The following is a 288358-nucleotide window of genomic DNA, read 5'->3' on the forward strand; positions in this document are numbered from 1 at the left end:
TGCCCACCCTGTGCTACTGCCTTCCCTGGTTTCTGACCCTGCTCCGTTGCCTGATGGACCTTCCCTCTGCTCTCAGTCTTCCACACAAGTCAGAGCAGGTTTCTCACTTTTTAAGCTTCTTAGCAACCCTTAGTGCGTTGCCCAATGGGTCAGATTTTTCTGGTTGTGAATGTCCAAAAGAACTGGCAATAAACAGTTAAAAAATAAACCCATCAGCTTCTCCCCTGGATGCAGAGACAGAAGGGCAGGGAATGCCACAGAGTTATTAAAGTCACAGAAGGAGGCCATTCGGCCCATTGAGTCCATGCTGGCTCTCTGTAGAGCAATCCAGTCAGTCCCACTCCCCAGCTCTATTCCCGTAGCCCTGCAACTTTATTTCTCTTGAGTGCCCATCCAAAATCCTTTTGAAATCATTCATCGACTCCACTTCCACCACCCTCGTGGGCAGCGAGTTCCAGGTCATTTCCACTCACTGTGTAAAAAAAGTTCTTCTTCACACCACCCGTAACTCTTGCCCAAGACCTTCAATCTGTGTCCTCTAGTCCTTGTGCAATCAGTTAATGGGAACAGCTTTTCTTTGTCTATCTTATCTAAATCTGGCATAGTCTTGTATGCCTCTATCAAATCTCCCCTCAATCTCCTTTGTTCCAAGGAGAACAACCCCAGCTTCTCCACCTTAAACTTGTAGCTAAAATCCTTCAGCCCTGGAACCATTCTGGTGATTCTCCTCCTCACCCTCTCCAGGACCTTCACATCCTTCCTAAAGTGTGGCGACCAGAACTGGATGCAATAATCTACTGCGGCCTAACCACAGCTTTATGAAGGTCCAGCACAACTTCTCTGCTTTCGTAGTCAATGCCTCTATTAATGAAGCCCAAGATCCCATACGCTTTGCTAACCTCTGAATATGTCCTGCCACCTTCAAAGATCAATGCACATGAATCTCCAGCTACCTCTGTCGCTGCACACTCTTTAGAACACAAGAACGTAATAAATAAGATCAGGAAGCAGCCATTCGGCCCTTTGAACCTGCTCTGCCATTCAATAAGATCATGGCTGGTCTGATTGTGACCTTAACCCCACTTTCCTGCCAGCCCCCTGACTTCCTTGTAGATCAAAAATCTAAGCCAGCCTTGAATATATTCAATGACCCAACTTCCACTGCTCTCTGGGGAAGAGAATTCCAAAGATTAATGACCCTCTGAGAGAAGAAATTCCTCCTCATCTCTGCCTGAAATGGGAGACCCCTAGTTCGAGATTCCCCCACCGGGGAAGCATCCTCTCAGCATCTATCATGTCAAACCCCCTCAGAATCTTATATATTCCAATAAGATCATCTCCAATGAGTATAGGCACAACCTGCTCAACCCTTTCTCATAAGACAACCCCTTCACCCCAAAAATTCAGCCTAGTGAACCTTCTCTGAACTGCTTCCAATGCAAGTATATCCCTTCTTAAGTAAGAAGACCAAAACTGTACGCAGTACTCTTTGTGCGGGCTCACCAACGCCCTGTACAGTCGTAACAAGACTTCCCAACTGTTATATTCCATCCCCTTTGCAATAAAGGCCAGCTTTCCATTTGTCTTCCTAATTACTTGCTGTGCCTGCATGCTCACTTTTTTGTGATTCAAGTATGCAGACACCCAGATCCCTCTGTACTGCAGCATTCTGCAGTCTCTCTCCATTTATATATTTTGCTTTTCTATTCTTCCTGCCAAAGTGGACCACCACACATTTTCTTACATTATACTCCATCTGCCCACTCACTTCACCTATCTCTATCCCTTTGCAGACACTTAGTGCCCTCCTCACAACTTGCTTCCCTACCTATCTTTGTATCCTCAGCAAATTTACACTCCCTCTGACGCAAATATATCCTTCCTTAGGTAAGGAGACCAAACTTGTACACAGACCCAGCTTACCAGCTCCTTAACCCTTTCTGATGTTGGTTGAGTGATAAATATTGGGCCAGCTCACGAGGGAGAACTCCCCTTGCCCTTTTCTAAACTGTACAAAGAACAAAATCAAAGTATTGTCGATACTGGCAATCTGTTGGAGAAACAGAAAATGCCAGAAATACTCAGCAAGTCAGGCAGCATCTATGGAGAGAGAGAAAATTTAAAGTCTCAGGTTCTGATGAAAGGTCACTGACCTGAAACCTTAACTCTGTTTCTTTCTCCACAGATGCTGACCTGCTGAGTATTACCAGCACTTGCTGTTTTTATGGTATATTGGTCTATATCACCTTTTCCTCCCATTAGCTCCTTTCAGTCAGGGTACTACCAGCTCCTGGGCTATTTACAGGTGGTGGGAGTGGGAGATGACATCAAGACCACACCATCAATGTGTTGTCATCACGATGCCATGACATCATCAATGTCAGTGAGGATGTGGCCAAACCAGTCGATCACTGTTTAATCCAGGCTCAGGAGTGTTTGATGGGGACAGTGTAGCTTTATCCTGTATCTAACCCCTTTTCTTTCATAAGGTGGCCTTTATACCCCAGGCCCCTTTCATATATTTTATGTCAAGGGGGCCTTTATTCCTCAGCCCCCCTTTATATACATATTTTTAAAATAATTTGATTAAAAACAGATAAATAAACGAAAAACTCAAATTAAAATGCCATTCTCGGCATTGATGGGGCACTCCAGTCCCTGCGGTGCCCACCGGTCGCGGGAGGCCTCAAGCGTACCGGCGGACACCGCATGCTCCTTCTTCAGGGACACCCGGGCGCGAACGTAACCGCGGAAGAGGGACAGGCAATCAGGGAGGACAGATCCCCCCGGCGGCCCGCAGCCTTGACCTGTGAATTCCTACCTTGGCCAGGCCCAGGAGCAGACCGATGAGGAGATCCTCCTCCTGGCCCACGCCCCTCCGCACCGGGTGCCCAAAGATCAGGAGCGTGGGACTGAAGTGCAGCCATAACTTGAGGAGCAGCCCCTTCAAATACTCAATGAGGGGCTGAAACCTCACACACTCCATATATATGTGAATCACAGACTCGTCCAGGGTGCAGAAAGTACAGGCGGCCTGGGAGTCCATGAACCTACTTAAAAGTCTATTGCACGGGACTGTCCTGTGCAGCACCCTCCACCCCAGGTCCCCGATGTAAAGGGGGAGGACTCCCGTGCAGAGAGACCTCCATCGGGGTTTCCCCTCGCCACAAGATGGCAATGCGGACCGCCAGGGCATATCCAGCCGGCTGACGAGGGCGAGGAAATGGAGAGTGTGCAGGAGAAGTCCATACAGGAAATCCCTCCGCGCCGATTGGAATGGCACAGTGGGCATTTCCGAGAGGTGGCTCGGGTTGTGCGGGACCGACTCCAGAGGAGGGTTTCCGGGCCTGGGTCCGATGAGCAGTTCCGGCCGAGTGGGGGTCAGCTCAGCCGGGAGCGCTCCGCTCTCCCGAGTCCCTTCGCCACCCGCAGTGAGGGGCATCCCGGAGACTTCAGCTACTCCTCCACCCGCTGGTCCATCCCCAGAGTCAGCCGCCCGGACAGCTGAGGTGCTCTCCTCCGCCGGCGGGGGAGAGCCCTGACTGGAGGTGACCATGTTCCAGACTTGGAATAGATCCCGGTAAAAGACAGGCAACTCCCTCAGAGAGGTGCGGCTAACGGTCTCCGCTGCGAGCTGCATGTCGTCTTCAAGGCAGTGACACTGGCGGAAAAAATACGTCGCCAGCGCACACCATCCAGGAGGACGCTCGACGTACAGGTATCTCTGCAGGGTCCGAAGACAGAGAGTTGCAGCCTGGGTGCGGACGCACTCCAGTGACTGACCGCCCTCCTCGATCAGGAGACTCAGGACTGCGGCAGAGACCCAGTGTTTCCTCTTGCCCCAGAAGAAATCGACGAGTTTCTTCTGGATTTTGCTGGCGAATGCAGGGGGCGGGGCCAAAGTGATCAGCTGGTACCACAACATGGAGGCCACCAGTTGGTTTATGACCAGCACTCGGCCCCTGTAGGAAAGCACTCGGAGCAGTCCTGTCCAGCGCCCCAGCCGAGTGATGACTTTCGCCTCCAACTCCTGCCAGTTTGCCAGCCAGGCTTCCTCAGTGGGACTAAGGTGGACTCCCAGATAGAGGAAGTGCGTGGTGCTCCACGCAAAAGGTATCAACTCCTCCGGTAGGGAGTCCACCCGCCACTGACCCACCAGGAGTCTGAAACATTTCTCTCAATTTGATCTTTGCGGAGGACGCGGCAGAAAAGGTCTGCTGGCAGTCACGCATCCTCCGCAAATCAACGGGATCTGTGACCGCGAGGAGCACGTCATTGGCGTAAGCCGAGAGGACGACCCGCATGGCCGGCTCGCGCAGAGCCAATCCCATCAACCTCCTGCGAAGCAGGCGCAGGAACGGCTCCATGCAGATGGTATATAATTGGCCGGACGTGGGGCATCCCTGACGCACTCCTCTCCCAAAGTGAAGGGGCACCGTTAAGGACCCGTTAACTTTAACCAGACACTCTGCGGCGGCGTATAAAAGTCGGACCCGGGCCGCGAAATGCGGCCTGAGTCCTAACGCGTGCAGAGTCCTGAAAAGGTATTCGTGATCCACCCTGTCGAACGCCTTCTCCTGATCGAGGGAGAGAAAGGCGACTGACAGACCAGTCCTCTGGTAAAGATGGATCAGGTCCCGGACCAGGTGGCTGTTGTCCTGGATGGACCAATCCGGGACCGTGTAGGACTGGTCGGGGTGGATCATGCAGGCCAGCACAGAACCCAGGCTGGTAGACATAGCTCGGGCAAAGATCTGATAATCCGTGCTGAGAGAGACCGGATGCCAGTTTTTAAGCAGGCAGAGATCGCCCCTCTTAGGCAGCAGGATGATGACCGCCCTGCGCCACGAGAGGGGCATCTCCCCAGTCGCCAGGCTTTCCCCCAGGACCCACATGTAATCGTCCCCCAGGATGTCCCAGAATGCCTCTCCTCTCTCCACTCTGCAGTCTCCACGCTCTCCACTATCCAGGCTCTCCTCTCTCCACTCTGCAGTCTCCACGCTCTCCTCTCTCCACTCTGCAGTCTCCACGCTCTGCTCTCTCCACTCTGCAGTCTCCACGCTCTCCTCTCTCCACTCTGCAGTCTCCACGCTCTCCTCTCTCCACTCTCTTCTCTCCACAGTGTAGGAGAAGCTTTACTTCGCTCTCCACTCTCCAGGCTCTCCTCTCTCCACTCTGCAGTCTCCACGCTCTCCTCTCTCCACTCTGCAGTCTCCATGCTCTCTTCTCTCCACTCTGCAGTCTCCACGCTCTCCTCTCTCCACTCTGCAGTCTCCACGCTCTCCTCTCTCCACTCTCTTCTCTCCACAGTGTAGGAGAAGCTTTACTTTGTATCTAACCGGTGCTGTCCCTGCCCTGGGAGCATTTGATGCTGTTGGATTAATTCTCTTGATACTTTTTCTGGTTCAGCGTCACTGGTCGCTTATTAAGTAAACCTTACTTTCCCCAGGATCTGGACTGCATCCATTCCTGAGCAAATGCTTGCATGACCCAGTTATTATAACAGAGCTCTCAGACTTTGCATACTGGAACCAGGAGGGAATATCAGACAGGAATATCAAGGTGCAAAGAATACTGGGAGAGATACTGAGCACTCGAGTAGGGAATAGTAAGTTGTTAGGTGGGGTCAGAGTAAGGGAGAAAGTAATAAAGTCTAAATCAGGGTTAACGTGCATGTATGTGAATGTACATAGCTAATAAGTTTGGTGAGATACAGGCACAGATTGCCATGTGGAAATAAGATGTTGTGGCTATAACAGAGACCTGGCTCAAAGAAAGGACTGGTCGTTAAATATTCATGGATACTAGGTGTTCAGGAAAGATAAGAAAGGGAAAAAGGGGGGAGGGGTGGCAGTATTGATTAATGAGAGCATTGCAAGGCTGGAGAAAAAGGATGTCCCAGAGGGGTCGAGGACATAATCTATTTGGCTAGAGCTAATGAACAAAAAAGGTGCAGTTACATTGCTCCGTGTTGTCTATAGGCCACCAGCTAGTGGGAAGGACGAGGAGGAAGAAATTTGCAAGGAAATTACAGATAGGTGCCAAAATTCTAGGGTAGTTATAATGGGGGACTTTAATTATCCAAATATAGACTGGGATAATAGGAGTGTAAAGGGCAGTGAGGGGCAAGAGTTCCTAGAGTGTGTTCAGGATAAATTTCTACAGCAGTATGTTTCTAGTCCAACGAGAAAGGAGGCACTGGTTCTTGCGAATGAGGCGGGCCAAGTGGATCAAGTATCAATAGGGGTGCATTTAGGGGATAGTGATCATTGTATCATAAGGTTTAGGCTGACTGTGGAAAAGGACAAAGAGCAATCCAGAGTAAGAATAATTAACTGGGAGAAGGCCAACTTCAATGCGGTAAGAACGGAGCTGGGGTGAATAAATTGGAGTCAAAAGCTGGCAGGAAAACTGATAGATGAACAATGAGCTACCTTCAAAGAAGAGATAGTTCGGGCACATTCAAGGTATGTTCCCTCGAAGGGGAAAGGTAGGGTAAATAAATCCAGAACTCACTGGATGACAAAAGAGATAGAGAGTAAAATAACAAGAAAAAATGTGATGACGACAGATACCAGGTAGAAAATATTACTGCGAACAAGGCTGAATATAGAAGGTCCAGAGGGGAAGTGAAAAAGCAAATAAGAGAAGCAGAGAGAGAGCATGAAAACAGTCTGGTAGTTAACATAAAAAGGAATCCCACAGTTTTCTATAGGCATATAAATAGTAAAAAGGTGGTAAATGGAGGAATGGAGCCGATTAGGGACCAGAAAGGGGATTTACACATGGAGGCAGAGGGCATAGCTGAGGTATTAAATGAATACTTTGCATCTGTCTTTACTAAAGAAGAAGATGCAGCTCAGGCAATAGTGAAAGAGGAGGTAAGTCAGACACTAGAGGGTTTAAAATTGATAAGGAGGTGGTGTTGGATAGGCTGCCTGCACTAGTGTATAATGCACCAAGACCAGTAGAGATGTATCCAAGGATAGTGAGAGTGGAAATTTCAGAGGCACTGGCCATAATTTTTCAGTCTTCCTTAGACTCGGGGTGGTGCCAGAGGACTGGAGAATTGCAAAGGTTACACCCTTGTTCAAAAAAGGGTGTAAAGATAAGCCCAGCAACTACAGGCTAGTCAGTTTAACTTCAGTGGTGAGGAAAATTCTAGAAGGAATAATTTGGGACAAAATTAATAGTCACATGGACTATTAATGTGGGTTAATTAAAGAAAGCCAACATGGATTTCTTAGGGAAAATCAGGTTTAACTAACTTGTTGGAGTTTATTTGAAGAGGTAACAGAGAGGGTTAATGAGGGCAATGCGGTTGATGTGGTGAAAGTGGACTTTCAAAAGGCATTTGATACAGTTCCACACAACAGACGTGATCAAAGTTATAGCTCATGAATAAAAGGGACAGTAGCAACATGGATACAAAATTGGCTGAGTGACAGGAAACAGAGAGTAGTGGTTAATGGATGTTTTTCAGTCTGGATGAAGGTTTGTAATGGAGTTCCCCAGGGATCAGTGTTAGGACCCTTGCTTTTCCTGATATATATTAATGACCTAGACCTTGGTGTACAGGGCACAATTCCAAAGTTTGCAGATGATACAAAACTTAGAAACATTGTGAACTGTGAGGAGGATAGTGCAGAGCTTCAAAAGGACATAGACAAGTTGGTGGAATGGGCAGACAGGTGGAAGATGAAGTTCAATGCAGAGAAATGTGAGGTGATTCATTTTGGTACGAAGAACATGGAGAGATAATATAAAATAAAGGATACAATTCTAAAGGGGGCGCAGGAAAAAGGGACCTGGTGTATAGATGCATTAGTCATTGAAGAAGGCAGGACAGATTCAGAGAGCGGTTAATAAAGCATACAGTATCCTGGGCTTTATTAATAGGGGCATAGAGTACAAGAGCAAGGAAGTTATGTTGAACTTGTATAAGACACTAGTTTGGCCTCAGCTGGAGTATTGCATCCAGTTTTGGGCGCCGCACTTTAGGAAAGATGTGAAGGCATTGGGGAGAGTGTAGAAAAGATACATGAGAATAGTTTCAGTTGTGAAGATAGATTGGAGAAGTTAGGACTGTTTTCCTTGTAGAAGAGAAGGCTGAGAGGTGATTTGATAGAGGTATTCAAAATCACGAGGGGTCTGGCCAGAGTAGATAGAGAGAAACTGTTCCCACTCGCGAAAGGGAGGCCACATATTTAAAGTAATTGGTAAAAGAAGCAAAAGTGACATGAGGAAAAACGTTTTCACGCAGCTAGTGGTTAGGGTCTGGAATGCGCTGCCTGAGAACGTGGTGGAGGCAGGTTCAATTGAAGCATTCAAAAGAGAACTAGACAGTTATATGAAAAGGAAGAATGTGCAGGGTTCTGGGGAGAAGGCACTAGGTGAATTTGTCATTTGGAGAGCCGGTGCAGACACGACGGGCCGAATGGCCTCCTTCTACGCTGTAACGATTCTGTGATTCTTGGACTATAATCACATACTGTTACCAACTCCAGGCACCAAACCCTGAACCAAAAGGTTTGTTTATTTCTATAGACAGTGACGTTCAGTGAACAGTAAATCATAGTGACCTATCTCCTCACACTCCTGCACACATAAGAACAACAACCGTACAACACATGTTTACTTTAAAGGCAGATTTACCTACTGCAGCCACACTCTAGATCACCTGACCATTGCCAGGGCAAAACCTTTTTTTGAATGGCTGTGAGATTGATTTATTGAATGTAACATGCCTGTCTCCGCCCCTGCCTCAGCTCATCTGCTGCTGAAACCCTCATCCGTGCTTTTATTCCCTCTGGACTTGACTATTCCCAAGCCGTCCTAGCCACATTCCCATTTTCCATAAACTTGAGGTCATCCAAAACTCTGCCGCCCGTATCCTAACTCGCACCAAGTCCCATTTCCCCATCACCCCTGTGCTCACTGACCTACACTGGTTCCCGGTCTGACAATGCCTCGATTTTAAAATTCTCATCCTTGTTTTTCCAATCCCTCCATGGCCTCCTCCCTATCTCTGTAACCTCCTCCAGCCCCCACAACCCTCCGAGATCTCTGCGCTCCTCTAATTCCGGCCTCTTGAGCATCCCCCGATTTTAATGGCTCCACCATTGGCAGCCGTGCCTTCAGCTCCCCGGGCCCCGAGCTCTGGAATCCCCTCCCTAAACCTCTCCGCCTCTCTACCTCCTTCTCTCTCCATTTTTTAAGACGTTCCATAAAAGTGACCTCTTTGACCGTGCCTTTGGCCAGTTGCCCTAATATCTCCTTATGTGGCTCGGTGTCCAATTCTGTCTGATCCACGCTCCTGGGAAGCGCCTTGGGACGTTTTACTGATGTTAAAGGTGCTATATAAATGCAAGTTGTTGTTTGAGAAACAGCTGCCAGTCAAAGCCACTGCCCAGGCTGGGGGCCTGAGCACGTGCTCTGTGGCCTGGTGGTTTGTAAATACGCCCAAGGATGCTGAAACAAAGTCAAGAGGTGCCTACATCTTCTATTAGTACACAGCCACAGGAGGAGGCCATTCAGCCCCCTCGAGCCTGTTCAATTAGATCATTGCTAATCTCAACCTGTCTTGGGTCCATACCCAACACAGACCTATCAATCTCAGTTTTGAAAAATCAATTGACCCCAGCCTCAACAGCTTTTTTTTCTGGGGGTGTAAAAGAGTTCCAGATTTCCACTAGCCTTTGTGGGAAAAACTGCTTCCTGACATCACCCCTGAAAGGCCTGGCTCTCATTTTGAGGTCCCCTGTTCCGGACTCTACTTTTTAAAATTCGTTCATGGGATGTGGGCATCACTGGCTAGGCCAAACATTTATTGCCCATCCCTAACTGCCCTTTGAACTGAGTGGCTTGCAATGCCATCACAGAGGGCATTTAAGAGTCAACCATGTTGCCGTGGGAATCACATGCAGGCCAGACCGGGTAAGGACGGCAGATTTCCTTCCCTAAAGGACGAGTGAACCAGAATGGGTTTTTACAACAATCGACAACGGTTTCACGGTCACCGTGAGGACTAGCTTTTTAATTCCAGATTTATTAATCGAATTCAAATTTCACCATCTGCCCTGGTGGGATTCGAACCCACATCCCCGGAGCAGTAGAGCCTGGGCTACTAGTCCAGTCACATTATCACTACGCCACCGCCTTCCCCTCACTCTAGCGCATCCTTTGACCTTCTTCAAATCCTGGCTTATCTTCGATATTTGAGGGACTGCATTACAAGAAATAGTCATTCTGGAACTTGCTATTTACCAATTGACATTGGTTAAGGACACCCTAGTTAGCTGGGCTGGAACGGAACTGATGTGTTTCCCTCAGAGAAGGACCCCAGCTGATTCCTCATATACTGATTCTAATAACACAGAATATACACTTTAAAAAATTCAGCCTGAATAAAGAAACTAGGTGCGCAGAATGACGAAAATGTCCCATTTCCCGGCACTGACTTCCACGAGCACAAACATTCACCGAAAGTAAAGCAAAATGCAGAAGATTTCACAGCACAGAAAGAGGCCATTCAGCCCACCATGCCTATGCTGGTTGACAAGGTGCCATTCATTCTAATCCCACCTTCCAATTCTTGGTCCGTAGGTTATGGAATCTCAAATGCGCATCCAAGTGTTGTTTTTTAATCCCAGACCCCTCGCACCTGCTGGGTGAAAAGAAAATTCTCCTCAACTCCCCTCTAATCCTTCTACCAATAACTTCTAATCTATGTCCTGGTTATTGACCTCTTTGCTAAGGGAATTAGGTCCTCCCTATCTACTCTATCTAGGCCCCCTCATAGATGTATACACCTCAAATAAATCTCCCCTCAAAGAAATGAACCCATCAGGTTTTCCCCCAGACACAGAGGGACAGGGAATGTCCAGAATAAATCATCAGTCAGCTCCAGCCTTATCTCAGTGACATCAGGGACTTGACACGGTGTTTGAAACAAAGCTGATTGATTCGTCAGAATATTAAAATCCAGAATTATTAACATCAGCAGAAATTACCAGAATGTATACAGTTCTGTCCTGCAGGGTTTAACAGCAGAATCCAAGCCCTGCAGTCAAACATGTGTACGCTGGTGTCTCAGAAGGTGAGACGACTGAGTGAATCCTTTCCCACACACGGAGCAAGTGAACGGCCTCTCCCCAGTGTGAATGTGCTGGTGCGTGAGAAGGTAGGACGAACAAGTGAATCCCTTCCCGCACACAGTGCAGGTGAAGGGCCTCTCCCCGGTGTGGACCCGCTGGTGGGTCAGCAGATTCGAGGACTGAGTGAATCCCCTCCCGCACATGGAGCAGGTGAACGGCCTCTCCCCGGTGTGGACCCGCTGGTGCCTCAGCAGGTTAGAGGAGTGAGTGAATCCCTTCCCGCACACGGAGCAGACGAAGGGCCTCTCCCCGGTGTGGATGCGCTGGTGCATCAGCAGGTGTGACGAGCGGGTGAACGCCTTCCCGCAGGCGGAGCAGGTCAGGGGCCTGTCTCCGGCGCGAGCGCACTGGTGCGCCAGCTGGCTGGATGCTCGCCTGAACCTCTTGGTGCAGCGGGAGCAACCGAACGGCCTGTCCTCGCTGTGAACGCGCTGGTGTTGCACCAACAAGTCGGGGCTTTTAAAGCTGCTTCCGCAGTCAGGGCATTTGAAAGGCCTCTCGTCGGTGTGGACCAGCTGGTGTCTCAGCAGGTGGAACGAAGAATTGAATCCCTTCCCGCACACAGAGCAGGTGAACGGCCTCTCCCCGGTGTGGATGCGCTGGTGAGTCCGCAGGTGGGACGACTGAGTGAAGCCTTTCCCGCACACGGAGCAGGCGAACGGCCTCTCCCCAGCGTGGATGTGCCAACGCTTTCCCGCCTGGGTCTGGCACAGTAACCCCTTCTCGGAGTCGCCGCAGTCACACAGCTGCCCTGTGGCATGGCTGCGCTGGTGCCTCGCCAAGTTGGACAATCGGCTGAAGGCTCGTCCGCAGGCGGGGCACATGAACGCTCTCTCGCTGCTGGGATTGGTGCCCTGTTCTGCCATGTTAGGGTCCTGATGAACAGAGTGATTCTGTTAAGATCTTGACAAGATGCAATTCCTCCCCTTCCAATCCCCTGTAAAAGGATTTCACAAAATTCATCGCTGTTAACTGCAGGATAAAAATTCAGAACAGACAATTCCCTTTTCTACAGAAGGTTCCTTCCTCTTTTGCACCCTCTAAGCTGTAAATTTCCCCGTCCGACACACTCAAGACGTGATCTCATTCAAACATACAAAATTCTTACGGGGCTCGACAGGGTAGATGCAGGAAGGATGTTTCCTCTGGTTGGGGAGTCCATAACCAGGGGACGCAGTCTCAGAATAAGGGGCAGGCCATTTAGGGCTGAGATGAGGAGGAATTTCTTCACTCAGAGGGTGGAGAATCTTTGGAATTCTCTGCCTCAGAGGGCTGTGGAAACTCAGCCATTGAGTATGTTCAAGATTGAGATCTATAGATTTCTACCTATTAAAAGCATCAACGGATACGAGGATAGTGCTGGAAAATGGTATTGAGCTAGAAGATCAGCCATGATCTCACTGAATAGCAGAGCAGGCTTGAAGGGGTGAATGGCCGACGCCTACTCCTATTTCTTAGGTTCTTACACTCTCTTCCTTTAAAATCGAGATTCCTCACATTTTTTTAACCTCCCTTCCTCGAGCCAGAGACTCGACGCTGGCATAAATCTCTGGTCCAGCAATCAACATGGGTTCAGGAAGGGGCAGATCCTATCTGACTGGCCTCCCTGATCTGTTTGGGGAAGTGACAAGCCGGATGGACAGTAATAAGTCCGATGACGTGGTCTCTTCTCAACTTCCTGAAGGCTTTTGATAATGTGGCACACGAAAGGCTTTTAGTTAAATAAATAAGCCTTGCATTTATCCGGACCCTTTCACAAACACTGGACGTCCCAAATGTCTCTACAGCCAATAAAGTACTTTTGAAGTGTCGTCACTCTTGTAAATGTAGGAAATATGGGAGGCAGTCACTTTGAACACAGCAAGGTCCCACCAACAGCAATGTGATAATGTTGGAATTATAAAGAGGGCACTGAAGGAGGGGTTTGGGGGGTATTCCAGAGAGTGCGACCAGGTGGCAGCAGGCATGGTTGCTCATGGTTTGGGTGATGGGGATGCAAAAAGAGGCTGGAGTCAAAGGAACATGGAGCTTGGAGGAGGTTTATAGCACTGAAGGAGGTCATACACGACATACAGGGGGATAGTGCTGAAGGTAGGGTGAGAAAAGGAATTAGCCACCAAGTGTTCAACTTCAAATAACTTGTATGCATTGCAAGTTAGCTTCAGATGAAAACTATTGGAGCCCACTGGACTCACGATAGGCCCACATGGATGAGGAGAGGTCGTTATAGACCAGTCTCACTCCCAACTCCACCCATTGCATGCTGAGATTTGGATACCCGTTGGCTGGGAGCTCGGCGGGATCTGGATGATCCAGTGGCTCTCAATCTGTCTTTCCAAAAGCAAAACACTGCAGGTGCTGCAAAACCGAAACAAAAACAAAAAATGTTGGAAATACTCAGCAGGTCTAGCAGCATCTGTGGAGAAAGAAGGAACGAACCAACTATTGGATGTCTCAAATTGCTTTTCAGCCAAAGAACTGTTTTTTGGAAGTGTAGTCACTGTTGAAATGTAGGAAACATGGAAGCCAACTTTCACACAGCAAGATCCCAATGTGATAAAGGACCGGATAATCTGTTTTTTTAGTGATGTTGGTTGAGGGATAAATATTGGGTCCAGGACACTGCGGTGAACATCCTGCTGCTCTTCTTCCAATAGCGGCTGGGGGGATCTTTTACATCCACCCTCGAGGGCGGACGGGGACTCTCGGTTTAATGTCTCATCTGAAAGTCGGCATATCTGACGGCGCAGCGCTCCCTCGGCACTGGTCCCTGGAGCGTCGGCCTTGATTTTTTTTGCTCAGGTAATAGAAGTGGGGGTGGGGGAAATGGGAGGACTTGAACCCAGGACTTGGAAGCGCTACTAACTTGAGCCAAGGTTTGGGCGACCTTCTCGCCATCGATGTTGACTCTGTATTTTTCTCTGTCTTTCCGCAGAAGCTGTTGGGTCTGCTGATGAGCATTTCCTGTATTTTATGGGGCGTTTTCTTCCGTTATGCCTGTGTTTCCAGTCTGGGAAGGTGATGGAGAAGTTGGGGAGCGGGGGCGGGAAAATGCAGACAATGGCGGCCCGAATAGCCACAATCCTCTGCGCGCCAGAAACCGTTCTATCTCCCTCACTCTCGTCTCAACGCGCATGCGTTCCATCCCCAAGGTGGGGGGAGTGGAGGCTGGTCCCGCAGTGCATGCCGGGGCGGGCTGGGCTCGGCGGTGAGTCCTGGTCGGAGCGAAAGGGAAAAAAATAATCACCGGGGTGAGGCCCCCGACTCCAGCCTCACCTACCCGGTGCTCGGTGTGGGCGGAGCAGGGAAAGAGGGTGGGGCGGGACAGAGGGGAAGGAAGGGCCCCAGACTGGCTGAAGCGATGCTCATGCAGCCCAGCATCGACCCTCCCTCCGCCTCCCACCTGCTCCCGATGCACCTCGAAGCTTCTCTGTCCGCTACTCGACAGAACGCGCATGCTCAGGATGCGGACGCCCCGCCCCTTCCCTAAAGCGCCTGCGCCCTCGGCCCCTATCAACACCGTTGGGGCACTTTCTCCCGCGCGAGGGTGTCTGGGTAAGGGCGGCGGCCATGGAAGCCGTTCGATTGCCATGGCCGCCAACATGTTGCTCGTTGTACTCCCATGTTTCTGATTGCTCTTCCAGGGAGCCCGTGCTCAGTCCATGCAAGGCGGTGGAAGGGGTTAGCAGTGATTCGTTCGGAAAATAACGTTTCGGGCATAATGGTGGTGAGTGTGCAATACTGCTTAGGAGGAACAGGCAACTGTCGACTGCTGGTTTCCCAGAGCTCTCCACCACTGGGGTTTTGCTCCATTCATGTGGGGGTCTGTCATAGTCTAATTGATAGGGATTGATTGCTATGGTTAGTCAACCATGTATTGATGTCCAAAGGGACCTGGGTGTCCTTGTTTAAGAGTCACTAACAACTAGCATGCAGGTGCAGCAAACAATTAGGAAGGCAAATGGTATATTGGCCTTTATCAGAAGGTGTTTTGAGTACAGGAGTAAAGACGTCTTGATGCAATTGTGTAGAGCCTTGGTGCGACCGAACTTGGAGTATTGTGTACTGTTTTGGTTTCTTCATCTAAGGAAGGATATACTTGCCTTAGAGGGGCTGCAAAGGAGGTTCATCAGACTGATCCCTGGGATGGAGTGATTAAGGAAACTGGGCCTGTATTCTCTAGAGTTTCAAAGAATGAGAGGTGATCTCATTAAAACTTACAAAATTCTTACAGGGCAAAACAAGGTGCATGTTTCCCCTGGCTGGTGAGTCTAGAACCAGGGGACATAGTCTTGGCGATAAGGGTTAGGCCATTTAAGACTGAGATGAGGAGGAATTTCTTCACTTAGGGGATAGTGAATCTTTGGAATACTTTACCCCAGAGGGCTGTGGAGGCCCATTCATTGAGCATGTTCAAGAGAGGAATCAATGATTATCTAGATACTAATGACATCAAGGAATGTCGGGATAGTGCGCAAAAGTGGTGTTGAGGTAGATGATCAGCCATGATCTAATTGAATGGCCTACTCCTGCTCCTATGTTCCTAACAACGCCACTGTCATTGTATCTTGGCAGGATGGTAGACAGCAAACTAGATGGATCTTGGATAATAAAAACAAGAAATGCTGGAAATACTCAGCAGCCCTGGCAGCATCTGTGGAGAGAGAAGCAGAGTTAGCATTTCAGGTCAGTGACCCTTCATCAGGTCCATCTTGTTTTTATTTCAGATTTCCAGCATCTACAGTATTTTGATTTTATTTTAGATGGATCTTGGTCTATTTTTGTCTTGCAATTCCTACCTTCCTACTTGCTAATTCTTTCCCAATCGGGAGTTGAGGCTGGTGGGTCCGAGAAAATATTGGAGACACTCGGCATCTGCAGAGAGAACTGTTTACCTTTTGGTTGCAGACCCTGCCCTTTTTGTACTGATCAACCTGACAGTAGATGTGGCTTGATTGACATATGCATCAAACCAGTATGTGGAGGGGAAAGTAGCAAGTGGACAGAGCAAGCAGAGCTGAGGAGGGCTGTGGCTTGCAGTGCTGAGCTTGGTGCTTCTCGTCCTTGGGTTCACTAGAACATCTGGGAAGGGGAAACTGAATATTCGTTTTATGATTTTTTTCAAAAATCGAAGCGCTATTATAAAAACAGCGAGAATATTCCTTTTTTGAACCCTTTCTGTCCTGGCTACAAACAGATTTTAATTACCCTGAGGCTGTTCAGCTAATATGAGGAAAGCTAATTCTCTTCTTTTCCCTTGGAGTTTTGTTGTTAATTTCAGGCCCTGAACAAAAAAGATTGGGAGGGTGGGGGCTCTTAAAGATGGAGTACAATTGATAGTTAAAAGGATGCTGTTTCGCCTTTAGCTGCTTTTATAGTACTTTAGATTCCTGTTTGTGGGAGCTTGGCTGCCAAATCTCCTACATTACAGTGTTGAAGTCATGAAAGGCAGGCGCTATATAAATGCAAGTCTTTCTTTTAAATATTCCATACGATGTTCCCACTAAGCCCGGGAAATGCCCACACAGGCTGAGCACAACAAAACAAGATGAGAGGAGTCGTTGGTTTGCTCATTCTATTTCGTTTGAGGATAGCATGAGGGAGGATCTCAGATCAGAAGAACAAAATGTGGAATCTGTTTGGATAGAGCTAAGAAACAGCAAGGGGCAGCAAACATTGGTAGGAGTTGTTTATAGGCCACCAAACAGTAGTAGTTGTGTGGGGCATGGCATTAATCAGGAGATTAGGGAAGCATGTAGCATGGGTAATACAGTAATCATGGGTGACTTCAATCTGCATATAGACTGGGTAAACCAAATGAGCACCAATGCTGTGGAGGACAAGTTTCTGGAGTGTGTTAGGGATGGTTTACTAGAGCAGTATGTTGAGGAACCGACTAGAGAACAGGCTATTTTAGATCTAATATTATGAAATGAGAAAGGGCTAATTAATAATCTTGTTGTAAAAGATCCTTTAGGGATGAGTGACCATAATATGATGTTTGAAAGTGAGGTAGTTCAATCCGAATCCTTTCAACAAAGGAAATTATGAAGGCATGAGGGGCAAATTGGCTGAGGTGGATTGGGAAAATACATTAAAAGGCATGACAGTAAATAGGCAATGGATAGTCTTTAAAGAAATATTACATAGTTTACAGCAACTATACATTCCTTCAAGGCAAAAAACCCTAAAAGTAAAAGCTGTCAACTGTGGATAACAAAGGAAGTTAAGGATTGTATAAGATTAAAAGAAAAGGCCTATAAAGTTGTTCGAAATAGTAGTAAACCTGAGGATTGGAAGGATTTTAGAATACAGCAAAGGAGGGTGAAGAAACTGATAAAGAAAGGGAAAAATAGAGTATGAATGTAAGCTGGTAAAAATATAAAAAGGGACTGTAAAAGCTTCTATAGGTATGTAAAAAAGAAACGTTTGGCTAAGACAAATGTGGGTCCATTACAGGCAGAGTCAGGAGAATTTATAATGGGGAATAGAGAAATGGCAGAGAAGCTAAATGATTACTTTGTGTCTGTCTTCACTGAGGAAGATACAAGAAATCTCCCAGAATTAGAGATCCAAGGGATTAGGGGGAATGAGGAATTGAAGGAAATTACTATTAGTAAGAAGGTTGTATTGGAGAAATTAATGGGGCTGGAGGTTGATAAGTTCCCAGGACCTGATATTCTACATCCCAGAGTGTTGAAAGAGGTCGTGTATGGAGATAGTGGATGCATTGGTGATCATCTTCCAAAATTCTACAGATTCTGGAGCAGTTCCTGCAGATTGGAAGAGAGCAAATGTCACCCCACTATTTAAGAAGGGAGGGAGAGAGAAAACAGGGAATTACAGACCTGTTAGTCTTACATCAGTCATTGGGAAAATGCTAGAATCTATTCTAAAGGATGTGATAAATGGACACTTGGATAATAATGATCTGATTGGGCATAGTCAACATGGATTTATGAATGGGAAATCATGTTTGACGAACTTGTAGGAGTTTTTTGAGGATGTTACTAACAGAATTGATAAAGGGGAGTCGGTGGACGTGGTATACTTGGATTTTCAAAAGGCCTTGATAAAGTCCCCCATAGGAGATTGGTTAGCAAAATTAAAGCACATGGGATAGGAGGTAATATACTGTCATGGATTACGAATTGGTTAATGGGCAGAAAGCAGAGAGTAGGAATAAGCGGGTCATTCTCGCGTTGGCAGACTGTGACTAGTGGGGTTGTGCAAGGATCAGTGCTTGGGCCCCAGCTGTTGACAATATATATCAATTATTTGGATGTGGGGACCAAATGTAATATTTCCAAGTTCACGGATGACACAAAACTATGTGGGTTGTGAGGAAGATGCAAAGTGGCTCAAGGGGATTTGGAAACACTTAGTGAGTGGGCAAGAACATGGCAGATGGAACAAAATGTAGAAAAATGTGAGGTTATCCACTTTGGTAGGAGGAACAGATGTGCAGAGTATTTCTTCAATGGTAAGAGATTAGAAAGTGCAGATGTACAAAGGGACCTGGGTGTCCTTGTCAATAAGTCACTGAAAGCTAACATGCAGGTGCAGCAGCAGTTAAGAAGGCTAATGATATGTTCACCTTTATCGCAAGAGGATTTGAGTACAGGAGTAGTGAAGTCTTGCTTCAATTGTATAAAACCTTAGCTAAACTGCACCTGGAGTACTGTGTGCAGTTTTGGTCCCCTTGCCTTAGGAAGGATATTATTGCCATTGAGGGAGTGCAACGAAGGTTCACCAGACTTGTTCCCGGGATGGTGGGACTGTCCTTTGAAGAAAGATTGGGGAAACTGGACCTGTATTCTCTAGAGTTTCGAAGAATGAGAGTGACCTCATTGAAACCTACAAAATACTTAAAGGAATAGACTGGGTAGATGCAGGTAAGATGTTTTCCCTGGTTGGGGAGTCTAGAACTAGGGGACACAATTTCAAAATAAGGGGGAAACCACTTAGGACAGAGATGAGGAGAAATTTCTTTACTCAGAGGGTTGTAAATCTTTGGAATTCTCTACCCCAGAGGACTGTGGAAGCTCAGTCATTGTTTAAAGCAGAGATTGACAGATTTCTAAATACAAATGACATAAGGAGATATGGGGATAGTGTGGGGAAAAGGCATTGAAGTGGATGATCAGCCATGATCGTATTGAATGGCGGGGCAGGCTCGATGGGCTGAATAGCCTACTCCTGCTCCTTCGTTCCTGTGAATTACATCCAGTCGAAGGCACAGAAACAGCCCATTCGGCCCAACAGGTCTTTTTGTTTATTTGTTCATTGGATGTTGGCATCTCTGGCAAGGCCAGCATTTATTGCCCACCCTAATTTCCCTGGAGAAGGTGGAGGTCAGCTGTATTCTTGAACCACTGCAGTCCATGTGAGGTAGGTACACCCACAGTGCTGTTGGGAAGGGAGCTCCAGGATTTTGACCCAACGACAGTGAAGGAACGGGGACATAGTCAGGATGATGTGTGACTTGGAGGGGAACTTGTAGGTGGTGGTGTTCCCATGTATCTGCTGCCCTTGCCCTAGGTGGTAGTGGTCACGGGTTTGGAAGGTGCTGTCGAAGGAGCCTTGGTAAGTTACTGCAGTGAATCTTGTAGATGGTACACACTGCTGCCACTGTGCGTCAGTGGTGGAGGGAGTGAATGTTGAAGGTGGTGAATGGGGTGCCATTCAGGCTGGCCGCTTTGTCCTGGATGGTGTTGACCTTCTTGAGTGTTGCTGCAACTGCACCTATCCAGGCAAGTGGACAGTATTCCATCACACTTCTGACTTGCGCCTTGTAGATGGTGGATAGGCATTGGGGAGACAGGAGGTGAGTTACTTGCTGCAGAATTCCCAGCCTCTGACCTACTCTTGCAGCCACAGTATTTATGGCTGGTCCTGTTCAGTTTCTGGTCAGTGGTAACCCCCAGGATGTTGATAGTGGGGGATTCATTGAGGATGAGTGGTAATGCCATTGAAAGTCAAGGGGAGATGGTTAGATTCTCTGTTGGTTGAGATGGTCATTGCCTGGCGAATGTTACTTGCCAGTTATCAGTCTAAGCCTGGATGTTGTCCAGGTCTTGCTGCATCAGGACATGGGCTGCTTCAGTATCTGAGGAGTAGCGAATGGTGCTGAACATTGTGCAATCAGCGAATAGCCCCACTTATGATAGAGGGAAGGTCATTGATGAAGCAGCTGAAGAAGGTTGGGCCCAGGACACTAGCCTGAGGAAATCCTGCAGTGATGTCCTGGGACTGAGATGATTGAAATCCAACAACCACAACCATCTTCCTTCATGCTAGGTAGGACTCCAATCAGCAGAGAGTTTCCCCCTGATTCCCATTGACTCCTGTTTTGCTAGGGCTCCTTGATGCCATACTCTGTCAAATGCTGTATGATGTCAAGGGCAGTCACTCTCACCTCACCTCTGGAGTTCAGCTCTTTTGTCCATGTTTGGACCAAGGCTGTAATGAGGTCAGGAGCTGAGTGGCCCTGGTGGAACCCAAACTGAGCATCGCCAAGCAGGTTATTGATGAGCAGGTGCAGCTTGATAGCACTGACGACAACCTCTTCCATCACTTTGCTGATGATCGAGAGTAGACTGATAGAGCTATAATTGGCTGGGTTGTATTTGTCCTGCTTTTTGTGTACAGGACATACCTGGGTAATTTTGCATGTTGCCAGGTAGATACCAGTGTTGTAGCTGTACTGGAACAGCTTGGCTAGGGGCGCGGCAAGTCCCGGAGCACAGGTCTTCAGTACTATTGCCAGAATATTGTCAGGGCCCATAGCCTTTGCAGTATCCAGTCCTTCAGTTGTTTCTTGATATCATGTGGAGTGAATTGGATTGTTTGAAGACTGGCATCTATGTTGCTGTCGACTTCAGGAGGATGCCGAGATAGATCATCCACTGGGTACTTCTGGCTGAATATGGGATGCAAATGTTCCAGCCTTTTCTTTTGCACTGATATGAGGATATTTGTGGAGCCTGCTCCTCCTGCTAGTTTTTTAATTGTCCATCACCATTTACGACTGGATGTGGCAGGACTGCAGAGCTTAGATCTGATCCGTTGGTTATGGGATCGCTTAGCTCTGTCTTTCGCATGCTGCTTACGCTATTTGGCACGCAGATAGTCCTGTGTTGTAGCTTCACCAGGCTGACATCCCTCATTTTGAGGTATGTCTGGTGCTGCTCCTGGCATGTCCTCCTGCACTCTTCATTGAACCAGGGTTGGTTCCCCCGACTTGATGGTAATGGTAGAGTGGGGGATATGCCCGGGCTTTGAGGTTACAGATTGTGTTTGAGTACAATTCTGCTGCTGCTGATGGCCCACAGCGCCTCATGGATGCCCAGTTTTGAGTTGCTAGATCAGTTTGAAATCTATCCCATTTAGCACAGTGGTAGTGTCACACAACATGATGGAGGGTATCCTCAATGTGAAGACGGGACTTTGTCTCTGCAATGGCTAAGCAGCGGCCACTCCTACCAATACTGTCTGGACAGATGCATCTGCGACAAGTAGATTGGTGAGGACAAGGTCAAGTAGGTTTTTCCCTCTTTTTGGTTACCTCACTGCCGGCCGCAGACCCAGTCTGGCAGCTATGTCCTTTAGGTCTTGGCCAGTTCAGTCAGTAGTGGTGCGACCGAGCCGCTCTTGGTGATGGACATTGAAGTCCCCCAACCAGAGTACATTTTGTGCCCTCGCCACCCTCAGTGCTTCCTCCAAGTGCTGTTCAACATGGAGGAGTACTGACTCATCAGCTGAGGGAGGGCGGTAGGTGGTAATCAGCGGGTGGTTTCCTTGTCCATGTTTGACCTGATGCCATGAGACTTCATGGGGGTCTAGAATCGATGTTGAAGACTCCCTGGGCAACTCCCTCCCAACTGCTGTCACCTCTGCTGGGTCTGTCCTGCCGGTGGGACAGCATAAACCCAGGGATGGTGATGGTGATATCAGGGACATTGTCTGTAAGGTATGACTGTGTCAGGCTGTTGCTTGACCAGTCTGTGGGAGCTCTCCCAATTTTAGCACAAGCCCCCAAATGTTAGTCAGGAGGACTTTACAGGGTCGACAGGGCTGGGTTTGCCGTTGTTGTTTCCTGTGCCTGGATCGACGCCAGGTGGTCTGTCCGGTTTTATTCCTTTTCTTAGATCTTGTAGCAGTTTTGATACAAGTGAATGTCTTGCTAGGCCATTTCAGAGGGCATTTAAGAGTCAACCACATTGCTGTGGATCTGGATTGGAATCGCATGTAGGCCAGACCGGGTAATGATGGCAGATTTCCTTCCATAAAGGACATTAGTGAACCAGATGGTCTATGTTGGAGTTTCTGCTCTACATGAGCCCCCTCCCTCTCTACTGAATCTCATCGCATCAATATAATCCTTCCATTCCTTCCCCCCATCATGTACTTATCGATATGTTCTGTAGAAACTAGAATTGTCTGTTCTGAATTTCTGTCCTGTACTAACAGTGATGATATTTGTAAACTCGTTTTTTACAGGGTATTAGAAGGAGAGGAGACGGGAAACTCAAACCAAACATCACATCAAGATTTGACAGAGTCACTCGATTCATCAGGGTAATGTCGAGCTTGAGCCTGTCCCAGCCTCGGAATGCAGTCATTGTATTGGAACTTAAGAAACAGGAGCAGCGGGGAGGCCATTCTGCCCCTCCAGTTTGTTCTGCCGTTAAATTAGAATGTGGATGATCTGTGTCTTAACATAGAAACATAGGAAATAGGAGCGTAGGCCAATCGGCCCCTCAAGCCTGCTCCACTATTCAACTAGATCATGGCTGATCTACTACCTCAATGCCATTTTCCCGCACTAACCCCATGTCCGTTAATATCTTTAGTATCTAGAAATCTTGCACTCATCAGGACAATTTGCAAGAATACCAATGTAAGGGAAAGCAACACATATGAGAAGAGAATGCTGATTGGTTGGCAAATGAACTCTGATTGGTAGCGGCATTGCCATGAAGAATGCACGAGTTTATGGTGACTGATAGTTCACTGCCCAGCTTTGTTTGAAATTTAAACCAGGCAGCTTCACTCTGATTGGTCAAGGCTTTGCCCTGAGGAATGAACCAACAAATGGCTGTCACTTATTTTGTTCAGCTGAAACAGGTGCAATGTGTGTACATGTGCAAACAGACTGAAAGAACATGTCCACACATTGCGCCTGTTTCAGCTAAACAAATTAGGTGACAGCCATTCGCTGGTTCATTCCTCAGGGCAATGCCTTGACCAATCAGAGTCCACTTGCCAACCCGTCAGCATTCTCTTCTCATATTTGTTGCTTTCCCTTACATTGGTATTCTTGCGAGCTGTCCTGATGACTGCAAGATGAAAAGCTTCAATAAAATGTCTCTAATTGCAGCAATACTCAAGTTCTGTACTACCAAATGACTATCTAGAAATCTATCACTCTCTGTCTTGAATATACTCAACAATTCAGCTTCCATATTCCTCTAGGGGAGAGAATTCCAAAGATTCACCACCTGCTGAGTGAAGAAATTCCTCCTCATCTCACCTGAGACTGTGTCCCTGGTTCCAGAACTCCCCCGCAACCCTCACCCAGGGGAAACATCCTTCCTGCACCAACCCTTTTGAGCCCTGTAAGAATTTTGTAAGTTTCAGTGAGATCACCTGTCATTCTTCTAAGCTCCAGAGAATACAGGCCCCGTCTGCACCATCTGTCCTCATAAGACAATCCCAGGGATCAGAGTTTTCTAACAGTTATTGGTTACATGTCTGTATTCTGATTCTTTTTCCAGTGAGCCTGTTTTTGATCGATGGAGGCGGCAGAAGCCGTTAGTACCGATCCAGGACCTGAATATCATCGGCCTTGGAACGTGGAAGGACAAAGCACCAATCACAAGAGTAGGAAGCCGTACATCTGTTGTGTGTGTGGACGGACCTTCAGCCAGTCCTCCAACATGCTGAGGCACAAGCGCAGCCACACCGGGGAGCAACCGTACAAGTGCGGCGACTGCGGGAAGGGATTCAACTACCCGTCCGAGCTGGAAACCCACCGGCACAGCCACACCGGGGAGAGGCCGTTCACCTGCTCCGTGTGCGGGAAGGGGTTCACCCAGTCCTCCAACATGCTGACGCACCAGCGGGTCCACACGGACGAGAGGCGCTTCAAGTGCTCCGACTGCGGGAAGGGCTTCAAAAGCTCGGAGGAGCTGATGAAGCACCGGCGCATCCACACCGGGGAGCGGCCGTTCGGCTGCGCGCACTGCGGGAGGGGCTTCACGCAGTCGTCCAGCCTCCTCCGGCACCAGCGCATCCACACCGACGAGCGGCCCTTCGTCTGCTCCGAGTGCGGGAAGAGCTTCCGGAGCTCCGAGGAGCTCCTGATCCACCAGCGCATTCACACCGACGAGAGGCCGTTCCGCTGCACGCACTGCGAGAAGGGGTTCAAGCGCTCGTCCAGCCTGCTGACACACCAACAGGTGCACCGGGGGGAGAGGCCGTTCACCTGCTCTGTGTGCGGGAAGGGATTCACCCGCTCCTCCTACCTGCTGAGGCACCAGCAAGTTCACACGTGACCCCGACGGGGCTGGGCAGGCGGGGGTGGGGTGGTGGTGTTGTTGGACCCTGCTGTGGACCCTGCTGGCCTCGGACTGGGCTGTGTTCACTCTGGACCATTGGGATTAATTTTGCTGATGGTAATAACTAGGCTGGTATTTAATATTCTGTGTATGTGACCAATAATAAATCAGCCTTGTTTTAAATACACACTGTGTCAAACCCTTGATAACTCTTAGGTGCCAGTCCTGAGGGAGGGCTGCACGGTCAGTGGTACCATCTTTCGGAAGGGATGTTAAACCAAGGCCCCGCCTGCCCAACAGATGGATGTAAAACCTCAGGTGGCACGATTTTATAGAAGAGCAGGGGAGTTAACCCTGTCCTCCTGGGATCAATACTTATCCCTTGAGATACATCACAAAAAACAGATCATCTTTTTTTTATTCATTCAGGGGATGCGGGCGTTGCTGGCCAGGCCAGCATTTATTGCCCATCCCTAATTGCCCTTGAGAAGGTGGTGGTGAGCTGCTTTCTTGAACCGCTGCAGTCCATGTGGGGTAGGTACACCCACAGTGCTGTTAGGAAGGGAGTTCCAGGATTTTGACCCAGCGACAGTGAAGGAACGGCGATACAGTTCCGAGTCAGGCTGGTGTGTGACTTGCAGGGGAACTTGCAGGTGATGGTGTTCCCATGTATTTGCTGCCCTTGTCCTTCTAGTTGGTAGAGGTCGCGGGTTTGGAAGGTGCTGTCTAAGGAGCCTTAGTGCATTGCTGCAGTGCATCTTGTAGATGGTACACACTGCTGCTACTGTGATTCGGTGGTGGAGGGAGTGAATGTTTGTAGATGGGGTGCCAATCAAGCGGGCTGCTTTGTCCTGGATGGTGTCAAGCTTCTTGAGTGTTGTTGGAGCTGCACCCATCCAGGCAAGTGGAGAGTATTCCATCACACTCCTGACTTGTGCCTTGTAGATGGTGGACAGGCTTTGGGGAGTCAGGAGATGAGTTACTCACCACAGGATTCCCAGCCTCTGACCTGCTCTTGTAGCCACGGTATTTATATGGCTACTCCAGTTCAGTTTCTGGTCAATAGTAGCCCCTAGGATGTTGATAGTGGGGGATTCAGCGATGGTAATGCCGTTGAATGTCAAGGGGAGATGGTTAGATTCTCTCTTGTTGGAGATGGTCATTGCCTGGTACTTGTGTGGCGCGAATGTTACTTGCCACTTATCAGCCTAAGCCTGGATATTGTCCAGGTCTTGCTGCATTTCTACACAGACTGCTTCAGTATCTGAGGAGTCACGAATGGTGCCGAACATTGTGCAATCATCAGCGAACATCCCCACTTCTGACCTTATGATTGAAGGAAGGTCATTGATGGAGCAGCTGAAGATGGTTGGGCCTAGGACACTACCCTGAGGAACTCCTGCAGTGATGTCCTGGAGCTCAGATGATTGACCTCCAACAACCACAACCATCTTCCTTTGCGCTAGGTATGACTCCAGCCGGCGGAGGGTTTTCCCCCTGATTCCCATTGACCTCAGTTTTGCTCGGGCTCCTTGATGCCATACTCGATCAAATGCTGTCTTGATGTCAAGGGCAGTCACTCTCACCTCACCTCTTGAGTTCAGCTCTTTTGTCCATGTTTGAACCAAGGCTGTAATGAGGTCAGGAGCTGAGTGGCCCATGGCGGAACCCAAACTGAGCGTCACTGAGCCGGTTATTGCTCAGCATGTGCCGCTTGATGGCACTGTCAATGACACCTTCCATCACTTTACTGATGACTGAGAGTAGACTGATGGGGTGGTAATTGGCTGGGTTGGACTTGTCCTGCTTTTTGTGTACAGGACATACCTGGGCAATTTTCCACATTGTAGGGTAGATGCCAGTGTTGTAGCTGTACTGGAACAGCTTGGCTAGGGACGTGGCAAGTTCTGGAGCACAGGTCTTCAGTACTATTGCCGGAATATTGTCAGGGCCCATCCATCGCTTTTGCAGTATCCAGTGCCTTCAGTCGTTTCTTGATATCACGCGGAGTGAATCGAATTGGCTGAAGTCTGGCATCTGTGACGCTGGGGACTTCAGGAGGAGGCCGAGATGGATCATCAACTCGGCACTTCTGGCTGAAGATTGTTGCAAATGCTTCAGGGGAGGCGGTGGCATAGTGGTATTGTCACTGGACTAGTAACCCAGAGACCCAGGGTATTGCTCTGGGGACATGGGTTCGAATCCCACCACAGCAGAAGGTGGAATTTGAATTCAATGAATAGATCTGGAATTAAAAGCTAGTCTAATGATGGCCATGAATCTATTGTCGATTGTTGTAAAAACCCATCTGGTTCACTAATGTCCTTTAGGGAAGGAAATCTGCTGTCCTTACCTGGTCTGGCCTACATGTGACTCCAGACCCACAGCAATGTGGTTGACTCTTACACGCCCTCTGAAATGGCCCAGCAAGCCACTCAGTTGTAACCAACCACTACGAAATCAATAAAAAGGAACGAAACTGGACGGACCACCCGGCATCGACCTCGGCACCGGAAACGACAACAGCAAACCCAGCCCTTTCGACCCTGCAAAGTCCTCCTTACTAACATCTGGGGGCTTGTGCCAAAGTTGGGAGAGATGTCCCACAGACTAGTTAAGCAACAGCCTGACATAGTCATACTCACGGAATCATACCTTACAGACAATGTCCCAGACACTGCCATCACCATCCCCGGGTATGTCCTGTCCCACCGGCAGGACAGACCCAGCGGAGGTGGTGGCACAGTGGTATACAGTAGGGAGGGAGTTGTCCTGGGAGTCCTCAACATCGACTCTGGACCCCATGAAGTCTCATGGCATCAGATCAAACCTGGGCAAGGAAACCTCCTGCTGATTACCACCTACCGCCCTCCCCCAGCTGATGAGTCAGTACTCCTCCATGTTGAACAGCACTTGGAGGAAGCACTGAGGGTGGCAAGGGCACATAATGTACTCTGGGTGGGGGACTTCAATGTCCATCACCAAGAGTGGCTCAGTAGCACCACTACTGGTCGAGTCCTAAAGGACATATCTGCTAGACTGGGTCTGCGACAAGTGGTGAGGGAACCAACTAGAGGGGAAAACATACATGACCTCGTCCTCACCAATCTGCCTGCTGCAGATGCATCTGCTCATGACAGTATTGGTAGGAGTGACCACCGCACAGTCCTTGTGGAGACGAAGTCCTGCCTTCACATTGAGGATACCCTCCATCGTGTTGTGTGGCACTATCACTGTGCCAAATGGCATAGATTTCGAACAGATCTAGCAATGCAAAACTGGGCATCCATGAGGCACTGTGGGCCATCAGCAGCAGCAGAATTGTACGCAACCACAATCTGTAACCTCATGGCCCGGCATATCCCCCACTCGACCATTACCATCAAGCCAGGAGACCAACCCTGGTTCAATGAAGAGTGCAGGAGGGCATGCCAGGAACAGCACCAGACATACCTCAAAATGAGGGGTACACGTGGTGAAGCTACAACACAGGACTACTGCATGCCAAACTGTGTAAGCAGGATGCGATAGACAGAGCAAACGATCTCACAACCAAAAGATCTGATCTAAGCTCTGCAGTCCTGCCACATCCAGCCGCCTGGTCATTAGCGCATTGCTGTGCGCAAACTGGCTGCTGGCTTTCCCAGCGTTACAGCAGTGACTGCACTTGAGATGCACTTTTTTGCCTTTAACATCCTTTGGGATGGCCAGAGGTTGTGATCGGTGCGATACAGATGCAAGTCTAAGTGGCGATGAGAGGTGATTGATGAATTGTTAGTTCCACAGTGTCCTTTTAAGAAGCACAATCCATGATCGAACACTTTATTCAAGTACAGGACCGAACATATTTCACAAAATTATTTACATTGCACAGCAATCTCCTCCTGTCTGATATAAACCAACCCCACAGTCACTGACACCAATCTCCCACTGTCTGATATAAACCAACCCCACAGTCACTGACACCAATCTCCCACTGTCTGATATAAACCAACCTCACAGTCACTGACACCAATCTCCTCCTGTCTGATATAAACCAACCCCACAGTCACTGACACCAATCTCCCACTGTCTGATATAAACCAACCCCACAGTCAATGACACCAATCTCCCACTGTCTGATATAAACCAACCCCACAGTCAATGACACCAATCTCCTCCTGTCTGATATAAACCAACCCCACAGTCACTGACACCAATCTCCTCCTGTCTGATATAAACCAACCCCACAGTCACTGACACCAATCTCCTCCTGTCTGATATAAACCAACCCCACAGTCACTGACACCAATCTCCCACTGTCTGATATAAACCAACCCCACAGTCAATGACACCAATCTCCCACTGTCTGATATAAACCAACCCCACAGTCAATGACACCAATCTCCACCTGTCTGATATAAACCAACCCCACAGTCACTGACACCAATCTCCTCCTGTCTGATATAAACCAACCGCACAGTCACTGACACCAATCTCCTCCTGTCTGATATAAACCAACCCCACAGTCACTGACACCAATCTCCCACTGTCTGATATAAACCAACCCCACAGTCAATGACACCAATCTCCCACTGTCTGATATAAACCAACCCCACAGTCAATGACACCAATCTCCACCTGTCTGATATAAACCAACCCCACAGTCACTGACACCAATCTCCTCCTGTCTGATATAAACCAACCCCACAGTCACTGACACCAATCTCCCACTGTCTGATATAAACCAACCCCACAGTCACTGACACCAATCTCCCACTGTCTGATATAAACCAACCCCACAGTCACTGACACCAATCTCCTCCTGTCTGATATAAACCAACCCCACAGTCACTGACACCAATCTCCCACTGTCTGATATAAACCGACCCCACAGTCACTGACACCAATCTCCCACTGTCTGATATAAACCGACCCCACAGTCAATGACACCAATCTCCTCCTGTCTGATATAAACCAACCCCACAGTCACTGACACCAATCTCCACCTGTCTGATATAAACCAACCCCACAGTCACTGACACCAATCTCCTCCTGTCTGATATAAACCAACCCCACAGTCACTGACACCAATCTCCACCTGTCTGATATAAACCAACCCCACAGTCACTGACACCAATCTCCACCTGTCTGATATAAACCAACCCCACAGTCACTGACACCAATCTCCACCTGTCTGATATAAACCAACCCCACAGTCACTGACACCAATCTCCTCCTGTCTGATATAAACCAACCCCACAGTCACTGACACCAATCTCCCACTGTCTGATATAAACCAACCCCACAGTCACTGACACCAATCTCCTCCTGTCTGATATAAACCGACCCCACAGTCACTGACACCAATCTCCCACTGTCTGATATAAACCGACCCCACAGTCACTGACACCAATCTCCTCCTGTCTGATATAAACCAACCTCACAGTCACTGACACCAATCTCCTCCTGTCTGATATAAACCGACCCCACAGTCACTGACACCAATCTCCCACTGTCTGATATAAACCGACCCCACAGTCACTGACACCAATCTCCCACTGTCTGATATAAACCAACCCCACAGTCACTGACACCAATCTCCCACTGTCTGATATAAACCAACCCCACAGTCACTGACACCAATCTCCCCCTGTCTGATATAAACCAACCCCACAGTCACTGACACCAATCTCCTCCTGTCTGATATAAACCAACCCCACAGTCACTGACACCAATCTCCACCTGTCTGATATAAACCAACCCCACAGTCACTGACACCAATCTCCACCTGTCTGATATAAACCAACCCCACAGTCACTGACACCAATCTCCACCTGTCTGATATAAACCAACCCCACAGTCACTGACACCAATCTCCACCTGTCTGATATAAACCAACCCCACAGTCACTGACACCAATCTCCTCCTGTCTGATATAAACCAACCCCACAGTCACTGACACCAATCTCCCACTGTCTGATATAAACCAACCCCACAGTCACTGACACCAATCTCCTCCTGTCTGACATAAACCGACCCCACAGTCACTGACACCAATCTCCCACTGTCTGATATAAACCGACCCCACAGTCACTGACACCAATCTCCTCCTGTCTGATATAAACCAACCTCACAGTCACTGACACCAATCTCCTCCTGTCTGATATAAACCGACCCCACAGTCACTGACACCAATCTCCCACTGTCTGATATAAACCGACCCCACAGTCACTGACACAAATCTCCCACTGTCTGATATAAACCAACCCCACAGTCACTGACACCAATCTCCCCCTGTCTGATATAAACCAACCCCACAGTCACTGACACCAATCTCCTCCTGTCTGATATAAACCAACCCCACAGTCACTGACACCAATCTCCCACTGTCTGATATAAACCAATCCCAGTCACTGACACCAATCTCCCACTGTCTGATATAAACCAACCCCACAGTCACTGACACCAATCTCCTCCTGTCTGATATAAACCAACCTCACAGTCACTGACACCAATCTCCTCCTGTCTGATATAAACCGACCCCACAGTCACTGACACCAATCTCCCACTGTCTGATATAAACCGACCCCACAGTCACTGACACCAATCTCCCACTGTCTGATATAAACCAACCCCACAGTCACTGACACCAATCTCCCACTGTCTGAAATAAACCAACCCCACAGTCACTGACACCAATCTCCTCCTGTCTGATATAAACCAACCCCACAGTCACTGACACCAATCTCCCACTGTCTGATATAAACCAACCCCACAGTCACTGACACCAATCTCCCACTGTCTGATATAAACCAACCCCACAGTCACTGACACCAATCTCCTCCTGTCTGATATAAACCAACCCCACAGTCACTGACACCAATCTCCCCCTGTCTGATATAAACCAACCCCACAGTCACTGACACCAATCTCCTCCTGTCTGATATAAACCAACCCCACAGTCACTGACACCAATCTCCTCCTGTCTGATATAAACCAACCTCACAGTCACTGACACCAATCTCCCACTGTCTGATATAAACCAACCCCACAGTCACTGACACCAATCTCCTCCTGTCTGATATAAACCAACCCCACAGTCACTGACACCAATCTCCTCCTGTCTGATATAAACCAACCCCACAGTCACTGACACCAATCTCCTCCTGTCTGATATAAAGCAACCTCACAGTCACTGACACCAATCTCCCACTGTCTGATATAAACCAACCCCACAGTCACTGACACCAATCTCCCACTGTCTGATATAAACCAACCTCACAGTCACTGACACCAATCTCCCACTGTCTGATATAAACCAACCCCACAGTCACTGACACCAATCTCCCACTGTCTGATATAAACCAACCCCACAGTCACTGACACCAATCTCCTCCTGTCTGATATAAACCAACCCCACAGTCACTGACACCAATCTCCTCCTGTCTGATATAAACCAACCCGACAGTCACTGACACCAATCTCCTCCTGTCTGATATAAACCAACCCCACAGTCACTGACACCAATCTCCTCCTGTTTGATATAAACCAACCTCACAGTCACTGACACCAATCTCCTCCTGTCTGATATAAACCAACCCCACAGTCACTGACACCAATCTCCCACTGTCTGATATAAACCAACCTCACAGTCACTGACACCAATCTCCTCCTGTCTGATATAAACCAACCCCACAGTCACTGACACCAATCTCCTCCTGTCTGATATAAACCAACCCCACAGTCACTGACACCAATCTCCTCCTGTCTGATATAAACCGACCCCACAGTCACTGACACCAATCTCCTCCTGTCTGATATAAACCAACCTCACAGTCGCTGACACCAATCTCCTCCTGTCTGATATAAACCAACCCCACAGTCACTGACACCAATCTCCTCCTGTCTGATATAAACCAATCCCACAGTCACTGACACCAATCTCCCACTGTCTGATAGAAACCAACATCACAGTCACTGACACCAATCTCCTCCTGTCTGATATAAACCAATCCCACAGTCACTGACACCAATCTCCTCCTGTCTGATATAAACCAACCCCACAGTCACTGACACCAATCTCCTCCTGTCTGATATAAACCAATCCCACAGTCACTGACACCAATCTCCCACTGTCTGATATAAACCAATCCCACAGTCACTGACACCAATCTCCTCCTGTCTGATATAAACCAATCCCACAGTCACTGACACCAATCTCCCACTGTCTGATATAAACCAATCCCACAGTCACTGACACCAATCTCCTCCTGTCTGATATAAACCAATCCCACAGTCACTGACACCAATCTCCCACTGTCTGATATAAACCAACCCCACAGTCACTGACACCAATCTCCTCCTGTCTGATATAAACCAATCCCACAGTCACTGACACCAATCTCCCACTGTCTGATATAAACCGACCCCACCGTCACTGACACCAATCTCCCCCTGTCTGATATAAACCAACCCCACAGTCACTGACACCAATCTCCTCCTGTCTGATATAAACCAACCCCACAGTCACTGACACCAATCTCCCACTGTCTGATATAAACCAACCCCACAGTCACTGACACCAATCTCCCACTGTCTGATATAAACCAACCCCACAGTCACTGACACCAATCTCCCACTGTCTGATATAAACCAACCCCACAGTCACTGACACCAATCTCCCACTGTCTGATATAAACCAACCCCACAGTCACTGACACCAATCTCCTCCTGTCTGATATAAACCGACCCCACAGTCACTGACACCAATCTCCTCCTGTCTGATATAAACCGACCCCACAGTCACTGACACCAATCTCCCACTGTCTGATATAAACCAACCCCACAGTCACTGACACCAATCTCCTCCTGTCTGATATAAACCAACCCCACAGTCACTGACACCAATCTCCTCCTGTCTGATATAAACCAACCCCACAGTCACTGACACCAATCTCCTCCTGTCTGATATAAACCAACCCCACAGTCACTGACACCAATCTCCTCCTGTCTGATATAAACCAACCCCACAGTCACTGACACCAATCTCCTCCTGTCTGATATAAACCAACCCCACAGTCACTGACACCAATCTCCTCCTGTCTGATATAAACCGACCCCACAGTCACTGACACCAATCTCCTCCTGTCTGATACAAACCGACCCCACAGTCACTGACACCAATCTCCTCCTGTCTGATATAAACCAACCCCACAGTCACTGACACCAATCTCCTCCTGTCTGATATAAACCAACCCCACAGTCACTGACACCAATCTCCTCCTGTCTGATATAAACCAACCCCACAGTCACTGACACCAATCTCCCACTGTCTGATATAAACCAACCCCACAGTCACTGACACCAATCTCCTCCTGTCTGATATAAACCAACCCCACAGTCACTGACACCAATCTCCCACTGTCTGAAATAAACCAACCCCACAGTCACTGACACCAATCTCCCACTGTCTGATATAAACCAACCTCACAGTCACTGACACCAATCTCCCACTGTCTGATATAAACCAACCCCACAGTCACTGACACCAATCTCCCACTGTCTGATATAAACCAACCCCACAGTCACTGACACCAATCTCCTCCTGTCTGATATAAACCAACCCCACAGTCACTGACACCAATCTCCCACTGTCTGATATAAACCAACCCCACAGTCACTGACACCAATCTCCCACTGTCTGATATAAACCAACCTCACAGTCACTGACACCAATCTCCTCCTGTCTGATATAAACCAACCCCACAGTCACTGACACCAATCTCCCACTGTCTGATATAAACCAACCCCACAGTCACTGAGACCAATCTCCCACTGTCTGATATAAACCAACCCCACAGTCACTGACACCAATCTCCCACTGTCTGATATAAACCAACCCCACAGTCACTGACATCAATCTCCCACTGTCTGATATAAACCAACCCCACAGTCACTGACACCAATCTCCCACTGTCTGATATAAACCAACCCCACAGTCACTGACACCAATCTCCTCCTGTCTGATATAAACCAACCCCACAGTCACTGACACCAATCTCCTCCTGTCTGATATAAACCAACCCCACAGTCACTGACACCAATCTCCTCCTGTCTGATATAAACCAACCCCACAGTCACTGACACCAATCTCCTCCTGTCTGATATAAACCAACCCCACAGTCACTGACACCAATCTCCTCCTGTCTGATATAAACCAACCCCACAGTCACTGACACCAATCTCCTCCTGTCTGATATAAACCAACCCCACAGTCACTGACACCAATCTCCTCCTGTCTGATATAAACCAACCCCACAGTCACTGACACCAATCTCCTCCTGTCTGATATAAACCGACCCCACAGTCACTGACACCAATCTCCTCCTGTCTGATATAAACCAACCCCACAGTCACTGACACCAATCTCCTCCTGTCTGATATAAACCAACCCCACAGTCACTGACACCAATCTCCTCCTGTCTGATATAAACCAACCTCACAGTCACTGACACCAATCTCCTCCTGTCTGATATAAACCAACCCCACAGTCACTGACACCAATCTCCCACTGTCTGATATAAACCAACCCCACAGTCACTGAGACCAATCTCCCACTGTCTGATATAAACCAACCCCACAGTCACTGACACCAATCTCCCACTGTCTGATATAAACCAACCCCACAGTCACTGACACCAATCTCCCACTGTCTGATATAAACCAACCTCACCGTCACTGACACCAATCTCCTCCTGTCTGATATAAACCAACCCCACAGTCACTGACACCAATCTCCCACTGTCTGATATAAACCAACCCCACAGTCACTGAGACCAATCTCCCACTGTCTGATATAAACCAACCCCACAGTCACTGACACCAATCTCCCACTGTCTGATATAAACCAACCCCACAGTCACTGACACCAATCTCCTCCTGTCTGATATAAACCAACCCCACAGTCACTGACACCAATCTCCCACTGTCTGATATAAACCAACCCCACAGTCACTGACACCAATCTCCCACTGTCTGATATAAACCAACCCCACAGTCACTGACACCAATCTCCCACTGTCTGATATAAACCAACCTCACAGTCACTGACACCAATCTCCTCCTGTCTGATATAAACCAACCCCACAGTCACTGACACCAATCTCCCACTGTCTGATATAAACCAACCCCACAGTCACTGAGACCAATCTCCCACTGTCTGATATAAACCAACCCCACAGTCACTGACACCAATCTCCCACTGTCTGATATAAACCAACCCCACAGTCACTGACACCAATCTCCCACTGTCTGATATAAACCAACCCCACAGTCACTGACATCAATCTCCCACTGTCTGATATAAACCAACCCCACAGTCACTGACACCAATCTCCCACTGTCTGATATAAACCAACCTCACAGTCACTGACACCAATCTCCTCCTGTCTGATATAAACCAACCCCACAGTCACTGACACCAATCTCCCAGTGTCTGATATAAACCAACCCCACAGTCACTGACACCAATCTCCCACTGTCTGATATAAACCAACCCCACAGTCACTGACACCAATCTCCTCCTGTCTGATATAAACCATCCCCACAGTCACTGACACCAATCTCCTCCTGTCTGATATAAACCAACCCCACAGTCACTGACACCAATCTCCTCCTGTCTGATATAAACCAACCCCACAGTCACTGACACCAATCTCCTCCTGTCTGATATAAACCAACCCCACAGTCACTGACACCAATCTCCTCCTGTCTGATATAAACCAACCCCACAGTCACTGACACCAATCTCCTCCTGTCTGATATAAACCAACCCCACAGTCACTGACACCAATCTCCTCCTGTCTGATATAAACCGACCCCACAGTCACTGACACCAATCTCCTCCTGTCTGATATAAACCGACCCCACAGTCACTGACACCAATCTCCTCCTGTCTGATATAAACCAACCCCACAGTCACTGACACCAATCTCCTCCTGTCTGATATAAACCAACCCCACAGTCACTGACACCAATCTCCTCCTGTCTGATATAAACCAACCCCACAGTCACTGACACCAATCTCCCACTGTCTGATATAAACCAACCCCACAGTCACTGACACCAATCTCCTCCTGTCTGATATAAACCAACCCCACAGTCACTGACACCAATCTCCCACTGTCTGAAATAAACCAACCCCACAGTCACTGACACCAATCTCCCACTGTCTGATATAAACCAACCCCACAGTCACTGACACCAATCTCCCACTGTCTGATATAAACCAACCCCACAGTCACTGACACCAATCTCCCACTGTCTGATATAAACCAACCTCACAGTCACTGACACCAATCTCCTCCTGTCTGATATAAACCAACCCCACAGTCACTGACACCAATCTCCCACTGTCTGATATAAACCAACCCCACAGTCACTGAGACCAATCTCCCACTGTCTGATATAAACCAACCCCACAGTCACTGACACCAATCTCCCACTGTCTGATATAAACCAACCCCACAGTCACTGACACCAATCTCCTCCTGTCTGATATAAACCAACCCCACAGTCACTGACACCAATCTCCCACTGTCTGATATAAACCAACCCCACAGTCACTGACACCAATCTCCCACTGTCTGATATAAACCAACCCCACAGTCACTGACACCAATCTCCCACTGTCTGATATAAACCAACCTCACAGTCACTGACACCAATCTCCTCCTGTCTGATATAAACCAACCCCACAGTCACTGACACCAATCTCCCACTGTCTGATATAAACCAACCCCACAGTCACTGAGACCAATCTCCCACTGTCTGATATAAACCAACCCCACAGTCACTGACACCAATCTCCCACTGTCTGATATAAACCAACCCCACAGTCACTGACACCAATCTCCCACTGTCTGATATAAACCAACCCCACAGTCACTGACATCAATCTCCCACTGTCTGATATAAACCAACCCCACAGTCACTGACACCAATCTCCCACTGTCTGATATAAACCAACCTCACAGTCACTGACACCAATCTCCTCCTGTCTGATATAAACCAACCCCACAGTCACTGACACCAATCTCCCAGTGTCTGATATAAACCAATCCCACAGTCACTGACACCAATCTCCTTCTGTCTGATATAAACCAATCCCACAGTCACTGACACCAATCTCCTCCTGTCTGATATAAACCAATCCCACAGTCACTGACACCAATCTCCCACTGTCTGATATAAACCAACCCCACAGTCACTGACACCAATCTCCCACTGTCTGATATAAACCAACCCCACAGTCACTGAGACCAATCTCCCACTGTCTGATATAAACCAACCCCACAGTCACTGACATCAATCTCCCACTGTCTGATATAAACCAACCCCACAGTCACTGACACCAATCTCCCACTGTCTGATATAAACCAACCCCACAGTCACTGACACCAATCTCCTCCTGTCTGATATAAACCAACCCCACAGTCACTGACACCAATCTCCTCCTGTCTGATATAAACCAACCCCACAGTCACTGACACCAATCTCCTCCTGTCTGATATAAACCAACCCCACAGTCACTGACACCAATCTCCTCCTGTCTGATATAAACCAACCCCACAGTCACTGACACCAATCTCCTCCTGTCTGATATAAACCAACCCCACAGTCACTGACACCAATCTCCTCCTGTCTGATATAAACCAACCCCACAGTCACTGACACCAATCTCCTCCTGTCTGATATAAACCAACCCCACAGTCACTGACACCAATCTCCTCCTGTCTGATATAAACCGACCCCACAGTCACTGACACCAATCTCCTCCTGTCTGATATAAACCAACCCCACAGTCACTGACACCAATCTCCTCCTGTCTGATATAAACCAACCCCACAGTCACTGACACCAATCTCCTCCTGTCTGATATAAACCAACCCCACAGTCACTGACACCAATCTCCCACTGTCTGATATAAACCAACCCCACAGTCACTGACACCAATCTCCTCCTGTCTGATATAAACCAACCCCACAGTCACTGACACCAATCTCCCACTGTCTGAAATAAACCAACCCCACAGTCACTGACACCAATCTCCCACTGTCTGATATAAACCAACCCCACAGTCACTGACACCAATCTCCCACTGTCTGATATAAACCAACCCCACAGTCACTGACACCAATCTCCCACTGTCTGATATAAACCAACCTCACAGTCACTGACACCAATCTCCTCCTGTCTGATATAAACCAACCCCACAGTCACTGACACCAATCTCCCACTGTCTGATATAAACCAACCCCACAGTCACTGAGACCAATCTCCCACTGTCTGATATAAACCAACCCCACAGTCACTGACACCAATCTCCCACTGTCTGATATAAACCAACCCCACAGTCACTGACACCAATCTCCTCCTGTCTGATATAAACCAACCCCACAGTCACTGACACCAATCTCCCACTGTCTGATATAAACCAACCCCACAGTCACTGACACCAATCTCCCACTGTCTGATATAAACCAACCCCACAGTCACTGACACCAATCTCCCACTGTCTGATATAAACCAACCTCACAGTCACTGACACCAATCTCCTCCTGTCTGATATAAACCAACCCCACAGTCACTGACACCAATCTCCCACTGTCTGATATAAACCAACCCCACAGTCACTGAGACCAATCTCCCACTGTCTGATATAAACCAACCCCACAGTCACTGACACCAATCTCCCACTGTCTGATATAAACCAACCCCACAGTCACTGACACCAATCTCCCACTGTCTGATATAAACCAACCCCACAGTCACTGACATCAATCTCCCACTGTCTGATATAAACCAACCCCACAGTCACTGACACCAATCTCCCACTGTCTGATATAAACCAACCTCACAGTCACTGACACCAATCTCCTCCTGTCTGATATAAACCAACCCCACAGTCACTGACACCAATCTCCCAGTGTCTGATATAAACCAATCCCACAGTCACTGACACCAATCTCCTTCTGTCTGATATAAACCAATCCCACAGTCACTGACACCAATCTCCTCCTGTCTGATATAAACCAATCCCACAGTCACTGACACCAATCTCCCACTGTCTGATATAAACCAATCCCACAGTCACTGACACCAATCTCCCACTGTCTGATATAAACCAATCCCACAGTCACTGACACCAATCTCCCACTGTCTGATATAAACCAACCCCACAGTCACTGACACCAATCTCCCACTGTCTGATATAAACCAACTCCACAGTCACTGACACCAATCTCCCACTGTCTGATATAAACCAACTCCACAGTCACTGACACCAATCTCCCACTGTCTGATATAAACCAACCCTACAGTCACTGACACCAATCTCCCACTGTCTGATATAAACCAATCCCACAGTTCGATTGGTGGCAGAGTAAAGTGGGGGCGGTGTGGAAAGGGGTGTAATCAGGGCTGGCACATACGACTAGGAGCACTGCTAATTATATTTGGATGGTGAGGAAGAGCAGAGGGATTTGAAAGTTCACCATCACAACACACTGAGAGCAGCACCTCAGGAGAATAAAGCCATTAAGAAAAGCTCACAGAATCTGGGTTTTATAGCAAGAGGCATAGAATATAAAAGACGAGATGCCACAGTGAATCTATATAAAAGTTTTATTAAGACCACATTTGGAGTGCTGTGTGCAGTTTTGGGCTCCAGACTATTGGAGAGATGTCGTGGCAGTTTTGGGGTGGCACAGTGGCGCAGTGGTTAGCACCGCAGCCTCACAGCTCCAGCGACCCAGGTTCAGTTCTGGGTACTGCCTGTGTGGAGTTTGCAACTTCTCCCTGTGACTGTGTGGGTTTCCGCCGGGTGCTCTGGTTTCCTCCCACAGCCAAAGACTTGCAGGTTGATAGATAAATTGGCCATTGTAAATTGCCCCTAGTGTAGTTAGGTGGTAGGAGAATGGTGAGGATGTGGTGGGGAATATGGGATTAATGTAGGATTATCATAAATGAGTGGTTGTTGGTCAGCACAGACTCAGTGGGCCAAAGGGCCTGTTTCAGTGCTGTATCTCTTTGTGACTCTAATAGAGAGGGTACATAGAATTAACAGTGGAGAAACAGACCATTTGGCCCAACTTGGTTTCGCTGGTGTTTGTTCTCCGTGCAAGTCTCCTCCCACCCTCCTTCTTCTGACCCTATCAGCATATTCTTCTATTCTTTTCTCCCTCCCGTGTTATCTAGCTTCCCCTTTAGCACATCAATGCTACTCACGTGGTCATCGGAGAGTGAGCATGGTGCTTTGCTGAAACTGTATCCTGTCGGCTGATTTTGTAGACTCGGGTTTTCATGGATCTGTGGTTCTGTTGCTGGGATACAGGAGGAGATTTTACAATGTGAACACAGGAAACCCAAGGTACAGACATCACTCTCCTATAACGAGAACTGCAAAAGCACCAAATATAAAAGCACATTTGGTTGTAACTGGAGACCCGATGAAACTCGGTCTCCAGTGCTATTTGGCCACTTCTATGAAAGGGTCGTCAATAAAAACCATCTGAGTAACAGAAAGCCACATGAGCAGATGGCATTTATTTGCTGCTGGAATCCACACATTAGACTTAGCTTTTGTTTTATTCGTTTGTGGGATGTTGGTGTCGATGCCAGCATTTATTGCCCAACCTTAATTGCCCTGGAACTGAGTGGCTTGCTAGGCCATTTCAGAGGGCATTTAACAGGCAACAGCCACATGTAGGCCAGATTAGGTAAGGACAGCAAATTTCCTTCCTTAAAGGACATGAGTGAACCAGATGTGTTTTTTTTACAACAATCGACAATGGATTCATGGTCACCATTAGACTAGCTTTCAATTCCAAATTTATTAATTGAAATCAAATTTCACCATCTGCCGTGGTGGGATTCAAATCCATGTCCCAGTGCATTAGCCTGGGATCTGGATTACTAACCCAGTGATATTATTACTACACACAACACCACCACTTTAGTCTGCCCCTGCTAGCTCCAAACTCCCAGTTACAACGCAAGACAAATTTAAAGGGAAGGGATTGAGATGATGTAAAATAAATTTCTAATCATTGCGGGGTGCAGGATTTTGATTGAATTTGAGAGATTTACGACAGAGAGCAGGAGAAACATTTTAACAGACTGATTCTGGGACACACAACTGGATTCAGTGATTCAAGCAGAGACTGTGTCACCATTGAAAAGAGGTTAGCTAGGTGATAGAAGAGAGGCGGGAGGAGTAAAGGGATGGGATCAGGGGAGGCACCCATTGAGCCTGCTCCACCCTTCAATACGATCATGGCTGTTCCTCCACTTCAATGCCTTTTTCCACACACTATCCCCATATCCGTTTATGTCATTGGTATTTAGAAAGCTGTCAATCTCTGCTTTAAACATACTTAATGACTGAGCTTCCACAGTCCTCTGGGGTAGAGAATTCCAAAGATTCACAACCCTCTGAGTAAAGAAATTTCTCCTCATCTCTGTCCTAAGTGGCTTCCCCCTTATTTTGAAATTGTGTCCCCTAGTTCTAGACTCCCCAACCAGAGGAAACATCTTTCCTGCATCTACCCCGTCTATCCCTTTAAGTATTTTGTAGGTTTCAATGAGATCACCTCTCATTCTTCAAAACTTTGAGAATACAGGCCCAGTTTCCCCAATCTCTCTTCATAGGACAGTCCTGCCATCCTGGGAACAAGTCTGGAGAATCTTCCTTGCACTCCCTCTATGGCAATAATATCCTTCCTAAGGTAAGGGGACCAAAGCTGCACACTACTCCAAGTAGATTAGGATCAGGAACACTCCTCACATCCTCCAGGGATCTGTCCTGGTACCGCAGCTTTTCATGATATTTATAAATGACTTGGACAGAAGAGTGCAGTAGTTGTTTGCGGAATCCACTAAGTTCGGCAGCACAGTGATTAGTGTGGCTGGAAGCAGGAAGCTGCAAAGTGACATTGATAGATTAAGTGAGTTGGCAAAACTGTGGCAGATGGAGTTCAATGCAGGAAATTGTGAGGTCACCCACTTTGGACCCAAGAACGTTCGATGAGATTGTTTCCTAAGTGGCGAGAAGCTTCGGCCTGTGGATTAGCTGGAGAGATTTAGGGGTTTAAATACAGAAATCACTAAAAGCTAGTGGACAGGTGCAAAAAAATAATTTAAAAAGGCAAATGGGATGCTGGCTTTTATCTCGAGGGCTCAATTACAGAGGGGTGGAATTTCCGCTTCAGCTGTACAGGGCTCTGGTCAGGCCCCCATCTGGAGAACTCTGTTCAGTTGTGGGCACCACACCTCAGGGAGGATATATCAGCCTTTCAGAGGGAGAGAGAAAGAGATCGCACAGTGCTGATTCACTAGATTGATACCGGATCTAAAAGGGTTAAATTCTGAGGAGACGCTTGTATTCCCTGAAGTGTAGAAGATTAAGGGGTGATACAATCAAGGTGTTTAAGATGATTAAAAGCGGGGAACTGTTTCCTCTTTTGGGACAAGGGAACATAACCACAGCTAGGGCTAATGGCACAAAGGCTAGTGGAAATCTGGAACTCTGCGCCCAGCAAAAACCTTGAGGCTGGGTGTCAATTGAAAACATCCAACTGAGATTGATAGATTTTTGTTGAGTAAACATATTAAGGGCTATGGAACCAAGATGAGTAGATGCAGTTAAGGTACAGATCAGCCATTATCAAATTGAATGGGAGATCAGGCTTGAGGGGCTGAATGGCCTCCTCCTATTCCCATGTAATAGGCTTGACAGGGCTGAATGGCCTCCTCCTGTTCCTGTGTAACAGGCTAGAGGGGCTGAATGGCCTCCCGTTCCTGTGCAGTAGACTCGAGGGGCTGAATGGCCTTCCCCTGTTCCTGTATCACAGGTTCCAGGGGCTGAATGGCCCCCCCTGTTCCTCTGTAACAGGTTCCAGGGGCTGAATGGCCTCCTCCTGTTCCTGTGTACCAGGTTCGAGGGGCTGAATGACCTCCTCCTGTTCCTGTGTAACAGGTATGAGGGGCTGAATGGCTTCCTCCTGTTCCTGTGCTCTTGTGAAGGTGAAGTATCAACTTGGGACCCGTTGTAATTTCCATCCAATGCAAATGCAGGGCCTGACCAATGAATGACGTCAGTTCGTCTGGTCCAATGGGAAGCGGCCCGGAAGCTGGTTGTGCTGTCAGCCAATAGAGAGGGTGGCTGGTTGTGAAGGAGGCGGGATTTTCACCATCCAGTGAGCCAGCCGGGTGGATCCGGCTCCGGGCATTGGCCCTGTACTCAGCTTTTCTCTTTGTCTGAATGAAGAGCCGGCCTGGTGCACTGTCGACGACAAGTGGGGTGTTTTGTTAAATATCTTTCTAAAAAAAAGTTTCTGTGTTTTTATTAAATCTTTTGCAGATTTTTGTTTTAAAAGATATTAAAATTCTGAAATATTTAAAAAACCTTTTTGAAAAAGAATTGATTCATTTCTTTAGTTGAAGAAAACGACCTTGTGAGTAAAAAAACATTTTTTGGGGTTTTTTTAGGGGGGTTGGAGTTGGGTGTTGCAATTTTAATACGAGAGTGAATAGCTTCCCAGATTATTGTGCAGGGCAAAACTACATTCCGAGGACTCTTGGCTGTGAATTCTGTCTTAAATAAAACGCATTGAAGCAAAAGATGAACCCCTTTCACCATCCCCCACCATCCCATCTCTTTGTGTCCTTTGGACAATGCGGGAGGAGACAGACGGTGGCTGGAAAAGCCCCACCCCCTTCCTTATTGCCGCACCATTGGTTGGAGCTCCGGAACCGCCCCCTATTCCCGCGCTCCTGATTGGCAAGGAGCTCCTGTCAATCATCCTTGTGGCGAGGGGGAGGGGAGGTGAGTGACGTCCTGTTCACGGCGACAGCGCCACCCGTTTGAAAACAAAATAACTTCAGCTCGGAGCAGACAGGCTGTACCTATAACTTGAATAAGCGGAATTAACTCTGTTTATTTAATTTTTTAAAATCCTAACGGGAGGGGGAGGGTGCGCCTGCGCGTTATGTCTCTGAGGATGGGCCAACGCCTCCTCGCTGCACGATCTGCTCTCCCCTACCTCTCCCACCCCATTCATTCCTTTGTTTCTTTACACAATTGTTGCCCAGCCCCCTCTTGGTTCAAACGCGATTCCCTTCGCCCGCTACTACCTTCTTGTCTTCCTCCACCTTCCCGCGGTTGCATTATTTTTTCATGGGCGGCCAATATAGACGTCTTCGATTCAGGACTGTCCTTGACCCTTTCATGGCCGCTGCCCCACCCAGCATGCCCCACGGGGTGGAATACGCGCTATCGATCACAGCGGGGAGCCGAGCCGCACAGGCGCACACTGGTCAATGAGGGGAGGGAGGCGTAGTTCCAGAGCGTGCGCAGTGGCGTCTGGAGGAGCAACAACTCCATGCGTTTATTTAGCGCCTTTAACATAGAATCATAGCAAGCTTAAGGCACAGAAAGAGGCCACTTCACCCATCGTGTCTGCGCCTGCTGAAAAATTATCCACCTATTCTAATCCCACCTTCCAGCATTTGGTCCTAGTCCTGCAAATTATGGCACTTGAGGTGCATATCCAGACTCCTTTTGAATGAGTTGAGAGTTTCTGCCTCAACTACCCTTTTAGGCTGTGAGTTCCAGACCCCCTGATCGAATTTTTTGAAGTAGTAACAAGGAAGATAGATGAGGGTAGTGCTTTTGACCAGGTCCCACATGGAAGACTGGTTAAAAAAGTAAAAGCCAAAGACTTGCAAAAAAGCCAAAGGTTGATAGGTAAATTGGCCATTAGCAATTGCCCCTAGTATAGGTAGGTGGTAGGGAAATATAGGGACAGGTGGGGATGAGGTAGGAATATGGAATTAGTGTAGGATTAGTATAGGTGGGTGGTTGATGGTCGGCACAGACTTGGTGGGCCAAAGGGCCTGTTTCAGTGCTGTATCTCTTAAACTAAACTAAAACTAAACTAAAATCCCATGGGATTCAGGGAAATGCAGAAAGGTGGATACAAAATTGGCTCAGTGGCAGGAAACTAAAGAATAATTGTTGATGGCTATTTTAGCGACTGGAGGGCTGTGGTGTTCCGTAGGGTTCAGTACTGGGTCCTATGCTTTTAGTCGTATACATTAACGATTTTGACGTAAATATAGGGGGCATGATCAAGAAGTTTGCAGACAACACAAAGATTGGCCGTGTGGTAGATAGCGAGGAGGATAGCTGTAGGCTGCAGGAAGATATTGATGGTCTGGTCAGATGGGCAGAAAAGTGGCAAATAGAATTCAACCTGGAGAAGTGTGAGGTGATGCATTTGGGGAGGTCAAACAAGGCAAAGGAATACACGATAAATGGGAAAATACTGACAAGTGTAGAGGAAGTGAGGGATTTTGGAGTGAATGTCCACAGATCCCTGAAGGGTAGTAGGATTGGTCAATAAGGTGGTTAAGAAGGCATATGGAAGCCTTTCCTTTATTAGCCGAGGTAGAGATTATAAGAGCAAGGAGGTTATGCTGGAACTGTATAACTCATTGGTTAGGCCACAACTTGAGTACTGTGTGCAGTTCTGGCCACCTCATTACAGAAAGGATACAATTGCATGAGAGAGGGTCCAGAGGAGATTTACCAGGATGTTGCCAGAACTGGAAAAATGCAGCTATGAGGAAAGATTGGATAGGCTGGGGTTGTTCTCCTTGGAACTAGAAGGCGGAGGGGAGAACTTATTGAAATGTACAACATTTTGAGGGGCCTGGATAGAATAGAGGTGAAGGGTCTATTCACCTTAGCAGAGAGGTCAGTGATGAGGGGACATAGATTTAAAGTGATTGGTAGAAAAATTAGAGGAAAGGTGAGGAAAAACTTTTTAACCCAGAGGGTGTTGGAGGTTTGGAACTCACTGCCTGAAAGGGTAGTTGAGGCAGAGACCCTCAACTCATTCAAAAGGAGCCTGGATATGCACCTCAAGTGCCGTAATCTGCAGGGCTACGGACCAAATACTGGAAGGTGGGATTAGAATAGGTGGATAATTTTTTGGCCGGCATAGACACGATGGGCCAAGTGGTCTCTTTCTGTGCCCTAAACGTTCTATGATTCTATGAGATGAGCAAAAGCTCAAAGGAGGCGAGAGAGGCGCAGAGGTTTAGGGAGGGAATTCTGGAGCTTAGGACTGGAGGAGTTTACAGAGATAGGGAGGGGTGTAGGGCTGGAGGAGGTTACAGTAATGGGGGGGGTAGGGCTGGAGGAAGTTACAGAGATAGGGAGGGGTATAGGCCTGGAGGAGGTTACACCGATAGGAAGAGTTGTAGGGCTGGAGGAGGTTACAGTGATAGGAAGAGTTGTAGGGCTGGAGGAGGTTACAGTGATAGGGAGGGGTGTAGGGCTGGAGGAGGTGACCGTGATAGGGAGGGGTGTAGGGCTGGAGGAGGTGACCGTGATAGGGAAGGGTGTAGGGCTGGAGGAGGTTACAGTGATAGGGTGGGGTGTAGGGCTGGAGGAGGTTACAGAGATAGGGAGGGGTGTAGGGCAGGAGGAGGTTACAGAGATAGGGAGAGGTGTAGGGCTGGAGGAAGTTACAGTGATAGGGAGAGGTGTAGGGCTGGAGGAGGTTACAGTGATAGGGAGGGGTGTAGGGCTGGAGGAAGTTACAGTGATAGGGAGAGGTGTAGGGCTGGAGGAGGTTACAGAGATAGGGAGGGTTGTAGGGCTAGAGGACGTTACAGTGATAGGGAGAGGTGTAGGGCCGGAGGAGGTTACAGAGATAGGGAGAGGTGTAGGGCTGGAGGAGGTTACAGAGATAAGGAGGGGTGTAGGGCTGGAGGAGGTTACAGAGATAGGGAGAGGTGTAGGGCTGGAGGAGGTTACAGTGATAGGGAGGGGTGTAGGACTGGAGGAGTTTACAGAGATAGGGAGGAATGTAGGGCTGGAAGAGGTTGTCAAGAATGGGAAGGGGTGTAGTGCTGGAGAAGGTTACAGAGAACAGGGAGGGGTGTCAGGCTGGAGGAGGTTGCAGAGAATGGGAAGGGGTATAGGGCTGGAGGAGGTTGCAGAGGTAGGGCAGTAGGGGTCGGCTGGCTATAGCGGTTTGTGAGGACAGCCCCGAGCTTCGTAAGACACTGTGCGTAGCCTCAATCTTCGTGAGTGTTTAGGGGTGTGCAACACATAAGCTGCAGCTTGCTGTGTGACTCCGGGATGCACAGGGGTGCCTGTGGGATCTGAGTGGCATATTAAGGCATTGGATAGAGCGGCCTCTTTGAGGCGGTTTTATCTTTGGGAGACGCTGGACAGAACTGTCCAGTGACTTCTGCCATTAAGGGCATGTGTGGGCTGTAAGGTGAGGCTGAGTGGGGTTCAGTACTGACATCTCTACTGGTAGACAGTCTGTGGTACAGAGGGAGCAGAATTCTTAAAATGCCTTCAGGGGAACTTTCTTAGCCAGGACATAGCAAGCCCAACAAGAAAAGGGGCAGTTCTGGATTTGCTTTTAGGGAATGAAACCGGACAGGGACTGAAGGTATAGTCGCTAAATTTGCTAGTGACTCAAAGATTGATCGGAAAATAAGTTGTGAAGAGGAGGCTACAAAGGGATATAGATAGGTTAAGTGAGTGGACAAAGATCTGGCCAATGGAGTATAATGTGGGAAAATGTGAAATTGTCCATTTTGGTAGGAAGAATAAAAAAGAAGCATATTATCTAAATGGTGAGAGATTGCAGAGCTCTGAGATGCAGAGGGATCTGGGTGTCCTAGTGCATGAATCACAAAAGATTAGTATGCAGGTACAGCATGTAATTAGGAAAGCTAATATAATATCATTTATTGCGAGAGGAATTGAATACAAAAGTAGGGAGGTTATGCTTCAGTTATATAGGGCATTGGTGAGATCATATCTGGAGAACTGTGTACAGTACTGGTCTCCTTATTTAAGGAAGGATGTAAATGCATTGGAAGCATTTCAGAGAAGGTTTATGAGACTGATACCTGGAATGGGCAGGTTGTCTTACGAGGAAAGGTTGGACAGGCTAGGCTTGTATCCGCTGGAATTTAGAAGAGTAAGAGGCGACTTGATTGAAACATATAAGATCCTGAGGGGTCTTGACAGGGTGGATGTGGAAAGGACATTTCCCCTTGTGGGAGAATCTAGAACTAGGGGGTCACTGTTTAAAAATAAGGGGTCGCCCATTTAAGACAGAGATGAGGAGAAATGTTTTCTCTCAGAGGGTCGTGAGTCTTTGGAATTCTCTTCCTGAAAAGGCGGCGGAAGCAGAGTCTTTGAATATTTTTAAGGCAGAGGTAGATAGATTCTTTGTAAGCAAGGAGGTGAAAGGTTATTGGGGGGAGGTGGGAATGTGGAGTTGAGGTTACCATTAGATCAGCCATGATCTTATTGATGGCGAAGCAGTCTTGAGGGCCGAGTGGCCTACTCCTGCTCCTAATTCGTATGTTCGTAGATGGAAGGGATATCGGTTGGGAAGCATTTGGGTAGCAGGGTTCATAATTCAGTTAAATTTAGAATAGTTTTGGAAAAGGATAAAGATAGACCAAGAGCAAAAGTCTTAAATTAGGAAAAGGACAGTTTTACTAAGCTGAGAGGTAATTTGGCACATGTGGACTGGAAACATCTTCTTGAAGGTAAATCAGTGTCAGAGCAGTGGGAGGTGATCAAGGAGGAGATAGAGGGGGTTCGGAACAAATATGTTCCCACAAAGAAAAAGGATGGGATTCCCAAATGTAGACCCTGGAGGACTGCTAACATTGGACAGTTGTTTAAAACAGAGGAAGCCTAACTTCGGTGGTGGGAAAATTATTGGAAAAAGTTCTGAGACATGGTATAAATTGTCATTTAGAAAGGCATGGACTAACCAAGGACGTTAAGGGACGGTCGTGTCTGATTAACTTGATTGAATTTTTTTGCGGAGGTAACAAGGAGGGTCGATAAGGGTAGCGTGTTTGATGTCGTCTACATGGATTTTAGCAAGGCTTTTGATTTGGTCCCACATGGCAGACTGGTCAGAATAGTAAAAGCTCCTGGGATCCAAGGGAAAGTGGGAAGTTGGATCCAAAATTGTCTCAGAGGCAGGAAGCAAAGGGTCGATGGGTATAATTGTGACAGGAAAGCTGTTTCCAGTGGGGCTCCTCAAGGCTCAGTACTCGGTCCATTGCTGTTCGTGGTATATATTAATGATTTAGACTTAAATGTGGGAAGCACGATTAAAAAGTTTACAGATGTGAAAATTGGCTGTGTTTTTGACAGTGAGGAAGAAAGCTGTTAACTGCAGGAAGATATCAATGGACTAGTCAGGTGGGCAGATGAGAGGCAAATGGAATTCAATCCTGAGAAATGTGAGGTAATGCATTTGGGGAGGGCAAACAAGGCCAGGGAATGCACAATAAATGGTAGCATTATGAGAAGTGTAGAGGATCAGAGAGACCTTGGAGTGTACATCCACAGATTCCTGAAGGCAGGACAGGCAGACCAGGTTGTGAAGAAGGTATATGGGATACTTTCCTTTTATGGCCGAGGCCTAGAATATAAGAGCAGGGAGGTTATGCTAGAACTGTATAAAACACTAGTTAGACCACAGCTAGAGTAGTGCGTACAGTTCTGGTCACCACATTAGAGAAAGGATGTGCTCTCACTAGAGAGGGTAAAGCGGAGATTTACAAGGATTTTGCCAGCTGTTAGGCTGGCTAGCTCTTTGGTCAGCATGGAGATGATGGACCGAATGGCCTCCTTCTGTGCCGAAAAGATCTCAATGTTCCTAAATAGGAGTTTGATATCTATAGAGGAAGAAATGTTCCATAGAAACTGGAATTGTCTGTTCTGAGTTTCAATCCTGTACTGACAGTGACAGCTGGTGTAAACTCCTTTTACAGGGGGATTGCAAATGGCCGATTTGCAGGTGGGAAACCCAAGTGAAATGCCGTGCCAAGATGTAACGGAGCCCCTTGATTCCTCAGCGCCCGAGTATTACCGGCCGCTAAGCGTGGACGGAGAGATGTTTGTGTGTGAGAAGGGACTCGACAGGGCGGTGTGGCTGGAGAAGTCGCGAGGCGTCCAGGCCCGTGGGAGAGGGCACCCGTCCGCCGGCCGCGGGGGGGCACCCCGCCGTGAGCAGCCGTACAAGTGCGGGGACTGCGGCAAGGGCTTCAGCTACCCGTCCAAGCTGGAGATCCACCGGCGCATCCACACCGGCGAGCGGCCTTTCATCTGCTCGGCCTGCGGCAAGGGCTTCACCGAGTCGTCCAGCCTGCTGACCCACCAGCGGGTGCACAGCGGCGAGTGGCTCTTCATCTGCTCGGTGTGCGGGAAGGGCTTCACCAAGCCCTCGCACCTGCTGACCCACCAGCGGGTCCACACGGGGGAGCGGCCCTTCGTCTGCCCGCTCTGCGGCAAGGGCTTCACACAGTCCTCCAACCTGCTGACCCACCAGCGGGTCCACACGGACGAGCGCCCCTTCTCCTGCCCCGCCTGCGGCAAGAGCTTCAAGAGCACCGAGGAGCTAAAGAAGCATCAACAGATCCACACCGACGAGCGGCCCTTCCGGTGCTCGGTCTGTGGCAAGGGCTTCCGGATGTCGTCTCACCTGCTGACCCACCAGCTCATCCACACGGGCGAGCGGCCCTTCACCTGCCCCGCCTGTGGCAAGGGCTTCACCCAGTCCTCCAACCTGCTGTCGCACCAGCGCATCCACACCGGGGAGCGGCCCTTCCGCTGCTCCCACTGCGGCAAGAGCTTCCGGATGTCGGCGCACCTGCTGGCCCACCAGCGGGTCCACACGGGCGAACGACCCTTCACCTGCTCCGTGTGCGGGAAGGGGTTCACCCGCTCCTCCTACCTGCTGAGGCACCAGCGGGTCCACGTGTTGGATTCCGCTGTCATCGCGGCCGTTGGTCACATCCAGGACTGAACCCTCTTTGCTCTGGGCGGTTATTTTCTTTCCTTTTTTGTCCCCACCCTCTCCCTCCTTAGTTCAGTCACAGGATCCAGGTGTTTACAGGCAAGGCCAGCATTTATGGCCCTCGAGAAGATAGACGGGATCAGCCACCTTAAATACAACTGAGTGTCTCGCTGGGCCATTTCAGAGGGCAGTTAAGAGTCGGTCACATTGCCGTGGGTCTGGAGTCACGCGTAGGCCAGACCAAGTAAGGACGGCAGATTTCCGTCCCTAAAAGGACATTAGTGAACCAGATGGGTTTTTTTCTGTAGGCCAATCTGATAGTTTCACGATCGTTACTACTGAGACTAACTTTTAATTCCAGATTCATTTAATTGAATTTAGATTCCCCCAGCTAACGTGCTGGGATTTGAACTCATGTCGCTGAAGCATTACTCCAAGCCTCTGGATCACTAGTCCAGTTACATTACCACTATGCTACCGTACCCCCTAGAAAAGGTTGGTAGGGGAGGGGGAGGTTGTTTCTGTTGATAATGACTCTCTGTTACTGTGCGGGATGTTAATGCTCTGGATATAAGTCAAATAAATGAGCTTTGTTTTAAGCACATCATGTGTCGGTTCCTTGACCTATTGCTGGTATCTGGGTTTACCGAACAAATGGGTGGACTGGTAAAGATTTCAAGGATTCAAACAGCAGAGCACAAAGGCGAACAAACTCAAGAGGATTGTGGTAGAAAGAGTAGTGGTGAACAGTTGTTTTTATGGACTGGAAGAAGGTATACAGTGGGGTTGCCCAGGGGTCGGTGTTAGGACCATTGCTTTTCTTGATCTACATTGATGACTGAGACTTGGGTGTGCAGGGCACAATTTCAGAATCTGCAGATGACACAAAACTTGGAAGTACTGTAAACTGTGAGGATAGTGATAGACTTCAAGAGGATATAGACGTAGGCTGGTAGAACAGGCAGATAAGTGAGAGACGAAATATAACGCAGAGAGGTGTGAAGTGATTTATTTTGGTCATCATAACAAGAATCAATCAGACAGGTTTTCTTGAGTTTAACAAAGAAAGAGGTTAGCTTTATTTTACCTAACCTGAACTAATAAACTACGCACCAACTTTCACTCACACACAGACACTAGAGGTTTACACACTCTAAATAGGTTACAGAGTGGGGAAGGGTAGATTGGTTGAGTTGGAATCCATAGAAAAAAAAAAGGTATACAGTCTGTGGAGATTGGTGATTCAGCTGGCTTTTAGTTAAATTTGGTGGTCCTGAGGCTTTTAGTTTGAAGAGACAGATGGCTGATTCGGTGGGTCTCTAGGAGACAGCGATGCGGATGATTTCTTCCAACTGAGTTTCTGATTGTAGCCGGAGTATGCAGAGGTGGTCAGTCAACTAGCAGGATTTGATACTTGCAAGCTGGAATGGAGAGAGAGGGGGACCCCCACTTGGGTCTGCACATGACAGAGTCCAGATGCTTCTCCTTGCTGTTGCAGAGAAAACACCAGCTTAAAACCATGGGGGCCTGTCACATGACAGTCACTCAGTGATTCAAGCATAGTAGTTAGCAATTTATTTCTTCTTGCTAAAAAAAGAACAGGCAGTTCCCTTAAACTTCCTGGGTCTTGGTTCTTGCTGGGATGGGCAGAAATTTCGTCTCCGGACCTCACACGCCTTGCAATGTAGGAAACAGAGTTGCAAATTAGGTTGTCATCTTAAGCTGCTAGCAAAGTCATCTTTTATCTGTTCATTTTTAAATTTCTTTAAAAAAAAACTATAAATTCAGATCTCCAGTCAGCGGATTAAAGAAAATTATCATTCAACAAAGCAAGTTGTTGTGACACCTCCCCACAATGCACAATGAAATGTGATGACAGGAGTATTTCATTATGAGGACACAAATTAAAAAGAAACTGTATACATGCACTCATCCTTAAACACTCACTCATCAGTTCACACTATCATAACCATACTCTGATTTAGTCTTTTTTTCATCCAGGCTTGGGCACAAGCACAACTGGGAAACTCCAACTGCTTTGACTGGCCTCAATCAGCTTGCGCTCCAGCACATACTGAATTTCCTCTCCAACATGGGTCGGTTTCCTAGGACCTAGGCGATAGGGATTTTGTTTTATGGGAGGGGTCTCTCCTACATCCACATCATGTAGGTTCGGATTGTGCACCCTGGTTTGTTCCTGCAGCTCCCTTTAAACGCTGTGAGCAGCCTTGTTAGGTCTCCTCTCTGTTCTGTATTTAAATAGGAGAGTATGGTGTCTAACTTCCCTAACATTTCAGTGTTAGCCAACCGGACAGTACGGGGTTCGATTTGGGAGTCCTACAGGCCTTCCTCTAACTCATCCTCACTGTCCCTTTTGTCCTCCCTTTTCCTGACTGCCTGACAGACCTATGCTTGTCTGGCCCCTTTCCGGCCTAGCCTCTGACCTGCTCTTGTAGCCACAATATTTATGTGGCTGCTCCAGTTCAGTTTCTGGTCAATGGTAGCCCCGAGGATGTTGAAAGTGGGGGATTCAGCAATGGTAATGCCATTGAATGTCAAGGGGAGATGGTTAGATTCTCTCTTGTTGGAGATGGTCATTGCCTGGCACTTGTGTGGCGCAAATGTTACTTGCCACTTATCAGCCTAAGCCTGGATATTGTCCAGGTACTGCTGCAATTCTACGCAACCTAATGCAATGGGACGGATAAATGAACCCCCTCAATGCCCCGCACTATAACTTCCGCATTCATAGCACTGTTTGGGGAAAAATCTAGATCCTTTTCTACCATCAATGACTGAGCTGCCCCTGTATCACTAAGCAGCACAATTGGCTTGCCTGCCTCATCTGACAAATATGGGGACACCATACCTCTGAGCATAAAAATTCTATACCCTTCAGAGACCTGATTTAATTCATTAACACATAAGGGAGAACACAAATGCTTACCAGCCAACTTTGCCAAATCCACTGGCTTGTCAACAGTGCCACCTATTGGAGCATCCTTTTCAGGACAGGCTTTTAGTAAACCTACTCGCGCTACTGACTTGCCCTTCAACTCCCAGCATTCTGATTTTATATGCCCTCTTTTATTACGAAAATAACACATTGGTCCTTTTGACTCAACCCTAATCTTCTGACTATCTTGTTTACCACTCTGAGGATTGCCTGTATTCCTTCTCTCACTAAATCTGAATCTCTTCTCATCAACTCTACTACCTTTGCAACTTCCTTGAAAGTTTCCAAACTGAGGCCTGTAACTACTGCTTTTGTGGGTCAATTCATAATCATCTGCCATTTCTGCAGCATTCCTTATTTTACCAATTTTATATCCTTCCAGGTGGTAACTTATTCCTGAAGAGGAGACTATTTTTAATTTCTTCCATTCGAATTACTTCCCTCGGGTTTTCAAAGTCTTGTTCAATCTTCATCAATCACAGAATAGCTGCAGCGCAGAAGGGGGGCATTCGGCCCATCGTGTCCGCACCAGTTCCCCAAAAGAGCAATTCACCTAATGCCATTCCCCTGCCTTCTCCCCGTAATCTTGCATATTCTTCCTTTTCAGATAATAGTCTAATTTCCTTTTGAATGCCTCAATTGAACCTGCCTCCACCACACTTTCAGACAGTGCATTCCAGACCTTATCCACTCGCTGTGTGAAAAAGTTTTTCCTTATGTTGCTTCTCACGGACTGATACCAATGATCAAATATCATTTCCTTCTCTGTAGCAAATTCATAAATGTCTGGCCCGGTTTATTTTTTTTAATTCCTGAATTTTGCCTGTAAGTCTCTGGTACCAACTCATAAGCATTGAGAACTGCAGTTCCAACTACTTCATAATCACTTGCCTGTTCCTCCACTAACACACTTTGCAATAAAATTGTCCAACTTTCTTTCGACCATTGCAACTTTGTCGCAATTTTTTCAAAGGGCACAAAATAAATTTCAACTCTTTCCTCACTGATTTATGCACGAAGTGAATATTCCTTGCCAAATCAAAACCAGGAGTTAAATCGGATTCATCCTCAAACATTTCTGTCACTCCCTGTTTCATAATCTAAGTTTTTCTCTGTCCAGTGCAAATTTCCTGGTTTCTCCTTTTTGTAGCTCTCTTTTCCTTTCTTTGTCGAACTAAAGTTTTCTCATTTCAAGTTGGAATTGTCTGTCCCTTGTAACTGAATTCTAGCTAACTCAATCTGAGACATACCAGTATCGCCCTTTTCTTCCTCAAGGTTGAAATGCTGAGCAAACACTTCAGCAATTTCTGCCTTTTTGGCTTTTAATTTTAAACTAATCCCCAATTGCTCTGCTACAGCTATTAACTGAGTGTTGGGCGGCACAGTGGCGCAGTGGTTAGCACCGCAGCCTCACAGCTCCAGGGACCCAGGTTCGATTCCGGGTACTGCCTGTGTGGAGTTTGCAAGTTCTCCCTGTGTCTGCGTGGGTTTTCTCCGGGTGCTCCGGTTTCCTCCCACAAGCCAAAAGACTTGCAGGTTGATAGGTAAATTGGCCATTATAAATTGTCACTAGTATAGGTAGGTGGTAGGGAAATATAGGGACAGGTGGGGATGTTTGGTAGGAATATGGGATTAGTGTAGGATTAGTATAAATGGGTGGTTGATGTTCGGCACAGACTCGGTGGGCCGAAGGGCCTGTTTCAGTGCTGTATCTCTAATCTAATCTAACACATCTACTGTTAATTGTGTTAAATCATTGAGAGTCAAATCTTCCCTCATCTTCCCTGAGCATTAAAAGTAGACAGGCTGACTTTTCCTTATGAGTACAGCAAAAGAAATTGTGAAATCTCGTTTCTTTAAATGGAAGCAAATTCCAATGTACCCATTTTACAGCCTCTGAATTTGTATCCGGACCCAAGCCCCCAATTTGTTATAACCTCAGTAAGAGCATTAATTAAAATACAGACCAATTTAAAGAATTACACAAGATTTCACATTTTAAGACTTTTATGATAACAACCAAACTAAAAGAAATCCCCATTAACTAAACAGTACTTTGTAAGTAGCTGATACCCCAGATTACAAAGAAAGGTATTTTCTTTACTTATTAAAATACTTGAAAACCTCACTCCACGTTTGTACGTTACACAGTCCTTTTTGATGTCGGAATCCATTGTGGTTCAAAGTCCCAAACTCCTCCCAGTTGCAATGGGCCGGATCTCCCAGACCTTTTCAAAAATCAATGCACTCTTCGCTCACTTCTCTGAGCATGTCTGACCTGGATGTCTGTGAACAAGGCTATTCCTGGTGATCCTGCTGGTTTTCTACTTCTCCGCAAGCTTCATCTTTCAAAACAGGTTCAAGTCTTCACAGCCTTTGGCAGTATCAGACTTCCGAGAGCAGGTGTCTCCTCTCTCTCAAGGCTGCAACCACTGGTTGTCTTCCTTACAGCCTGCTCTCAGATCTGCCTGCCTTCAGAAAGTCTGTTAAATTTATCTGGACTCAAGTCAATAGCCTATTGGTCCTGTTCCAATATGCAAAGTCCAGAAGTCTGGTTTCACAGAGCCACCTGGGCCTTCCGTTGTTCCCAGGTGTTAACAGCTGCTTGGTACCTTTTGCATCTTCAGAATCAGCCATATTGAGTGGGGCAAGCTCAGTTGGGTTAATTGGTATTTTCCCACCCATCATCTTACTATGTTCTCATCGACAAGTTACTGGTGAGTGCTTGGGGAGTGGAATATTTTTTTATCATTTCTGTGCACCGAGTATCTACATCAATACTCCCAAAACCGGTACAGTACGGGGTTAGATACAAAGTAAAGCTCCCTCTACGCTGTCCCATCAAAAACTCACAGGACAGGTGCAGCATGGGGTTGACTGCTGCCTAATTCGGACTTCTGAGTGTTGAGTGCATCATCGAGGTGCAGCTGACAGTGCTGCAGTCAGTTGCAGGAGTTATTGCTGGAGAGAGTGAGCTGCAACATTTTGAACAAATTTTGCTACAGAGGAGGAAAAGACTTTTCAATCATAAGGCTGTGTTTCGAGATGGGTGTCGAGCACCAGACTTGAATTTGATTTGGACTGTTGGGAGAGGCCAGAAGAACAAGAGGTGGGGGCTGTACAATTCTGCAGGGAGCTGTGCAGTTGCACTAAACATAGAAGGAAACTCCCTCCCCACCCCAATTACCCAGCCTGGGTCAGCTGAAGATGCCTGGCTAAGAAGAAAGCAGAAGACAGATAGTGCCTGGGGAGCTTTCGGCTGACCCAGGTGAAGACCCCTCCCCCAACCGGAAGACCAGAAGAGTTTGTGAAGGACTGCTTGATTGAACTGCTGTCTGTCTTACCACCTCGGTGAAGCAAGTCATCACTCCCAACCTCCCTTTTCCTCCTCAGCATACCCTCTGCCTCTCCCCTAATTTATTACTTATTATTGATGTATATATTTACTTATGCTTGCTTTATTTCAAATCTGTAGCCGGTGCTGGGGGAAAGCTGGCGACCGGGGAGATACCCCTCTCATGGTGCAGAGCGATCATCGTCCTGTTGCCGAATAGGGGCGATCTCCTCCTGCTTAAGAACTGGCATCCGGTCTCCCTCCTCAGTACAGATTATAAGATCTTTGCACGGGCCATGTCTACCTGCCTGGGATCTGTGCGGGCCCACATGATCCACCCTGACCAATCCTAAACAGTCCCGGGCCGGTCCATCCAGGACAACATCCACCTGGTTCGGGACCTGATCCATCTTTCCCAGAGGACTGTTCTGTCAGTCGCCTTTCTCTCCCTTGATCAGGAGAAGGCGTTGGACAGGGTGGATCACGAATATCTTTTCGGGACTCTGCGCGCATTCGGACTTGGGCCGCATTTTGTGGCCTGGGTCTGACTTTTATACGCCGCCGCAGAGTGTCTGGTCAAAGTTAACAGGTCCTTGACGGCGCCCCTTTGCTTTGAGAGAGGGGTGCGTCAGGGATGCCCTGTGTCCGGCCAGTTGTATACTGTCTGCATGGAGCCATTCCTGTGCCTGTTTCACGGGAGGTTGATGGGTTTGGCTCTGCGCAGACTGGCCATGCGGGTCGTCCTCTCGACTTACGCCGATGACGTGCTCCTTGCAGTCACAGATCCCATTAACTTGCAGAGAATGTGTGACTGCCAGCAGACCTTTACTGCTGCGTCCTCCGCAAGGATGAATTGGGAGAAATGATCCGGACTCCTGGTGGGTCAGTGGTGGGGGGACTCCATACCGGAGGAGTTAACACCTTTTGCGTGGAGCACCACGCACCTCCTGAATCTGGCAGTCCACCTTAGCCCCGCTGAGGAAGCCTGGCCAGCAAACTGGCAGGAGTTGGAGGCGAAAGTCACCACTCAGCTGGGGCGCTGGACAGGACTGCTCCGAGTTCTTTCCTACAGGGGCCAAGCGCAGGTATTAAACCGACAGGTGGCTTCGATGCTGTGGTACCGGTTGGTCACTTTGGCCCCGTCCCCTGCACTTGACACCAAGATCCAGAAGAAGCTCATCGATTTCTTCTGGGGCAAGAGGAAACACTGGGTCTCTGCCGCGGTCCTGAGTCACCCGATTGAGGAGGGCGGTCAGCCGCTGGTGTTGTCTGCACCCAGGCTGCGACTCTCTGCCTTCGGACCCTGCAGAGATACCTGTACGTCGAGCGTCCTCCCAGATAGTGTGCGCTGGCGATGTGTTTTTTCCGCCGGGGCACTGCCTTCAAGACGACACGCAGCTCCCGGCGGAGTACGTTAGCCGCGCCTCTCTGAGGGAGTTGCCTGTCTTTTACTGGGGTCTATTCAGAGTCTGGAGCATGGTCGCCTCCAGTCAGGGCGCTTCCCCGCTAGCAGGAGAGAGAGCCTCAGCTGTCCGGGCGGCTGGCTCCAGGGACGGACTGACGGGCGGAGGAGTAGCCGAAGCCCCCGGGACGCCCCTCCCTGCGGGTGACGAGGGGGCTTGGGAGCGAGCTGACACCCGCTCGGCCAGAAATGCTCATCGGACCCAGGCCCCGAAACCCTCCTCGGGAACAGGTCCCGCAGAATCCAAGCTCCCTCTCGGAAATGACCTCCGTGCCAATCCAAATGGCGCGGAGGGGTTTCCTGTATGGGCTGCTCATGCACACTTGCCACTTCCTCATCCTCGTCTGTCGACCAGACAAGCTCTTCTAATTCAGGGGCTTTTTTGTTGCTTTTGATTTTGTCTGATGGGATGGGTTGGGGGAGGGGTGCAGGTGGTGGGGCGGGGCTGTGGTGGGATGGGGCGTGGTGGTGGGGGAGCCCAGGGTCTTTTTCATAGATTTTGTAAGAAAAGGCAGAAATAGAAAGATTATGAGCAATATCAGGAAAACCCTATATGCCAAATGGAACATATTAATTTCATCAGTTGGAAACTTTTAATGGAAAAAAAAACTACAAGTAACTTTCAAAAAACTAGCAGCCAGGATGGCCACTGCCATTTACATCTGAAATACCAGGTGATTGAACTGGAGCCAAAAAGTCTAACAAGAAGCCCAACCAGAACAATGCTTTGGCTAACTGATAGATTAGCCAGATCACCCTCATTAGCAGGACATTCCAAACCATCTCGAGGCATTCATAAATGGAGACAAGCAGTAACAGAGTGTGCAACAGCAGAATGCTGCGTGCCTCCCTTTCCCTCCCTCTCCCTCTCCCTCTCCCCAGAGAACATCAAGTGAAAACCGTCTGTGGCTGGGGGACCCTCCAAGCCTGCAGACCGCTACAGCCAGCAACAAGGGGAAGAAAGCCAACTGCAATTCTGCCTTCAAGCAACCCTGAGCAAAGCAGGCCAACCACAAAGTGCACTTTGACCAACCACGCACTTCAAGAACAGAGCTTCAGGTGAGGACTACTGGATCACCCACTTTACAGACTTCATTTAAGTTCCATTTATTCTGGACTTTCATCCAACCACCAATTCTATTTACCCTCCTGAAATCTACTTGTGTGTGTGTGTGTGTGTGTGTGTGTGTGATTCTCGTGTGAACGTGTAGCATATTTTTAGTAGTTTTTTAATCGGGGTTAGAGTGTTAAGTATAATAAAATTAACTTTTTCTTGTTTAAACTCAAGAAAACCTGTCCGATTGGTTCCTTCATGATTCATGATCACAGTAAAGGAAAAAGGTAAAACACTCACAGAGGTGGTAAGCGCAACCACTGTTTAAAAAGAATAAACCCTGTTGCGGTCAAATAAGAGAAAGGGGCGAGAGGGGAGCCTGAGACCCCCTCCTCACCTGGCTGTAACAGCAAAGAGAGAGGGGTTGGAACAGAGCAAGGTGTGCACACATAAAAAAGAAGACTGAGCTGAGAGAGAGGAGGAAGGGTATGGAATCATAGTGACAGCAGGGAAGTAGGCCATTCAGCCCATCAGATCGATGCAAACTCTTTGGTCAAGCTATCCAATTAATCCCACTCCCCTGTCCTTTCCCCGTAGCCCTGTGAATTTTTTTTAATCTTCCAGCATTTCTCCAATTCCCTTACAGAAAGTTACTGTTGACTCTGCTTCCACCGCCGTTTCAGGCAGCGTGTTCCAACTCGTGTTAAAAACAAATGTTTCCTCGTGGCACCTCTGGTTCTTTTGCCAATCACCTTAAATCTGTGTCGTCTTGCCACCGACCCTTCTAGAATTGGAGACAGTTTCTCCTTATTTAGTCTAGCTCCTGTTCCTATGCAACAGGCTCGAGGAGCTGAATGGCCTCCTCCTTTTCCTGTGTAACAGGCCAGAGGGGTTGAATGGCCTCCTCCTTTTCCTGTGTAACAGGCCAGAGGGGTTGAATGGCCTCCTCCTGTTCCGGTGTAACAGGCCCGAGGGGCTGAATGGCCTCCTCCCGTTCCTGTGTAACAGGCCCGAGGGGCTGAATGGCCTCCTCCTGTTCCGGTGTAACAGGCCCGAGGGGCTGAATGGACTCCTTCAATTCCTCAACTGTTGAAAATCCTCGAACTCCCCTCCCTTCACCACTCAGGCTGTAGCTGTTCAAGAAGGTGGCTCACCACCACCTTCTCAAAGGACAACCAGGGATGGGCAATAAATGCAGGCCTTGGCAGCAATGCCCGGGTCCCGCAAACAAATGTAAAAGAACAGAGTGGCGGTTCACTGGCCAGTGGTGGCTGATACAGACACAGTGAGATACACACACACACACACACCCTGGTAACACATGTAGAAGTGTATGGTGGGCAGCTTAACAGGCAATGGCAGGCGAACTCCCTGTGGTTTTCCACCTAAATGGAAGAGAACAATTCTCTCCAACTTAATTTGTTTAAATTAACTTTTAGCTTTTGCCTGTTAAGTGAGTGTCTGTTAGAAGGAGGAAAACGTAATCGAGGTTTGCTTTAATTTGGATGAATGTGCGTTTTGGCAATGTCGGGTTAGTCAGATTGAATTAAAAGTTGTATTAGACAGAGTTGTTTCGCCAATTCAACGTCTGGCTTCCTCCTGTCCCAGTCCAATTGGTCTCTCAGCTGGGTGGCGGAACACAATATCAGTGTCCCTCCCAGGATGCATCCTCCAAGGCTGCGTCTGCAGAAGCAATGTGGTCCAAGAGATAGTATCGCTGGTAAGAGAGCCTTTGTTCATTCATCTGCCCGTAACTGTGTCCGGTTGAATTATATGATTAAATAGTTTCGTCAAGGTTCTTTTATTATTCATTCATGGGATGTGGGCATCGCTGGCTAGGCCAGCATTGTATTGCCCATCCCTAACTGCCCTTGAGAAACTGAGTGGCTTGCTAGGCCATTTCAGAAGGCAGTTAAGCGTCAACCACATTGCTGTGGGTCTGTAGTCGCATGTAGGCCAGACCAGGTAAGGACGGCAGATTTCCTTCCCTGAAGGACATTAGTGAACCAGATGGGTTTTTACAACATCGACAATGGTCACCATTACACTAGCTTTTTAATGCCAGATTTTTATTAATTGAATTCAAATTTCACCATCTGCCGTGGTGGGATTCGAACCCGTGTCCCCACAGCATTAGCCTGGGCCTCTGTATTACTACTTCACTGACATTACCACTAAGCTACTGCCTCCCCAAAAAGTGAAGCTGGAACAAAGTTATTCTTGTTAAAACTGCAGGTATTGATAAGGGAGTGCAGATAACTGAATGAGGTAATGTTTTGGGTCATGGGGATTGGGATAATGGGTATTAAAGAGAGCGCATTAGGAGAGATACCGCAAAAAATTTCGAGTAGGCCTGATCAACAACAAATTGCATTTATATAGCGCCTTTGACATAGGTGCTTCACAAGAGTGCGTATCAAACACAATTTGACTCTGAACCGTGTAAGGAGATGTTAGGTCAGGTGACCAAAAGCTCGGTCCGCGTGCGGGAAGGGATTCACTCAGTCGCCCAACCTGGGGAAACTCCAGAGGGTTCACACTGGGGAAGAGGCCGTTCACCTGCTCCGCGTGCGGGAGGAGATTCTTAAAGGAGGAGAGAGAGAGGCGGAGAGGTTTAGGGAGGGAATTCCAGAGCTTGGGGCCCAGGCAGCTGAAGGCACGGCCGTCCAATGGTGGAGCCATTAAAATCGGGGGATGCTCAAGAGGCGGGAATTAGAGAAGCTCAGAGATCTCGGAGGGTTGTGGGGGCTGGAGGAGGTTACAGAGATAGGGAGGGGTTAGGCTGTGGAGGAATTTGAACACAAGCAAGAGGATCCCGACTTGAAAGCCTCGAGCTCTGGAACTGTAGCGCGTTTCGAGTTCTCTGTTGATCCCATTAACCTGTCGTCCTAAATGCAACTCTCAAGCACAGGTTCAAGTGTAGATAAGCGGGAGCCGACTTGTTAAAATGGGACTCTCACGCCTGGTTTCCCCCCACCAAACTCACCCCCCCCCACCCCCCATCTCCATGCCTGGGTCAGGAGTTTGTTACTGAAGAGGATTTGTGATCTGCACGAGTTGTGATTTGCTGCATCTCTGCCCCACCCCACCTTCGCCCCCCCCCCCCCATGGGGCTGCGCAGAGGAGGATAAATGAGGAAGAACGTTTATATTGTTAAAAGCTGGCCCTCCGAGCTTTCAGTGCCACTATAAGAGGTGGGATGGCGGAGGTGTGAGGATGGAGGGATAGACTGGAGGCAGGGGATGGGTCAGTCGGGGAGCATTGGCACAGGGTGGTGGGGAATGAGTGCCTTAGTGCGGCTGTGGATGTGGAGCAGGTAGGCTGAACGGGCGAATCCCACCCTTCTCTACAGGGCCCGAGGGAGATACTGTAGCCCCGACAAGTCATCAACCAGCTTATCTTAGAGACATCAGCACTCGTTATACTTAAAATGAAGCTGACACACATCCAGAATATTCATGACCTGGAGTTTAACAACAGCAGAAACAACTGCCTGGATAGGCCACAATTCAGCCCTGCATGTGACTGAACAGCAGTCACTGGTGAACCCGCCAAGTAAACGGGCCGACAATTTGAAACTCTTCCCGGAGTGAGAGCAACTGAATGGTCTCTCTTTGGCATGGACGCACTGGTGTGTCAGCAGGTAGGATGAATGAGTGAACCCCTTCCCACACACAGAGCAGGTGAACGGCCTCTCCCCCAGTGTGAACTCGCTGGCGTCTCAGCAGGGGTGGAGGAACAGCAGAATCCCTTCCCGTGCACAGGGCAGTTGAATGGTCTCTCCCCCAGTGTTGAATTTCTGGTCGGGATGGCTGATTGAATACCTCCTTACAATTCATCTGTCAAATGAGTCAACACCGAATTCAGGACGGTTATTCAGAACAGTCCTCTGTGAATTATACAGAACCTCTCAAACAGCTCATAACTTTTCATGCCACTGGTCAGATGAGTTCTCCCACCTCCCCATGCTCTCATTGTTGCTAAAAACCAAATTAGAGGCAAAGAATCGTAACAGCACAGAAGGAGTCTATTTGGCCTATCAAACCCATGCCAGCAGAGCAATCCAGTCAGTCCCATTCCTCCACACTATCCCCGTAGACCTGCAAACTTATTTCCATCAAGTTAGGTGGTGATCACTGAAAAGCTGCATAAAACTTTAGCCGATCGATCAGACTGCAAGGTGGCAACTGCCCTGGCATGGGCGGTTCATGCAAAGAATTCATGCCAGATGGTTGGAGGGTACAGTCCCTATCAAGTAGTCTATGGACGAAACTGCAAAATGACTTCTGTGCTGTGCGATAGTCCTCCTGCTCCAGAAGGTACCACAATTAGTTCCATCTCTGTCTGCACAATTGAATGCTTTACATGCAGGGAGACCAGCTATCATCAAGGCTGAGGTCTCCGAAAAAATCTGGGGACCTCTGAGACATTGAGTAAGAGCATTCGAGACAGAACTTGATTCAGGAGATTTGGTGCATTATAAAAGAGAGGGTTGTCGGGAATGAAAAGCCCTTGGTCAGGTAACAGGCCGTGATGGTAAGATCTTACTTATCAAACACGGCAAACAAACTGTTAAGGATCATTCCTCATGGTTAAACAGAATTAACTACATAGGCACAAACTAAAATGGTGGTGCTGGGTTAGGAGGTGAATGTTTGTAATGTGTAACTTTGTAAACTAACACAAAGTATGTAAAGACTGTCTCCTGTTGCTGGCTTCACCAGGAGGCTATCTAAAATACAGCAAACATTCCCACTCCCTGATCGCTCTCCCGGTGCTGAGTGACACTGGGGTGACAGTCACACAGTCCCTGACCCCTCTCCCAGTGCTGACTGACACTGGGGTTACAGTCACACAGTCCCTGATCCCTCTCCCGGTGCTCATTGACATTGGGGTGACAGTCACATGGTCCCTGACCCCTCTCCCGGTGCTGGCTGACACTGGGATTACAGTCACACGGTCCCTGACCCCTCTCCCAGTGCTCATTGACAATGGGGTTACAGTCACACAGTTCCTGATCCCTCTCCCGGTGCTGACTGACACTGGGGTTACAGTCACATGGTCCCTGATCCCTCTCCCGATGCTGACTGACACTGGGGTAACAGTCACACGGTCCCTGACCCCTCTCCCGGTGCTGACTGACACTGGGGTTACAGTCACACGGTTCCTGATCCCTCTCCCGGTGCTCATTGACACTGGCGTTACAGTCACACAGTTCCTGACCCTTCTCCCGATGCTCACTGACACTGGGGTTACAGTCACACAGTTCCTGACCCCTCTCCCAATGCTGACTGACACTGGGGTTACAGTCACATGGTCCCTGATCCCTCTCCCGGTGCTGACTGACACTGGGTTTACAGTCACACGGTCCCTGACCCCTCTCCCGATGCTGACTGACACTGGGGTTACAGTCACATGGTCCCTGATCCCTCTCCCGGTGCTGACTGACACTGGGGTGACAGTCACACGGTCCCTGATCCCTCTCCCGGTGCTGACTGACACTGAGGTTACAGTCACATGGTCCCCGATCCCTCTCCCGGTGCTGACTGACACTGGGGTTACAGTCACACAGTCCCTGATCCCTCTCCCGGTGCTCATTGACATTGGGGTTACAGTCACACAGTTCCTGATCCCTCTCCCGGTGCTGACTGACACTGGGGTTACAGTCACATGGTCCCTGATCCCTCTCCCGATGCTGACTGACACTGGGGTAACGGTCACACGGTCCCTGACCCCTCTCCCGGTGCTGACTGACACTGGGGTTACAGTCACACGGTTCCTGATCCCTCTCCCGGTGCTCATTGACACTGGCGTTACAGTCACACAGTTCCTGACCCTTCTCCCGATGCTCACTGACACTGGGGTTACAGTCACACAGTTCCTGACCCCTCTCCCAATGCTGACTGACACTGGGGCTACAGTCACATGGTCCCTGATCCCTCTCCCGGTGCTGACTGACACTGGGGTTACAGTCACATGGTCCCTGATCCCTCTCCCAGTGCTGACTGACGCTGCGGTTACAGTCACACAGTCCCTGATCACTCCCCCGATGCTGACTGACACTGGGGTTACAGTCACACGGTCCCTGACCCCTCTCCCGATGCTGACTGACACTGGGGTTACAGTCACATGGTCCCTGACCCCTCTCCCGGTGCTGACTGACACTGGGGTTACAGTCATACAGTTCCTGATCCCTCTCCCGATGCTCATTGACACTGGGGTTACAGTCACACAGTTCATGACCCCTCTCCCGATGCTGACTGACACTGGGGTTACAGTCACATGGTCCCTGACCCCTCTCCCGGTGCTGACTGACACTGGGGTTACAGTCACATGGTCCCTGACCCCCTCTCCCGATGCTGACTGACACTGGGGTTACAGTCACACGGTCCCTGACCCCTCCCCCGGTGCTCATTGACACTGGGGTTACAGTCACACAGTTCCTGACCCCTCTCCCGATGCTCATTGACACTGGGGTTACAGTCACACAGTTCCTGACCCCTCTCCCAATGCTGACTGACACTGGGGTTACAGTCACATGGTCCCTGACCCCTCTCCCGGTGCTGACTGACACTGGGGTTACAGTCACACAGTTCCTGATCCCTCTCCCGATGCTCATTGACACTGGGGTTACAGTCACACAGTTCCTGACCCCTCTCCCGATGCTGACTGACACTGGGGTTACAGTCACATGGTCCCTGACCCCTCTCCCGGTGCTGACTGACACTGGGGTTACAGTCACATGGTCCCTGACCCCCTCTCCCGATGCTGACTGACACTGGGGTTACAGTCACACGGTCCCTGACCCCTCTGCCGGTGCTCATTGACACTGGGGTTACAGTCACACAGTTCCTGACCCCTCTCCCAATGCTGACTGACACTGGATTTACAGTCACATGGTCGCTGACCCGTTCTCCCGGTGCTCATTGACATTGGGGTTACAGTCACACGGTCCCTGACCCCTCTCCCAGTGCTCATTGACCACATGGGGTTACAGTCACACAGTCCCTGACCCATCTCCTGGTGCTGACTGACACTGGGGTTACAGTCACACAGTCCATGGCCGCTCTTCCGGTGCTGACTGACACTGGAGTTACAGTCACACAGTCCATGACCCCTCTCCCGGTGCTGACTGACACTGGGGTTACAGTCACACAGCCCCTGATCCCTCTCCCGGTGCTCATTGACACTGGGGTTACAGTCACAGAGTCCATGACCCCTCTCCCGGTGCTCATTGACACTGGGGTTACAGTCACATGGTCCCTGACCCCTCACCCGGTGATGACTGACACTGGGGTTACAGTCACACACTCCCTAATCCCTCTCCCAGTGCTGACTGACACTGGGGTTACAGTCACACAGTCCCTGATCCCTCTCCCGGTGCTCATTGACACTGGGGTTACAGTCACACAGTCCCTGATCCCTCTCCCAGTGCTGACTGACGCTGGGGTTACAGTCACACAGTCCCTGATCCCTCTCCCAGTGCTGACTGACACTGGGGCTACAGTCACACAGTCCCTGATCCCTCTCCCGGTGTTGAGTGACACTGAGGTTACAGTCACACAGTCCCTGGTCCCTCTCCCGGTGCTGACTGACACTGGGGTTACAGTCATACAGTCCCTGACCCCTCTCCCAGTGCTGACTGACGCTGGGGTTACAGTCACACAGTCCCTGATCCCTCTCCCAGTGCTGACTGACACTGGGGCTACAGTCACACAGTCCCTGATCCCTCTCCCGGTGTTGAGTGACACTGAGGTTACAGTCACACAGTCCCTGGTCCCTCTCCCGGTGCTGACTGACACTGGGGTTACAGTCACACACTCCCTAATCCCTCTCCCAGTGCTGACTGACGCTGGGGTTACAGTCACACAGTCCCTGATCCCTCTCCCAGTGCTGACTGACACTGGGGCTACAGTCACACAGTCCCTGATCCCTCTCCCGGTGTTGAGTGACACTGAGGTTACAGTCACACAGTCCCTGGTCCCTCTCCCAGTGCTGACTGACGCTGGGGTTACAGTCACACAGTCCCTGATCCCTCTCCCAGTGCTGACTGACACTGGGGCTACAGTCACACAGTCCCTGATCCCTCTCCCGGTGTTGAGTGACACTGAGGTTACAGTCACACAGTCCCTGGTCCCTCTCCCGGTGCTGACTGACACTGGGGTTACAGTCACACACTCCCTAATCCCTCTCCCAGTGCTGACTGACGCTGGGGTTACAGTCACACAGTCCCTGATCCCTCTCCCAGTGCTGACTGACACTGGGGCTACAGTCACACAGTCCCTGATCCCTCTCCCGGTGTTGAGTGACACTGAGGTTACAGTCACACAGTCCCTGGTCCCTCTCCCGGTGCTGACTGACACTGGGGTTACAGTCATACAGTCCCTGACCCCTCTCCCAGTGCTGACTGAAGCTGGGGTTACAGTCACACAGTCCCTGATCCCTCTCCCAGTGCTGACTGACACTGGGGCTACAGTCACACAGTCCCTGATCCCTCTCCCGGTGTTGAGTGACACTGAGGTTACAGTCACACAGTCCCTGGTCCCTCTCCCGGTGCTGACTGACACTGGGGTTACAGTCACACACTCCCTAATCCCTCTCCCAGTGCTGACTGACACTGGGGTTACAGTCACACAGTCCCTGATCCCTCTCCCGGTGCTCATTGACACTGGGGTTACAGTCACACAGTCCCTGATTCCTCTCCCAGTGCTGACTGACGCTGGGGTTACAGTCACACAGTCCCTGATCCCTCTCCCAGTGCTGACTGACACTGGGGCTACAGTCACACAGTCCCTGATCCCTCTCCCGGTGTTGAGTGACACTGAGGTTACAGTCACACAGTCCATGACCCCTCTCCCGGTGCTGACTGACACTGGGGTTACAGTCACACAGTCCCTGATCCCTCTCCCAGTGCTGACTGACGCTGGGGTTACAGTCACACAGTCCCTGATCCCTCTCCCAGTGTTGAGTGACACTGAGGTTACAGTCACACAGTCCCTGGTCCCTCTCCCGGTGCTGACTGACACTGGGGTTACAGTCACACAGTCCCTGATCCCTCTTCCGGTGTTCACTGACACTGGGGTTACAGTCACACAGTCCCTGATCCCTCTCCCAGTGCTGACTGACACTGGGGTTATAGTCACACAGTCCCTGATCCCTCTCCCGGTGCTGACTGACACTGGGGTTACAGTCACACAGTCCCTGATCCCACTCTCGGTGTTCATTGACACTGGGGTTACAGTCACACAGTCCCTGATCCCTCTCCCGGTGCTCATTGACACTGGGGTTACAGTCACACAGTCCATGACCGCTCTCCCGGTGCTCATTGACACTGGGGTTACAGTCACACACTCCCTAATCCCTCTCCCGGTGCTGACTGACACTGGGGTTACAGTCACACACTCCCTAATCCCTCTCCCGGTGCTGACTGACACTGGGGTTACAGTAACACACTCCTTAACCCCTCTCCCGGTGCTCATTGACACTGGGGTTACAGTCACACACTCCCTAACCCCTCTTCCGGTGCTCACTGACACTGGGGTTACAGTCACACAGTCCCTGACCCCTCTCCCGGTGCTGACTGACATTGGGGTTTATAGTCACACAGTCCCTGACCCCTCTCCCGGTGTTCACTGACACTGGGGTTACAGTCACACAGTCCCTGACCCCTCTCCCGGTGTTCACTGACACTGGGGTTACAGTCACACAGTCCCTGATCCCTCTCCCGGTGTTCACTGACACTGGGGTTACAGTCACACAGTCCCTGACCCCTCTCCTGGTGCTCATTGACACTGGGGTTACAGTCACACACTCCCTAACCCCTCTTCCGGTGCTCACTGACACTGGGGTTACAGTCACACAGTCCCTGACCCCTCTCCCGGTGTTCACTGACACTGGGGTTACAGTCAAACACCCCTGATCCCTCTCCCGGTGCTGACCAACACTGGGGTTACAGTCACACACTCCTTAACCCCCCTTCCGGTGCTCATTGACTCTGGGGTTACAGTCACACAGTCCATGACCGCTCTCCCGGTGCTCATTAACACTGGGGTTACAGTCACACACTCCCTGATCACTCTCCTGTGACAATATTGAAAATGCTGGGTCCCTTTAATTAGACAGGTCTCATTTCAGTGTTAACAGAGAGCAGGTGCTGCTCATGATAGTTTTGCATTTAAGGGCTGGGTTTCGGCCAGTTGGGGTGTTGCCTCTGGACAGAGAGTTAGTTCTAAAGGAAAGAGTGGCAACTAATGTTTGGACTGAACTATGAATTGACAATAAAACAGTTGTGGATCCGAGATTGTCGTTGGCTTCCTCATTTTGGTGACTGAACAGCTGCCTGTTTAACATGGTAGCAGAGGATTAACTTTGATCTCTTCAGGTGGGAATATAAAGAAGAAACGCAGTTTCTTTCTCTAACCAAAGCACGGCTTCTGGTAGCTTTTGGAGTGAAATGGCTGAGCCACGCAGCAGGCTCTCGATCTATGATTACCCACCGATCTTTTCAGAATTGGAACCATACGAACAATGGAAGAACGGGGTGGAAATGTGGACTTGGGTCACTTCCCTAACCAACAGGAAGCAAGGTATGGCCTTGGCTTTATCTTTACCAAGAAAAAGTAAGATTAGCAATAAAATATTTTTGGATCTGAACACTACTGACTTGGATACTGAAGAGGCATTGCCAATTCTAATAAAATTTATGAACAAGACTTACAAGAGATGATTTGTTGGAAGCCTATGAGGCATGGTCCACCCTTTGATAAATTTGCGAAGACGGACAATCAGTCCATGGAAGAATATATCATGGAATTTCTCAGGTTATATAACAGACTCAAAAATTCAGTCTAGAAATTCCTGAGTCTGTGCTTGTGTTCAAATTGTTAGATTGTGCACAAATTTCTCATGGATCGACTTCTGGTTTTGACGGGGGGTCGATTTCATGGTAAAGATTCTCTCGTTTTTGAGCAAACGACTGCTGCTCGAAAGAAATTTTGGGGGAAATGTCGTTTCCAGCTGCCTTCATGTCACAAATTGGAAATTCTGCGGCGATAGAGAATGGAGGACTCCACGATTACTGGCTCTCAAAATCCACGGGGGGCCCAGTCGCGGGTGCTTGCACAAAGAGTTGCTGAAAGACCTTTTTTGAGGTGGGTCGCACTTTTGATAGATTTATGGATCAAAACAGAAGGCAAGGTTGGGATGATAGCCGAGGGCGAATGAATCCCAGAGATGCGCGGGGAGTGGTTAATAAGTGTTTTCGGTAGGAGTCTAAGTATCACTATGCAAGGAATTGTCCTCGAACCAGGAATCCAGTATTTGAAGTAACTCGTGAGACGGACGGTTCTGATGATGAATATGATAATGATGAACGACATGACAATATCATATTGGTGACTGAAAACTTGAGTCGGGCCATGAGAATTTTGGTTGCCGATTCATTCAATTGTGAGATATTTAGATAACGGCTGTACCCCAACTCTGTGTGGAGTCGATTGGCTGAACTGTTACTTGGAATCTCTCTTGACAAGGCAGATGGAAGTAAAGTTGGTTAATATGAAAGCGCTACTTGCTTTTAGGTTTGGAGACGATAATGCGTTAATGTCTTCAAAGAGAGTGGTCCTCCCGTGTGAAAGATTCAGGAGATGCGTCTGGGACGAGGAAAAGATCGCGTCCAGTGGACAGGACCTCTCTTAGACACTTTGACAGGGGTAGTCCAGAGAGGCCGCAGCCTGCCGAGGCGCAGGTGTAGCCTGGATAGTGGAGAACTTTCGCGGGATAAAGTCAGAAGCAGAAGCCCCCGTGATCGTGAAGTGTTTGTAGCCGCTAAGAGGTTAGAAGATGGGGCGATGAGAGGCAAAACTGAGAGTTGGAAAGAGTTTGGGGTATATTCAGAGGTTGTGGAATAGGGGCCAAACTGCTCAATCTCACCGATGGATCTGTACAGGAAGAAGTCCTGCCAGATGGGACCTATAAGGCCAAGGCTTGGTTGGTGGCCAGAGGTTTTGAGGAGTGCTTGGGGGATAAAGATATCCAGACAGACTCTCCCACAGCGGGAAAGATGAATTTTGAGAGCCTTTTTGGCCATTTTAGCAACCTGTTCTTGGAGGTGCAAGTCCATAGATATCAAAGCGGCTTCCCTTCAGGGTGACCTGCTTCAGAGGAAAGTGTTCCTCCAGCCTCTGAAGGAAGCATCAGAATTAGAAGGGAAGCTCCGGAAGTTGAATAAATGTGTTTCCCGGGTATATATTTTTTTTTTTCGGTGAGGGCAGTTCTGTTACGGTTCGGGTGTTCACAACTGAAGGCAGACCCTGCAATGTTTTATCGGCACTATAATGGAAAACTTTCGGGTATCTTTATGATTCATGTAGATGATTTTTTTTTTAGTGGGGTAATACTAATGAGTTTGAAAAGAATGTTATTCATTGAATTATGGAGGAATTTAAAATTGGCCGACCAGCTTCTTGGGCCTTTTTAAGTATGCGGGCTTGGAGATAAAACTGGGTGAGTCAAATGGAGTTTTACATCAACATTCTTAATTGGAAAATGTCACTCCCATCACAATTGGTGGCACCACATTGGGACAGAAAGATACAGCTGCGTCCAAGGATGAAATGGAACAGTTGAGCAGTCTTGTCGGACGGCTCAATTGGTGAGCCTCACAGATGAGACCAGATGCAAGTTTTGATGCACTAGAACTTTAGTCTTGTGATGAAACATCCTAAGGTTGAAGACATTCTGAGGGCGAACAAAACATTAAAAATTAAAAATAGCGAAGTGTATGCTGAAGTTCTCTGCTTTGGGTGATCCTAAAAATATGAAATTAATCGTTTTTCGTGACGCCTCGCATGCAGACTGGTGATGGATTTTCCAGTGCAGGAGTGTTTGTGATATTCCTAGTGGAAGAAAATGGGGACAAGTTGCCCATTGGCATGGGCGGCCGAGAATTAAGAGTGGTGAAGAGCACGTAAGCTGCTGAAACTCTTGCACTCGTGGATGCTGTTGATATGGTGTTGTATTTGTCCAAGATCTCGGAAGAAATCTTATATAAAAGAGAGACTGAAAAGACAATACCAATTGAATGTTACAAAGTTAATCGATCTCTGTGGGATAATGTACATTCGCCAAAAAGCGCAAATGATAAAAGGCTGAGGATAGACATGGCCAGTTTGAGGCAAATGTTGGCAAGGAAAGTAATCTCTAAGCTAAGATGGGTAAATACTAGTCATCAACTATCCGACTGTTTCACTAAGAGGAATGCCTCTGCTGAAAGGTTGTTGACAATTCCAGAAGGAGGATATCTCACTATGTAACATTTGTGAATCTGAATTTTTCTAATATACTTGTCTGTAAATATTTTTTTTTCTCTCAAAAGGGAATGCGACTATTGAAAATGCTGGGTCCCTTTAATTAAACCGGTTTCATTTCAGTGTTAATAGAGAGCAGGTGATGCTCATTATAGTTTTGCATTTAAGGGCTGGGTTCTTGGCCAGTTGGGAAGTTGTCTGTTTAACATCCCAGTGCTGACTGACACACTGGGATGACAGTCACACGGTCCCAGACCCCTCTCCCAGTACTGACACTGGGGGTACAGTCACAGACCCTGACCCCCTTCTTGACCTTTTGACATGGGTGAACAGACCATCCTTCTCCAACAATTGTCCTTTGTCACCCAGCTGGGTGGGACTGCTCTCACCTGGTTCCATGTTTATCTATCTAATCGTAGCTAGAGAATCACTAGCAATGGCTTCTCTTGCTGCTCCGGCACTGTTACCTCTGGTGTTTCCCACCCCACAAGGATCTATCCTTGGCCCCCCCCCCCTCCTATTTCTCGTCCTACATGCTGTCCCTCGGAGACATCATCCATAAACGCGTTTAGTTTTTTGCATGTTCATTGATGACACCCAGCTAGCTCTACCTCACCAGTGCGTATCTCAACCTCTCCACTGTTGCTAAATTATCACACTGCTTGTCTGATATCCAGTGGTGGACCAGCAGGAAAGTTCCCCCAATTAAACATCGGGAAGACTGAAGCCATCGCGTTTGGTCCCCACTGCAAACTCCGTTCCCTAGCTACCGACTCCCACCCTCTCCCTGGCAACGGTGAGGCTGAACCAGACTGTTCGCATCCCAGGTGATATTTAACCCCGAGATGAGCTTCCGACCACATATCCACACCATCGCTAAGGCTACCTATTTCCACCTCTGTAATATTGCCCGACTCCACCCGTTGTCTCAGCTCATCTGCTACTGAAACCCTCAGACTTGACTATTCCAACGCACTCCAGGCTGGCATTCCTTCCCACATTCTGCTCTTCGTAAACTAGAGCTCATCCAAAGCTCTGCTGCCCCGTGTCCTAATTCGCACCGAGTCCCATTCCCCTATCACCCCCTGTGCCTGCTGACCTACACTGGCTCCCAGTTATGCAACATCTTGATATTTTTAAAATTCTCATCCTCATTTTCAAATCCCTCCATGGTTTCACTCCCTCCCTAACCTTCTCCAGCCCCTCAGATCTCTGCACTCCTCTAAATTTGGCCTCTTGTGCATCCCTGATTTTAATGGCTCCACCATTGGCAGCTGTGCCTTCAGCTGCCTGGCCCCTAAGCTCTGCAATTCCCTCCTACACCTCTCTCTCTTCCTTTTAAGATGCTCTTTTGGCCACCTGCCCTGTTGTCCCCTTCAGTGGCTCGGTGTCAAGATTTTCATTGTTGCAGTGCCCAGGGGCGTTTTATTTGTTACGTTTCAAGGTGAACCCTGTTTTTCTCTCTCCACAGATGCTGCCAGAGCTGCTGAGTGTTTCCAGCATTTTCTGCTTCTATGCAGAGGTACAGGTTGTGGTGGTTGTTGTGCCAGTCTCCTCTCCAGGCCTGTCCCTGTTCACTGCAGGAGTGGGCATGTGCTGCCACCTTTGGCTCAGGGGCTGGTTGGGCAGGAGGTGACTGGGCATGCGTGAAAATGGTCGCAGCACGTCACAATGGGGGGGCCAATAGAGACCCCGCCCCCACCCTCAGGGGCCCCGCCCATTTTAGAGGATGCCCCTCTCACTCCTGACTGAGAAGGTGAGACGGAGATAAATAAGAGAAATTATGAAGCACAGACACAGCGCGAGGCCTTCTGCGTACCGGGAACCCACCCACCTTCGGTTACAGACTTTACGACATGGTTTTTTTTAGTTTCAAATTTTTCCTAATCGCTCGTTTGAACCCATTCTGTTTTTTTTTTCAAACTGAATTTAATAGACTTGCAGTTCGGGGCCCCGGGCTCTCGGCCAAACTTCACCGAGGCCGCCAGTTCTTGTAACTGGAGAGAGTGAATTGCGTAACGCACCTCCAGTCAACAGGAGAGAGACGCTGGAGGACCGAGCGGGTGGTGGTCATCCAGCCAATGGGAGGAGAGAAGGGAGGCTGGAGGACTGAACAGAGGGTAGACCTCCAACCAATGGGAGGAGAGAAGAGCGGCTGGCGGGCTGAGCATGCAGTCGTCTGAAGCCAATGGGAGGAGAGAAGGGGAGGCTGGAGGGCTGAGCATGCAGTCGTCTGAAGCCAATGGAAGGAGAGAGAAAGGGCTGGAGGACCAAGCGGGTTGTAGTCCTCCAGCCAATGGGAGGAGCTCGAAGGGCTGGAGGCCGGAGCACCAATGGGGATAGGAAAGGGCAGGCTGTGGGAAGCAGATGTGCGGGGCCCAATAAGGGAGACTTTGTTCCCTTTTTCTGTTGATAGCCAAGCAATGTGTATGTTTTTGAAGGGTTGTGAGGCAACTCACGTTCTGCATTTAAGAAAACGGATTTCTTTCGCACTTTCTGGAATGAACTGTTAAGCAATGTATTTGCTTTTTTTTTACAGATTTTTATGAATAAAGTATATTTTTGGAGAAAAAATAATAAATAGAGGACAGGATTTCATCGGAAATAGGAGCAGGAGTAGGCCTTTCTCCAGCTTGCTCTGACATTCAACTAGGTCATAGCTGATCTAATCAACGCCATTTTCCCCTCGGTCTTGAACATACGCAATGACTGAGCCTCCACAGTCCCCGGAGGTAGAGCATCCCAAAGATTCACCACCCTCTGAGTGAAGAAACTCCTCTTTATCTCAGTCCTAAATGGCCTGCCCCTTATTCTGAGATTGACACAATCAATAGAGAGAAGGTTTATTTCGGTGCACTGCAGAAACGTGGAAGATTCTTGGACTGAAAGAAATTAAGAAAACCAGTGTTTTGGAAACCACAAAATAAAATGGGGTTTCAGTCTCAAAAATGGGAGGGAGAGGGAGTCAGTGTTTTGTGTTCGAGGACAGACATAGGGCGTCACCCTCTTTAAGTTACATAGAACAGAACTGCATCGAAATTATAGCACTGAAACACTGCCCACACCGGTGTTTATGCTCTTCACGAGCTTCCTCCCTCCCTTCTTCATCTACCCTATCCTTCTAGTCCCTTCTCCCTCCTATGTTCATCAACCTTCCCCTCAATACATCTATACTATTCACCTCTACCACACCCCTGTGGTAGCAGGTTCCACACTCTCCACACCCTGGGTAAAGGAACAGGGTTTCTGTTTTCAGGTCAGGACCCTGACTACTGGAGCATTTCTGGGCCCTGACCCTGCAGCCACGAGTCTATTTTTAAATGCTAAATAAGTAAATTGGGCTGAGAGCAAGTCCGTTGCCCATCTAGAGACACCAGAAGCGCTATGGAGGCAGGAATGGGGAATTGAACGCAATTTTTAAGGCGGGTGGCAGCCGTCACTGGGCATGCCGTTGCCTGTACAAATGAGTTACCAGGGATCGCAGAGGACCAGTGCAGGTATGGGACTGCGTCCTCTTGCAGCCCCTCGCTGTGCTCTTCTGGCCTCCTGCTGTCCAGGAGGTTGCATCTGCCGCAGCTCATCCTGCCTCCTCTGTCCAATGTCAGAGCAGCCTGTTCCCATCTGACCTCCCTCAGCTGGGCCTCGAACGTTCACCCGTGATGCCAGTGAGCTCGCGTCCCTTTCTGCTTTCCTGCCACTCTCCACCGTGTCATTAAACTCTTTCAGCATAGCTCATGCTGCAGCGGAGTGTTAGAATCTCAGCGAGATCATTAATGTGAAAAATACGAGTTGTGAACCCCTCCTCCCCTGACAAATTTTAAGAATTACACAAGATTTCACGTTTCAAGACTTTTATCACAACTGAACTGAAATAAATCCCCAATTAACCCGTAGTACTTTGTAAGTCGCTGATACACCAAATTATAAAGAATGGTATTTTCTTTACTTACTAAAACACTTGACAACCTCACACCACACTTATACATTTACACAGTCCTTTTTGATGGCAAAATCCTTTTGTGGTTCAAAGTCCCAAACTTCTCCTAGTTGCAATGGGTTGGACCTCCCAGACCTTTTCAAAAACCAATGTCCTCTTCGCTCACTTCTCCATGTGCTTCCGACCTGGATGTCTGTGAATCAGGCATTTCTTGGTGATCCTGCGTGTCTTCTACTTCTCCACAAGCTTCAACTTTCAAAACAAATTTGAGTTTTTGCAGTCTCTTACTGTAACCAGCTTCTGAGAGCAGGTGCTCCCCCTTTCTCGAGCTGCCACTGCTGGTTATCATTCTTTCGTACAGCCTGTCTTCAAGCCTCAACCTCTGGTTTCCTCTCTTACAGCCCATTTGCCTTCAGAAAGTCTGTTAAATTTATCTGGAGTCAGGACAATAGCTTATTGTACTTTTCCAATATACAGAGTCCAGAAGTCTGGTTTCACAGAGGCACTTGAGTCTTCCATTGTTCCCAGGTGTTAACAGTTGCCTGGCATATTTGCATCTTCCAAATTACTGACTCCTTGTGTTACGACCTGAAGGTCTGGGAGGGTGAAACCCATTGTTCTTCAGGCGTTAGCCCACCAGTCTCTGTTTTCCAAAAGAAACTCTTTGATCTGTGCGCTCTGTCCTGGTAACCATGACTTCTGTCCTCACCTTTTTACAGAGGTGAGGTCACCTGACCTTCCAGACTCCATCTTAACCTTTTTTTCCAAAAAAATCACAATTTTTTAAAACCTAAATCATATTACAAGGTCCAGCGTTCAGAGCACTTGAGACTCATGTGAAGCAGCTACGCTTTATTTGAGGTCTATGAATTAATTTGATCAGCCCTTCCCATAGCCCTCCTGGCCCTCCCACACTGTTCACGTCTTCGTAACCCTGTCGTACTCCCCCTTCCCCCAGCCCCCACAGCGTCTTTCCCGTTCCCAGCCTTTAGAAATTGCAGTTTAATGAGCTCAACAGGCACTTAATTGGAGGCGTGCGCCCGACCAGCCTCCCTCTCTGCCAGCGACACTTTGAAAATAGCATCGCGTTCCGGAGGCAGTGGGACCCAGTGCGGACCTCCGAGAATGCGATATTCCAGTCGCGCTCAAAGCCTCTCCCGCACTCTGCGGGGTTGGAAAATCCGGCCTGGTGTCTCTTGCTTATCTGTGGGTAATGATATTTAAATCATAAACTGCCTTTTCTGTGTGTCTGTTAAATTTAAATACTTGATCCTTCAAAGGAGAATGTTTCCTGTTAAAATGAATAGTGAGGGTCACTGGTCTGTAGTATCTTGGGCCTGCAGACTGTAGTCGAGTCTGTAACGGGTCCATTCCGTACTCCAGTAAATACATTTGAATTTATAGCACAGGGGGTCATTTGGTCTGTGCTGGTGTTTAAACTCCAAGCAAACGCCTACTCGTCCTACTTCAACTCACCCCGATCAACATAGCCTTTTGTTCCTTTTCCCTTCATGTATCTGCCTCACTCTCAGACATGGTATTTGCACTCAGGCAATTACAAGAAAAGTGTTGAGCAAAAGAAAGGTCTGTACATCACTTTTGTAGACCTCACCAAGGCATTCGACACTGTGAGCAGAGATGGACTTTGAAAAACTTGGACGCCAGTCCAGGTTCCTGGCCATGGTCAAGCAGTTTCATGAAAATCAGTACAGACAAGTCAAGCAAAACAGCGACCTCTCGAGTCCCTGCCGTATCTCCAATGGTGTGAATCAGGGATGTGCGCTGGCCCCGACCCTATTCACCATCTTTTTCAGCATGATGCTGCAGCAGCAATGGAAGACCTTGAGGAGGAAGTTTACGTATGCTTCTAGACTGAGGGAGGCCTTTTCAACCTCAGGCGTCTTCAGGCTCACACAAAGACACAAGAATATTCACCCGTGAACTTCTTTTCACTGAAGACTGTGCTCAGTCAGTCAGGCCTGCAATGTATAACAACACATTTTTCCGAGGAGGCACAACTCTCAAAATCAGTTTAAAGAAAACTGAAGTCCTGCATCAGCCTGCACCCCAAGAAGAATATAGACCATCAAGCGTTGTCATCAAGGGAACCGAGCTGAATGCCATCAAGGAATTTACTTACTTGAAGAGGGTCATCTCGCTTGATGACACCATAGACAAGGAAGTGGACAATAGGCTCTCAAAAGCAAACAGTATGTTCGGCAGACTTTACAAATGTGTGTGGAGCAACAACAGCCTCAGAGCACAGACCAACCTCAAAGTATACAAAGCTGTAGTCCTCACCACCCTTCTGTATTGCACCGAGTCATGGGTCCTATACTGCCGTCGGTACACCTTCTAAAGTGCTTACATCAGTGCTGCCTCCACAGCATCCTCAAGATCCGCTGGTAGGACCGCATCTCAAATATTGACGCCCTGGAAACAGCCAACATCACCAGCATTGAGGCCATCCTCCTGCAAAGCCAACTGTGTTGGGCGGGTCACGTTGCCCGGATGGACGACAGTCGCCTGCCCAAGATCATGTTGTATGGAGAGCTGACCATGGGTAAAAGGAACAGAGGGGCCCCATGCAAACGTTTCAAGGACTCCCTGAAGAAGTCCCTCTCTGTGTGTCACATCGACCATCGCCAGTGGGACGTACAGGCCATAGATCGTGATGCCTGGAGATGCTACATCAGGAGGGCTACAGACACCTTTGAGACTGAGTGAAGAACCATGATTGGGGGGGGGGGGGGTGGAAGGATAGATCCAATTGGCCCCAGCAGCGACTACATCTTCACTTGTCCTGCTGTGGGAGAATCTGCCAGTCACGGATAGGCCTGATGAGCCACCAGCGGGCCTGCAACCGATTGAGTAAAACCTTCTCCACCTTCGTCCGCGAAGAAATGTCAAGAGATCCGCCTTACTCTCTCGGTGGGGTTTTCCCGACCCTGTGGCGGGGAGGGGGTGGGAAAATAGCGGGCAGCTGCTTCCAGACGGCTCCCCAATGCAGTTTCCCAGCCGCAGGGCCAGACGCTGATCGGCCGCCTGCCTCCATTCGCGGACAGGCCGCCAGCTCCGTGGAGGTGGCCGTCGGGGGGGGGGAATCTGAGCCCCAAAGAGGGGGCCCCGCCGACGTGGCCCCTCTTTAACTTTTTTTTTAATAGTTGCCTCTCCCAGGGCAACAGGTTGAAGAGCCTTCTCAATCCCCATCCTGCCTCAGCAGCGCCCAGCTCTCCTTGGTGGGGCTCTGAGCGGGCCGGCAGCATTTACATCCCACCCGCTGGCCTTAATGGGATGGCAAGCCCAGAGGCAGCCAATTTAGCAGGTCGCCTCTGGTACAGATATTTAAGTCTGATCACAACTCACTGTTAAGAAAACAACTTCCTTATGTCACCTCTGGTTCTTTTGCCAATTACCTTGAATCTATGTCCTCTGGTTACTGACTCTTCTGCCACTGGAAAAATGTTTCTCTTCAGTTAGTCTATCAAAGCCCATCTCCACAGACCCCTGGAGGTAACAGGACAAGTATATAAGGTGGTTAACAAGGCATACAGGATACTTTCTCTTCATTAGCCGAGGCTTAGAATACAAGAGTATGCTGGAACTGTGTAAAACGCTAGTTAAGCTACAGCTAGAGTACTGTGTACAGTTCCGGTCACCACATTACAGGAAGGATGTGGTCACTTTCGAGGGTACGGAGGAGATTTACAGGATGTTGCCAGAAATGGAGAATTTTAGATCTGAGGGAAGATTGGATAGGCTGGGTGTGCTTTCTTCAGAAAGGGGTGGTTAAGGGGATATTTAATTGAGGTGTATAAAATAGAGTGGATAGGAAAAACCCATTTCCTGTAGCAGAAGTGTCAATAACCAGGGGACATAGATTTCAAGTAATTGTCAGAAGGATCAGAGGGGAGCTGAGGAGGTTTTTTTTCCACCCATGGAGTAGTAGGGGCTGGAACTCCCTGCCTGAAAGGGTGGTTGAGGCAGAAACCCTGATTGCATTTAAAAAGACACTTGGTTATGCACTTGAGGTGCTGTAACCTACAGAGCTATGGACCAAGAGCTGGAAAGTGGGATTCAGCTGGATGCTTCTTTTTCGATCAGTACCGACACCATGGGCAGAATGGCCCCTTCTGTGCTGTAAATGTTGTGTTTTCAAAACCCTTTCTGGAGCTATTTAAAACACTAGTTAGGCCACAACTTGACTGTGCAGTTCTGGTGACCTCATTACAGAAACAATGTAATTGCACAAGAGAGGGCACAGAGGAGATTTGTGAGGATGCTGCTGGGACTAGAAAATTGCAGCTATGAGGAAAGATTGGATAGGCTGGGGTAGTTTTTCTTGGAACAGAGGAAGCTAAGAGGAGATTTGATTGAGGGGTACAAGGTTGTGAGGGGCCTGGATAGAGTGGATGTGAAGGGCCTATTTATCTTAGCAGAGAGGTCAGTGACTAGGGGGGAATAGATTGAAAGTAATTGGTGGAAGGATTAGAGGGGAAATGAAGAAAAGGTTTTTCACTCAGAGGTTGGGTGTCTGGAACTCACTGCCTGAAAGGGTAGTAGAGACAGAAACCCTCAACTCATTTAAAAGGTGTTTTGGATATGCACCTGAAGCCCTGCAACCTTCAGGGATACAGAGCAAGTGCTGGAAAATGGGATTAGGCTGGCTGGCTGGGCCAGCACAGACACAGTGGGCTGACTGGCCTCCTTCTGTGCCATACATTTTTCTACATTTTCTAAATATCTGAAGGGGAGGAATGTGCGGGGATATAGGGAAGAGGGCGGGGCGTGGCAGTAAGTGACTTGCTCCTTGCGAGGGCCAGCATGGACACGAAGGGTCAAATGGCCACCTTCTGCACTGTAATGATTCTAAAAAATAAATCTTTAAAAATACTGAAGGATAGTAGGTGTAAAGGCCTCTATTAGATCACCACCCTCAAACTTCTCTTTTTTTGAGAGAAAAAAGCCCCAGCCTGTTCGATCTTAATCGTTCTAACTTCTCAGTTCTGGTACCTTGTGCAAAATAAACTTCACCTTTTTTTTTCTCCAGTGCCCTTGCATTGTTTTTGTAATATGGAGGTGAGAAATGGGCACAGTAATCCTGGGGAACTAAGGTAGGTTCTGTATATGTTTAACTAACTTCTCTATTTTTCAGTTCTATTCCTGTAGAATATCCTGTCCATTTTAGTTAAGTTCAACATTTCTAAAATGTCGCAGTAAAAGATCGTCATTCAGAACTTTTTACAGTGTTTGTCAATTGTGGCTCAGTGGGTAGCACTCTGGCCTCTGAGTCAGAATGTTCTGGGTTCAAATCCCACTCCAGAGACTCGAGTGGGAAGATGGTGGTAGAGTGGTAATGTAACTCGGCTAATTATCCAGAAGCCCAGGCTAATGTCCGGGGGACGAAGGTTCAAATCCCACCCATCAGCTGGTGGAATTGAATTCAATTTATTCATAAATTTAAGCCAGACCTCCAAAGCAGTAATCTCAGGATTACTCCCAGTGCCACGTGCTAGTGAGCACAGGAATAGGGGAATTGATCAATTGAACGTGTGGCTGGGGAATTGGTGTAGGAGGGACGGCATCAGATTTCTGAGGCATTGGGACTGGTTCTGGGGCAGGTGGGACCTGCACAAGTTGGATGGGCTACACCTTAACAGGACTGGAACTAACATCCTTGCAGGGAGATTTGCTAGTGCTGTTGGGGAGGGTTTAAACTAGCTTGTCAGGGGGATGGGAACCTGAGGGGTAGCTCATATTGGAAGGAAGTAAAGCTGGTCACAGGAGGTAGATAAGTAGCAAGTGACATTAGAAGGCAGGTGAAACAAAGGCAAGAATCAACTAAGCTGAGAATACAAAATGTCAAGAAGCCAAGGTGAAGGACACTACCTGAATGCACGCAGCATTCGCAACAAGGTAGATGATTTAAAAGCACAAACAGAGGTAAATGGGTATGATCTAATTGCCAAAACAGAAACATGGCTGCAGGGTGACCAAGACTGGGAACTGGAAATTCAACATTTAGGAAGGACTAGCGAAACGGAGGTGGTGGTGTGCTGATACTAATGTACTGATCCCATCCTTTATTAAGGGAGGATCTCCGATCCGAAGAACAAAATGTCAAATCTTTGGGTGGAGCTAAGAAACAGCATGGGGGCAGTAAATATTGGTAGGAGTTGTTTATAGGCCACTAAACAGTAGTGGTAGTGTGGGATTTGGTATTAATCAGGAGATCAGAGAAGCATGTAGTATTGGTAATACAATAATCATGGGTGAATTCAATCTGATTATAGACTGGGTAAACCTAATGAGTATTAATGCTGTGAAGGATGAGTTTCTGGAGTGTGCTTAGGGATGGTTTTCTAGAGCAGTATGTTGAAGAACTAACCAGAGAACAGGCTATTTTAGATCTAGTATTATGTAATGAGAAAGGGCTAATTAATAATCTTGTTGTAAAAGAACCTTTAGGGATGAGTGACCATAAGGTGATAGAATTTTAGATTATGTTTGAAAGTGAGGTAGTTCAATCTGAAGCCAGGGTGTTAAATTTGAACAAAGGAAATTATGAAGGCATGAGGGGCAAATTGGCTGAAGTGGATTGGGAAAATACATTAAAAGGTATGACAGTACATAGGCAATGGATAGTCTTTAAAGAAATATTACGTAGTTTACCTCAAAGGTAGTGATCTCAGGATTACCACCAGTGCCATGTGCTGGTTAGAGTAGAACTAGCAGGATATATCGGATGAATACGTGGCTGAAGAGATGGTCTGAGGGGGGGGGAGGGTTTTAGATTCCTGGGACATTAGGACCGGTCCTGGGGGAGGTGGGACCAGTACAAACTGGATGGATTACACCAGGGCAGGACCGGGACTGATGTCCTAGGGGGAGTATTTGCTGGAGTGGTTGGGGAGGATTTAAACTAAAATGGCAGGGGAATGGGAACCTTTGCAAGGAGTCAGGAGGGGGATCAAAGACAAGAACAAAAGACAGTAAGGGGAATAAGAAAATTGATAGGCAGAGAAATCAACGGCCAGATTCAAACGGGGCCACAGTGAAAAATAGTGGGAAGGGGACCGGTAATGTTAAAAAGACAAGCCTTAAGGCTTTGTGCCTTAACGTGCGGAGCATTCACAATAAGGTGGATGAATTAATTGCGCAAATAGATGTAAATGGGTATGATATAGTCAGGATTACAGAGACATGGCTGCAGAGTGACCTGGGATGGGAAATGAACATCCAGGGGTATTCAGTATTTAGGAAGGACAGACAAAAAGTAAAAGGCAGTGGAGTTGCATTCCTGGTTAAAGAGGAAATTAACACAACTATGATGAAGGATATTAGCTCTGACAATGTGGAATCTGTTTGGGTAGAGCTGAGAAACACTAAGGGGCAAAAAACGTTAGTGGGGGTTGTATATAGACCCCCAAAACTGTAGTGATGTTGGGAATGGCATTCAACAGGAAATTAGAGATGCATGCAATAAAGGAACATCTTTAATTATGGGTGAATTTAATCTGCATATAGATTGGACAAATCAAATTAGTCACAATACTGTAGAGGAGGAATTCATGGAGCGTATACGGGATGGTTTTCTGGACCAATACGTTGAGGAACCAACTAGAGAACAGGCCATCCTAGACTGGGTATTATGTAATTAGAGGAATAATTGACAATCTAGTTGTGCGAGACCCCCTTGGGGATCAGCGACCATAATATGATAGAATTCTTCAAGATGGAGAGTGACCTAGTTGATACTGAGACTAGGGTCCTGAATCTTAATAAAGGAAACTACAAAGGTATGAGGCGCGAGTTGGCTATGATGGATTCGAAAACGTTACTTAAAGGGATGACGGTGGATAGGCAATGGCAAACATTCAAAGAACGCATGGATGAACTGCAACAATTGTTTGTTCCTGTCTGGTGCAAAAGCCAAACAGGAAAGGTAGCCAAACCATGGTTTACAAGGGAAATTAGAGACAGCATTAGATCCAAGGAAGAGGCATACAAATTCGCCAGAAAAAAACAACAGACCTGAGGATTGGGAGCAGTTTAGAATTCAGCAAAGGAGGACAAAGGGGTTGATTAAGAAGGGGAAAACAGAGTACGAGAGTAAGCTTGCAGGGAACATAAAAACTGACTGTAAAAGTTTCTATAGGTATGTGAAGAGAAAAAGATTGGTGAAGACAAACGCGGTCCCTTACAGTCAGAAACGGGAATTTATTATGGGGAATAAAGAAATGGCTGACCAACTAAATGCATACTTTGGTTCTGTCTTCACAAAGGAGGACACAAATATCATAGCAGAAATATTGGGGAACACGGGGTTTAGTGAGAGGGAGGAACTGAAGGGAATCAGTATTAGTAGAGAAATGGGGCGGCGCAGTGGTTAGCACCGCAGCCTCACAGCTCCAGTGACCCGGGTTCAATTCTGGGTACTGCCTGTGTGGAGTTTGCAAGTTCTCCCTGTGTCTGTGTGGGTTTCCTCCGGGTGCTCCCACAGCCACAGCCAAAGGACTTGCAGGTTGATAGGTAAATTGGCTATGAATGTACTCAAGGGCTGAGCATCCACAGCCCTCTAGAGTAGCGAATGCTTTAAGGTGAGTGACTTGAGGGCTGGGGAAAGATTTGGCATGGATTTTGTTTACAGCTCCAGTAACATTTGCTTTTTTTAAAAATCTTGTCACGCACTGAAAAAAAAAACTTGCATTTATATAGCACTATATATAGCACTATTTATATAGCATGACTACCGGACGTCTCCAATGAAGTCCTTCTGAAGTGAAGTCACTGGTGTAATGTAGGAGATGACACTGGGGACACGGCCATGGGATCTTTTCCGTCCACCTAAGAGGCAGATGGAATCTTCTGGAAGTGCAGTGCTCCCTGGAGAGTCAGCCCTGATCTTTATTTTCAAGGGATGTGGGCATCGTTGGAAAGGCCAGCATTTGTTGCCCATCCCTAAAGTTGCCCTTGACAACTGAATGGCTTGCTCAGTCATTTGAGAGTCATCCACGTTGCTGTGGGTCTGGAGTCACGTGTAGTAGGCCAGACCAGGTAAGGACAGCAGATTTCCTTCCCTAAAAGACATTAATGAACTGGATGGGTTTTTACGACAATCACTGATAGCTTCACGGCAACATTACTCAGACTAGGAGCGGGAGTAGGCCATTCGGCCCATCAAGCCTGCCCTGCCATTCAACACCATCATGGCTGATCATCCACTTCAATGCCTTTCTCCCCACACTATGCCCATATCCCTTTATGTCAGACCAGGTAGATTGCAGGTTTCACCCGTGTGCTAAGTTCGTCCCAGTTAGGGCAGAGTCTGGTCGCGTCCCCAGGACTCTGAAAATCTGACCTCAAGACAGTTAAAAAGAATCGTAGAATAGTACAGCACGGAAGGAGGCCATCGAGTCTGAGCCAGCTCCTTCAAAGAATAATCCAGTTAGTCTCACGCCCCTGTCGTTCCCCCATATCCCTTATTTTATCCTGCTTTAAGTATTTACCTAATTCCCTTTTGAAGAGTACTACTGAACCACCCTATCAGGCAGTACATTCCAAATCCTAACCACTCGCTGTGTAAAAAAAAATGTTCACTCACGTTGCCATTGGTTCTTTTGCCAATCATAAATCTGGGCCTTCCAGGTTTTTGACCTTTTCACCTTTTTTTATTTACTCTATCCAAGCCCTTCATGATTTCAAACACCTCCTATCAAATCTCCTCTTCACCATCTCTGCTCCAAAGAGAACAAGCTCTGCTTCTCCAGTCTATCCGCCTCACCATAATCTCATCCATAGAACCAATCTAGTAAATTTCATGTACCCTCCCCAAAGCCTTCACGTCCTTCCTAAAGTGTGGAGCTCAGAATTAGACGCAATGCTCCAGCTAGGGCCAAGGAAAGGGTTGTAAACTGAGGTGTATAAAAGGCAAACAGACACCGAGACCGATGGAGTTTTGTGAGGTAAGGGCATTAACCAATATCCCCTGTGCACGCTGACCAAACATTGGCTCCCCAGTCCAGCAATGCCTTGACTTTGAAATTCTCATTATTATTTTCGAATCCCTCCATGGCCTCGCCCTTCCCTATCTCTAACCTCCTCCAAACCCACAACCCTCCGAGATATATGCGCTCCTCTAATTGTAGCCTCTCGTGCATCCCCAATTTTGACTGTTCCACCAGGTGACATGCTGGGAATTCTGAGGCGAGTAACTCACCTCCTAACTCCCCAGTGCCTGTCCACCATCTACAAGGCACAAGTCAGGAGTGTGATGGAATACTCTCCACTTGCCTGGATGGCTGCAGCTCCAACAACACTCAGGAAGCTCGACACCATCCGGGACAAAGCAGCCCGCTTGATTGGCACCCCATCTACAAACATTCACTCCCTCCACCACCCCGACGCACAGTGGCAACAGCGTGTACCATCTACAAGATGCACTGCAGCAACTCACCAAGGCTCCTTGGACAGCACCTTCCAAACCTGTGACCTCTACAATCTAGAAGGAAAAGGGCAGCAGATGCAGGAGAATTCCACCACCTGCATGTTCCCCTCCAAGCCACACACCATCCCGACTTGGAACTATATCACCGTTCCTTCACTCTCGCTGGGTCAAAATCCTGGACAGCACTGTGGGTGTACCTACCCCAAATGGACTGCAGGGGTTCAAGAAGGCAGCTCACCACCACCTTCTCAATTAGGGATGGGAAACAAATGCTGGCCTTGCCAGCAACTCTCACATCCCATGAACACATTTTTAAAAAATAAATAAATGCACTGGTGGCTGTGCCTTCAGCTGCCTGGGCCCTAAGCTCGGGAATTCCCTCCCTAAACCTCTCCTCATCTCCGTCCTCCTGGGAAGGCCTTCAAAGAGGAGATAGTTTGGGTACAAACTAAACACAGTCACATGAGGGGAAAAGGCATCTGAAGCTACAGCTGCAGAGGTTAAAATGGGGCAGAAAAAGGAGGCTTCTGACAACTAAGGTTCATAATACATTAGAGAACCAAGCTGAATACAGAAGGAGATCCAAAAAAGGGGCAAAGGGAGAGCATGAGAATAGATTAGCCTTTAAGCCTATCTTGTTGACTAAACTTTTGGCCATCTGTCCTGATATCTCCTTTTGTGGCTCAGTGTCAAATTTTACTTTGTTTATTAACACTCCTGTGAAGTGCTTTGGGGGGTGGGGGTAAAAGCATTATATAAATGCAAGTTGTTGTAGCATGGAGCCAAGATGGCTAAATACAGTTGAGGTACATTTTCAGGGTTTTTATGAACTGAATTCAAATTTCACCATCTGCCATGGTGGGATCTGAACCCACGTCCCCAGGGCTTTAGCCTCTGAATTACTAGTCCAGTGACATTACCATTATGCCACTGCCTCCCCTAATAAGAAAGCCCAGAATCTAGGAGATAATCTCAGGATAAAGGGTGGCCATTGAGAGCTGAGATGAAGAGAAATTTCTTCACTCAGAAGGTTGTGAATCTTTGAACTCTCCACCCCAGAGGGTTGTGGATACTCCGTTGATGAGCGAATTAAAGACTGAGCTGGGAGATTTATGGGCACTAAGGCAATTTTTAAAAAATGGGGACAGGAAGGGAAAGTGGAATTGATGTAGAAGTTCAGCTGTGATCTTATTGAATGGTGGAGCAGGCTCAAGGGGCTTACTCCTGCTTCTATTATATTAATAGTCATTTGGTAGGACAGAACTTGAGTGCATTCTCCATGGCAACACCTCTACCAATCAGCACTCTCTTCTCGTCCAGTATAAATTTGTTGCTTCCCTTACATTGGTATTCTTGTGAGTTGTCCTGATGAGGTCAAGATGAAAAGCTTCGACAAAATGTCTCTATTTTCAGCAATATCTCATGATATTCTTATACTACACGGGTTGTAGACGTTATTGGCATTGGCATTTACCCGGGAGGAAACAGATGGCTTAACTGACCTGGAAAGGGAACTAGGAGGTACATTTGAGAATGAAGAAATGAGGAGAGGCGATTATAAAAATGGTATAATTTTAATAGGGTCCAATTCTGGGGCACCACGCTTTAGGAAAGACGTCAAGGCCTCAGAGAGGGTGCCAAGGAGAGTTACCAGGCATGAGGGATTTCTGTTGTATGGAGAGACCGGAGAAGCTGTGATTGCTGTCCTTGAAGCAGAGAAGGTCAAGGGCGATTTAATAGAGCTGTTAAAAAATCATGAAGGTTTTGATCGAGTTGATGGGCTTTCCAGTGCCAAGAGGGCCAGTAACCAGATTTAAAATGATCTGCAAAAAAGAAACACAGCAGAGAGGTGAGGAGGAATGTGTTTGTGATTCTGTTTATTCAGCGAGTTGTTGTGATCTGGAATGCACTGCCTGAAAGCATGATCGATGCCGATTCAATAGGAGGAAATTGGATATCTCCTTTAAAGGAAATAAAAATCCCAGTGTTATGGGGAAGGAGAAAGGGGGGGGAGTGGATAGCTCTTTCAAAGAGCTGGCATAGGCATGAAAAGCTCAATGACCTCTTTCGTGCTGCATACGAACATATGAATTAGAAGCAGAAGTCAGCCATTCGGCCCCTCGAGCCTGCTTCACCATTCAATAAGATCATGGCTGATCTGTATGTGTCTCGAATTCCACACTCCCATCTACCCCCGATTACCTTTTGATTCCCTTGCCTAACAAGAATCTATCAACCTCTGCCTTAAAAAAATTCAGTGACCCCGCCTCCACCACCTTCTGAGGCAGTGAGTTCCAAAGTTGCACAACCCTGAGAGAGAAAAATTTCTCCTCATCTCTGTCCTAAAAGGGCGACCGCTAATTTTAAAACCGTGCCCCCTAGAACTGGACTCGCCCACAAGAGGAAACATCCTCTCCACATCCACCTTGTCAAGAGTGTTCAGGATCTTATAAACTTCAATCAAGTCTCCCCTCACTCTTCTAAACTCCAGTGAAAACAAGCACAGACTGTCCAACCTTTCCTCAAAGGCAACCCGCTTATTTCAGGTATCAATCTAGTAAACCTCCTCTGAACCGCCTCCAATGCATTTACATCCTTAAACAAGGAGACCAAAACTGCACACAGTATTCGAGATGTGGTCTCACCTGCTGTTTTCTTCTGTGTAAGTGCCAAGGCCAATAACTTCTGCAACCTGTGGTATAAGAATATCATAGAATATTGCTGGGGCCTCAACTTTTTTCAATTTATATCAATGACTTAGATGAGGGGAGCAATGGTATGGTAGCTAAATTTGCAGATGACACAAAGATAGGAAAGTATGTTGTTAGGAGAACCATAAGGAGGTTGCAGACCGATTATAGGTAGATTGAGTGGGCAAAAATCTGGCAGATGGAGAATAATGTGGGGAAAATGTGAAGTTGTTCACTTTGGCAGGAAGAATAAAAAAGGAGAGTATGACTTAAACGGAGAACGACTGAAGAATTCCGAGGTGCAGAGGGATCTAGGTGTTCTAGTGCAGGTGTCTCAAAGTTAGTATGCAGGTACAGCAAGTAATAAAGAAGGCTAATGGAATGCTATCCTTTATTACGAGAGGCTTTATTACGTAATGCTTCAGTTATACAGGGCAGTTGCATCCTGCCAATCAGAAAAGGACCCATTTATGTATACTCTCTGCTTTCTGCCAGCCAGACAATCTTCTATCCATGATAATATGTTACCCCCCTACAGCTACTTTGTGCAATAACCTTGAATGTGGCACCTTGTCAAATGCCTTCTGGAAATCCAAGTACAGTACATCAACGGGCTCCCCTTTATCCACAGCACGTTACTCCTTCAAAGAACTTCAATAAAGTGGTTAAACATGATTTCCCTTTCACAAAATCATGCTGACTATTCCCGATTATCTTGAGTTTTTCTGAGTGACCAGCTATAACCTCCTTTAATGATCGATTCTAACACCTTCCCCACAACCGGCGTCAAGATAACTGGCCTATAGTTACCTGTTTGTCAGCCTCCTTCCCTTCTTGAATAGAGGAGTTATATTTGCTCCTTTCCAGTCTGATGGAACCTTTCCAGAATCTAGCAAATTTAGAAAAATTAACACCAACGCATCTACTACCTCATTAGCCACCTCTTCTAAGACCCTAGGGTGAAGTCCATCAGGACCCGGCGACTTGTCAGCCTGTAGCTCCATCAGTTTGTTCAGTACAGCTTCCCTGGTGATTGTAATTTCACCAAGTTCCTCTCTTCCTTCCACTTCCTGATTTACAGCTATTACTGGAATGTTTTGTATCCTCTATAATGAAGACAGAAGCAAAATATTTGACCATTCCATCCACCATTTCCTTATTATCTACTATTATCTCCCCATTCTCACTCTCGTGAGGACCAACACTCACTTTACTTACTCCTTTCCTTTTTAAATACCTGTAGAAACTCTTGCTATCTGTTTTTACATTTCTAGCTAGCTTCCTCTCATACTCTAATTTCTTTCTCCTGATTAACCTTTTAGTCATTCTCTGCCGTTCTTGATATTCTGACCAATCATCTGACCTGCCACTCACCTTTGCACAATTATATGCTTTTTCCTTATGCTTGATGCTTTCCTTAACTTCTTTAGTTAACCACAGATGGTGGGTCCTCCCCTTAGAATTTTTCTTTATAGTATGATATATTCTTATACTTATTCGGAGTATTCTGAAATATCCCCTTAAATGTCTGCCACTGCTTCTCTATTGATCTATCTCCTAGCTTCGTAACCCAGTTCACTTCAGCCAGCTCAGCTTTGATGCCCACATAGTTACCCTTATTTATGTTTAAAATACTAGTCTTAAATTCACTCTCTTCTCTCTTTCAAACTGGATGTAAAACTCAATCACATTGTGGTCGCTGCTACCTGGAGGTGCCTTCACTCTGAGGTCATTAATTAATTCTGTCACATTACACAATACCAAATCTAATATAAACCTGCTCTCTGGTTGGTTCCAGGACATGCTGCTCTAAGAAACTATCTCAAAAGCATTCTATGAACTCTTCATACAGGCTACTATTGCCAATCTGATTTTTCCAGTTTATATGTAGATTAAAATCACCCATGATTATTGCCATCCCTTTATCACAAGCACCCAATATTTCTTGTATACATCATCCTACATTGGTCACTGTTAGGAGGCCCATAGACCACTGCCACCAGTGACTTCTTTCCCCGACTATTCCTCATCTCCACCCAAACCTACATCCTGATCTCCTGAACCAAGGTCATCTTCTAACTATTGCACCAATGCCATCCTTGATTGAGTGCTATCCCTTCCCCTTTCACCTAGCTTCCTATTCTATTTGAATGTTATATACCCCTCATTATTCAGGACCCAATCCTTGTAATCTTGCAGCCATGTCTCCGTAATGGCTATCCGATCATATTTATTTACTTCAATGTGTGCTATCAGTTCATCTACTTTGTTATGAGTGGTACGTGCATTCAGATACAGAGCCTTTAGTTTTGTCTTTTTGTTATCTTTGTAACATCTAGTCTTGACAGTGTGGTCTTAGGTTTTTTCTCTCTGTCCCTTTCTGCCATTCTCTGACCTTCATTTCCCATATTACTATTCTGCTCACCTGCCTCGACTCAACCCCTTGGTTTGCAACATCTAACCAGGCTTGATCTCTCAGCACATCACCACCCCCCCCCCCCCCCCCCCCACACCCCCATTTAGTTTAAATCCCTCTCTACTTCCCTAGTTATACAGTTTGCTAGAACACTGGTCCCAGCACGGCTCAGGTGCAGAACGTCCCAACAGTACAGCCCCCACTTTCCCCAGTACTGGTGCCAGTGCCCCACGAACCAAAACCCACTTCTCCCACACCAGTCTTTGAGCCAGGTATTCATTTCACTAATCTTATGTGCCCTCTGCCAATTGGCAAGTGGCTCAGGTAATAATCCAGAGATTATTACCCTTCTAGTTTTTCTCTTTAATTTGGTGCCAAGCTCCTGATACTATCTAAGCAGAACCTCTTTCCTAGTCCTATCTATGTCGTTGGTACCTACATGGATCACGACAACTGGATCCTCCCCCTCCAAGTTCCTGTCCAGCCCTGAGCGGATGTCCCAAATCCTGGCACCGGGTAGACAACACAGTCTTTTGGACTCATTCTCTCGGTTGCACAGAACAGCATCAATCCCCCTCACTATACTATCCCCTACTACCACTATATTCCTTTTTGCTCCCCCACTTGAATGGCTTCCTGTACCACAGTGCCAGGCCAGTCTGCTCATCCACCTTGCAGACCTCTCTTTCATCCATGCGGGTTAAGAGCACCTCATCTGTTTGACAACTACAAAGTCTGAGTCTCCTCACTATTGTCTGCTCGGTCCTTTTTTTAACCTGCCTCACTTGTTCTCCTGTCCCACACTGCTGACCAAAACAGATGATCCTGTTCTAACAGGTGTGACCGTCTTCCAGAACAAAGTATCCAGGTATTTCTCCTCCCTTGCGTTGCGCAGTGTTTGAAGTTCAGCTTCCAGATCAATAATCCTGATCTAGAATTCCTCTAGCTGCTTACACTTTCTGCAGACATGCTTGTCCTGGATCGCCTTGGCATCCAAAAGCTCCCATATACTACAGCTGCAGCATAACACCTGTCCTGCCACTGTTACTTTAATTAATTTACTCCACTTACTTAATCAATTTCTTAATTAACTCTTGCTGTTTTCCAATCTACTAAGCTTAACTAGCATTAGTAAATAAAACCTTACAATTCGTAAAATTACCTGAGTTTTGAAAGATAAGCGTTAAAACACTCATCAACCAATCAACTACCTTGGAGTCAAAGGAAGGAGACTCAGCAGCTGCTGGGGGTTAAAACAAAATAAGAAAAGGAGTCCCTCTTTTCCACTCTGCACCGAATTCCCACGTGCACCAAATTTCACTCTGACAATGTCTCACTCAGGCAAATGTGTTCTCTCACCGTGTTCCCTCACAGCATTCAGCGAAGAACTGACATGCTTTATATAGAGGTTCTGATGACTCACTAGCTCAGATTCTGCGACAATAATTAACACCTATTGAACCTAACTACTTTCAACTGACTGACAGATAGCTGCCACTGCTGACTGCTTCTTGTTTAAGAAGGCTCTGAAGGTGTTGCAGAGCTAAATTGTAGACTGATCTCAGGGGGGTGGATAAAGTGCATCCAAGGATCCATAAAGAACTAATGGAGGAACTTGCTCGAGCTGGAGTGCAAAGCTTCCAGAAATCACAAAAAAATACTGCAGAGGTGCCTGGGAGAAGGCAGATGTTACTCCTATTTATAAAAAAAGGAAACAAAAGAAAAGACTTGCATTTATATAGCACCTTTCACAGCCGCAGGACACCCCAATGTGCTTTACAGCCAATAAACTACTTTTTTGGCAGTGGCCAATTTGTGCACAGCAAGATCCCACAAGCAGCAATGTGATAAAGACCAGATATTGTCTGGTTTTTCAGTGATGTTGATTGAGGGATAAATATCAGCCTGGAGCTCAGGGTTAACTCCCCTTGAAACAGTGCCATGGGATCTTCTGCGTACATCTGAGAGGACAGACAGGCCCTCTGTTCAATGCCTCATCCGAAAGACAGTACCGCTGACAGTGCGGCACTCCCTCAGTACTGGCACTGGGAGCATCAGCCTAGATTTTGTTGCTCCAGTCTCTGGACTGGGACTTGAACCAACAATCTTCTGGCTCAGAGGCAAGAGCACTGCCAACTGAGCCACGGCTGACACGACTGACAAAGGTCGTAAAAAATGAACCGGAAGTGACAGTCCAGTGAGTTGGGTGACCATTACAGGTAATGTTATGGGAAATCCTTATTAAAGCCAAGATCTTGGACGCATCTGGATAGCAGAGAGATAGCCAACATGGGTTCATGAAAGGGAGGTCTTGACAATCTAGTTTACTGTTGCTCTTTGAGGATGTGACAAAGAAGTTGGAGAGGGAGAATACAGCGGTTATGCTTCAGTTACACAGGGCGTCGGTCGGTACTGTGTACAGTATCGGTCTCATTTAAGGAAGGATGTAAATGCGTCGGACGCAGTTCAGAGAAGGTTTACTAGACTAACACCTGGAATGGGCAGGTTGTCTTGTGAGGGAAGGTTGGACAGGCTAGGCTTGTATCCGCTGGAGTTTAGAAGAGTCAGAGGTGACTTGATTGAAGCATATTAGATGCTGAGTGGTCTTGACAGGGTGGATGTGGAAAGGATGTTTCCCCTTGTGGGAGAATCTAGAACTAGGGGTCACTGTTTAAAAATAAGGGGTCGCCCATTTAAGACAGAGCTGAGGAGAAATTCTTTTCTTTCATGAGGGTCATGAGTCTTTGGAACTCTCCCTCAAAAGGCAGTGGAAGCAGAGTCTTTGAATGTCTTTTTAAGGCAGAGGTAGGTAGATTCTTGATAAGCAATGGGGTGAACATTTATCTGGCAATGTGGAGCTGAGGTTACAATCAAATCAGCCACAATCTTGTTGAACGGCGGAGCAGGCTCGAGGGGCCGAGTGGTCTGCTCCTGCTCCTAATTCATATGTTCGTCGGGATGTGCGGTACCTGGATTTCAATGAGGCTTTTGAGAAGAATTCCCCTGGAGAGGCTGGTACTGAAGGTAAAGAAAGTGGGAATCAGTGGAGATGATTTACAACAGATATGTGATTGCTTCACCCTCAACCCAGAGGGTGGTGGTAGTACAGGTACTGTCATTGGCCTGGGAGAATGTTAGTAGCGGGGTCCCAAACATAGTGGCCCACAGTTCCTGCTAAGTTGGGTGCGGGTGCTCGGCCGCATAGCAATCTTGAATGAGCCCCCGCAGTGCAATAAACCGGTCACGCACAATCAAGAAAAATTCCAGGGAACATTAACCGTGGCTAAATTTGCAGATGATACCAAACTAATGGAGGTGGCACCCTGCAAAGCTGAACAGGACACGTTACAGGAGTAGAAACAGAGTGCTGGAAATACTCGGCAGGTCAGGCAGCATCTGTGGAAAGAGAGGCAGAGTTAACGTTTCAGGTCTGTGACCCTTCATCAGAACTGGCAAAGGTTAGAAATGTAATATGTTTTAAGCAAGTGAAGCAGGGGTGGGGGGAAAGAGAACTAAAGGGAAGGTGTGGGATAGGACAGAGGGCTGGAGAGATTAACTGGCAAGGACATCATGCGGCAAAGGCAAAGAGTATGTGCATGGTGCAGTGAAAGACAAAGAATTAATGCAGAGAGAGTGTTAATGACAGAATGAACAGCCCTGTCCAAAAGCACAACATGAAAACCATGTTTAAGGCAGGCACATGGTTTTAAAAAAAAAAGACATAAAACAAAATAAAATAATAAAAAGGACCAGACATGCTCTGAAATTATTGAACTCGATGTTGAGTCCGGAGGGCTGTAGAGTGCCTAATGAGAAAATGAGATGCTGCTCCTCAAGCTTGCATTTGATGTTCACTGGAACACTGCAGCAAGCCATGGACAGAAATGTGGGCATGAGAGCAGGTGGGGGTGGGGGGGGTGGGGGGGAGGTGGTGTTGAAATGGCAAGTGACCGGAGGCTCGGGGTCATCTTTTCGGACTGAGTGAGCGGAGGTGTTCTGCAAAGCGGTCACCCAATCTGCTTTTGGTCTCCCCAGTGTAGAGGAGACCGCATTGTGAGCAGCGAATTCAGTGTACTAAATTGAAAGAAGTACAAGTAAATCACTGCTTCACCTGGAAGGAGTGTTTGGAGGCCTTGGATGATGAGGAGAGAGGAGGTAAAAGGGCAGGTATTACACCTCCTGCTACATGAGGATTTGTACGTACCTGGGAATTGGGCAGATAAGATTCAAAAGGTGGAAAAGCACAAAGTGCTTCACATGGGGACAAAAAAAACCCCATCCCAGAGCGACTATTACTTAAATGAAAAGAAAATAGTGCTCATGGAAAATGAGAGAGATTTGGGGGGGGTGGTTCCTGATCGACAATAAAGCGAAGCTCGGCAACAGTGAGTTAAAGCAAATCAGATGCTGGAATCTACTGGAGGTCAGTTTTGAGCCGAAAAAAATGAGAAAATCCTGCCGCTTTACGAATCATTGGTGCGACCGCACCTTGAAATACTGCGTACAGTCCTGACTAGAGCATGGCGACCCGACCCGAACCCGACAGGACCCGACGACACGTGTCGGGTTCAGGTCGGGTCACTCTTCCGGGTCCGGCATTTGGGCTCAGGCCGGGTCGGACACACCTCTATCACCACGCCCGGTACGTGGCTCCAATGTTAATGTACTTTTTGGACGACAAAGGTTGTTTAGTTACAGTTTATTTTTTAAGCTTGTGCAGATGAGCAACAAAGTGAAAAATGGAAGCTAGGTTAACTGAGTTGGGTCAGGCGCGGGAAAAGAAATGAAAGGACTCGGGACGGGTCGGGCTTCATTTGCAGAACCAAGCCGGCTTTTAGTCCTGACTGCCAGAGCCCATGAAGGACAGTGCAGCTATTGACAGGAAAGAAGACGGGGCCCGCCAGAGTGATGGAGGGGATTGGATTTTGTAAATTGGACATACTCTCACTGGAGAAAAAAAAAAAGAGGACGAGTGGCGATAATTTTCGGATTCCAAAGGGACGTGATGATGTAGAGCAGGACAAGCTAGTTCACCTTGTCCAGATCAGAGGACACAGCCTGTGCTCAAAGAGCAGGAATTCAAAACCAATCTGCTGAAACAATATTTCAGTGAGTGATCAATCCCAGACTTCCTGAAGAGACAGTGAAAGCAGATACTATTGATCCATTAAATGTACATTAGATTTCTTTCAGAAAAATAACATTTTGGCAGACATTATGGAAGTAACTTGAGACAATGACACGTGCTAAGTGCTTGAGAGGAACAGGTGAATTTGGATCTGTGGTTCCCAAATCTCTCCCCCCACTGGGGTTTTCTTCACCTCATGTCTGAGTCTGTTGCAGACTAATTGATCGAGACCGATCGCGATTTTTAGTCCAATTCCATTATCGTTGTATCATGGGACTACCAGGACGATAGGAGGTGAACTAGGTGAACCTTGGTTTCTCCTCGTCTTGTCATTCCTGTGTTGCAATGTCACAAAAGGATAGCGTCTATTCTGAATTTCTATCCTGTACTGACAGTGGTGACTTTAGAGTCATAGAGAGATGCAGTACTGAAACAGGCCCTTTGGCCCACCGAGTCTGTGCCAACCAACAACCACCCATTTATACTAATCCTACATTAATCCCATATTCTCTACCACATCCCCACCATTCTCCTACCACCTACCTACACGGGGGGCAATTTACAATGGCCAATTTACCTATCAACCTGCAAGTCTTTGGCTGTGGGAGGAAACCGGAGCACCCGGCGGAAATCTACGCGGTCACAGAGAGAACTTGCAAACTCGACACAGACAGTACCCAGAACTGAACCCGGGTCGCTGGAGCTGTGAGGCTGCGGTGCTAACCGCTGCGCCACTGTGCCGCCTTTCTCGCAAACTCCTTTCACAGGGTATTAGGAGGAGAGGATTTACAGAGAGGAAACTCAAACCAAACATCATAATCGAGGTCTGACAGAGTCGCTCAATTCATCAGGACCTGAATATCATCGGCCTTTGAATGTGGAAGGAGAAATGTTTGTCGGTTCTGTCTGTGGGAAAAGATTTCAAACATCAGTGTGACTGGAAAAACACCGAGACGCACACACACACCCGAGTGAGAGTGTTCCAGCGCACTGACTGTGGAAAGAGCTTTAACCAGTTACACAGCCTGAAAACACATCACACCATTCACAGCGGGGAGAAACTGGACATGTGTTCTGTGTGTGGACAAGGCTTCAACTGATCATCCAACTTGGAGAGACACAAGGACACTCAGATGGGTGATCAACCTTCAACATATGGGGTAGAATTCCATTCCCCAAATCAACCAAAGATTCTTCAGTACATTCACACTAGGGAGAGGCTGTTCACCTGCCTCCTGTGTGGGAAGGGTTTCAATCCACCTGCTGAGAAGCCTGCAAGTTTGGAAAGAGTTTGACAAAGTACCACATAAAAGGCTGGTTAACAAAACTGAGGCTCATGGAATGGGAGAGTCAGTAACCGGTTAGATTTTTAAAAACTGGCTTAAGGACAGAAAACAGTGAGTCATGGTAAATGGTTGTTTTTCAGACTGGAGGATGGGAGATAGTGGTGTTCCCCAAGGGTCACTAATAGGACCACTGCTTTTCTTTACATGTAGAATATAAATGACTTGGATATTGGAATAGAGAGTAAAATTTCAAAATTTGCCAATGATACCAAACTTGAAGATGTGGCAAACAGTAAGAATGCTACAAATTGTTTGCAATAGGACATGCATAATCCAGCAGAATGGGCAGACAAGTGGTAGACAGAATTTAATAGAGTGTGAGGTGATGCATTTTGGCAGAAGGGCTAAGCAGAGCCAATATAGGCTAGATGACACATTGCTAAGCAGTCTGGAGGAACAGAGGGACCTGGGGGTGAATTTACATGAATCTTTGAAGGTGGCAATACATATTGAGAGAGTGGTTGGTGAAGCATTTTTTAAATTCATTCGGTGGATGTGGGCGTCGCTGGCTAGGCCAGAATTTATTGCCCATTTCTAATTGCCCTTGAGAAGGTGGTGGTGAGCTGCCCTCTTGAACCGCTGCAGTCCATGTGGGGTAGGTACACCCAAAGTGCTGTTAGGAAGGGAGTTCCAGGATTTTGACCCAGTGAGATTGAAGGAATGGTGATATAGTTCCAAGTCAGGATGTTGTGTGGCTTGGAGGGGAACTTACAGGTGGTGATGTTCCCATGCATCTGCTGCACTTGTCCTTCTAGTTGGTAGAGGTTGCAGGTTTGGAAGGTGCTGTCTAAGGAGCCTTGGTGAGTTGCTGCAGTGCATCTTGTAGATGGTACACACTGCTGCCACTGTGGTGGAGGGAGTGAATGTTTGTGGATAGGGTGCCAATCAAATGGGCTGCTTTGTCCTGGATGGTGTTGAGCTTCTTGAGTGTTGTTGGAGCTGCACCCATCCAGGCAAGTGGAGAGTATTCCATCACACTCCTGACTTGTGCCTTGTAGATGGCGGGCAGGCTTTGGGGAGAAAGGAGGTAAGTTACTCGCCACAGGATTCCCAGCCTCTGACCTCCTTGTAGCCACAGCATTTACACGGCTGGCCCAGTTCAATTTCTGGTTAATGGTGACCCCCAGGATGTTGTTAGTGGGGGAATCAGCGATGGTAATGCCATTGAACGTTAAGGGGAGATGGTTAGATTCTCTCTTTTGGAGATGGTCATTGCCTGGCACTTGTGTGGCATGAATGTTACTTGCCACTTATCAGCCCAAGCCTGGATGTTGTCCGGGTCTTGCTGCATTTCTACACGGACTGCGTCAGTATCTGAAGAGTCACAAATGGTGCTGAACATTGTGCAATCATCAGCGAACATCCCCACTTCTGACCTTGTGATTGAAGGAAGGTCATTGATGAAGCAGCTGAAGATGGTTGGGCCCAGGACACTACCCTGAGGAACTCCTGCAGTGATATCCTGGAGCTGAGATGATTGACCTCCAACAACCACAACTAACTTCCTTTGCACAAATATGACTCCAACCAGCAGAGAGTTTACCCACCGCCACCCACCCCCCGCCCCGATTCCCATTGACTCCAGTTTTTCTAGAGCTCCTTGATGCCATACTTGGTCAAATGCTGCCGTGATGTCAAGGGCAGTCACTCTCACCTCACCTCTGAAGCTCAGCTCTTTTGTCCATGTTTGGACCAAGGCTGTAATGAGTTCAGCAGCTGAGTGGCCCTGACAGCCCCAAACTGAGGTCAATGACAGGTTATTGCTGAGCAAGTGCTGTTTGACAGCACTGTCAACCATCCCTTCCATCACTTTACTAATCGAGTGTAGACTGGCACGGTAATTGGCCAGGTTGGATTTGTCCTTTTTGTGCACAGGACATACCTGGGTAATTTTCCACATTGCCAGGTAAGTGCCAGTGTTGTAGCTGTACTGGAGCAGCTTGGCTAGGGGCATAGCTAGTTCTGGCGCACAAGTTTTCAGTATGATTGCCAGAATGTTAGCAGGGCCCATAACCTTTGCAGTATCCAGTGCCTTCAGCCATTTCTTGATATCACATGGAGTGAATTGGATTGGCTGAACACTGGCATCTGTGATGCTGGGGACTTCAGGAGGAGGCCGAGATGGATCATCCACTTGGAACTTCTAGCTGAAGATGGATGCAAATGCTTCAGCCAAGGGATCTTGGGCTTCATAAATAGAAGCATTGGGTCCAAAACCAGGGAGGTTATGCTGAACCTTTATAAAGCTCTGGTTAGGCTACAACCAGATGATTGTGTCCAATTCTGTTCACACTTTAGGAAGGATATGAGGGTCCTTGAGAGGATGCAGAGATTTCCCAGAATGTTTCCAGGGATGGGGGATTTTAGTTACAAGGTTAGGTTGGAGAAGCTGGGGTTGTTCTCCCTTGGGCAAAGGAGATTGAGGGGAGATCTGATAGAGATGTACAAGATTATGACAGGTTTAGATAAGGTCGACAAAGAAAAGCTGTTCCCATTAGTTGAGGGTACAAGGACACAGATTTAAGGTTTTGGGCAAGTGATACGGGGGGATGTGAGGACGAACGTCTTTACACAGTGAGTGGTAATGACCCGGAACTCGCTGCCCATGAGGGTGGTGGAAGCAGAGATGGTGAAAGATTTCGGGAGAAAATTGGACGGGCTCTTGAGGGAAATCACCTTGGAGGGCTACGGGGGTAGAGCGGGGGAATGGATTGCTGCACAGGGAGCCGAAGGACCTCCGTCTGTGCCGTAATGACTCTGACTTCACATGACTGGTTGGTTGGGATTGTGGTGTTATTGGTTGTGTTAATCACATTCATGTTCATTCCGACAGTTGGACTTTGCTTCTGCTAATGCTAATAACCCCCATAACTGGGCTGGAATTTAATCTGATTACAGGGCACATTTTTCAGCATTGTTTCGAACAGACAGTTTGCCAAGTATCTGAAACCTAACCTGTCAGAATAGCAGTGTCCCTTTAAAAACCACTGCATTTCATCATTCCCCTTAATTTTGGGGCAAATTGAATTTTTCACATCAATCCCAATTGAATCTTTGGTACAAAATATATAATTCAGTGTCGGAAAAGTTCCACTGATTCATCTCCAAGTGGAAAGTGTTGATTATTCCTTGTTGACAATTCTTCCTGACTTGCACATTACGCACAGTGACACACACCTCTGTGATCCACCAGAGAGAACAGGGAATTGGTGGAGAACCGAGAGTCCCCAAATGTCCCTTCCATCAGGAACAGCAATCCCCTTGGCACGGGAATGGAGACAAGTCCAATCCAAGTAACAGGCTGAGTTTAAATTTTCTGGGCCTGTGGGGTTGGTTTATATCAGACAGGGGGAGATTGGTGTCAGTGACTGTGGGGATGGTTTATATCAGACAGTGGGAGATTGGTGTCAGTGACTGTGGGGTTGGTTTATATCAGACAGGAGGAGATTGGTGTCAGTGACTGTGGGGTTGGTTTATATCAGACAGGGTATATCTACCCTATCATCGGCTCTACCCACCCATTGCCATGTCCACATTCTACCCCAACATGCTCCGCCATTCAATTCGATTACAGTTGATCTGTACTTCAGCTGCATTTACTCGCTTGTGGTCCATATTCCTTTATATCCTTACATAATAAAAATCTGTCAATCTCGGTCTTGGAAATTTGAATTGATTTTGCTTGGGTGGCGAGGCAGAGGTGGTAAAGAGGGAGGGAGAGAGGGATCCAGATTTCCAATACCCTTACTCAGAAGGTGGTGGGAAGTGCAGTCCAGACATGCATTATCAAGGCCGATACTCCAACAGCCTGGATTTATAATAACACAGTAAATGTAGTAAAACATCCCTCATTGCTTCGCAGAAGCTGAATCAGATTGACCCCAAACCACATGAGGAGCGATTCATACAGATGATCAAAAGTTTGGTCAAAAGAGGTCAATATTAAGGAGCGCCTTAAGAGGAGGAGAATGCGGTAGAGGGTCAGAGAGGTTTTAGGGCGGGAAGTCCCAAGCTTAGGGCCGAGGGAATGCTGCACCGTCGGAGGTGCTGTCTTTCGGATGAGATGCTCAACTATGTTGTGGGCTCAAGTCTCTGGAGCGGGGGTCTGAACCCACGGGATTCTGACTCTGAGGCCGGACTGAGCCGTGTGGCTGACACACTGGGTGAGACGTCAGAGGGTACACTGAGTATGACCGAGCACGAGGCTGGAACGCAGGGAGCGTGGGAGTGAGGTGGACACCCAGGTGTTAAAAACCCAGCAGCCCTTTAAACCCAATTGAGAGGGGAGAGCTATTCTCGGGTGCCGTCAGGGATTCCTTCGTTATAATTTACGTCGGAGGGTATTGGTTCTCTCCCTTGAGAAAATTATAATTAGGTACAAGCCTATTTTATCATGCGACTAGGCGGATGCCAAGTGACTAAACTGGCTATTCGTGTGTATTCAGTAGCACATTCTGAGATGAGAAAAATTATTATTTTTGACATGCGAGAATGAATTCATGTTTGAAATCGAGTGAAGCCGGGCCCAAGGAGACCGCTGGCACCTAATTCCCCTGATTTCAAACCCATCTCAAATTGTAAAACCCACAGGCAGTGTATCACTGAATTATGATAAAAGCTGTATTCAATATTAAGAAGATTGTTATCAGTCCCTGCTCCAAACTCCATTCCCTAGCTAACGTCTCCATCCCTCTTCCCTGGCAACTGTCTGAGACGAAACCAGTCTGCTCGCAATCATGGTGTCATTTTGGATCCCGAGATGAGCTTCCGACCACATATCCGAGCCATCACTAAGAACGCTTAGTTCCACCTCTGTAACATTGCACGACTTCGCCCCTGTCTCAGCTCTTCTGCTGCTGAAACCCTCAATTCACGCCTTCGTTAACTCTGGACTTGACTATTCCAACGCACTCCTGGCTGGTGTCCCACATTCTATCCTTCGTGAACTTGAGGTCATCCAAAACTCTGCTGCCTGTGCCCTAACTCGCACCAAGTCCCGTTCCCCCTGTGCTTGCTGACCGACATTGGCTCCCAGTCCAGCAACACCTCAATTTTAAAATTGTTTTCAGGTTTCCCCATTGCCCCGCCCCGTCCCCTACCTCTAACTCCTCCAGCCCCACAACCCTTCGACATATCTGTGCTCCTCTAATTCTGGCCCCTTGTGCATCCCCCGATTTTTTAATTGCTCCACCATTGGCGGCCGTGTCTTCAGCTGCTTAGGGCCCTAAGCTCTGGAATTCCCTCCCTCAACCTCTCTGCCTCTCTCCTTAGAACTTACTTCTTTGACCAAGCTTTGTCTTCTGACCTAATTTCTCCTTATGTGGCTCAGTGTCAAATTTTGTTCTATAATGCTCCTGTGAAGCGCCTTGAGATGTTTTATTCGGGTTAAAGAAGGTATATAAGTTGTTGTTTCTTGATATGTATTTTTAAAAAGACACGAATACTGATAAGCTGTTGGCAATTGCCACTTCTCACCCTAGTAATAGCCCCTAACCTGGACAATAACTCCAACTCTCGAACCTAACACCCTAATCCAAACTCCCAATCACTAACCCCAACCACTGACTTAACCTTAACGCCCAAACCCAATCACTAACCTAACCTTAATTCCTAATCCCAACCACAAACCCAACCTTAACTCCCAGTCCCAACCTTAACCCCTAATCCTAGTCACTAACCAAACCTTAACCACTAACACCAATCACTCATCTAACCTTTCGTTATTCTTTCATGGGATGTGAGCGTCGCTGGCGAAGCCAGTATTTGTTGCCCTTCCCTAATTGCCCTGGACAACTGAGTGGCTTGCTAGGCCATTTCAGAGGGCAGTTAAGAGTCAACCACATTGCTGTGGCTTTGGAGTCACATGTAGGCCAGACCGGGTAAGGACGGCAGATTTCCTTCCCTGAAGGACATGAGTGAACCGATGGGTTTTTACGAGAATCGATGATCGTTTCATGGCACCAACACTGAGATGAGCTTTCAATTCCAGATTTTTATTAATTAATTGAATGAATTAATAATTAATTTAATCAGCTGCCGTGGTCGGTTTTGAACCTGTGGCCCCAGGGGATTAGCCTGGGACTCTGGATTACTAATCTAGTGACATTACCACTACGCCACCGTTTCCCCCTCGCCACCGCCCCCCCCACACCCCAATAGCCTTAACCCCAACCATTAATCTAACCTTAACTCCCAATCCCAACCACAAGGGGTCGAATTTCCGTTTTGGGCCCAAATCGGCAAAGATGTGCCAGTGCTGAATAACGTGATATTTCCACCACCCCCACCCCCCCCACCACACCCCCGAGTTTCCGCTCACTGATCTGCACAGCGCCCAACGCAAAATCTGCCGCGAGCCAGCTCAATATTCCTCAACATATTTAAGAGTCTCAACCAGGTGCAGGTCGAGGAGCGCAGCTGAAAATGAGCTCATGACAAAATGAAGCATTTTTCAATCGCCGCGTCAATCCATCACTTGTGAGCAGGCCGATGTTTAAAGTAACTGAAAATGACCTTTAGGGAACGGACAGAACTATTTCCTGGTATGGTCAGTTACGGTAAATTTTAAAAAGAAAATTCAAAAGGTTCATTTTGAAAGCTATCGGCAGCCTTGCAGCCAGAGGTTCCAGCTTATCTTTAAGAGCCACCTTGAAGGCCCACAAACGGCCCAGATAGTGGAAACCTGCCACGGTGATTAATTCATCCTGGGGATGTGGCCAGTTTTGCAACCGGCTTCTGGTGCAATGTTTTTAAAACAAAAACTAGCGCAAAAAAAAAAATCACACAAACTCCAGTTGCGCTGAACGTAATTTGCGCTTAAAACTCCACAATGGTTTGCACAGGTCAGGCCAATTTCAGGCAAAATGCAGCGAGAAAACCAGCGTAACTGAACGAAGGAACACCCGTCCCTTCTTGTGTTATTGGCTCTTGACACAAACGTACCAAATACTATAACAATGAGTATTGCTGAAAATAGAGACAGGTTGTCGACGCTTTTCGTCTTGCACTCATCAGGACAATCCGCAAGAATACCAATGTAAGGAAAAATAACAACATTATACTGTATGGGAAGAGAGTGCTGATTGGTTGGCAAGTGAACTCTGGTCGTGGCGTTGCCATGGAGAATGCACCAGTTTATGGTAACTGACTGTTAACTGCCAAGCTTTGTTTGAAATTTAAACCAGGCAGCTTGACTCTGGTATAAAGTTGTTCTACAGTTCTGCTGCTACTGATGGCCCACAGCACCTCATGGATGCCCAGTTTTGAGCTGCTAGATCTGTTCTGAATCTATTCCATTTAGCACAGTTGTAGTGCCACACAACATGATGGAGGGTATCCTCAATGTGAAGTCAGGACTTCATCTCCACAAAGACTGTGCGATGGTCACTCCTACCAATACTGTCATGGACAGATGCATCTGCGACAGACTGGTGAGGACAAGGTCAAGTCGGTTTTTCCCTCTTGTTGGTTCCCTCACCACCTGCTGCAGACCCAGTCTAGCAGCTATGTCCTTTAGGACTCAGCCAGCTCAGTCAATAGTGGTGCTACCGAACCACTCTTGGAGATGGACACTGAAGTCCCCCACCCAGAGTACATTCTGCACCCTTGCTACCCTCAGTGCTTCCTCCAATTGGTGTTCAACATGGAGTACTCATTCATCAGCCAAGGGGGCGGGGGGGCAGTAGGTGGTAATCAGCAGGAGGCTTCCTTATGTTTGACCTGATGCCATGAGACTTCATGGGGCCCAGCGTCAGTATCGAGGATGCCCAGAGCAACTCCCTCCCGACTATATACCACAGTGCCGCCACCTCTGGTGGTTCTATTCTGCCGGTGGGACAGGACATACCCAAGGGTGGTGATGGTGGTGTCTGGGACATTGTCTGGAAGGTATGATTCTGTGAGTATGACTATGTCAGACTGTTGCCTCACTAGTCTGTGGGACAGCTCTCCCAATTTTAGCACAAGCCCCCAGATGTTAGTGAGGAGGATTTTGCAGGGTTGACTGGGTAGTTGTTGTTTCCGCTGCCCAGGTTGATGCTGGGTAGTCTTTCCGGTTTTATACTTACTTGACTTTTCTGTAGCGGGATTTACACATGGAGACAGAGGGCATAGCTGAGGTATTAAATGAATATTTGGCATCTGCCTTTACCAAGCAAGATGATGCAACCCAGGCAATGGGGAAAGAGGAGGTAAAAGTGGATAAGGCACCAGGGCCGGATGAGATACATCCAAGGATACTGAGGGAAGTGAGGCTGGAAATCGCAGAGGCACTGGGCATAATTTTTCAGTCTTCCTTAGACTTGTGGGTGGTGCCAGAGGACTGGAGAATTGAAAGCTTTCGACCCTTGTTCAAAAAAGGGTGTAAAGAAAAACCCAGCAACTACAGGCCTGTCAGTTTAACTTCGGTGGTGAGAAAACTTCGAGAAAAAATAATTCAGGACTAAATCAATAGTCACATGGACAAATGAGTTAATTAAGGAAAGCCAGCATGGATTTCATAAGGGAAAATCATGTTTAACTAACTTGCTGGAGTTTTTTGAGGAGATAACAGAGTTGATGAGGGCAATGCAGTTGATGTGGTGTACATGGACTTCCAAAAGGCATTTGATACAGTGCCACACAACAGACTTGTGAGCAAGGTTATAGCTCATGGAATAAATGGGACGGTAGCAATATAGATATAGAATTCGCTGAGTGACAGGAAACAAAGAGTAGTGGTTAATGGATGTTTTTCGGGCTGGAGGAAGGTTTGTATTGAAGTTCCCCAGGGGTCAGTTTTGGGACCCTTGCTCTTCCTGATGTATATTCATGACCTAGACCTTGGGGTACAGGACAGAATTTCAAAGTTTGCAGGTATTATGAAACTTGGAAGCATTGTGAACTATGAGGAGGATAGTGTAGAACTTCAAAAGGATGTAGGCAAGTTGGTGGAATGGGCAGATAGGTGGCAGATGAAGTTCAATGCAGAGAAATGTGAAGTCATTCATTTTGATTGGAAGAACATGGAGAGACAATATGAATAAAGGGTGCAATTCTAAAAGGGGTGCAGCAGCAGAGGGACCTGGGTGTTTTGTTATTTGTTCGGGGGATATGGGCATTTCTGGCTATGCCAGCATTTATTGCCCATCCCTATCTGCCCTTGAGAAGGTGGTGGAGAGTTGCCTTCTTGAACCGCTGCAGTCCTTGGGGTGTAGAGACAACCACAGTGCTGTTAGGAAGGGAGTTACAGGATACTGACCCAGCGACGGTGAAGGAATGGTGACATAGTTCCAAGTCAGGATGGTGTGTGGCTTGGAACGGTACTTGCAGGTGGTGGTGTTCCCATGCATCTGCTGCCCATGTCCTTCTAGGTGGTAGAGGTTGCGAGTCTGGAAGGTGCTGTCAAAGCAGCCTTGGTGGGTTGTTGCAGTGCATCTTGTAGATGGTACACACTGCTGCCACTGTGCGTCAGTAGTGGAGGGAGTGAATGTTTGTGGATGGGGTGCTGATCAAACGGGCTGCTTTGTCCTGGATGGTGTCGAGCTTCTTGAGTGTTGGAGCTGCACTCATCCAGGCAGGTGGAGAGTATTCCATCACACTCCTGACTTGTGCCTTGTAGATGGTGGACAGGCACTGGGGAGACAGGAGGTGAGTTACTCACCCCAGAATTCCCAGCTTCTGACCAGCTCTTGTAGCCACAGTATTTATATGGCTGCTCCAGTTCAGTTTCTGGTCAATGGTGACCCCCAGGATGTTTGTTAGTGGGGGATTCAGTGATGGTAATGCCATTGAATGTCATGGGGAGATGGTTAGATTCTCTTGTTTGAGATGGCCATTGACGGGCACCTGTGTGGCACAAATGTTACTTGCCACTCATCAGCCCAAGCCTGGATATTGTCCAGGTCTTGCTGCATTTCTGCACGGACTGCTTCAGTATCTGAGGAGTTGCGAATGGTGCTGAACATTGTGCAATCATCAGCGAGCATCCCCACTTCTGACCTTATGATTGAAGGAAGGTCATTGATGAAGCAGCTGAAGATGGTTGGGCCTAGGACACTACCCTGAGGAACTCCTGCAGTGATGTCCTGCTGAGATGATTGACCTCCAACAACCACAACCATCTTCCTTTGCGCGGGGTACGACTCCAACCAGCAGCGGGTTTTCCCCCTGATTCCCATTGACTCCAGTTTTTCTAGGGTTCTATAATGCCATACTTGGTCAAATGTTGCCTTGATGTCAAGGGCAGTTGCTCTCCCTTCACCTCTGGAGTTCAGCTCTTTCGTCCATGTTTGAACCAAGGCTGTAATGAGGTTAGGAGCTGAGTGGCCCTGGCGGAACCCAAACTGAGCATCAACGAGCAGGTTATTGCTGAGCATACGCATATGTGCTTGTCAGTGAAGGTGGCAGGACAGGCTGAGAGTGGTTAGTAAAGCATACAGTATCCTGGGCTTTATTAATCAGGGCATAGAGTACAAGAGCAAGGAGACTATGTTGAACTTGTATAAGACACTAGTTCCATCTTAGCTGGAGTATTCTGTCCAGTTCTTTAGGAAAGATGTGAGGGCATTGGAGAGAGTACAGAAAGGATTCACGAGAATGATTCCAGGGATGGGGAACTTCAGTTATGAAGATAGATTGGAGAAGTTAGGACTGTTTTCTTTGCAGAAGAGAATGCAGAGAGGTGATTTGATAGAGGTATTCAAAATCATGAGGTCTGAACAGAGTAGATAGAGAGAAACTGTTCCCACTTGTGAAACGATCGAGAACGAGAGGGCACAGATTTGAAGTGATGGGTAAGAGAAGCAGAAGTGACATGGGGGAAAAACCTTTTCACGCAGCGAGTGGTTAAGATCTGGAATGCACTGGCTGAGACTGTGGTGGAGGCAGGCTCAACTGAAGCATTCAAAAGGGAATTAGACTGTTATATGAAAAGGAAGAATGTGCAGGAGAAGGTGGGGGAGTGGCACTAAGTGAATTGCTCTTCCAGAGAGCTGGTGCAGACAGGATGGGCTGAATGGCATCCTTCTGCACTGTACCAATTCAGTGGTATAACTGGCTGTCTCGCTGGGTCATTTCAGAGGGCAGTTAAGAGTCAACCAAATCGCTGAGAGTCTGGAGTCACATGTCGGCCAGGCCAGGTAAGGACCAGATAAGGACGGCAGATTTCCTTCCCTAAATAGTAATTCCATAGTTTCGTGATCGCCATTACTGAGGCAGGCACTTTATTCCAGATTTATTAATGAATTGAATTTAAATTCCCCCAGCTGCCATGGTGGGATTTGAACTCGTGTCTCTAGAGCATTCGTCCAGGCCTCTGGGTACTAGTCCAGTACCATAACCACTATGCTGCTGTTCGACGTAGCATACGGGATCCGTGGCTTTATAAATAGAGGCATAGAGTACACGAGCAAGGCAATGACGCCAAACCTGTATAAAACACTGGTTTGGCCTCTGCTGGAGTATTGTGTTCGATTCTGGGCACCGCACTTTAGGAAGCATGCAAAGGCTTTGGAGAGATGACCGAAGAGATTTACTGAAATGGCTCTAAGGATGAGGTTATTACAGTTACGCAATTGGACTGGAGAAGCTGGGCATGCTCTCCTTGGAGTAGAGAAGGCTCGGAGGAGAGCTGATGTAACAAAGGTTTTTTTTCTGTACGCCGAACTTAGGATTCTGTGTGTTTTAAAAGGATTTTTTGTTCAGTGGAAGATATCTGAACATAGTTGGAAATCCTGCAATGTCTTGATAGGAAGTCATAACAAAAGTTGAACTTTATCGGTGCTTTGAAGGGAAACTGAACTTGTACAAGGACAGGAAAGCTAGCAATTTCAAGGAAACCGCAGGGGTGACCTTCCTCAAAACAGCTTTTGGAGAGACAGGAGGAGACTCTGTGTCTGGACATACGACCATGTTCAGGAAGGGTTTTTTTCACTTTGCGCCCTATAAAAAGATAGTGAATTGGACAAACAGGGGGCATTTGAAATTTTTTTGCTTTGACTTGCCTGGAGCAACGGAGGAAAAGACCCCTGGAGAGAGGAAAAGACAAGTAGCTACTCTCTGTGGAAGAAGACTGCTTTGCAGAGTGGAAGCCCCGGCATTTTGAAAGGTAGCAGATTCCTATCACCTCCAGTCTCTGAAGAACCCCTGCCTCGAGCGATTCCTGTTGCCTCATTGTTTTGAGAGATCCTGAAATTTCAAGAAAGCTTCTACTACTAGACTGCTGCTTTTAAAAAAGCCAAGCAGACTGGTTGCTGCCCTCCAGCTGAAAGACCTGTGTGACGCCTGCTGCAGACAAATTGCCTTGACAGTCTAGTCATCACAGACAGTTCATCAACTCGCCTGGAGAGACTGAGTGGCATCCGACTATTTGACTCTGAGACACCTCACCATACCGAAAACATCCTACCAGAATGTAATAAACGCAACTATTCTTCATTATTCCGTCTACTCCTAAGAAACAGCTATAAACCCAAAAAATCCCTTTTTCCCCGGTTAACTGGTTTCTTTTTGAATGTATGTGCATGAGGGTTAGGAATAAGAAGTTTGAAAAGAATCCTTTCACAGTTATCTCATTATTGTTTAAAACTTAGTTCATGAATAAATAGTTAATTTTGTCGTTGTTTAAAGAAAGCTGGTTTGTGTGCTTTATTCTGGGGGACAAATAGTGTTTAATTTGGGCTATTCTTCGGTAGGTGGGAAACTTTATTTGACCTGTGGAGTAGTGGGACTGAATTAACAGTGCATTGCTCCTGCCTTGGTTGTAACAATGTTTAAACCCTCCATGATTTTAAACAGAGTAAATAAAGAGAAAGTGTTTCCAATGGCTCAAGGATCAATGAGCAGAGGGCACAGATTTAAGGTGATTGGCAAAAGAGGCGACATGAAGCAAAACCTTTTTCAAAAACCAAACAAGTGCTTAGGACTTAGAATGCACTGCCTGATAGAGTGATGGATACGGATTCAATAGTAAGAGAACTGGATTAAAAACCTGAAGAAGCAAATTCAGGGATACGGGGAAAGAGCAGGGGGACTGGGGCCAACTGGATTGTGCTTCAAAAGAGCCGGTGTAGACTCGATGGGCCAAATGGTCTCCTTCTGCGCTGTCCTATTTTATAATTTCCGAGGAGGCCTTCTGTGAGCAGGGAGAGGGGAAACTGAAGGTCGGAGGAACTTTGTGATTCCAGCAGGAGTCGATGAAATGGCTTGCTAACTCTCAGTAATAGTGGGAACACTCAGCGGGCTCTCCTAATCAAAGGCAACGCAAATACTGACTTAGTCTATAAGTCTATGTCTCCAGAGTCTATGGGACAGGTGGCGCAGTGGTAATGTCGCTGCACTAGTAATCCAGAGGCCCAGGCTAAATGGCACCACTACCATCATCAACTTGTCGTTGAAAAATAAAACTGCCATCTGGTTCACTCATGCCCTTCAGAGAAAGGAATCTGCCGTCCTTACCCGGTCTGGCCGACATGCGACTCCAGACCCGCAGCAATGTGGTTGACTCTTAACCGCCTTCCGAAATGGCCGAGCGAGCCACTCGGTTGTCAAGGGCGATGAGGGATGGGCAACAAATGCTGGTGACGCCCACATCCCCTGAAAGAATCTTTTTAAAAAGTAACTGATAGAAAGAGGTGCAACGCCCCGATATCCTACCTGTGACAAGCAGTAATCCTACACCCTGCTGACGTTCACCTGAAACCATCGCCAGAGCCACCCTGTACAAGGTGCGGTCAGGCTCTTCAGCTGGTGCCACTTTTCAACAGTCCCCAACTCACTCCATGGGCTCAGGCTCTCGCTGTGAAGGTGGTAGTAAAAGAGAAGGAATGTGAAATGTTAGATACCATAAGCATAATGAGAGAGGAAGTACTAGAGAGTCTGACATCCTTGAAAGTGGAGAAATCACCAGGGCCGAATGGATTGCATCCCAGGCTGTTAAAGGAAGCCGGGGAGGAAATAGCGGAGGAGATGCGCTGAGGATCATCTTCAAATCCTCACTGGATACAGGCGAGGTGCCAGAGGATTGGAGGTCTGTGAACGTTATACCATTGTTTAAAAAGGATGCGAGGGATAGAACAAATAATTATAGGCTGGTCAGTCTTACCTCGGTGGTGGGTAAATTATTAGAATCAATTCTGAGGGACAGGATAAACTGCTACTGAGAAAGGCACAGACTGATCAGGGATAGTCAGCATGGATTTGTTAAGGGACGGTCATGTCTTACTAACTTAATTGAATTCTTTGAGGAAGTAACAAGGAGCATTGAGGGTAGTGCAGTGGATGTGGTCTGCATGGATTTTAGTAAGGCATCTGACAAAGTCCCGCATGGCAGACTGGTCAGTAAAATGAAAGCCCATAGGATATAAGGGAATGTGGCATGGTGGATCCAAAATTGGCTCAGTGACAGGAAGCAAAGGGTAGCAGTCGACGGATGTTTTTGTCAATGGAAAGCGGTTTCCAGTGGCGTTCCACAAGGCTGAGTGTTGGGTCCCTTGCTGTTTGTGGTATATATTAATGATTTGGACTTAAATGTGGGAGGCATGATTGGGAAATTTGCTGATGACACAAAAATTGGTTGTGTAGTTGATGGTGAAGAGGATCGCTGTAGATTCCAGAATGGTATCAATGGTTTGGTTGAGTGGGCGGAAAAGTGGCAAATGGAATTCAATCCAGATAAGTGTGAGGTAATGCACTTGGGAAGGGCAAATAAAGCGAGGGAATACACAATAAATGGGAGGATATTGAGAGCAGTAGAAGAAGTGAGAGATCTTAGAGTGCATGTCCACAGGTCCCTGAAGGTGGCACGACAAGTAGATAGAGTGGTGAAGAAGGCATGTGGAATGCTGAGGTATAGAATACAAAAGCAGGGATGTAATGCTGGAATTATATAAAATGCTGGTTAGGCCACAGCTGGAGTATTGCGTACAGTTCTGGTCACCACATTACAGGAAGGACATAATTGCTCTGGAGAGAGTACAGAGGAGATTTATAAGAATGTTGCCAGGATTTGAAAGTTGCAGCTATGAGGAAAGACTGGATAGGCTAGGGTTGTTTTCCTTAGAACAGAGGAGGCTGAGGGGTGACTTAATTGAGGTATACAAAATTATGAGGGGCCTAGATAGTGTAGACAGGAAGGACCTGTTTCCCCTAGCGGAGAGGCCAATTACCAGGGGGCACAGATTTAAGGTGACTGGTAAAAGGATTAGCGGGGACATGAGGAAAAGCTTTTCCACCAGAGGGTGGTGGGTGTCTGGAATTCACTGTCAGGAACAGTGGTGGAGGCAGAAACCCTCAATTCTTTTAAAAGGTACCTGCACCTGCAGTTCTGTAACCGGCAAGGCTATGGACCAGGTGCTGGAAAGTGGAATTAGATTGGGCTGCTAATTTTCGGCTGGCACATAGATGACTGGCTGAACGGCCTCCTTCTGAGGTGTAATTTTTCTATGGTTCAATGGTGACAGTTCTGAACGGGGAACCTCAGGCAGCATTGATCCGTACTTGGGACTTCACCAGCTAGGACTGGCCGACCTGAGCTGAACCAAACCAAACCGAGCGATTGCACAGAGGATGGCAGGCTCGGTGTTTGGGCCGCTTTGTCCTAAATTCAGCTCGGCACTCCCCGGGCTCGGCCCCAGTACGGGAGAGTTTTCATAGAACCACAGCAAGGGAAGAGGTGCTCCTGATTGCACTCACCCCACTGCAGTTACTTGCCATGTAGAGGCCAGGCACTTCCCCGCAGGAATTACTGGAAGCAGCATTCGGGAGAGGAGCCCCCTCATAACGGGCGGGTTGGAAAACCTGATGGCCACAGAGAGACCTGAGAAGCTGGGACTGTTCCCCTTAGAGCAGAGAAGTTTGAGGGGAGATTTATTTATTTATTTTTATTTAGAGATACAGTACTGAAACAGGCCCTTCGGCCCACCGAGTCTGTGCCAACCAACAACCACCCATTTATACTAACCCTACAGTAATCCCATATTCCCAATCACTTCCCAACACCAGCGGCAATTTACAACGGCCAATTTACCTATCACCTGCAAGTCTTTGGATGTGGGAGGAAACCGGAGCACCTGGCGGAAACCCACGCAGACACCGGGAGAACTTGCAAACTCCGCACAGGCAGTACCCAGAATCGAACCTGGGTCCCTGGAGCTGTGAGGCTGCGGTGCTAACCACTGCGCCACAGTCCTGGCTGTTAAGAAAAATACACCTACAACTGAACACTCTTGCTTAGACCAATAGTTGGTAATTAAAATGCAACTTTATCATTCCTTGTTAAGCCTATAATCCTCACAGAAAAATGTGAAATGGCCACACACAGAAATGATCAATGGCTTTAGTTTCTAGCTTCATACTTGGCCTGACTCAATCTAAAAATGTGATTCAGTTGAAGACACAACATAAATCCAACCCCCAATTTTATCAGAAGCATTTTAGGTTTTCATTCAATAATACAAAATCTCCCACTCCAGTATCTGCTGTAAGTGACGATTCTTATTAAATCTTAAAATAAGACTCGGGCACCTCAATCGTCAAAGGCAGCACAGCCAATCCTATACTTATCCATCCCCGATACTCTCTCACTGACACACACACACACACACCACTGAAGCTGGATGGCCAGTGAAATATAATTCAACAATGATCTATTGAAACCAACTTCATATCACCAGTAATATACTTGCTAAAATCAGCTAACACATCATAGATCAGCGAATGAACTAGAGAGCTTCCTGGTCTGTACCACTGAATGGCACACCATATTGTGCATTTCCATACAAAGCTATCAATAGAGCTATTTGAGATACATTTGATGTTTTAATCCGCATGCATTTGTTATTTTTTTATTTATTGATTTATGGGATTTGGGTGTCTCTCAGAATTTGTTGCTCATCCCGATACGACCTAGTGGCTTTCTAGGCCATTTCAGAGGGCAGTTAAGAGTCAACCACATTGCTGTGGGTCTGGAGTGAGAGAAGCATGAAGTGATGCATGTTGATTAGGAAGGACGAGGAGAGGCAAGACAGTTAATTAAAGGGCATAATTCTAAAGAGGGTGCAGGAAGAGAGTGGGTGTAGGTGCAGAAATCATTGAAGGTTGCAGGGCAGGTTGGGAATGCAGTTATTAAAGCAAATGGGATCCTGAGCTTTATAAATAGGGGCATAGAGTACAAAAACAAGAAATGACAAACCGGTATAAAACACTTGTTTGGCTTCAATTGGAGTATTGTGTCCAATTCTGGGCACCACGTTATTGGAAGGATTTTTTTCATGGGATGTGGGCAGCACTGGCAAGGCCAACATTTATTACCCACCCCTAATTACCCTTGACAGCTGAGTGGTTTTCTAGGCCATTTCAGACAGCAGTTGAGAGTCAACCACATTGCTGTGCATCTGGTGTCACTTGTAGCCAGGTAAGGACAGCAGATTTCCTTCCGTAAAGGACAATGGTGAACCAGATGCTTTCTTTTTTAATGACAATCAATGAAAGTTTGATGGCGCCGTTACTGAGACTAGGTTTCAATTCCCGATTTTTATTAAATTCATCAGTTACCAGCTGCCATGGTGGGATTTGAACCCGTGACTGCGTCCCTGGATTACGAATTCAGTGACATTACCACCACACCACTGCCACCCCATCTGCAGGCATTAGAGAGGGTGCAGAAAAGATTTACAAGATGGGTTTCACAAACGGGGATAGATTGGGCTGGGCCTGTTGTCCTTGGGGAAGATAACAGTGAGAGGAGATTTGATAGAGGTGCTGAAAATCATGCTGGGCCTGGATAGAAACTTTTCAAAGGGAATGGGGCAGGACACTGTAAAAGAAGAGATCTGCATAATGTACGAGCTGTGGAAGGAGCTCTGGCCACAGGGGCTAGCACAGGAACAATGGACTGAGCGGCCGCCATTACGTCGCAGGATTCCAAATGCCCGCGCACGCGCAGTGCCTGCCCAACAACCTACTAAGATGGCGGCCGGTTGCCCTGGTAACCTCAGCCTAGAGCCCGCAGATAGAGATCTGCGGGCAGCAGCAGCTCCTACCGCCCTGCTGGCTATACATATATCATCCTATTGTAGGCCATGAGCCACACTTGATACCTATAGGCGTGACCCCCGCTCTCCTTTGCTTTTCTGGACTCTCCTACCTGTTCGTGACCCACATCTCTGGGCCTCCATTTTGCGGCGGCAAGAAGGATGGTGCGGGGGAACTCGCCGTTCTGCGCATGCGCAGCGTCTCCTCGCGCTTGCGCATGCCCAGTCGGGCTTACATTCTGGAACATGCGCAGTTGCTCCTCCCTGCCTACAGAAAGGACGAGGCCGCATTCCGCGGGGCCTGGTTGGTGTTTGGGAGGAGGGGGTGAGGCGCGAACCAACCCGTCACTGCAAAGTAAGTGATCGGAGACTTCCCTAATGTCGGGGGCGGCTGGAGCAGTCGGGCGCGGAACTGGCTGAGACGGGGATAGGGGTAGAGCGGTTTCATCCTCGTGAGGCACGCCGGGAGACGGCGCCGCCATTAATCACCGCCAAATGCTTGGGGAGAGTGGAAAGGAGAGAGGGGTGTTAGGAGAGAGTCTACCCCTTTCCGTCCCACTTCAAAGCAATAAAATTAAACAGATGTAATAGAGTGGATGTGTCACTGTGGAGGATATTCCAACGCGGAATATCTTTGTGCTAATGTAAAAAAATAATCGGCCCTTTTTGTTTTGGGCCGCGCTTTTTGCGACGGCGTGACGCCCGGTCCGTAGCCCCGCCCACCACCAGCACGCAGCGTTGCTTGCGTGCGTGGTTGCGTCAGGCGCCGGCGTCGAGCGGCCGCTGACTGACGTGCGGCGGCGGCCAATGAAGAGGGGGAGGTTGAGCCCGGCGATTGTCCTCTGTAGCCAATGGGGGTGGGGACGGGGCGGGACCTGGGCAAGCCAGCTCGGTGGGTCTGAGGCCATTCTCTCTTTGTCTGGAGCCCTGCAGGAGCTGATCCGATTCGGGCTAGGCTGGGCCATCCGGGCCTATTTGCTCCTTTTATTATTTTGCAAACGTGCAATTATTGCTGTTTGCAAAAAAAAAAGCCCCAGGAGATCGGGAGTTTTATTGCAATCCTTGAAGGAATCTGCAGCCTGTGGTTGGTGTTTTTTTTTCTTTTCCCTGGGATTTCAGGCGGCTGAGATGGTTGGTGGGGGAGGGGTTTGGCTCTTAAAGGGGCAGGCTCTATGCAGTTGGCTGTCAAAGGGACAAGAGGACAGACTGCTTCTCCCACCTGTGCATTTATTATGTTTAAAGATACAGCCCCCACACCACACACAATGAACAGTGACTTCTTTATCTGCATGTCTGTGGTTAAAAGGACAGCTTCCCTTCTTCCACGCAGAGGGCAATGGAAGTCTCTTTTCTCTTCCCACCCAAAAAATAATAGGCTGTGGGTGCTGGGGATGGGCGGGTGGGGAGGTTCAGTTGGCATTTTCAAGACTGAGACTGATAGATTTCCACTGGGTCAGCAATGGCAGGTAAAAGGAGTCGAGCTGCAGATCAACCATGATCTAATTGAAGACTCGAGGGGCTGAATGGCCTACTTCTGTTCCTGATGTTCAAATGACCTGAATCTCTGGAAACTGTCGGGCTGATTTTTATTCTGTTTGTAGACTGTACAATCAAGGATGGGGATGGGCAGATATTTAAAGAGATCGAAGAGATCGTGACTCGCATTTCTCTGCCCCGGCACACCCCCACCCCCCCCCCCCCCCTCCACGTTTATAATTAAAGAGACAGTCTTATTTTTATCAAGGTCTTGAGGGACTTCACTAACAGAGTTCCTATTTAACAGTCGGACCCTTCTGTACTCAATGCAGCGATAGCAAACCAATCCATTTCAGTGACTCCAGCCTTTCTCTGGTAGAAGAAACAGGAGCTGGTGTAGGCCCTTCCAGCCTGCACCACCATTCAATCACAGCTGATCTTCTGCCTCAACTCCACCCACACTCTCGCCATACCGCTTAATTCCCTTAGTGCTCAGAAGTTTGTGGATCTCTGTCATGAATATACTCGAGGGCTGCGCGTCCAAAGCCCTCTGGGGTAGATTCACAACTCTTTTTGAGTTCGACATTTAAATGGCCGCTTCCTCCTCCTGAGGCTGCGCCCCCTGTGTTACAAATTCCCCAGCCAGGGGAAGCAATTTCTCTGTGTCAAGCCCCCTTAAGAATTTTGTATGTTGCAATGAGATCATCTCTCATTCTTCCAAGCTCTAGGGAACGCAGGCCGAGCCTACTCAATCTCTCTTCATTCCCAGAAATCAGTCCTTCATACGGATTAGGATTAGGCCATTCGGCCCCTCAAGCCTGCTCCACCATTTGATAAGATCGTGGCTGATCTGATTGTGGCCGCAACTCTACTGTCCCTGTCTAACTCTTGTCAATCAAGAATCTATGTAATAGCCTTAAAAATCTTGCCTTTTGGGCAAGCGTGTCCTTCCTTCGGTAAGGCGATCAGAATTGCGCGCGGTACTCCAGATGCGGCCTCACCAAGCGGCTGCATCATTGAGTGTTGCTCTGCACGATGAACTGCCTTTCAGAATTGTTCTTGCTTTCAAAGAGTGAGGATCAGAGAGAAGGAAGAGTGGGCGGGACTGGGATTTACAGCTTTTGGGGGGAGGGGGAAATGAGAGAGGAAAAAAATGTTCCGGGGAAGCTGGAATTGTCTGTTCTGAATTTCTATCCTGGACTGACAGTGATGGTTTTTGTAAACTCCTTTTACAGGGTATTGGAAGGAGAGGAGTCGGGAAATTCAAACCAAATATCACGTCAAGATCTGACAGCCACCTGATTCGTCAGGACCTGAATGTCATCGGCCTTTGAATAATGGAAGGAGAGAGCCGCAAACCCGGCAGGGAGAAACCGTACCCAAGCTCGGGGTGCGGGCAAGGAGTTGGCCAGCCGCTGAACCCGGTGAGAGACGTGGGCACCCAGACCGGGGCAAAGCCAGAGAAGCCCTGCAAGTGTAGCGACTGCGGAAAGAGCTTCGGTTCACAGTCCGAGCTGGAGAGCCACCGGCGCAGCCACACCGGGGAGAGGCCGTTCTTCTGCACCGTCTGTGAGAAGGGATTCACCCGCTCGTCTGACCTGCGGGTGCACCAGCGGGTCCACACCGGGGAGCGGCCCTTCTCCTGCCCCGTCTGCGACAAGAGCTTCACCCGCTCCTCCCACCTGCTGACCCACCAGCGGGTCCACACCGGCGAGCGGCCGTACAGCTGCTCCGTCTGCGGCAAGGGCTTCACCCAGCTCTCCAACCGGCTGCGGCACCAGCGCCTGCACACGGGCGAGCGGCCGTTCACCTGCCCCGTGTGCCGCAAGGGCTTCACCGACTCGTCCACCCTGCTGCGGCACCAGCGGCTGCACACCGAGGAGCGGCCCTTCACCTGCTCGGTGTGCGGGAAGGGCTTCACCCGCTCACCCCACCTGCTGACCCACCAGCGGGTCCACACCGGCGAGCGGCCCTTCTCCTGCTCGGTCTGCGGCCGCAAGTTCACCCAGTCCTCCCACCTGCTGACCCACCAGCACAGCCACACCGGCGAGCGGCCCTTCCGCTGCTCGGTGTGCGGCCGGGGCTTCACCCAGCTCTCTCTCCTCCTGGCCCACCAGCACCTCCACGCCGAGAACAACCCGGTCAAGTACCCCGACGGCAGCGGCGGGGAGGGCCCAGAGGGCGAGGCGGCGGAGCCCCCCCCGCTGGGCGAGCGGTCGGCCCAGGCCGGGCAGCGGCCCTTCAAGTGCTCGGTCTGCGCCAAGGCCTTCACCTGCCTGTCCCACCTACTGCGACACCTGAGGGTCCACAGCGGCGAGCGGCCGTTCCAGTGCTCGGTGTGCGAGAAGGGCTTCACCCAGTCCTCCAGCCTGCTGACCCACCAGCGCATCCACACCGGCGAGCGGCCGTTCTCCTGCTCCCAGTGCGGCAAGGGCTTCTCCCGCTCGTCCCACCTCCTGCGGCACCAGCGGGTCCACGTCTGACTGCGCGGCGGCGGCAGGGGTGATTGGCAATTCGACCCGTCCAGAACTACACCCTGTTTGTCCCGACCTGTTCAGGATGCAATGGAGTGGGGAGGGGGAGGGGGGAAGATTGGCGCGGGGAGGGGCGGGTCTGGGGTGATGTTTGTTGCTGATAATAACTGGGCCGGAAGTTTTAATAATCTCGATCAATGTCGAAGAAATTGGCGTGACTTTTTTAAAAAAAAAGTCGTCCTAGACTCTAAAACCTAAAATTTTAGGCGGAGCTGCGGGGTGGGTGGGTGAGGGGTGTTTGGCGAGTTGGGGGGGTGGTGCATAGTTGTGCAACCAGGCCCTGCCCTTTTGCCCCGCCCACCCGGCCGATTCGCCAACGGGGTGGGTGCATGCAAATGAGGGGGGAGGGGCGCCATTGTGCGGCGGGATTCCCACACGTCGCCTCGGGGGGGGGGGGGGGGGGTTGGGGGGAATCGAGAGGCCGGGGGGTGGAGTGGGGGAGGAGGGGGTCTCTCAGCTGCAACAGGTCGCAGTGCAGTAAAGGGGTTTTGGGAGGGGGTTCGGGGGGGGGCGGTGGTGGGGAAGGGGGTTTCTCTGTAGTCTAGTCAAAATTAGTGGGCGGATCATTGCATTCCATTGAATAAGCTATTTTGAAGCCACGTGTGTCAGTCTCCTGTGCAGTTTTCCATTTCCAAAAGACATCCCCACCACCCCCCCCGGTCGAAGGGGGGCTTGCGGGGTGGCTGGTGTTGGTGAGGGGGGCATGTGGGCGGCAGGGTGATGGACCTGCAGTCTGGGCTCAAATCAGGGTCACCGCTGCCGCCAGGTTCCAGCTGCCACTTGGCGCAAAGTGACTCCCCGAGCCACGTGAGTGAGTGTACAGCAAGACTTTGGTGACATTTCTGCTTTTAACATCACCGAGAACTGAGTCTGTAGACCTCAGGACAGGGTTACTCAAGATAAACTGTGGCCCCAAACGTTGCCCCTCCCAGATGGGGTACAGCATTCTCCCCCAGCTCGGGAATGGACACAAGTCTAGTCCAAATAACGAACGAAGTTTGATCGATCCGGGCCTCTGCGCGGTGCTTGCTATCAGACAGTGGGAGATTGGTGTCAGTGACTGTGGGGTTGGTTTATATCAGACAGGAGGAGATTGGTGTCAGTGACTGTGGGGTTGGTTTATATCAGACAGGAGGAGATTGGTGTCAGTGACTGTGGGGTTGGTTTATATCAGACAGGAGGAGATTGGTGTCAGTGACTGTGGGGTTGGTTTATATCAGACAGGAGGAGATTGGTGTCAGTGACTGTGGGGTTGGTTTATATCAGACAGGAGGAGATTGGTGTCAGTGACTGTGGGGTTGGTTTATATCAGACAGGAGGAGATTGGTGTCAGTGACTGTGGGGTTGGTTTATATCAGACAGGAGGAGATTGGTGTCAGTGACTGTGGGGTTGGTTTATATCAGACAGGAGGAGATTGGTGTCAGTGACTGTGGGGTTGGTTTATATCAGACAGGAGGAGATTGGTGTCAGTGACTGTGGGGTTGGTTTATATCAGTCAGGAGGAGATTGGTGTCAGTGACTGTGGGGTTGGTTTATATCAGACAGGGGGAGATTGGTGTCAGTGACTGTGGGGTTGGTTTATATCAGACAGGAGGAGATTGGTGTCAGTGACTGTGGGATTTGTTTATATCAGACAGGAGGAGATTGGTGTCAGTGACTGTGGGGTTGGTTGATATCAGACAGTGGGAGATTGGTGTCAGTGACTGTGGGGTTGGTTTATATCAGACAGGAGGAGATTGGTGTCAGTGACTGTGAGGTTGGTTTATTTCAGACAGTGGGAGATTGGTGTCAGTGACTGTGAGGTTGGTTTATATCAGACAGGAGGAGATTGGTGTCAGTGACTGTGGGGTTGGTTTATATCAGACAGTGGGAGATTGGTGTCAGTGACTGTGAGATTGGTTTATATCAGACAGGAGGAGATTGGTGTCAGTGACTGTGGGGTTGGTTTATATCAGACAGGAGGAGATTGGTGTCAGTGACTGTCTGGTTGGTTTATATCAGACAGTGGGAGATTGGTGTCAGTGACTGTGGGGTTGGTTTATATCAGACAGGAGGAGATTGGTGTCAGTGACTGTGGGATTTGTTTATATCAGACAGGAGGAGATTGGTGTCAGTGACTGTGGGGTTGGTTTATATCAGACAGGAGGAGATTGGTGTCAGTGACTGTCTGGTTGGTTTATATCAGACAGTGGGAGATTGGTGTCAGTGACTGTGGGGTTGGTTTATATCAGACAGGAGGAGATTGGTGTCAGTGACTGTCTGGTTGGTTTATATCAGACAGTGGGAGATTGGTGTCAGTGACTGTGGGGTTGGTTTATATCAGACAGGAGGAGATTGGTGTCAGTGACTGTGGGATTTGTTTATATCAGACAGGAGGAGATTGGTGTCAGTGACTGTGGGGTTGGTTTATATCAGACAGGAGGAGATTGGTGTCAGTGACTGTGGGGTTGGTTTATATCAGACAGGAGGAGATTGGTGTCAGTGACTGTGGGGTTGGTTTATATCAGACAGGAGGAGATTGGTGTCAGTGACTGTGGGGCTGGTTTATATCAGACAGTGGGAGATTGGTGCCAGTGACTGTGGGGTTGGTTTATATCAGACAGGAGGAGATTGGTGTCAGTGACTGTGGGGTTGGTTTATATCAGACAGGAGGAGATTGGTGTCAGTGACTGTGGGGTTGGTTTATATCAGACAGGAGGAGATTGGTGTCAGTGACTGTGGGGTTGGTTTATATCAGACAGGAGGAGATTGGTGTCAGTGACTGTGGGGTTGGTTTATATCAGACAGGGGGAGATTGGTGTCAGTGACTGTGGGGTTGGTTTATATCAGACAGGAGGAGATTGGTGTCAGTGACTGTGGGATTTGTTTATATCAGACAGGAGGAGATTGGTGTCAGTGACTGTGGGGTTGGTTGATATCAGACAGTGGGAGATTGGTGTCAGTGACTGTGGGGTTGGTTTATATCAGACAGGAGGAGATTGGTGTCAGTGACTGTGAGGTTGGTTTATTTCAGACAGTGGGAGATTGGTGTCAGTGACTGTGAGGTTGGTTTATATCAGACAGGAGGAGATTGGTGTCAGTGACTGTGGGGTTGGTTTATATCAGACAGTGGGAGATTGGTGTCAGTGACTGTGAGATTGGTTTATATCAGACAGGAGGAGATTGGTGTCAGTGACTGTGGGGTTGGTTTATATCAGACAGGAGGAGATTGGTGTCAGTGACTGTCTGGTTGGTTTATATCAGACAGTGGGAGATTGGTGTCAGTGACTGTGGGGTTGGTTTATATCAGACAGGAGGAGATTGGTGTCAGTGACTGTGGGATTTGTTTATATCAGACAGGAGGAGATTGGTGTCAGTGACTGTGGGGTTGGTTTATATCAGACAGGAGGAGATTGGTGTCAGTGACTGTCTGGTTGGTTTATATCAGACAGTGGGAGATTGGTGTCAGTGACTGTGGGGTTGGTTTATATCAGACAGGAGGAGATTGGTGTCAGTGACTGTCTGGTTGGTTTATATCAGACAGTGGGAGATTGGTGTCAGTGACTGTGGGGTTGGTTTATATCAGACAGGAGGAGATTGGTGTCAGTGACTGTGGGATTTGTTTATATCAGACAGGAGGAGATTGGTGTCAGTGACTGTGGGGTTGGTTTATATCAGACAGGAGGAGATTGGTGTCAGTGACTGTGGGGTTGGTTTATATCAGACAGGAGGAGATTGGTGTCAGTGACTGTGGGGTTGGTTTATATCAGACAGGAGGAGATTGGTGTCAGTGACTGTGGGGCTGGTTTATATCAGACAGTGGGAGATTGGTGCCAGTGACTGTGGGGTTGGTTTATATCAGACAGGAGGAGATTGGTGTCAGTGACTGTGGGGTTGGTTTATATCAGACAGGAGGAGATTGGTGTCCGTGACTGTGGGGTTGGTTTATATCAGACAGGAGGAGATTGGTGTCCGTGACTGTGGGGTTGGTTTATATCAGACAGGAGGAGATTGGTGTCAGTGACTGTGGGGCTGGTTTATATCAGACAGTGGGAGATTGGTGTCAGTGACTGTGGGGTTGGTTTATATCAGACAGGAGGAGATTGGTGTCAGTGACTGTGGGGTTGGTTTATATCAGACAGGAGGAGATTGGTGTCAGTGACTGTGGGGTTGGTTTATATCAGACAGGAGGAGATTGGTGCCAGTGACTGTCTGGTTGGTTTATATCAGACGGTGGGAGATTGGTGTCAGTGACTGTGGGGTTGGTTTATATCAGACAGGAGGAGATTGGTGTCAGTGACTGTGGGATTTGTTTATATCAGACAGGAGGAGATTGGTGTCAGTGACTGTGGGGTTGGTTTATATCAGACAGGAGGAGATTGGTGTCAGTGACTGTGAGGTTGGTTTATATCAGACAGGAGGAGATTGGTGTCAGTGACTGTGGGGTTGTTTGATATCAGACAGTGGGAGATTGGTGTCAGTGACTGTGGGGTTGGTTTATATCAGACAGGAGGAGATTGGTGTCAGTGACTGTGGGGTTGGTTGATATCAGACAGTGGGAGATTGGTGTCAGTGACTGTGGGGTTGGTTTATATCAGACAGGAGGAGATTGGTGTCAGTGACTGTGGGGTTGGTTTATATCAGACAGGAGGAGATTGGTGTCAGTGACTGTGGGGTTGGTTTATATCAGACAGGAGGAGATTGGTGTCAGTGACTGTGGGGTTGGTTTATATCAGACAGGAGGAGATTGGTGTCAGTGACTGTGGGGTTGGTTTATATCAGACAGGAGGAGATTGGTGTCAGTGACTGTGGGGTTGGTTTATATCAGACAGGAGGAGATTGGTGTCAGTGACTGTGGGGTTGGTTTATATCAGACAGGAGGAGATTGGTGTCAGTGACTGTGGGGTTGGTTTATATCAGACAGGAGGAGATTGGTGTCAGTGACTGTGGGGTTGGTTTATATCAGACAGGAGGAGATTGGTGTCAGTGACTGTGGGGTTGGTTTATATCAGACAGGAGGAGATTGGTGTCAGTGACTGTGGGGTTGGTTTATATCAGACAGGAGGAGATTGGTGTCAGTGACTGTGGGGTTGGTTTATATCAGACAGGGGGAGATTGGTGTCAGTGACTGTGGGGTTGGTTTATATCAGACAGGAGGAGATTGGTGTCAGTGACTGTGGGATTTGTTTATATCAGACAGGAGGAGATTGGTGTCAGTGACTGTGGGGTTGGTTGATATCAGACAGTGGGAGATTGGTGTCAGTGACTGTGGGGTTGGTTTATATCAGACAGGAGGAGATTGGTGTCAGTGACTGTGAGGTTGGTTTATTTCAGACAGTGGGAGATTGGTGTCAGTGACTGTGAGGTTGGTTTATATCAGACAGGAGGAGATTGGTGTCAGTGACTGTGGGGTTGGTTTATATCAGACAGTGGGAGATTGGTGTCAGTGACTGTGAGATTGGTTTATATCAGACAGGAGGAGATTGGTGTCAGTGACTGTGGGGTTGGTTTATATCAGACAGGAGGAGATTGGTGTCAGTGACTGTCTGGTTGGTTTATATCAGACAGTGGGAGATTGGTGTCAGTGACTGTGGGGTTGGTTTATATCAGACAGGAGGAGATTGGTGTCAGTGACTGTGGGATTTGTTTATATCAGACAGGAGGAGATTGGTGTCAGTGACTGTGGGGTTGGTTTATATCAGACAGGAGGAGATTGGTGTCAGTGACTGTCTGGTTGGTTTATATCAGACAGTGGGAGATTGGTGTCAGTGACTGTGGGGTTGGTTTATATCAGACAGGAGGAGATTGGTGTCAGTGACTGTCTGGTTGGTTTATATCAGACAGTGGGAGATTGGTGTCAGTGACTGTGGGGTTGGTTTATATCAGACAGGAGGAGATTGGTGTCAGTGACTGTGGGATTTGTTTATATCAGACAGGAGGAGATTGGTGTCAGTGACTGTGGGGTTGGTTTATATCAGACAGGAGGAGATTGGTGTCAGTGACTGTGGGGTTGGTTTATATCAGACAGGAGGAGATTGGTGTCAGTGACTGTGGGGTTGGTTTATATCAGACAGGAGGAGATTGGTGTCAGTGACTGTGGGGCTGGTTTATTTCAGACAGTGGGAGATTGGTGTCAGTGACTGTGGGGTTGGTTTATATCAGACAGGAGGAGATTGGTGTCAGTGACTGTGAGGTTGGTTTATTTCAGACAGTGGGAGATTGGTGTCAGTGACTGTGAGGTTGGTTTATATCAGACAGGAGGAGATTGGTGTCAGTGACTGTGGGGTTGGTTTATATCAGACAGGAGGAGATTGGTGTCAGTGACTGTGGGATTTGTTTATATCAGACAGGAGGAGATTGGTGTCAGTGACTGTGGGGTTGGTTTATATCAGACAGGAGGAGATTGGTGTCAGTGACTGTCTGGTTGGTTTATATCAGACAGTGGGAGATTGGTGTCAGTGACTGTGGGGTTGGTTTATATCAGACAGGAGGAGATTGGTGTCAGTGACTGTCTGGTTGGTTTATATCAGACAGTGGGAGATTGGTGTCAGTGACTGTGGGGTTGGTTTATATCAGACAGGAGGAGATTGGTGTCAGTGACTGTGGGATTTGTTTATATCAGACAGGAGGAGATTGGTGTCAGTGACTGTGGGGTTGGTTTATATCAGACAGGAGGAGATTGGTGTCAGTGACTGTGGGGTTGGTTTATATCAGACAGGAGGAGATTGGTGTCAGTGACTGTGGGGTTGGTTTATATCAGACAGGAGGAGATTGGTGTCAGTGACTGTGGGGCTGGTTTATATCAGACAGTGGGAGATTGGTGCCAGTGACTGTGGGGTTGGTTTATATCAGACAGGAGGAGATTGGTGTCAGTGACTGTGGGGTTGGTTTATATCAGACAGGAGGAGATTGGTGTCCGTGACTGTGGGGTTGGTTTATATCAGACAGGAGGAGATTGGTGTCCGTGACTGTGGGGTTGGTTTATATCAGACAGGAGGAGATTGGTGTCAGTGACTGTGGGGCTGGTTTATATCAGACAGTGGGAGATTGGTGTCAGTGACTGTGGGGTTGGTTTATATCAGACAGGAGGAGATTGGTGTCAGTGACTGTGGGGTTGGTTTATATCAGACAGGAGGAGATTGGTGTCAGTGACTGTGGGGTTGGTTTATATCAGACAGGAGGAGATTGGTGCCAGTGACTGTCCGGTTGGTTTATATCAGACGGTGGGAGATTGGTGTCACTGACTGTGGGGTTGGTTTATATCAGACAGGAGGAGATTGGTGTCAGTGACTGTGGGGTTGTTTGATATCAGACAGTGGGAGATTGGTGTCAGTGACTGTGGGATTTGTTTATATCAGACAGGAGGAGATTGGTGTCAGTGACTGTGGGGTTGTTTGATATCAGACAGTGGGAGATTGGTGTCAGTGACTGTGGGGTTGGTTTATATCAGACAGGAGGAGATTGGTGTCAGTGACTGTGGGGTTGTTTGATATCAGACAGTGGGAGATTGGTGTCAGTGACTGTGGGGTTGGTTTATATCAGACAGGAGGAGATTGGTGTCAGTGACTGTGGGGTTGGTTGATATCAGACAGTGGGAGATTGGTGTCAGTGACTGTGGGGTTGGTTTATATCAGACAGGAGGAGATTGGTGTCAGTGACTGTGGGGTTGGTTTATATCAGACAGGAGGAGATCGGTGTCAGTGACTGTGGGGTTGGTTTATATCAGACAGTGGGAGATTGGTGTCAGTGACTGTGGGTTGGTTTCTATCAGACAGTGGGAGATTGGTGTCAGTGACTGTGGGGTTGGTTTATATCAGACAGTGGGAGATTGGTGTCAGTGACTGTGGGGTTGGTTTATATCAGACAGTGGGAGATTGGTGTCAGTGACTGTGGGGTTGGTTAATATCAGACAGGAGGAGATTGGTGTCAGTGACTGTGGGGTTGGTTTATATCAGACAGGAGGAGATTGGTGTCAGTGACTGTGAGGTTGGTTCTTTCAAACAGCAGGAGATTGGTGTCAGTGACTGTGGGGTTGGTTTATATCAGACAGGAGGAGATTGGTGTCAGTGACTGTGGGGTTGGTTTAGATCAGACAGGAGGAGATTGGTGTCAGTGACTGTGGGGTTGGTTTATATCAGACAGGGGGAGATTGGTGTCAGTGACTGTCGGGTTGGTTTATATCAGACAGGAGGAGATTGGTGTCAGTGACTGTCTGGATGGTTTATATCAGACAGTGGGAGATTGGTGTCAGTGACTGTGGGGTTGGTTTATTTCAGACAGTGGGAGATTGGTGTCAGTGACTGTGAGGTTGGTTTATATCAGACAGTGGGAGATTGGTGTCAGTGACTGTGGGTTGGTTTATATCAGACAGGAGGAGATTGGTGTCAGTGACTGTGGGGTTGGTTTATATCAGACAGTGGGAGATTGGTGTCAGTGACTGTGGGGTTGGTTTATATCAGACAGTGGGAGATTGGTGTCAGTGACTGTGAGGTTGGTTTATATCAGACAGGAGGAGATTGGTGTCAGTGACTGGTTGGTTTATATGAGACAGTGGGAGATTGGTGTCAGTGACTGTGGGGTTGGTTTATATCAGACAGTGGGATATTGGTGTCAGTGACTGTGGGATTGGTTTATATCAGACAGTGGGAGATTGGTGTCAGTGACTGTGCGGTTGGTTTATATCAGACAGGAGGAGATTGGTGTCAGTGACTGTGGGGTTGGTTTGTATCAGACAGGAGGAGATTGGTGTCAGTGACTGGTTGGTTTATTTGAGACAGTGGGAGATTGGTGTCAGTGACTGTGGGGTTGATTTATATCAGACAGTGGGAGATTGGTGTCAGTGACTGTGAGGTTGGTTTATATCAGACAGGAGGAGATTGGTGTCAGTGACTGTGGGGTTGGTTTATATCAGACAGGAGGAGATTGGTGTCAGTGACTGTGAGGTTGGTTTATATCAGACAGGAGGAGATTGGTGTCAGTGACTGTGGGGTTGGTTTATATCAGACAGGAGGAGATTGGTGTCAGTGACTGGTTGGTTTATGTGAGACAGTGGGAGATTGGTGTCAGTGACTGTGGGGTTGGTTTATATCAGACAGTGGGATATTGGTGTCAGTGACTGTGGGATTGGTTTATATCAGACAGTGGGAGATTGGTGTCAGTGACTGTGCGGTTGGTTTATATCAGACAGGAGGAGATTGGTGTCAGTGACTGTGGGGTTGGTTTGTATCAGACAGGAGGAGATTGGTGTCAGTGACTGTCTGGTTGGTTTATTTGAGACAGTGGGAGATTGGTGTCAGTGACTGTGGGGTTGATTTATATCAGACAGTGGGAGATTGGTGTCAGTGACTGTGAGGTTGGTTTATATCAGACAGGAGGAGATTGGTGTCAGTGACTGTGGGGTTGGTTTATATCAGACAAGAGGAGATTGGTGTCAGTGACTGTGAGGTTGGTTTATATCAGACAGGAGGAGATTTGTGTCAGTGACTGTGGGGTTGGTTTATATCAGACAGGAGGAGATTGGTGTCAGTGACTGTGAGGTTGGTTTATATCAGACAGGAGGAGATTGGTGTCAGTGACTGTGGGGTTGGTTTTTATCAGACAGGAGGAGATTGGTGTCAGTGACTGTGGGGTTGGTTTATATCAGACAGGAGGAGATTGGTGTCAGTGACTGTGGGGTTGGTTTATATCAGACGGTGGGAGATTGGTGTCAGTGACTGTGGGGTTGGTTTTAACTAAAGTCTTCCCTGAATTTCACCAGAATTTTGCATTTCCATAGTTTTTTGTAGAATTTAAATCCTAGATCGGTCAGAGCTTTGGGTAGTTTGATTTTAAGGATCTCCTTACCGTATATAAATAATTTTTTAAGCTGGTCCAATGCCTGGGCTATGGAGGGGTTGCTGGAAACACCAGGGCAAAAACAATTGCTCTCTCCGTCACTCGGCGTGCACAGTGCAGTGGCTCGGAGCTCATTCCCAATCCCTGGCTCGAGCGGAGGGACCCTTTCAGCCATTTTACAGGGTGAGGCCTCGCATATTGTGGCATCTGTCCTGCAGGCATCCAAAATCAAATCGGGGACCCCTGCCAGGCAGGGTTCGGACCTCTGAACCCAATTTCGCTCGACAATTTCCGCCAGTAGAGATGAATATCCTTTTTATTCTCCTGTCGGTTTAATTCCAAAGTGAGAAAGAGAAGGATGTGAGTCTCAAGTGAACCGCTGCATGGGTGGGGCTGACGGAGGGACTCCACAGTGTTCTCTGTTTTCCCAGCAGACAAGCTTTTCACTGAGGACGCATGTTTAACTTGATCACTAGAATCGGGGAAGTTAAAAACCCTTCTTCTTGCATTTTTCTTTCTTTGGTTGTTTCGGAATAGACGCTGTGAGTTACACCCAGTATTGTAATCTAGCTGCATTTGCTGTTTGTTTAAACGTTGCTTCTGTTCTGGCTTTGCTTATCAATAAACTCCCTTTGTAGTTTTCCGATGGTCTGCGAGTGTGGTATCTGGCAAGCAGCTGGGCGGGGACCTTCAGGGACTCCAGCACCGAGGCAAGCCTGACGCTGGAAGAAGAGCAAGGGAGAGGAGGAAGCTTTCCTCAGTGTCCTGGGGCCTAATATTCATCCCCCAACCTTCAGTGAAAGTGGCGGGGGGGAAAAAAACACCACCAGAGTGGGGAGGAGGTGGCGTAGTGGTAATGTCACTGGGCTAGTAATCCAGAGCCCAGTCTATTGTTCTGGGGACTTGGGTTCGAATCCCACCAAGGCAGATGGTGAAATTTGAATTCAATTAATAAAATCTGGAATTTAAAAGCAAGTCCAATGGTGACCAGGAAGCAAAAACCCATCTGGGTTCGCTGAAGGAAATCTGCCGTCCTTACCTGGTCTGGCCTACATGTGACTCCAGTCTCTTAAAATGCCCTCTGAAATGGCGGAGAAAGCCGCTCAGTTCAAGGGCAATCAGGGATGAGTAATAAATGCTGGCCACATCCCATGAACGAATACAGGGAGGGGGAGGGGGGGGAGAAAAAAAACCTTTCTGGGATCTTGCTGTGCCCTACATTAGCTGCCGCGTGACAGTATTGCAACAGTACAGAAGCGGTGAAAACGCGGGTTCCCTCCCTCCGTCCCCCACCGCTGCTTATTTAGCGTGCTCCGGGTCTCGGACGCAGCTTCTCTTTTTCCCGCGAGTGCCTCCTGGTGCTGTCGTGACTGAGAATCGTGGAACAGTACGGCGCAGAAGGACGCCACATTTGGCCCGTCAAACAGCAGTCCAGTTAGCTCCCCCACCGCTCCTTCCTCTTTTGTCCCTGCACTTTTTATTTTTCTCCAAGTTTTTACCCAATTCTCCTTTTGACAGCTACGATTGAATCTATTTCCATCGGCCCGTCAGGCTGTGCATTCCAAATCGTAACCACTCACTGCGGACTGAAGTTTTCCCTCACGTCGCCTCTGGCTCTTTTTGCAATCATCTTAAATCTGAACCTTCTCGTTTTATCGGCCTTTCAGCCATTTCTCTTTATTTACTCGGTCTGAGACGTTCCTGGAACTGTAATCCTTCATCCCTGGAACAATTCCAGTAGATCTCTTCCGTACCCTCTCCAAAGCCTTCATTGTTTCCTCTCCCCACCACCCCCCCCCCCCCCCCCAACCGCTGTTAGCTCCTGTCCTCCATCCAGTCACAAATCACAGCACTTTACTTCTACCAGCCCCTTTTTAAATGGATATGGGATACGGTGGCTTCACACCCAGATCAGCCATGTTCTGATCAAATGGTGCAGCAGACACAAGGGGCTGAATGGCCTTCTCCTGTTCCTGTGTGACAGGCCCGAGGGGCTGAATGGCCTCCTCCTGTTCCTGTGTGACAGGCCCGAGGGGCTGAACGGCCTCCTCCTGTTCCTGTGTGACAGGGCCGGGGGGCTGAATGGCCTCCTCCTGTTCCTGTGTGACAGGCCCGAGGGGCTGAATGGCCTCCTCCTGTTCCTGTGTGACAGGCCCGAGGGGCTGAATGGCCTCGTCCTTTTTTTTTTCCCCCTAACATTGCCTGGCTCTGTTCTTCCTCAAGATGTTCCTCTGCCGCATCTTCCATTTCTGAGAAAGAGGCATCGACCTGAAATATTAATCCTCCCTTTGTCTCACCACAAATAATGCCTGGCCTGCTGAGTTCTTGCAGCATTTAAACTGCTCGCATTTCAGAATTCCAGCAATTGTAGTGTTCGTGGTTTGTTGTTATTTTAGCATCAATTCAGTCAAACTCGATGGGCAATCTGATCTCCAAAGGGAAACGTCTCCTTAAAGCTGACGGTGTCGGCAGTTCTGCAGCTCATTTCACACTGTGAGTGTGTCAGAATGAAAAGCTTGAACAACAACCGATGTTTAAAGAAGGGAGACTTCACCAGAACAAAGGACGTTGGTGGAGTTTAATGGGCTTTTTGTGTTATTGGGCTACAGGAGGCTATTTTTTTTTTACAGAAGGAAAACTGATCAAAGCAAGCAGACAGTTTAACAGACTGTCCTTGGTCCACTCTAACCCCCCATCCTCTCTCACCCTCTATTTACAGGGGGACGGTGGAGTGATGCTAACGTCACTGAACTAGTAATCCAGAGGCCCTGACTAATGCTCTGGGGACATGGGTGAAACTTAAATTTAATAAATCTAGAATTGAAATCTAGTCTCAGTAATGGTGACTATGAAACTATCATCGATTGTCGTAAAAACCCATCTGGTTCACGAATGTCCTTTCGGGAAGGAAATCTGCCGTCCTCACCCGGTCTGACCTACATGTGACTCCAGACCCACAGCAATGTGGTTGACTCTTAACAGCCCTCTGAAACGGCCGAGCGAGTCACTCAGTTGTACCAAACTGCTGCAGAAAAGTTGGATAATAAAACCAGACGGACCACCTGGCATCGAAATGACAATGGGACACCCTGCCCTGTCGACCCTGCAAAGTCCTCCTTACCAACATCTGGGGGCTTGTGCCAAAATTGGGAGAGCTGTCCCACAGACAAGTTGAGCAACAGCCTGACACACTCATACTCTCAGAATCATACCTTACAGACAATGTCCCTGACACCACCATCACCATCCCCAGGTCTGTCTTGTCAGTGGGACCAGAGATGGCGGCACAGTTGGAGACAGTCGGGAGGGAGTCGCCCTGGGAGTCCTCAACATTGACTCCGGGCCCCATGAAGTCTCATGGCATCAGGTACCTACTGCCCCTCCCCCTCAGCTGATGAGTCAGTACTCCTCCATGTTGAACACCACTTGGAAGAAGCACTGAGGGTGGCAAGGGCGCAGAATGTACTCTGGGTGGGGGACTTCAATGTCCATCACCAAGAGTGGCTTGGTAGCACCTAAAGGACATAGCTGCTAGACTGGGTCTGTGGCAGGTGCTGTGGGAACTAAGAAGAGGGGAAAACCTACTTGACCTCATCCTCACCTGTCGCAGATGCATCCGTCCATGACAGCATTGGTAGGAGTGACCACCACACAGTCCCATCTTCACATTGACGATGCCCTCCATCATATTGTGTGGCAATACCACCATGCAAAATGGGATAGTTTCAGAATAGATATGGCAGTTCAAAGCTGGGCATCCATGAGGCGCTGTGGGCCATCAGCAGAACTGTACTCCATCACAATTTGTAACCTCATGGTCTGGCATATCCCTCACTCTACCATTACCATCAAGCGAGAGAACCAACCCTGGTTCAATGAGGAGTGCAGGCCCAGACATACCTAAAAATGAGGTGTCAGCCTGGGGAAGCTAAACCCAACATTGCATGCCAAACAGCAGAAACAGCGTGCGATAAATAGAGCTAAGAGATCCCACAACCAATGGATCAGATCAAAGCTCTGCAGTCCTGCCACATTCAGTTGTGAATTAAACAACAAGAGGAGGAGCCTCCACAAATATCCCCATCCTCAATGATGGGGGAGCCCAGCACATCAGTGCGAAAGACAAGGCTGAAGCATTCGCAACCATCTTCAGCCTGAAGTACTGAGTGGATAATCCATCTCGCTTCCTGAGGTCCCCCAGCATCGCAAATGTCAGTCTTCAAACAATTTGATTCACTCCACGTGATATCAAAGAAAACTGCTGAAGGCACTGGATACTGTAAAGGCTATGGTTCCTGACAACATTCCAGCAATAGTACTGAAGACTTGTACTCCAGAACTAGCTGTGTCCCGAGCCAAGCTGTTCCAGTACAGCTACAACACTGGCATGTGGAGAATTGCCCTGCACACAAAAAGCAGGCAAAATCCAAGCCGGCCAATTACCGCCCCATCAGTCTACTCTCAATCATCAGCAAAGTGATGGAAGATGTCGTCGACCGTGCTGTCAAGCGGCACGTCCTCCGCAATAACCTGCTCAGTGACGCTCAGTTTGGGTTCCGCCAGGGCCACTCAGCTCCTGACCTCATTACAGCCTTGGTTCAAACAGGGACAAAAGAGCTGAACTGCAGAGGTGAGGTGAGAGGGACTGCCCTTGACATCAAGGCCGCATTTGACTGAGTATGGCATCGAGAAGCCTGAACAAACCTGGAGTCAATGGGAATCAGGGGGAAAACTTGGAGTTATACCTTGCGCAAAGGAAGATGGTTATGGTTGTTGGAGGTCAATCATCTCAGCTCCAGACATCACTGCAGGAGTTCCTCAGGGTAGTGTCCTAGGCCCAACCATCTTCAGCTGCTTCATTAATGACCTTCCCTCCATCCTAAGGTCAGAAATGGGGATATTCACTGATTGCACAATGTTCAGCACCATTCGCGACTCCTCCGATACTGAAGCAGCCCATGTCCATATGCAGCAAGACCTGGACAATATCCAGGCTTGGGCTGAGAAGTGACAAGTAACATTTGCGCCACACAAGTGCCAGGGAATGACCATTTCAAACGAGAGAATCTAACCATCTCCCCTTGTTGTTCAATGACATTACCATCGCTGAATCCCCCACTATCAACATCCTGGGGGTTACCATTGACCAGAACTGAACTGGAGCTGCCACATAAATACTGTGGCTAAAAGAGCAGGTCAAAGGCTGGGACTTCTGTGGCGAGTAACTCGCCTCCTTACTCCTCAAAGCCTGTCCACCATCTACAATTCACAAGTCATAGAGTTATAAAGTACAGAAACAGGCCCTTCGACCCATCATGTCTGCCGGCCATCAAGCACCAATCCTAATCCCATTTTCCAGCACTTGGCCCGTAGCCTTGTATGCTATGGCGTTTCAAGTGCTCATCTAAATACTTCTTAAATGTTGTGAGGGTTCCTGTCCCTACCACTCCTTCAGGCAGTGTATTCCAGATTCCAACCACCCTCTACCTGAACATTTTTTTCCTCAAATCCCCTCTAAACCTCCTGCCCCTTACCTTACATCTGTGCCCCCTTATTGACCCTTCCACTACGCGGAAAAGTTTCTTACTCTCTCCCCTATCAATGCCCCTCATAATCTTGTACACCTCAATCATGTCCCCCCTCAGCCTTCTCTGCTCTAAGGAAAACAACCCTAGCCTTTTCAGTCTCTCTTCACAGCTGAAAGCTCCAGCCCAGGCAACATCCTGGTGAATCTCCTCTGCACCCTCTCCAGTGCAATCACATCCTTCCTATAGTGTGGTGCCCAGAACTGTACACAGTACTCCAGCTGTGGCCTAACTAGCGTTTTATACAGCTCCATCATAACCTCCCTGCTCTTATATTCTATGCCTCGGCTAACAAAGACAAGTATCCCATATGCCTTCCTAACCATCTTATCTACCTGTGCTGCTGCCTTCAGTGATCAATGGACAAGTACACCAAGGTCCCTCTGTACTTCCGAGGGTCCTACCATCCATTGTATATTCCCTTGCCTTGTTAGTCCTCCCAAAATGCATCACCTCACACTTCTAAGGATTAAATTCCATTTGCCACTGCTCCGCCCATCTTACCAGCCCTCCTATATTATCATACCTCCTATATTAACGTCAAAATCATTAATATACACTACAAACAGCAAGGTCCCAGCACCGAACGCTGTGAGGTAATGCATTTTGGAAGGTCTAATGCAGGTGGGAGGTATACAGTAAATAGCAGAACCCTTAGGAGTATTGACAGGCAGAGAGATCTGGGCATACAGGTCCACAGGTCACTGAAAGTGGCAACGCAGGTGGATAAGGTAGTCAAGAAGGCATACGGCATGCTTGCCTTCATTGGTCGGGGCATAGGGTATAAATATTGGCAAGTCATGTTGCAGCTGTACAGAACCTTAGTTAGGCCACACTTAGAATATTGCATGCAATTCTGGTCGCCACACTACCAGAAGGACGTGGAGGCTTTGGAGAGGGTACAGAGGAGGTTTACCAGGATGTTGCCTGGTCTGGAGGGCATTAGCTATGAGGAGAGGTTGGAAAAACTTGGATTGTTTTCACTGGAACGACGTAGGTGGAGGGGCGACATGATAGAGGTTTACAAAGTTATGAGCGGCATGGACAGAGTGGATAGTCAGAAGCTTTTTCCCAGGGTGGAAGAGTCAGTTACTAGGGAACATAGGTTTAAGGTGCGAGGGGCAAAGTTTAGAGGGGATGTGCGAGGCAAGTTTTTTACACAGAGGGTGGTGAGTGCCTGGAACTTGCTGCCAGGGGAGGTGGTGGAAGCAGGTACGATAGCGACGTTTAAGAGATATCTTGACAAATATATGAATAGGAAGGGAATAGAGGGATATGGGCCCCGGAAGTGCAGAAGGTGTTAGTTTCGGCAGGCATCAAGATCGGCGCAGGCTTGGAGGGCTGAATGGTCTGTTCCTGTGCTGTACTGTTCTTTGTTCTTTGTACACCACTGGTCACAGGCTTCCAAACGCAAAAACAACCCTCGACCATCACCCTCTGCCTCCTGCCACTAAGCCAATTTTGAATCCAAATTGCCCCATCAAATGCCATACTGAAGTCCATGTAGACTACATCAACTGCTTTACCCTCATCTGCACATCTCGTCACCGCCTCGAAAAATTCAATCAAGTTAGTTAGACACGATCTCCCCCTGACAAAGCCAAGATGACTATCCCTGATTAATCCCTGCCTCTCCAAGTGGAGATTAATCCTGTCCCTCAGAATTTTTTCCAATAGTTTCCCGACCACTGATGTTAGACTCATCGGCCTGTAATTACCTGGTTTATCCCTGATACCCTTCTTGAATAATAGCACCACATTTGCTGTCCTCCAGTCCTCTGGTACCTCTCCTGTGACCAGAGAGGATTTGAAAATTTGTGTCTGAGCCCCTGCTATCTCCTCCCTTGCCTCACATAACAGCCTGGGATACATCTCATCTGGGCCTGGGGATTTATCCACTTCTAAGCCTGCGAAAACAGCTAATACTTCCTCCCTTTCAATGCTAATATGTTCAAGTATGTCACAATCCCCCTCCCTGATCTCTACACCTACATCATCCTTCTCCATAGTGAACACAGATGAAAAGTAGTCACTTAAAACCTCACCTATGTCCTCTGGCTCCACAGGTTGCCACTTTGGTCCCTAATGGGCCCTACTCTTTCCCTGGTTATCCTCTTGCCCTTAATATGCTTATAAAATGCTTTAGGAGTTTCCTTTATCTTGCCCACCAGTGTTTTTTCATTCCCCTCTTCGCTCTCCTAATTACTTTTTTTAGTAGCCCCTACACTTTTTATAATCCTCTTGTGCCTCCACTGTTTTCAGCGCTCTGAATCTGCCATAAGCCTCCTTTTCTTTCCTGATCCAACCCTCTATATCCCTTGACATCCAGGGTTCCCTGGACTGTTCCCTTCACCTTAAAGGGTACATGTTGGCTCTGAACTCTCACTATTTCCTCTTTGAGTGACTCCCACTGGTCTGATGTAGACTTTCCTACAAGTAGCTGCTCCCAGTCCACTTTGGCCAGATCCTGTTTTATCAGATTGAAATTGACCTTGCCCTAATTCAGTACCTATATTTCCGGACCGTCTTTGTCCTTTTCTATAACTACCTTAAATCTTACAGAGTTATGGTCACTATCCCCGAAATGCTCCCCCACTGACACTTCTACCACTTGTCCAGCTTCATTCCCTAGTATTAGGTCCAGTACTGCCCCTTCTCTTGTAGGACTTACTAGGTACTGGCTCATAAAGCTCTCCTGTATGCATTTTAAGAATTCTATCTCCTTTAAGCCTTTTACACTAAGACTATCCCAGTTGATATTGGGGAAGTTGAAATCCCCTACTATTATTACCCTATTATTTTTACACCTCTCTGAGATTTGCCTACATATCTGCTCCTCTATCTCTTCCTGACTGTTTGAAGGCCTATAGTACACTCCCAGCCAAGTGATTGCCCCCTTTATGTTTTTAAGTTCTACCCATATGGCCTCATTTGAGGAACCTTTTAAGACATCATCCCTCCTTTTTGCAGTAATTGACTCCTTGATCAACAGTGCAATGCCACCTCCTCTTTTACCCCCTCCCGTCATGCCTGAAGATTCTATACCCTGGTGTATTGAGCTGCCAGTCCTGCCCTTCCCTCAACCATATCTCTGTGATAGCAATAATATCATGATCCTATGTGCTAATCAACACCCTCAATTCATCTGCCTTACTAGTAAGACTCCTTGTGTTAAAATAGATGCAATCCAGCCTTGCATTTTTCACTTGTGCCTTAACAGGCCTATATTTGCTCTGCCTTCCAGACTGACTCAGTTTCTCTTCTATATTTGACTGTGCATCACCCCTTACTGTACCTCCACTCTGTATCCCATCCCCCTGCCAAATTAGTTTAAAACCCCTCCCCACCCCCGCACAACAGATGTTGGTCCCGTTCCGGTTCAGGTGCAACCCATCCAACTTGTACAGGTCCCACCTTTGCGAGGAAACTAAAGCCCTCCCTCCTGCACCATCTCCTCAGCCATGCATTCATCTGCTCTATCCTCCTATTCCTATACTCACTCGCACGTGGTACCGGGAGTAATCCAGAGATTACAACTTTTGAGGTCCTGCTTTTTAATCTGCTACCTAGCTCCCTAAATTCTTGTTGCAGGACCTCATCCCTCTTTCTACCTATGTTGTTGGTACCAATGTGTACCACAACCTCTGACTGCTCACCCTCCCCCTTCAGAATGTCCTGCAGCTGCTCCGTGACATCCTTGACCCTAGCACCTGGGAGGCAACATACCATCCTGGAGTCACGATAGTGGCCACAGAAACGCCTATCTGTACCCCTTACGATGGAATCCCCTATCGCTATAGCCCTTACCCTCCTTTTCCTCCCGTACTGTGCAGCAGAGCCATCTGTGGTGCCACAAACTTGGCTGTTGCTGCTTTCCCCTGGGGGGCCATTCCCCCCCCAACAGTATCCAAAGCGGTATATCTGTTTGAGAGGGCGGAGGCCACAAGGGACTCCTGCACTACCTGCCTGCGCCTACTACTCCACCTGGTGGTCAACCATGCCTGTGCAGCCATTACCTGCGGTGTGACCACCTTGCTAAACGTGCTATCCACGGCATCCTCAGCATTGCGGATGCTCCACAGTGAATCCACCCTCAGCTCCAGCTCCGTAATGCGGGTAGCCAGTAGCTGTAGATGGATACATTTCCTGCACACATGGTCATCAGGGACACTGGAAGCATCCCTGATTTCCCACATAGTGCAGGAGGAGCATATCACGGGGCTGAGCTCTCCTGACATGACTTACCTTTAGATTAATTAGTTACTCCTTGAATTCAAAAATACTAATTACACTAGGGGCCTTGTTCTATTTCAAACACTACCCACTACAATCTCAATTACACTAATTAAAAAAACACACTTTAATAGTACTCACAAGGTTTTTTTTTCAAAAAAAAACGTACATTTTATTAAGCGATTTAAATTGACTCACAGCTGTTACTTACCCAACCAATCACCTTGCAGATTTCCCCGATGTCACTGTAAGTCTTTTTTTTCCTCTTTCGAGTCTCAGCGTGTGCCGGCACAGAGAGGGACAGGGAGCCTGCCGCCGCACCAGATCTGGCTCCTCCCAGGTCCGCCAATCGCCGCTCCGCTCCCAGGTAAGTAAGGGCCTCGAGCCCCGCTCTTTATTTATAGCCGCCGCTCCGGATCCGCCTCCTCCCAGGTCCACCAGTCACCGCTCCGCTCCCAGGTAATGCAGCAGATGCATGGGAACACCACCACCTGCAAGTTCCCCTCCAAGTCACACACCATCCTGACTCGGAACTATATCGCCGTTACTTCACTGTCACTGGGTCAAAATCCTGGAACTCCCTTCCTAACAGCACTGAGGGTGCACCTACCTCACATGGACTGCAGCGGTTCAAGAAGGCAGCTCACCACCACCTTCTCAAGGGCAATTAGGGATGGGAAATAAATGCTGGCACTGCCAGTGATGCTCACATCCCATGAAAGAATAAAAAATACATTGCTACAATAATTGCTTCTCTGACCTTTTGTCTCGTCCCTCCTATACACTTAGTACACGGTCCTACACAATCTCCCTCCCTACATCCTCACTGTGCTGGCATCCACACCAGTCTCCCCATCTGCTCTTTGTTCTCTCCCTGGATCCTAAAACTACTGAACTCAGTCTTCCCCCTCTTGAAGACTACAGGCTCTAAAACTGAAGCCTGGTGTCCCTCAGTCCCTATTCCCTCATTTACCTCCTGTTCTCTCCTCCTCCTCCCCCCTCCCCCTCGGTTGTCTTTCACACTCTAGGCCTTCCCCTGGGATTCTCAGTATGAACAGGGTGGGATGTGTTTTGAGACAGGATGTCCCAGCTTGCACCGACTCCCATTCACCTATCACCCCTGTGCTCACTGACCTACACTGGCTCCCAATTAAGCGACACCTTGATTTGTTTTCAGATTCCTTGATGGCCTCTCCCCTCCCTATCTCTGTAATCCCCTCCAGCCCTACAACCCTCCGAGATCTCTGCGTTCCTCTAGTTCTGGCCCATTGAGCATTCCCGATTTTAATGGTTCCACCATTGGCGGCCGTGCTTTCAGCTGTCCCCAGCTCTGGAATTCCCTCCCTAAACCTCTCTGCCTCTCTCTCTCTCTCTCTCCCCTCCTTTAAGACACCCCTTAGAACCTACCTCTTTGACCAAGCTTTTGGTCATCTGTCCTAATATCTCCTTACATGACCCGATGTCTAATTTTATTTGAGAATGCTCCAGTGAAGCAGCTTGGGATGTTTTGCTACATTAAATGAACTATATGACTGCAGGTTGTGAAGGGGACAAGGAGGGGACTAGCTGGGCTGAATGACACTGCTTTGTGGCATCAGCGCATTGCCAGGCAACCAACCTCCCTGAGCCCCGCTCATTCTGGGATGGGTTACAGGCAGGGAGACAGGGGCCAGATTCCCGCATGTGTGCAACCTGGGATTAATGTGGGAGAGGTCAGCGATCAATTTATAGCTTCTGCCCTTCCCCCACACCCCCCCACCTCCCTTCCCACCCTCCAACGGTCCCCAAATGCTCCTTCCTGGTGCGATTTACGTGTACTTCGTCCAATTTAGTATACTGCATCCGCTGCTCACCATGCAGTGTCCTCTACACTGTGTTGGGGGGGAGACCAAACGCAGATTGGGCGACCGCTTTGCGGGACACCTCCGCTCAGTCCGCAGGCCGTGACCCCGAGCTTCTGGTCGCCTGTCATTTTGATTCCCCACCTCGCTCCCACCCTGACCTCGGCCTCCCGCGGTGTTCCAACGAAGCTCAACGTAAGCTCTAGGAACAGCACCTCAGCAGAGCATCGCGCCGAGCCCCAGGGGCTTATGAATCTGTACCCGGCTTCACGCCGTGGCATCGCTGGCCCGTGAAGCGAGGGGAAGAATAAAAATACAACAGGCTCTCAGTCCTCCTCATGCAATATCCACGCTCACTCAACGTCAAATGGCTTCGGTGGTTAACGTGTTAATGGTGAGAATGTGGAACTCGGTAGCACACATAGAGTGGTTGAGACGAATGGCATGGACGCATTTAAAGGGGGAGCTGGATTATAACACCCGGGAGAAATTACATGGTTTCTCTACAAATGGCAGGAAACTGAGAAATGCAATGAACGGTCAGGAGGACATAGAGAGAGAGAGAGAGACTGATGAAATGAACAGACACAGAGTAGATGAAATTTATCCCAGAGAAGCATGATTCATTTTGGTCAGAAGAATGAGGAGAGGCAATGTAAACTAAATGGTACAATTTTAAAGGGGGTGCAGGGGTAGAGAGACCTGGCTGGGGATGGGTGGGTGGGGGACGAGGGAGTTTATCAGACAAGATTCTAAGGAGTACATTTGAAGTCGTGGGGTTGCGGGGGGGGGGGGGGGGGGGGTGAATGGGAGAAAGATTAATTGGAGAGCTCGCTCAAAAGAGCTGGCACAGGCACGATGGGCTGAATGGCCTGCTGCGCCGTTCCATGATTCAATGAATGTACGCCCAACCAATCCGTGCAGGTGTTTGCGCTCCACACGAGCCTCCTCTCGCCCCTCTTTCGCACCCCATCGGCACATCCTTCGATTCCCTTCTTCCTCGTACATTTATCCAGCTTCCCCTGAAATACTTCTACACTGTTCACATCCACCACTCCCCGCGGTGGAGACTTCCACATTCTCACCACTCTCTGGGGAAAGAGGTTTCCCCCCTGCACTGCTCGGACCAGCTGAAGTAAAGTCGTGATCATTTCGGGCTGCACGTTTTCAGGAAGTAGAATTCATTCTGTCACCTCCCGAGTTCAGGTAGCGAGAGAGGAGGCAATAAATCTGAAGTTTTAAAACAAAAGTATTGTAACAGAGTGATTTTGGCTGTGAACATTTCGCCCCGCGCGACCACCTCCACCGCCCGCCCCCCCCCACCCCCCCCCCCAGGAAAAGAACTGCAACCAGCCTTATCATAGAAAGATGGGAAATTGCTGGCACAGAAGGAGGCCATTCAGCCCATCGTGTCCCCACTAGCCAACAATTATTTACCCAATTCCCTTCTGAAGTCTACTGTTGAATCTGTATCCACCACCCGATCAGAAAGTGCATTTCGAAACCGAACCCACTTGTTGCGTCAACAGTTTTTCCTCTTGCCGCCTCTGGTTCTTTTGTCAATCACCTTAAATCATTGCCTTCTCATTACCGACCTCTCAGTCATTGGAAACTGTTTCTCTTTATTTACTCTATCGGAACCCTTCCTGATTTTAAACACCGTCTATCCAAATCTCCTCTTAGCCTCCTCTGCTCGAAGGAAAACAACCCCAGCCTCTCCAGTCTCTCCGTGTAACTCATCCCTGGAATTGTTCCAGAAAATCTCTGCTGCACCCTTTCCAAAGCCTTCATGCCCTTCCTAAAGTATGGTGTTTTCAAATCCCCCCATGGCCTCGCTCCCTCCCTCCCTATCTCTGTAACCTCCTCCAGCCTCACAACCCCCCAAGATATCTATGCTCTGCCAATTCTGGTCTCATGACCAATCCATTGGTGGCCATGCTTTCAGCTGCCTGGAATTCCCCCTCTAAACCTGTCTGCCTCGCTACCTCTCTCTCCTCCTGAAAGCTCACCTCTCAGAGCAAGCTTTTGGTCACCTGTCCCACTATCACCTTGTGCGGTTTGGCGTCAGATTTTGTTTGATAATCGCTCCTCTGGAGGGCCTTGGGATGTTTTACTGTGGTGAGGAGGATGCAAAGAGACTACAGAGGGATATAGATATCCCAGTGCAAAGGAAGATGGTTGTGGACGTTGGAGGTCAATCATCTCAATCCCAGGACATGACTGCAGGAGATCCTCAGGATAGTTACCTAGGCCCAACCATCTTCAGCTGCTTCATCAATGACCTTCCTTCAAACATAAGGTCAGAAGTGGGGATGTTCGCTGTTGATTGCACAATGTTCAGCACCATTCGTGACTCATCAGATACCGACGCAGTCCGTGTAGAAATGCAGAAAGACCGGGACAATATTCAGGCTTGGGCTGATAAGTGGCAAGTAACATTTGCGCCACACAAGTGCCAGGCAATGACCATCTCCAACTAGAGAGAATCTAACCATCTCCCCTTGACATCCAACAGCATTATGATCGCTGAATCCCCCACTATCAACATCTTGGGGCTTACCATTAACCAGAAACTGAACTGGACTGGAGTAGCCATATAAATACCATGGCTACAAGAGCAGGTCAGAGGTTAGGAATGCTGCAGTGAGTAACTCTCCTCCTGACTCCCCAAAGCCTGTCCATCATCTACAAGGCACAAGTCAGGAGTGTGATGGAATACTCTCCACTTGCCTGGATGGGTGCAGCTCCAACAACACTCAAGAAGCTCAACACCATCCAGGACAAAGCAGCCCGCTTGATTGACACCCCATCTTCAAACATTCACTCCCTCCACCACCGACGCACAGTGGCAGCAGTGTGTACCACCTACAAGATGCACTGCAGCAACGCATCTAGGCTCCTTAGACAGCACCTTCCAGACCCGCAACCTCTACCACCTAGAAGGACAAGGACAGCGGATGCATAGGAACACCACCACCTGCAAGTTCCCCTCCAAGCCACACACCATCCTGACTTGGAACTATGTCGCCATTCCTTCACAGTTGCTGGGTCAAAATCCTGGAACTCCCTTCCTAACAGCATTGTGGGTGTACCTACCACACATGGACTGCAGTGGTTCAAGAAGGCAGCTCAGCACCACCTTCACAAGGGCAATGAGGGATGGGCAATAAATGCTGGCCTAGCCAGCGACCCCAACATCCCAGGAACAAATAATTAAAAAAAAATTAGAACTCCCTGGGACCAGCCTGCCACCGACCTGATGGGCTGTCCATCCCCACCCTCTGCGCCCCTCACACTTAGCCATTTGCTGTCATCTCAAAGGACACCAAGTGGGCTTCTCGGAGTGGTGATGGTCATTGACGTGCTTGCGGCCAGGTTCTCCGGACGACCTCATGGCCGCTGACATCCTCTGCGACCTCTGTCCAGGCTTGCTGGGTTAGCCGGGGATTCCTCCTCCTGCTGTCCATGGGGAAGAGGACCTCCCGCCTTGCCCGAGTAACCTGGAGAACACGTAGGGAAGTCGTCACTGAACGTTGGGGCCATCTCCGATCTTGCCATGCCTACAAGCGCCTTTCTTCAGGATTTTGGAAGCTGGGTGCTGGAGGGTCTCGGAGGTCATGAGGGCCAGGTCCCAGGCCTGCAGTCACAGGCTCACCGTCCTGGAGTCCTTGTCCCAGACCCAGGGTCAGGGGGTCACGGTTCCAGACCCAGGTTCAGGGGGTCACAGTTCCAGACCCAGGGTCAGGGGGTTACAATCCTAGACCCAGGGTCAGGGGGTCACAGTTCCAGACCCAGAGTCAGGGGGTCACAGTTCCAGACCCAGCATCAGGGTCAGTGGGTCACAGTTCCAGACCCAGGGTCATGGGATCATGGTCCTAGGCCTGGGCTCATGGGGTCACAGTCCCAGACCTGGGGTCGGGGACATGGCCCCAGACCCGGAGTCACGGGTACATGGTCCCAGGGCCAGGTTCATGGGGATTTGGTCCCAGGGTCAGGGGGTCACAGTCCCAGAACCGGGGTCGGGGGTCATGATCCCAGGCCCAGGGTCAGGGGGTCACAGTCCCAGAACCGGGGTCGGGGGGTCATGGTCCCAGACCCAGAGTCATGGGATAACAATCCCAGACCCAGGGTCAGGGGGACAAGGTCCCAGGCCCAGGGTCAGGGGGTCACAATCCTTTTAAACGTGGCGTCATGCCGGTCACACCGCAGCGCAAAATCACCATGGGAGTTGGAGCGGGAGGGCCTTCACCACCCACTTCCACACCTGCCTTCCCTTTCCTGCTGTGTCCTGATAAATCCCGGCCCGCCTGTCAATTCACAGGGAGACAAGTCTTCATTATTGACTTAATGAGGCCATCGAATCTTATAGCACAGAAGGAGGCCATTCGGCCCATCGTGCCTGTGCCACCTCTTTGAATGAGCTGTCCAATACAGTTCCCATAACCCAGCAATTTAGTCATCTTCAAGTACATGTCCAATTGCCTTTTTGAATGTTCCTATGGAGAATGCTCCCACCGCCCTTTCACGTTGTACATTCCGGATCGTAACAACCTTGTGTGCAAAGAAATTTCTCGTCATTTCCTTTCCAATTGCCCATTATTTTAAATCTATGACCTCTTGTTACTAATTCATTTGACAGAATAGCTCCATACTTGCTCGATCAAAATCTCTTGTAATTTTGAATACCTCTATTAGATAACCCCTTAAGCTTTCCCTACTCTGCTCTAAGGAGAACAATCCCAGCCTCTCCACGTAACTGAAGTCCCTCATCTCTGGTATAATCCTGCTAAATCTCCTCTGTATCCTCTCTCCGAGGCCTTGACACCCTTCTTGAGGATGGTGTCCAGAATTGTACGCAATTCTCCAGCTGGAGATTTGCAAAGGTTCAGCGTGACTTCCTTGTTTTTGTATTCAATGTCCCCATTTACAAAGCCAAGTCTTAACCGCCTTGTCAACTTGCCCTGCCACCTTCAAAGATTTGTGAATATACACCCCTCAGGTCCCTCTGCTCTTACGACCCCTCAAAAGAGTACAACTTAGATTATGCTGCCTCTCCCAAAGTGCGTCACTTCACACTGATCTGCACTAAACTGCACATTGGCATGGATAGAAGATTGGCTAGCTAACAGGAAACTGAGAGTAGGCATGAATGGGCCATTTTCTGGTTGGCAAGTGGTGTGCCACAGGGATCTGTGCTGGGGCCTCAACTTTTTACAATTTATAAAAATGACTTGGATGAAGGGACAGAAGGTATGGTTGCTAAATTTGCTGATGACACAAAGATAGATAGGTAAGTAAGTTGTGAAGAGGACATAAGAGGGCTACAAAGGGATATAGATAGGTTAAGTGAGTGGGCAAAAATCTGGCAGATGGAGTATAATGTGGGAAACTCCAAGGTTGTCCATTTTGGCAGGAGGAATAACAAAGAAGCATATTATCTAAATGGTGAGAGATTGCAGAGCTCTGAGATGCAGAGGGATCTGGGTGTCCTAGTGCATGAATCGCAAAAGGTTAGTATGCAAGTAGAGCATGTAATTAGGAAAGTTAATAGAATGTTATCATTTATCATGAGGGCAATTGAATACAAAAGTAGGGAGATTAATATAAATACTGTGGCTACAAGAGCAGGTCAGAAGCTGGGAATCCTGTGGCGTGTAACTCACCTCCTGATTCCCCAAAGCCTGTCCACCATCTACAAGGCACAAGTCAGGAGTGTAATGGAATAAAAACAAGAATTGCTGGAACCACTCAGCAGGTCTGGCAGCATCTGTGAAAAGAGAAGCAGAGTTAACGTTTCGGGTCAGTGACCCTTCTTCGGAACTGACAAATATTAGAAAAGTCACATGTTATAAGCAAGTGAGGTGGGGGTGGGGCAAGAGATAACAAAGGAGGTGTAGATTGGACCAGGCCACATAGCTGACCAAAAGGTCACGGAGCAAAGGCAAACAATATGTTAATGGTATGTTGAAAGACAAAGCATTAGTACAGATTAGGTGTTAATGCACTGAATATTGAACAGCAGCAAGTGCAAACCTGAAAAAAAAAAACAGTGGGTAAGCAAACTGAACAAACTAAGATGAAATGAAATAAATGCAAAAAGATGATTGTAAAAAATGTAAAAAAAGAATGTAAAAAAAAAAGAAGAAAAAATAACTAAAAATGAAAGTAAAATGGGGGGCTGTGTAATGGAATACTGTCCACTTGCCTGGATGGGTGCAGCTCCAACAACACTGAAGAAGCTCGACACCATCTAGAACAAAGCAGCCCACTTGATCAGCATCCCATTCACCACCTTAAATATTCACTCCCTGCAACATCGACGCGTACTGGCAGCAGTGTGTACCATCTACAAGATGCACTGCAGCAACACACCAAGGCTCCTTAGACAGTACCTTCTAAACTCGCGACCTCTACCAACTAAAAGGACAAGGGCAGCAAAATGCATGGGACCACCACCTGCAAGTTCCCCTCCAAGTCACACACTATCCTGACTTGGAACTATATCGCTGTTCCTTCACTGTGACTGGGTCAAAATCCTGGAACCCCCTTCCTAACAGCATTATGGGTGTAACTACCCCACATGGACTGCAGCGGTTCAAGAAGGGAGCTCACCACCACCTTCTCAAGGGCAATTAGGGATGGGCAATAAATGCTGGCCTGGCCAGCGACGCCCACACCCCATGAATGAATTTTTAAAAAAATTATGCTTCAACTATGCAGGGCACTGATGAGACCACATCTGGAGTACTGTGTACAGTATTTGTCTCTTTATTTAAGGAAGGATGTAAATGCATTGGAAGCAGTTCAAAAAAGGTTTACTAGACTAACACCTGGAATGGGCGGGCTATATTATGAGGAAAGATTGGACAGGCTAGGCTTGTATCCGCTGGAATTTAGAAGAGTAAGAGGCGACTTGATTGAAACATATAAAATCCTGAGGGGTCTTGACAGGGCAGATGTGAAAAGGATGTTTCCTCTTGTGGGAGAATCTAGAACTAGGGGTCACTGTTTAAAAATAAGGAGTCACCCATTTAAGACAGAGATGAGGAGAAATTTTTTCTCTCAGAGAGTCGTGAGTCTTTGGCATTCTCTTCCCGAAAAGGCAGTGGAAGCAGAGTCTTTGAATATGTTTAAGGCAGAGGTAGATAGATTCTTGATAAGCAAGGGTTTGAAAGGTTATCGGGGGTAGGTGGGAATGTGGAGTAATCAGTTCAGCCATGAACGCATTGAATGGTGGAGCAGGCTCGAGAGGCCGAGTGGCCAACTCCTGCTCCAAATTTGTATGTCCTGTCTATATCCTTCTGAAGTCTGCTGTGATCCTGTTTCGTATCATAGAACAATAACAGCACTGAAGGAGGCCATTCGGCCTATCATGTCCGTGCCAGCTCTCTGCAAGAGCAATTCACCTCACCCCACTCATAGAATCATAGCAAGTTTAAGGCACAGAAAGAGACCACTTGGCCCATCATGTCTGTGCCGGCTGAAAAACAATCCAACTATTCTAGTCTCACCTTCCAGCATTTGGTCCGTCACCCTGCAGATTCAGGCACTTAAGGTGCATATCCCGACTCCTTTTGAATGAGATGAGGATTTCTGCCTCAACTGCCCTCTCGGGCAGTGAGTTCTGGACCCCCACCACCCTCTGGGTGTAAAAGTTTTTCCTCATCTCTCCTCTAACCTTACTACCAATCACTTTTAATTTATGCCCCCTCATCACTGACCTCTCCGCTAAGGTGAATAGATCCTTCACCTCCACTCTATCCAGGCCCCTCAAAATTTTGTACATTTCAATCAGATCTCCCCTCAGCCTTCTCTGTTCCAAGGAGAACAACCCCAACCTATCCAATCTTTCCTCATACCTGCATTTTTCCAGTCCCGGCAACATCCTCGTAAATCTCCTATGTATGCGGCCTTTACCCCGTAGCCCTGAATATTTTTCACTTCCGATTATCCAGTTCTCTTTTTTGAAGGCCTCGATGGAATCTGCCTCCACCACACTCTCGGGCAGTGCATTCCAGATCCTAACCACCCACTGTAGAAACAGGTTTTTTCCCCGTCACTGTTGCTTCTTTTAACCAATCACCTTAAATCGGTGTATTCTGGTGCTGGGTCCTTCGGCCAACCGGAACAGTTTCTCCCTATTTAACTCTGTTCAGACCCCTCAAGATTTTGAACACCTCCTTTTAATCTGCTCTTCTCTGAGGAGAACTGACCCAGCTTCTCCAATCTATCCACGTGACTGAAGTCGTTCATCCCCTGAACCATTCTCATGAATCCTTTCCGCCTTCACATCCTTCTTAAAGTTTGGTGCCCAGAACTGGACGCAATACTCAGTTGAGGCTAAACTGTTCACAGACTTTGAAGTTGTTCTCCCTCTACCCATGTCCAAGTTATTGATATATAACAAGAAAAGCAATGGTACTAAATACTGACCCCTGGGGGAACCTCACTGCATCCTTCTCTCCAGTCAGGAAAGCATTTGTTTACCCCTATCCTCTGACTCCTATCCCTTATTATCAGGGATAGGCACTGACATGTTGCACCATATATACATCTACTGCAGCAGCTTGATCAACCTTCTCTCCTACTTCATCACTCAGTCAGGCTATTCAGACACGATTTGCCTTCAATACATTCATGCTGGTTATCCCATATTTAGCCACGCTTCTCCAAGTGAGAATTAATTTTGCCCTTGACAATAGCCTCTTAGCTGTTTTCTCACCATTAGGTTGAGTGGACTGTAGTTACCAGGGCTTATTCCTCTCCCCTTTTTTGAGCAGGAGTGTAACATTTGCAATCCTCCTGTCCTCTGGCACCACCCTCCATATCCAAGGAGGAGTGGAAGATCGTGGTCAGAGCTTCTGCTATCTCCACCCTTGCTTCCCTGAGCAACCTAGGATATATCCCATCCGGATAGGGTGACTTGTTAACTTTGAGTGATGCCAACCTATTTAACACTTCCTTTCTATCTATTTCCATACCATCCAATACCTCTACTCCACCTTCCTCCATGCCGACATTAACTTCATCCTCTTTTGTGAAGACGGAGTCATGCCCTTTGTCCCCCATAGGAGGAGGCAGTGGTGTCATGGTAATGTCACTGGACTAGTAATCCAGAGGCCTAGGCTAATGCTCTGGAGACATGGGTTCGAATGCCACCATGGCAGATGGTGAAATTTGAATTCAATTAATAAATCTGGAATTAAAGAGCTAGTCTAATGGTGATCATGTAACCATTGTGGATTTTTATTTAAAAAAAGTCTGATTCACTAATGCCCTTTAGGGAAGGAAATCTGCCATCCTTACCTGGTCTGGCCTACATGTGACTCCAGACCCAGAGCAATGTGGTTGACTCTTAAAATGCCCTCTGAAATGGCCTAGCAAGCCACTCAGTTTCTCAAAGGCAATTAGAGATGGGCAATAAATGCTGGCCTAGCCAGCGACACCACATCCCTTGAACGAATAAAAAAAGATTCCCTTTTTTATCCCTAATCGGTCCCACCACTCCTTTAACTATCCTTTCACTTTTTATATGTTTTGCTGCAACCGAGGCGGGAGTAATGCACTGTCAATTCAGTCCCATTCCCACCGACCGGAAATTAGCCAAATTAAACACTTTATTCACTCCCAAAATAAATAAAACACACCAAACCAGGTATCTTTAACCAACAACAAACTAACTACTTATTAATAAACTAAAGTTTAAGCAATATTGAGATAAATTTATGTCTGAAAAGACTTCATAACTTCTTATTCCTCCTAACCCTCATGCACACACACATACATTCAAAAACCAATGGTTAATTGGTTCCAAAAATGATGTTTTAAAATTAGAGATGTTTCTTAGGAATAATAAAACAACTGGATTGTAAGTCTTGGTGAGTTACGTTCCCAGTTCGGTGAGGTGCCCCAGAGTCAAATAGTCAGATAGTCAGATGCCACTCGAAGTCTCCAGGCGAGTTTGATGAACAGTCTGTAACAGATAGGCATTCACGGTACTTCAGCTGCAGTAGGCGTCACACAGATCTTTCAACAAGGAGTATAACAACAGGTCTATTTACATTTTTGAATTATCAGTCTATCAGTAGAAACTTTACCGAGTTTCCAGAACTCCCAGAAACACAAAAGGCAACAGAAAGTCACTCCTGAGGCAGAAATTTCTTAGAGACTGGAAGTAAAAAGGAATTTGTTACCTCCAATAATGCAAACTTTCCTTTCGAGTGGTCTTTTCCTCCTTATGTGAAACACAGCCTGTAGGTCAATGTAGATTTTCCGCTGAGAGAGACAAATTCTTCCTTCGTTCAAGAGAGCGCGCTTTGCTGGTCTGCCAGTTCAAACTGGTTCTAGCCAGTCTTTACACACAGCCAGACTGATGCAATACAGCATGTGACCTCTCTCTCTTGCTGTTGCTTAGGAAATAGGCTTGCAGCTCACACACTGTTCCCAGAGAATATAAAAAAACTGCTCTCAGTCTTAAAGGCACACAGACCACAACACTTCCATGACAGTTTATAAAATGAATTTTGGGTTCTGTTTTATGTCACCCAATCTTTTCTCATAATCTTTCCTTGCCCTTCTTATAGTGGTTTTCAATCCCCCCACCAACCCCACCCCTACCCACCGCACTGTCTGGGCTGGATTTTATCTGACCAGTAGGAGCGGGATTAGAGGCATGGGGGCATGGGGGAGGGGGCCAGAACATCGAGACAGACGCTCGCCCAGAAACCCGACCGGGTTCCAGATTATGTCAGTGGTGGGAAAGCGCCAAAGGTGGCGTTGCCACCCCGTTGTGGCAGGACTGCAATTTCAATTGGTAAACAGTTCATTTTAATACATTTGCATGGAAATGATCGCAATTTTATGGCGGGGGGGGGGGGGGGGGTAATCTTAGTCAATGGCGTGCCGGGGTCACATGCCTTCTGATCCCTGGCCGTTTAACGGTGGCGGTACCAAGACAAGGCCTCAGTGACGCCGTGGGAAGGCAGCTATGGGGAACAGTGGATAAAGGAAGAGTGGGGAGCAGAGTCCATTGTGGGCCTGCAGAGCTGGGCACTCAGCACAGTTGGGCAATCTCTCGGGTGCTGGGCTATCTGCAAGGGTGGGCACTGAGAGGCATTAGCGCGTATTCCGAGGGGAAAGGTGCCAAGGCAACTTCATCTCTGCAAGGGCAGCGCTCTGGAGGGCTACTTGATCAGCTGGCATGGGTCTCATACACTCTGTCTCTGTGGGCCCCCTGGCTGCGCAGCAACGGCTCAAAGGGAGGGAGGGCCGGGATGTAGCTGCGCCCGCCTGTGAAGCTCCAATAGGAGAGCGGCACAAGCCAGCCAGGCAAGAAGGGCCTACCTGCATCTACCCTCAGTTACATCCAAATGTCCAGGCGGCACTGTCAGCGAAGACTGTGGCTCTCCAGGGAGGCCGACACGGACTTACATGCCATGCTGCAGGACGAGCTGTGACCCATAGGTTTCGGTGGACACCCAGTGCCCATGGCCCTGTAGATCACCGTGGCACTCAAGGGCTACACCTCTGGCAGTTTCCAAGGGTCCACCAGGGAGATGTGTGGGGATCTCCCAGGCAGCAGGTCACCGCTGTATCAAGGAGGTGACCAATGCCCTGATCAAGAGGGCCGGCGATTATGTTTGCTCTCGGACCAACCCTGATAATCAGGCTGAGAGTGCCATCGGTTTCGCGGCCATTGCTGGATTCCCCCAGGTGTGAGGTGTCATCATGTGCACGCTCCCATGGACCAGCCAGCTGCCTTCATCAACAGGAAGAGCTTCAACTGCATTGGCGTTCGACTGGTCTGCGACCACTGAAAGCGTTTCCTGCAGGTGTGTGCCCGGGAAGCAGCCATGACACCTACATACTTCAACAGTCCCAAGTGCCGCATCTTTTCAGGCAAACGTCACCCCCCCCCCCCACCCACCCCCGCTCACCTTCAGGGATGGATTCTCAGGGGCAAAGGCTACCCCATTCAAGACATGGCTACTCAGTGAGCAACCCTCGAACTGGAGCGGAGGAGAGGTACAACACTTGGCCACGGCTCCAGCTGAGCGATCGCCGAGCAGGCCACTGGGCTGCTGATGGTGAGATTCCGGTGCCTGGATCAATCCGGCGGAGCCCTGCACTCTGCCCCAGCAAGGGTCTCGCGCACCGTGGCAGTCGCTCTGCTGAATCCAGCACAGCAGAGGGGAGGGACCTTGCATGAAGAGGGCATGATTGATCGCCAGTCCTCAACCGACAAGGAGCATATGAAGGAGGCTAATGAGCAGGCAGCACTGCATGTTGACTGCCTTGCAACAGAGACCAGGACCATTGAGAGACGTGTAAGGGAGGCAAGAGACGATCTCATACATACCTGGTTCCTTCCGCCATAATTGCCTCCCAAAGTGGACTCAATAAAAGACTGACTTCACTCTGTATTCCGCCTCCTCTCTATCTCGATTCCGTGCCCAGCTTCCAGCTTCCCCACATGCTCTGACACATCCGAGACGCTTACCAAGCATGGCCTGTGCCTACACTGCTACACTGCAGCCTATTGAGGGAGCAAGGGTGAAGGCAGCAGCTCCCAATTCAGGCCTGAAAGAATCATCATTTTCCAACAATGAGTATGAACTCATCTATATAGACACCAATTGCAGAAAACAATATAAAGGCCAAATGTAACTCCCCCCTGAATCCTCAAGTGCGTCCAGGTGCTCTTCTTTATACACTTCCCTGTGCTTCTACATGGTCTGATCCCTGCGCTAGCAGCTGGGCTGGAGACAGGCTGCTGATCGGGCTATCCCTTGGTCTGGGATGACTTTAGCGGGCGTCCTCTGGGTGCCTGGGTTTCAGAGTGCCCCGGCTGCCTGAGGGCTTGCTCAACAGGTACAGGAGTCTCCTCAGGCTTCGTGGCTACTGGAGCTGGGCTCATTGGCGGAGGGACTGAGGAGCCGCTGTCCACACGCAGGGCGCCTGAGGGGAGACCCCAGACGTGGAGGTCCTTTCAACGCTTTCTTGAACTTTTCTGATGACCAGAGACGGAGAAGGACCTGGAGAAGACTCCAGATGCCTGGTCCTTCTGCTGAGTCGAGCTCATGGCCAAGGCGATGGTGCGCAGGTCTGCACACATCTGTGTGAACTGCCTCTCCAAGAGCGTCGGCCGACCTCTCGATGGAGGAAGCCATGCACTCACACGCCTGAGACATGGCAGCACTCATGGTATGGATGGACTCCTCCATCGTCCGCTCATTGCCTCCGACTACTCCGTCAAATGTTCCCTTAACTCTCTCTCTCTCTCTCTCTGCAACTCCAGCATGCCTTGTGCTGTTGACACCAGAGGCTCATCATCAGCCTTGAGCTCAGCACGGGCCTGGCCACCCAGAGTCCTCTGACTGTCAGAGGCCTCAGCTGTCACAGCCTCCGTCAGCTGCTCGGATGCGCATGCATGTGCGTGTGTGGGGCTCTCACCAGCTTGTGATTCTGAATCTAAGCCTGAGTCCATACCCACCGACTTGACAGTATTTGCACTGTTGGAGGGTGCAGGAGAATGATGTGATGGTGCATCCTCAGAGTGCTTCTCCTCCTGCTCAGAGGTCAACAGCAGGCCCTCTGTCCCAGCAGCTGAGCTTGCCTCTTTTTTTTATTTGTTCCTGGGATGTGGGCGTCGTGGGTTAGGCCAGCATTTTGTTGCCCATCCCTAATTGCCCTGGAGCTGCCTTCTTGAACCACTGCAGTCCATGTGGGGTAGGTACACCCTGTCATGGACTTGTATTTATTTTTCTCCCCGGATTAAAACAGTGTGTGCCTTTAAGGTTCTGTTAAAAACAGTGCACCTTTAAGGGAGATAAAGTTCTTGAATTTCTAAGGCACCTCAGGATTCCTGGCCTCTAACCTGCTCTTGTAGCCACGGTATTTATATGGCTACTCCAGTTCAGTTTCTGGTCAATGGTAATCCCTAGGATGTTGATAGTGGGGGATCCAGCGATCGTAATGACATTGAATGTCAAGGGGAGATGATTAGATTCTCTTTTGTTGGAGATGGTCATTGTCTGGCACTTCTGTGGCACTTATCAGCCCAAGCCTGGATATTGTCCAGGTCTTGCTGCATTTCTACGCAGACTGCCTCTGGTGATCGACGACCTGCACAAGAGAACACAAACATTTGTGGGTTGGGTTGTGCAGATCTCCTCATGCCCAACCATGCGCGATGTGGCCCTCCAGAAGTGTGGTGGAGATCACACGAACACAATCCTCACTCTCTTGTGCTGGCACTCCAGTCTCACCGTCCGCGACTGAACCAGCTATTCTGGGGCCCCCGCTACCTCCAGAGCCTCCTATTCCTCAGGCACCGTTAGAGGGCGAAGATCAGGGATCCCTCTGCCAGTCCTCGAGGTCTCCCTGGTGTTGTGCGCCCGTTTGTCCTGCAAGTGGAAAGAGGGATGTCGTCAGGCTTTGCAGGAAGAGCAACAGAGCAGGTACGCTAGAGGCAGCCCCTCATCCCCCTTGATGGGGTTTCCTGCACAGCTTTCTCTCCACGTCTGCTCTCGGGGGACGTAAAAGGGACTGAGCTGTGGAAGAAGGCGGCCTGTCACCGAGAAGCCGCCATGCATCAGCCAGGATGTGGTGATGCCTCATCCCCCTCCCCCCAACCCTTGCCATCACCTTTGCGGATACTCGCTTCCCATGTCACGCTCCCTCCCGCATAGCCACAAGCAAGCCTCAAAGATGAGAAGGTATGGGGGACTCACCTTATCGGAGTGAAGGAGGTTGTTGGCGCTCTCGCGACAGTGGACCCAGTTCTGGGGGTGGCTGCTGGCACTTAAGGAAAGACGGGAGGGCATTGGAGAGAGCACAGAAACAGTTCACGAGAATGGTTCCAGGGATGAAGAACGTCAGTTATGAAGATAGTTTGGATGAGTTAGGACTGTTTTCCTTGAAGAGAAGGCTGAGAGGTGATTTGATTGAGGTACTCAAAATAACGAGGGGAGTGGGCAGAGTAGATAGAGAGAAACTGTTCCCACTCGTGAAAGGATCGAGAACGAGAGGGCACAGATTTAAAGTAGTCGGGAAGAGAAGCAAAGGCGAGATGAGGAAAAACTTTTTCACGCAGCGAGTGGTTAAGGTCAGGAATGTGCTGCCTGAGAGTGCGGTGGAGGCAGGTTCAATTGAAGCATTCAGAAGGGAATTAGACTGTTATATGAAAAGGAAGAATGTGCAGGGTTATGGGGAGAAGGCAGGGGAATGGAACTGAATGAGTTGCTCTTTCGGAGAGCAGGAGCGGACACGATGGGCTGAGTAGACTCCTTCTGCACTGTTACAACTCTGTGATCTCTTCTGCGCTCTCAACATCCAGGCTCGCTTGCACAAGCGGGAGGACCTCTTCTCACCATCCCTTGGAAAGAGGACCTCCCACCTTTCCCTTGCAGCCCAGAGGAAAATCGCTAAACCGTGGGGCCACCCGGTGTTTTGATCGGACGCCGGGACCCACGATGGGCTCGCGGGATTCAGCCGTCTGTATTCTGCCTGCATTTCAACGGCGTTCCGCCCGACATTTGGCACAAATCTCCTTTTCCTGCTTTATTTTAACCTCTACTTCCTATGCCATCCAGGGAGCTCTAGCTTCCGATGCCCCGTCTTTCCTCTTTATGGGGATCTGTTTTGGTTTGTGCCTGAAGTATCTCCCTCTCGAGGACCTGTCATTGCTCATTGACTGTCTCCCCGGCCTGTATTTGTTTCCAGCCCACCTGCCGGAATTGGCTCTCCTCCAGTCAGGTGGAGGTTTAGTTTTGCTTTAGTTTTGCTTTGCTCATTTACAGAAGTACTTGGCTTGCCTCAGAGCAATGAATCTGTAATTAAGGGGAGGGTTTGCTGCCGATTTACCACACTGTGCCTTAAAAAGGCACAGCTCCAATCTAGCCATAAAGTAATAGGTTTTGCATTCCAGTGTTTAAAAACTGCCTGTCCTCCGAAGTACCCTTTGCGACGCAGCAGGAAACACATTTCACAAATGGAAGGAAAACTCTACTGGATGCCCTGAACCGACTGCTCAAAATCTCCACACCTGCTTCCTTTTGAAAAAAGGCTGAGGGAGTTGACCTGAGAGAGATGTGTTTAAAATTATGAAAGGGTTCCACTGGGTAGATGCAATGGGTCAGAGTATAATGGGGAGGTGGCGGCCCCTGCTGCTATTTTGCGTGTCCCGGGCCCTTTAATTGGCCTCGGGTCGGGTCTTCCACCCCTCTGAGGCAAGGAGTCCCACCTGAGTGGGCCAGCAGCTCTTCGGCCCTGGCAGTGCCACCGGGGGTGGTGGCGAAGGCTGCTGTTGGGTCAGCACCCAGCAAGAAGCCGAATGATGGACGCCGGCCTCCAAATTGGTAAGTGGGGATCGGCTAGGCCCCGGTGAGGTGGTGGTGGTGGTGGGGTTGGGGGACGTTGGTGAGTATGAATGCAGAGCAGGGCAATAGTTTTAGCCAGGGAGCAGCAACTGATGAATGGGGAGGGGGAACCCACCGTGGGGCACGGGATGCCCAGCCCACAAAGAGGACGCCAGGGTATGACTGGGCGGCCTCCCCAGGTGCCGAAGCCCCCGTCCGCTTCTGATAAAATACCAGGCACGGCGGCGGGAAGAGGCCTCAATTGGCCTAAGGGCGGGCGGGCGGGCGGGCGGGCCACTTGCCATCTCCCCTCCCCCACCCGCCGCTGGTAAAATAGCAGTAGGTGCAGGTAGGTGATGGGCACGGCGTCCCTCCGCCACCGCCACCGCCTCCGAACCCGCTGCTGGAGGGTGGATGGGTGGAGGTTTGGTCGTTAATCTCCTGGGACCCTGAAGAACCGACCATTCTCTGTCGCCCGCGCCCAGATGGCCGCGCATGCGCCCGGCGCCCTCTTTGGGGCGAGAAGGGGGCGTTCCCATGGCCCACGCATGCGTCCTGGTCCCGCCCGCCCCGAGATGACCGCGCATGCGGCCTTCCCCCCCACCCACGGTGGTCGGCGCATGCGCCCTGCTGATGCTTGCGCCGCCACCAACCTGGCCAGGCCCGTTGCCAGGGTGAAGGCCTTGGCGTTGACATTGTCGCCCGACTCAAAACACAACACAGGGCTCCCATTTCGGCCTCTTTAAAGTTCGGGGTGGGGATTTTTAAAAAAAATCTTTACATCCAAACATTACATTGGATTTTTTTTTCTGTAAAGGAACTAAAAAGATCGGGCCTTGCGTGAAGGTGCCAACCCTTTATCCTCTGTGACTAAATACAATTTTTATTTTAATTGGAGATTTATCATTAGTTTCAGGTGTTTAAAACAAAGCTGGGAGAAGAGGAGGGGGAATAATGACCTCCAGCTTGGCCTGTTGGATAGTCTTTTGTACTTTGTTAAATGGCTGTAAACCTGTTTGTTGACCTTTTTAAAGTGTCTTCATTTTTAAAAAAAATCTATTTCACTGGCTTGATTTTTAAGCTTTGCTCATTTTATTTTTGCACTGACTGGTGAAGGCTTCGCTTAAAGGCATGAGGATGTTTGTTTTAAAGTTTACCTAAACCCCACCCAACCCCCCAATTCCCTTGAAAATAGGCTGCCCAATGGACCGGCAAATGCCAAGGTGACTGGCCTGTGCTAAACTAACCCCGATCTCAGTCTTGGAATGAGGCAGCACGGAAGGAGGCAAATCGGCCCTTGGTGCCTGTTGCCAGAGAGCTGCAGCCACTGTAGTTTGTCAGGATGCGACGATTGGCCTCAATGTGTCTGGGGACTCATCAGAGATAAGCAGCCGACCCAGGGTCCTGCTCTTGGGTGTTACCCTGTGACCCAGGCTAATGATTGATGCCCCTGTGGTCAAATAGCTGTGCTGGTGGTTTGATCAGAGGGCAGCTAGTTATGATTTTTTTTTATATAAGCGCCTTTTAGCCCACTCCAGAGACCCGAGTCTGTAATCTAGGCCAACGCTCTGGCACCGGCCCCGATAGGGCGAGTGCCGCACCTTCAGAGGTGCTGTCTTTGCAATGAGACATTAAGTTTGCCCTCACAGGTGGACACAAAAGACCCCATGGCCACTACTTGAAGAAGGCACTTGGGCCTGAACTGGAGTCGCCATATAAATACTGTGACTACAAGAGCAGGTCAGAGGCTAGGAACCTGCGGTGAGTAACTCATCTCCTGACTCTCCAAAGCCTGTCCACCATCTACAAGGCACAAGTCAGGAGTGTGATGGAATACTCTCCTGTTGCCTGGATGGGTTCGGCTCCAACAAGGGCGGCGCAGTGGGTAGCACCGCAGCCTCACAGCTCCAGCGACTCGGGTTCAATTCTGGGTACTGCCTGTGTGGAGTTTGCAAGTTCTCCCTGTGTCTGCGTGGGTTTTCTCCGGGTGCTCCGGTTTCCTCCCACAGCCAAAAGGTTGGTAGGTAAATTGGCCATTATAAATTGCCCCTAGTATAGGTAGGTGGTAGGGAAATATAGGGACAGGTTGGGATGTGGCAGGAATATGGGATTAGTGTAGGATTAGTATAAATGGGTGGTTGGTGTTCGGCACAGACTCGGTGGGCCGAAGGGCCTGTTTCAGTGCTGTATCTCTAAAACTAAAAAAAAAGAGCAAGGGGGGAGTTCTCCTTGTTGTTCTGGGGCCAATATTTATCCTTCAACCAAAATCACTCAAAGAAAAACCCAGGTCGTTATCACATTACTGTTTGTGGGAGCTTGCTGTGTGCAAATTGCTCTGTTTCCTACATTGCAACAGTGGATACACTTCAAAAGGGACTTCATTGGCTGTAAAGCACTCTGGGACCTCCTGAGGTCATGAAAGGTGCTATATAAATGCAAGTCTTTCCTTTTCTTAAATAAAAACAAGAAATGCTGGAAATACTCAGAAGGTCTGGCAGCATCTGTGGAGAGAGAAGCAGAGTTAATGTTTCAGGTCAGTGACCCTTCATCGGAACCTTTATCTTTCCTTTTCTTGCTTTGCAGGCTATAAGAAGGGGAGGATTTGCAGACAGGAAGCTCAAACCGAACAACATGCCAAGATCTGACAAGAGTCATCAGGACCTGAATATCATCGGCCTTTGAACGTGGAAAGAATGAACAGCGTCACCACCAGGGTGGGAAAATATAAATGTGGCGACTGTGGGAAGAGATTCAATTACTCGTCTAAGCTGAAAATTCATCGACGCATTCACACTGGGGAAAGACCATTCATCTGCTTTGTGTGTGGGAAGGGATTTGCTCAGTCATCCACCCTGCTGGCACACCAGCGAGTTCACACTGGGGAGAGGCCGTTCACCTGCTCCGTGTGTGGGAAGGGATTCAATCGGTCATCCAGCCTGCTGAGACACCAGCGAGTTCACACTGGGGAGAGGCCGTTCCCCTGCTCCGTGTGTGGGAAGGGATTCACTCAGTCATCCAGCCTGCAGACACACCGGCGAGTTCACGCCGACGAGAGACCTTTTAAATCTTCTGATTGCGGGAAGAGCTTTCCAAACTCCGAGGAGCTGAGGACTCACCAGCGCTGTCATGCTGGGCACAGGCCATTCAGCTGCTCTCACTGTGGGAAGAGCTTCAAGCACCTGAGCCACCTGCAGCGACACCAAAGCATTCACACTGAGGAGAGACAGTTCACCTGCTCCAAGTGCGAGAAGGGATTCACTCAGTCATCCCACTTGCTGAGACACCAGCAAGTTCACAAGTGACTGCAGGGGTTGCATTCTGCTGCCATGTTCACTCTGACAGTTGGGGCTTTTGCCTTTGCTCGTGTTCACCCCTGTAACTGGGCTCCAATTTAGTACTGTGCAAAAACGTCGGATAAAATCTGCCTTTTATAGAGGCCTTGAAGTAACTAAGGTAAGACCGAGTACAAAAGCAAAATGCTGCAGATGCTGGAGATCTGAAATAAAAAGGGAAAATGCTGGAAATGCTCAAGAGGTCCGGCAGCATCTGCGGAGAGAGAAGCGGAGTTTGACGGACCGATCCAAGTGAAAGGTCACAGACCTGAAACGTTAACTCTGTTTCTCGTTCCACAGATGCTGCCGGACCTGCTGAGCATTTCCACTCTATAACTGACTGTGTAAGGTGAGAGCTAACTGGTGACTCCTTGGGGTTGCAGGTCCCTTTAAGAGCCCTGTCTTGGATATTCCTCCTCCCACTTAATTCAGGGGCTCTTGGCTGAAATTATTTCACAAGAAAATGATGAACTTTCCCTTCAGTCCGAAATGAGACTTTGGTACAAAATCTATAATTGAGTGTCCGAAAGGTTCCACTGGTTAACATCTGAACACACGAATCCCTCTGGGGCACCATTTCCTACTTTGTGCCTCCCTTAACTCCTAGGCGCCGTTTTCCAAGCGATGCAGCACTGAGTATTAGCAAGCGGACTGTACTACTGACCAATCGAGAGTGAATACTGGATATGAGCTGAAAAGTTAGTCCCGCACACCTGCCCTGTACATTTTTGCTTTTCGAGTATTTTTGAAAGTGACCCCTTTCGTAGGTTGCTATTGAATCTGCTTCTGCCACACTTGCAGGCCGCGCATTCCAGATCATTACAACATGTTGCGTTAAAAAGATCAATCACTTCATCGCCCCTCTGGTTCCTTTGCTATAAGTGTACGACATCAAGGGGTATGGGGATAGTGGGGAAAAATGGCATAGAGGTAGATGATCAGCCAAGATCTGTTAAGACGGCGGAGCAGGCTCGACGGGCCGAATGGCGTACTCCTGCTCCTATTTCCCATAATCCTATCTTACATCTGTGGCCTCTGGTCACTGATCCTCCTTGCCAGTGGAAACGGTTTCTCCTTATTTTTTTCTTTCGCAATCCCTCACAATTTTGAACACCTCCGTTAAATTCTGCTTTCACCTTCTCTGCTCTGATCTGCTGATCAGCCCCAGCTTTTCCAGTCTCTCCACGTAACTGAAGTCCCTCACCGTTCTAGTAAATCTCCGCTCTCCAAGGCTTTGACAGACTTCCTAAACTGTGATGCCCGGAATTGGATGCAATACTCTAGTCAGTGATGGCTGTTGTGTGTTTCATATCGTGGCTTTTGATACCTGGCTATTACAAATTTCATATCTGTACTTGATATTCTGTTGGATTCAGTGTCATCAGTCACTCCATGACCACGATAAGGAGGTTACTTTCATACCACTCAGAAGGAGGCCATTTGGCCCATCGTGCCTGTGCTGGCTCTTTGAAAAATCTACCCAACTAATCCCACTCCCCTTCTCTGTTCCCATATTCCTGCAAATTTTTCCCCTTCAAGTATTTACCCAATTCCCTTCTGCAAGTTATTTCTGAATCTGCTTCCTATCAGGCAGCACACTCCAGATCACAACAACTCACTGCGTACATTTGTTTTCCTCATGTCGCCTCTGTTTTTTGTCGCCGATGACCTTAACTCTGTGCCCTCCTGTCATTGACCCTTCCTCCGCTGGGAACAGTTTCTCCTTATTTATTCTATCAAATCCCTTTGTGATTTTGAGCACTTCTAACAAACCTCCCCTCAGCCTTCTCTGCCCTAAGGAGGACACCCCCAGCTTCTCCAGTCTATCTGCATAACCAGTCCAGTAAGTCTCTGCTGCACCCTCTCCAAGGCGTTAACCTGCATCCTAAAGCGTGATGGCCAGAATTGGCCATTGTGCTTCAGCTGAAGCCATAAACCAGTGCTTTACTGCCCCTTATCTGGTTATACAGCTGTGTGAGTCAGGGGCAGTGACAATAAGACTCCTTTGCGCGTTCTGTGCCTGTGTTTTGCCTCTCCCTGCTTGCGCGTTGATAAACACTGCACTAAGGTGAAGCCCACAAACTGGTTGATTGCGGATGAAATATGTAGTCTTGGCGTGAAACGCAATCTTATTTCCAAATTGTGAGGAGGTATTTAAGTCACGGAATGGTTACAACACTGGAGGAGGCCATGCGGCCAGTCGCCTCCGTGCTGGCTCTCTGCAAAAAGCTGGTCCCGCTCCCCCCCTGCCGTTTCCCCGTAGCCCTGAAAATCTTTTCTCTTCAGATAATTATCCAATTCCCCGATGAAAGCTACGATTGAATAGTTCAACACTGAAGGGGGGACAGGAGGGGAGGGGGAATTTGGCCCAGCGGGTCTGCACTAGCTCTTTTGAAATTAGACCCGCACCCTTTGCTGTTTCCCCATATCCCTGCAATTAGGGCGATTGGGAAAAGAACCAGCGGCGGCAGGAGGAAAAGTTTTTTTTGAACGCATCGAATGGTTGGGATTTGAAATGCACTGCCCGATGGCCTAGTGGAACAGGTTCAGTGGTAGCTTTCAAAAGGGAATTGGATACGTACCTGAAGGAGAAATAATTGCGATCATATGGGGAAAGAGCGGTGGGGTGGGGGGGGGGGGGGTTTTACTAACTAGACTGCTCTTCGAAAGAGCTGGCAGAGACTCGATGGGCCAAATGGCTGCTTCTTGTCCTGTACTTCTCTGTAATTCTATCATTTCAAATCACTCCCCGTAATTTGGAACAGTAACCCAGGATAATGCCAGCCTGTTAACAGGCTAAACTTATTTTACAATAACTTGTAAAAGTTACTTTACAGCAATTTGTATTTATACAAGTCCGACTCCTCAGATACTGAAGCAGTCTGTGTGGAAATGCAGCAAGACCGGGATAATATCCAGGCTTGGGCTGAAAAGTGGTAAGTAACATTCGCGCCAAGCAAGTGCCAGGCAATGACCGTCTCCAACAAGAGAGAAGCTAACCATCTCCCCTTGACATTCAATGGCATTACTATCGCTGAATCCCCCATTATTAACATCCTGGGAGCCACCATTGACCAGGATCTGAACTGGAGTCGCCATATAAATACTGTGACTACAAGAGCAGGTCAGAGGCTAGGAACCTGCGGTGAGTAACTCATCTCCTGACTCTCCAAAGCCTGTCCACCATCTACAAGGCACAAGTCAGGAGTGTGATGGAATACTCTCCTGTTGCCTGGATGGGTTCGGCTCCAACAAGGGTGGCGCAGTGGTTAGCACCGCAGCCTCACAGCTCCAGCGACCCGGGTTCAATTCTGGGTACTGCCTGTGTGGAGTTTGCAAGTTCTCCCTGTGTCTGCGTGGGTTTCCTCCGGGTGCTCCGGTTTCCTCCCACATGCCAAAGACTTGCAGGTTGATAGGTAAATTGGCCATTATAAATTGCCCCTAGTATAGGTAGGTGGTAGGGAAATATAGGGACAGGTGGGGATGTGGTAGGAATATGGAATTAGTGTAGGATTAGTATAAATGGGTGGTTGATGGTCGGCACAGACTCGGTGGGCCGAAGGGCATGTTTCAGTGCTGTATCTCTAAACTAAACAACACTCAAGAAGCTCGACACCATCCAGGACAAAGCAGCCCGCTTGATTGGTCCCCCATCCACAAACATTCGCTCCCTTTACCACTGACGCACAGTGGCAGCAGTGTGTACCATCTACAAGATGCACTGCAGCAACACATAAGGCTCCTTAGACAGCACTTTCCAAATCTACAACCTCTACCACCTAGAAGGACAAGGGCAGCAGATGCATGGGAACACCACCACCTGCAAGTTCCCCTCCAAGCCACACATCATCCTGACTTGGAACTATATCACCGTTCCTTCACTGTCACTGGGTCAAAATCCTGGAACTCCCTTCCTGACAGCACTGTGGGTGTACCTACACCCACATGGACTGCAGCGGTTCAAGAAGGCAGCTCACCACCACCTTCTCAAGGGCAATTAGGGATGGGTAATAAATGCTGGCCTGGCCAGTGCTGCCCACATCCCAGGAATGCATAAAAAGAAGTCCCGTTTTAGTGTAGATTTGATGGCACAGTAAGTTGTATAGATGAGACAAGTTGTAAAGGGACATAGATTAAGTGAGTGGGCAAAATGTGTGGCAGTTCAATGTGGGAAAGTGTGAGCTCACCCACTTTGAATTGGAGAGAGATAAATTGGCTTCGTTACTTTGTGGTGAAAGATTAAGAACTGTGGTGAAGTAAAAGGCACTTGGGCGTCCAGGTACACAAAATAACTAAAAGCTACTGCGCAGATACAAAAAGGGACTGTAAAGGCTATTGGGATGTCGGCCTTTATCTCGAGGGGTTGGATTACAAAAGGGTGGAAGTTCTGCTTCAGCGGTACAGAGCTCTGGTCAGTGCCCTATCTGGAAAACTGTTTCAATTCTGGGCTGCTGCACCTCAGAAAGGATATATCGGCCTTGGGTGCAGAGCAGATTCACCAGAATGGTACCAGGGTGAAATGGGTTACATGGTGAGGACAGGATGCACAGACTAGGCTTGCATTTCCTCGAGTGTAGAAGATTGAGGGTTGATCTGATCGAGGCGTTTAAAAGTAACAGAGAAACATATTTTGTGTTTCCAAAACTGGCATGCACTTTGGCATCCGAGTACACGTAGACAGGTCACTGGGATCTTTTAGAGCAGTTCTTTTCAGGCGGCGTTGAGAATTGATTGAGCAGGCTTTTTCTCAACGACAGGAGAGGAGATGAGTTGACAAAGTGGACTCCTCAGGGTCTTCTAGAGAGGTGTTGGAAAGCTGAGCTGGGTTGTGGTCTTCGCTCCTGCACAACACAGAAACGGGCCATTTGGCCCAAGTGGTCCATGCTAGCGTTTATGCTCCTACACAAGCATCCTCCCAGCCCTTCTTTATCAAGCCCTGTCAACAGATCCTTCTATTACTTTCTCCCTCTGGCTTCCCCCTCAAATGCATAAAGGGGTGACGGAACCTGAACAAGGGGAGGAGGGTGGTTTAATCTTAAAATTAGTGCTGGACCATTTAGGAGAGACTTTTTTTTTCCACACGGAGGTTAGTGTAAATCTGGAATTCTCTTCCTCGAAAGGTTACGGATGCTTGGTGACAGTCGAACGTTTCAAGATTGAGATGGATAGATTTTTGTTGGGTAAGGGTATCAAGGGGTTATGGGGCTAAGGTGGGTGAATGGAGTTTCAGATCAACCGCCATCTAACTGACTGACAGAGCAGGCCTGAGGGGCTGAATGGCCTATTCCAGTCCCTACACTCCAGCGTTTTACACTGTTGGTAGTGGTAGCGCCTCAATTTGAAAATTCTCATCCTTGCTTTCAAATCCCTCCATGGGCTCACGGCCCCCCCCCCACCCAGCCTTGTTGGAATCCCTTTATCCCATTTTCCAAATTCTGAAGTGATTCGAAGTCATAATCCTTATCGGTGACGGTGGTTATATTTTATTCAGTATAAATAAGACTTTACACATGCTAGTGTTTGAACAGTAATATTAAAGCGAAGCAGCAGCATTACTATTACGCTGTGGGTTCAAAGCGTAATCTCCACGTAATCATTCCCTGGTCCTGCCAGTCAATGCGGCACGTACATGTGTGGACCCATTGCTGACCCCGTCCTGTGAGGTGATCCTGAACCTCCTCTCGCCAGATACTTTCCCTAGTTGAATACCTGCTCTCCTGGCGGGAAATCCTCTTCTCCCCCTGAATAAAATCCCCATTTTTTTAATGCGTTTTTACACAGCAAAGTCTATGGAGACCATTTCAATCCAATCAATAATCTACTTCCCACTCTGCAACACCTATCAGCTTGTAATCATTCCAGTGCTGGCACTGGGCCAAACAGTGGCCCTGGCACCCATTTATTTTGTCTGTGTAGCTACATCTGGGACTGTGTGAGGAGGTTTATCTCCTCTGTCCCCACACAAGAAGCTGTCTGTTTTCGTGCTGCGCAGGATATCTGCCGGAGTGTTTCTCGTCTTCACTTGCTCACCGTTTATCTTCTTTTACACCTTCTGGGCTAATGAAGCATTTGGTCTGTCAAGGCCCAAGGCACAATTTCCCGTCTGATCACCTTTAAACCGTCTTTACTCAGAGCGTGTCACAAACAGGAATAAAATATTTTGGTATCTGATTAAGTGTCAGAATGAAAATTAATGAAGTGCGCAGTCATTCTTAGTATTTAAGTCAGTTCTCGTTAATTAGCAGGAGAACCCAAGATAGGGATTCCTCAGGATTCAGAATCACAGAATTGTTACAGTGCAGAAGGAGGCCATTCGGCCCGTCGTGTCCGCACCGGCTCTCCGAAAGAGCAATTCACTAAGTTCCATTCCCCCACCTTCTCCCCATAACCCTGCATATTTTCCCTTCACATACAACTGTCTAATTCCCTTTTGAATGCTTCAATTGAACCTGCCTCCACCACGTTCTCAGGCAGCACATTCCAGACCTTAACCACTCGCTGCGTGAAAAAGTTTTCCCTCATGTCACTTTTGCTTCTCTCACCAAATACTTTAAATCTGTGCCCTCGTGTTCTCGATCCTTTCACGAGTGGGAACGGTTTCTCCCTATCTACTCTGTCCAGACCCCCTCATGATTTTGAATACCTCTATCAAATCACCTCTCAGTCTTCTCTTCTCCAAGGAAAACAATTCTCCAATCTGTCTTCAAAACTGAAGTTCCTCATCCCTGGAACCATTTTCGTGAATCTTTTCTGTTCTCTGTCCAACGCCCTCACGTCTTTCCTAAAGTGCGTTGCCCAGAACTGGATGCAATACTCCAGTTGAGGCCGAACTAGTGTCTTATACAAGTTCAGCATAACTTCCTTGCTCTTGTACTCTATTAATAAAGCCCAGGATACTGTATGCTTTATTAACTGCTCTCTCAACCTGTCCTGCCATCTTCAATGACAAGGATTCTTACACCCCTCCCCACCCCAACTATCTCTATAATTCCCTCCAGCCCCACAACCCTCCGAGATCTCTGCGCTCCTCTAATTCCGGCCTCTTGAGCATCCCCCGATTTTAATCACTCCGCCATTGGCGGCCGTGCCTTCAACTGCCTGGGCCCAGAGCTCTGGAATTCCCTCCCTAAACCTCTCCGCCTCTCTCTCCTCCTTTAAGATACTCCTTAAAACCGACCTCTTAGACTAAGCTTTTTGTCTTTTGTCCGAATATCCCCTTATGCGGCTCAGTGTCAGAATTTGTTTTATAACGCTCCTGTGAAGTGCCCTGGGACGTTTTATTTTGTTTAAGTCTCCAGATAAATGCAAGGTGTTGGGTGATAATTCAGGCACTAACAACAAAAGCCATAGAATCATAGACTAGTGGCAGCTCAGTTCACGAAGGCAGCTCACCACCACCTTCTCGAGGGAAATTAGGGATGAGCAAAATTCCCAGCGACGCTCACATCCCATGAAAGAATTCTTAAAAATGTTGATTGGGGGAGATGAGAAAGGAGCGGGAGAAGGCTCGTGTCGAGCATAAACACCGGCGCGGACCGGTTGGGTCTGAATGATTTGTGCTGCAGACGCGATGTGATTCTATGAAATAATTGACCTAATGGGAATGTTTGGATTCCCACCCTGGGCTGTTCATAGGCTCAGTGTTCTGATAGCATAACTGACATCATGTTCCAGCCATTATCGCTTTGGTGTATGTGGGATCTTGCTGGGCGAAAATTGGCTGCCGGGGTTTTCCTACAGGAGCAGAGTGACCACCCTTCAAACGTGCTTCATGAGTGATAAAGTGCTTTGGGAACCTCCTGAGGTTGTGCTGGACCCTGTATAAATTACATTAATCGCTCCAAAAGCCATTAATATTATAGTTAACCTATTTCGAGGAGCCTTGTTACTGCACAGAACATGGAACGGAATAGGATCCAGTTATGGGGTCTTGTGTGCCATCTGCATAATATACGCCCTATCAATATCAGCGACACAGGAGCTGCCACTCTGTTAACACCGAGTGTGATATTCTTCTCAACCAATGTGTGTTATGACTGGGGAGAAAGGTGTCTAGGGGGTCCCTTTTAGCCTTCACCTGGTCTTATTGTAAAAGGGTTTAATTTTAAACACACCGTGTTTTAAGATCCCCCTTTGGTGAATCCTTGTTTACCACTTTCCAATTATAAGGCAAAGAAATGTGCATAAACAGGCTTTCTTAGGTTTAAAGAAGAAAAGTGAAATTTATTAAACCTTAAACTTAAACTCTAATACGGTTAACGCCTATGGATATATGACGTGCCCACACGAGCACGCACATGCAAATAGAGACAGAAAAGAGAAGGAAAATAAAATGGAGAGGTTTGAGGCAATATCAGAAGAGTTTCTTGTTTACTGTGCTTCGAGCTCACTGTTGTCCTTTTGTCAATCTTGCTTTTCGTTGGGGCCCAGTATTCTTCTTAAACCTTGTTCACTGTAGGAGACTTTTCTCTCTTGGGGTTCATGTGTCTTCAATGGTTTCTGAAGCTGGTGAGAGCGAGATGAGAGCAGACAGGAGAGAGGTGTTCTCAGTGTAAGAGAAAACAGCTTTCTGATTTCAAAATCCCTGTTGGAAGTTCAAATTCAAAAAAACTCCAACAGTCAGCCAGTTATGTGACCAAACTAGTCCGACCACGTCTATTTGTGTATTCGGCCTTCTTAGCAGTTAACCTGAAATGCTAGCCTTTCTACCTTCAACGTCTGGTAATCAAAAGTCCATTGTGGATTAACCTGGAGCAGGGAATAGCTCCTTTGTTCTTTGAAGTACTTGTCTGTTGATATGCTAATGTATCTCTCCAGCCAAAGTCTCCAATTGTTTTTTAAAGCAAGTTCTTTCTTCAACAATAGTTTAAAATCAATGTTCATGTGGCAAAATTAATTTTCCTCATTCTTGGCCGGTGGAGGGCTTGCCTGGCAATGTGGTTTATGGAGCTTCCATAAGCTCGAATTTGGCTGCCCTCAGAAGTTTGTCACCATCTTCCGTCTACTCCACGATGACATGCGAGCCATGATCCACAACAACGGAACCACCCTATCTCAGTCAAGACCGGGGTCAAGCAATGCTGTGTCATCACACCAAACCTCTTCTCCATTTTCCTCGCTGCAATGCTGCACATCAGCTCCAGCAAACTGTCCGCTAGCGCGGAGATAATCTACAGAACAGACGGGAAACTGTTCAACCTACACTGCCTTCAATCCAAAACCGAAATCACTCCCGACTTGAGTTGCCGGACTTCAGTTAGCAGATGGCACTTGCACGTGCGCTCACTCTGAAACTGAGCTCCAGAGCATTGACCAATCCTTCTCCGAAGCATGTGAGAAAATGGGTCTTTCACTTGACCCTCGGAAAACAAAGGTCCTCTTTCAACTAGCTCCCACAGCACAACGCCGCCCCCCCCCCCTCCCCCTGCGCCCCCGAATCAATCAAGATCAGTGGCGAGATCCTGGAAAATGTGAACCATTTTCCATATTTTGGGAGTTTTCTCTCAGCGGAAGCAGGCATAGATGGTGAGGTTCATCCTCACAGACAGTGTGCCGGCTCAGCCTTCGGCCGCCTGAGGAAAAGAGTATTTGAGGATCAGGATCTCAAACCCGAGACTAAGATCATTCTTTACTGGGGCAGCAGTGTTCCCGGAGCTCCTATATGTTTTGGAGACTTGGAGAACCTACATCAGGCACCTCAAAGCACTGGAGACGTACCACCAGAGGCGCCTCTGCAAGATCCTCCAAATCCTGTGACAGGAAAGGCAATCCAACAGCAGCGTCCTCTCCCAAGCCAACCTGCCCAGCATGGGGGTGTTCATCACCCAGAACCAGCTCCCCTGGGCGGGACATCATTCACACGCCTGACACCAGACTCCCGAAGCAGCTGTTCCACTCAGAACTTGGTCACAGCAGGAGACGCCAAGGAGGACAGCAGAAACATTTTAGAGATGTCTTCAAACCATCCCTGAAAAGATCAGACATTACCGTCAACTCGTGGGAGTCCCTGGCCTCTGACCGTCTGAGCTGGAGGAAGCTCACTCGGGAAGGCATCGTACACCTTGAGGGATTTCATCGGGAACATGCGGAGGCGAAGTCGAGGCATCGCAGGGAGCGCACAAACCTCCAAACTACTCACCAACTTCACCTTCAAGCACCGCCTGCCCCTCATGCGGCAGAGTCAGCAGATCACGGGTGATCAGCCATCTCGGAACCCATCGAACCGGAGTCGAAGCAAGTCATCCTCGATCCCGAGGGTCTGCCGAGAAGGAGAATCTCTTCAACAAATATGTGACGCCTCTACAGTGTAAGACTTCAGTTCTCTGTGGGCTCTTCCCAGGGACGCACACTGAGATAAACATAACTGCTGCTGGAGGACCATCAACTTGGTGAAAGACGCTCTTTGGTCTGCCTGAAACTTGCTGGTCTTCCAGTGCAAAGAGTTGTCCATGACCGAGTGTTGCAGACTGGCACATTCCAAGGTCCAGGACTATGTGCTGAGGGATGCGCTAAAGCTTGGGGCAGCTGCCGCAGAGGCTCAATGGGAAAAGGCCACTGTGTAAGGCCGTCCGGCCATAGTATACCGAGGGGCTGGAACCCATGTAAAACCTCTCGGGCTGTATGCACTCGAGAATGTTTGACATGAAATGTAAATGTACATTGTAAATGTAACACGTGTAGGGAGGCACCTCCGAATGCAACGTACTGTATTGTAAGAAACTCGATCTGTATTGCACTTTATGTAATGTCAAAGTTGAACTGTTATGTAATGTGCCTTTACAAATTTTATGACTAAAGTATATTTTTGGAAAAATAAAATCATAGATTAATAAAGCGCAAGAGGCCGTTCGGCCCATCATGCTTGTGCTGGCGCTTTGAAGGAGCTGTCCAATTAGTCCCACTCCCCTGCTCTTTCCCCAAAGCCTGACAGTGTGCAGAGTCGGAATAAAATCAATGAGTCAATGATTTTCTCTCCTGGTCACCCAGATGCTGAAGCCCCGCCCACTCTCTGTGCCCTCACCAAGATGGCCGTGCATGTGCCCTTCTGCTTCCCCAACCAAGATGGTGGCTGGTTCCCTGGAGCAGAGGCCACACAGGACATGGACACACAAACAGGTTTCATACCCAGTATTTCGGAAGAGTCTGATTGCCATCTTGAGTTCGAAGCACGACATGCCCTTTTTCCCACTTCTGCTCCCCTCTATCTTCCAGCCCTCATGCACAGTAAACTCCCCTTGCACACCTTGGCTGCAATCTCTGTCCCCTGTACTCCACACACTCTCAAACCTGAAGCCTCCCGTCTGCCCTCTCTCTCTCCCCTGCTCCTGCACTGAACCGTCTCTCTCCCTTCTCCACTATGTTCCGCCCGCTCCCTCGCCCCTCCCCCACACTGTGTTCCACCCTCTCTCGCCCTCCCCCCACCCTGTGTTCCACCCTCTCTTTGCCCCACCCTGTTCTCCTCCTCCTCTCTTGCACTCCAGCCCTGTGTGCCATCCTCTCTCCCCCACCCTGGCAGATTGAGTTCAGCGTGGAGAAGTGCGAAGCAATGAACTTTTGGAAGACTAATATCAAATGCACCAATTTTGAAAAGTGTAAATGAGCAGAGACACCTTGGTGCCCATCTGCACGAATCCCTAAAAGTGGCGTGGGACATTGACAAGGTGATTTAAAAATAGCGTATGGGTCGCTTTTTTATTAGTTTGTGGGATGTGGGCGTCGCTGGCAAGGCCAGTATTTATTGTCCATCCCTAACTTCCCTTGAACTGAGTGGCTTGCTGGGCCATTTCAGAGGGCATTTTAAGAGTCAACCACATTGCTGTGGGTCTGGAGTCACATGTAGGCCAGACCAGGTAAGGACGGCAGATTTCTTTCCTGAAAGGACACGAGTGAACCAGATGGGTTTTTACAACAATCGACAATGGTTCACCATTAGACTAGCTTTTAAAAAAAATTCCATTTTTTATTAATTGAATTCAAATTTCTCCATCTGTCATGGTGGAATTCAAACCCCTGTACCCAGAGCATTAGCCTGGGCTCTGGATTACTAGTCTAGTGACATTACCACTACACCAACCCCCCCCCCCCCCCTCCTTGTGTCTATAAATATAGGAATAGAATATAAAAGCAAAGAGATCATGCTCGAACTTTATAAATCATTGGTTAAGTCTCAGCTGGAGTATCGTGGACAATTCTAGACAGTACACTTGAGGAAAGGCAAGAGAGGAGGCTTACCAGGAGGTGATCCGTGATGAGGGACTTCAGTGATCAGGGGAGGTTTGAAAAGTTTGGACTGTTTCCTCTTGGAGCAGAGACGGTTAAATAGGTGACCCAGTCGAGGTTTTCAAGAATGATGAAAAGTTGCGATAGAGAGAAAAACTCCTCCCTCTGGCAAGCAGATTCAAAATCATTGGCAAATGATCGAGAGGGGAGAGGAGGAGAAATGTTTCCACTCAAGAGTTGTCAGGATCTGGAATGCTCCACCTGAAAAGTTGGTGGAAGCTGATTCCATAAATCATTTGAAAAGGGAGTTGGACAGGGACTGGAGGAAGAGGAACTCAGGGATAAAAAAGCAGGAATGTGGGACTGAGCATGACAGCTCTTTCCAAAGGACAGCACAGGCACGATGGGCCAAATGGTCTCCTCCTCTGCTGTACGTTTCTGTGATTCTAGGTAGAGAGAGAAAGTGAAAGGCAGCTGGCAAATTAGCCTTTATTGCAAGAGGGTTGGGGGTGCCAGAATTACAAAGTCTTGCTGCAATGACATAGGGCTTTGCGAGATCACACCTGTGTGCAGATTTGAACTCCATGCCTCAATCCCTTCAATTATGTTTCCGCCCCACCACAGTACCGAAACAATTCTTACCAAAGTTACAAATGATGTAACTGTGACAAAGGTAAACTATCCCTCCCTGCCCTTCTCGACCGCTTTGCAGCCTCTGACACGGTTGACCACACTATCCTCCTCCAATGCCTCTCCACTGTCATCCAGCTGGGTAGGACTGCTCTGACCTGGTTCCATTCCTTTCTAATCGCAGCCAGAGAATCACTTGCAATGGCTTCTCTTCCTACTCCTGCACCGTTATCTCTGGTGTCCCCCAAGAATCTATCCTTGGCTCCCCCCCCCCTATTTCTCATCTACATGCTGCCCCTTGGCGACATCAGCTGAAAGCACGGTGTTAGTGTCCACATATACGCTGACCACACCCAGCTCGACCTCACCACTATCTCTAAATTGTCAAGACTGTGGGCAGCACAGTGGCGCAGTGGTTAGCACCACAGCCTCACAGCTCCAGCGACCCGGGTTCAATTCTGGGTGCTGCCTGTGTGGAGTTTGCATGTTCTCCCTGTGTCTGCGTGGGTTTCCTCCGGGTGCTCTGGTTTCCTCCCACAGCCAAAAGACTTGCAGGTTGATAGGTAAATTGGCCATTATAAATTGCCCCTAGTATAGGTGGGGGAATATAGGGACAGGTGAAGATGTATAGAGACAGGTGAGGATGAGGTAGGAATAGGGGATTTGTGTAGGATTAGTATAAATGGGTGGTTGATGGTCGGCACAGACTCGGTGGGCCGAAGGGCCTGTTTCAGTGCTGTATCTCTAAATCTAAAAAAAAAGACTGCTTATCCAACATCCAGTACCGCATGAGCAGAAATTTCCTCCAATTAAATATTGCAAGATCGAAGCCATTGTCTTCAGTCCCTGCCACAAACTCCATCCCTCTCCCTGGCAACAGTCTGAGGCTGGAGCAGACTCTTCACAACTTTGGGGTCATATTTAACCCTTTAAGCTTCTGACCACATATCTGCATATCACTAAGATTTCCTCCCTAAACCTCTCCGCGTCGCTTTCCTCCTTCAAAATGCTCCTTAAAAACCTACATCTTTGACCAAGCTTTTGGTCATCTGACCTAATATCGCCTTCTGTGGCTTGCTAATAACTCCCGTGGGGCTCTTTAATTATGTTAACAGCATTATATAAATACAGTTTGCTATTGTTCACTGGATTGATTCCTGGGATCAGAGGGTTGTCCTGTGAGGGGAGAGTGAATAGATGGGGCCGATATTCTCTGGCATTTTGAAGAGCAAGAGATGACCTCATTGAAATGTATAAAATTCTTAAGAGTGTTTGACAAAATAGATGCTTGTTGTATTTTCTTCTATCCTTCAAACTCAAACTCACCAACACTCAAGAATGAAACTAGATTGTGAGTTCTTTATTCAAAGATTACAGCTGTATATACACATTACTGGAGAGCGCTTACTAGTACATCTTAATTGATCAACTAACACATTCCAACTACTACGTCGCATGACATACAATATCATATATCCTGTCTGATGTACGCAGATTATGGACACTTAAGACATACAACAGCAGCCCAATTTTTTCTTAAGTTGACATTACATACATAAATAAACAGATAATGACAAGGATGTAATAATATTTACATTACATTAAAATTTTCTTGCATTTGTAAGTTCAGAACTCTACGAGTTTACAAGTCTCTGAAGCGTAAAGCTGGTTTGCTTCTACGACCCAATCTGGTCATAGTGAAAGCTCTTTGAGAGCTCCGACTGTTATCACAGTTGTCTTGATTCATAGGTGTGCCACTTCCTTGCACAACGGCATCATGTTGGTTGCCTTAACCATGATCTCCCACAGTGCTACGTTCAGCTCTCACCTTGGAATGTGTTTCCATTGTGATAGGACTGCTGGGTGTTGCATAATTGACCATCTCCCGGAGTCGGCATTGATTTCTGCGGAATGTCACTCCATCTGGTGTTTCCAATTCATACGATCTCAGCTGTTAACAAACCCCAGCTGTTTCAGCTGGAAACCAGGTTCCCTCTGTCGGATGTAGAACCCAAAAATATTGCCCTATGGTCAAACTTAGCAATTCTTTGTCTGCATGCCAGTAATGCATATCCTTCGTCCTCCCTCGGTTTTTCCAGTAACTCGTCTCGTATGACTGTAAGCTTGAGTAGGTGGTGGTTTGGAAGAGTCGTTCGAACTTCCCTCCCAAACATGAGCTCAGCATGTGAGGGTAAACTTGCACTCAATGGTGTTGCCCTTAGATGTCGCATTACGATCTGAAAATCCTGCTTTGTTTCCCAGCATTTAACAATCAAGAACTTAACAATACACTCTGCTCGGCCGCTTGATCGAGGATAATGTGGTGACAAAGTAGTGTGATCATTTCCCCACTTCAGACACGTCTCAAAACGCCTTATCCGTGTACTGAGAACCATTGACTGAGACAACTTCTCGTGGTGTCCCAAACAAACTGAAAATGGCACTCAGTGTACTGGCAACGGCTGCACTTGACGTATTGTGTAGTTGTCAAATTCTTGGAAACTTGGAAAAATAGTCTGTCACTACTAAAAAATCGTCATTGTGAACACTGCAGAGGTCTGTTGAAATTCTGGTCCCCGGGTGTGATGGAATCTCATGAGATATCATCAATGGCTCCTTGTGCTGGCTTGGCTGTCGTGCCTGACATGCCAAACATATTTCACAGTCTTCTCTATATCACTGCTGATCCCTGGCCAGGATATGGTTTCCCTGGCCAGACATTTAGTGCGCTCAATGCCAATGAGAGTCTGGTGTAATTGCTTCAGATTGTCTGGTAAGCGTAACTCAGGTATTAGAACCTATCAACTTTTATTTTTATTTTATTTAGAGATACAGCACTGAAACAGGCCCTTCGGCCCACCAAGTCTGTGCTGACCATCAAACACCCATTTATACTAATCCTACATTAATCCCATATTCTAACCACATCCCCTACCTTCCCTCAATTCCCCTACCACCTACCTATACTAGGGGAAATTTATAATGGCCAATTTACCTATCAACCTGCAAGACTTTGGCTGTGGGAGGAAACCGGAGCACCCGGCGAAAACCCACACGGTCACAGGGAGAACTTGCAGACTCTGCACATGCAGTACCCAGAATTGAACCCGGGTCGCTGGAGCTGTGAGGCTGCGGTGCTAACCACTGTGCCTACCCTTGAATATAACGACTCTGGATATTACTAATTCATCTCGGTAAGCCCAAAAGTTTCCTGAACTTCTTGCAGTGCATCAGATCAACCTTTGAAAATGGTTTTCAATACTGCCTGGAATACTGGGATTTTGGATGTCTCTTCTTACAATTGTTGACATTTGATATAAACCAACCCCACAGTCACTAACACCAATCTCCCACTGTCTGATATAAATCAACCCCACAGTCACTGACACCAATCTCCCACTGTCTGATATAAACCAACCCCACAGTCACTGACACCAATCTCCTCCTGTCTGATATAAACCAACTCCACAGTCACTGACACCAATCTCCCACTGTCTGATATAAACCAACCCCACAGTCACTGACACCAATCTCCCACTGTCTGCTTTAAACCTACCCCACAGTCACTGACACCAATCTCCCACTGTCTGATATAAACCAACCCCACAGTCACTGACACCAATCTCCCACTGTCTGATATAAACCAACCCCACAGTCACTGACACCAATCTCCTCCTGTCTGATATAAACCAACCCCACAGTCACTGACACCAATTTCCCACTGTCTGATATAAACCAACCCCACAGTCACTGACACCAATCTCCCACTGTCTGACATAAACCAACCCCACAGTCACTGACACCAATCTCCTCCTGTCTGATATAAACCAACCCCACAGTCACTGACACCAATCTCCCACTGTCTGATATAAACCAACCCCACAGTCACTGACACCAATCTCCTCCTGTCTGATATAAACCAACTCCACAGTCACTGACACCAATCTCCCACTGTCTGATATAAACCAACCCCACAGTCACTGACACCAATCTCCCACTGTCTGCTTTAAACCTACCCCACAGTCACTGACACCAATCTCCCACTGTCTGATATAAACCAACCCCACAGTCACTGACACCAATCTCCCACTGTCTGATATAAACCAACTCCACAGTCACTGACACCAATCTCCCACTGTCTGATATAAACCAACCCCACAGTCACTGACACCAATCTCCCACTGCCTGATATAAACCAACCCCACAGTCACTGACACCAATCTCCCACTGTCTGATATAAACCAACTCCACAGTCACTGACACCAATCTCCCACTGTCTGATATAAACCAACCCCACAGTCACTGACACCAATCTCCCACTGCCTGATATAAACCAACCCCACAGTCACTGACACCAATCTCCCACTGTCTGATATAAACCAACCCCACAGTCACTGACACCAATCTCCTCCTGTCTGATATAAACCAACTCCACAGTCACTGACACCAATCTCCCACTGTCTGATATAAACCAACCCCATTTTCGATTGATCTGAAATGTTTGTTTTTTTGTTCCAAAATAATTGCAGCCGATTGTCCCTGAATCAAGGGAAAAGATTAGACAGCTGCTGTTAAAGGGAAATAGGAGCTTTTCTCCTGTTATCTTGGGAAGCATCCACAATTCAAGACCCTGTCCTTTTCACACAAACTGATCAGAGATTTACACAGAATATTAAACTCCACCCCAGTTTCAAGGTTATTAACTTCAGCGGAAAACAAACCCCAACTGTCAGAATGAAGGTGTTCAGTCCTGGGGGGTGATCAACAGCAGCAATAACAGCAGAATCCAACCCCTGCGGTCACTTGTGAACTCGCTGGTGTGTCAGCAGGTTGGATGAACGTGTGAATCCCTTCCCACACACGGAGCAGTTGAACGGCCTCTTCCCTGTGTGAAGTCGTCGGTGCCTCAGCAGGTTGGACAGCTGCTTAAACCTCTCTCCGCACTGGGAGCAGCTGAACGGCCTCTCGTCAGTGTGAATGGCCTGGTGGACCATCAGCATGTCGGCGCTCTTGAAGCCCTTCCCACAGTCGGGGCACTTGAATGGCTTCTCGTTAGTGTGAACGCGCTGGTGCTTCCGCAGGTGGGAGAGCCGAATGAATCCCTTCCGGCAGATGGAGCAGATGAACGGCCTCTCCCCAGTGTGAATACGCTGGTGAGTCAGCAGGTTGGATGAGTGAGTGAATCCCTTCCCACACACGGAACAGGTGAATGGCCTCACCCCGGTGTGGACGCTCCGGTGTTTCAGCAGGTCGCTGGACTGACCGAACCTCTTCCCACACTGGGAGCAGCCGAACCGCCTGTCTCCGGTGTGAATCTGCCGGTGGATCTTCACTTCGCTGGGGCTTTTGAAGCTCTTCCCACAATCGGGGCACTTGAACGGCCTCTCGTCGGTGTGAACCCGCTGGTGCGTCTGGAGGTTGGACGACTGAGTGAATCCCTTGCCGCACAGGGAGCAGGTGAACGGCCTCTCCCCGGTGTGAACCCGCTGGTGTCGGAACAGGTGTGCTGACTGAACGAAGCCCTTCTGACACACAGAACACTTGAACAACTTCTCTCCGGAGTGGACGCGCTTGTGGGTGAGCAGGGCGGACGACTGTGTGAACCTTTTCTCACACACGGAGCAGCTGAACGGCCTCTCCCCGGTGTGAACTCGCTGATGCACCAACAGGGCGGACGACCGAGCGAATCCCTTCCCACACACGGAGCAGGTGAACGGCCTCTCCCCGGTGTGAGAGCGTCGATGGGTTTCCAGCTCGGACGGGTAATTGAATCCCTTCCCGCAGTCCCCGCATTTATACGGTTGCTCCCCGGTGTGGGTGTCCTTGTGTCTCTCCAGGTTGGACGATCGGTTGAAACCTCGTCCACATACAGAACACGTGTACGGTTTCTCCCCGCTGTGAATGGTGTGATGTTTTTTCAGGCTGTGTAACTGGTTAAAGCTCTTTCCACAGTCAGCGCACTGGAACACTCTCACTCGGGTGTGTGTGGCTTGGTGCTTTTCCAGCCTTAGTGAACTTTTAAATCTCTTCCCACAAACGGAACAGACAAACATTTCTCCTTCCACATTCAAAGGCTGCTGATATTCAGGTCCTGATGAATCGTGTGGCTCTGTCAGATCTGTCATTATTCTAAATATGGGGTAAAAATTCATAACAATCAGCCGTAGTTTCTTGAGAACACTTGTTCCTCTCTTGCCTCTCCTCGGCTGTAAATCCTCCATCGTTCGCCATCTGCCTGCCTCTTCACCGTGTAGAGCAAGTAGGCCACGGGGCCCATCAAGCCAGCTCTGGCATATTGCTCCTTATGGCAGTTCCTTATCTTTTTAATCCCAGTTCTCCTTATTCCCTTAATCCTCTTGCTTCCCAAGTCAGTATTCATTTTCCATTTCGGCACTACAATTGATTCCCAGTCTCTGGCCCTCTGGGGCAGTGCACTCTCCATCATCACACCCTCTGTGTAAAGAAATTTTCCAGATTCCCTTTCAACCAGCCTACTTCTAGTTTCCAGACCCTTTCCCTCATTCCGAATTCCCCTCTCTCGTTTGTCAGATCCCCGAGTCGTTTTTAAATTCAGATCCCCCCCACAAGTCGTTCACCCCTCCATCTAAAGGGAGTGTAAACCAAGGCTCTCCTCACAGCCCAGTCCTAGCATCCCTGGTACGATCATCACACGGAAAGCAAGATTTCACTCATCATTCCCCCAATCTCTTGGCTGAGTTTAACCGTCCCCCGGTCCTGGGCGCTGAGCCCAAACTGTGCCTCTAACAGGTAGTGCAGCTGAGGCCAGCTCACACAGCACAGATCAGAGATGTGTGACCAGCCACCTTCCATGTCTGTAGTGAGGAAGCTTTTAAAGGCAAGAGTAAGGTTTTCAATAGTGGTTTTTGTCAACAAATGCCACATGTTTGACAAAATCTTGCATCGCCAACTGTAAACGTTCCGAATTCTGCAAGGTTTTATTTTTAAAAAGCATTTAGCCATTTTTGAAATGCTAAAAGCCCCTCAAATCGGCGGGTATTACAGCAGCTTCACAAAACACAGAAGCAGCCCGCAACCAGCAGGCTCTTTCATACAGCCTGCATTTAATTGCTATCCCCTTTGCCAGAAACACAGGAAGGCACTGCTCCTCCAAGGGGCACCATACATTAAAAATGCACAGAAGAGGTGTCTGTGGCTCGCTCATGAAGTTAAGGAGAGTATTAGACTAAAGGAAGAGGCTTACAATGTTGCAAAATATAGTTGCAAGTCTGAGGATTGGGAGTGTTTTAGACAGCAGCAAAGGGTCACCAAAAAGTTGATAAAAAGGGAAAAAATTGAATGAGAGTAAACTAGTCAGCAATATATAAACAGATTGTAAGAGCTTTTATCAGTACATAAAAAGGAAGAGAGTAGCTAAAGTAAATGTTGATCCCTTAGAGGCAGAGACAGGAGAAATCATCATGGGGAATGAGGAAATGGCAGAGGCATTGAACAAATATTTTGTGTCTGTCTTCACAGTAGAAGACACAAGTTCCATATCAAAAACAGACAGTAACCTAGGGGCTAAAAAGTGAGGAAATTAAGGATATTGATATCACCTGAGAAAAAATATTGGAGAAACTTGAGGGACTAAAATCTGGCAAGTCCCCGGGGCCAGATGGCCTACATCCTAGGGTTTTAAAAGAGATAGTGGATGCGCTGGCTATGATTTTCCAGAATTCCTTAGACTCAGGAATGGTCCCATCAGATTGGAAGTTGGCAAATGCTACACCGTTTTTCAAGAAAGGAGAGAGAAAACAGGAACTACAGGCCAGTTAGCCTAACATCAGTTGTTGGGAAGATGCTGAAAACTATTATTAAAGAAGTCTTAACATTGCACTTGGAAAAGCGTAGAATGATTAGAACAAGTCAGCATGGTTTTACAAAAGGGAGATCCTGTTTGACAAATTTATTAGAGTTTTTTGAGGATGTAACTCGTAGAGTAGATAAAGGGGAACCAGTAGATGTAGTATACCTAGATTTTCAAAAGTCAGGTGCCACATAAAGGATTAATAGGCAAGATAAGGGCTCATGGTGTTGGGGTAATATATTTGCATGGATAGAAGATTGGTCAACAGACAGGAAGCAGAGTGAGCATAAATGGGGCATTTTCAAGTTGGCAGGCAGTGAATAGTGAGGTGCCGCAAGGATCAGTGCTGGGGCCTCAGCTATTTACACTGTATATCAATGACCTGGATGAAGAGACAGAGAGTAATGTATCTAAGTTTGCTGATGATACAAAGCTCAGTGGAAAGGTAAGATGCAGGGAGGATGTAGAGCGGCTGCAAAGAGATATAGACAGGCTAAGTGAGTGGGCAACAAAATGGAAAATGGAGTATAATGTAGGGAAGTGTGAAGTTGTTCACTTTGGTTGTAAAAATAGAAAAGCAGAATATTTTTTTAAAGGTGTGAAACTATTAAGTGTTGATGTTCAGAGAGACTTGGGGGTACTCGTTCAAGGACTGAAGAAAGTTAACATGCAGGTGCAGCAGGCTATTAGGAAAGCAAATGGCATGTTGGCCTTTATTGCAAGGGAATTGGAGTACAGGAATGAATAAGTCTCACTCAAATTGTACTGGGCTTTGGTGAGACTGCACCTGGAATATTGTGTGCAGTTTTGGTCTCCACATTTAAGAAAGGATATATTTGCACTGGAGGTGGTGCAGCAAAGATTTACTAAATTGGTCCCTGGGATGAGGGGGTTATCCTATGATGAGAGGCTGAGTAAATTGGGCTTATATTCTGTGGAGTTTAGAAGAATGAGAGGCGATCTAATTGAGAGATACAAGATTCTGAAAGGGTTTGATAGGGTAGAAGCTGAGAGATTGTTCCCACTGATTACGGAATCTAGGACATGGGGACACAGCCTCAGAATAAGGGTCCAATCCTTCAGAGCTGAGATGAGGAGAAATTACTACAATCAGATTGTTGTGAATCTTTGGAATTCTCTACCCCAGAGGGTTGTGGATGCTCCATCATTGAATACATTTAAGGCTGGGATAGACAGATTTTTGGTCTCGCAGGGAATCAAGGGATAAGGGGAGTGGGCAGGAAAGTGGAATTGAAGTCCAATATCAGCCCTGATCGTATTGAATGGCAGATCAGGCTCGATGGGCCATATGGTCTACTTCTCCTATGTCTTGTGTTTTTGTGTCCTTTTTTTTTAAAAAAAGGGAAAACTGCAGACGCTAGAAATCTGAAATAAAAACAGAAAATGTTGGAAATCCTCAGCAGGTCAGACAGCAACTGTGGAGAGAAAAAACAGAGTTAATGTTTCAGGTCTGTGTGAACTTTTCATCAGTTCTTCTTTCCCTTTTAAAAAAAAGCCACATTCATAGGGTAAAGAGGGCAACCGTCCCTTTAAAAGGTGACCCAAGCGCCTGTTGTCTCACCCACCTGCCCACCCCCAAAAAAGAGTGGCAGCAGGAACAAAATACAGTTCCTTTCAATGACCTGATTTCCCCTCTTCCGTTTCCCAGCTGCTGTGACTGAAACTAGTAACATAATCCCATTGAGAGATGAGCTTCTGATACTTACAGGTAGTGCACATTACTGGTTGCCAGAACACTGGATTTTCCTTTTGTTATCCAAAACAGAATTCTCCAGATTTCCCCAGAAGCTGAAACAATTCTTCCCTCTGTTGGCTGTCCTATGCAATAAAAAAAATAAAATGCAAATGGTTTTACTCAATGGATCAGTGATAAAACACTCACAGGCTCCCCACATCAGAGAGCTCTCAAGCTCCCGCCCCTACAGCGCTCCCATTGGCTGGAGGACCAGCCGACCGCCCGGTCCTCCAACTCCTCTCGACTCCTATTGGTGGATGCTGCACGTCAATCTGATGCGGCCCAAGCAGCGACCACCGACAACCCCCCACAACCAACCCCTAATAATCGTCAGGAAGCTCACGCTTGTAAGTCCTTCGATTTATCGAGCGAGATGCTCACAACAAATTAAATCTTTTTTTGGTTATTTTTAAAAAGATTTAACATCTTTCCTCCGAACCCCTTCGGGACTCCAAGGAACAACAGCCCACGCCCAAGATGCACCGCGGCGCTGCCGGGGGTTGTGGGGGGGGGGGGGGGGGGGGGGGGCGGAGGGGAGCGCATGCGTAGTCCCAACGGCCGCGCCCCAGCAGCCAAGATAGAGGGCTTTCTGGAGCGGTGGGCCGTCTGGGCAATGCGGCTGCCATTGTTAGTTCTAAAGCAGTCACATGCGACTGCAAACGTCAATTCTGTTTTACACTCTCTACAGATGCTGTCAGACCTGTTTAGTATTTCTAGCACTTTCCGTTTTATTTTCAGATTGCCAGCATCCACAGTCATATCTTTTTACTTTTATATTTACATAGAGTTACACATTGCAAGCAAACACCGACATAAAAAATAGGAGCAGGAGTAGGCCATTTGGCCCTTCGAGCCTGCTCCGTCATTCATTATGATCATGGCTGATCATCCAACTCAGTAGCCTGTTCCTGCTTTCACCCCATACCCTTTGATCCCTTTAGATCCAAGAGCTATAGCTAACTCCTTCTTGAAAACATACAATGTTTTGGCCTCAACTGCTTTCTGTGGTAGCAAATTCCACAGGCTCACCACTCTCTGGGTGTAGAAATTTCTCCTCGTCTCAGTCCTGAAAGGTTTACCCTGTATCATTAGACTATGACCCCTAGTTCTGGACACCCCCACCACCAGGAACATCCTCCTGCATCTACCCTGTCAAGACCTGTTAGAATTTTATAGGTTTCTATGAGATCCCCCCTCATTCTTCTGAACTCCAGCGAATATAATGCTAACCGACTCAGTCTCTCCTCATTTGTCAGTCCCACCATCCCAGGAATCAGTCTGGTAAACCTTCGCAGCACTCCCTCTATCGCAAGAACATCCTTCCTCAGATAAGGAGAGACCAAAACTGCACACAATATTCCAGGTGTGGCCTCACCAAGGCCCTTTATAATTGCAGCAAGACATCCCTGCTCCTGTACTTGAATCGTCTCACTATGAAGGTCAATATACCATTTGCCCTTTTTACCGCCAGTTGCACCTGCATGCTTACCTTCAGCGACTGCTGTATGAGAACACCCAGGTCTTGCTGCATATTCCCCTCCCTCAGTTTATAGCTGTTCTGATAATAATCTGCCTTCCTGTTTTTGCTACCAAAGTGGATAACCTCACGTTTATCCACATTATGCTGCATCTGCCATGCATTTGCCCACTCACTCAACTTGTCCAAATCACCCTGAAGCCTCTCTGCATCCTCCTCACAACTCACTCTCCCACCCAGTTTTGTGTCGTCTGCAAATTTGGAGATATTATATTTAGTTCCTCATCTAAATCATTAATGTACATTGAGAATAGCTGGGGTCCGAGCACCGATCCCGGTGGTACTCCACTAGTCACTGCCTGCCATTCGGAAAAAGACCCATTTATCCCTTTATTTCCTGTCTGCCAACCAATTTTCTATCCATCGCAATACACTACCCCCAATCCCATGCGCTTTAATTTTACATGCTAATCTCTTATGTGGGACTTTGTCGAAAGCCTTCTGAAAGTCCAAATAAACCACATCCATTGGCTCCCCCTCATCAACTCTACTAGATACATCCTCGAAGAATTCTAGTAGATTTGTCAAGCATGATTTCCCTTTCGTAAATCCATGCTGACTCTATCTGATTCTACCCCTGTTCTCTAAGTGCTCTGCTATAAAATCTTTCATAATGGATTAACCTCCTAACCAGACAGTCAGAAATTTGTAGGTTCAAGACCCAATCCTGAGACTTGAGCACAAAAACCTAGGCTGATACTTTATTACTTTATTGAGGAGTGCTGTCTTTGAGACCCGAAACTAAAGCCACATCTTCAGTAAAAGATCCTGTGACACTACTTTGAAGACTTCTACTCAGTATCTGGCCAATATATATCCCTCAATCAACATGACAGAAACAGATGATCGTAGAGTCATGACAGTGCATTAGGCCCATCAAGTTCATGCCTGCTCTCTGTAGAGCAACCAGTCAGCCCCTTCCCCCGTTCTATCTCCGTAGCCCTGCAAGTTTATTTCTCTCAAGTGCCCATCCAATTTCCTTTTGAAACCATTGATCATCTCTGCTTCCATCACCTTCGTAGGCAGTGAGTTCCATGTCATTACCACTCACTGCATAAAAAATGTTCTTCCTACAACTCCCCCTCTATCTCTTGCCCAAAATCTTAAATCTGTGTCCCCTAGTCCTTGTACCATAAGCTAATGGGAACAGCTTTTCTTTGTCTACCTTATCTAAGCCTCGATCAAATCTCCCCTCAATCTCCTGTGCTCCAAGGAGAACAACCCCAGCTTCTCAACCTAACTTTGTAGCTAAAATCCCTCATCCCTGGAAACATTCTGGTTAATCTCCTCTGCAACTTCTCAAGGACCCTCACATCCTTCCAAAGTGTGGTGATCAGAACTAGACGTAATACTCTAGTTGTGGCCTAACCAGAGCTTTATAAAGGATCGGCATAACCTCCCTGCTTTTGTATTCAATACCTGTACTTATGAGGCCCATGATCACATATACTTTGCTAACTGCTCTCTCAATATAGAGTCATGAAGTCATTTACAGCATAGAAGGAGACCATTCAGCCCATCAAGCCTATGCCAGCTCTCCATTGAGCTATCCAGTCAGTCCCTCTCTCCTGCTCGATCCCCGTAACCCTGCAAGTCGATTTCCCTCATGTGCCATCCAACTTCCTCTTGAAGTCATTGATCATCTCCACTGCCACCACCTTCGTGGGCAGGGAGTTCCAGGTCATTACCACCCACTGCGTAAAAAAAGTGATTCCTGATATTCCCCCTGCATCTCTTCCCCAAACTTTCAATCTGTGCCCCCTAGTTCTTGTACCATTAGTTAATATCCATCAATATCATTGACCATGCTCTGGAAGTGGTTCAAGAGTTCACCTACCTAGGCTCAACTAGCACCAGTAACCTGTCTCTCGAAGCAGAAATCAACAAGCGTGTGGGAAAGGCATCCGCTGCTATGTCTAGACTGGCCAAGAGAGTGTGGGAAAATGGCGCACTGCAATGGAGCATGAAGGTCCGAGTGTATCAAGCCTGTGTCCTCAGTACCTTGCTCTACGGCAGCGAGGCCGGGACAACGTATGTCAGCCAAGAGCGACTTCTCAATTCATTCCATCTTCACTGCCTCCGCAGAATCCTAGACATCAGGTGGCACCACTGTATCTCCAACACAGAAATCCTCGAGGCGGCCAACATCCCCAGCATATACACCCTACTGAGTCAGCAGCACTTGAGATGGCTTGGCCATGTGAGCCACATGGAAGATGGCAGGATCCCCGAGGATGCATTGTACAGCGAGCTCATCAATGGTATCAGACCCATTGGACGTCCATGTCTCCACTTTATAGACGTCTGCAAACGTGACATGAAGTCCTGTGACATTGATCACAAGTCGTGGGAGTCAGTTGCCAGCGATCGCCAGAGCTGGTGGGCAGCCATAAAGGCGGGGCTAAAGTGTGGCGAGTCGAAGAGACTTAGCAGTTGGCAGGAAAAAAGGCAGAAACGCAAGGGGGAGAGCCAACTGTGTAACAGCCCTGACAACCAAGAAGAAGAAGAACAGCACAGAAAGAGGCCATTCATCATCGCCACTGTGTTGGCTCTCTGGTACAGATATCCAATTAGTCCCACACCCCTACTCTTTCCCCATAACCCTGTAATTCTCTTTTCCCCTTCACTGATTTTTTTCAATTCCCTTCTGAAACTTATTCCTGAATCTGCTTCTACCACCCTTTCTGGCGGTGCAGAGGATAATGCGGGAAAGTGGCGTTGAGGTTGATCTAACTGAATGACTGGAGCAGGCTCGAGGGGCTGAATGGCCTACTCCTGCTCCTATGTTCCAATGTTTACAAAACGTTTAGCATCACTTCCTGGCTTTTGTACTCTATGCCTCTATCTATAAAGCCCAGGATCTCGAATGCTTTATTAAATGCTTTGTTAACCTGTCCTGCCATCTTCAAAGACTTGCGTACATATACCTCTCTGTTCCTGCACCCTCTTTAAAATTGTAATGTTTAGTTTATATTCAGTGTCGGAGATTAGGGCTCTAAAAGGCTCCGCTTTCGCCACTGGCCAATCCCAGTACATGGCTATTCCTGTGAAACAGGAATGTCAAACACAGGGCGATCCCTACCAAGTTACAGCACCACTGCCACCTTGTGAAAGAACCCACCTGTCCTCTGGGGTTGTTGTCTCCTGACTTGGGTCATCTCATCCTCATCACTTTCGACTATCCGTTTTATCTCTTTAATGCTCTTTACTGTCTCGCAGACTCAGGCTGTTCACTTGATGAAATTTTCCTTCGTGTTCTGAATGCCCATCTTTTATAAACCACGTCCATTTTTAAATTCTTGCAGGGCTGCTTCGACAGTTCTGCACAGATTCTCTTCAACTTCCACCCCCTTCCGAACACTTTGAATCTTTCTACTGGGCCGAAGGGCAAGAGCACTGGGGTGGGGGCAGGGGAGGAGTGAGACTAATTGGATAACTCTTTCAACAAGCTGGCACAGGCACAATGGCCTCCTTCGGTGCTGTACAATTCTTCAAAAGCCTCGCGCCCTTTCTCTCTCGGCCTTCTCTAATTTAGAGAGAAGCCAGGCTTTGTACGTTAAATTTCTGTTTGGAATCTCCGACTCGGAGGGCGAAAGCCTCGTGGGAAAATCTGGAGGACGAATGCTGAGCTGTGGTGTTGTTTGGAGGATTTTTTAATACCCCTTTTTAAAAGACGAATGGTCTCCAAATCCTGCATTACAAACAAAACTCTGCTCCGTCAGCGAGTGAAGAGGACAAGCAACAAAGGAGAGAATGTAGAACCGTCAACCCGGCCACAATCAGGCTGCACGATGGGCCTTTGCTCACTGTCCACTGTGTCCGGAGCCTCAGCCAGCTTACAAGGCCACAGGAGACGGCGAACGTTGTGTGCATTCGAAGGGCAGGAGGGACAAGCAGAGCGTAAACTAAGGCAGTGGCAGTCCTCTCCAGCTGTGAGACGGGGAGGGAGAGGGAAAGCACCCCGCCGCTGGAAGATACAAAAGCAGCCATTTTACAGAAGTGTCAAGGAGATCTAGAAGAAGCAGTCAAAGAGGTAACAATTTAACCCCTCAGTTTCCCAGGACAGGTCACTCCAGGTTGCAGTGCACCTTCATCAAGAAAACTGTCGTGTCTCAACGGCAACTGAATTATTTAGGAACAGTTTCCGTCTCAGTTGACTCTTAACCTCCCATACCCCAAAGAATTAAAAGCCCTGCAACATTGCGAGACTAGTCCAATGAGGACTGGGCGCGACACTCCTTTTTAGCTTGTGCTCCTGCCTCAGAGGCTTTCCTGCTCGTCTGATTTCTTTTACTGTGAGACCCAGGGCCCATTACTCCCGGAAGCTGGGAGCAGTGATGTTTTCGAGGAGGAACAGAGGGAAAAGACACCAACAGCAGAGGGAAGCCCAAGCCTTGATGCCTACAAGACCCCCCACCCCTCCCCATGAGAAACCAGGAGGGGTTACTGAGCCCAACGAATGTGAAACAGCTTGTGTACACTATGGGCAGGAACATACCCAAGGACTGGGACTAGAAAGGACAACTGGTGTGGGAAGAAACACCCAACTTTAAAATGGGTATAAAGATTGCTTCGATTAACGTGCATAGCGTTAAATCCACTACGTGATGTGGTTCGACCTTGGACTACCTCGCCCAAGGTCAAAGCCGACCTGCTGTTGCAGGAGAGTGGAATACCACACCTCAGCACCTACAGGCAATGGTTGTGATGGTGGTCCCACGGGCCATCGATCTGGTCAGGGGGAAATGATTCCCGTTCCTCCGGCCTGGGTATTTTGCTGCGGGGAGGCAACTTCACCATCTCCGAAGTTAAGGAGGTGGTGGGCGGTCGCCTCCTCGTAGCAGATGTAATGTACAATAACGCTCTGCTCCAGTTGATCAACGTGTACGCCCCAGCTCAACGCAGTGAGTGGCTGACCATCCTCCAGGAGCTCCCACTGCTGCTGGCGATGTCCAGGCCGGTCATTCTAGGCGGTGACGTCAACTGCATCATTAACGCAGCTGGACGATCCGTCAGTGACAACAGCAAACTGAACGATACGTCCAGATTCCTAATGGAAACAGTAAAAGATGTCAAGCTGCACGAGGTCTTCAGCAAACCTGCAGATGGAGCGCAGCGTAGATACACCTGGTCAAAACCGGACAGGTCTGCCCGTTCCAGGATTGACTTCCTGTTTGTCTCCCGTGCTGTCATGGTCAGATCCACCGACGTCAAGCCGGTGCTCTTCTCTGACCATTGCCTCTTACCGGTCGACTGTCACCTACAGGATGACCAGCGGGTTGGCAGAGGGACATGGAAGCTCAATGCTACACTGCTAACCCCAGAGAACATTGAGGAACTCAAAAGGGATTACAAAGGTTAGAGAACCGTGAAACCCCTCTTTGAGTCTCTGGTGCACTGGTGGGAAATGATCGAGGAGAACATCAAGAGGTTCTTTATCTTGAAAGGTGTTCAGAGGGCGAGAGAGAGACAGAGGGAAATGTCCTGACTCCAGAAAAGAATGCAGAACCTACTCCAGCTGCAGTCAATGGGGATTGAGGTCGAGGAGAATCTCCAAGAGGTGAAGAGTCAGCAGGCCTCACTCTTTGCCAAGACGCCTCCAAGATCATCTTCCGGTCCAGAGTCCGCTTTATTGAGCAGGATGAGATATGCTCGGATGTGTCCTTCTTCCATAAGGTACACAGAGAGAGCTCTGTCGTCAGCAGCCTGAAGGAAGAGGATGGCTCGGTAACGTCTTTGCAGTCCCTCATACTAAGGATCAGCAAATCCTTTTATGCTGGGCTGTATGACGTGAAGCTCACAGACAGCGCGGCTTCCCAGTCCTTCCTGTCATCTATCACGGAGGTCTTAGATGACAGCATGCGGGAGAGTCTGGACAAACCGCTAACTCTGGATGAGCTGACAAAGGCTGTCAGGTCCTTCGAGATGAGTAAAACTCCCGGAAGCGATGGCTTACCAGTTGAGTTCTATTCGGATCTGTGGGACTGGATCGGCCCAGACCTGCTGGAAGTATACGAGAGTATGCTTCTGGCCGGCAGCATGTCAGAATCCATGAGGAAAGGCATTATCACCCTCATCTACAAGCGGAAGGGGGAGAGGGCAGAAATCAGAAATTGGTGGCCTATCTCACTGCTTAATGGAGACTACAAGATTCTGTCCAAAGTCATCGCCAGTCGAGTCAAGTCCGGTCTGGAGTTGGTTATTCACCCTGACCAGACCTGCACTGTACCTGGCAGGAAGATCTTTGATAGTCTCGCGCTACACAGGGATACGATCGCCTATGTACGGGACAGAAGGGTGGACACCTGCCTCATCAGCCTGGACCAGGAGAAGGGTTTTGTCAGGATATCGCACACCTACATGATGGACCTGCTGTCCAATATGGGGTTTGGGGAGGGAATCTGCAGTTGGATCCAGCTGCTCTACACAAACATCAGTGGCGCAGTCTCAATCAATGGGTGGGAATCAGAAAGTTTCCCGATCCAATCTGGAGTCAGACAGGGCTGTCCTCTCTCCCCTGTCTTGTTTGTTTGCTGTATCGAACATTTTGCTGAGTCCATTAGGAAGGATGTGAGCATATGAGGGGTGACAATCCCAGGCAGCGGAGGCACTCAGGTCAAAACCTCCCTGTACATGGATGACGTCGCCGTCTTCTGCTCAGATCTGCTGTCCGTTCACAGGCTGATGAGCATCTGCGACCAGTTCGAACTGGCCTCGGGAGCCAAAGTTAACCACGGCAAGAGCGAGGCCATGTTCTTTGGGAACATGGGCTGATGATCCTTTGTCCCTTCATCGTTAGGTCAGATCACCTGAAGGTGCTGGGGATATGGTTTGGAAGGGCCAGGGCGTGCGCCAAAACCTGGGAGGAGCGAGTAGCCAGGATACAACACAAGCTGAGCACGTGGGAGCAGCGATCTCTCTCCATTTTGGGTAAGAACCTGGTCATCAGGTGCGAGGTGCTCACATTGCTGCTGTACATGGTGCAGGTCTGGCCCATACTCCACTCCTGCGCTGTGGCGGTCACCCGAGCCATTTTCCGCTTTATTTGGAGATGCAAAATGGACTGGGTCTGGAGGGACACGATGTTCAAACCTCTGGACAAGAGCGGGAAGAAATGTACCCAATGTCACCCTCATCCTGATGACCACCTTCGTGTGCAGCTGCATCAAGCTGTGTGCAGATCCCCAGTATGCAAACTCCAAGTGTCACTATGTGCTGAGGTTCTATCTGTCCCCGGTGTTGCGAAGGATGGGCCTGGTCACATTGCCGCGGAACGCTCCATCCAGTTGGACCGTGCCGTACCACCTATCCTTTCTGGGAAAGTTTTTGCGGGAAAACACCTTTGACCACCAATCCATCAGGCAGTGGTCTGCACGGAATGTCCTCAAGGCCCTACGGGAAAAGGAGATGGTGGATCCGGTCGGATGGTTCCCCGAGCAGACCACCAATGTCATTTGGCAGAATGCCTCATTACCAGAACTTTCAAACAAGCACCAAGACCTAGCTTGGCTGGTGGTGAGAAGGGCCCTCCCTGTCAGATCCTTCCTGCATGCCCGGAGTCTTGGCCACTCCACACGCTGCCCTTGAGGGAAGAGACTGTTGTCTGCCTCCTTCTGGAATGTGTCTTTGCAAAGCAGGTGTGGAAAGAGATGCAGTGGTTTTTGTCGAGGTTCATCCCAAGCAGCTCTGTAACACAAGAGTCTGTGCTCTACGGGCCGTTCCCAGGGCCACACACCGAGATAAACATCAACTGCTGCTGGAGGACAATCAATTCGGTGAAAGATGCCCTTTGGTCTTCACGAGACTTGCTGGTCTTCCAGCGCAAAGAGTTGTCCACGACCGAATGTTGTACTCCGGGACATTCCAAGGTCCAGGACTACGTGCTGAGGGATGAACTAAAGCTTGGGGCAACCGCTGCAATGGCTCAATGGGGAAAGACCACAGTGTAAGGTCTTCCTGCCATAGTATACTGAGGGAAACCCCTTGGGCTGTATACACCAAATATGGGCTTGCTGTAACATGTACAAGGCATATAAAATGGAATGGAAGGGTTGTGAGGCAGTTCACTCCTGTATTGAAGAAAACTGATTTCCTTTGCACTTTCTGGAATGTCAACTTGGTGCTGTTTTGAACTGTTTTGTAATGAAGCTTTTATAGATTTTCATGAACAAAGTATCTTTTTTGGGGGGATAAAAGTGCAAGTTCTTGTGCTGAGGTTTGAAACCCGTGACACAAAGAAAGGAGCAGCTGCTTCTGGGAAGGGCAGTGGAAGGAATGTACTGAGCACCCTGAGCCCGCCCAGCAGGGGGGTGTGGGGGAGTGAGGGGGTGGGGAGGAAGGGGAAGGGGAGGGGGAGCAGGGGGGTGGGGGAGTTAGGGGTGGGGTGTGGGAGTGAGGGTGTGGGGTGTGGGAGTGAGGGGTTGGGGGGGAAGGGGAGGGGGAGGAGGGGGGATGGGAAGGGGAGGAGGGGGATGGGGGAGTGAGGGTGTGGGAGTGAGGGTGTGGGGTGTGGGAGTGAGGGGGTGGGGGGGAAGGGGAGGGGGAGGAGGGGGGATGGGAAGGGGAGGAGGGGGATGGGGGAGTGAGGGGGTGGGGTGTGGGAGTGAGGAGGTGGGGGGGAAGGGGAAGGGGAGGAGGGGGATGGGGGAGTGAGGGGGTGGGGTTGAGGAGTGAGGGGGTGGGGTGTGGGAGTGAGGGGAAGGGGAGGGGGAGGAGGGGTGTGGGAGTGAGGGGGTGGGGTGTGGGAGTGAGGGGTTGGGGAGGGGGAGGAGGGGTGGGGGAGTGAGGAGGGGGAGGTTGGAGTGGGGAAAGTGGGAGGGGTGGGAGGTGAGGGGAAGGGGGTGTGGGTGGAGTAAAGGCCTGCTACAGGACCCGAACCCGACAGGATTCGACAACAAGTGTCGGGTTCGGGTTGGGTCGGGTTGCTCTACTGGGTCCGTCTTTCAGGCTCGGGTCGGGTCGGGTCGGGCGCGGGAAAAAATGGAAGGACTCGGGCCGGGTTGGGTTTTTTTTTCCAGACCCGAGCAGGCCTTTAGGGGGGTAGAGGGAGGAGGGGGACTGGAAGATGGGAGGAGGGGGAGGGAGTAAGGGGAGAAGGAGGGAGTGGGAGGAGGAGGGAGGGGGAGTGGGAGGAGGGGGAGGGAGGAAGGGGAGGAGGAGGGAGGGGGAGTGGGAGGAGGGGGAGTGGGAGGAGGGGGAGTGGGAGGAGCGGGAGTGGGGGTATTTGGGGGGAGGGGGAGAGGAGGGAAGTGGGGGGGGGTGTGAGTGTGGGGGATATGTTAGCCTTTATTGCAAGGGGGTGGACTACGAGAGTAAAGTGCCTCGGTGAGTCCACATCAGGGGTACTGTGTGCTGTTTTGGTCTCCTTACCAAAGGGAAGACATACGTGCCTCAGAGGGAGTACAATGAGTGTTCACAAGACTGGTTCCTGGGATGAAGAGATTGTCCTACATGGACAGATTGGGTAGACTGGGCCTAATTTGCCTGGAGTTTAGAAGAATGATGGGGCTCCTCATAGATTCACCAAACATTCTGAAGGGGATTGACAGGGTAGATACTGAGAGGTTATTTTCCCTGTCTGAAGAATCTCAGACACAGGGGGCGCAGTCTCAGAATAAGGACTCAGCCATTTAGAACTGAGGTGAGAAATTTCTCTACTCAAAGGCCTGTGATCCAACAACAAAATTGAACGACAAGCCGCAAAGGGCGATATTAGGACCGATGACCAAAAGCTTGTTCAAAGAGGTAGGTTTTAAGGAGAGTCTTAAAGGAGGAGAGAGACGGAGAGGATTAGGGAGGGAATTCCAGAGCACGGCCGCCAATGGGGGAGCCATTAAAATCGGGGAATGCTCAAGAGGCCGGAATTAGAGGAGCGCAGAGATCTCGGAGGGTCGTGGGGCTGGAGGGGATTACAGAGATAGGGAGGGAGCGAGACCGTGGGGGGATTGGAAAACAAGGATGAGATGTTGCTCGAACAGTGTTACGACCTCAGTGAGACCATTAACATTAAAATATGAGATATGAACTCCCCAGACCAATTTAAAGAATTATACAAGAAAGATTTCAAGGTTTAAGACTGTTACTATAACTAAACTAAGAATCAACATTAACGAAACAGTACTTTTCATGTAGTGAATATACTAAATTACAGAGAAAGGTATTTCCCTTTTATTTATTAAAACACTTGAAAACCTCACACCACATTTAAACTTTTTTTTTTCCAAAATATACTTTATTCATAAAAATCTGTAAAAATTACATTGCCAAACAGTTTCCAAACAGCACCAAAAAATACAAACATTGCAAGGGAGATCAGTTTCCTTCAATACTGTCATGTGTTTCTTCCCAACCCTTCCGTTTCACAATTGTCATGTCAATTACAGTTTTACATTTACAGCAATTGAGAATATTAACGATACAGTTCGAGGGGTTTCCCATTGATCCAGCCCCTCAGTCCAGCTTGGTGGGGGAACCTTACACTGTGGTCTTTCCCCATTGAGCCTTTGCTGCGGCTGCCCCAAGCTTTAGTGCGTCCCTCAGCACGTAGTCCTGGACCTTGGAATGTGCCAGTCTGCAACATTCGGTGGTGGACCACTCTTTGCGCTGGAAGACCAGCAAGTTTCGGGCAGACCAAAGGGCGTCTTTCACCGAATTGATAGTCCTCCAGCAGCAGTTGATGTTTGTCTCGGTGTGCGTCCCTGGGAACAGCCCGTAGAGCACAGACTCCTGTGTTACAGAGCTGCTTGGGATGAACCTTGACAAAAACCACTGCATCTCTTTCCACACCTGCTTTGCAAAGGCACATTCCAGGAGGAGGTGGGCGACCGTCTCTTCCCCACCACAGCCAACGCGGGGGCACTGTGCGGAGGGGGCGAGACTTCGGGTGTGCATGAAGGATCTGACGGGGAGGGCCCTTCTCACCACCAGCCAAGCTACGTCTTGGTGCTTGTTTGAAAGTTCTGGTGATGAGGCATTCCGCCAAATGACCACATTTAAACATTACACATTGAAGTGATATCTTTGTGGTCGAAAGTCCCACATTCCTCCCAGCTGCGCTGGGTTGGATCTCCCAGTCCTCCTCAAGGTCAAGGTTCTTGTGGCTCACTTCTTTCAAGCACTTTCGACCTGGACTTCCATGAACGAGGCGATCTCCGATGACCCTGTTGCTTTTTTCCCTCTGCAGACCTCAGCTTTCGAATTGGGTTCAAGTCTTCACAACATTTCACTGTCTCAATGTTCGGAGAGTACTTGTTTCCTCTCGCTCTCTCTTCTGAGGCTGTCACTACTGGTCTTTGTGTCTTATGGTCTTTCTTACAGCCTCCAGACTTCTGAAAGCCTGTTGAATTTATCCAGAATCAAAAGTCAATAGTAATTTGCCTTTTTATCGTATGCAGCCTCCACAAGTCTGGCCACAGCAGAACCACCCAGGCCTTCCTCTGCTTTCAGGTGTAAAAGATTTCAACTCGCGTTTGCACCTTCAGAGCCCCTGGCTCCGTGTTTACAATCTGAGAGTCTGGGAGAGCGAAACCCATTTTCTTCAGATGTTACAACCTTGCATTCTGATTTCAAAAGGGTCTTTGATCTGGGTTCCTTGTTCACATGGTACCCAGGATCCCTGTCTTGTCTCTAGGTAGAGTTAGTGTGAGGTCACGTGTCTCTGAATCCTTCTTACAGTGCATAAAAAAATCACAGGTTTTAAAAACATATTCATACTACAAAGTCCAGTATACATAACAACTGGGAGCCAATGTAAGTTAGCAAGCACAGGGGCGATAGGTGAACAAGACTGAGTTTTTAAAAAATTCTTGCATGGGATACGGGTGTCGCTGGCAAGGCCAGCATTTGTTGCCCATCCCTAATTGCCCTCGACAACTGAGTGACTTGCTGGGCCACTTCAGAGGGCATTTAAGAGTCAACCACATTGCTGTGGGTCTGGAGTCACATGTCAGCCAGACCAGGTAAGGATGGCAGATTTCCTTCCTTAAAGATGAAAACCAGATGGGTGTTTACGACAATCAATGATAGTTTCGTGGCACCATTACTGAGACTAGTTTTCAGTGTTATTAATTGAATTTTTAAAGATTCAACGAGCTGCCATTTGAACCCATGTCCCCAAAGCATCAACCTGGGCCTCTGGATTATTAGTCCAGTGACATTACCATTACACCACCATCATACGCACTCCTGGCTGGTCTCCCACATTCTGCCCTCTGTAAACTTGAGCTCAGGCAGCCCATATCTTACCTCTGCACTGAGTCACTTCTCATCCTTGGTGATTTCAACCTCCATCTCAACTCATCATCTTCTCTCTCCTCTGAGTTCACTGCCCTTTGATCCTCCCTAAATCTCTTCCTCCATGTAAACTCCCCAACCCATATTCACAGCCCTTGACCTCGTCACCTCACGTGGTGTTGCTGGTCCCATTGTATCAATTACAGATAAGGACATCCCTGATCACTTCCTTGTATTACTCTCTCACCCACATTCCCCCTTGCACCTCCCAATCCTACCTCATTCTGTATCCATCCCTGTAAAAAATGATCCCCCTATTCACTTACAATTACACTTTCAAAATCCGAACTTTCTAGGCATTGGCCCTCCGTTTGCCACGACATTTCTGCAGCTCCTGATTTGCTCAGCTGCACTCTCACCTCCACCTTTAATGCTCCGGTCCCCAGTAAAACCATTTCTCTCTCTCACCCTGGCCATTCCCCCATTACGGCCCTCATCTCCGCTCCCTTAAATCCAAGGGACAGAGACTTGAATGGATATGGCGGACAACTGGTTTAGCCATCTATTTCCAGCTCTGCTTGGACCATGTAAAACACTATTCGGGACCTGCTGTTGTCTGCAAAAACTGCTCAGTGGTCCAGGATCATCCCAGAATGCAAAGATAACCCCCAGCTTCTTGTCTCTACTGCAAACTGCCTTAGTTTTTCTAGTTTTAGAGATACAGCACTTGAATCAGGCCCTTTGGCCCACCGAGTCTGTGCCGACCATCAACCACCCATTTATACTAATCCTACATTAATCCCATTGCCCCCTCATATCCCCACAATTCCCCTACCACCTACCTACACTAGGGGCAATTTATAATGGCCAATTTACCTACCAACCTGCAAGTCTTTTGGCTGTGGGAGGAAACCGGAGCACCCAGAGGAAACCCACGCAGACACAGGGAGAACTTGCAAACTCCACACAGGCAGTACCCAGAATTGAACCCGGGTCACTGGAGCTGTGAGGCTGCGGTGCTAACCACTGCGCCACTGTGCCTTCTTAAACCTCTCTCCCCTCACTTCCAACAATAAGTGCGAGTAGTGCATGGACTTGTTTGTCACTCAGATTGAGACCATCCAATCAGCTGTCTCTGCCGCGTCCCTCCCTTCCCACTATCCTACCTGGCCAAACTTCCTTTAAAGATCTCCCCCCTGTTCTCCAGCCATGAGATGCTCAAAGGAGGAGAACATGCCAGAGGAGTCAGTAGGGGGGTCCGGTTAAGATGGTGATCTGGTGATAAGCTCCACAGGGCCACCGCGATGGTCTTGGCAGGGCACGTGGTGGAAGATGTAGTCAGGCGGGGGGGGGGGGAGGGGCTTCAATAAGGGGCAAGGTGTCCTCACCCCTCAGCCAGCTTTCAGCCAAGGCTGTGATTTACGATTCAATCATCCACAATATGTTGGTGGATGGCAGAAGCCATGGTCACGTGAACGGACAAGTTCCGGAGGGAGACACGCAGAGAGGTGTTGAGAGATGATCCAGTGGCAGAGTCCACATGGTCAGCAGTGGGAGGGGAGAGTTAGATTGGTGGGTGGGGGGAGATTGGCAGCATTAACTCCCCCCCCCCCCCCCAGCGGGCACACTGGGCAGGGAAGTCGACAAAGAGAGCGGGATGGGGGCAATTGAGGTTGCTGCCCATAATGAGCCAGTGCCGAGTGCCTTGATGAGCCCATCGGAGGATGCTGAGAGGCACGGCAAGGGGGGTGGGGTGGGACTGCAGGCTCATCCAAGAGGGAGTCAAACCTGGGATGGCAGCAGGAAAGCAAGAAGGTCGAGGAGTGCCGAAGGGTTTGGGTTGGGAATCGGGAGGGCAGAGTACCTGAGATTGGAGAAGTGAAAGGAGGAATAACCACAGAAGAGAGGTGACCAGGAGGGGGCAAAGAGAAAAGAAGTTGAAGAGAAAGAGCAAATGCGGAAATAGAGTGATGGGCTTGGGCGCAGAGCGGCAGCCAAAATGCACCGGCGAACGGGCTCATTTGGAATTCGCTACCCCAGAGAGCCATGATCTTACTGAGTGGGGGGCGGAAGGCTGGAGGGGGCCAGCTCCTATTTCGTACAAGGGAAACCTGGGCATACTTCCCTGCCCTGCATTCAGAGCGCAGGGAGCCGGTTTCTCACCACCGGTAAGGTCTAATGGCCTCCCGCCCTCACCCAGAATGTGCCGCCCAGTTGGAATCCTCCTTACACCTGTTGAAGGTGGTTCTGGAAGACTTTTTTTGGGAGGGGTTGTTATGGGGTGCGGGGGGGGGTGGATGCATTTATTAAAATTCCCCCCCGTTAGGGAGGACGGGCAGGAAGGGGCTTTTTCCTGGGTGGCCACCTCTGGGTGGACGAACTCCAGCCACGCGATAACCCGCCATATCCGTCTGCAGGGCTCACGGGCGTCCCACGCCGATTGGAAGTTTCGACAGCAGATTGGAGGATTCCTGACTTTGTCGGTCAAACGCATTTCTTCCCGCCCCCGACATTTTCGAAATGGATGAACAAAAGGGTTCCAAGAAAATGAGAAAGCACTCGCTTTGTTTTTCAAACACCCTGGTGATTTCTCTCCCGGTTTGCTCGCAGCTGTGTCCAAGAGCGCTCAATTCCTGGAGACACTCAGGGAACACCTGAAACGTTGGCGACGCTTGTCCCAGTAAGAAACTCAGGTGGAGAGGCTGTCGCTCAGGAAGTTTGGGATGTAGGAACAGGAGTAGGCCATTCCATTAGATCAGTGGTACCCCCAGATGAAAGTCCGACCTCAGACCCACGCCATCACTAAGGCCGCCTATTTCGACCTCCGTAACATCAACCCACCTCAGCCCATCTGCTGCTGAAACCCTCCTTCATATCTTTGTTACCTCCAGACTTGACTATTCCAACGCTCTGCTGGCTGGTCTCCCACATTCTACTCTCCATAAACTTGAGGACATCCAAAACTCTGCTGCCTATCCCCGAACCCGCACCAAGTCCCATTCACCCATCATCCCCCTGTGCTCACTGACCGACATTGGCTCCCGGTCAAGCAACATCCTGATTTTAACATTCTCGTCCTTGTTTTCAAATCACTCCGTGGCCTCACCCCCTTCCCTATCTCTGTAACCTCCTCCAGATCCCACAACCCTCCAGGATCTCTGCGCTCCTCTAATTCCAGCCTCTTAAGCATTTCAATCGCTCCACCATTGGCGGCTGTGCCTTCAACTGCCTGGGCCCGAAGCTCTGGAATTCCCTCCTTAAATCTCTCCGCCTCTCTAACTCCTTTAAAACACTCCTCAAAACCTACCTCTTTGACCAAGCCTTTGGTCAAATGCCCTAATAACTCCTTATGTGGCTCAGTGTCAAATTTTGCTTTAAACTGCCCCTGTGAAGTGCCTTGGGACGTTTTAAGTTAAAGGCACTATATAAATACAATGTTGTTTTGTTGTTGTTGTTACCTGACTGAGAAGTTGGAATGCTATCACTGTCCAGGAAAGAGATTGAATAAACAATGGAAACTGGCAATCCATCGGCACCAACACACTTCTTCTTCTTTGGCCTCCTTGTCTCGAGAGACAATGGATACGCGCCTGGAGGTGGTCAGTGGTTTGTGAAGCAGCGCCTGGAGTGGCTATAAAGGCCAATTCTAGAGTGACAGACTCTTCCACAGGTGCTGCAGATAAAATTTGTTTGTCGGGGCTGTTACACAGTTGGCTCTCCCCTTGCGCTTTTGTCTTTTTTCCTGCCAACTGCTAAGTCTCTTCGACTCGCCACACTTTAGCCCCGCCTTTATGGCTGCCCGTCAGCTCTGCCAATCGCTGGCAACTGACTCCCACGACTTGTGATCAATGTCACAGGACTTCGTGTCGCGTTTGCAGACGTCTTTAAAGCGGAGACATGGACGGCCGGTGGGTCTGGTACCAGTGGCGAGCTCGCTGTACAATGTGTCTTTGGGGATCCTGCCATCTTCCATGTGGCTCACATAGCCAAGCCATCTCAAGCGCCGCAGACTCAGTAGTGTGTATAAGCTGGGGATGTTGGCCGCCTCGAGGACTTCTGTGTTGGAGATACGGTCCTGCCAGCTGATGCCAAGGATTCTCCGGAGGCAGCGAAGATGGAATGAATTTAGATGTCGCTCTTAGCTGACATACGTTGTCCAGGCCACCGACACACTGGGTACTCTCTTTCAGCTGTTCCATGAGGGGAATAGTGGAGGGGACAGGGGAGGGGAGTCAGTTGTGGAGCCAATTTGGTGCTACCGTGAGAGAGGCTGCTCACCTGTGCCGGCTTGGGAACAAACTCATTCTCCTGTCCTCATAGACAGGCACATAAAAATATTGTTTCGAGTGCCAGTCTGAAGAGCTGCAGAAACATCGAGCATTCACGGACACCAATCTCCCACTGTCTGATATAAACCAACCTCACAGTCACGGACACCAATCTCCCACTGTCTGATAAAAACCAACCTCACAGTCACGGACACCAATCTCCCACTGTCTGATATAAACCAACCTCACAGTCACGGACACCAATCTCCCACTGTCTGATATAAACCAACCTCACAGTCACTGACACCAATCTCCCCCTGTCTGATATAAACCAACCCCACAGTCACTGACACCAATCTCCTCCTGTCTGATATAAACCAACCCCACAGTCACTGACACCAATCTCCCACTGTCTGATATAAACCAACTCCACAGTCACTGACACCAATCTCCTCCTGTCTGATATAAACCAACCCCACAGTCACTGACACCAATCTCCTCCTGTCTGATATAAACCAATCCCACAGTCACTGACACCAATCTCCTCCTGTCTGATATAAACCAACCTCACAGTCACTGACACCAATCTCCCACTGTCTGATATAAACCAACCCCACAGTCACAGACACCAATCTCCTCCTGTCTGATATAAACCAACCCCACAGTCACTGACACCAATCTCCTCCTGTCTGATATAAACCAACCTCACAGTCACTGACACCAATCTCCCACTGTCTGATATAAACCAACCCCACAGTCACTGACACCAATCTCCCACTGTCTGATATAAACCAACCTCACAGTCACTGACACCAATCTCCCACTGTCTGATATAAACCAACCTCACAGTCACTGACACCAATCTCCCACTGTCTGATATAAACCAACCCCACAGTCACTGACACCAATCTCCTCCTGTCTGATATAAACCAACCTCACAGTCACTGACACCAATCTCCCACTGTCTGATATAAACCAACCTCACAGTCACTGACACCAATCTCCCACTGTCTGATATAAACCAACCTCACAGTCACGGACACGAATCTCCCACTGTCTGATATCAACCAACCTCACAGTCACGGACACCAATCTCCCACTGTCTGATATAAACCAATCCCACAGTCACTGACACCAATCTCCTCCTGTCTGATATAAACCAACCCCACAGTCACTGACACCAATCTCCTCCTGTCTGATATAAACCAACCCCACAGTCACTGACACCAATCTCCTCCTGTCTGATATAAACCAACCCCACAGTCACTGACACCAATCTCCTCCTGTCTGATATAAACCAACCCCACAGTCACTGACACCAATCTCCCCCTGTCTGATATAAACCAACCTCACAGTCACTGACACCAATCTCCCACTGTCTGATATCAACCAACCTCACAGTCACTGACACCAATCTCCCACTGTCTGATATAAACCAACCTCACAGTCACTGACACCAATCTCCCACTGTCTGATATCAACCAACCTCACAGTCACTGACACCAATCTCCCACGGTCTGATATCAACCAACCTCACAGTCACTGACACCAATCTCCCACTGTCTGATATAAACCAACCCCACAGTCACTGACACCAATCTCCCACTGTCTGATATAAACCAACTCCACAGTCACTGACACCAATCTCCCACTGTCTGATATAAACCAACCCCACAGTCACTGACACCAATCTCCCACTGTCTGATATAAACCAACTCCACAGTCACTGACACCAATCTCCCACTGTCTGATATAAACCAACTCCACAGTCACTGACACCAATCTCCCACTGTCTGATATAAACCAACTCCACAGTCACTGACACCAATCTCCCACTGTCTGATATAAACCAACTCCACAGTCACTGACACCAATCTCCTCCTGTCTGATATAAACCAACCCCACAGTCACTGACACCAATCTCCCACTGTCTGATATAAACCAACCCCACAGTCACTGACACCAATCTCCCACTGTCTGATAGAAACCAACCCCACAGTCACTGACACCAATCTCCCACTGTCTGATATAAACCAACCCCACAGTCACTGATACCAATCTCCTCCTGTCTGATATAAACCAACCCCACAGTCACTGACACCAATCTCCCACTGTCTGATATAAACCAACCCCACAGTCACTGATACCAATCTCCTCCTGTCTGATATAAACCAACCCCACAGTCACTGACACCAATCTCCCACTGTCTGATATCAACCAACCTCACAGTCACTGACACCAATCTCCCACTGTCTGATATAAACCAACCTCACAGTCACGGACACGAATCTCCCACTGTCTGATATCAACCAACCTCAGTCACTGACACCAATCTCCCACTGTCTGATATAAACCAACCTCACAGTCACTGACACCAATCTCCCACTGTCTGATATAAACCAACCCCACAGTCACTGACACCAATCTCCTCCTGTCTGATATAAACCAATACCACAATCACTGACACCAATCTCCCACTGTCTGATATAAACCAACCCCACAGTCACTGACACCAATCTCCCACTGTCTGATATAAACCAACCCCACAGTCACTGACACCAATCTCCCACCGTCTGATATAAACCAATCCCACAGTCACTGACACCAATCTCCCACTGTCTGATATAAACCAACCCCACAGTCACTGACACCAATCTCCCACTGTCTGATATAAACCAACCCCACAGTCACTGACACCAATCTCCCACTGTCTGATATAAACCAACCCCACAGTCACTGACACCAATCTCCCACTGTCTGATAGAAACCAACCCCACAGTCACTGACACCAATCTCCCACTGTCTGATATAAACCAACCCCACAGTCACTGACACCAATCTCCTCCTGTCTGATATAAACCTACTCCACAGGCCCTGAAAGATTAGGCTGAGCCTGTTACTTGGATTGGACTTGTCTCCATTCCCGTGCCGAGGGGATCACTGTCACAGACGGGAGGGACAACATTTGGGGACTCTCGATTCTCCAATTCTTCCTGGTGGATAATGGAGGTGCCACTGTGCATAATGTGTAAGTTAGGACGAACTGTCAACAAGGATTAATCAACACTTTCTCCTTGGAGATGTTATTCAGACAGTGAATTGTAGATTTTTTAAAATCAAGATTCATTTTTGATTCCTGTCAAAAGATTATTTTATTGTGAACTCATTTCAGCTGAAAGTCCCTGACTTAAGAGGAAGATCATAGACAGCAGCTCTTAAAGGGACATTGCAGTCCTGAGGAGTCATCAGCTATTTCACGCCTTACCTGATATAAACAACAAATTGACAAATTAAGCAGTGCCATTTTTATTACTGGCAGCTGCCTGAGGTGTCGCAGACAGTGACGTTTCAGTCAGCGCCATCTTTATTACTGGCAGCTATCTGAGACATCGCAGACAGTGATGTTTCAGTCAGTGGCATTTTTATTACTGGCAGCTGCTGAGGCAGCACGGACAGTGACATTTCAGTCTGTGCCATCTTTATTACTGGCAGCTGCCTGAGGTGTCGCAGACAGTGACGTTTCAGTCAGCGCCATCTTTATTACTGGCAGCTGCCTGAGGTGTCGCAGACAGTGACGTTTCAGTCAGCTCCATCTTTATTACTGGCAGCTGCCTGAGACCTCGCGGACATAGGAAACTTAGACTGGTTAGCTTAACATCTGTCATTGGGAAAATGCTAGAGTCCATTATTAAGGAAAAACTAGCAGGACATTCAGAAAAGCATCATGCAATCAAACAGAGCCAACATGATTTAATGAAAGGGAAATCATGTTTGACAAATTTGTTAAGAGTTCTTTGAGGATATAACAAACAGAGTGGATAAAGGGGAACCAGTAGATGTAGCGTATTTGGATTTTCAGAAGGCATTCGATAAGGTGCCACATAAAAGGTTATTACACAAAATAGGAGCTCAGGGTATTGGGGGTAATGTGTTGGCATGGATTGAGGATTGGCTCACACACAGAAGGCAGAGAGTCGGGATTAATGGGTATTTTTCAGGTAGGAAAGCTGTAATTAGTGGGGTGCCACAAGGATCAGACCTAGGGCCTCAACTATTTACTATCTATATTAATGACTTAGAGGAAGGGACAGAGTGTAGTGTATCCAAATTTGCTGACAATACAAAAATAGGTGGGATGGCATGTTGTGATGAGGACACAAAGAATCTGCAAAGGGATATAGATAGGTTAAGTGAGTGAGCAAAAACTTGGCAGATGGAGTTCAATGTGGGAAAGTGTGAGGTCATCCACATTGGTAGGAAGAATAAAAAGGCAGATTATTATTTAGATGGAGAAAGACTACAAAATACTGCAGTCCAGAGAGATCTGGGTGTTCTTGTACAGGGAACACAAAAAGTTAGCATGCAGGAACAGCAAGTAATTAGGAAGGCAAATGGAATTTTGGCCTTTATTGTTAGGGGGCTAGAGTTTAAAAATAGGGAAGTCTTATTACAACTGTACAGGGTGTTGGTGAGGCCGCACCTGGAGTACTGCGTACAGTTTTGGTCCCCGTATTTATGGAAGGATATACTAGCATTGGAGGCAGTTCAGAAAAGGTTCACTAGGCTGATTCCTGGGATGAAGAGGCTGGCTTATCAAGAAAGGCTAAACAGGTTATGCCCTTACTCATCGCAGTTTAGAAGAATGAGAGGTGATCTTATTGAAACATATAAGATTCTAAGGGGGCTTGACAGGGTAGATGTTGAGAGTATGTTTCCACTGGTGGGGGAATCTCGAACTAGGGGACATAGTTACAGAATAAGGGGGCACACATTTAAAACTGATGCAGAGGAATTTCTTCTCTCAGAGGGTGGTGAATCTCTGGAATTCTCTACCTCAGAGAGTTGTGGAGGCTAGATCACTGATTGTATTTAAGGAGGAGGTAGATAGAGTTTTGAAATCTCGGGGAGTCGAGGGTTATGCGGAGCAGGCCTGAAAGAGGAGTTGAGGCCTGGGACAGATCAACCATGATCTTATTGAATGGCGGGGCAGGCTCGAGGGGCTGAATGGCCTACTCCTGCTCCTATTTCTTGTGTTCAGTCAGTGCCATCTTTATTACTAGCAGCTGCCTGAGACGTCGCGGACAGTGACGTTTCAGTGGATGAGGCTGCATTTGCACATGTGCCAGTACTGCGTCACCTAGTGGTTGCGTTGTCAGCAAACGCAGCCATCTTAAAGACATTGCAGGTTCAGTATAATGTGTTTGAAAGAAAAGCGGATTTATTTAACATATCCAGAATATTAATCTCCAGCCCAGTTACTGGGGTTTATTAACATTAGAAGCAGATTCCCACTGTCAGAATGCGCATGGTTCAGTCCTGGATGTGATTAACAGCAGAATCCCACCCCTGCAGTCACTTGTGAACTCGCTGATGTCTCAGCAGGAGGAATGACTGAATGAAACCCTTCCCGCAAAGCGTGCAGCTGAACGGTCTCTCTCCAGTGTGGACGAGCTGGTGTTTCGTCCATTCTGCATACCTTTTGAAGCTCTTCCCACAGTCGGAGCATTTAAAGCACCTCTCGTGGTTCTGACAGCAGTGGTGCTTCAGCAGGTGGGATGAACGGGTGAATCCCTTCTCACACACGGAGCAGGTGAACGGCTTCTCCCCGGTGTGGACACTCTGGTGTTTCAGCAGGTCGCTGGACTGACCGAACCTCTTCCCGCAGTGAGAGCACCCGAACGGTCTGTCTCCAGTGTGAATCTGCCGGTGGATCTTCACTTCGCTGGGGCTTTTGAAGCTCTTCCCACAATCGGGGCACTTGAAGGGCCTCTCGTCGGTGTGAACCCGCTGGTGCTTCAGCAGGTGGGACGACTGAGTGAATCCCTTCCCGCAGAGGGAGCAGGTGAACGGCCTCTCCCCGGTATGGCTGCGCCGGTGTCTCACCAGATGTGAAGAATGGGTGAATCCCTTCCGGCACACGGGGCAGGTGAATGGCCTCTCCCCGGTGTGAACGCGCTGGTGTGTCAGGAGGGCAGACGACTGAGCGAATCCCTTCCCGCACACGGAGCAGGTGAACGGCCTCTCCCCGGTGTGACTGCGCCGATGAACATCCAGCTGGGAAGGGTAATTGAATCCCTTCCCGCAGTCCCCGCATTTATACGGTTGCTCCCCGGTGTGGGTGCCCTTGTGTCTCTCCAGGTTGGACAATCAGTTGAAGCCTCGTCCACAAACAGAACACGTGTACAGTTTCTCTCCGCTGTGAATGGGGTGATGATTTTTCAGGCTGTGTAACTGGTTAAAGCTCTTTCCACAGTCAGTGCACTGGAACACTCTCACTCAGGTGTGCGTGTGCCTATGTCTCTCGGTGTCTTTCCAACATCAGTGATTTAAAAAAAAAATCAATTCCCACCTTTTTGACTGGATATTCCCATCTGCAGGTCCTCCTCAACTGATACCCTATCAAAGGATTTTACAAAATTCATTACTGTGTACAGCATGGGCATTCAGAACAGACAATTCTAGTTTCCTTAGAACATTCATTAATCTCATGCCCCTCCTAAGCTGTAAATCAACCGTCTGACACACTCTCTCTCTCTCTCTCGCTCCCCTCTCAATCCTCACTGTGCACTGTATGGGAGAGACTATGGTGTGGTGGTAATGTCACTAGACTAGTAACCCAGAGCCCCATGCTAATGCTCTGGGGACATGGGTTCGAATCCCACCGTGGCAGATGGTGGAATCTGAATTTGATTAATAAATCTGGAATTAAAAGCTAGTCTAGTGGTGACTTTGAAACCATTATCGATTGTTTTAAGGAAGGAAATCTGCTGTCCTTACCTGGTCTGGCCTACGTGACTCCAGACGCACAGCAATGTGGTTGAGTCTTAACTGCCCTCGCAAGCCACTCAGTTGTATCAAAGGGCTATAAAGCCAAAGAAAAGGAATTACACCCCAGGGACTGCAGTGGTTCAAGAAGGCAGAAGGGATGGGCAATATAAGTGCTGGCCTAGCCACTGATGCCCACATCCCATGAACGAATAAAAAAAAAATTATAGGTCATGAGCAGCACTGAGTGAAAAAAGATCTTCCAGTTGGCCTTCTATCATAGGAGCAGGAGTAGGCCATTCAGCCCATCGAGCCTGCTCTACCATTCAATACGATCTTGGCTGATCATCCACTTCAATGCCTTTTTCTCACACGATCCCCACAATCGCTTTATATCACTGGTATTTAGAAATCTGTTGATCTCTGTTTTAAACATACTCAATGACTGAGCAAGAAGGCATACGGCATGCTTGCCTTCATCGGTCAGGGCATAGAGTATAAAAATTGGCAAGTCATGTTGCAGCTGTACAGAACTTTAGTTCGGCCACACTTAGAATATTGCGTGCAATTCTGGTCGCCACACTACCAGAAGGACGTGGAGGCTTTGGAGAGGGTACAGAGGAGGTTTACCAGGATGTTGCCTGGTCTGGAGGGCATTAGCTATGAGGAGAGGTTGGAAAAACTCAGATTGTTTTCACTGGAACGACGGAGGTGGAGGGGCGACATGATAGAGGTTTACAAAGTTATGAGAGGCATGGACAGAGTGGATAGTCAGAAGCTTTTTCCCAGGGTGGAAGAGTCAGTTACTAGGGGACATCGGTTTAAGGTGCGAGGGGCAAAGTTTAGAGGGGATGTGCGAGGCGGGTTCTTTACACAGAGGGTGGTGAGTGCCTGGAACTTGCTGCCGGGGAAGGTGGTGGAAGCAGGTACGATAGCGACGTTTAAGAGACATCTTGACAAATACATGAACAGGATGGGAATCGAGGGATACGGGCCCCGGAAGTGCAGAAGGTTTTAGTTTCGGCAGGCATCAAGATCGGCGCAGGCTTGGAGGGCCGAATGGCCTGTTCCTGTGCTGTTCTTTGTTTTGTTGTTCCACAGCCCTCTGGGGTAGAGAATTCCAAAGCTTCACAACCCTCCGAGTGAAGAAATTTCTCCTCATCTCCGTCCTAAGTGGCTTCCCTCATATTTTGCTGGGGTAGTCACATGACCGAACAATAATGGTGGCATTGACTAATTACAGCAATCACTCAGTTGCAACAGTGACCCAGTTACAGCTCCTGGAAAGTGCATCGGCATTGCGGAAAGGTACAATTCGGCTCGGTTGTGATGCTTCCATGTAGTTGAATAGCCTCATGATAATCACAGCCAAGGATTGCACTTGAAGAATGACCCGCTTGGGCAAGGAGCTGGAGTGGCTGGTGCTGCTGTCTGAGGAACTCAGCAAGATTCAGGAGAGGAGATGAAAACAGTTGAGTTCAGCACTGCAGGTCACTGAACAAATCTTCGCCCTTAAAGAATCCTACCCTTTTAAAAAGGGCACATAGCATCCAGCTATCTTCTGTGGCATACCCTCTCCTGTTCGATAGATGAAGAGAACCTTAATGCTCTAAACCTGGGGTCGATAATGGTAGTGTGAGCGGACCGATAATCCTGGACTAATAATCCAGAGGGGTGAGTTCAAATCCCACCACGGGAGTTGGGGCATTTAAATTCAGGTAATTAAATGAATCATAGAGTCATAACGGCACAGAAGGAGGCCATTCAGTCCATTGAGTCCATGCCGGCTCTCTGCACAGCAATCCATTCAGTCCCATTCCCCCGGTTCTATCCCCGTCACCCCGTAAGTTTATTTCCCTCAAGTGCTCATCCAACTTCCTCTTGAAATCATTCATCGTCGCCGCTTCCACCACCCTCGTGGGCAGCGAGTTCCTGGTCATTACCACCCGCTGCCTAAATAAAGTCCTTCCCCACATCCCCCCCTGCATCTCTTGCCCTAGAATAAAATGGTGACCGTGTGACTACCAATAGTCGGAAAATCCCATCTGGTTCACTAATGTCCTCTTGGGAAGGAAATCTGCCATCCTTACCCGGCCTGGCCTACATGTGACTCCAGACCCACAGCAACGTGGCTGACACTTCAGCGCTCCCCAAAATGGCCCAGCGAGCCACTCAGTTGTATTCAAGAAGACGGCTCACCACCACCTTCTCCAGGGCACTAAATGCTGGCTGCGCCAGTGATGCTCACAACCCGTGAATGAATAAATACTAAGTAATAAAATCTCCAGCGATTTGAAGAAAACCCCAGCATTAGACTAGTTTTTTTTAAATTCCAGATTTGAATTCAAATTTAACCATCTGCCAGGGTGGGATTCGAACCCATGTCCCCGGAGCATTACCCCGGGGCTCTGGATTACTAGTCCAGTGACATTACCACTACACCACTACCTCCCCCTCGCTCACTGAAATAACATTGCTGCAGATTAGCTTCCAACTCCTCCTCTCTCTGGAGAGAGACGTGGGTGCGGAGTGAGGCCAGTAGGGAGCCTGGGGACAGGTTTGGCTTGGTGGCAGAAGCAGCTGCTGAATGGGTGATGTCATTCTCCGTGACAAAGAAGTCCATGAGAATGTTGTGCCCAAAGTTGGAGTTGGGGCTGGAGGGGGCAGGGGAGAGAGGTGGAAGGAGACAGTTGGTAGTGGAGAAAAGAAGCTGCGGGGTGAGGGTGGAGTGGGGGGGGGGGGGTTCAATTTTGCATTCCAGTATGACCCTGTCAGGATTTTACTGGAGACGACAGCAGCAAGACTGCAAGAAAGAAGGTGGCTGAGGAGGTCGATGGCTGCAGGAATATTGCAGTGAATGGAGGATCCAAAACCTCAAATTTCAGAGCCCTGGTCTGTGGTGGAGAGAATTTTAGAGCCATGCACTTTAAGTGTTTCAAATTAAGAGGATCTTTTACCCAGTGAGACATTTTAGAACAAGTGTAATTGCTAAAGCAGACAGGTTTACAACCATAATAAAAAAGAAAAATACTGCAGATGCCGGAAATCTGAAATAAAAACAAGTAGTGCTGGAAATACTCAGCAGGTCAGGCAGCATCTGTGGAGAGAGAAGCAGAGTTAACGTTTCAGGTCAGTGACCCTTCATCAGAACTGGCAAAGGTTAGAAATGCAATAGGTTTTAAGCAAATAAAGCGGGGGTGGGGCAAAGGAGAACAAAAGGGAAGGTGTTGATAAGACAGAGAGTCACAGAGAATAACTGACAAGGAGGTCATGGGGGCAAAGGCAAAGAGTGTGCTAATAGTGTGGTGAAAGACAAAGCGTTAGTGTAGAGAGGGTGTTAAATGACCGAAGAATGAAAGCCCTAGCCAAAAGCAGAAGCATTAAAAAAGTGGGCAGGCATACGGTAAAAAAAAAATTGAATGATGAAATAAACTAAAATAAAAATAAAAAATAAAACTAAAAATAAAAAGGAGGGGCAAGTCATGCTCTGAAATTATTGAACTCAATGTTCAGTCCGGCAGGCTGTAGTGTGCCTAATCGGTAAATGAGATGCTGTTCCTCGAGCTTGCGTTGATGTTCACTGGAACACTGCAGCAATCCCAGGACAGAGATGTGGGCAGGAGAGCAGGGGTGTGTGTTGAAATGGTAAGCAACTGGAAGCTCGGGGTCATGCTTTCCGACTGAGCGGAGGTGTTCTGCAAAGCGGTCACCCATCAGCATTTGGTCTCCCCAATGTAGAGGAGACCACACTGTGAGCAGCGAATACAGTATACTACATTGAAAGAAGTACAAGTAAATCGCTGCTTCACCTGAAAGGAGTGTTTGGGGCCTGGGATAGTGAGGAGAAAGGAGGTAAAGGGGCAGGTATTACACCTCCTGCGATTGCAGGTGAGGGTGCCATGTGAAGGGACGAGGTGTCAGGGGTAATGAAGGAGTGGACCAGGGTGTCGCGGAGGGAACGATCCCTTCGGAATGCTGACAGGGGAAGGGAGAGGAAGATGCAACTGGTAGTGGCATCACGCTGGAGGTGGCGGAAATGGCGGAGGATGATCCTTTGGATATGGAGGCTGATGGGGTGGAAAGTGAGGACAAGGGGAACCCTGTCACGGTTCTGTGAGGGAGGGAGAAGGGGTGAGGGTAGAGGTGCGGGAAATGGGCCGGACACGGTTGAGGGCCCTGTCAACAACAGTGGGCGGGAATCCTCGGTTGAGGAAAAAGGACGACATATCAGAAGCACCGTCATGGAAGGTAGCATCATCAGAGCAGATGCATTGGAGACGGAGAAACTGGGAGAATGGAATGGAGTCCTTACAGGAGGCAGGGTGTGAAGAAGTGTAGTCGAGGTAGCTGTGCGACTCGGTGGGCTTATAATGAATATTATAATTAGTCAGCACGGTTTTGTGACGGGTAGGTCGTGCCTCACAAACCTTATTGAGTTTTTCAAGAAGGTGACCAAACAGGTGGATGAGGGTAAAGCAGTGGATGTGGTGTATATGGATTTCAGTAAGGCGTTTGATAAGGTTCCCCACGGTAGGCTATTGCAGAAAATACGGAAGTATGGGGTTGAAGGTGATTTAGAGCTTTGGATCAGAAATTGGCTAGCTGAAAGAAGACAGAGGGTGGTGGTTGATGGCAAATGTTCATCCTGGAGTTTAGTTACTAGTGGTGTACCGCAAGGATCTGTTTTGGGGCCACTGCTGTTTGTCATTTTTATAAATGACCTGGAAGAGGGTGTAGAAGGGTGGGTTAGTAAATTTGCGGATGACACTAAGGTCGGTGGAGTTGTGGATAGTGCCGAAGGATGTTGTAGGGTACAGAGGGACATAGATAGGCTGCAGAGCTGGGCTGAGAGATGGCAAATGGAGTTTAATGCGGAAAAGTGCGAGGTGATTCACTTTGGAAGGAGTAACAGGAATGCAGAGTACTGGGCTAATGGGAAGATTCTTGGTAGTGTAGATGAACAGAGAGATCTTGGTGTCCAGGTGCATAAATCCCTGAAGGTTGCTACCCAGGTTAATAGGGCTGTTAAGAAGGCATATGGTGTGTTAGCTTTTATCAGTAGGGGGATCGAGTTTCGGAGCCACGAGGTCATGCTGCAGCTGTACAAAACTCTGGTGAGACCGCACCTGGAGTATTGCGTGCAGTTCTGGTCACCGCATTATAGGAAGGATGTGGAAGCTATGGAAAGGGTGCAGAGGAGATTTACTAGGATGTTGCCTGGTATGGAGGGAAGGTCTTACGAGGAAAGGCTGAGGGACTTGAGGCTGTTTTCGTTGGAGAGAAGGAGGAGGAGAGGTGACTTAATAGAGACATATAAGATAATCAGAGGGTTAGATAGGGTGGATAGTGAGAGTCTTTTTCCTCGGATGGTGATGGCAAACACGAGGGGACATAGCTTTAAGTTGAGGGGTGATAGATATAGGACAGATGTCAGAGGTAGTTTCTTTACTCAGAGAGTAGTAAGGGCGTGAAACGCCCTGCCTGCAGCAGTAGTAGACCCGCCAACTTTAAGGGCATTTAAGTGGTCATTGGATAGACATATGGATGAAAATGGAATAGTGTAGGTCAGATGGTTTCACAGGTCGGCGCAACATCGAGGGCCGAAGGGCCTGTACTGCGCTGTAATGTTCTAATTCTAATCCTAATTAATAGACATCCTATCCCCAGAGATGGAGACAGAGAAGTCAAGGAAGGGAAGTGTCAGAGATGGACCATGTAAAGGTGACAGAAGGGTGGAAATTGGAAGCAAAGTTGAAGACGTTTTTCAGTTCAGGGTGAGAGCAGGAAACGGCACCGATACAGTCATCAATGTACTGGAATACGAGTTGGGGAAGAGGGCCTGAGCAGAACTGGAACAAGGAATGTTCAACATATCCCACAAAAAGACAGGCATAACTAGGACCCATGCGGGTACCCACAGCAACACCTTTTACTTGAAGGAAGTGAGTGGAGTTGGAGGAGAAGTTGTTCAATGTGAGAACAAGTTCAGCCAGGTGGAGGAGGGTGGTGGTGGACGGGGACTGGTTGGGCCTCTATTCAAGGAAGAAGCAGAGAGCCTTCCAACCATCTTGATGGGGAACGGAGGTGTAGAGAGATTGGACGTCCATAGTGACGAGGAGGCGGTTAGGGCCAGGAAACTGGAAATTATCAAAATGACGTAGGGCGTCAGAAGAGTCACGGATGTAGGTGAGAAGAGGCTGGACCAGGGGAGAAAAGATAGAGTCAAGACAGGAAGAAATAAGTTCAGTGGGGCAGGAACAAGCTGAAACAATGGGTCTGCCAGGACAGTCCTGTTTGTGGATTTTGGGAAGGAGGTAGAAGCGGGCTGTCTGGGGTTGTGGGACTAAACTGGAGGAGATGAGGTCAGTGACAGTCCTGTACAGTGACAGCAGCTTGATGTTCAGTGGTGGGGTCATGGTCCAGGGGGGAGGTAGGAAGAAGTGTAGAAAGTGTAAGTAGTGAAGGTCGGAAGGTTTACAGCTATTTCACTGATTGCAGAAGGGCCTAACAACAAACAGGTTCTTAGCTGGTATCTCTCCATTTAAATGGAAACATTGAGAGAAAGGAAGTCACTGTCTTGTGATGCAACATGAAACACAAAGACTTGCATTTATATTGCACCTTTCACAACCTCAGGTCGTCCCAAAGGGCTTTACAGTCAATGAAGTACTTTTGAAGTGTCAACACGGTTGTAATGCAGGAAATGTGGCAGCCAATCGCAGTGGTTAGCACCGCAGCCGCAGAGCTCCAGCGACCCGGGTTCGGTTCCGGGTGCTGCCTGTGCGGAGTTTGCAAGTTCTCCCTGTGACCGCGTGGGTTTCTACCGGGAGCTCCGGTTTCCTCCCACAGCCAAAGACTTGCAGGTTGGTAGGTAAATTGGCCATTGTGAATTGCCCCTAGTGTAGGTAGGTGGTAGGAGAATTGAGGGAAGGTGGGGATGTGGTAGGGAATATGGGATTAATGTAGGATTAGTATAAATGGGTGGTTGATGGTCTGCACAGACTCAGTGGGCCGAAGGGCCTGTTTCAGTTCTGTACCTCCCTATGACTGGTGACCCCCATCCCTTCGCCTGTAGAAGGATAGGGAGAGAAATCCACAAATCTGAATTCAAATGGCCCCCAGGTGTTACACTTCACTGTCTATAACATGTACACAGCAAGATCCCAAAAGCTGCAATGTGATAACGATGGATAATCTGTATCAGTGATGTTGGTTGAGGGATAAATATTGGACCAGGACAGCAGGGAGAATGCCCCCTGCTCCTCTTTGATATAGTGCCATAGGATCTTTAACATCCGCCTGAGAGGGCTAACAGGGTCTCGGCCGAAAGACATGAGAAACACCTTGGGGCATTTTATTATGTTAAAGAGACGACACAAACACAAGTAGCTGTCGCTGTTGAAACAAGTGACAACACCATCCCTATGAATGGGCTCAAACGCAGTGAAGACGACCCTGCCCCTTTAGCTCCCTTCAGTCACAGCTCAGGGGTACACACTGATTTCAAAAAAGCAGACTAAATCATTTGTCTCCCTTTGCCATGAAAATTAGTCCCAGAAACTGTGCAGACCCTGACACCCAACTTTCTATACGTGGCTGAAACGAATATTAAAACCCCATAATAAATTATTCTGTTACTCACAAATTGTTCCTGACTCTGGATGTTTTCTAATTAGGAAAAAATAGTTTGCAAAACAGAACCATCCAGAATTCCCCATCAATTAATGCACAACCTTCTCTCCATTGTGGAAAGATCTTGGCCTCCTGTGCTGGGGGTGGGGGGGCGGAGAAAGGGAAGACACGCCCCCTAACCGCCCGGCCCGCCCACCCCGAGCCCTGATTGGTTGGAGGACAAGCCGCCGACTGGGCCTCCAGCCCTATTCCCCTCTTCTGATTTGCTGATATCCACGTCAATCACGCGTCAGGCTGGCTCAACATCGTTCAGCCAACCGGCCGCGCAGAAGACCTTGGATTTCGGTCAGAGAGAGGGACAATAAGCAATTCTACGAGACGGTTGAAATTAAAAGGGAACAAAAAAAAATCCGATTCGATTTTCCCCCACCAAATGCAAACCTTGTCTTAAATGTTCCAAGATGGCGGTGAAGTCCGGAAGGGGAGGTGGGAGGTTGCAGGATGTGATGATTCAGCGGGTTTCCGGTAACGCAGCTTGCGCCGCGCGGTGCCCGGAACTTGTTGGGATTTCAGTGACTCGATGGCGGCGACCCATACCCAGAATCCGTAGCGCGGAAATACGCCCTATGCTGGACGACAGGCAGCTAGCGCGCAGCCGCAGGAGGACCCCCCCCTCCCCTTCAGTCACTTACAGGGGGAATGGAGGAGAGTGAAGGATGGGGTGGATCAAGAACACACATTAGGTCACTTTCATAAAAGGTGATTGTCTCCCTTTTACCTGTGACATCCTATGAGACTATGACAGAGGTAAACTATTCCTCCTCATCCTTCTCAACATGGTTGACCACACCATCCTCTTTCCAATGCCTCTCCAGTGTCGTCCAGCTGAATGGAAATGCTCTCATCTGGTTCCATTCTTACCTATCTGATCGTGTAGGGGAATCACTTGCAATGGCTTCTCTTCCTGCTCCCGCACTGTTACCTCAGGTGTTCCTCCAAGGATCCATCCTTAGCCGTCTCCTATTTCTCATCAACATGCAGCCCCTCAGCGACATTGTCCAAAAGCATAGCCATGGTTTTCATATGTACGCTCACCACCACTTCTCTCCACTTCTCCACTGTTGCTAAATTGTCAGACTCCTTATCTGACATGAGCAGAAATTTCCTCCAATTAAATATTGAGAAGACTGAAGCCATTGTTTTTGGTCCCAGCTCCAAGCTTCGTTCCCTCGCTACCGACTCTATCCCTCTCCGTGGCAACAGTCTGAGATTAAGCCAGTCTGTTCACAACCTTGGTGTCACATTTGATCCCGAGATCATATTCATGCCATCATGAAGACTGCGTATTTCAACCTCCGTAACATCACCCTGTTTCAGCTCATCTGCTGCTGAAACCCTCATTCATGCCTTTGTTACCTCTAGACTTGACTATTCCAATGCACTCCTGACTGGCCTCCCACATTTTATTCTCCTTAAACTTGAGGTCATCCAAATCTCTGTTGCCTCTGTCTTAACTCACACCAAGTCCCTTTCCCCCATGACCTGTGTGCTCGCTGACATACACTGGCTCCCAGAAAAGGCTGAAGCATTCACAACCATCTTCAGCCAGAAGTGCCAAGTGGATGATCCATTTTGGCCTCCTCCTGAGGTTCCCAGCAGCAAAGGTGCCAGTCTTCAGTCAATCTGATTCACTCCGTGTGATATCAAGAAACAGCTGAAGGCAGAACATACGACAAAGGCTATGGGCCCTGACAACATTTCGCCAGTAGTACTGTTGACTTGTGCTCCAGAATAAGCTGTACCCCTAGCTAAGCTGTTCCAGTACAGCTACAACACTGGCATCTTCCCAAGAATGTGGAAAATTGCCCAGTTATGTCCTTTACACAAAACGTAGGACAAATCCAACCCGGCCAGCTCTTATCAGTCTACTCTCGATCATTATCAAAGTGATGTAAGGTGTCATTGACAGTGCTAGCAAGCATCACTTAAAACAGCGATAACCTGCTCACTGGTACTCAGTCTGGGTTCTGCCAGGGCCATTTGGCACCACGCTCTGGGGAAAGCCGTTTCTCCCGAATTTCTTATTTGATTTATTAGGGGCTGTCTTATATTAATGATCTTGAGTTCTCCAGGGGTCAGTGGGACCCTTGCTCTTCCTGATATATATTAACATTCTAGACCAGGGATGTCCAATATATGGCCCATGAGCCAGGATCCGGCCTGCCAAAGGTTTCCATCTGCCCCACGGATATATTTCAGGGATGAGAAATTTCCCATTGTCTTCTTCCAGACTGGCTTTGAAAAAAATATCACGTCAGTTTCACAGCTGACAGGTGCTGTATGATATGCGATAACAGCAGTTTCCAGCGTTGGACAGATATGCGTTTTTCCAACTTTTTTTTTAAAACGCTGCCCGAAACCCCTGAAAGTGTCCAAAGAATGGGAAACCGCTGTTCCTGATGTGAGCACCTGTCAGCTGTAAAACTGACAGTGCAATTGTTTTAAAAAACTGATCAACCACAAGGCTGCTGTGTGCTGAGCACTCCCCCTCTCTGCAACTGTTAGAGAGAGGGGGGTGAGAGAGGAAGGAGAGGGAGAGAAAGGGAGGTGCAGAGAGAGAGGGGGGGGGGGAGAGAGAGGAGAGAGACAGATGGGAGGGAAAGAGGATGGGAAGGGAGAGAGAGAGGGGGAGGGAGAGAGAGGGGGAGGGAGAGAGAGGGGAAGGGAGGAGGAGGGAGGGAGACAAGGAGGGAGAGAGAGATGGTGAGGGAGAAAGAGTGGAGCAAGAGAATGGGAGGGGTATATTTATAGAGAGACAAAGAGGGGGGAGGTGATGAGGACAAAGAGGGAGGGGGGAGGGACAGGAAAAGAGAAAGGGGGTGTAACAGAGTTGGAAGGGGGAAGAGAGAGAGCCGGGAAGAGAGAGACTGAGGGGCAACAGAGAGAGAGGGAAGAGTGAGTGGGGGGAACAGAGAGAGAGAGAGTGGGGAAGAGAGAGGGAGAGGGGGAACAGAGAGAAAGAGAGGGAACGGGGGGGGGGGGGGGGCGCGAACAGAGAGAGAGAGGGAGGAAGAAAGAGGGGGACAGAGAGGGAGGACAGAAAGAGGGGGTTACACAGAGAGAGGGGGGTTCAGAGAGAGAGAGGGATGTTGGATCCCATTAGTTGCACAAAAAGAAACGAAGTCCGACTGTAGCTTTAAGAAACTTTATTGCAGTACGTAATTGTTACATCTTCAGAAAACTTAACAATGAACTGAACTAAAACTAAAATCAACACATACACTGAACTAACCCAAAACTAAAAGCAACACACACACACTGAACTAACTCTTCACGCAAATCAAGCCTTATTATAGTTATTCATACAAATCAGTAACACCTACTCTTTGTTCCCAATTGGTCTACAAACTTCTGCAGTTTCTTGGTGTCGGGGCCTGATTGGGGTACTGCCTTGTCAATTTGTTTTAACTTCTTACTCCATTTTCCCATCCCCTTATCTCCTTGTGAACCATTAGGCTGATTGTTGTACAATAGGCTACTAATAAGCAGTCTGCAGCTGTCCCGTTAGTTTGTGCTTGGTAGTCTACTTCTACTGATAAGCTGCCTCTGCAGCCCTGAAGTCATTTCTGATAAGCTGTCTCTGCAGCTCTGAGGTTATTTTGTTAGTAGGCTATACTTAATTGATTAGTTCACTTTAAATGTCCCCAATAGTTCTGTTCCTACAGTCCCCCCTTTGATTCTTCAAAACACTTTTAAGAATCATTCCCTTGATCCCACCTAGGTGCCTTTAATGGTCTCTATTTGTCTAGAAACAGCCTTCAACACCCAGAGGGGTCACACTCAATACGTTGCCTGCTTGTGCCACAAGAGGGGCCCACGGGAGCTCTGTAAAGGCATAAGTTTTGCAGGGGCTTCAGTTACTTGTTTACAACATAAAAGATAGTATACTTGTACAATTACAATTTCATTTCAGCATCACTATTACATAATCAATTGTACAAACATAATACAATTCCATTCTTAAAGTACATTGACCATTCATTAACTCATTTTAAGTATATATGAATAGGTTATACAATTACCCTTTTATGGCATAACTAATTGTCCCTCCTTTTACAGAGCAAGTTCGAACACTAATTGCTTTTCGGGTAGCTGTCCAACCTGTGTTCATACATCCTCTTGCATCGCCTAATTAATTTCTTAAGTTGCCTAATTAAGTAGGTCACATCTAATGCCATGATACCCAAACCCACTATCAGGACATGGGAGATAATTCTAAACCAGGGGTGTATCTGCACGTCTGACCCCCAGTTCCATAAGTCCTCCTTCCAGGTAGAATCATTTATCTCGTCAATCTCATCTTGTAGCATCTTCGACTGTTGTTCTAGATTGTAGTACACTACAGCAATGACTTCCAGCTGCTGTCTCTCTTTACCCAGGCGTGTGGGCAATGACTGAATAGTATATTCGTATTCCCGGAGGTAATTTATCAAATCCTCCTTAATACTTTCTGTCACAGTTATCGTTTCAGTCTTTCGTTTATGTATCTCTACCAACTCCATCTTTCCTACTCGGGTTGGTATTTGTGGGTTGAACCAAAATGTACTGTTGCTCACCGGACAAGTCCGGTTATGTCCAAACTGGTACGCCTTCGCTGTGGTGGTTAAGCAATATCTCCCCTTTCCCATATAGGCCACATGGGTTAGCCCTGACAATGCTTTCCTAGTTTCCATGGTGCAATTTACAATGGCATTAAATCCACATTTTGATTCTGCCATTTTATATATAGGATGAGGCCATATGACCACCTGGTTTTCCAGACTACACTCAGACAATGGACAATGTTGTTCCAATTACCTCTTTTCCAATTTCCACAACATTTCCATAACATAGGGTAATATATCATAGTATTTTATGTAATCTTTTCCCCTTATCACCCCTATATTTTCTACTTCATGTAATTGCATCCCTAACTTATCTCTCAGAATTACAGGTATTCCCAACACTACTTCAATACTCATAGATCCTGTATTTACACATTCCTGACCTTTCCATACTTTAAATTTTCTGATTTGGCACCTGGTAATTTTATCATTTGTGTGTCTAGATAAGTCATCCAACTGGGTGTCAGTGATCCAAACTGGCACCTGGCTCGCATCAATTTGCCTCAAATTTGTTCTAACATCCACGGACCATATGTACTACAAACACTTTCATTATTTGGAATGATATCATTAACAGTATGGGCATGACCTTCTAGTACTCTCATCAGTCCTGTAGTTAGTTCAGTTGCTCTGCATGTAACAAATCACATTTTCTTCCATTCCCAGTACCTCTTTGCATACCAGGCAGTGTTTATTTTGGAGTCTGTAATTTGCTGTTGACTTTATATACCTTCATTTGGGACCAGTGTTTCCATCGGCCCTTCCCTTTTACCATTACTTTGTCTCCCACAACAGGCACCTTCGTCTGTTCCTCTTTCATGTCTGTTTCTATAGACTCTCCTGCCTCAGCTCATACAGTTGCCAGCACAGCTCCTTCACAAATCACCCTTCCTGTCACCGTATTCATCAAGTCCTTTCCTACTTTAGCTACACCACTCTGTCCCTTTTGTTCCTTTTTCAAAATATCCTTTACTAGCTGACTGAGAATTCTAACCTTCTGGTCCACCTTTTCCAAATCTATCGTATTGACAATTGAAGTTCCCTTATTAAGGACTGTGGCTGTGTCATTCACTAAACTACGTTTATGTCTTTTCCCTTTATTATTCCCTCATTACCAAATTCTTGTCTTAGCAATTGTTACAGTAATACTTTGTACAACTTTCGGGTCTTCTCAGGGCACCGGCCAGGTAGCTGGATATCTGAGATATTCAACATTACCGGTACCAACTCAAGCTTTATATTATCATATACAACTTTAGTGGTATGGACCAGAACCCATTGCTAATCTCCAACACAGTAAACCACTGTTTTGTTATTTTCTAAAACTTTGATTGTCCTCTTAAATATCAGATAAATTTCCCTTTGAGTGCTTTAAATAACCACTCATATCAATTAAATTTTGTTTATTGATTCCAATTTCTTCTGCCCAGACTTGGTTGTACTTTTTGTACGTTAAAGACAGAAGTGCTTGCAACTATCTCTCCTTCTCAAGCACTTTGCCTCATTGATAAAGATGCTGTGACATTTGATGTCTGCAATTCAGTTCTTAAATTCTTAAAGCTGCTGGATCTCTTGCTGTGGCATCAGTTCTCACATGGCCTTGGAACCTGCCGTTGCCTGCTTAAAAAAACCACAAAGAATCCATTGTGGCTCTGCCCCTGAGCCCAGTGGGTTACTTTGTCCACTTATATCTGTCAATTTAGAAATTTAAAATTTAACAATGTCCAATATGTATAAATTTTACTCTCAGCAATGCAAAAAGCTGCAGCAGGGTTAAGTTCTTTGTTTGTCTCCAAGGGGGCGGAGCAAAACATTCTCAGCTGCATCACTTTACGTAACCTTTTTTTCTGATCGAAAAGAACTACTCTCCATTTTAAACTTTTTTCAATCCTTTTGGTATCCTTAGGGTTTGAAAACAACAAAATCATTAGTAACATTATCAACTTCAAAGGAAAGCATCTCCATCAGGAAAGACAGCATTTTAGATTAAAGTCCAATTATTACTAAATTTTTAACATCTTTTGTAAGAGGTTTCTAATGCCAGGATTTTTTTTATAACAAAGATGATTCCAAATTCCAATTCACTGCAATAAATATTTAAAAACCAGAACTGCCAATGTTATATGAGCGAGTCTTGTGTCCGGAACTGAAGACTCCTCCAAAACTTGACATAATAAACTTGAAAGTTCATTGTGGCCACAAATTAAATTTCCAGTTTTTCAACTTAACAGGTCAATTAACCTGAATAATATAAACTTAATTCAGGCTTATTAACTTATAATACTTATTAACTACACACAGAACAGAATAGCACGTGCTTTGTTTTAAAAGATAGGTAAATTACGTCATTTTCCTTGTTCTTCAGGTGCCTTTTCAAATGCCTGTAATAAAACTAAAAACTAAAGGAAAAGTTATTTAACATTCTTAACACAGAAGATTTAACACCAACTCCTTACACAAACTTTAAACAGGATTTCTTTCCTATATCTCCTTTGTTTATCCTTCTCTCCCTTAAACCAATATCCAATTCCTGACATTTGCTACTTAAACACAGTCATTAAAACATGTCTTCAAGTTTAGACTGCAAAATAAAGCAATAGCAGAGTTTCCAATTAAAGCAGTGTTTTAAACTTCAAATGGGATTTTTGCCAGACATCTTCAGACCTTCAAGGCTGAAGCTTATCTCTTAGAAAATTGTTCGGTGCCTTTTCACAGTTGCAAAACCAACTTTTAAAATAAAAATAAAACATTAACTTAAAATATAATTCAATTTTATATCCCATTACTGGGTGCACAATCTTAAATTGAAATTAATACACTCAACAATCACTTTTCTCACCCATTCAATTCCAAACAACTTAATAGACCCATGCTTTCAACTTTAAAGCCAGACAACAAAGAGTTAACGACAGTCAGTTCTACAGAACACAAGCTGTACATCCCAGGGACATTCAATTCATTCGTGGAAGCTTCCAACATTCACACATTCAAATCAAAGACACAGAAACTTGTTTTTACTCTAAAACATAGTCTTTTATGTCACTCTGCCATAAACTTTGTCATGGAGCACTCTGGCCTTTATCAGCCAAGGACCATTGGGTCCATTCTTTATCCTTACCCAAACTCTCTTTATATCTTCCAGGGACCACTGTCCCGTGGAGGTGCCATATTTTTGCCCAATTTTGGTGTATGTTTTAGCCAAATCAAACCGTTGCTCTATATATTCTTTTAACTGCCGAAGTATTTCATCTTCGGGAACGTCAGGTGGGGCCCGCCCACCTTTGATGGTAGTTGGTAACTGTCGGTTGCCTTCGTCGATCATTTTATCAATGCTGCAGGGTCGGTATAACCGGGTATTTTTAGAGATAAACTCGAGCTGAGGGGCCTTCCTTCGGAGCCCGTAGGTTAGTATTTCGTCAAATACCGCCGAATAAGGCGCCTGAATATATAGGGGGTTTCCGTATTCCGTATTCCCCCCGAGGGGACTCGAGTTGCTGAACAGAAAGGTTCGGGATCGCGTGGTGGAGTACCGAGCCTAGACAACGGCCCAGGACTTTTTTTTTTAAAACAAAGAGGAGTCCTTAACTCCGGTGCCCATGTAGGTCCGATATCCAGTGCTTTGATCTTTATCCTTCTGCAATCCTGCCGACTATGCCAAATTGTTGGATCCCATTAGTTGCACAAAGAGAAACGAAGTCCGACTGTAGCTTTAAGAAACTTTATTGCAGTACGTAATTGTTACATCTTCAGAAAACTTAACAATGAACTGAACTAAAACTAAAATCAACACATACACACTGAACTAACCCAAAACTAAAAGCAACACACACACACACACTGAACTAACCCCCCCCCCCGGAACTAACTCTTCACGCCAAATCAAGCCTTATTATAGTTATTCATACAAATCAGTAACACCTACTCTTTGTTCCCAATTGGTCTACAAACTTCTGCAGTTTCTTGGTGTCGGGGCCTGATTGGGGTACTGCCTTGTCAATTTGTTTTAACTTCTTACTCCATTTTCCCATCCCCTTATCTCCTTGTGAACCATTAGGCTGATTGTTGTACAATAGGCTACTAATAAGCAGTCTGCAGCTGTCCCGTTAGTTTGTGCTTGTTAGTCTACTTCTACTGATAAGTTGCCTCTGCAGCCCTGAAGTCATTTCTGATAAGCTGTCTCTGCAGCTCCGAGGTTATTTTTTTAGTAGGCTATACTTAATTGATTAAGTTCACTTTAAATGTCCCCAATAGTTCTGTTCCCACAGGGGTACAGAGAGAGAGGGGGACAGAGAGAGTGAGAGAGAGGGGGGTACAGAGAGAGAGAGAGTGATCAAGATCACTCCCCACAGATGGACATCTATATGGAATACTCCGCATCGCAACAAATGTGCGGGTAAACACTGACTACTTGGGCAAGCATAGAAATACCAGGTATCTCACTAAATCAGTGTCCAACATAGTGATGAGAAAGTAAGTCAATAAACTAATCTAATATAAAGCTTCTTCACAAAAATGCCTTTTTTTTAATGAACAGTAAAATAACCTTTTAATGCCTTTATCTTTCCAAACTTGCCTCACCGCCACCACACCCCCCCCCCCCCCACCCCCCACCCAGGTAAGACAAAAATTGTAATGTGCCCTCCACCCACACGTAAAAAGGTTGGACACCCTTGATCACCTTGGTGTGCAGGGCACAGTTTCAAAATATGTTGATGATACAAAACTTGGAAGCACTGTGAACAGTGAGGAGGATAACGAAGAACTTCAAAAGAACATAGTCAAGGTGGAATGGGCGGACAAGTGGCAGATGAAGTTCAATGCGGAGAAATGTGAAGTGATACATTTTGGTAGAAAGAACACGGAGAGACAATAGAAAATAAAGGGTACAATTCTAAAGGGGGTGCAGAGGCAGAGGGACCTGGGTGTCTATGTGCATAAGTCATTGAAGGTGACAGGACTAGTTGAGAGCGTGATCAATAAAGCATATAGTATCCTGGGCTTTATTAACAGAGGCATAGAGTCCAAGAGTAAGGAAGTTATGTTAAACTTGTATAAATTACTGATTTGGCCTCAGCTTCTGGGCATCGCACTTTAGGAAAGATGTGAAGGCATTGGAGAGAGTACAGAAAAGATTCACAAGAATAGTTCCAGAGATGAGGAACTTTATTTACAAAGATAAATTGCAGAGATTGGGACTGTTCTCCGTAAAGAGAAGGCTGAGAGGAGATTTGATAGAGGTATTCAAAATCACAAGGGGTCGGGACATTAGGGAAAAACTAATCCCATTGGTGGAGGGATCGAGAATGAGAGGGCACAGATTTAAGGTAATTGGCAAAAGAAGCAATGGGGACATGAGGAAAAAACTTTTTCATGCAGCGAGTGGTTAGGATCTGGAATGCACTGATGCACTGCCAGAGATCGTGGTGGAGGGAAATCCAATTGAGGCTTTCAAGAGGGAATTGGATTGTTATCTGAAAAGGAAGAATGTGCAGGGTTACAGGGAGAAGGCCGGGGAGTGGCTTTAAGCAAATTGCTCATAAGGAAAGCCAGTACGAACACGATAGGCCAAATAGCCTCCTTCTGTGCTGTAACATTTCTGTGATTCCGAATGTTGCAATTCCACCCCCCCCACCACCCCCCGACACACAAAGGTTAAATCATCTTGATCAAACCCAACCAGGAAAATCAGACTGGGAGATGATGAGATAAATCTTGACAATTCATCAGGATAGTACCTGGGATGCAGTTAGTGTGGAAAGAATTCTCTTGAGATGACAAAATAAGGGTTGGGGTGGGGGAGAATCTGATTGTGGAAGTTAAAATGACTCCGGGATCTGTCAAATAGAGAGGGGACGTCTCCGCTCTCGAGGGGAATTCATAGTATTACGACTGAGGCGGGAGGTGTGCACTGTTAATTCAGTCCCACTTCTCCACAGGTCACAACATATATTTAAATTTTCCCACTTATTTGTACAGTCAATCATATACTCTATTTCCCCCCAGAATAAAGCACACCAACCAGGTTTCTTTAATAAACAACAAAACTATCAGCTTATTATAAACCAAGTATTTTCTAATAATGAAGTAAAACATAGGCACAAATTGAAATATGAAAGCCCCTTATTTTTTCCTTGTCCACATTTTTGTTCACAGCTATTACAAAGAAATAGAAGGAATAAAAAAAAACACTTAGGTTGAAAAGAAGATTATGGAAGGAAGTCCTTTGTTTTGGTTTGGCGTCCCAAATGCCTGTAGGCGACTGTCACTAGGATCTTCCTAGAACAGTTCTTTTCAGGTAACGTTGATGATCAGTTTGGGTAGGGTTTCCACGTGATGCAGCTGCTGAGGCTCCACATCGATCTTACAGTCGGAGTGCAGAAACAAAGCTTTCATTTCCACACATTTGGCGTGCAGGTTCTTTAAACGTGCAGGCTGTCTTCAAATACTTTTCAAGTGAAAGATTAACTTTTTTCATCTATCCAGGCAGAAAGACCAACTGTCCTTTTTTAACAGTTCAAATTGAAACCAAAACCTTCCAAGAGACCAGTCTTATGACACCTATAAATCTTGGCTTGTCACTTCTCTGCAAACACCTCTCCAAGCCAAAACAACCCCTGCTGGGTTTTTTAAAATTAGAAAACAGATGCCTTCCAGTAACTGTTTACAGTTCCAGCATCTATGGAATCCCTTTTCAGTTTTAAAATATAAGTTCTCAAATTTTAACAAAAAAAAAGGCAACCCTCGTAACACGAGGGAAAAGATCTGAAAATTACAACCCTGCTGGTTAAAGGGGAATCTGGAAAAATGTTGTCAAAGGGTGTGATGATGGGGATTGCAGTGCCCCAAACAGGCTGAGAAGTAGTTGTGCTGCTGAAATGAGAAAACGGACACACACTTGGGAAGTAACAGGATTAAGCAATATGGCGAAAGGAGAAGAATTGGGATTAAAGAGCTGTTATTAGGCAACAAAATGGCACAGCAGGCTCACTAGGTTGAATAGTCTGCTATACACAGTGAGGATGGAGCGATGGGAGATTGTGAGGAATGAAACTAGAACTGATTGTTCTGAATTTCTATCCTCTACTTACACTCATGAATTTTATTAACTTATTTTACAGGGTGTAAGTAGGGAAGTATTTTCAGACGGGAAACTCCAGTTTCAATGAAAAATGTGGGAAACAAATTTAATAAAAACATCAGTGTAACTGGAAAAGCACCGTGATGTACGTATGTACATACACACGCACGCACATACACCCAAGTGAGAGTGTTCCAGTGCACTGACTGTGGAAAGAGCTTTAACCAGTTACACAGCCTGAAATAACAACGCACCATTCACAGCGGGGTGAAACTGTACACGTGTTCTGGATGAGGCTTTGACTGATCGTCCAGTCTGGAGCGATACAAGGACATCCGCACCATGGAGAAACTGTGGAAATGTGGGGACCGTGGGAAGGGATGTCAGAACTGGAAACTCATCGGCGCAGTCACACCGGGGAGAGGCTGTTCACCTGCTTCGTGTGTGGGAAGGGATTTACTCAATCATCTGCCCTCTGAGCACACCAGCGTGTTCACACTGGGGACCTGCTCAGTGTGTGGGAAGGGATATAGACAGTCATCCATCCTGTTGATACACCAGCGTGTTCACACTGGAGAGAGGCCATTCACCTGCACCGTGTGTGGGAAAGGATTCACCAGTCCATCCCACCTGCTGAAACACCATGGCTTTCATACCGATGAGAGACCTTTCAAATGCACTGACTGTGGGAGCGACTTCAAAAGCTCTGAGGAATTGATGAAACGCCAGCGCATTCAGACTGTGGAGAGGCCGTTCAGCTGCCCTCGCTGTGCAAAGAGGTTTGGACAGCTGTCCAACCTGTTGAGACATGAGCGGGTTCAGACTGGGGAGAGGCCATTCACCTGCTCCGTGTGCGGGAAGGGATTCACTTGTTCATCCTACCTGCTGAGACACCAGCGAGTTCATATCTGACTGTAGGGGGTTGGATTATGCTGTTGTTAATCAAATCTAGGACTGAACCATGCCCATTCTGACAGGTGGGGTTTGTTTCTGCTGGTATTAATAAGTGCAATATCTAAGTTGCAAATTAATATTCTGAATACATGCAAAATAAATCAGCAATGTTTAAATAGTCAGTTTGTCCAGTTCTTATTGTCCCAAAGGTGAGATGAGAGCTTAGCTATGACTCAATGGTGCTACAGTGCACCTTTAAGAGATGCTGTGATCTTCAATCCTGAATTCAGGGACTTGCAACTGAAATTATTTTACAATAGAATAATTAACTTTCCATCTATCCTCTATTTAATCTTTGGTCCAAAATCTCTAATTCATGGGCTAAAACTTCCCCCGTTGACAATTCCGACTGACTTGCAGATCACACTCAGTCTGTTAGTCACGGAAAGCAAAGGCCCTTGGTGGAGAATGGGAATTGGTGCTACTCAATGCTTTTTCCAACTCTTCCCACTGATGCTGATGTATTTGAAGCTGAACAAGACCAATCCCGCAGCTGTGGCAGGTGAGTGGTCTTTCTCACATTCTCACCTCTCTGTCAAAAGACTGTGGAGGCCGAGAGTGGGGTGGGCCCACTGGGAATTTTCAAGAATACAAAGAGAAAGTGTTGGAAATGCTCAACAGGTCAGGCAGCGTCTGTGGAGAGAGAGAGGAAACTAGAGTTAACTTGTCAGGTTGTGCCATGGCTTGAAAACTGCAGCTATGAGGAAAGATTGGATCGGCTAGGGTTGTTTTCCTTAGAACAGAGGAGGCTGAGGGGTGACTTAATTGAGGTGTACAAAATTATGAGGGGCCTAGATAGAGTAGACAGGAAGGTCCTGTTTCTTAAGTGGAGAGGTCAATTACCGGCAGTACAGATTTGAGGTGTTTAGATTAGAGGGGACATGAGGAAAAACTCTTTCACCCAGAGGGTGGTGGGTGTCCGGAACTGTAACCTGCAAGGCTACGGACCAGGTGCTGGAAGGTGGGATTAGATTGGGCGGCCTTTTCTTTCAGCTGGAGCAGACACGATGGGCTGAATGGCCTCTTTCTCTGCTGCAATGTTTCTATGGTTCTCGGTTCGTGACCCTTCATCAACACTGGAAATTTTCAAGATTGATATTCATAGACTTTCATTGGGTGAGGGGCATCAAGGGATGAGGCAACACGCACCATCCTGACTTGGAACTATATCGCGTTCCTTCACTGTCGCTGTGTCAAAATCATGGAACTCCCATCCTAACAGCACTGTGGGTGTACCTACATTCCAAGGACCGCGGCGGTTCCGCCCACGTTGCGGGAAAGAATTAAAAAAGGCGGGAGAATGGAGTGGAAGCTCAGATCAGCCATGATCCAATTGAAAGGTGAAAGAGGCTCAAGAGGCTGAATGGCCTCCTCCTGTTCCTATGATCTGGGGAGAGAACGTCCATTTGAACACGGCACCCAATTACAATTAGATTACATTAAATTGTAATGTCAGTGCCTTCAGGAGAGATGGGGAGAAAATGGTGAGAAAACTCCCTGTATGAAACGTTAACTCTGCCTCCCCCGCCACAGATGTTGCCAGACCTGCTCTGTATTTCCAGTTTTTATTTCAGATTTCCAGTATCTGCAGAATTTTGCTTTTATTACCTCGTAAGTGCGAAGTGAGAATGAAATCAATGATTGTCCCTCCCGGGCCCGGGGACCAAGTTGGGAACAAGAGACCCTGAAGCCCCGCCCACTCTTTGTTCCTCTATCAAGATGGCGGCGCCTGCGCCATCAATCACTTTGTCGCCGCCTTCCTCCACCAAGATGGCGGTCTGTGGCCTCGGTAACCCTGGCCAGCAGCCTCGCAGTCGGAGCTGCGGGCCTCGGAGTTCATAAAGCAAGGGAGACATGAATCGTTACATTGAGAAGCTCTTCCCTTTTCCCCCAAAGATGCTTACTGAACTGCCGAGCGTTTCGTTCCGGCGTTCGCCTCGGCTGCCCTTCGGCTCCACACACGCTCCGCCAACAACTTTCACTGGGCTGGCGACGACGTACAGAATGTGGCGCGTCACTGATTGACAGGGCCGATGGCCAATAGCGATCGGGGTTAGGCTCGGAGGACCGAGCAGTCCTCCAGCCAATCGTAGAGGCCGGGGGCTGGAACTTCCGCCAACTAGTTGGGCGCACCCAAGGTTGTTGTGTCTTCTTTGTCCAGGAGCTTCCAGTTGAGGAGTTGCAGCCGGTCTGGGTGGCTTTCTTTTTAAATCATTCACAAAATGCAAAATTTATTTAGGTTGGGGAAAAATGTTAATTATTTTAGAATTTGTGGAGAAAATGAATTGTGATTTGGACCAAATATTTTGACCTCTGTGAGTAAAATGAGGCTTATTGGTGGGAATATCATTATTATGTCTAGATGTTTAAACAGTGATTGTGGTGGTGAGGTGAAAGATTTCTGAAGAGTCTGGGGTGGTGCAAGAACAAGTTAGTAAAGAATGGGGGTGCCCTAAATAGTTTTGGGGGGGGGGGGGTGTAGTGGGGAGGAAATGGCAGGTTCCCAAAGAGGGGGAAAGCACATGCCTAGTGAAGGGTCAGAGTTGGGTAGGGTCCTGAGAGTGTGAAAGGCTGGACCCCAATGAAGAGGAGAGGAGTCGGAGTAGGGTAGTGTGGGACAACATCCTAAATTGGAGGGAAGGGGCCAGCTCCCAAAGTGTGGAAGGGTTGGGGGTCAGAATGTTGCTAAGAAACTAGAATTGTCTTTCAACCCTGGTGCTTCAACTAATGCCTCTTGTAAACTCCTTTTACAGGGTATATTAGAAAGGGAGGATTTGCAGATGGGAAACTCAAACCAAACATCACGTCAGGATCTGACAGAGTCACTCGAATCATCAGGACCTGGACATCGTCGTGAAATGTTTGTCGGTTCTGCCTGTGGGAAAAGAGTTCAGACATCAGTGTGACCGGAAAAGAACCGAGTCGCGCACACCCGAGTGAGAGTGTTCCAGTGCACTGATTGTGGAAAGAGCTTTATCCAGTTACACAGCCTGAAAAAAAAATCACTCCATTCACAACGGGGAGAAACCGTTGACGTGTTCTGTGCGTGGATGAGGCTTCCACTGATCGGCCAACCTGGAGAGACGCAAGGGCAGCCGCACCATGGAGAAACCGTACAAATGTGGGGACTGCGGGAAGGGATTCAAATACCCGTCTCAGCTGGAAACCCATCGGCGCAGCCACACCGGGGAGAGGCCGTTCACCTGCTCCGTGTGTGGGAAGGGATTCACTCAGTCCTCTGCCTTGATGACACACCAGAGCGTTCACAGTGGGGCGACCATGTTTAAGTGTTGTGTGTGCGGGAAGGGATTCACTCACTCCTCGCATCTGTTAAGGCACCAGTACGTTCACACTGAAGAGAGGCCGTTCACCTGCACTGTGTGCGGGAAGGGATTCACTCAGTCCTCCTCCCTGCTGAAACACCAGTGCGTCCACACTGACGAGAGACCTTTCAAATGCCCCGACTGTGGGAAGAGCTTCAAAAACACCAGTGAGCTGAAGGTGCACCAGCAGATTCACACGGGTGAGAGGCCGTTCAGGTGCTCCCACTGTGGCAGGAGGTTTGGACAGTCCTCTAACCTGCTGAGACACCAGCGGGTTCACACCAAAGAGCGGCCCTTCACCTGCTCCGTCTGCGGGAAGGGTTTCGCCCAGTCGTCCAACCTGCTGACCCACCAGCGGGTCCACACCGGCGAGCGGCCGTTCACCTGCTCCGCGTGCGGGAAGGGCTTCTCCCGCTCGTCCCACCTGCTGACCCACCAGCGGGTCCACACCGACGAGCGGCCCTTTCGGTGCGACGACTGCGGGAAGACCTTCAAGCGGCCCGAGGAGCTGCTGAGGCACCAGCGCATCCACACCGACGAGCGGCCGTTCCGGTGCCCGCTGTGCGCCAAGAGGTTCAGGCACTCATCCACCCTGATGAGGCACCGGCGGGTGCATACCGGCGAGCGGCCCTTCACCTGCACTGAGTGCGGGAAGGGCTTCTCCCACTCGTCCAACCTGCTGAGGCACCAGCGGGTTCACCTCTGACCCCGCCAACGCATCCAGGAGTTGAACCAGCGCTCATCCCGAAAGCTCCCGCTAATGAGACGCTGTAACCCAGCTGTCAATTCAATACATCCAGTCGTTCAGGGCCTGGCATCGGAATGTGACCGCAAAACTGCTTAATTGTTATGCCCTAACTGCAGCAGGTCTGGCCTGCATGAGACTACAGTCCCATGCTGTGCGACTGACCCACAGTGCTGTCAGGGGTGGGCATTGTTAGTGCCACGCACCTCCCGAGAACAAACACAGAAATTAAACTGTTTTTTGAATATCTATCGCTGTCCCGGTGGGGGTGGGGAAATGGGAGCAGGCCGCACTTACATTGAAATCTAAATTCACGTCCTTGTTGATCTCCTCAAAATGGGTTTCCATTAAACTGAATTTCACATTCCAAAGTGAAAGTCTGCAATTAATTCCCGAGTTCTAAAGGGACGACGCGATTAAACGGGTAAGAGGGGAGTGGGACGGATCCATCAGCCAAACCCTGCTGGGTGGGAATGCGTCCGGCGATGGGCGATAAAGAGCGGGTGTTTTGAGAGCAAGTTATGAGGCATCAAAGCCACGGGGTTCTCCAAAGCTGGAAGGAGGGAGTGTGGAAGTCAGGAGTCATGGTGACTGGAGACGGTGGCATAGTGGTAATGTCACGGAACTAGTAATCCGGAGGCCCAGGCCAATGGACGCAGGTTCAAATCCACCACAGCAGCAGGTGGAATTTAAATTCAATTAATTAATACGTTCAACTAATTGATTTACAAAAATCTGGAATTGAAAGCTCATCTCACTAATGGTGCTGTGAAACTATCATCGATTGTCGTAAAAACCCATCTGGTTCACTAATGTCCTTTAGGGAAGGAAATCTGCCGTCCTCACCCGGTCTGGCCTACATGCGACTCCAGACCCACAGCAATGTGGTTGACTCTTAACGGCCCTCTGAACCGGCCTCGCCAGCCACTCAGTTGTCAAGGGCAGTTAGGGACAGGCAACAAATGCTGGCCTTGCCAGCGACATCCACATCCCATGAAGGCATAACAAGAAAGACTGGCTGTGTGGAAAGACAAATAGGATGTAAACAGAAAATGCTTTTCGAAATTGAAAGTGTGTAATTCAGTAAAGGCCAAACTGGCCGGGGTTCTTTTCTTGAGATGTCTGAGGGGGTGACCTGACACAGGTGTTTAAGGGCTCAATAGGGTAGACGTAGAGAAGATGTTTTCACTTGTGGGGAAGACCAGAACTAGGGGCCATCAATATAAGGCAGTCACTGATCAATCCAATAAAGAAATCAGGATAAACTCCTTTATCCGGAGAGTTGTGAGAATGTGAAAGTCACAGAAAAGAGCGCAGAAAAGATGAGTGAGAATGGTTCCAGGGATGAGCAACTCCAGTTACGTTGACAGATTGGGGAAGCTGGGGCTGTTCTCCTTGGAGAAGGGAAGGTTAAGAGGAGATTTGATACAGCTGTTCAAATCATGAGGGGTCTGGACAGAGTAGATGGGGAGAAACTGTTCCTGCTGGCGGAAGGACCGAGAACCAGAGGACACAGATTTAAGGTAATTGGTAAAAGACGCAGCAAGTGGTTCGAATCGTTCAATGGTTCACAGGCAGTAGCTGAGATGAATGGCATAGATGTATTTAAGGGGAAGTTGGATAAACACATGAGGAAGAAAGGAATAGAAGGATATGTTGACAGGGTGAGATAAAGAGCGATGGGAGGATGCTCATGTGGTGTTTAAACACTGGTTCGGACCTGTTGGGCCAAATGGCCTGTTTTCTGTGCTGTGTATTCAGTGTGATTCTATGGAATGTGGATATCGTCTAGGATGAAAAAAGGAACCTTAAAATAGCTGGCCTGTTGGGTCGAACAATATCCTTCCGAGGGTCCCCAGGTGGATGGGGCAGGTGATGGGAGAGCCCCTTGCTTGTATCTAAAATAGCTGACTGGAGTCGGGAACTGTTCTCCCAAGACTCAAAGCAGGCTAATGTAATTCCAATGTTTGAACGGGTTGATAAGGCAGAACCGGCTAAGGATAGGGAGTTTGTTGAGGATGTTACTTGTAGAATAGATAAATGAGAACCAGTGGATGTGGTGTATTTGAATTTTCAGAAGGCTTTTGATAAGGTCCCACACAGGAGGTTAGTGAATAAAATTAGAACACCTAGGATTGGGGGTAATATACTGCAATAGATTGAGAATTAGTTAACAGACAGAAAGCAGAGAGTAGGAATAAACGGGTCATTCTCTGGATGGCAGGCTGTTACTAATGGGGTACCACAAGGATCAGTGCTTGGGCTACAGCTAGTCACAATTTACATAAATGATTTGGATGTGGGGACCAAATGTAATATTTCCAAATTTGCTGATGACACAAAACTAGATGGGAATGCATGTTGTGAGGAGGATGTAAGAAGGCTTCGAGGGGATTTGGACAGGCTAAGCAAATGGGCAAAAATACGGCAGATGGAATATAATGTGAATAAGTGTGAAGTGATCCACTTTGGTAGAAAAAAATCAGAAAGACAGAATATTTCTTAACTGGTGAGAGGTGGGAAGTGTTGATGTCCAAAGAGACTTGGGTGTCCTTGTTCATGAGTCACGGAAGGCTAACATGCAGGTGCAGCAAGCAATTAGGAAGGTAAATGGTATGCTGGCCTTCATTGCAGGGGGATCTGAGTACAGGAGTAAAGATATATTGCTGCAATTGTATAAAGCTTTGGTGAGAACGCACCTAGAGTATTGTGTACAGTTTTGGTCTCCTTATTTAAGGAAGGATATACTTGCCATAGAGGGAGTACAACGGAGCTTCACCAGAATAATCCCTGGGATAGCGGGATTGTTTTATGAGAGATTGCAGATCTGAAGAATGAGAGGTAATCTCATTGAAACTTACAAAATTCTTACAGGGCGTGACAGGGTGGATGTGGATAGGATGTTTCCTCTGGCTGGTGAGTCACGAACCAGGGTACACAGTCTCAGAATAAGGGGGCAGGCCATTTCAGACTGAGATGAAGATTTTCCTCTGGTGAATCTGTGGAATTCTTTATCCCAGAGGGCTGTGGAAGCTCAGTCCTTGAGCATGTTCGAGGTAGAAATCAAGAGATTTCTGGATACTAATGACATCGAGGGTTATGGAGATAGCGTGGGAAAGTGGCATTGAGGTAGATGATCAGCCATGATCTAATTGAATGGCAGAGCAGGCTCGATGGGCTGAATGGCCTGCTCCTGCGTTTCTAAAGGTTCATTAGACTGGTCCCTGGGATGAGGGCATCGTCCTGTGAGGCGAGAGTGAGTAGATTAAGCCTAAATATCCTGGAGTTTGGAAGAATGAGAGGTGATCTCATTGAATCATCTAAAATTCTTCAAGGGGCTTGACAGGGCAGATGCTGAGGAAATGTTTCCCCCAGAACATGGTCCCAGAATAAAGGGTTCGGCCATTTAAGGACTAAGATGGGAAGAGAGTTCTTCACTGAAAGGATTGTGAATCTTTGGAATTGTCTACCCCAGGGAGCTGTGGATGCTCAGTCGTTGAGTATATTGAAGACTGAGGTTGGTAGATTTTTGGTTACTAAGGGAATTCCGGGATATGGGGATAGTGCGGGGAGGTGGAGTTAAGGTAGATCAGCCATGACCTTGTTGACTGGTGGAGCAGGTTTGAAGGGCTGAATGGCCGACTCCAGCTCCTATTTCTTATACTTTTATGATTCATCAGGACCTGAATATCATCGGCCTTTGAACATGGAAGGAAAAATGTTTGCCCTCCCTGTGGGTAAAGATAGCTGTTAGGACCATTGCTGTTTACGTTAATGATCGAGGCAGACATGTTGGGGGAATGAGATGTAGGTTTGCGGACAATACCAGGATTAGGTTAGGACCGAAGAGGATTGCAGAAGGAGGCTATTTGACCCATCGAGTCTGTGCCGCCTTTTTGAAAGAGCTATCCGGTTAGCCGCACTCCCTGCAGTCCTGCAGATTTTTCCTTTTCAAGTATTTACCCAATTTCCTTTTTGAAAGTTACTATTCAATCTGCTTCCATCGCCCTTTCAGGCAGTGCGCTCCAGATCACAGCAACTCGCTGCGTTAAAAAACATGTCTCTACTCATCACCCTCGCCGCACTCCCAAGTCCCCCATCCCTGGAACCATTCTGGTAAATCTCTGCACCCCCTCAAGGACCCTCACATCCTGCCTTAAAGTGTGGTGACCAGAACTGGACACAATACTCCAGTTGGGGCCGAACCAGAGCTTTATAAAGGTTCAGCATAACTTCCCCGCTTTTGTACTCAATGCCTCTATCTGTGAAGCCCAATATCCCGTATGCTTTGCTAACGACTCTCTCAACATGCCCTGCTCCCTTCAAAAATCGATGCACAAGCAACCGCAGGGTCCCTCTGTTCCTGCACACTCTTTAGAGCTGTGCTATTAAGCATATATGGCCTCACCTTATCTGTTGAGTCATTTACGGCACAGAAGGAGGCCATTCGGCCCATCGAGTCCATGCCGGCTCTCCACGAAGCTCCGCAGTCAATCCCACTCCCCTAAAAAATGCACTTGTCAGTATTAAATTCCATCTACCACTTCTATTACATCTCCCCTTCATCTTCCCCTCTCAGTGAGAACAATCCCTGCTTCTCTGTCTCGCCAAACAACTGAAATCCCTCATCCCTGGTGCCAATCCGGCAAATCTGCTCTGCAGCCTCTCCAAGTCTTTTCTGAGATGTGGTGCCCTGAAGTGGATGCAATGCACCAGCTGAGGTCTAACCAGTGATCTATATATGTTTGCCATAGCTTCTCCTGGAAGAGTTGGAAGAATGGCGCATGTTTGGCGAACAATACCTGACTTAGGAAAATCTGGTGTTATGCACAGGAACATCGGAGCAGGAGTAGGCCATTCGGCCCATCGAGCCTGCTCAGCCATTCAAACAGATCAAGGCTGATCATCTACCTCTACGCCATTTTCCCCCACTATCCCCATATCCCTTGATGTCGTTAGTATCCAGAAATCTATCGATTTCTGTTTTGAACATGCTCAATGACTGAGCTTCCAAAGCCCTCTGGGGTAGAGAATTCCACAGATTCACCACCCTCTGAGTGAAGAAATTCCTCCTCAGCTCAGTTTTAAAGGGTCTGCCCCTTATCCTGAATTGTGCCCCCTTGTTCTAGACTCAACCAGCCAGAGGAAACATCCCATCCATATCTACCCTGTCGAGCCCTGTAAGAATTTTCGAAGTTTCAATGAGATCACCTCTCATTCTTTGAAACTCTAGAGGATGCAGGCCCAGTTTTCTCAATCTCTCCTCATAAAATAATCCTGCCATCCTAAGGATTAGTCGGTATTCAAATCCCCTTGCAATGAAGGCCAACACACCATTTGCCTTCCTAATTGCTTGCTGCACCTGCATACTTGCTTTTGGTGACTCATGAACAAGGATACCCAGGTCTCTTTGTACATCAACACTTCCCAAACTCTCACCAATTAAGAAATACTGTGACTTTCTGTTTTTTTTCCTCTACCAAAGTGGATCACTTCACACTTATTCACATTCTATTCCATGGTTGCCATGTTCTTGCCTATTCACTTAGCCTGTCCAAGTCCCTTTGAAGCCTCCTTGCATTCTCCTCACATTCCCACTTAGTTTTGTGTCATCAGCAATTTTTTTTTTTTTGATATTCATTCGTGGGATGTGGGCGTCACTGGCCAGGCCAGCATTTATTGCCCATCCATAATTGCCCTTGAGAAGGTGGTGGTGAGCTGCCTTCTTCAACCGCTGTAGTCCTTGGGGTGTAGGTACACCCACATTGCTGTTAGGAAGGGAGTTCCAGGATTTCGATCCAGTGACAGTGAAGGAACGGCGATTTCGTTCCAAGTCAGGATGGTGTGTGGCTTGGAGGGGAACTTGCAAATTTGGAAATATTACCTTTGTTCCTCACATCCAAATCATTGATATAAATTGTGAACAGCTGTGGCCCCAGCACTGACCCTTGCAGTACCCCACTAGTAACAGCCTGCCATCCTGAGAATGACCCGTTTATTCCTACAAATCCCTGTGTCCTGATGGACTTCATCCTAGCGTCCTAAAAAAAGTGGCTAGTGGAAGAGTTGATGCAATGGTTTTAATTTTCCAAAATTCCTTAGATTCGCGGAAGCTTCCATTAGATTGGAAAATAGTGAATGTAACTCCTTTATTCAAAAAGGGAAGGAGACAGAAAGCAGGAAACTACAGCTTAACATCTGTTTTAGGGAAAATGTTAGAAGCTATTATTAAAGACGGTATAGCAGAGCTTTTAGAAAAATTCAAGCTAATCAGGCAGAGTCAACATGGTTTTGTGAAAGGGAATTTATTGGAGTTCTTTGAAGAAGTAACATGTGCTGTGGATGAAGGGGAACTGGTAGATGTTCTGTACTTAGATTTCCAGAAGGCATTTGATAAGGTGCCACATCAAAGATTATTGCGGAAAATAAAAGCTCATGGTGTAGGGGGTAACATATTGGTATGGATAGAAGATTGGCTAGCTAACAGGAAACAAAGAAGGCATAAATGGGTCACTTTCTGGTTGGCAAGATGTAACGAATGGTGTGCCACAGGGATCTGTGCTAGGGCCTCAACTTTTTACAATTTATATGAAGGGAGCGAAGGTATGGTTGCTAAATTTGCTGATGACACAAAGATAGGTAGGAAAGTAACTTGTGAAGAGGACATAAGGGGGCTACAAAGGGATATAGATAGGTTAAGTGAGTGGGCAAACATCTGGCAAATGGAATATAATGTGGGAAAGTGTCCACTTTGGAAGGAAGAATAAAAAAGCACATTCTCTAAATGGTGAGAGATTGCAGAGCTCTGAGATTCAGAAGGATCTGGGTGTCCTAGTGCATGAATCGCAAAAAGTTAGTATGCAAGTAGAGCACGTAATTAGGAAAGCTAATAGAATGTTGTGGTTTATCACGAGGGGAAATGAATACAAAAGTAGGGAGGTTATGCTTCAGCTATACAGACTATTGGTGAGACCACATCCTGAGTACTGTATACAGTATTGGTCTCCTTATTCAAGGAAGGATGTAAATGCGTTGGAAGCAGTTCAGAAAAGGTTTACTGGACTAATACCTGGAAATGGGCGGGTTGTCTTATGAGGAAAGATTGGACAGGCTAGGCTTGTATCCACTGGAGTTTAGAAGAGTAAGAGGCGAGTTGATTGAAACATATAAGAATCTGAGGGGCCTTGACAGAGTGGATGTGGAAAGGATGTTTCCTCTTGTGGGAGAATCTAGAACTAGGGGGGTCACTGTTTAAAAATAAGGGGTCGCCCATTTAAGACAGAGATGAGGAGAAATTGTTTCTCAGAGGGTCATGAGTCTTTGGAATTCTCTTCCTCAAGGCAGGGGAAGCAGAGTCTTTGAATATTTTTAAGGCAGAGGTAGATAGATTCTTGATAAACAAGGGGGTGAAAGGTTATCGGGAGTAGGCAGGAATGTGGAGTTGAGGTTACAATCAGGTCAGCCATGACCTTATTGAATGACGGAGCAGGCTTGAGGGGCCGAGTGGCCTCCTCCTGCTTCATATGTATGTACTCTCTTGTTTTCTGTCTGTTACCCAGTTCACAATCCATAGCAGTATATTACCCCCAATCCCATGTGCTCTAATTCTGTTTACTAGCCTGTGTGTAGGGCCTTATCAAAAGCTTTCTGAAAATCCCAGTGCACCACATCCACTAGTTCTCCCTTATCTATGCTGCAAGTAACATCTTCTAAAACATCCAGGTGGGCAGATCAAATGCTGAATATGCTTGTGCCTTACAGGGAACAGAACTAAAGACTTGAGGCTGGATTTTAAGGAGCCCTCGATGTCAGGATCTGTGGTGGGGCGGGGCCCGAAGATGGCCCGGCTATGGCGAGGCACTGTGGCGGACTCCCCACCGCTGGGTGGCGGCAGGACCATAATTTGAATAAACTTACCTCGCCTCCTCATGGTCCGCTGCGATCTTCAGCCCGGCAGCCAGCATTCCCGGGCCCTCAGATCCCCGTCTGGGGAAAACGAGGCGCAGCACTGGTGGGGAGGAGATGGGTCTCTCAGTGCGGGGGATGGGGGAAAAGGGTCAAATTAACATGGGTGTCGGGGATGGTGGGAAGGGTTGTAGTTTAAAGTTTGTGCAGGTAGGGGTGGGGAAGTTCAGATGGTAAACATAGAACAGTACAGGCCCTTCGGCCCACGATGTTGTGCCGACCCTTTAACCTACTCTAAGATCAAACTACCTACATACCCTTCATTCTACTATCATCCATGTACCTATCCAAGAGTCGCTTACATGTCCCTAATGTATCTGCTTCTACTACCACCGCTGGCAGTGCATTCCACGCACCCACCACTCTCTGTGTAAAGAACCTACCTCTGACATCTCCCTGAAACCTTCCTCCAATCATCTTAAAATTATGCCCCCTGGTGATAGCCCTTTCCACCCTGGGAAAAAGTCTCTGGCTATCCACTCTATCTATGCCTCTCATCATCTTGTACCCCTCTATCAAGTCACCTCTCGTCCTTCTTCGCTCCAATGAGAAAAGTCCTAGCTCCCTCAACCTTTCTTCATAAGACATGCCCTCCAGTCCAGGCAGCATCCTGGTAAATCTCCTCTGCACCCTCTCTAAAGCTTCCACATCCTTCCTATAATGAGGCGACCAGAACTGAACACAATATTCCAAGTGTGGTCTAACCAGGGCTTTATAGAGCTGCAGCATAACCTCGCGGCTCTTAAACTCAATCCCCCAGTTAATGAAAGCCAACACACCATACGCCTTCTTAACAACCCTATCAACTTGGGTGGCAACTTTGAGGGATCTATGGACGTGGACCCCAAGATCCCTCTGTTCCTCCACACTGCCAAGAATCTTGTCTTTAAGCCTGTATTCTGCATTCAAATTTGACCTTCCAAAATGAATCACTTCACACTTTTCCAGGTTGAACTCCATCTGTCACTTCTCAGCCCAGCTCTGCATCCTGTCAATGTCCCGTTGCAACCTACAACAGCCCTCCACACTATCCACAACTCCAGCAACCTTTGTGTCATCGGCAAACTTACTAACCCAGCCTTCCACTTCCTCATCCAAGTCATTTAAAAAATCACAAAGAGCAGAGGTCCCAGAACAGATCCCTGCGGAACACCACACCTGCCCCTCACAAAGCCATGCTATCTCTAATCAAACTATGCTTTTCTAAATAATCATAAATCCTGTCTCTCAGAATCCTCTCCAATAATTTGCCCACCACTGACGTAAGACTGACTGGTCTGTAATTCCCAGGGTTAACCCTATTCCCTTTCTTGAACAAGGGAATAACATTTGCCACCCTCCAATCATCTGGTACTACTCCAGTGGACAGTGAGCACGCAAAGATCATCGCCAAAGGCGCGGCAATCTCTTCCCTCGCTTCCCGTAATAACCTTGGGTATATGCCGTCTGGCCCCGGGGACTTATCTATCCTCATGTCTTTCAAAATTTCCAGCACATCCTCCTTCTTAACATCAACCTGTTTCACGCTGTCCTCACAAACGACCAGGTCCCTCTCACTAGTGAATACTGAAGCAAAGATTTCATTTAGGACCTCCCCTACCTCCTCCGAATCCAGGCACAAGTTCCCTCCACTACCCCTGATCGGCCCTACCCTCACTCTGGCCATCCTCTTGTTCCTCACATAAGTGTAGAACGCCTTGGGATTTTCCTTAATCCTACCCACCAAGACTTTTTCATGTCCCTTTCTAGCTCTCCTAAGTCCGTTCTTCAGTTCCTTCCTGGCTACCTTGTAACCCTCTAGAGCCCTGTCTGATCCTTGCTTCCTCAATCTTAAGTAAGCTTCCTTCTTCCTCTTGACTAGCTGTTCCACATCTCTTGTCATCCAAGGTTCCTTCACCCTGCCATCCCTTCCTTGCCTCATCGGGACAAACCTATCCAGCAGCAAGTGCTCCCTAAACAACCTCCACATTTCTGTCGTTTATTTCCCTGAGAACATCTGTTCCCAATTTAAGCTCCCCAGTTCCTACCTAATAGCATTGTAATTCCCCCTCCCCCAATTAAATATTTTCCCATCCCGTCTGCTCCTATCCCTCTCCAAGTCAAGAGAAGTGTTTTGGGGGTGAAGGGAAAATAATTAATTTCATTGTTATTGGGCGGGGCATGGGAGAGAGGCAAAAGAGATGTATTTAATTGATCAAAGAGGTAGGTTTTAAATGAGCGTCTTAAAGGAGGAGAGAGGGGTAGCGAGGCGGAGGGGTTTAGGGAGGGAATTCCAGAGCTTGGGGCCCAGGCAGCTGAAGGCACGGCCGCCGATGGTGGAGCGATTAAAATCGGGGAATGCCCAAAGGGCCGGAATAGGAAGAGCACAGAGTTCTCAGAGGGTTCTGGGGCTGAAGGAGTTAACAGAGATTAGGGGAGGAGTCGAGGCCATGTGGGAACTTGAAAACAAGGATGAGAATTTTAAAACTGAGTTGTTACTGGACTGGAAGCCACTGTAGGTCAGCGAGCACATTGGGTGATGGGTGAACAAGACTTGGTGCGAGTTAAGATATTTAGTTTAGAGATACAGCATTGAAACAGGCCCTTTGGCCCGAGTCTGTGCCAACCATCAACCACCCATTTATACTAATCCTACATTCCTACCACATCCCCACCTGTCCCTATATTTCCCTACCACCGACCTACACTAGGGGCAATTTATAATGGCCCATTTACCTATCAACCTGCAAGTCTTTTGGCTTGTGGGAGGAAACTGGAGCACCCGGAGAAAACCCACACAGACACAGGGAAAGCTTGCAAACTCCACACAGGCAGTACCCAGAATTGAACCCGGGCCGCTGGAGCTGTGAGGCTGCGGTGCTAACCACTGCACCACTGTGCCGCCCTGGACAGAAGTTTTGGATGACCACAAGTTCACAGAGGATAGAATTCCCCAGGGCAATGCCTTGACCAGAGTAAAGCTACCTGGTTTAAATTTCAAACAAAGCTTGGCAGTTAACTGTCAGTCACCGTAAACTGGTGCATTCTCCATGGCACGTTATTGTCAATTTTTGAAGAAAAAGGATAAGATATGAGAAGTTCCAGATGGCCCATTTGTCTGGCGTCCACGTACACGGGGATTTTTCAGGAGCAGTTTGTTTCAGGCGACAACGCGGATTAGTCTGGCAGGGGTTTCTGGAGAATCACTGCATCAGGGGTTTCAGCTATCATGCTGGATTCTCAGGATTTCTCAAAGATGGTGGAACAGGATGAGTGGGTTGCTTCTCTCTCAGCAGGCTGCAATCCCACCTGAACTCTAAACGATATCCAAAAATGGAAAACAAAACTCCTGAGCTATAAACCCAGACATGTGCATTCTCTAAGTCCAATCAGTGCCATAGTTCATAAGGCTCTGGCTGTTTACATAGCTTAAGACATGTGACTTCCAGTAAGTGCTTGTTTTTAAACAAAGTCTCAAATGTCCTTCCAGTGACCCTTTAAAAAAAGTCCAGCATCTCTCCCAGTATTTTCTACAGTCTTTCAAACACAAGTTCTCAAAAAATATTAATAATGAAGCACATTCATAAACAGTGTAAATTTTTGCTGATCCCGATGCTCTCCTCTTTCCAACAGTAGAAGCTCCCCCGCAACCACACAACACCCTCTCCCCACCACCTCCGGGTCAGAAGGTTTACATTTCATTCCAGGACCTGAACATGTAAGCTGGGCTGCCAATGGTCCACCCTCCATATCCTTCAGCTCATGTGAAACTCTGAGATCAGTGTTCTGAACCCCTTAAGAGGGGAGGGAGAGCGAGAACAGGGATTTACAGACCTGTTCGCCTTACATCAGTTGTTGGGAAAAATGCTGGAATCCATTCTAAAGGATGTGATAAATGGGCACTTGGATAATAATGATCTGATTGGGCATAGTCAACATGGATTTATGAATGGGAAATCATGTTTGACTAATGTTGTGGGATGACTCAATTACCACTCGAGACTCAGGTACAGGTTTGTGTCATTTATTCAGGCATATGCAAGGAGAGACCACTTCGGGCAGTCCGAAATAGTACTCTGATTTTACACGCAAAGATTCAAACTTATAGAATGTTCTTCTAACAAAATACGGTCAAACAATGGATGATTGATCATGCACTCTAATGAATACACCGTTCTAGTCTTATCAGTGCTCACTCCAGATGTCTCTCACCGGAGTCCATTTTCCCTTTGTTTCACGTTAGTCAAACATTCCATAGATTGTTGATTGTGCAGGCTGCACTGATCCCAGCTATCAACCTTCACACCCTAATCCTGCCTTGGTGCTACCACGCTTTCATCCTTCCGCCAAACGCCGTCAGGGCCTTTGACTGCTCCCTTTCCTTCCCATTGCCTCCTTTCTTCCTCCTCGACATCCCGGTGTAAAATCTCCCATCTTTACTTCCTCTGGCCGGATGGCAGTTGCCAGAATTTGGGCCACTGGGCCGTTTATGGCTGCCTCTTTGGCCGCTGCATCTTCCCATTGGTTACCCAGTTGAATTGGGTCTGTTCTATTCTGGTGTGCCTCAACCTTTATGACCGCTGCGTCTAGTGGCAGTTTCGCGGCCTCTACCAATTCCTTAATTATTGCCTCGTGCTGTACACGCCCTCCTCCTGAGATGACGTACCCCCGTTGGCTCCATGCTGCCATGTAATCGTGTATTACCCCAAAGGCATACCTACTGTCGGTATAAATGTTAGCCCGTTTGCCCTTTGCCATACACAGGGCCTCTTTTAATGCCACTAATTCTGCTACCTGGGCTGAGAGGTTGTCCGATAGTCTTCCACCGCCAACATGTCCTCTTTCGTTAACAACTGCCCAACCGGTGCATGGGGTCCCGTTCACGTACCTACGGGACCCTTCCACAAACAGGGTCAAGTCCACTCCCTCTTTCATCCTCCTTTAAGGTCCCTGGAATCTCTTCCTCGATCGCGTGCAGGCAGCTGTGCTCCTCCCCTTCCTGCAGTATACCCTCTGCTGGGTTGCCCCTATTATCATGGTCTATCACGACTGATTTGTCTGCTGGTAGCAATATTGCTTTCCAGGCCTTCAGTTTACATTCGGATACGGTCCGAAGCTTCCCAGTGTTCAGTAGTTCCACGAAAGTGTGTCTCGTATGGAGGAATATTTCCCCCGTCATTACCATAGATTTACAGGCCGTCACAGCCCACGATGCGCAGTCGAGTGCTGCCACACAGCGCAGCATGCCACTCACCACAGGGGGTTGCTTGGTCGAGAAGTATCCAACCGGCCTCATACGGTCCCCCTGCTCTTGGGTTAGAATTGCACTGTAAAATCCGTCCTTGTTATGGGCATACAAGTGGAATGGTTTTCCCATGCAGGTTAACGCTAGCGCCGGCGCGCGGAGGAGCGCCTGTTTTAGTGCAGTGTAAGCTTGCTCCTGTTCCACGTCCCATTCTATACTGTCCTGCGATGCCTTCCCCCCTTTGGTCAGGTCCTGGATGGGTGCTGCGATTTTCGCAAAGTTCTCTATGAAGATTCGACAGCTGTTAAATCGGCCCAAGACCCTTCTCACTCCTCTTACGTCCACCGGGCTAGGCATTCTACTTATGGCCTCCTTTGTGCTCTGGGGGAGCGCCCGCTCGCCCTGTGCGACCCGGTACCCTAAGTATTGGACCTCCTGTTGTCCCAACTGGGCTTGCTTCGGGCACACCTTAAAACCCGCCACCTTCAGCAGCCTTAAAACGCCCAATAGGGTCCTTGCGTGCCTTTCATCTGTCTTTGAGGCAATCAGGATGGTACCTCCGTAGTGGACTACCGTGCTATCCTCGCCTACATCTGCCTGGCTCAGGGTATCACACATAACCCGGTGAAGGATGGTCGGGCTATTATGGAACCCTTGCGGCAGGCGCGTCCAGGTGTACTGCAAGCAGTCCACGGTGAATGCAAACTTGTCCTGGGATTCATCATGCAACGGTATAGCCCAGAATCCGTTCACTACGGCTAACACAGAGAAAATCGTGTGGTCTGGCCCCAAACCATTCAATATAGTAGTGCGGCTGGCTACTCTCAGGGGTTCTTTGGGCGTCACTTTATTCAAGGCCGTGTAATCGATGGTCAGTCGGTAAGACTCATCGGGATTCCGAACGGGCCGGATAGGGGAGGCCATCGTGGACTGGGTTCTCCTCACTATTCCCCACCGCTCCAGTTTCTCTATTATTTTGCACACTGCTTCTGGCACCTCCCAGTTGATGGGGTATTGCTTCCTTGGGGAAGGTTCTGGTCCTGGTACGCGAACGGGTATCATATTAACCCTTCCACAGTCATACTCATGTTGCGCCCAGACCCCAGTGACTATTTGGCACCGCATGCCCCAGTCAGCGTGCTGCGGCCGTAGGTCTGGGTCAGCCTCGGCTGGCAGAAACTGTTGCCGTGACCCACCCCTCGATGTTTGCCTGGGTCTTTGTCCCTCTTTTCCTCCACCTGGCGCCCAGCAGTCCTTCCGGCGGTGGCCGGGCTTTCTACAATTCATACATCGGTTGTTAGTTTGTCCGTTTTTCGGAACCTTACAATTCTTTGCCATGTGTCCTCGTCTGCCACAAGTATAACACCTCTTCTGGGTGCCAGCAGCCACTCTCACCTCTATCTTGCTCCCTTGCTGCTGGTCCAGGACTGTGGCCCATTGCATGATATCTGTATAATTCCCCTCGACCGGCAACCCCATCTTTAGGACCTTCTGATGTTCTGGGCCGAATCCCTCCTTTAGCATTTTCAGAAATATTTCGTCATCGCACTGTGGGTTCTCTTGCCCACCGTACTGTACGTACGCTTCCCATTTCCGTTCTGCATAGTCTACTACGGACTCGCCCTTCTTCTGGGAGATGGGTATTTTATGACCCCAAACAGTTTCCTCAGGTCCCAGCCCCTGTTGGATCACTTCCTTAAAATCCTGATGTTTGGCCTCTATCTCTTTACTGGTTGTCCCTCTTTCGGTCAGGGCCCATCCTCCAGATTGGTAATTGTGGGGCAGCCCACCCCAGATATCCCCTGGACATTTTGCCTTTACCAAGGCATGGGTGTCTTCCGGGTGCATGGAGTGAAACTCCTGCAATTCCCTGAGCTTAGTACCGAATTCCAGGTCGTCATTACGGGCCTCGAGCCTGGGCAATTCCTTCAGCAACACCTGCCTCTTGCCTGGGCTAAAAGGGACGGGGGTTAGTTTTTCAATCACTTCCTCCGTCTCTACATCCTTCCCGTCCTCATCCTGGCGAAACACGCCCTCGTCATCCTTAACCTTCCCGTCAGTTTTCCCAGTTTGTATTGTCCTGGGAGCCACCTCAGGGAAATCAGGATGTGGCACCGTAGGGGTTACTCCCGCTCCCTCATACAGGGGCGAACGCTCCCCGTATTCGACTGCCTCCTCTCCGAGGCTCCCCCAATCAACTTCAGCTTCTGTATTGTTGTCAGCGGCGGGGGATTCCGCTGCCTTGGCTTGGCAGCCCTTTGCCTTTGTTTGCTGCACATGGGCGTCCAGCGACCTCCATCGTTGTAAGTATAGTGCGGTCAGGATAACCGCTGCTTTCTGCTCTTTATCCTCCTTCTGACCGGTCCACCAAGTTTGCTGCTTCTCGGGGGCTTCCTCCGGATCCCACCCGTCCTTTCGCATCCTTTTAATAATCATTTGATGTCTTTCTGCGATGAACTGAGTGATGGAGCCCTCCGGCCCCCAGTCAAAGTCCATGGCGTTCTCCACTGCCTTCTCTCCCATTTCGCTTGCCGTTCTCGCTTTGCTTGCGTCGCCCTTTGCTGGTTCCCCGACCAGCGCGGCTTCACGTTTAATCCTTAGCTGTTTAACGCCGCCCTGCGGGTTGTTAGTTTCCTGGCCAGCGCAGCTTCGCGTCCAAACGGTAGTGGGGGGGGTGGGGGGGGTGATCTGACCTCTTGGCACCACTTCGGCTTCGCTATCCCGCCAGCGCGGTTCCTCCTCCTCAGTCCTCCTTTAGATTCTTTGGGTACTCGACCAGACCTTCACTCGGGTAGGCTTACTGTCCTAACGATGGGGGGTAAATAAATATACTCACCTGCTTGCAGCGTCGCCTGGTGCAAGTATCCTGCCGACTATGCCGAATTGTTGTGGGACGACTCAGCCACCACCAGGAGACACTCAGGAACAGATTCCGATCGTTTATTCAAGTCTACGCAGGGGGAGACTCTCTCGGGTAGTCTGAGCTAGCACTCTGATCGTACGCTCAAAGCTGCCAGCTTATATACATTTTTTGTCATACAATGTGGCTATACCATGCGCAGTACACAGTTCTATTCTTGTTAGTACTTAGCAGATGTCTCCGGTCTTAGTTCCCCATTTTCTTGTTTCACATTAACCAGGCACTCAAGTCGACCGAAGCCTCGACCACATTTCTCCTTCAAAAGCCGATGATATTCAGGTCCTGGTGAATCGAGTTACTGTCAGATCCTGACGTTATGTTTGGTTTGAGTTTGCCGTCTGCAAACCCTCCCCTTCTAATCCCTGTAAACAGTTTACAAAAGTCAACACTGTCAGTCCATGATAGAAATCAGAAAATAATTCCAGATTCTCAACAACGTTCCTTCCTTTCTTGTCTTTCCTAAGCTGTAATGTCACCTTCCTATATATTCTCCCTCCCTGCATTCCGTTTGAAATCAAGTTTCCCTGCACTATCACCTAATGTTTCAGAATAAGGGGTCACCCATTTAAGATGGAGATGAGGAGGATTTTTTCTCCCAGAGTTTGTTAATCTTTGGAATTCTCCTCTCTGGAGAGCAGAGACTGGGTCATTGAATATATTCAAGGCTGAGCTAAACAGAATTTTGATCTACATGGAACTCAAGGGTTACAGGGGGGCCAGGCAGGAAAGTGGAGTCCAGGCCACAATCAGATCAGCCACGATCTTACTGAATGGCAGAGCAGGATTGAGGGGCCGAATGGCCTCCTGCTCCCATTTCTTACATCCTTATGACTTGTTTCTCCTCTCCTGGAGGTGCTGACTGATGCTGCAGTGATTGCCCTCCAATATATAGGCAGTTAGTAAGTTTTCCACACATCCAGCCTAGACGTGCCACCCTTTCAGTCGGCAGACTTGCGGGTTTAAGTCCCACTCCATTGCATAATCTAGGCTGACACTCCACTGCAGTACTGAGGGAGTGTTGCACCGCCAGAGATGCTGCCTTTTGGATGAGAGGCGGCACTCTCGGGCGAACACAAAAGATCCCATGGCTCGACTCAAAATTGAGCAGGGGAGCTCTCCTCCGTGTACTGACCAATATTTATCCCTCAACCAACATCACTGGTCATTGTCACATTGCCTATTGTGGGATCTTGCTGTGTGCAAACTGGCTGCTGGGTTTTCCTACACAGCAACAGTGACCATACCTCAATAAAGGTACTTAATTGTCCGTGAAAGGCGCCTGGACATACTGGGGTTGTGAAAGATTGCTCTATCAATGCCAATCTTGCTGTTTAAACCATGGCTGGATATTCAGAGACAGGGCGTGTCACCCAATATCTACACATGTACCAAGGAGAGCATGGACCCAAGCTCAATTTACACCCCCCCCCCCCTCCTCCTCCTCCTCCCTCACCCAGGCCAATTTTCTAGACACCAACTTGAGATGAGCACAGAGAGGGGGACTGAACTGGGGACTGCCCGGGCTTATAATGCAATGGGTTTTAAGTGGGGCGGCTTTTGGGTTTAGCCCAGAAAACAAATATCCTGACAACTTTCTAAGCAAAGTAAAAAAACAAAGTGAAGCTGGAACTCTGTGGTGAGTAACCCACCTCCTGATTCCTGTCCACCATCTACAAGGCACAAGTCAGGAGTGTGATGGAATACTCTCCCACTTGCCTGGATGTTTGCAGCTGCAGCAAACACACCCTCTCCAACCCCACAAAGGAACTTCCAACATGTCCTTCAGTGTCTGAAACTGGAACAAAAAGTATCAAACCCTTGCAACCTAACGCATTAACTCAGAAGTGTCAGTAACCTGCACCATAAGGTTCATTTCTTCCAACACTTTCAGCAATTTAATTTCGTTCCGTTTTTAGTAAAATGCAATACTTTTGCAAAAAGGAAATGCTCATCTCTTACCTCCTGCTTGCACACAGACTTCGATAACGGTTCGCGCCTTCCGGACTCTGCTCTCATTGGACCAACGCGCCCCCGGGACCCGCCTCCTGCCTGCGCGCCTATTGGTGCAGCGCGGACGTCAATAATAATCTCAGGGGAGGAGAGGGCTGGTGGGGGCTCAGTGCGCCGGCGCAGCGGTGGGGGCGGGCCGAACGGTGGAGGCTCGGGACAGCGCAGTGTCGGGGGAGGGGCAGCGCGGCGCGGCTCAGTGCGCCGGCGCGGTGCCCCGGTGGGGGAGGGGAGGCGCGGTGTGGCTCAGTGCGCCGGCGCGGTTCCACGGTGGGGGAGGGGAGGGGAGGGGAGGCTCAGTGCGCCGGCGCAGTCCCTGCTGGGGGAGGGGTGGAGGGAATTTCGGTCTTTCGCGCTTGCGCGCTTGCGGTCAGTCGTCGCTCGGTGTTTTGTGAACCGCGTTGCTGCTGCCCAGGATGAATGGTGTGGCTGAGGGACCAGATTTAACGGAATATTATCGGCGCGGGGTACGTACCCAAAGTGGGCATCGCGCGGGTTGAGGGCTTCCTGGTATGTCCGGCCCCGGGGTCACAATCCCCCCCAATGTAAAGTCCCGGGGTCACAATCCCCCCCAATGTCCGGCCCCGGGGTCACAATCCCCCCCAATGTAAAGTCCCGGGGTCACAATCCCCCCCAATGTCCGGCCCCGGGGTCACAATCCCCCCCAATGTAAAGTCCCGGGGTCACAATCCCCCCCAATGTAAAGTCCCAGGGTCACAATCCCCCCCAATGTCCGGCCCCGGGGTCACAATCCCCCCCAATGTCTGGTCCCGGGGTCACAATCCCCCCCAATGTCCGGCCCCGGGGTCACAATCCCCCCCAATGTCTGGTCCCGGGGTCACAATCCCCCCCAATGTCTGGTCCCGGGGTCACAATCCCCCCCAATGTCTGGTCCCGGGGTCACAATCCCCCCCAATGTCTGGTCCCGGGGTCACAATCCCCCCCAATGTCTGGTCCCGGGGTCACAATCCCCCCCAATGTCTGGTCCCGGGGTCACAATCCCCCCCAATGTCCGGCCCCGGGGTCACAATCCCCCCCAATGTCTGGTCCCGGGGTCACAATCCCCCCCAATGTCCGGCCCCGGGGTCACAATCCCCCCCAATGTCTGGTCCCGGGGTCACAATCCCCCCCAATGTCTGGTCCCGGGGTCACAATCCCCCCCAATGTCTGGTCCCGGGGTCACAATCCCCCCCAATGTCTGGTCCCGGGGTCACAATCCCCCCCAATGTCTGGTCCCGGGGTCACAATCCCCCCCAATGTCCGGCCCCGGGGTCACAATCCCCCCCAATGTCCGGCCCCGGGGTCACAATCCCCCCCAATGTCCGGCCCCGGGGTCACAATCCCCCCCAATGTCCGGTCCCGGGGTCACAATCCCCCCCAATGTCTGGTCCCGGGGTCACAATCCCCCCCAATGTAAAGTCCCGGGGTCACAATCCCCCCCAATGTCCGGCCCCGGGGTCACAATCCCCCCCAATGTAAAGTCCCGGGGTCACAATCCCCCCCAATGTAAAGTCCCGGGGTCACAATCCCCCCCAATGTCCGGCCCCGGGGTCACAATCCCCCCCAATGTAAAGTCCCGGGGTCACAATCCCCCCCAATGTCCGGCCCCGGGGTCACAATCCCCCCCAATGTAAAGTCCCGGGGTCACAATCCCCCCCAATGTCCGGCCCCGGGGTCACAATCCCCCCCAATGTCTGGTCCCGGGGTCACAATCCCCCCCAATGTCTGGTCCCGGGGTCACAATCCCCCCCAATGTCTGGTCCCGGGGTCACAATCCCCCCCAATGTCTGGTCCCGGGGTCACAATCCCCCCCAATGTCCGGCCCCGGGGTCACAATCCCCCCCAATGTCCGGCCCCGGGGTCACAATCCCCCCCAATGTCCGGCCCCGGGGTCACAATCCCCCCCAATGTCCGGCCCCGGGGTCACAATCCCCCCCAATGTCCGGTCCCGGGGTCACAATCCCCCCCAATGTCTGGTCCCGGGGTCACAATCCCCCCCAATGTAAAGTCCCGGGGTCACAATCCCCCCCAATGTCCGGCCCCGGGGTCACAATCCCCCCCAATGTCCGGCCCCGGGGTCACAATCCCCCCCAATGTAAAGTCCCGGGGTCACAATCCCCCCCAATGTCCGGCCCCGGGGTCACAATCCCCCCCAATGTAAAGTCCCGGGGTCACAATCCCCCCCCAATGTCCGGTCCCGGGGTCACAATCCCCCCCAATGTAAAGTCCCGGGGTCACAATCCCCCCCCAATGTAAAGTCCCGGGGTCACAATCCCCCCCCAATGTAAAGTCCCGGGGTCACAATCCCCCCCCAATGTAAAGTCCCGGGGTCACAATCCCCCCCAATGTCCGGTCCCGGGGTCACAATCCCCCCCAATGTCCGGCCCCGGGGTCACAATCCCCCCCAATGTAAAGTCCCGGGGTCACAATCCCCCCCAATGTAAAGTCCCGGGGTCACAATCCCCCCCCAATATCCGGTCCCGGGGTCACAATCCCCCCCAATGTAAAGTCCCGGGGTCACAATCCCCCCCAATGTAAAGTCCCGGGGTCACAATCCCCCCCAATGTAAAGTCCCGGGGTCACAGTCCCCCCCAATGTCCGGTCCCGGGGTCACAATCCCCCCCCCAGTGTCCAGTCCCGGGGTCACAATCCCCCCCCCCCCCAATGTCCAGTCCCGGGGTCACAATCCCCCGCCCCCCCAGTGTCCAGTCCCGGGGTCACAATCCCCCCCAATGTCCGGTCCCGGGGTCACAATCCCCCCCAATGTCCGGTCCCGGGGTCACAATCCCCCTCAATGTAAAGGCCCGGGGTCACAATCCCCCCCAATGTAAAGTCCCGGCGTCACAATCCCCCCCAATGTAAAGTCCCGGGGTCACAATCCCCCCCAATGTAAAGTCCCGGGGTCACAATCCCCCCCCCCCCCCAATGTCCGGTACCGGGGTCACAATCCCCCCCGCCCAATGTAAAGTCCCGGGGTCACAATCCCCCCCCCCAATGTCCGGTCCCGGGGTCACAATCGCCCCCCAATGTCCAGTCCCGGGGTCACAATCCCCCCCCAATGTCCGGTCCCGGGGTTACAATCGCCTTTCGAGCCCCAGGATTACAAACCCCTGTCCGATCCCAGGGTTACAATCACCTGTCCGGTCCCAGAGTTACAATCCGCGGTCTGGTCCCAGGGTTGCAATCGCCTGTCCGGTCCCAGGGTTACAATCGCCTTTCGAGTCCCAGGATTACAACCCCATGTCGAGTCCCAGGGTTACAATCCCCTGTCGGGTCCCAGGGTTACAATCCCCTGTCGGGTCCCAGGGTTACAGTCCCCTGTCCGGTCCCAGGGTTACAATCACCTTTCGAGTCCCAGGGTTACAGTCCCCTGTCCGGTCCCAGGGTTACAATCCCCTGTCGGGTCCCAGGGTTACAGTCCCCTGTCCGGTCCCAGGGTTACAATCGCCAGTCGGGTCCCAGGGTTACAGTCCCCTGTCCGGTCCCAGGGTTACAATCACCTTTCGAGTCCCAGGGTTACAGTCCCCTGTCCGGTCCCAGGGTTACAATCGCCTGTCGGGTCCCAGGGTTACAGTCCCCTGTCCGGTCCCAGGGTTACAATCACCTTTCGAGTCCCAGGATTACAACCCCATGTTGAGTCCCAGGGTTACAATCCCCTGTCGGGTCCCAGGGTTACAATCCCCTGTCCGGTCCCAGGGTTACAATCACCTTTCGAGTCCCAGGATTACAACCCCATGTTGAGTCCCAGGGTTACAATCCCCTGTCGGGTCCCAGGGTTACAATCCCCTGTCGGGTCCCAGGGTTACAATCGCCTGTCGAGTCCCAGGGTTACAACCCCCTGTCCAGATCCAGGGTCACAATCACCTGTCCGGTCCCAGGGTTACAATCGCCTGTCCAGACCCAGGGTTACAATCGCCTGTCCGGTCCCAGGGTTACAATCCCCTGTCGGGTCCCAGGGTTACAATCGCCTGTCGAGTCCCAGGGTTACAAACCCCTGTCCAGATCCAGGGTTACAATCACCTGTCCGGTCCCAGGGTTACAATCGCCTGTCCAGACCCAGGGTTACAATCGCCTGTCCGGTCCCAGGGTTACAATCGCCTGTCCGGTCTCAGGGTTACAATCGCCTGTCTGGTCCCAGGGTTACAAACCCCATGTTCAGTTAAGGATGTGAGGTCCAGCCCAGCAACTTCTGGCCAGTTAGTTTAACCTTTATGGTGGGGAACTTTTTTGTAACAATAATTTGGGACAGACGTAACCTTTCATGTGGACAAATGTGGATTAATTAGGGAAAGCCAGCACGAATTTGTTCAGGGCAAATCATGTTTAACCAACTTGATTGAGTTTTTTGATGGGTTAACAGAGGGGGATGATGAGGGTAATGCGGTTGATGTGATGTCCATGGACTTCCAAAAGGCATTTGATAAAGTGCCACATAACAGACTTGTCAGCAAAGTTAGAGCCCATGGAATGAAAGGGACAGTGGCAGCATGGATACGAAATTGGCTGAGTGACAGGAAGCAGAATGCAGTGGTGAATGGTTGTTTTTTGGACTAGAGGATGGTATATTGTGGGGTTCCGCAGGGGTCAGTTTTACGACCTCTGTTTTTCTTGATCTATATTAATGACCGTGACTTGGGCGTGTAGGGCACAATTTCAAAATTTGCACCTGACACAAAACTTGGAAGTATTGTGAACTGTGAGGAGGATAGTGATAAACTTCAAGGGGACATAGACAGGCTGATGGAATGGACGAACAAGCGGCAGATGATATTTAATGCAGAAAAGTGTGAAGTGATTCATTTTGGTAGGAAGAATGAGGAGAGGCAATATAAAATAAATGGTACAATTCGAAGTGGGATGCGAGAGCAGAGGGCCTAGAGATACATATGTACAAATCATTGGAGGCGGCAGGGTAGCTTGGGAAGCGGTTAGTAAAGCATATGAGATCCTGGGCTTTATAAATAGGGGCATAGAGTACAAGAACAAGGAAGTTATGTTAAACCTGTATAAAACACTGGCTCGGCCTCAACTGGAGTATCGTGCCCAGTTCTGGGCACCGCACTTTCGGAAGGATGTGAAGGCTTGAGAGAGGGTGCAGAAAAGATTTACGAGAATGGTTCCAGGGATGAAGAACTTCAGTTACGTGGTTAGATTGGAGAAGCTGGGCCTGCTATCCTTGGAGAAGAGAAGATTAGCAGGGGATTTGATAGAGGTTGTGATGACTGCATGGTGTGACACGGGTGGTTCCCACTGTTCAAATCCCCACCGGACTGCAGTATTTGTGTTAGAGTTCAGCCCCTCGATGTTTTATTTTTTCAAATAAACAGACAGCGACAGTTTTTCTTGTAGGTTTTAAAAGCAGAAATTGTCGCAACCGCATCCACTCACGCATTCGCTCGCGCGCGCGCACACAGACGAGAAGCGACAGATGCTGTTTGGATGTTGCTTTTTTCTCTCCATCTGTCTCTCCCTCTTGCTCTGGCTGTCATTTTGTAAGGTAAAGCTGATATTTCTCACCACCTGTTAGGAGACGCTCTGGTCTCTTCCCCATGGTGATTGCACAATAGCCCAGGGTGTGGCGACTTCACACCTCCTTTGTATCGGACAAAGACATTCAATTCTGGAATGTTTTGGGGTAGGTGTAGGATGGGTTCACTCGACACCTCTCAGCGTTGAAGATTTGCCCTCTGTCTTTGTCAGCCAGTTTGACTGCACAAAAGGCCAATCCCTTTTTCTTTGGTGGCCATTTTGGACCATTGTTCACTTTTTAAAATAAAGGTTCACTTTTTAAAGACGCAGTCAGTTTTTCATAACTCTTGAGAGCTAGCCCATGCTTGTTCCATCGTCACACTTCCGCTGTGCGTGACAAGGTGTTCAGAATTATGCAGGGTCCAGACAGAGTAGATCGGGAGAGAGTGTTCCCGTTGGCGGAAGGGTTGAGAATCAGACGACACAGATTTAAGGGGATTGGCAAGAGAGCAGAGGCTACGCGAGAAAAACTTTTTTACACAAGTGAGTGGTTAGGATCTGGAATGGACTGCCTGAGAGTGTGGTGGAGGAAGATTAAATCGAGGCCTTCAGAATAGAATTAAACAAACATCTGAAGAGAAAATATTTGCTGGGCTACAGGGAAGTGGCTGGGGTGTGAGACTGGGTGAGTTGCTTTTGCAGAGAGCTGGCACAAACACAACAGGCCAAGTGGCCGCCTTCTGTGCTGTAATCATTCTCTGGTTCTATGTCCAGTCCCAGGGTTTCTCTGTAACTAACCTGTTTTTTTTTAGTCTCCCTCTTGCAGCAGTCACACAGCCACAGTCAGCTGCACCTCGTTGATGCACTCAGACTCCCAAATCAGAGAGCAGCCAATCCCAGTGCTGTACCTGTCCTGGGAGTGTTTGATGGGGGACAGTGTGGAGGGAGCTTTACACAGTATCTAACCCGAGTTTTTTTTTCTTTACTCTTTATCTATCCCCATTTTTTATTTAAGGTTGCCTTTATACCCCAGGCCCCTTTTATATATTTCATGTCGAGGGGGCCTTTATTCCTCAGGCCCCCTTTAGATACATTTTTTAAAAATAACTTTATTAAAATCAAATAAACAAAAAACTCAAATTTAAATTCCATTCTTGGCATCGACGATGCACTCCACTGGTCGCGGAAGACCTCAAGCGTACCGACGGACACCGCATGCTCCTTCTCCAGGGACATCCGGGCGCGAACGTAACCGCGGAAGAGGGGCAGGAAATCGGGGAGGATGGACCCCCCCCCCCCCCCCCCCCCCGACGGCCCTTAGCCTGGACCTGTGAATTGCCACCTTGGCCAGGCCCAGGAGCAGACCGACGAGGAGATCCTCCTTCCGGCCTCCGCACCGGGTGCCCAAAGATTAGGAGCGTGGGACTGAAGTGCAGCCAGAACTTGAGGAGCAGCCCCTTCAGATACTCAAAGGGGGCTGCAATCTCGCACACTCTGTATATATGTGGAACATGGACTCATCCAGGCTGCAGAAAGTACAGGCGGCCTGGGAGTCCGTGAACCTACTTAAAAGCCTATTGCACGGGACTGCTGTGTGCAACACCCTCCACCCCAGGTCCCCGATGTAAAGGGGGAAGACTCCCGCGTAGAGAGACTTCCATCGGGGTTTCCCCTCGCCGCCAGATGGCAACACGGACCGCCAGGGCGTGTCCAGCCAGCTGACAAGGGTGAGGAAATGGAGAGTGTGCAGGAGAAGCCCATACAGGAAACCCCTTTGTGCCGTGTGGAATGGAGAGGCGGCTCAGGTTGTGCGGGACCGGCTCCAGAGGAGCAGTTCCGGCCGAGTGGGGGGCAGCTCGGCCAGGAGCGGTCCACACTCCTGAGCCCCCTCGCCACTTGCAGTGACGGGCGTCCTGGGGGCTTTGATGACTCCTCTGCCCATGGGTCCGGAGCCAGCCACTTGGACAGCCGAGGTGCTGTCCTCCGCTGGTGGGGGAGCGCCCTGACTGGAGGTGGCCATGTTCCAGACTCCGATTAGATCCCGGTAAAATACAGGCAACTCCGTCAGAGAGGCGCAGCTAACGTTCTCTGCCGGGAGCTGCGTGTCGTCTTGGAGGCAGTGCCCCGGCCGAAAGATTACGTCGCCAGCGCACACCATCTGGGAGGACGCTCGACGTACAGGTATCTGCAGGGTCTGAAGGCGGAGAGTCGCAGCCCTAGGTGCAGACGCACACCAGCGACTGGCTGCCCTCCTCAATCGGGAGACTCAGGACTGTGGCAGAGACCCAGTGTTTCCTCTTGCCCCAGAAGAAATTGATGAGCTTCTTCTGTACCTTGGTGGCAAATGCAGGGGGTGGGGCCAAAGTGACCAACCGGTACCACAGTATCGAGGCCACCAGTTGGTTTATGACCAGCACTCGGCCCCTGTAGGAAAGCACTCGGAGCAGTCCTGTCCGGCATCCCAGCCGAGCGGTGACCTTTGCCTCCAGCCCCTGCCAGTTTGACGGCTAGGCTTCCTCAGCGGGGCTAAGGTGGACTCCCAGATAGAAGAGGTGCGTGGTGCTCCACGCAAAAGGTGTAAACTCCTCTGGCAGGGAGTCCACCCACCACTGACCTACCAGGAGTCCGGAACATTTCTCCCAGTTGATCCTCGCGGAGGACGCGGCAGAAAAAGTCTGCTGGCATTCGCGCATCCTCCGCAAGTCAACGGGATCTGTGACCGCGAGGAGCACGTCGTCTGCTTAAGCCGAGAGGACGACCTGCCTGGCCAGTCTGTGCAGAGCCAAACCCGTCAACCTCCTGCAAAGCAGGCATAGGAATGGCTCCACGCAGATGATATACAATTGGCCTGACGTGGGGCATCCCTGACACACTCCTCTCCCAAAGTGGAGGGGCGCTGTCAAGGACCCGTTCACTTTGACCAGACACTCTGCGGCGGCGTATAAAAGTCAGACCCAGGCCACAAAATGCGGCCCGAGTCTGAATGCCTGCAGAGTCCCGAAAAGGTATTCGTGATCCACCCTGTCGAACACCTTCTCCTGATCGAGGGAGAGAAAGGCGACTGACAGACTAGGCCTCTGGGAAAGATGGATCAGGTCCCGGACCAGGTGGATGTTGTCCTGGATGGACCGGCCTGGGACCATTTAGGACTGGTCAGGGTGGATCATGTCGGCCAGCACAAAGTCCAGGTGGGTTGACATAGCCCGGGCAAAGATCTTATAATCCGTGCTGAGGAGGGAGACTGGGCGCCAGTTCTTAAGCTGGCGGAGATCGCCCCTCTTCGGCAGCAGGGTGATGACTGCCCCGCACCATGAGAGGGGCGTCTCCCCGGTTGCCAGGCTTTCCCCCAGGACCCACGCGTAATCGTCCCCCGGGATGTTGCAGAATGCCCTGAGGAACTCCACAGTCGGCCTGTGACGGCCTGGCCGAGGCGGGACTCCAAGTCGAGGACCTCCCTCTCTAGGCGCCCAATCTCGGCTTCCCGCCTCTTGGTCGACCCCTTCGCGTACTCCTGACAGAAGACATGGATGTGAGTCTTGCCCACATCCCACCATAGCCTCAAGGAGGGGAAGCCCCCCCCGCTTCCTTCTCCAGTTAGCCCAGAATCAACGGAACGAGTCCCGGAATCACTCGTCCTCCAGCTGCCCGTTGTTAAAGTGCCAGTACACGGACTCTACCCACGTGCGGAGCGGAGTGTACTCCGCCCATGCCAGGTGGTGGTCCGAGCACGGCACCAGCCGCATGGAGGCCGCCGAGACATGGGAAACGTATGCCTGCAAAAGGTAGAGGCGGTTGATTCGGGACCCTCCTTCTCCAGATGTCCAGGTGAAGGTTCTGGAGTCAGAACGGAGATTCCGTCAGACATCCACCAAGTTGAGGGAGCTGATCAGTTCCCTCAACTTCCCCATCCAACACTTCGGCACTCTGGAGACCGGAGCGATCCCTCACCTCGAAGATACGTTTAAAATCCCTCCCGAGGATGATGCCCTCGCTGCTATCGATAGAGCTCAAGAGAGTGGACACTTGTTTAAAGAAGCGCGCTTGCAACGTGCCGGGCCTGGGCGCATACACGTTCACAAAGTGGAGCGGCACGCTACCCAGGCGAACAGTGAGGTGGAGCAAGCAGCCCGGCACAAGCTCCATGACCCCCAAGGTCTCCGGCTGAAAAGTTGGGGCCAACAAGATAGCCACTAGAATTAGTGGTGAGGTGACTCATGTAGATCCCACCCTGCCACTCCAGGAGCCAGGTGGCTTTGTCTCCCGGAACGGTGTAGGTTTCCTGCAGAAAGTTCACTGCATATCTCCCTTCCCTGAGGACTGAGAGATGGTGAAGTCTGCGGAGAGACCCCCTGCTGCCGTTGATGTTGAGACTGGCTATGGTTATCTGCATGCCCCAGAAGTACTTTGAAACCCGCCACTGACACGTTACTGTGAGGAGGGAGCAGAAGTGCACTGGGTCTTCCACTCCCCCAGCAACCCAGAGAGAAACACATTGAACTGATGCCTCACAACCAGTTTCACGCCCGCAGCCTTCCCCACTTTCTTGACAGCGGCACGGACGGACTGGATGACCAGCACCAAATCCGGCCACCAGCCGAGGGCCAGCTGAACTTTATTGCGGCAACCCTTGAAGTCCGCAAGGAAGTTCCGCAGTGAAGATGAGGGGAGACTCGCTGGGAGGCACGAGGGAGTCCACTGCCTCACTGGCGATGGATTCAACATCGTCCTCCGTGCCCCACACCGAGTCCCCATCCTCTTACAGGTTGTCACCACCAACAGCCGACACATGCACCACACACTGTGGGGCGAATGTCCCAGCCGCGCCAGCTGGTCCCACCTCCGTTACGATCCCATCCCCAGGATCAACAGTAGAGGAGTCCTCCCTGGACTTCAGTAGGGAAACTGGGCCTATGGGCGCCAGCGGTTCAGGATGCCCCCGCTCCACCGCCGTCCTCAGGCCAGTGAGCGACCCGGGAAAGACAGTTCTTCCCAACTCTGGAAATCCAGCCAGAGGTGGAGAGACGAGGCTGTCTCCCACCCCGCCAGTGCCCACAGGCCCAGCAGACAGGGCACTATTTACACTGTTCATATTGTTCAAAATGCCTTTTGGGTCAGGTACATCCCAGGTGGCTGGGAGGATTGACCCCCAAACTGTAATGATGATGTTGGGAATGGCATGAAACAGGAAATTAGAGACGCATGCGATAAAGGAACATCTGTATTTATGGGTGACTTTCATCTGCATATAGATTGGGCAAATCAAATTAGTCACAATACCGCAGAGGAGGAATTCTTGGAGTGTATACAGGATGGTTTTCTGGACCAATACATTGAGGAACCAACTAGAGAACAGGCCATCCTAGACTGGGTATTGTGTAATGAGAAAGGAATAATTGACAAGCTAGTGGTGCGAGACCCCTTGGGGACTTTATTCCCTTGGGGAATTTATTATTGGGAGCAAAGAAATGGCTGACCAACTCAATGCATACTTTGGTTCTGTCTTCACAAAGGACGACACAAATATCATACCAGAAATGTTGGAGAACACAGGGTTTAGTGAGAGAGAGGAACTGAAGGAAATCAGTATTAGTAATGAAATGGTTTTGGGGAAATTGATGGGATTGAAGGCCGATAAATCCCCAGGGTCAGATGGCATGCATCCCAGAGTACTTAAGGAAGTGGCCCTAGAAATAGTGGATGTATTGGTAGTCATCTTCCAAGATTCTCTAGACTCTGAAACAGTTCCTACAGATTGGAGGGTAGCTAAAGTAACCCCATTATTTAAAAAGGGAGGTAGAGAGAAAGTAGGGAATTATAGACCAGTCAGCCTGACATTGGTAGTGGGGAAAATTCTAGAGTCCATTATCAAAGTTTTTACAGCAGACTTAGAGAACAGTGGTAGAATCGGGCAGAGTCAGCATGGATTTACGAAAGGGAAATCATGCTTGACAAATTTACTAGAATTATTCAAGGATGGAACTAGTAAAGTTGATGGCGGGGAGCCAGTGGATGTGGTGTATTTGGACTTTCAGAAGGCTTTCGACAAAGTCCCACATAAGAGATTAGCGTGTAAAATTAAAGCGCATGGGATTGGGGGTAGTGTATTGAGATGGATAGAAAATTGGTTGACAGACAGGAAACAAAGAGTAGGGATAAATGGGTATTTTTCCGAATGGCAGGCAGTGACTAGTGAGGTACCGCAGGGATCGGTGCTAGGACCCCAGCTATTTACAATACACATTAATGATTTAGATGAGAGAACTAAATGTAATATCTCCAAATTTGCAGATGACACAAAACTGGGTGGGAGGGTGAGTTGTGAGGAGGATGCAGAGAGGCTTCAGGGTGATTTGGACAAGTTGAGTGAGTGGGCTAATGCATGGCAGATGCAGTATAATGTGGACTAATGTGAAGTTATTACCTTTGGTAGCAAAAACAGAAAGGCAGATTATTATCTGAACGGCTATAAACTGAGAGAGGGGAATATGCAGCGAAACCTGGGTGTTCTCATACACAAGTCGCTGAAGGTAAGCATGCAGGTGCAACGGGCGGGAAAAAAGGCAAATGGTATGTTGGCCTTCATAGCAAGAGGATTCGAGTACAGAAGCAGGGATGTCTTGCTGCAATTATACAGGGCCTTGGTGAGGCCACACCTGGAATATTGTGTGCAGTTTTGGTGGCCTTATCTGAGGAAGGATGTTCTTGCTATGGAGGGTGTGCAGCGAAGGTTTACCAGACTGATTCCTGAGATGGCAGGACTGACATATGAGGAGAGATTGAGTCGGTTCGGATTAGATTCGCTGGAGTTCAGAAGAGTGAGGGGGGATCTCATAGAAACCTATAAAATTCTAACAGGACTTGACAGGGTAGATGCAGGAAGGATGTTCCCGATGGTGGGGGAGTCCAGAACCAAGGGTCATAGTCCAAGGATACGGGGTAAACCTTTCAGGACTGAGATGAGGAGAAATTTCTTCACCCAGAGAGTGGTGAGCCTGTGGAATTTGCTACCACAGAAAGCAGTTGATGCCAAAACATTGTATGTTTTCAAGAAGGAGTTAGATATAGCTCTTGGGTCTAAAGGGATCAAAGGGTATGGGGCGAAAGCTGGAACAGGTTACTGAGTTAGATGATCAGCCATGATCATAATGAATGGCGGAGCAGGCTCAAAGGCCGAGTGGCCTACTCCTGCTCCTATTTTCTATGTCCCTCACGGGTCCCGCCCCCCACCTCCACCCAGGACATCCGACCAAGCTGCAGATGGAATGATTTCTCCTGGTGGGTCCGCAGGCTTCCCCACCAGAGGTGGGACCCCTTCCCCCTCCCCGGGAGTTACCACATTTACAGGGGCTTCCCCCTCCCCTCCGTCTTAAGGGATAGAGGGCTCCCCGCTCAGGGCTCGAGGCCCTGATGGTGCGAGTGGTGAAGGGAGCCTGACGACCCCTGCCACGAGAAAGACCCTATTCCGCAGGTTCCAGTTCAGAGGAGGGGTGCCTCCTCCTCTTATTCCGGGAGGGGCGCAGAGGCTGAGAGACTTCCATCTCACTAGAGGTCTCTGCTTCTACCCGTGCGCCCCCCTGCCCAGAGTCCTTGGGCCCGAGCTCAGCCGCGGGGCAGGTGGGCCCCCTTGATCGGGCCTAAGACGAAGCTCAGTCTGTTGTTTTGTGTCCATTTCTTACTAGTTTACTCTCCTAATTTCTCCTTTTTAAAAACAAAAGTCATTCTTTACTGATTTCTAAAATTTTCCCAATCTTCTGGCCTACCCCTGATCTTTGCAGCCTTTTCTTTTAATTTGATACCATCCTTAATTTCCTCAGTTAGCCACAGATGGTGCATCCTTCTCATCGAATCTTTCTCAATGGAATATATCTTTGTTGAGAGTTATGAAAAATCTCAGATGTCTGCCACTTCTTCTCTACTATCTTACTTTTTAAACCTATTTTCCCAATTTAGCCAACTCTGTCTTCGTACCTTTGTAATTGCCTTTATTTAAATTTAAGACACAAGTTTCAGACCCAAGTTTCTCACCTTCAAACTGAATATGATATTCTATCATGTTATGATCACTCTTCCTGAGAGCATCCCTTACTATGAAATCATTAATTAGTCCTATTTCATCACACATTGCCAAGTCTAAAACAGCCTGTTCCCTGGTTGGTTGCACAGCATATTGTTCTAAGAAACTGCCACACACTAACTCGATTACCTCGTCCTCGCAGTTCCTTTTGCCAATTTGATTTGTCGAATCCACATAAGGATTGAAATCGCCCACGATTATTGCAGTACCTTTCTTACAAGCCACCATTATTTTTTGACTTGTATTCTGTCCTACAGTATAGCTACGATTAGGGGCTTATAAATTACTCTCATCAGTGACTTTTTCCCTTGCTATTTCTTTGCTCCATCCAAACTGATTCTACATCTTGATCTTCTGAGCCAAGAGCATTTCTCACTATGGCACTAATCTCATTCTTGATTGATAAAGCTACCCCCACCTCCTTTTCCTTTCTTCCTGTATGCTTTTGAAATGTCAGATTTCCTTGAATATTCAGTTCCGAGCCTTGGTCACCTTGAAACCATGTCTCTGTAATGGCCATCATATCATGCCCATTTATTTCTATTTGTGCCATCAATTAACCTATCTTATTACAAATGCTGCACACATTCAAAGAAAGAGTCTTTAATTCTATCTTTTTAATCATTTTTCCCTACTCTGACCTGTTTGCTGGTGCACTCTTATGTTTGTAGGTTCTGTCCTTTCCTGTCACACACTGGTTATCATTACTCATATCGCTACCCTGCACTACTGCCTTGTCCTTTCCCATAAACTTTCTAAATTCCTCCTCACCTGAATGCTGCCCCACCCCCACTATTTAGTTTTAAACCCTCTCTACAGCCCTAGTTATACGATTCGCGAGGACATTGGTCCCAACACGGTTCAGGTGAAGGTCGTCCCAACAATACTGCTCCCTCTTCCCCTAGTACTGGTGCCAGTGCACCATGAATCGAAACCCATTTCTCCCACACCGATCTTTGAGCCATGCATTCAACCCTCTGAACTTATTTACCCGAAGCCAGTTTGCTCATGGCTCAGGTAGTAATCCAGAGATGATCACCTTTTGGTTCTGCTTTTTAATTTAGCCCCTAGCTGCTCATACTCAGTCAGCAGAAACTCTTTCTGGGTCCTACCTATGTCATTGGTACCCACATGGACCACGACAACTGGGTCCTTCCCCTTCCACCCCAAGTTCCTCTCCAACCCGAGGAGATGCCCTTAACCGTGCCACCAGGCAGGCAACAGAACCGTCGGGACTCTCACTCTCGGCCGCAGAGAATAGTATCTATTCCCCTAACTATACTGTCCCCTACTACTACTAGATTCCTTTTTATATCCCGCCCCCCCACCCCGACTTGAATGGCCTCCTGTACCACGGTGCTGTGGTCAGTTTGGTCATCCTCCCTGCAGCCCCTACTCTCGTCCACACAGGCTGCAAGAACCTCAAGTGCAAAGGCTGAGGCTCCTCCAGTGCCACCTACTGGATCCCCATACCTGCCTCACTCATAGGGCCTGGATGGTTTGACTGACCACAGACCAAATCTGAAGTATTTAACTTAAGGGATGTGACTGCATCCTGGAATAAAGTTTCCAGGTAACTTTTTCCCTCCCTGATGCATCTGTGTCCAAAGCTCATACTCCAGCTCATCACCTCTGAGCCGAAGTTCCTCAGTGTATTTTTTGATGGGATGTGGGTGTAGCTGGCTAGACCAGCATTTATTGCCCATCCCTCATTGCCCTTGAGAAGGTTGTGATGAGCTGCCATCTTGAACCGCGGTCCTTGGGGTGTAGGTAGACCAACAGTGCTGTTAGGAAGGGAATTCTAGGATTTTGACCCAGCGACAGTGAAGGAACGGCGATATAGTTCCGAGTAAGGATGGTATGTTGCTTGGAGGGGAACTTGCAGGTGGTGGTGTTCCCATGCAACTGCTGCCCTTGTTCTTCTCGGTGGTAGAAGTTGCAGGTTTGGAAGGTGCTGTCTAAGGAGCCTTGGTGCCTCGCTGCAGTGCATCTTGTAGGTGGTACACACTGCTGCCACTGTGTGTCAGTGGTGAAGGGGGTGAATGTTGAAGGTGGTGGATGGAGTGCCAGTCAGGGGGGCTGCTTTGTCCTGGATGGTGTTGAGCTTCTTGAGTGTTGTTGGAGCTGCACCCATCCAGGCAAGTGGAGAGTATTCCATCACACTCCTGACTGTGTTTTATTTCACTAATTAGGTTTCAAGTTTTGAAATGACACTGGACGATTATTTGTATCTATATTAAGTAGTTTAACTAGCTAAGCTATAAATTTAAGCCAAGATAGGAATAGTAGCTTTGCTGAGCTTTGATAGTATGATTTTAAGTGACAGAAACCACAATGAAATAGTTAAAAGTAAAGGCTGAGAGTGTGAGATTGCAAAGACTAGCCGACACCGGTAATTACAAGGACATCTGTTCTTTTATGGCCTGATTGTGTGACTCCCTGTGGTTTGGAACAAATGGACTCCTGTGAAACATGCTGTCCATCCCTGTGTGAATGATAATAAGGAATGAAGGGCCCCTTTTATCTTCGTATACAACCACTGCTTGATGTAACTGCAGACTGCATGAAGCACTCAGGAATGCAAACTTGATAAGATAGCAGGATGCGCCGCAATTAACTGTCACAAGGTAGAGACAGAACTCTTGATAAATGTAGGGAGTGAGACCAGAATGTTTATTGCTGATTCCTATGCTCTTGCTAATTATCTTGCTTGTCTGTTTTCTTTTATCTTGCTGGTGCAAAACAATATTATGTTAGTAACAAGTATGTATTGAGAATAGAGTGTATTGTTAACTTCAGTAACAGATGTACTGCACATTACCAAATGGTTGAAGTTGAATTGTACTGCCCTGATTGGTTACACAAGGAGGTGTAGCATGAATCTTAATGTATAAACAGTAGTATCTGTATCACGAACGGTCACTTACTCTGGGGGGGGACCCGACAGACTCTATTGGAGTCAGTGCCGCTGTGTCAGAGTAAGCCCGCCGGCTAATACGCAAATAAAGTAATTGATTTTACCCACACATCCGACTCGGTATATTTACTGAACCAGACTGAAGGCAAAAAGAACTCAGATTTACACTTCTATCTATCTGGTCTCGGTTCAAATTACTGCCCTAGTTTAGAAGAAACAAAAAAACCCATAAAACTTACCAACCAGTCAGCTACCTACTTACCTAAATAATGCCTCGAGCCCTCCGCTCTCACTCCCTCTTTTGGACCACTCCCTGTTCTTTAAAAGGCCAGAACAGAACCTCTTTCCCCTCTACCGAATTCCCTCACTCACCAAATTCCCAAACTCTGCAAGCACATACTGCATCAGAGCCTCCTGTATTTACACTGGCAATAATTCCAAAGACCTGAGTCAGCCCCTGCTGATCAGGTAACCAGTTTTATCTGGCTATCTAGTTCGCTAAACTGTGCAGCTGCCTCTAGAAGGCAGCTTGTTCACCACTGAGTAACACGCCAAGTTAAGGTTAAAGTTAAGAAATACATGGAATTTACAATCAGAGTCAGCTCCTTCAGGGAAGGAGAACCAGCGAGTCTAGAACTGAACACAGCCAGAGAAGAAAGTGAGGGAAAAAGAACTGGGTGTAAATGAAAAATAGTTGGAATGGGTTTGGATTTCAGCGCAGGGAGGAGGGATAGTGTGTGGGACAGGGATTACAGCTTTGGGGGAACGAGAGAGAAAAGAATGTTCCATAGAAACTAGAATTGTTTGTTCTGAAAATCTATCCAGTACTGACAGTGATGGCTTTTATAAACTCCTTTTACAGAGGGTTAGAAGGGGACGATTTGCAGACGGGAAACTCAAAACATCACGTCAAGATCTGACAGATACTGGATTCATCAGGACCTGAATATCATCGGCCTTTGAATGTGGAAGGAGAAATGTTTGTCTGTTCTGTGACTGGAAAAGCACCGAGACACACACACACCCGAATGAGTGTGTTCCAGTGCACTGACTGTGGAAAGAGCTGTAACCAGTTACACAGCCTGAATCGTAGATGTGTTCTGTGTGTGGACGAGGCCTTGACCGGTCAAACAACCTGGAGAAACACAAGGACGCCAGCACCACGGAGAAACCGTGGAAATGTGGGGACTCGGGGAAGGGATTCAGTTCCCCATCCCAGCTGGAAGCTCACCAGTGCACTCTCAAAGTGGAGAGTCCAGTCAGCTGCTCCGTGTTTGGGAAGGGATTCCCTCGGCCGTCAAGTCTTCTGACCGACCAGCGCGTTAACACTCAAGAAAATCCTTTCATCTGCTCCGTGTGTGGGAAGGGATTTGCTCGTTCAAACCACTTCCTGACGCATCAGCGGGTTCACACTGGGGAGAGGCCCTTCACCTGCTCCGTGTGTGGGAAGGGATTCTCTCAGTCGTCTCACCTACTGACACACCAGCGACTTCACACCGGGGAGAGGCCGTTCACCTGCTCTGTGTGTGGGAAGGGATTCTCTCAGTCATCCACCCTGCAGACGCATCAGCGTGTCCACACTGGGGAGAAGCCATTCACCTGCTCCAAGTGTGGGAAGGGATTCACCCAGTCATCCACCCTGCTGACACACAAGCGAGTCCACACTGATGAGCGGCCATTTAAGTGTACCGACTGCGAGAAGAGCTTTAAAAGCACCAAAGATTTGCTGGCACACCAGCGCATTCACACCGGGGAGAGGCCGTTCACCTGCGATGAATGTGGGAAGAGATTCACTCAGTCACAGCACCTGCAGACACACCAGCGAGTTCACACCGGAGAGAGGCCGTTCACCTGTTCCATGTGTGGGAAGGGATTCGCTCAGTCATCCAGCCTGCTGAAACACCAGCGAGTTCACAAGTGACTGCAGGGGGTTGGATTCTGCTGTTGTTGTTGCTGTTAATCACATCCAGGACTGAATCATGTTCATTCAGATAGTTGGGGTTTGTTTCTGCTGATGTTGACGGTTCCTGTAACTGGCCTGTAGTTTAATACTCTGGATATATGTCAAATAATTCAGCTTTGGTTGAAAAACATAGTGTGTCGAGTCATTCTGGTCCAGTAGTAGGCCATTTGGTCCATCGAGTCCATGCCAGCCCTCTGTGGAGCAGTCCAGTCAGTCTCATTCCCCCGCTTTGTCCCTGTAGCCCTGCAAGTTTATTTCCTTGTGAAATCATTCATTGTCTCCTCTTCCACCACCCTCGTAGGCAGCGAGTTCCAGATCATTAACACTAACTGTGTATAATAAAAAAAAAATCTCTTCCTCACTTCCCCCTGTGTCTCTTGCCCAAAGCCTTCAATCTGTGTTCCCAAGTCCTTGTACCGTAGTTAATGGGAACAGCTTTTCTTTGTCTACCCTCTGCACTCTCTCAATGACCTTAACATCCTTCCTAAAGTGTGGTGACTAAAACTGGACACAGTACTCCAGTTGTGGCCTAACCAGAGCTTTATAAAGATTCATCATATTACAATGGACCTCAACATTTTTACCGTGGGCACTGGTGTCTGTGTATGGACACGTTGCGAACCCCTGTCATAAATTATAGACTCTAGCAATTTCCCGACAACAGATGTTAGGCTAACAGGTCTGTAATTCCCTGATTTCCCCCTCTCACCATTTTTAAATAAAAGAGCAACATGCACAATTTTTCAATTTAAAGGAACTGTTCTCGAATCGAGAGAACTTTGGAAGATTATAGTTAGCGCATCTGCAATGTTCTCACCTACTTGCTTTAAAACCCTGGGATGGAGCCCATCTGGACCTGGAGATTTGTCACTCTTTAGTACCATTATTATCTTCATTACTGTTACTTTGCTGATGTTAATTTTGTTGAGGCCTTGTCGCATCATAACTTCCTGCTTTTGCTCTCAATATCTCTATTCATGAAGCCCGAGATCCCGTTGGCTTTGCTAACTGTGTATACACACGGGGGAGGCGGTGGCATTGTGTTAATGTCACTGAACTAGTAATCCAGAGTCCAAGCTAATGCTCTGAGAGCATGGGTTCAAATCCCACCATGGCAGATGGTGAAATTTGAATTCAATTAATAAGTCTGGAATTAAAAAAAAATATAAGTCTAATGATGACCATGAAACCGTTGTCGAGTGTTGTAAAAAAAAAACCCATCTGGTTCACTAATGTCCTTTAGGGAAGGAAATCTGCTGTCCTTACCTGGTCTGGCCGACATGTGACTCCAGACCCACAGCAACATGGGTGACTCTTAACTGCCCTCAGAAATGGCCTAGCAAGCCACTCAGTTCAAGGGCAATTAGGGATGGGCAACAAATGCTGGCCTAGCCAGCAATGCCCACATCCCTTGAATGAATTAATCCCGCCCCCCCCCCCCCCCCCAACTTGTTTGACACCTGTTTTGATGGAGAAGGGTGTCTGTAGTGGAGTCATTGCCTGGTCCTGTTATTTGCATGTTGCCATGTAACAGATGGATAATATTTGTGAACGTAGCTGGGGATCAGTATCGCTGTAGCACCTTCTAAAGGGCAGTTCAATTCACCGAGTTGAAGGCTTTTCTGAGATCAAAGAAAGCCGCGTACAAAGAGATGACCTCTCTGAACTTTTCCTGAAGTCGGCGTGCTGTGAAGATTGTGTTGGCCGATCCTGTCGCGGGTCTGAAGCCTGAAGCTGGAAGGACCTCCTCTGATAGGTTGATAGGTAAATTGGCCATTGTAAATTGCCCCGAGTGTAGGTAGGAGAATGGTGGGGATGTGGTAGGGAATATGGGGTTAATGTAGGATTAGTATAAAATGGGTGGTTGTTGGTTGGCACAGACTCGGTGGGCCAAAGGGCCTGTTTCAGTGCTGTATCTCTAAATAAATAAATTAGAAAAAAGAGGGTGGTCAGGAGGAATGAAAATTGAATGACCGTATTGTCAATGAAAATAAGGAAATGGTGGGCGTGCTGAATAATTACTTGGTGTCAGTACTTAGAGTAGAGGAAGAGGTCAGCATGCCGAACATCCCAAGGAAATTAATATCGAATCAAGGACGAGGCCTCAACAAAATTAACATAGGCAAAGTAACAGTAATCAAAATAATAATGGCAATAAAGAGTGACAAATCTCCAGGACCAGATGGGTTCCATCCCAGGGTTTTATGGGAAGTGGCTGAGAACATTGCAGATGCGCTAACTATAATCTTACAAAATTTCTCCCGATTCCGGAGCAGTTCTTTTAGATTGGAAAATTGTTCATATTACTCCTTTATCTAAGAATAGTGAGAGAGGGAAACCAGGGAATTACAGATCTGTTAGACTAACATCTACAGTCGGAAAATTGCTAGAGTCCATAATTAAGGAAAGGATGACCGATGGGTCGGCAACATGTCCGTACATGGACATCAATGTCCGTGGTAATTTTAAATGTCTTGCTCCAAGCCTTTAAACTTGTGTTTTAAAGTAACCTAGCGGCTCGGTTATTTTAAAACACAAGTTTAATGGCTTGGAGAAAGACATTTAAAATTACCAGGAGTGAAAATAATTACAAAGGATCAGGAGCATTGGGTTAGGTCCTATGACCCACCAAAGTTTTGTATCCGACCCGCCAATCTCACCAATCAAAAATGTGAATGGTTTGCCTGTGCATGGACCTCCATTGAATAGGAGCACGGGGGAGAGGGGACGCACTGGGAAGACCGGTGCTGTCAATCAAGTGCTTCCTGCCCCTGTCTGACCTGCAGAATCAGCCATAGGGAGTGTTGGTGTGAGTAGAACAGATAGGATAGCGCACAGGAACGCAATGATAGAACTGGAAAGGGAAGACTTCTTTGAGCCAGAGCAAGCTTTCTTTTATGCAGACAGTCCATGTTCTCAGCTCTCCAAAGGCCCTGGTTAGTCTGAGTGTGAGGGCGGTGTTTCTGCTCCTGGTGCATGGTGGGTGATGGGAAGGGAGGGCCACAGTGGGGAGGGGGGGGGGGTGCGGGGAGAGAGAGAGGAACACACAGGGGAAGGGGGAAAGGGATTGGGGAGAGAGGGACATAGAGAGGAGAGAGCAGAAGGGGGGATACAATGAGGGGGGAGAGAGAGGGGGACATGCGGGGAGGGGAGGGAGAGAGAGGAGGACATGCGGGGAGGGAAGGGAGAGAGAGGGGGAAGGGGGAGAGAGAGGGGGACATGCAGGGAGTGGGGGAGAGAGAGAGATCAGGATCACTCTTGACAGATAGATCTCTGTCTGAATTCTCTGCATCGCTACATCAAGTGTGCGGGCAGACATTGACTACTTGTACAACCAAAAGCAATGCCAGGTATCTCGGTAAATAGGGCGAAATGTGTTTTAAATCGGACTGTGCTTTGATGGCATTAGGTTGGCTATAAACTTGAATACAGATGAACTTCCCTCATGTCCGTAGCTGAGTCAATAGTTTTGTCAAATGTCCGTGGTGCAACATGTTGGTGTCCATCCCTCGTAACTGAACACACTGAAAATTTTCAGCTGGTCAGAGTGACAGCGTGGATTTGTAAAGGGCAGGTCGTGCATGACAAATCCGGTCGAATTGTTTTGAAGAGCGGACTAAAGTAGTGGACAGGGGAATGTCTATGAATAATATTTATATGGACCTCCAGAAGGCATTTGATAAAGTTCCACATAAGAGACTGTTAACTGAGCTAGGCGGGAGGAGACAGAGAGTAGGGATAATGGGCAGGTATTCGAATTGGCAGGATGTGTCTAGTGGTGTCCGGCAAGGATCTGTGTTGGAAAACTACTCACTGTACTCATTAACAGCTTGGATGATGGGATGGAGAGCCACCTCTCCAAGTTTTCTGTTGACACAAAGATAGGCAGCATTGTAAGCAGTGTGGATAGAAGCATAAAATTACAAAGGGATATTCATTATTTAAGTGAATGGGAAACTGTGGCAAATGGATTTCGATGTAAGTAAATGTGAGATCATCCACATTGAACCTAAAATGAATAGAACAACATACTTCTTAAATGGTGAAAAGCTAGAAACAGTGAAGGTCCAAAGACACTTGGCTCTTCAGGTACACAGGTCATTAAAATGTCCTGGACAGGTACAGAAAATAATCAAATAGGCTAATGGAATGCTGGCCTTTATATCTCGAGGGCTAGGAACATAGGAAATAAGATCAGGAGTAGGTCATTCAAACAGATCATGGCTGAACATCTATTATAGGCCATTTTTCCCCACTATTCCCACATCCCTTGATGTCATTAGTATCCAGAAATCTATCGATTTCTGTCTTCAACATGCTCAATGATTGAGCTTCCACAGCCCTCTGGGGCAGAGAGTTCCACAGATTCACCACCCTCTGAGTAAAAAAATTCCTCCTCACCTCAGTCTTAAATGGCCTGCCCCTTATTCTGAGACTGTGTCCTCTTGTTCTAGACTCACCAGTCAGGGGAAACATCCTATCCACATCCACCCTGTCACGTCCTGTAAGAATTTTGTAAGTTTCAATGAGATCACCTCTCATTCTTTGAACCTCTAGAGAATATAGGTTCAGTTTCTGCAATCTCTCCTCATAAGACAATTCCTGCCATCCCAGGGATTAGTCTGGTGAACCTCCCTTGCACTCCCTCTATGGCAAGTATATCCATCCTTAGATGAGGAAACCAACAGTACACAATACTCCCGGTGTAGTCTCACCAAGGTTCGCAACAATTGCAGCAAGACATTTTTACTCCTGTACTCAAATCCCCTTGTAATGAAGGCCAACATACCATTTGTCTTTCGAATTGCTCGCTGCATCTGCATACTAGCTTTTGGTGACTCATGAACAAGGACACCCAGGTCTCTTTAGACATCAACACTTCCCAACCTCTCACCATTTAAGAAATACTCTGACTTTGTTTTTTTCTACCAAAGTGGGGTCACAAAGTGTACAAGATTATGACAGGCTTAGATAAGTTACACAAGGGAGAACTGTTCCCATTGCAAGGACTAGGGGACATAGATTGAAGGTTTTGGACAAGAGATGCAGGGGGATATGAGGAAACATTTTTTTACGCAGCAGGTGGTAATGACCTGGAATTCACTGCCCAGGAGGATGGTGGAAGCAGGAGACAATCAATGACTTCAAGAGGAAGTTGGATGGCCACCTGAGAGAAATAGACGTGCAGGGTTACGGGGATCGAGCGGGGGAGTGGGACTGACTGGATTGCTCCAGGGAGAGCCGGCATGGATTCGATGGGCCGAACGGCCTCCTTCTGTGCCGTAAATGACTCGATGCTCAAAATCTTGAGGGGTTTTGATCGGGTCCATAGGGAGAAACAGTTGCCACCGGCCGGAGGGTCAGTAACCAGGGGACATAACTTTAAAACAATTGCCATAAAGGCGAGGGTGAGATTGGGGAGTGCGGCGAGGGTGATGAGTAGAGACATGTTTTTTAACGCAGCGAGTTGCTGTGATCTGGAGTGCACTGCCTGAAAGGGCGATGGAAGCAGATTGAATAGTAACTTTCAAAAAGGAAATTGGGTAAATACTTGAAAAGGAAAAATCTGCAGGACTGCAGGGAGTGCGGCTAACCGGATAGCTCTTTCAAAAAGGCGGCACAGACTCGATGGGTCAAATAGCCTCCTTCTGCAATCCTCTTCGGTCCTAACCTAATCCTGGTATTGTCCGCAAACCTACATCTCATTCCCCCAACATGTCTGCCTCGATCATTAACGTAAACAGCAATGGTCCTAACAGCTATCTTTACCCACAGGGAGGGCAAACATTTTTCCTTCCATGTTCAAAGGCCGATGATATTCAGGTCCTGATGAATCATAAAAGTATAAGAAATAGGAGCTGGAGTCGGCCATTCAGCCCTTCAAACCTGCTCCACCAGTCAACAAGGTCATGGCTGATCTACCTCAACTCCACCTCCCCACACTATCCCCATATCCCGGAATTCCCTTAGTAACCAAAAATCTACCAACCTCAGTCTTCAATATACTCAACGACTGAGCATCCACAGCTCCCTGGGGTAGACAATTCCAAAGATTCACAATCCTTTCAGTGAAGAACTCTCTTCCCATCTTAGTCCTTAAATGGCCGAACCCTTTATTCTGGGACCATGTTCTGGGGGAAACATTTCCTCAGCATCTGCCCTGTCAAGCCCCTTGAAGAATTTTAGATGATTCAATGAGATCACCTCTCATTCTTCCAAGCTCCAGGATATTTAGGCTTAATCTACTCACTCTCGCCTCACAGGACGATGCCCTCATCCCAGGGACCAGTCTAATGAACCTTTAGAAACGCAGGAGCAGGCCATTCAGCCCATCGAGCCTGCTCTGCCATTCAATTAGATCATGGCTGATCATCTACCTCAATGCCACTTTCCCACGCTATCTCCATAACCCTCGATGTCATTAGTATCCAGAAATCTCTTGATTTCTACCTCGAACATGCTCAAGGACTGAGCTTCCACAGCCCTCTGGGATAAAGAATTCCACAGATTCACCAGAGGAAAATCTTCATCTCAGTCTTAAATGGCCTGCCCCCTTATTCTGAGACTGTGTACCCTGGTTCGTGACTCACCAGCCAGAGGAAACATCCTATCCACATCCACCCTGTCACGCCCTGTAAGAATTTTGTAAGTTTCAATGAGATCACCTCTCATTCTTCAGATCTGCAATCTCTCATAAAACAATCCCGCTATCCCAGGGATTATTCTGGTGAAGCTCCGTTGTACTCCCTCTATGGCAAGTATATCCTTCCTTAGATAAGGAGACCAAAACTGTACACAATACTCTAGGTGCGTTCTCACCAAAGCTTTATACAATTGCAGCAATATATCTTTACTCCTGTACTCAGATCCCCCTGCAATGAAGGCCAGCATACCATTTACCTTCCTAATTGCTTGCTGCACCTGCATGTTAGCCTTCCGTGACTCATGAACAAGGACACCCAAGTCTCTTTGGACATCAACACTTCCCACCTCTCACCAGTTAAGAAATATTCTGTCTTTCTGATTTTTTTCTACCAAAGTGGATCACTTCACACTTATTCACATTATATTCCATCTGCCGTATTTTTGCCCATTTGCTTAGCCTGTCCAAATCCCCTCGAAGCCTTCTTACATCCTCCTCACAACATGCATTCCCATCTAGTTTTGTGTCATCAGCAAATTTGGAAATATTACATTTGGTCCCCACATCCAAATCATTTATGTAGATTCTGAACAGCTGTGGCCCAAGCACTGATCCTTGTGGTACCCCATTAGTAACAGCCTGCCATCCTGAGAATGACCCGTTTATTCCTACTCTCTGCTTTCTGTCTGTTAACTAATTCTCAACCATCCCAGTATATTACCCCCAATCCCATGTGCTCTAATTTTGTTCATTAACCTCCTGTGTGGGACCTTATCAAAAGCCTTCTGAAAATCCAAATACACCACATCCACTGGTTTTCCTTTATCTATGCTACAAGTAACATCCTCAAAAAACTCCCAACAGGATTTCTCTTTTATGAATCCATGTTGACTCTGCTCCATCATATCATTATTTTCCAAGTGTCCAGTTACCACATCCTTTATAATAGATTCTAACATTTTCCCTACTACTGACATCAAGCTAACAAGTCTGTAGTTCTGTTTTCTCTCTTGCTCCCTTCTTAAATAGTGAGGTTACATTTTCTACTTTCCAGTTTGCAGGAAACCTTCCAGAATCTATGGAACTTTGAAAGATAACCACCAATGCATCCACTGTCTCTATAGCCACCTCCTTCAATACTCTGGGATGTAGTTCATCTGGTCCACGGGATTTATCAACTTTCAATCCAATTCTTTTTTTGATTACTATCTCTTTATTGATACTAATTTCTTTCAGTTCCTTATTTGTACAAGTCCCTTGGTTCCCTAGTATTTCTGGGAGATTTTCTGTATCTTCTTCCGTGAAGACGGACACAAAGCAACTGTTTAGTCTCTCCGCCAATTCCTCATTCTCTACCACAAACTCTACTGTCTCGTAATAGATCCACATTTCTCCTTGCTAATCTTTTCCTTTTCACATACCTAAAGAAGCTTCTACAGTCCGCCTTTATGTTTCCAGCTAGCTTGCATTCATATTCTCTTTTCCCTTTCTTTATCAGTTTCTTGGTCCTCCTTTGCTGGATTCTAAATTGCTCCCAGTCCTCGGGCTTACCTCTTTTTCTGGCGACCTTATAAGCCACTTCCTTTGATCTAATGCAATCTTTAACTTCTTTTGTTAACCATGGTTGATTCACCTTTTCCTGTTGGTTTTCTTTTTGTGTCTTAGAGGAATGTATATTTGTTGTAAACCATGCAATACTTCTTTAACTATCAGCCATTGCCTAGAATACAAGGGGGTTGAAGTCATGCTTCAGCTGTATAAAGCCCTGGTGAGACCACACCTGGAGTACTGTGAGCAGATCTGGGCACCACACCTTAGGAGGGATAGATTGGCCTTGGAGGGAATGCAGTGTAGATTTACCGGACTGATACCTGGACATCAAGGGTTATATTACAAGATTACAAATACTGGGGTTGTATTCCCTGGAATTTGGAAATTTGAGGGGTGATTTGATGGAGGTTTTTAAGATATTAAGGGGCACTGATAGGGTAGAGGGAGAGAAACTATTTCAACTGGTTGGGGAGACTCGGCCAAGGGGCAGTGTTCCCTCTAAGCTGTGTGTAGCCACGTGGCAACCCAGATGTTACCGCGAAGGCCACACACAAGTCATCCCCTTTAAGATACCACGGATGCGCAGCCACGCAAAAAAATTTAAAAGGTACCGCGCACTTGAAAGGCCACGCAAAACAAAAATAAATTAGAGAGAATGTTGTCTAGGGGGGAACGTAGTCTAAAATTAGAGCCAGGCCTTTCAGGAGTGATTATGAAACACTTCTACGTACAAAGGGTGGTGGAGGTTTGAAATTCTCTTCTGCAAATGGCAATTGATGCTAAATCCATTGTTAATTTTAAATCTGAGGTTGATAGATTTTTTTTGTTGCTCAAAGGCGTTACGGGATTTGGCCAAAGTGAGCATGTGGAGTTCGGTCACGGATCAGCCACGATCTCATTGAATGGCAGAACAGGCTCGAGGGGCTGAATGGCCTCTCACGTTCATACATTTCTGTGCTGTAGATTCGATGTAACTCGATGATTGATTTTCTCCCCGGTCAGTGGGACCCCGAAGCTGCACCCACTCTCTGTTCCGTCACCAAGATGGCTGCACATGCGTCGTGACCCCGGCCCTGCCCAAGATGGCCACGCACGTGTTGTGAGCCAGGCCCTGCCCAAGATGGCCACGCACGTGTTGTGAGCCAGGCCCTGCCCAAGATGGCCACGCACGTGTTGTGAGCCAGGCCCTGCCCAAGATGGCCACGCACGTGTTGTGACCCTGGCCCTTCCCAAGATGGCAGCACATGCGTCTTTGACCCCGGCCCTGCCCAAGATGGCCACGCACATGTTGTGAGCCCGGCCCTGCCCAAGATGGCCACGCGTGCATCGTGACCCCGACCCTGCCCAAGATGGCCACGCACGTGCCCTACGCTTGTCGTTTTCCCTTACGAACGTGGCAGTCGGTGCCCATGGTAACTGGGCTAATCTATGGGACGAAAGCCTCGTAGGTGCTGTCGCCGGCATACAAATGGGGTTGGGGCTCTATTGGGTCCTGAGGCCCATACTGGTGTTGCCAAAGCTTCCGTCACTGCTGCCCTCACCCCTCCCCTAGGTTTTCATTAATCTCCGGCCCCTGACATCTTCCAACCTGCTCCAGATGTTCCTGGTGACGTGAACTGCGACTGCTCATGAGACACGATTCTCTGCTGTGCCTGTGCGCTGGGCTCCTCTGCTAGGCCACATTCCCTCTCCCATGTAAGTCTGTCATTGGAATCATAGAGTCATAGAATGGCTGCAGCACAGAAGGAGGCCATTCAACTCATCAGGTTCATGGCAGCTCTCTGCAAAAACAATTTAGCTAGTCCCACACCCTGCCCTTTCCCCGTACCCTTAAGTCATCATTACTCCACCACCTTCCCAATCTCCTGTCACCGTCCCAGCCTTGAGCCCCCTGGATAAGGCCACAACTTCCCTCTGTGACCTTCTGAGCATTCTGTGAAGGGACCATCTCAGCGCTGTCTCCTTATGGTCAGCAACCCCAACCGCCCCATCCTACTCCCTGCCGATCTTCCCGCCCAGCACGCCCTCTGGGGGCTAATCTCATCAATCTCCTTCCCATCTTGGTCACCTGACCCACAACAGTCACCGGCCCTCTCCATATTTCCCTCTGAGATTCCTGTTCGCATCTGAATAGCCACCTTCAGCTTCATTGTGGATGATTGCCTTCATTCCCTCTGGACTTGACGATTCCAACACACTCCTGGCTGGTTTCCCACATTCCACCAGACTAATACCTGGAATGGGCGGGTTGTCTTATGAGGAAAGGTTGGACAGGCTAGACTTGTATCCGCTGGAGTTTCGAAGAGTAAGAGGCGACTTGATTGAAGCATATAAGATCTTGAGGGGTCTTGACAGGGTGGATGTGGAAAGGATGGCCCTTGTGGGAGAATCTAGAACTAGGGGTCACTGTTTAAAAATAAGGGGTCACCCATTTAAGACAGAGCTGAGGAGAAATTTTTTCTCTCAAAGGGTCGTGAGTCTTTGGAATTCTCTTCCTCAAAAGGCAGTGGAAGCAGAGTCTTTGAATATTTTTAAGGCAGAGGTAGATATATTCTTGATAAGCAAGGGGGTGAAAGGTTATTGGGGGTAGGCGGGAATGTGGAGTTGAGGTTACAATCAGATCAGCCATGATCTTATTGAATGGCGGAACAGGCTCGAGGGGCCGAGTGGCCTACTCCGGCTACTAATTTGTATGTACCCTCCGTAACCTTGAGGTCATTCAAAACTCTGCTGCACATGTCCTAACTCACACCAAGTCCCTTTCACCCATCACCCTGTGCTCGCTGACCTACACTGGCTCCCAGTCAGGAAGCATTGAATTTCCAGGACATCTCCCCTGAAGTTGGGAACAGAGGTGGGGTGGGTGGAGCCGAAAATACTGGCGCCGAGCCGCATGTCAATTTCAAGGCGCTGATCCCCAGCTTATACACACTACTGAGTCAGCGGCGCTTGAGATGGCTTGGCCATGTGAGCCGCATGGAAAATGGCAGGATCCCCAAAGATACATTGTACAGCGAGCTCGCCACTGGTATCAGACCCACCGGCCGTCCATGTCTCCGCTTCAAAGACGTCTGCAAACGCGACGTGAAGTCCTGTGACATTGATCACAAGTCGTGGGAGTCAGTTGCCAGCGTTCGCCAGAGCTGGCGGGCAGTCATTAAGGCGGGGCTCAAGTGTGGCGAGTCGAAGAGACTTAGCAGTTGGCAGGAAAAAAGACAAAAGCGCGAGGGGAGAGCCAACTGTGTAACAGCCCCGACAAACAAATTTTTCTGCAGCACCTGTGGAAGAGCCTGTCACTCTAGAATTGGCCTTTATAGCCACTCCAGGCGCTGCTCCACACACCACTGACCACCTCCTGGCGCTTACCCATTGTCTCCCGAGACAAGGAGGCCAAAGAAGATCCCAGTGCAGGGCAGGCAATAATCACCAAGGCGGGGGGAGTAGGGGTGGGAGTGTGAGGAATCCCGCTCTCCTCTTAGTTGAGGACTATTAAAACTGTTTAAAAGCTTGCTTACAGCTTGTTGATGGGGGAGGATGGAATATTTAAAGGGGAGAATGGGTTTCAGCTTCTGAGCAGCTGAGGGAAGGTGGGTACACAGTGGGCAATCAGTAAAGGCTGCTCCAGGGCATCACCCCAGCCCAGTAAGAGGTTCAGTGGGGCAAGGGGGTCTGGGCAGTTGGTAAGGGGGGGTTTCCTTGGCGCTGCGCAGGTGGAAGGGATGGTGGGCACTTAGGAGCCAGGCTTTGAGCATGGTTGACACCCCTGGCATCACAAGGCTGGAAGAGCAGCGGGCAAGGCTGCCAAGGACAACTGGGTGGCCACCTGCCCAGAAGGAAGACTCCAGTTGGCAATGGGGGCACGACTGCCAGATTTTGGGCCCAGTGGCAATGAGGGGCACGACTGCCAGATTTTGGGCCCAGTGGCAATGAGGGGCGACACTCCGCAGGAAGGGTAGAATCCCAGGCATCAGGAAGGCACGGGAGAGGAATGAGGCAGGAAGGCAGTGGAGGCCAAATCCTCAACACAGGATCGACCGCCAAAGACGGAGCTACTTGGAGATGACTGAGAACCAGTGCCGCAGGAGACGGAGACTGTCCAGGCAGATGGTCACAGACATCTGTGCCCTTGTCACTGAAGACCTCACACCTCGCAGCACTGGTCACCATGCCCTGCCAGTAGTCGTCAAATTCACTGTGGCCTCGAACTTCTTCATTTCTGGCTCTTCCAGGATCAGCTGCGGACATTAATGGCATCTCAAAAATGACAGCGTACCACTGCATCTCACTGCTCACTGATGGTTCCTTTTTGTCAGAGCTGGAGAGAAATTCATTTCACAACAGGCATGGCTTCACAGGGACAGAGGGCAGTGGGTTTCATCTCCATCGCTGGATTCCCCCGGTACAGGGCATCATCGATTGTACCCATGCGGCCATCAAGACACCCAGTGACTGCCCAGTGAGATCCACCAGCAGGAAGGGCTTCCACTCCCCCAACATCCAACTGGTCTGCGACCACAACAAGAGCTTCCACCATGTGTGCCCTCGCTTTCCTGGCGGCTGCTATGACTCTTTCATCCTTCATCAGTCCAGACTGCCTCAGATTTTCACTCCAACCCCCAAAGTACGTGGATGGATCCTAGCGGACCAGGGATATCCCTTGAAGAGATGGCTAGTCAACCCTCAAGGGCACAGAGGCCATACAACCAATGCCACCTGCTCAGTAGGATAACCATTGAGCAGGCCATCGGCCTTCTGAAGAAGTGATTCCAGTGCCTGGATTGGTCAGGTGATGCTCTCCAATACATTCCTGCAAGGGTCTCTGTCATTATGGTGATCTGTTGCTCCCCATAACATGTCCCTTCAGAGAGGTGTTGGACCTTGAGGACCCTGAGGCCTTGTAAGGAGACAACTCATCAGGGGGAGGGGAGGAGCAGGAGGTGAGAGGAGGAGGAGGTGGAGGGAGGTGACGCTGAACAGAGAGTTGCCCCTGGTGCACGGCGAGTTGGCCTCCGGGAAAAGGGCAATCAGCAGATCTCACCCTCAGGAGAGGCCGCAACCTCAGTGATGGCTGCCATGGGGAGTCTAACTGAGTCACACATTTCATCTCAACCCCCCTCCATTCCCACTCCCACTGGCTCTGAGTTGGCAGGAAAACTGTCTCCATACCAATTAGGGGCTTCCCCAGGCGAAAATCTAATCAGTTTCCGACCCGAGGTGGATTTCTGACCCGAAAACAATCCCGGCTCCTGTTTCCTGACCCCCGTGGTGAAAATTCAGCTCATTGATTTTAAAATTCTCATCCTTGTTGTCAAATCCCTCCATGGCCTCGGCCCCCTCCCTATCTCTGTAACCTCCTCCAGCCTCACAACCCTCCGAGATCTCTGCACTCCTCTAATTCCGGCCTCTTGAGCATCCCCCAATTTTAATCGCTCCACCATTGGCGGCTGTGCCTTCAGCTGCCTGGGCCCCAAGCTCTGGAATTCTCTCCCTAAGCCTCTATACCTCTCTACCACTCTCTCCTCCTTTAAGATGTTCCCTAAAAGTTCCCTCTTTGACCAAGCTTTTGACCACCTGTCCCAATATCACCTTAGGTGGCTCGGTGTCAGATTTTGCTTCTTAACACTGCTATGAAGCGCCTTGCGATGTTTCATTGCATTAAAGGTGCTAGATAAATGTAAGTTTGTTGTCGTATTGACATCATGGTTTTGACTGAAACTTAGGCCATGGGCGACGACCCTTTCCCCCGTGACCGAACCCTCGTCGTTTTGTTGTACTCTCCACCACATGACCGTCACAGTGGAGATGTGGGTCTTAGCACCAGATCACACCTTGGTCTCGTTCCCCCTCTTCCTCTGCTTCCTTCTCCTCCTCCCTCTTGCCTCCTTTAAAATCCTTGTTCTCTACCGCCCACCCAAGCGCTAAACAGGGTTTCTCACTGAGATATCCTCACTACTCTCCTCCCTCAGCCTCTGCACTGAACGACTCCTCATGCTCAGTGATTTCAAATTCCATCCCGCTGTGCCCTCCCTCTTCTGAATTCTCTGCCCTCCCATCCTCCCTTAACCTCTCCCTCCGTGTAAACTCTGCTCCCCATATCCACACCCATCGCTCGAGCTTGCCATCTCACCTGTCCTCTTTATTCCCATTGACTCGATCCCAGAAATGGCCGTCTCCACCCACCTCCTTGTGATCCTCATTCCCCGAACCAGATCCAGCAGTGCCTCCTTCCTCATTGAACTGGAAACATACTGATGTAGAAAATTCTCCTGAACACACTATAGAAACTCTTGTCCCTCTCTGCCTTTTACACTATTGCCAATGTATATTAGGATAATTAAAGTTTCCCCCAACTACACCATAGGTTTTGCAACATTCTGTAATTTCCTTGCAAATTTATTCCTCTATATTTTTCCCACTAGTTGGAAGCCTATATTCATTCGTGGGATGTGGGCTAGGCCAGCATTTATTACCCATCCCTAATTGCCGAGTGCCTGTTTCAAAGGGCATTTAAGAGTCAACCACATTGCTGTGGGTCTGGAATCACATGTAGGCCAGACCAGGTAAGGACAGCTGATTTCCTTACCTAAAGGACATTTGTGAACCAATCAACAATGGTCTCCAGTCATTAGACAAATTGAGTTCAAATTTTACCATCTGCTGTGGTGGGATTCGAACCCACGTCCCCAGAACTTTAGTCTGGGCCTCTGGATTGCTCATCTAGTGACATTACCACTACGCTACCGCCTCCCTGTGGTTCTTGACTCTAACCAAATAGATTTTATCCTTGGCCCCTACAGGACATCCTCTCTCTGCAGCACTATAATATTACCCTTAATCCATACTGTCACCACTCCTCCTTTCTTATCTTCCCTATCTTTCCTGAACACCTTGCATCCAGGAATATTTCTGCTCTATCCTCCTATTTCTATACTCACTAGTGTGTGGCACCGGGAGTAATCCAGAGATTACTACCCCTAAGGTCTTGCTAGTTTCTTTCCTAGCTCCCTAAATTCTGCCTGCAGGACCTCATCCTTTTTTCTACCTATGTTGTTGGTACCCATATGGACCATGACTGCTGTCTGCTCACCCACCCCCTTCAGAGTGCTCTGCAGCCACTCAGTGACATCCTTGATCCTGGCACCATGGGGGGGGGGGGGCAACCTACCATCCTGGATGCACGTCTGCAGCCACAGAAATGCCTGTTCGTTCCCCGATAGAATCCCCTATCACTATTGCTTTCCAAATCCTTGTCCTGCCCTCCCCACCCCATTGTACACCTGAGCCAGCCCTGGCACCATGGACTTGGCTCTGGCTGTATTCCCAGATGAAGCACCACTCTCACCCAGTATTCAGAACCGAATAACAGTTGAAGAGTGAGATGCACTCCAGGGACTCCTGCACCACCTGCCTGGTGCTCCTTGACTGCTTGGTGGTCACCCATTCTCTCTCTACCTGCACACCCTGAAGCTGCGGGGTGACCACATCCAAAAAGTGCTATTCATGCGACACTCAACATTATGGATGCACCGCAGTGATGCCAGCTGCCGCTGAAGTTCCGAAATCTGCAGCTTGAGCTGCTCCAGCTGATGACACTTGCTGCACGTGTGGTTGTCCAGGAGACGAAAAGCGCCCTAGAGTTCCAACATGGAACATGATGTGCACTCCACGGGACTGAGATGCCCTGCCATGCTTCTATTTGTTAGGCTATTAACTGACTTAACAGAAATAAACTTAAGACTTAACCAAAGACACACCAGCTACTCACCAATCAGCTGCTTCCCTTGTGCTGACATTAATGTTTTATGGGGGGGTTAAACTAAATGTTTTTCTTACTCTTATATATAGAGATTTTAATTTACTTAAAAATTTAGAACCCTTTTGGTGTTCCTGCCTATATTTTATTTATTTAAGTTGAAGTCTTTATTCAATGATTATTTATAGTTTAATTATTAGTTTAACGAGTTAAGCTATAAATTTAATTCAGCACTTTGTAGTTTCCCAGTCCTAGTTTAAACCACAGCCCTAGTTTAGAGGGAAAAAACCTTTAATATTCACCGAGAAATGTGCTCTCAGAGCTCCCCGCTGTTTTCACAGTTCTCTCTCCACCGCTGCTTTATTTATTTTTATTTTATATATTTAGAGATACAGCACTGAAACAGGCCCTTCGGCCCACCGAGTCTGTGCCGACCAACAACCACCCATTTATACTAACCCTACAGTAATCCCATATTCCCTACCACCTACCTACACTAGGGGCAACTTACAACAGCCAATTTACCTATCACCTGCAAGTCTTTTAGATGTGGGAGGAAACCGGAGCACCCGGCGAAAACCCACGCAGACACAGGGAGAACTTGCAAACTCCACACAGGCAGTACCCAGAATTGAAACCGGGTCCCTGGAGCTGTGAGGCTACGGTGCTAACCACTGCGCCACTGTGCCCCCATGGTACTGTCAGACCTCCCCCTGTTCTCACAGTGCTCTCTCTATCTCTCTGCAGCTGCTTTATCCTCACTGTGTTCTCGAACTCTCGGTTGTTCTCACAGTTCTCTCTCTCTGCAGCTGCTTTATCCACAATGTGCTCTCAGACCTCCCCCTGTTCCCACAGTGCTCTCTCTCTCTCTCAGCTGCTACTTTATCCCCACTGTGCTCTCGGACTCTCCGCTGTTCTCGCAGTTCTCTCTCTCTCTGCAGCTGCTTTGTCCCCGCTGTGCTCTCAGACCACCCCGTTCTCGCAGAGTGCTCTTTCTCTCTGCTGCTGCTTTATCCCCGCTGTGCTCTCAGATTGCCCCCTATTCTTGCAGTGCTCTCTCTCTCTCTCTGCTGCTGCTTTATCCCTGCTGTGCTCTCAGATCACCCCCTATTCTCACAATGCTCTCTCTCTCTGCTGCTGCGTTATCCCTGCTGTGCTCTCAGATTGCGCCCTATTCTCGCAGTGCTCTCTGTCTCTCTCTGCTGCTTTGTTATCCTCACTGTGCTCTCGGACTCTCCGCTGTTCTTGCAGCTCCCCCTGTTCACGTAGTGCTCTCTCTATCTCTCTGCTGCTGCTTTATCCCCAATGTGCTCTCAGACCTCCACCTGTTCTCACAGTGCTGTGTGTCTCTCTCTCAGCTGCT

The 288358-nt window shown here is 48.4% G+C and overlaps 5 protein-coding genes and 1 pseudogene across 28 annotated transcripts; 2 read left to right on the forward strand and 4 right to left on the reverse strand.

Annotated features, from left to right (window-relative positions):
- Positions 1-8562: 8562 nt before the first annotated feature.
- On the reverse strand, positions 8563-117910 carry LOC137349122 (zinc finger protein 132-like). Of its 17 annotated transcripts, XR_010969241.1 has the most exons (5): positions 117820-117910; positions 113331-113472; positions 90764-90810; positions 81088-81178; positions 52630-53297 (listed from the first exon to the last, which is right to left on the reverse strand). XR_010969241.1 is itself a non-coding variant. In XM_068014495.1 (3 exons), exon 3 carries the CDS (start codon positions 12020-12022, stop codon positions 11069-11071), a length of 954 nt encoding a protein of 317 aa, XP_067870596.1. In that variant the 5' UTR covers positions 12023-12093; positions 40988-41082; positions 117820-117885; the 3' UTR covers positions 8563-11068. The 17 variants fall into 17 exon arrangements, 5 of the variants coding, with proteins under 5 accessions (XP_067870596.1, XP_067870597.1, XP_067870600.1 ...); XR_010969243.1 differs by lacking the exon at positions 90764-90810; XR_010969245.1 differs by lacking the exon at positions 81088-81178.
- Positions 117911-117973: 63 nt separating this feature from the next.
- Positions 117974-121773, forward strand: LOC137349121 (zinc finger protein 84-like). Of its 3 annotated transcripts, none has more exons than XM_068014492.1 (2): positions 117974-118061; positions 120418-121773. In XM_068014492.1, exon 2 carries the CDS (start codon positions 120520-120522, stop codon positions 121663-121665), a length of 1146 nt encoding a protein of 381 aa, XP_067870593.1. In that variant the 5' UTR covers positions 117974-118061; positions 120418-120519; the 3' UTR covers positions 121666-121773. The 3 variants fall into 3 exon arrangements, with proteins under 3 accessions (XP_067870593.1, XP_067870594.1, XP_067870592.1); XM_068014493.1 differs by lacking the exon at positions 117974-118061 and adding an exon at positions 118578-118598; XM_068014491.1 differs by lacking the exon at positions 117974-118061 and adding an exon at positions 118615-118790.
- Positions 121774-160212: 38439 nt separating this feature from the next.
- On the forward strand, positions 160213-171768 carry LOC137349126 (zinc finger protein 239-like). 4 transcript variants are annotated; one of them, XR_010969252.1, is made up of 3 exons: positions 160415-161308; positions 162131-163000; positions 171745-171768. XR_010969252.1 is itself a non-coding variant. In XM_068014504.1 (2 exons), exon 2 carries the CDS (start codon positions 162241-162243, stop codon positions 162847-162849), a length of 609 nt encoding a protein of 202 aa, XP_067870605.1. In that variant the 5' UTR covers positions 160213-160393; positions 162131-162240; the 3' UTR covers positions 162850-165477. The 4 variants fall into 4 exon arrangements, 3 of the variants coding, with proteins under 3 accessions (XP_067870605.1, XP_067870606.1, XP_067870604.1); XM_068014504.1 differs by lacking the exons at positions 160415-161308; positions 171745-171768 and adding an exon at positions 160213-160393 and having other exon boundaries at positions 162131-165477; XM_068014505.1 differs by lacking the exons at positions 160415-161308; positions 171745-171768 and adding an exon at positions 160220-160301 and having other exon boundaries at positions 162131-165477.
- A 5320-nt stretch (positions 171769-177088) lies between these two features.
- LOC137349120 (zinc finger protein 135-like) lies at positions 177089-185782 on the reverse strand. 3 transcript variants are annotated; one of them, XM_068014489.1, is made up of 3 exons: positions 185656-185782; positions 185284-185390; positions 177089-181857 (listed from the first exon to the last, which is right to left on the reverse strand). In XM_068014489.1, the coding sequence occupies exon 3, from the start codon at positions 181851-181853 to the stop codon at positions 180528-180530; it is 1326 nt and encodes a 441-aa protein (XP_067870590.1). In that variant the 5' UTR covers positions 181854-181857; positions 185284-185390; positions 185656-185782; the 3' UTR covers positions 177089-180527. The 3 variants fall into 3 exon arrangements, with proteins under 3 accessions (XP_067870590.1, XP_067870588.1, XP_067870591.1); XM_068014487.1 differs by having other exon boundaries at positions 185284-185395; XM_068014490.1 differs by lacking the exon at positions 185656-185782 and having other exon boundaries at positions 185284-185428.
- A 21316-nt stretch (positions 185783-207098) lies between these two features.
- LOC137348675 (zinc finger protein 135-like) lies at positions 207099-218660 on the reverse strand (annotated as a pseudogene).
- A 27808-nt stretch (positions 218661-246468) lies between these two features.
- On the reverse strand, positions 246469-252624 carry LOC137349119 (uncharacterized). The gene is made up of 2 exons (XM_068014486.1): positions 252578-252624; positions 246469-250980 (listed from the first exon to the last, which is right to left on the reverse strand). The coding sequence occupies exon 2, from the start codon at positions 250219-250221 to the stop codon at positions 247342-247344; it is 2880 nt and encodes a 959-aa protein (XP_067870587.1). The 5' UTR covers positions 250222-250980; positions 252578-252624; the 3' UTR covers positions 246469-247341.
- Positions 252625-288358: the final 35734 nt, after the last annotated feature.

This window comes from Heterodontus francisci, chromosome 34 (assembly GCF_036365525.1).
Source record: "Heterodontus francisci isolate sHetFra1 chromosome 34, sHetFra1.hap1, whole genome shotgun sequence".
NCBI classification, from domain to species: Eukaryota; Metazoa; Chordata; class Chondrichthyes; order Heterodontiformes; family Heterodontidae; genus Heterodontus; species Heterodontus francisci.

What these genes read in the sequence shown, in the direction of transcription:
- LOC137349120 (XM_068014489.1), bottom strand. Translation starts at nt 181,853, where the DNA reads ATGACAGATCTGACAGAGCCACACGATTCATCAGGACCTGAATATCAG.
- LOC137349122 (XM_068014495.1), bottom strand. Translation starts at nt 12,022, where the DNA reads ATGGCAGAACAGGGCACCAATCCCAGCAGCGAGAGAGCGTTCATGTGC.
- LOC137349121 (XM_068014492.1), top strand. Translation starts at nt 120,520, where the DNA reads ATGGAAGGAGAGAGCCGCAAACCCGGCAGGGAGAAACCGTACCCAAGC.
- LOC137349119 (XM_068014486.1), bottom strand. Translation starts at nt 250,221, where the DNA reads ATGGGAGAGAAGGCAGTGGAGAACGCCATGGACTTTGACTGGGGGCCG.
- LOC137349126 (XM_068014504.1), top strand. Translation starts at nt 162,241, where the DNA reads ATGAACAGCGTCACCACCAGGGTGGGAAAATATAAATGTGGCGACTGT.